This window comes from Anopheles moucheti, chromosome 2 (genome assembly GCF_943734755.1).
Source record: "Anopheles moucheti chromosome 2, idAnoMoucSN_F20_07, whole genome shotgun sequence".
NCBI classification, from domain to species: domain Eukaryota; kingdom Metazoa; phylum Arthropoda; class Insecta; order Diptera; family Culicidae; genus Anopheles; species Anopheles moucheti.
The window spans coordinates 93,874,050-94,145,306 of NC_069140.1; the positions used below are offsets into that span (position 1 = coordinate 93,874,050).

The 271,257-nt window shown below is 45.0% G+C and overlaps 8 protein-coding genes across 17 annotated transcripts; 6 read left to right on the forward strand and 2 right to left on the reverse strand.

Moving 5' to 3' along the window:
* Window positions 1-6,888: 6,888 nt before the first annotated feature.
* LOC128305408 (uncharacterized) lies at window positions 6,889-60,686 on the forward strand. Its single transcript, XM_053042843.1, has 4 exons — window positions 6,889-7,417; window positions 44,269-46,523; window positions 59,512-59,727; window positions 59,798-60,686. Exons 1-4 carry the CDS (start codon window positions 7,390-7,392, stop codon window positions 60,167-60,169), a joined length of 2,871 nt encoding a protein of 956 aa, XP_052898803.1. The 5' UTR covers window positions 6,889-7,389; the 3' UTR covers window positions 60,170-60,686.
* A 116-nt stretch (window positions 60,687-60,802) lies between these two features.
* Window positions 60,803-61,816, reverse strand: LOC128298172 (uncharacterized). Its single transcript, XM_053033914.1, has 2 exons — window positions 61,021-61,816; window positions 60,803-60,950 (listed from the first exon to the last, which is right to left on the reverse strand). Exons 1-2 carry the CDS (start codon window positions 61,741-61,743, stop codon window positions 60,816-60,818), a joined length of 858 nt encoding a protein of 285 aa, XP_052889874.1. The 5' UTR covers window positions 61,744-61,816; the 3' UTR covers window positions 60,803-60,815.
* Window positions 61,817-62,183: 367 nt separating this feature from the next.
* LOC128307509 (neuronal membrane glycoprotein M6-a) lies at window positions 62,184-68,562 on the forward strand. Of its 2 annotated transcripts, none has more exons than XM_053045393.1 (3): window positions 62,184-62,440; window positions 65,254-65,724; window positions 65,796-68,562. In XM_053045393.1, the coding sequence occupies exons 1-3, from the start codon at window positions 62,437-62,439 to the stop codon at window positions 66,071-66,073; spliced, it is 753 nt and encodes a 250-aa protein (XP_052901353.1). In that variant the 5' UTR covers window positions 62,184-62,436; the 3' UTR covers window positions 66,074-68,562. The 2 variants fall into 2 exon arrangements, with proteins under 2 accessions (XP_052901353.1, XP_052901359.1); XM_053045399.1 differs by lacking the exon at window positions 62,184-62,440 and adding an exon at window positions 63,527-63,767.
* Window positions 68,563-70,680: 2,118 nt separating this feature from the next.
* On the forward strand, window positions 70,681-88,825 carry LOC128309861 (transmembrane channel-like protein 7). Its single transcript, XM_053046344.1, has 5 exons — window positions 70,681-70,795; window positions 82,913-83,161; window positions 83,234-83,371; window positions 85,148-85,248; window positions 85,329-88,825. Exons 2-5 carry the CDS (start codon window positions 82,999-83,001, stop codon window positions 88,068-88,070), a joined length of 3,144 nt encoding a protein of 1,047 aa, XP_052902304.1. The 5' UTR covers window positions 70,681-70,795; window positions 82,913-82,998; the 3' UTR covers window positions 88,071-88,825.
* A 1,815-nt stretch (window positions 88,826-90,640) lies between these two features.
* LOC128310138 (1,5-anhydro-D-fructose reductase-like) lies at window positions 90,641-92,037 on the reverse strand. The gene is made up of 3 exons (XM_053046698.1): window positions 91,899-92,037; window positions 91,638-91,805; window positions 90,641-91,575 (listed from the first exon to the last, which is right to left on the reverse strand). Exons 1-3 carry the CDS (start codon window positions 91,971-91,973, stop codon window positions 90,841-90,843), a joined length of 978 nt encoding a protein of 325 aa, XP_052902658.1. The 5' UTR covers window positions 91,974-92,037; the 3' UTR covers window positions 90,641-90,840.
* A 2,067-nt stretch (window positions 92,038-94,104) lies between these two features.
* On the forward strand, window positions 94,105-117,528 carry LOC128299243 (uncharacterized). The gene is made up of 5 exons (XM_053035146.1): window positions 94,105-94,222; window positions 94,946-95,064; window positions 105,103-105,648; window positions 105,710-110,645; window positions 110,721-117,528. Exons 1-5 carry the CDS (start codon window positions 94,105-94,107, stop codon window positions 115,526-115,528), a joined length of 10,527 nt encoding a protein of 3,508 aa, XP_052891106.1. The 3' UTR covers window positions 115,529-117,528.
* A 350-nt stretch (window positions 117,529-117,878) lies between these two features.
* Window positions 117,879-217,391, forward strand: LOC128298808 (G protein-coupled receptor kinase 1). Of its 9 annotated transcripts, XM_053034599.1 has the most exons (15): window positions 117,879-118,146; window positions 118,219-118,248; window positions 122,027-122,640; window positions 173,985-174,061; window positions 174,632-174,705; window positions 200,277-200,378; window positions 200,501-200,689; window positions 210,255-210,446; window positions 211,658-211,813; window positions 213,305-213,631; window positions 214,046-214,146; window positions 214,274-214,492; window positions 214,562-214,768; window positions 214,855-215,017; window positions 215,521-217,391. In XM_053034599.1, the coding sequence occupies exons 3-15, from the start codon at window positions 122,528-122,530 to the stop codon at window positions 215,764-215,766; spliced, it is 2,166 nt and encodes a 721-aa protein (XP_052890559.1). In that variant the 5' UTR covers window positions 117,879-118,146; window positions 118,219-118,248; window positions 122,027-122,527; the 3' UTR covers window positions 215,767-217,391. The 9 variants fall into 9 exon arrangements, with proteins under 9 accessions (XP_052890559.1, XP_052890554.1, XP_052890558.1 ...); XM_053034594.1 differs by lacking the exon at window positions 118,219-118,248 and having other exon boundaries at window positions 117,879-118,196; XM_053034598.1 differs by lacking the exon at window positions 118,219-118,248 and having other exon boundaries at window positions 117,879-118,196; window positions 122,030-122,640.
* Window positions 217,392-222,303: 4,912 nt separating this feature from the next.
* Window positions 222,304-224,475, forward strand: LOC128310645 (NPC intracellular cholesterol transporter 2 homolog a). The gene is made up of 4 exons (XM_053047338.1): window positions 222,304-222,749; window positions 222,834-222,953; window positions 223,400-223,575; window positions 223,959-224,475. The coding sequence occupies exons 1-4, from the start codon at window positions 222,653-222,655 to the stop codon at window positions 224,037-224,039; spliced, it is 474 nt and encodes a 157-aa protein (XP_052903298.1). The 5' UTR covers window positions 222,304-222,652; the 3' UTR covers window positions 224,040-224,475.
* Window positions 224,476-271,257: the final 46,782 nt, after the last annotated feature.

Sequence of the window (271,257 nt, forward strand, 5' to 3'; positions counted from 1 at the left end):
AATATCTCATGACACTTGTGGAAACACCGATGGCAAAGGAGGGCGATACGTGCGACACACGCAAGTTTGCAAGAGAAGGATGAAAATATATATGTATAATTACAGATAATGAAACGATGTTTAGGTAAACAAAAAATCTATAAAGAAGAAAGAGGGTCAACTGCAAAAAAATAATAAGCGGTGTGGAAAATAACACGATTCCCCAAAAAATGCAGCGAAACCACACAAGCCTGGCGTGGGGGCGCAAATCGGTGCAGACTGCACGATTGTTGCCCCCAGTCAGCAAACCAATACACATAGACCTTTAGGATAATATAAACCCATTCCTCCGCTGACGGTGAAGCACACGAAGTCGATCTTTTCGACCCCTCCGTTAACTGTCCATGGGACATATACACACTGGCAAGGAAAATGATCGGAAACATATGCATCAAACCAAACCAGCACACTATTAAGAAGGCGAGTTCAAGCGTTTTGTTTTTGTTTCTGCCTCCGAAAGAGAGCGCGCGTTGCGTTGGGTGTGTCTCCGTTTGTCACGTGTGACCCCCTTTTTCGAAGTACTACTACTATTACTCCAACTACTGTAGCAGTCCAAGCGGTACGAAATATGGTTTCCAACGTTTTAGCTTACATTTGATTTGGTCTGCGTTTTGCTGTGGGGTTCTGTTTTGCGTTCCCGCCAGGGAGAAATGCAAGGACACATAAAATTAGCAAAGTAAAACCGGATGTACCGTGCAACGACCGTGTATGCGGGGCGCGCACCGTACAAGCGACCGATGCAGAATTGATGGAGATGCGATACACAGAACATAGGTTGTTCGCTTCCTCTATTTATTATTACTATTATCATCAGCTCTATATCTATTCACCGACGAGCAAACAGAGTAAAAGGACATGATCAGCAAAGTCACACCTCTTTTTTATTTTTACTCAGTGCAAGAGGACACAGAAGCTAGAGAGAAAACGATACAGTTATTAAGAGAAACATTCGAACATTCACATTCGGGGAAAAGGGAAGATCGAGATATCCACCATAACTGGAGCGGAACAAAAAAAAACATAAGCAAAAAAGGAAATGAAATAAATAAATGAAAAAAAGGAACGGTTCGAGAGCTTATTGATAGTGGCAGAACTCGAGATAACCCTGATGTATGCCGTGGTCAAACGAGGAACAGCTTGGAAGTGCTCTGCGCAAAACAAGCGAGTTGTGACACCAGCATCATATGAAAGAATCATTTAGTACTTATGCGTTTAATCTAGTTCAGAGAAAAAGAGACGAACGTCCGTAACCAACGATACTGATAAAACATTTTCGGAACCAACTTTGGGTTTTAGTCAATGTTTTTCCTTCTCTAGTTAAATCGTACCTTGAGTGTTTGAACTAGTTCAATGCTAGTTCTTTGCAATGGATGAATTCATCTCTTTTATCGACATTGGACTACAATCTAGCTAATGTTTTCTTTAAATAATGTGATAATGGTTTTTACTCAGTTATAACACTAATGTTTTCAGCATAAATGTTCTTCGTAATATTTTTTTTAATATTGCAAGGTGTTGATCAAGACTTAAATGTTTTTAAATCATTATTTTACTTCATGTGCGTAAACTCTGTGCTCCACTGTAAATGACAGCGTACGATTTTGACAGTTCGGCGAACGGGAGCGTATTTCAGTGTGTTGGTGTGCCAGGCTTATTGCAGGGTTCGTAACCGAGCCGTACCCGTACGGGGGCCGGTTGTTTGCTTTGGCCGGTGTTTCATGCCAAACAAAATTTGAACGTTGAACGCGTAGGGTGTGCGTGTCTGTCGTCCATCGTCGCGATCGAGGATTGTATCGAGCGGCGTAAATATTTCCATAGTAGCGTTATCGGTGCGTGAGCGGCGGTATATTGTTCGTTTGTTACCCTAAGCCAAGCAAAACAACGCACTTGTAGCTAAGTTCTTCGAGTTGAACGTTTGTTTATAAAATTGCACAAAACTGTAACAATGTTGCAGACTTTGGTGTTATCAAGCTTATTCTTTCGCTGTGCGTATTGTTTATGCGAAAATGGAACGAATCGGTGCAGCCAACACAAGCAGTGAAGGTAAACAATGTTGTTTGCGCACTGGAACGCACCAACCGTGCCAGGTCGTCGTGTTTGGTGTGGCCTGGGTGGACGTGATCGAACCACCGAACTGTCATTTGAATACAAAAACAGCGTTTCATTCTCAATTTGTTGCCGCGCGTGTAAACTTTGCTGGGTACGGGACGGGGGCGCAAAACGCGCATATTCGATGCCTCCGGACGTAGTACCATCGTGATTTATGGCCATTCCGTACGGGTACGCGCATTCTTTGCCTAGCAGCAACGTGCAGCAGTACACGCCGATCTGTACCGCGTGGGGAAAAAAGCAACATAGTGTTCGGTTAGAATTCAATAAGCTATCCATTCTCGATCACGTCAGTCCGGACAACGTTGGGCGCGAGAAGAAGCAAAGAGTGCGAAGAAATGTTTAAAATGTGAATCTTTATTCCCTAACAGAGCAACCATATGCTACTGCTTTCCTCTGGCTGTATCTTCGGCAGCATTCATCAGGAAGTTTTCCTTATTAACTATTTTCTTAATTTTAATGTCTATTGTGGTATTTCAGCTACGTGAAAAGTAGTGTTTTAGATAGGTAAAGTGAACTAGTGTTAACATTATGTTAAGAAAGTGCATATAATTGTAAACAAAAGTGGCAAAAGTTAATCGCATTGTGTATCCATCGTAAATAATCGAAAGCAATTGTATACAAAAAGTGAAAAACAGTTTCGGTTGGAGCGAAAGTGGAACAAAACCGAAATCAGCTAAACTTGAACCCATTGGCCCTTCCCCACGTCAGGAAGCTAGATAACGAGGCGCACCAACATGAGCATTTCATTTGGAAGCCGCTTGAGATTGGTAGCGTAGTGCTCATTTCTAATCGAAAATTTAACAGATCAGTGGATGTGCATTAAAGACCGGTGGAACAAAGTGGAAAAAACTAGTAACACACACATCTTCCCTTCGTGGGTTCGTGACGACCGACTCCCGCATTTTTCAAGTGTTGAAGTGAATGTTTCTTATCTTTTTGCCTCGAGGTAAAAAAAATAACGAACCATCAGAAGCGGTAAAGAATAGCATCACCCCTGTACCGGGGCATTAATCATCAAAACTTCCGCCAGAAATGAAACATTAACATGATGGAAGAAGGTAAGTGACTTACTATCCCTTACACGAGCCTCCTCGAAGTGTTGAACTTTGAAGAATTTGTGTCTTTGTGCTCCTTGTGTGGTTTTCTTTCCGTTTTCGAATCCTTATCGGGATGTGCCGGATGTACTGCACCGGATGTTAATGGGAGCAAGAATCTTTCACCATTTTTTTTTCTGGCAGAGAATCCTCTTCACAAGCGCCTTGTCTAAAATGAACACGCGCTGCAACACATGTGCGAACGATAGTTGATAGAACGGATCATCTGTTCTTCTTTCTGAGTAAAAGACCTACCAAAGTAGGCCAAAGCAAACGAAGCGAAACAAATGCCCTGGAGCTCTGTGTGCTACGATCCTTTTTCTTGTCGATTTGTCTCACGCATTTGGTCAACTTCAAGCTTCAGATGTATTCAAAAAAAGTCGTTAACTCTTTCAAAAATCATCTCAAGCTGTTAAAAAGTTAATGAAAAATGTAGAAATAATGGGATAAAGGAGGTTTTCTTGTACCTTGGCCTTTTTTTGGGGAGGGGCAGTCACCGATTTGTGATGCTTTTTAAGGGCTTTTTAAGAACTCATAACGGTCGCTTAGGGACTTTTCTGGGTTGCATTCCCTCTTTTTTCGGGATGCTGTTGCAAACGCACAACCAACTCTTACCCTGACGACGGTGTATCGGTCGGTTGACAAATTTTTCTGCAGCCAATAAAGCACTTCAGAAGTTGAAGTTGAAGTTTGGAACCAACACAAGAAAAAGGCCATCTTTTTTTTTAGCAATTCCAGTTGGAAGGTGAGATATGGAGTCGCCTGCGTTGTTTAGTTCCATGTGGTTTACCTTACTTACCTCCGCTTGTTATCCTCTTCCGATCACCCGAACAGCGTATAGGTGAGATAAGAGTCTGCTTCCCTGCATAAGGGTCGTACAACACTACACGCCAGCACACGAACCCCAGATTTCGGGAAGGACGAATAAAACCCATGCCTGTCGAAATTCCCCAGAGAAAGGAGGCAACATCTGTGGTTCATTAATAAAAACAGAGTACACTGCCGCTGCTAGCGCCATCCTTCGTGCTGGTTCCAGGGTACGATAGGTCCTTGTTGCCATACCAGTGCGAGCTGCAATTAGTTTCAACCGCTCAGCAGCGTATCTTCGACTTGGAAGCTGTGTACACTTTCCCTGCGGCCTATAAATCAGGCTCCGCGTGTAAAATGGGGTAGCCGAAACACTCTGCCGGTGTTATTCAATCCTTTAAAGATGTCACCTCCGGTACAGGCCCTTTAAGTTCACCTTTTCGGTACCGAAGGGTACATTGACTTTGTGCAACGTTAATCTGGTCTCGTTTGCTCGTGCATAAGACAAGAGGTTTTGGTAGCTTTTAACGTGTTGAGGTGTTTATTGTTACGGGAGAAGATTACCCTTTTTGGTGACAATGAACGGGTTTATTTATTTATTTTTTTTGCTTAATGGTTAATGAAGAGCGAGAGAGGGAAACCCCTTTTTGGTTTGGAGTTTGTCATCCGAGTTCTTTTCTTATGCAATTGCAGATCACAAACTGAAGATAATAAATGAAAATTGTTGAAAGCACTTTTTGTGTGTGGATTTATAATTTTCTTATTATGCTAATGACGTTTAAGATTTTTTTTTGTTGGAAAACGTTTGCTAATGAATTATTTCATTGTTCGAACAGCAATTCCAATTCCTATTGTAGAAATGGAAATTTATTATTTGAAGAAACAAGAAAAACAAAACCTTTTGTTGAAGGATGTTTTAGGGCACAAAGCGATTCTTTTGCTTTGCAATAGGTGCCAGAAAAGGTCCTTCAAGTATTGATCGCAATAGAGTACAAGAAAATGTAACCCGAACATTATTCTTCCATAAGGGCCAACGTTCATGCTGCTAACGATCGTCCATAAATCGGAACACTTAAAGTTCGATTGAAACTGTTTTTTTTGTATTCCACCCATTACTGCGCCTGCAGTGGTCCCAATCCTGACGCGGTGCGGCACATATGGAATGGATTGGATTACACCACTGTGTACGACCCGTTTGCTCGAGAGCATTTCGTCCGTTTCCGACTGGAATAAATACATTCAGGGCTCTAAATCGTTTTCGTGTTTTTTTTTTTGTGTGAGCGTTGCTTTCACGAGTTCATGTTTCGAGTGGTTTTTTTCTTCTCTCTCTCTCTCTGGGTGTTGTCTGAATGCTGCTGTTATTTTTATTTTCCATCTGTTCAAACGGCCGGCAACCGATCATATTTTCCAAGTGGTCGTCGCGGAACCCGATGGTGCGCATGTTTGTTTGTATGATCACAGTATTCGCCAACGAAACAACTAAAAAAACTCCCTTCTTCTATGAGGTCGTTTCGGTTCACAAATCCGTTGCATGAGCGACCTGCACGTCACTCGATCCCTTTTTGCCCTTTTTGGCAAAGATTGATGGGCGCCACAGTGAGGGCAAGGTTTTTGATTGTTTTGCGCTTTGTAACCATTTTTTTTTGTAAGGCGACACGTCTGAAATTAGGGAGTTTTTTTTTAAACTGTTGAAGAATCATTGACATTGGCAATTGCATTTGATACTCCAGAATAAGTCAAACTGAATGAGCTTATGGAATTGTTTCAATTGGTTGGAGAGTTATAGTTTTTTTTCCAAAATCAAACAAATCACGGATTACTCGCTTACTTAACCGGCGGTACAACCTCTTCGCGGTCTTGACTTGTTGCGAGAGTCCTCTGAACCACTTACCTAACGACCTGAAAGGACTTTACGGGCTGGTTTGTCCAGTGTCATTGAAAGCGCACCGGAGTCTGGCGAGTATAATCCGTTGCGTTCGTTGTACAACTCCTAGAACTAGCCATTGTACCGGATCCTCTACTGCCCTCCCACACATACGGGATTGCAGATCTTTCGGAGCATTTTCCGAACTGAGTTTCGTCAGTTTTGGACAACGTCCATGTCTCAGAGGCGTATGTGAGTACTGGAACTCTGATATTTTCAGTAGCCTGTAGAAAGACCGATTGTCATCCACTACCCTAATGCGTATTTCAACCTCAAAGTTGCTGTCAGTACGGAATAGGTCTGAATAATTTTGGACGACTTCAAAAGCTTCCGCTCACCTATCTGCCAAGTACTGATTATTCTTTCTTCTTCTTCTCTTTTCTTTCCAGAACTCGGTACAACAAGGACTGTTCAAAGAGATCGAGTTCTAGCTCACCGAGCTGAGCAATCTGGTCTGAAAACACAAGGCGCGTCATATCAATTCTAGCAACGTCAACAGTTAATTCTCCAAGACAAGATCCACACCGAGACGATCGCGCCTATAACAACGTAAAGACTAGTGAGCACCCCGCGACGGGCCCAGAATTCCAGCTGATGCTGACGGTTGCTTCATCACCTATATCCAGTGGGTGTCAGATTCATCCAAGATCAGCAAACAACAAACACTCCGCGTTAATCCGCGGCAAGCTTGTGCCCCGCGACATTCTCGCACCGTTTATGGGCTGCAGTACTGCTGACGGTTACGAAACCAAAAAGTGCAGTGCTTGTTGCTCTGATTTCGAGGCAAACCACGGCAAACCTTGGCGGACGGTATCGGGCGAAGCAGCAGGAGCAGCAACCCACAACCACATCGGCTTCTGGGCGTACGGCCTAGTGAATCATCTTCCCCCGCTTTTTGTCTCTGGAGGTAACTGTTGCGCGATTTCCGAGGAGCTTCTGCATCCAGCCCGCTCAGTGTCACAGGGCGGTAAGAAGCTCCACATTGCGAACTGGAGTGTGTTTACGTGCTGTTTTCTTCGGGTTTCGTTTGTTTGTTTGCATTTGCGTTGTTGCTTGTCGGGTTTTCTTACGTTTGTTGCTTAGTGTGTTGTGCATGCAAGCGTAGAGTGTGTTTCCATCATCCCACCATACATAGCCGTGCGGTCGGCAAGGATTGCCAGTCAAGCAGTTTGTTGGAGACATAAGTCGTGCAGAATTCCCAATACCCGCTGAACCGATTAGTCACCAAACAGCTCCACTGACTCTGGTGTTTAACATCGGGTGTGTGACATCAGCGTCTGAAGCGGTGCAAAAGTCGGAAGTTGTCGCCGACATTTGTGGAAGATTGAAAGCCATCACCATTGCGAGGAACTGCGACCGATTTCCCTGGAATACAAGCAGCGGTCCAGAAGGGCTCCAAAAGTAAAACGCCGCATGATGGTACTCTGTGACAGTGATTTAGGTGAGTACAAATATGGAGTCTTTTATTCACTTACGAGGTTTTGTGCCTTTTTGTTTGTTTTTTCATCATTCCAAAGATTGGGGTCTTTACGCCGTCAACTCGCGTCCCGACACGCTGCGTCACGGACCTCGAGATAGAATGGGTTTGATTGTGGTGTGCCGCATCGCTGCGGCACGTACTGCTGCACACTGGTCTACATTCTATTTCAAGCGCTGTAGAGGCCAGAGTTCGGGTGTAAATCTTTGCACACAAACGGTTAGACATCTTGGTGGGACCCTATGCGCTTCCGCCATAAGCAATGGATCAAACAAAACTTGAATGTCATATACGTATACGCGGTAGGATAAAGTGCCGCCCTGGCCATCGCGACAGTGTTTGAGTGATGCGATATGTCTGTCAATTGACTTTTATCCAATGTGTGGTGCACTTTTCCGCCCAGTTTCCCATCGTTGGTTCTAGGGCCAGGCGGCGGACCTCGCACCAAATGCATTAATGGTTCTACGTGATTTTTCCTTTCTCCCTCTACCGAGATTTTATGTGTGCGTCGTAAATCACGCTAATTTCTCACATCGTCTCTCCGATTCATAACCCAACGGATGGATTATTTCTGGTTGGGGATGTTTAAATGTTTAGCGTGACTAGCATCATAGCGTGTTTGGGGTGGTTACATAAATTTGCTCATAAAAGTGACAAAACTGTATCTGTTAAATTTATGATTGACCAGGAAACGAGTCTCTTTGATGGTGGGTGCCTTACGGAACCCCAACCTTATTGAATTGCATAATTTGATTAATACAATTGCACGAACATATTGTCCCGAAGTGCGTTTCTGCTCGAAAGAGTAGAAACGATCGCCCGAACGATGATGGTCACGATTTGTTGCTTTTCACACATTATTAATTTGAGATGGACATTTGGGATGAAGAAAAGAAAGCTTACGACGTTTAAATCAATTTATCATTGCCTCGGAGTGTCAAGTTTTTGGTGAGTTTTTTTTTCAGTCCATCGATGGCACGTTCGATCTCGTGCGGACCTTAGACGGATGGGGTCACACAGCCCATCCATTCATTCGTTCGCTTGGCCCACCAGCTCACCAGTTTGACCGATTGACACATCAAGGGTTCAGAAATGGTTTGCACCATCTCTCGACCGTACGACCATTAAAGATGTGCCCCGACACGCAATGACCTTTTGGCGTTCCATCGACGAAGATTTCCGCCGTCGATTGCCGATCTACGATTTTCAACGCGAGAAAAACCACCCATGATCGACTTCACACTTTGGCACCTAAAGACCAACTCCAACCCAGAGATGCTTCGCTTACGATGCGCTCGAATCGGTTGGTTTCTTCTAGTGACCTCCCGGGGCGGTATGAGGGTGCTAGACATGGTGGGGTGGGTTTTTGTTTCCCACCAAATCGCCGGTGCTATTCGGGTGACCTAGTCATTCACACCTTGTAATGGGGGAGCTCGTTGTTGATGGGCAATTGGGAGTAAAGAGGGTGTCTTTAAGTTTATCCTCTCATTGCTTAACGTTCTTCTGAAGCCCTGCAGCGTGGAGCTGGTTTAATGTTTTGTGGCATTCCCTTAAGATCGTTACATTCCAGAAAGCATTCCTTCACTGGCTCTTCTGAAGGGTTGAGCATTGCAAAAGGTGTTGGCATATTTTATAACATTACCTATTTCTATTCTTGCTCAAGACATTAAAAATGGCTTATGCGGGGTTTTATCCACTATCGAGAACCCTTTGTTTATTTATGGATAACTCTTTAATACAAAACTTTTTAATGCTCTATTATATTTTTAATTTAATCGTTCGATTGGTATTTGTTCACTTACACAATAGAACGACCAACGACACGTTGATTAACTCTTGGCCAATCTAAGTTATTTAGTTCAACCATGTTTGTACGGTCTCTAAATGGAGCTGTGAAGGTGACAGGAGACGAACTGCATTTTTTGGCTGCAAATAAAGTGACGCAAAATCGCAAGACAACTACCACACACACACACACACAGCCACCAGCTGCACCAGTATCAACGCATTCAAATGGTATCTAATTAGTGGGAATGCTGTTTGGAACGAGGTGTCGCCGTCACACCAAGCTTGCAAGTGAGACATAACCATAACGCATGTGACACATTATCAGCCTGTTGATGGTCGTGCAACGCACGGCCGTGTGTGTTCTTCGCTTTTCACCACAGTCACCGAAGACCCCGCAGACATGCTGACGTCGAATGAAGCCTAATTAACGGCACGTTGCATCATTATCGTAATCTCACCGTCACCGCAGCTCCGGGGCCGTCCCCATCCCCGGTGAGCCGTTTTCCATCATTTAAATTGCTGCATAAGACCTGTTCATTACCTGTTCCAAAAAAAAATGTTTCGTTCCTCTCCACGCCGACGACACCAAAATGGTTAACTGGAAACGCACGGTGGCCGGGGTTTTTTTTAGCTGCCAGGGCTGATTAACTGTGATTGTTTAGCCGTTTGTTTGTTTATTTGTTTGAGCGTAGCAATAAAAAGCTCATCTGAAGGGCAGATAAATTATGAAACAATAGACACCTCGTTTGGGGCCGCGTGTGTTTGTACGCCGAAAGAAGCATCAAGCTCAATGTCGAACCCATGATTGATCCACAAAACCCTTCCTGCTGCTGCTAGTTTAAAGAAGGCGTTAAGTCACCTTCAAGAATCTTAAACTTAAGCGTAAAGTGCCAAAATGGAAAGATAGGTCAAGATTTGACGGGCGTCTTGCAGATTGAATCAGACCAAATGGATGGTAGTTCCCTCAAGAAAGCAGCCAGTGCGTGATGCTTGTTCCATCATGGGCAACGCATCTAAAATCGTAACTCATTCCCGAGCTCACCATCGGTAGATCTTTTTATGGTCTGAAAACTCATCAATCCGTGACCGTCGAGCGGAAAATTCTACCCCGCTCGTTCGACTCCCTCCAGCAGCAGCAGCAGTAGTGCGTGAATGCGAGGGCCACATTTCTTCACCCGCGGTTTAGCATTATAATTAGCAAGTATAATTTTTCCCTGGGTCTAGAATTTAGATTTACCACACCATTTTAGGGTGTACGGCTCTGCATCGGCCCGGTCGTGGCCGAGATCGTGCACGATTCCATTCCGCGTAGTTCATGTGCACTTGTAGCAGGTTTCAGCACAGCTCTGTCTCCCGTCGGTTCACGATCGGCTTTTGGGAACAGGTGAATCATGCCTATGATGGTATGATGGTGCACATTCTGCGGGTTTTACTTTCCTTTTCGTCTTCCAACGCTTCCAACGAAGCATCCCAAGTGTTCAGCTATTCTCAATATTTGGGGTGTTTGTGGTGTGTAACCGTTCTTAACTTCCCAGAATGGAATGTTGACGTACGGCCACTTGATTTCGGGCGGTCGTCCAGAATAGGAATGCCCTGCGGAGGTATCACCACCGCACAGCATGACATTTTTGTTTTGCTTCCAACACGACAATTCTCTGCTGCTATGTCACCTGCATCCTTCATTCACGTGCGTGCGGTGGAACTACATTGATGGATATTTACATTGACCAAAAGATGGAAATTCTTCCAACCAACCCTTAACGAGATGCAGCACGGCGCAGAAGGTTCCTGCGGGCGCGCAAACAAAATCCGATGCAACCCGTGGCTGGTGGAATTAAGAAATCGATGGTTCGAAACATGTTTTTAATGAGATGTAGGGTTCGGTGCAACGGACCATAACCCGTACCCATGGGGCATGGATCGTAAAGCATCGAAGGGGTCCGCTCGACCGATCACCGCTCGGCTCCACACACGATTTGCTATCGTGTTACAGCGCTTTATAAATCAAGTGGGTAATGAATTTTAATTCCGGGCCCAACCATGTCAAAGCATGCCAGGTAAGGCACCGAATAATAGCCGTGCACTACCGTTGCTGTTTCGGGATTTTGGGTGAAGATACCACTGACTCTTTGAGTGATCGTATCACTCGTACGTACGCTTAAATTGCGAATAACAACTCTACTATCGATGGCGATTGTTATTCGCAATGATTAAGGCTATTTTATGAGGTTTCTACATCGCTGATCACCCGAAGCTCGAAGCTGATAAACATCTTTACAAATTGTTGGAAAGTTTCACATACGATTCTGAGTGCTAATTCTTGTTCTTGAGTGTGCTATTCTTGTGCTACTAGCTTCCATGCCCAACCGAACAACGATCGTTCAGTTTCAGAGGTTTTTGCTTAACTTCAACAAAATTCCATCACGCGCTTCAAGTCACCGCGCCACGACAGCAGGATCTGTCAAGCGTGAAGGAACCGAAACATCCGTTCTAGAGCCGCGGTCACGTACGAAGCCCGCTGTCATCGTCCGATACAGCGAACCACAGCTTATGGGCTTGTAGGTGAGGCATCTCCACGCTGAAAGGCTTTTGGATGTAGACAACATCCGCCACGAACTAAGCGAATGCCGTAAGGCCGGGGGGGAGGTTTTGGTCAGAACAGTGGAGAATGGGTTTGTAGAATTGCCCATCCACTTCAGGAAAACAGAAATAATGTGAAATTAAACAGGAAAAGGCAAACAGAAAGGGAATGGTTGTGGTGGGCCCATGGGACGAACCGGAAAAGTCATCAAGAATTGATCGATTAGCTTTGGCTTGCCGATTGTCCACTCTCTGCCGGTGGTGCCATTGACAGAAGGTTGGAATGTGCACAGTTGTTCTAGACCAAGTGGAAGTGATAGTTGACGAAACGTTGAGAATGGGCAAGAATTCTATTCTTTTTGTTTGTTTGAGTCTCCTACTCAAGTATGCTGTTGGATTACAGAGATATAGCCAATCGATTTAATTTGTGTAAACAATCATCCTTTTGGACATTGGGGAGAACATTGAAGAATTGTATATCTTCAAACGGAATCGAACAGTATCAACAACTGGAGAAAGAACACCTTTCTCCAGCTTGCTCGTCTGCAACAGCTGGCCTTCTCTCTTTTTGGGGGTGAATGTTGGTAGAAAGTTCTGTCCTATCCTCGAGCGAAATTCCCCCTCGTTGAGCTATCTCAAACGATATTCCTCGATCACGATCTTACGACTATCAGCGCTTATTTTCACGTCATTTCACCGTTGGACGTTATTGTTTTCCGTACGAAGGTGGTGCTGGTAAAACATAACAATAACACAGTTATTACTGTCAATCAATGGGTGACCCGACCGAATCCTTCTGCCAGCTTATGGAGAGTTCCCAACGGAGTTGGTAAAGATATGGAGGAACGCGAAGAACGAGAATTCAACTCCAGCGACTAGGAAGAACCGATGATACCGATAAACCGTTGCTAAATGTGGAACATATAGTCCTCCAGCCTGACAACGTCCAGGCCTTCATTTCTTCGACGTCAAACTGATTACAGGTCGGCACAAAAAAAAAGCTGATGTCGCTTCGTTCACGGCCCGGTACATATGTATGATTGCAACCCGAATGTCCGAATGACGTACAACGACGCGGTGGTGGATAATTTCGTACGTGAAATTGGCCGACCTGCTGGCGCGCTGACGATCTGTTCGGGGCGGTTCATGCCGCTTGGTTTGCATGCGTATGGACGCGTGTTTGCAAATGGGCACAGCGGCGGTTTCCTTCTTGCGCTTCGCATCTTTCGTTCTTCGACGATCGTGATCACGTCCGTCACTCGAGCGCGGAAGAAAATTAAAATGACAGGAAGGCATAATCTACCAATAATGTGCACCGCCTTTCTTTGGCATCTGTCGCGCTGCATGTAGCGCATCTTGAAAGCTAGATGTCGCACGTGGTCATCTCCAAAGCCCCATCCCGCAGACTTACAGGTGTGGAGACGGTCATGGAGACTGCCACACAAACAGCTTCTCTGGTGGCCGCAATTTTTACCGCAAAATGGTTGGACCTAGTTTTTTTTTTGGGGAAGGAGGGATCTTTTTTTGGTGTCAGTAAGTCAGACGCGCGTTTGGAACTAGAAAGGTCTAATAATGAAGGCCCACCAGTACGGGTAGAATCATCTTCAAGATGGCTTTTAGTTAGGGGGAAATCAAATTATTGATCTTATCGCGCGAGGATTGCTGGAAAGATCAGGTTCTGCTTCGTCGATCATTGAAGTTTCTTTCCAAATAGCAAAGGCAGCCCAATCAATATTAAGCTTCACCATCTCGAACAGCTCCAAGAGTGTGCCTTCCCCCCACGGGGGGTGGCATCGCGTGGCATTCCGTTGCGCATGAGGTAGCGTCCAGGCGTTGGATGGATGGATAGCGCTCCAGGGCAGAAGGAACAGGTATAGGACACGCATCAGCAGAAAGGCTTCGGCGATGGTGTGCAACCTTCCCGAACGCACGTGCCCGCGAAAGCCATTGGCGCCCGCGCAAACTCGTTCACTGTGACAGGCCATATTTAGGACCCGTAGCTGCGTCTATGTGTATATCTTGGCAGTCGATTGTTTCACCGTGCTGTGACTCATCCGGGGAGAGCTTCTTTCGGGGTAGGGCTTGCCCAAAACAAAAAAGGGGACCACCGTGCGGTACCGGAATTTTAATGTATATTCCGACCCAATCCGACATTTTATTGCACACCTGATGATGATGTGTGGAACGTTCTGGATGTGCGTAGAATAGTGTTCGTCACGGTTGGGAGACAGTTTCTTTGTGATGGGCGTTTTTAACCATCATTAACATATAGACAACAAAAATGTGTTTTATAGCAACGAATAAGAGGAGTTGGAGCTAGGCGTTTACGCACCTTTATGAAACGCAACGCAAAAAAGGGCGGTGAGCTGTTTGTAGTCAAATATTTTCCGACTGCATCCCGGATGCGCACACGGTGACGTGGCTGCTACACTGCAGTACCGCACAGGAAATCAGCCCTGGAGTCAGCCCTGCGCATGAATGCCTCGTCGTATCTCGCGCGTACCGAACGGGAAAATGCACGTAAAAATCCACTTAAATCGTTACGCTTCTGTGCGCCCACGAATGTTGGGTGCTGTGTTGTGCGTTTTTTTGTTGTTGTTGCCGATTGTTTCGCTTGTTCACGCACGCCATTGCCCGTGTTCCGTGTGTGTGTGTCGGTGTTCCTGATCGTTGGAGAGGATGATTTTTCCTGTATGAAATAACAAAATATTTTGTAGCTTTGTGTGTGCCACCGTGAATGGGAAAACGCTGCCCTAGCCTTTTGTAACTTCGCGTGCCTTTTTTCTTCTAATTCTATTCCCATTATAAATACAACAATCTTTTATAGTAAGAACCCTACTCCGAAAGCCTTCCTCTCGTTAAATCTCTTCTGCAAACAAGCGACTGATCCCCGTGCTTCATTATCCTGCAGTTAAAATAGCGAAAAGGTGATTGGGTTTGTTTGCTTTTGAATCTGTTACAAAAGAATAGCGCACAGCAGTCGCTATTTCGCAGGATCGGTCGGAGAGGATGTGATTAATTGCTATAAATTTTATGCTGCATTTGGTTTCGATACGGCCGCTCGTCCCGGCAGAGGGGGACTTTGTGTTGCGGTAGTATTATTTGGCTTTAATGTTTTTTCCCTCCCCAACTGCTAGCGAGTTTCCGCAAGTTCAGCGCCTGGGGGCGCCTTGTCCCGTCATTGTTTGCATAACAAGAGCACCCGAATCGGGGCCGGGGAAACCAAAGTGGGAAATCATGCTGTAGATGTTGTTCCTTCTGCCGGCGGAGGGTGAAAGTCATGCTTTATGGGAAAGCGACAAATTTTAAATGGTGGCATTTTGTCTGACAAAACCATGGGAGACCATCGCAGTGAGTGGCAAAAGACGCACTAATTAGATGCAGTTTGTATTTTGTTTCATATGGTAGAAAAAAGTTGTTTTGCTATAAAATTATAGCAAAAGTTTTCATTACCGCTGCTGCTATTGAAAATAACGCTAGAGATTGTATTTCTGCATGGAGTGAATTAAATAATGCATGTTTTATTATTCAGTAGAAAAAAAAGGAAGGCTTGCGTGCACGCTCGGTAATGATTCTGTGCGCTGAGCTTGTTCTGGGGTTGCTTTGCGCTTGTTCTGTTTTGATCATTCCAGCTCCAGCTACATCAGATGGTGAAAGAGTGCTCGGGCGAGATAAATATATTTACACCCCCCCATTTCCACCCCCACCATTAGCTCGGCACGTCAATTGAGTGCATTAACCCGGTCGGTCGGTCGGTGCAGGCTTGCAATATATATATGCAAACAATCAACAACAATCGTATGTCTTCATCGTGAAGTGGACAAGCAAGTAAGCGGGCGCATACATTCCTTCGTGTGCTGTTCGGTTGATTAGCCGTGGGAGTCCCAATGGGTTACAAACACAATGCACACGCACTTATTGGTGACTTTTGATTGTAATCATCTTGCGAAGAAGTGCTCTGCGCGCTTTTCAGATGCGTACGATGCGCAGCCAGAACTGTGCAGCAGAATTCTGTTTGAGGCAGCACCCGGCGCCGATAGAATCTTGGGAACAAACTTGCAACTGTAAGTAATTATGCTTTTCCAAGCGCGCCCCAGACCCGGCAGTCGCAGCTGGAAGATGGAAAAGCCGTAGATTAGCGAACTCCGAAACTCGAGCCATTATTAATGCCATCCGTAGAGGGGTTGGAAGACAAACAACACAGTGTGCCGCCCTGCTGTGTTACATTCAAATCGAACTGTTAAACAGCTTGCTGATGAGTTCGGTTAGGGAAGGATAAAAAAATCCACACACACTCAATGACACACACATAGAGGCAATATGTTGCATTCGGCTGGAAGATGGACGTACGCATGCACGCATGCTGCGCCGATGCGAGCATTTCGTCGCGCTGGGTGAAAAACTAAAATGCATCTCCCTCCGCTGCATCTTTTCGCTGATCGCTGCGTAATTGCACGCTCGAGCTAATGTTAGTTTATGCGCTTTGTTTGCTGTTGCGCTGCTCACAGTTTCCCACCGCTTTTGCACATCTTCGCGTGCCTTGCTGCACTCCGTTTGTCCGCAAGCGAATCTGTCTGCGATCTGTTGCTGCACCCGCGGTGCAACACACGGTGCATCGGCAAAGATACAAAAGCCGTATCGGTTTCAGCGCAATTTTTGTTAGTCTCGCGTGCGTACGAACATTTTACGCTGCAAGCCCCATTTGAAGCAATCGCAAATCTTCAACATTAGATGCAGTGTTGTCCATGTTTGGATGCGCTTGGAGTTTGTAAAGGGGTTGTAGGGGGTGCCGTGTGTTTGTGTTCGGAGGGGAGTAGCATAAACGGTCGGAGAGGAAAAGTGTTAATTGCTTAATTAATATTGCTATGTAATTGAATTGGTTTCGTAAAACTGTGCCGCCTAATTAATGTGGTTGGATGCTGCGCCAGTTATGTTACGGCAGAAAAGTGGCAATCAAAAACAAAACACAAAAATCGTTACGGATACCATTTTGGGGTGTTAATCTTTTGCTCAAAAAAAAACCCCCCGATATCAATCGGTGTTTTCCCCTTTCCTTCCGTCACAAAACGTTCCATTATCAGATCCGGAGACGCACCTGATGGCTTTGTGATCTAATGTGCTGCGGTGCTTTGTTGCATAACATTGGGCTGCTGATCGAACCGAGCGAGATCCGCAAATGTCCGTGTGTTCCAAAAAGTGATAGGAAGCTGTCTGAGGAGCTTTTTCGCGGCGTGGAGTCACCCTGGAGTGGGTAATGTTATGCGAACGATACGGTTCAACGCAAGGTGTTCGTGCACGGTGCATTTTTTGGGGCGTTGATGATGATAGCATCTAATTATGGTGGTGAATGCACCCAACTGCATCTACATTTGGAAGCTTGGCGCTGCTTGGCGTACCGTTTACAGCTTACCGGTTGCTTTTTTTATTGCAACGCTTTGGTGGCACCCTTGTACACCCCACACATGGTCGGTCGGGCGATAATTGTGACGGTAATTTAACAGTAAACGGTGATTTATATCTGTATAATTGGATAATTTGTTTACCCGCGGTTAGATCTCAATTCGTGGCGGGGTATTCCTTTTTAGGGGTTTAATTGCTTTTGGTTGGGGTTGGATCGGTGCAAAATTTGTCACAAATTTTTAATTCTATTTAACTCAAGAAGTACGAAGTGTTTTTAAGCGATTTTCATGATTTGTCACTTTACAAACAATTTCGAAGACCTGGATTGTGTTTTAATACATTTTTGAGTTCATGCTATAGAAAAGATATGTAAAAGTCATGCATTAACACTGGTAAAATTGTTTTACCTCAAGAATTAGGATGATGAAAATAAAACGTTACAGTCAAAATGACTGGTTCGGTAGCTCTAGTGTAAAATGTTTATAAAGCCATTTTTTATAGTTGAACTATTTGGGATTTTTTTTATTTAATAATGGAAAATTTGGACTATAGACATAACAATTTGATGTCCTTACGAAAATCCTTGCAAAGATCCAACATCTTAATTCTGCAATTAATGATAGCCATTTTGTTCATTAGGTGGCTTAACCATTCATGTTGTGTAATTCTAATCTTTTTCAAACCACTAAGACAAAAGTAGCTATTCGTTGATGGGCAGATGTTTTTAATTATGGAGTGTTTTAGTAATCTTTGTAATTTTTGTGAATTGTTTCTTTTACTTCATGAGTTGACATTTCTATTCCCAAAATGTCCAAAGATACCTTGAGAAACAACCCCAAGACAACTTAAAATGGCGAAATTTTCAAATGTCATATTATAATGTCCAAACTCTTGTGTTATAGGTTGAAGATATCCGTCTCATAACTGGGACACCGGATACCGAAGTGTTAAAGAAGTACTTACATTCTTCCCGCTTCAACTTCAAGCAACTTGATGGCCGCTATCGATGCGTTTTTGGAACAAAAAGCTACACGAAATCTTAAATTTCTGTAAACAAAAGTGACCTTATTCGAGTTGATCGCCGCAACGCATCGAACGAATCAAAAAAAAGATTAATTCCACGCGGAGCACCACCGATCGTATAGCGTAAACGGCTGGTCGCAACGTGCGGCCGGGTTCTTCACGATCACTTTCCAAATATTTACTTCACGCTTCTCGCGGACAGAATGACCACACTTGGGTGCACTCCGTGTTTTTTTTTTGTGAGTGCGAGATTTTGGGATCAATTTTCCGATGAGAATTCCTCCCCCCCCCCCCCCCAAATGAAAAAGAGTAGACAAAGTGTAATAAAATTGCCGATAACAATGGGTGCAAGATTGGTTTCGAACGGGAAAACTCCATTCTCAGCGTTTGCGTTCTCTGACGTTTCGTTTTTTTTTTATTTCGGCAAAGAATTTTCTTTCTTTAGAATTAATTGATCCAAGCTGTTCTAATGCCCGATCGTCGACGCAACGATGGAACGATGGTGGCTGCGAGATGAGTGGAAGAGTGGATACCAATCAGTGCAGTGAAAATGGGGAACAAAAGTTGTTTTTTTACGATGAAATTTTTAACAATTTTCATTCTTCAATGTTTCGCCGATTCTATTGGAGCACGATATACTGTTGGAGATGGATGCACTCCGAGCAGACGGGTAGAGGTCAATCCCGTGTAAGTACCGTTTCCAGTTGGCCGAACTCAGATCAAATTACGTCGGATCAACCTCAGAGCCAACCATCGGGCCAAGTTATCGGGTTCGTTCGCCCGAAAAAGAGCGGTCTCTGGCTTTGCCGCCTTTTTGGGCCCGAGCACTCGGCCGATGAATATTAATTGAAAAATTATCACGAAACAAACGGAACAGCAGCTTCGCTCGAGGTTCAAAGGAAACGCAACAGTAAGATGAGCTCCTCCGGGGAACAGTTTGGGCGAAAACAAAAAAAAAAAGGAGTGGAAAAGTTCTAACCGAGGCGAAGAAAAACAAACAGCTAATGAGTGAGAAGATACGAACCGACCGTTGGACAGCTTTACGCATCGAAAGGCGCAAGAAATGCGCTGCATGCGCTGAAACCTCGGTGTGTGTGTTGGTTTGTCGGAACATCGGAAGAGTCACGTGGGGAAAACAGTGTTGTTGGCAGTTTTGTTTTTCCTTTATTCCTTAAATTGGCTATTTGCCCTTTACGCAAGTGTGTGCCATCTAATGCGCCAGATTAAGTTGGAGTTGTGCCGATGTTGTACATGGGTTTGGTGGAGAAGAGTACCTGTGCACGGAGAGAATATAATGGGCCGAAGATAGTACAATGTCACGTCCACGCATGTCAGGGACATGATGGCGAAGGTGCAGTTTGACATAAACATACCTTAGCAAGCACACAAACGATGGAATTGAACAATAGACAGTTGCGGAGCGTAAACAGAGAGCCATCATAGTTAGCCGACCTCCTTAGCTAACTAGATGGATCGAGGTGACACATTCGTACATTCTTGGGCCGGGCATGTGTGTGCTGGTTCAGGTTGGCTTGGGATCACATGCATAAGACGATGCCGTCGTGATTTAATCTTGATGCAAAACAACGTTAGACAAGAAGCTGCTCCGACAGTACCATTAGTTATTGTGGGTGTCCCTCGTTGGGTGAACTCTTGGAAGATTTGTTTGAAAAGGTTAGTAATGCTACGCCTGTTTTGGAAACTGTCAGGCCTGCCGGCAACACGCTCACGTGCCTACGGCCGTAGTACACCCAAACCCCTTGGGCGGTCATGTTTTCCGACGTCGTCATCTACCCCGCTGTAGACGTAGGTCTCGAACCACCTCCAGTGTCAGGTGACTCCACTTGACTGGCAAGATCTCCGCCCGGGTTGTCTGAGTTCCGGATCTACGTTCTTCACGCTCCACTCGGTGCGTTCCAGGTGTCCCGTGGATGGTACGGAAATGATTTATTCTCTTCCAGCGCGACACAGCGCGACACAAATGTCGCGCCGAATGATTACCTCAATGCGTTGCGGGCCGTGTGAAGGTGAGCACCGGTTGGGGTTTGGCGTGAGTGACTGAGATTTAATTTCACCGTTTGATTATGTCGTTCGCTGGAGGGTAGATAAGTTTTCCGCGCACCGCATGCCAGGAACTCCCCAAACCTGTCAGCTATTGTCACTTCAGGACGTGCTTGGGTGACTCGCTATTACTCCGACCTCAAGCAGAGCCGAGACTGGGGATGCAATATCGCTAAAACCCAGAGATCCAGAGATGGTTATTTTGATTCGAGCGTAGAGAGAGGACGAAGTTAAATATTGAACAATTGCGATTCCTCTTTTGTAGCTTTTTGGAAGTTTCGTTCCACGACACTCCGAGTGCGTGCCGTGCTGGATATACAAATATGGCACCGAAGTCAATTAAATACGCACGACCCGAACAAATAGCAAAACAAAAAAAAAAAAGTTAATAGAGAGACACCTGGGCATAATAACCTTCAAGCAGAAGGAAACACGGTACATTTCATTGTACGGCGGACGCTTAAATTCGCCATGGCTCATTGGGTTTTGTTTGCACGATCGGAGCCCGGCGGTCATCTGCATACATTTCGCGGTTCGCTGGGCAGCCTGTGGCAGTAGAATCTTTGATGTTTCTTACCGATCGTGGACCGGGGCGTGTGTGGCCTAATGGGGTTTGATTACGCCACCAAACGGAACGATCGTTTGTGGAGATTTTTTGGCCGAACAACGATCGATAGCCACGCGTGGTTTGATAGAATCGACAGACGAATTTATTTATTCGATCTATATTTTAAAGTAAAACAGCTTAAGTGAATATGTTTAATTCATAGCGAAGCATTCACTTTCCATTATAAAAGCTTCTCTCGTTAATGGGTTTAGAATGTTCGGAAGTAGTGAAGAATTAATTGAACGGTTTCTCGAATGCTATAACATTCATCAAACTTAAGCATGAACGTGTGACGTTAAATCATTTAAAACCGTTTTTCTAACTAGAGCTCTTTTTTTGCCATTGAGCGAGATACGTCGTTAGGCATGTTAATTCCATTCTTACGTAGGTAGATGATGATCGTACGATTACTTTTACAGCTTAACAGCTATGGACGTGCGACATGCGGCCCGGTGCCAGGTAACACGAATTGTCAGTTTGATTTGCTACGAACATAAACTAGACAAAACATATATTCCGATCGAAACAAACATTGCCGTGCCGGTCTGTCATTGCCCATTAACATTCCCGTGCCGGTTACTGCTGGAAGTGTTCGGGCTGATCCTGCAGAATTGCTCACTTTAAGTGGTCCTTTGCACACTGGGTCTGCAAATAGCTAAGATCACCGTAGTGCGATAGGTATTTTCACTATTTTGATTAAGCATAGCTCAACTGTCTTTAGTATACGGAGAGATCCGAACCGGTTGCAATGGTAGTGTTCGCCCCTTCCCTTCGACTAAACTTCCTTCAGGGCGTGCGGATCTTGTCGTGAGATTTCGTCGTGGGTGCGCATAACCCAACTGGAGCTGGAGCGTTGCACCAGCGTTGCATAAGACCTTCAGCCTCCCCGGCCTCGGTACGGTTCCCAAAAGGGCCATCGACCACAGGGCACACGATGATTAATCCAGCCCTGCCAATACGCTTCCTTCTGCTGCAGCAAATGTTTGGCGGGCATTTTCCATCGATGCCCTTTTCGGGTGTCTGAAAGCACTGGGTGCCGATAAATACCTTTGCCACAAAACTCACAAACTGGGTGTTGTTCCACCCAGTACTCAGCTATCCCTGCAAGCGCAAGGCCCGCCAGCTGTGGGGCTCGGATCCACTGCTCCGCTTTTGCTCGAATTGCTCTCATCCTGCGCGGTTACGGTTACTTTGTTACACGACCAAATGCTCCCGAAGCGCGTGTTAGACCTTCACCCGTTGGCTAATTTTCTTGGTGGCCACTTTGCGGCGAAATAGGTCCAGCAATTAAAGACACCGTTGCATATGAAAGTGCCCTATGCGTAAATGTTGTTGATTTTTGTTTTTGTTACTACTAGTCCAGCACTCCGAGTGGCGCGAGTGACTCAACCCGTTCCGGAAAAGGCCATTCTTTTTCAGACACACCAAACACGGTGGAAAGAGAGCACCACTTTTACACCCCCTCAGGGGCTGCGTAATGCGGTGGTGCGGCATAGTGCTTAAGAGAGATAAAAAAGGGGTTAGATTGTAGAATTCCGCTCGCCACGAAAAAATGCCTCAGAAAAAGCACTACAGCAGTAGGTGCCTTACAGTAGTGAAAGTTCTTCGAATTTAGGAGTACAAAAAATCCATTAAATACTTCACCTTATCTATCGACTCAATCGGCGGCACGATTTATCTGCTGTGATTTACTCACTTAAGATGCCTGTTCTTGTTAAAGCTTATAACCTCACTTATATGCGCCGCCCGTTCGGCCTGTAGTAAGCGCGGCTACCCGAAAACGGTTAAACCAAGTAGAAATAGAAATGAAAACGTTAAGATTACGTTGGGTGTAGTGTCGCTTGGCTTATCTGGCGTTTCGTTTAATGTTTTTTTTCACTTCGAACAAAATGGGGCGTTGCGACTGTCGAGTCTATCGGACTATTGGAGTTCGAAACCATATTGCTTCCTTTCAACGAGACAAAACCGCAAGCATCTGATCTTCTCGGCACACCAAGCATATGGAACGGTTTCGTGCTTCTAGTCTGGTGTGCTAACCTCCAAGGGAGTCTACGTTGGGGAGCATAGAATGGAACATTCCTGTCTTATGAAACATAGTGCCGGGTGACGGTGGCTATATACATGCCAGACACGCGCCACATATTCTCCATGCGTCGGTGACATGCCGCTCATACCGCCGTCGGTTAGGAAATTGAAAGGAAAGGAGCTTGAAAGGAACTCTAAAATCAGGTCGTCGACCTCTCCGTGAAGTTGTTAGAATTCTTCAGGTTTTGCAAATCTGTACGCTAGACAGGCAAGGGCGTTAGGCTTTGCGAACTGTTTGAGCACACGTCCCGGCCTTCATGGTGGCCCTGTTTGATGTGATATTGCAAGTGTAAATAAACTGCCATTCGTTCACTGACAGTGCGGTATATTCACGGAGTAGCTGACCGGATCTCTGGAATGTTGTGAAATATACTCTCGTGGTAGAGGATTCAATTGATGCAAACAGCTGATCGTTCTTGGGCCTCCAGTCGGGATCACTTATCGAGAAGTTGAAGATTCGTCCACAGAGTTCCACAATAAAGCTCTGCTGCAAATAGTCGCGATCGCATTGAACAGATTCTCGGCTCGATCGAACGATCGACGTTCATTGAGGCGTGAACGAGTAGAATGAACGGTCAGATGAATGGGTGATGTCGTAATGTATCTCACCCGAGCTGGTCTTGCCATACCGGGCAGAACCCCTCCACTAACCGTGACTGGTGTCGCCATCATCATCATCAGAAGAGGAGTTACGGAATTGGAATATGGATTTCCGACCCATCCCATCGGCCAGGTGTCCTCACGCCCAGCGCACACTTTGGTTCGTCACCATTTATTAATATACATCATTTACTCCCGTGCCTACGGTACCGGTTGTGACTTGACATCAGGCGTTGTTTCTTGTCCCGTCGTTTGGTTGCGACGACACGAGCATTGCGGTAATAATTCTTTGCTGCCATTAGGCACTTGAATGGTATCATTGTGAAGGTCCCCCGGAGTACTCTGGATACTTTGCATGATCCGTTTCCAAGAGCGTCACGTCGTTCCCTGGTAGAATTTAATTCTCGCTGAGATCATCACGGGCGTAACGCACATGACCACATGCCGCAGGAAAGTTAAGCCTCAATTAAGTATGATGTATTGCGTGTTGCAGTATTACTAACCACTTTACATTTTTGCTACCAAACAATAAATCTCGAAGCTGGTAGCGGTTTCGCGTTGGAAATTTGTGCAATTTACGATAAATTGTGCAAATATCTCGTCATGTTTTCATCTTCCCGTGTCGGTTGCTTCGTTGGTTGTAAGGGGATGATACAAGATGAATAATTATATTATTGACACCCTACCGAAACGAGTTTGACAGATGTCTTGAAGTGCGTGTTTTAGCGTTCCCTGCTGTCACTTGCGCATGTCATAGCAAAGTAATTTATCATACACCGAAATGGGTTCTTTTTGGCGTTTGCTCTTCCATTGCATGTTTGTTTGCACTGTAAATGGTTCCATGAAATGTTATTAATTTATATATGTTTCTTTTCTTTCTCCACACAGGTATGTACACCCGGACGGTTGATTGACATCATCGCCCTCTCGATTTTACGTTGCGCTTCCATTGACTGGCTGTTTACGCGATCGGTATGGTGTGGATATTTTGATTAATTAAAGTCAAGTCTCGCATTATGACACACCCTGTGATATGGAGTAATAAGGCTCTCGGGTGGAGGTAGAAAGGATGAATATTGTTCGGTGATAATGGTTTATTATTTCACACATTTATGTCTTATCAACGTGAGAGCGAAGTAATGGTGGTCAATTAGTTCGAAGCTTGATTACATTCAAAATAGATCGAATGCGGGAACACCCTGTCATCCCTATTGCTCCGAGTGTTACACATTTGCCAGATCGTCTTCACATTAATTAAATGTTTACAGACAACACCCCATTGCACATGGCCCTGCGATGCTTGGAAGAGATCTCAATTTCAGCTTCGCCGCCCCTTTTATCACAACCATTATTTGCTCCCTTTTTCTAGCAACTTCTAATCAGTTTGCCGGAAGCATAGCAATCGATGGGTTTTTTTTTTGTTTATTTCCTGTCGGTTAATTGGACACACGTTACCGCGTGTCACCATTTACACCACAATCTAGTGGCCACAATCGGCGAGACCTATAAACGGGGGAACCAGAATGAAATGTTGCCAGAAAAACTCCCAGCAAACCGGGGGGGAACGGTTTCGAATTTCATTGTATTGGGATTATTGGGCGGGTTTCGTAACGCGCGCCAAGCAAATGTTGAATGAACATTTTCCTATCGGTGAGCTATTGAACGGTGTTATTGAACCCCCGGTGTGGTTTCTGAAAAGGGGCGCATTTTCCCAAACCAATTCCGAGCCCAACCCGAGCAAGGGGAAGTTAAACTGGGAGTTGGGGAACTGATAAGATATGCTACAACATCCACCAGCATATTACTAGAGCCGGCTGTTGCTTGTTCAATACCTTCCCTTTGTGAGTTGACTTTGCATGAGTAACAAAATATACAAACGTTAACTATCAAACTCTCGGGGTGGTTGGTTACAAACAACAATTCTTCAATTTCAATCCCTCAAATAGTAATATATACGCACGAAACACACTAATGGCGTGGATTATGATGTCGAGAGTCATGTTACGCAGTTTGATTAGAAGATTATTTTTCTTTCCTAGAAGTAGTTGGATTTGTCTGAAAATGGACTCCAAAAGAAATGTGTTATAGGGTAGTGTCCACGAATTCTAATATCAAATGGCCAGACAGTTGTGTGCGCAAGTGTGATAATACGTTGCTTTTCGATCAGTTCGATTTCAACATCAGTAAATTGATATTTATTTAAATCCCAACCCTGCTACAGTAATCATGGGTGTACGACTGTTGTAAGACAGTTTGTTTACAAATATTTAAAAATTCTTATCAGCAATAGGTTGGGTTGTACTGTTGGGGATGAAGTCACAATCAGAAAATATAACTAAAGTGGGCCGCATAAGAAATAAGAAAGGCATGGCAACACAACCGACACCGACTGGAATTTATATTTTTATGATAATAACTGTGTGGCAAATCGGAGGTTTCCGCCTGCAATCTTGATCCCTCGCCCTTGGTGAAGTCAAAATAAAACTCGGATTGTGGTTTTAACTTTTCTTCTTTATTCCACTCAGAGAAGCGCAGGGATAAAATTTATCAGTCCTCTTTACTCCGCTTCTCCTTTGCCACTGATCCTGGTTCGATCTTACTCCCGAAACGTCGTGTCGCGACATTTCGCCCCTCACTGACAGTTCGCCAACTGTCAGTTTTCATCAGCGATGGCCGCGCACATTACACTCCCCCCCGAGTGCGGAGCAGCTGGCCTGCTGCGTACGTTAGCTAACGCGGACATCCAATACTGCCAACTTAACCGCTGGCCTCTCGTATATTCCCATAGCAGTCTGCACAGTTGCTCTGCGGACTTGTCCATCCTTCGATCTGGTGACTGCGATGACTCTTCCTTTTGGCCACGAATTGCGCGCGGCGTTAGGGTCCACGATCACAACGATGTCATCCACGTTGATTGGTTTGACAGGGCTAAACCATTTGGTCCTACGGGTAATCGTGGGAAGGTAAGCTGTCATCCAGTGTCGCCAGAAGATGTTTGCCATAGTTTGTGATAGCTCCCATCCTCTTCTGAGTGCTGCAGCTCCGTCATCAAGGGTAGACAGTGGTTTAAGTCCGTTCGATGATCCAAGCAGGAAATGATTTGGAGTCAGCACTGCTGCAGATTCGTCATCTATGGGTATATGGGTCAATGGTCTAGAGTTAATAGTATTTTCAATCTCAACCAACGCGTTGCGAAGAACTTCTTCCGTAGGAAGCCTTGGCAGACGTTTTCCAGATAGATTCTCCTTCACCGATCTCACCAAACGTTCCCAAGCACCTCCCATATGTGGGGATGCAGGAGGTATGAACTTCCACGCTGTTCTGGGGGATACTATTTCCTCCACCAGTTTACTGTTATCCACGTTTTTTAGGGCCTCTATAAGTTCTCTAGAAGCTCCACGAAAGTTTGTACCGTTGTCGCTATGTATCTCATGCGGAACTCCTCGTCTGGCCATGAAACACCGTAGGGCCATGATACATGAACTCGTCGTTAGCGAATTCACTAGCTCCAGATGTACGGCGCGCGTCGTGAGGCAAGTTAGGATGACACCCCATCTCTTTTCGCTTCGACGACCAACTGACACCGTCATGGGGCCAAAATAGTCTACACCTACGTATGAAAAAGGGCGGTTAAAGGTCGCTAAGCGAGCATCAGGCAAATCGCCCATCATGGGTGGATTCGGCTGACATGCTTCATTTTTGCACCGTTGACAGTTTCCACGCATCTTTCTGTAGAGTTTTCTTATGCCCGGTATGTAGTACTGCAGTCGTATCTGGTTGATTGCTGTTTCGTGGTTTCGATGAAGCAAACTGTGATGAATGTGTTGAACAATTAGCTGAGTTAGGTAATGTTGCGAAGGAAGTATCACTACATGCTCAACATGCAAATCGGTGAACCTTTGGGCGTCAATTCTTCCGCGTGCTTTCATAACTCCATTCTCGTCTAGAAATGGTGCGAGTCGATGAAGGCTGCTGGAGGCTTGGATCGGTTGTTGTTTCTCTAACTTCGCGTATTCGTCCGGAAAATCTTCGGTTTGAGCCATTCTATAGAGCCAGTTCTGTGCTTGTAGCAATTCGTCCTTTTCGAGCGGGGGTATTTTTCCTTTTCCTATATCGTTAACGGAGATATTCTTATCTTTCCGCACACCTCGTTGGAAGCAGCTTATTGCTCTGAAGACAAATGCCATCGATCGGTAGAGTTTCGTCCATCTAGAGAAGTTTTTTATCTCTACAACTGGGGTCAACATTCGGCAATGTACCATAGCGTGTGGACGAAGCTCTTCTGTCGTAGTTTCCTTTCTGAACTGCATTTTAGGCCATTCCGCTTTTGGCTTATAGAGAAATGATGCACCTCGGAACCAACGACTTGTTCTGGATACATCCGGCAATCGTTCCCATTTCGTCCCGTCGTCGGCGACGTTATCTTTCGTCGGAACCCATCTCCATTCTGATACATTAGTGTTCTCCAGGATTTCTCCAATACGACAGGCAACGTACGGCGAGTATCGTCGATGGTCTGATTGAATCCAGCAAAGAAGGTCGCGTGAATCTGTCCAGAAATATCGTTCAGTGACCTTGATCGATAGTGATGCTGTGACATTGTTTGCTAGTCGGACACCTAAAACTCCTGCTTGCAATTCAGCTCTCGGTATTGATAGATATTTCAGCGGTGCAACACGAGTCTTTGCTCCGACCAAAGAACATTCTATTTCTCTCTTTTCGTCGAACCGAAGATACACCGCTGCAGCAAATCCGCTTTCGCTAGCATCTACAAACGTATGCATTTGTACGATATTCTCTGAGCTTATTGAAGTCAGCACCCTGTAGCAACGTGGAATCTGTACTCTCTCAAGCGACGGTAATACTTTGAGCCAGGTCTGCCATTTGTCTAAGAGTGACCCATCGATTGTATCGTCCCAACCAATATTTGTACGCCATATATCCTGAATAAGTACCTTTAGGTACATTAGTACATGCGATATGAGCCCTAACGGATCATACACCATCATAAGCATGCGTAGCACTTCTCTTTTCGTTGGAGCTCGTTCACCGTTCAGCAGATCTTGGTCGTATCTCGGCGACAATTTATAGGTAAAGGTGTCTGATTGGGTACACCAATACATTCCGAGTACCTTTTCTGTTGGAAGCAGTAGGCCAATGGTCATGCTTTTTTCTGTGTTGATTTCTCCGTTCAGCTCATTTAAGACGGTCTTTGAATTGGACAACCAATTTCGGATTTCAAATCCGCCTTCGCTGTGTACGTATTTTACATCTTTAGCCAGTTTTATCGCCTCTTCTTTACTTTCGACGCTGGTTAACATGTCATCAACATAATGTTGTTCTAGTATAACCTTCGTGGCGTCAGGGTATTGATTCTCGAAGCGCCTAGCATTTAAGTTTTTTATGAACTGTGCCGTACTCGGGGAACAGGCTGCTCCGAATGTCATGACGCACATAACGTATTCGGTGGGCGCTTCCGATGATTCATCTGGCCTCCACAGGAATCGCTGACATTGCTGATCCTCCTGGGCGATACGAACCTGGTGAAACATCTCGCGGATATCACCAGTTATGCCGATTCTATACTGCCGAAATTTCATAAGTACCGAAGGAAGGGACGTAAGCTGATCTGGGCCTTTTAATAAGACCGAGTTGAGGGATATTCCCTGAGCCTTAGCGGCTGCATCCCACACAATTCTAAACTTGCCAGGTTTGTTCGGGTTGGTAATTGGGAACATTGGTAAGTACCAAACACGCTTGTGATTTTCGGCCATCTCTGCGGGCGTTAGCTTTCTTATGTACTTTTTATCCAAGTACTCTTGGATTGTAGTGTCCATCGCTGTAGCGAGGTCCTTGTCCTTTGTCATTTTGCGCTCCAAGCACTTCCATCTATTCATAGCCATTAATCTACTATCTGGCAGCCGCACATTATCGTATTTCCATAGAAGACCACATTCGTACCGTTTGTTGATCAATCGGGATTGTTGCGAGAGTATTTGTAGCGAACGTTCGTCTTCTTTGGATAAGAGGGTCTGGGAAGACTTGACTATTCCCATACTGTCTAAGGCAAAATACTCTTTCATAGAATTGTGTAGAGTGTCATCGCAATTGCATGCGCATTTTCTGATTTGAAGCGAGTAGTTATGCGTCGAAGAATCAGCTTCTCGTTCCTTGCCACAGTAACCGTATACAGTCCACCCAAGTCTGGTTTTTCCTGCAACCGGTTGGTTTCTCCCTCCTTCACGACTCTTTTGTACGGTGCTCAATCGTGCGTTATCCAGACCTATTAAGATGCGTGGTACGGCATCACAGTATGATTTGGCCGGTGTATGGGCAAGGTAAGGATACTTCTTGATTAGACTATTCATATCCAACGTCTGCTTCGGAAGATCCAACCCTTTCACTGTTTGAATAGCCTGTAAAGAGTGTATGTCATTTCCAGTTCCAGATAACTTAATGCTTACTGTTTTGGAGGCTTCTTCGTGATGACGCATGTGGTTCGTCCATTTTAGGCATAATGTTTTTCGAGGACCTTCAAGCTGTAGCTCATCCGCTAGTGACTCGTCCATCAGGGTGATTTCGGATCCGTCGTCCATAAAGGCGTAAGTGTCGACAGATACGTTTCGTCCGTACACTCGGACGGGAATCATCCTAAAAAGAATATCGCTTTCATTATTATGATGAATGCTGCATTGACGTTCTTCCGTATTCTGGATCTGCGGTCTCGACCGGTGTAGAAGTGGGTGGTGTTTAAAGATGCATCCATCAACACCGCATGGCGCTAGTTTTTTGCAGAAACCTTTGTGCTGACGCAAGCATTTCCGACAGAGCTGTTTTTCTTTCACCACCGCCCATTTGCCTTCACCACTCAACTCAGCAAAACGCGTGCATCGGTCAACGGACACACAAGACTCTTTGCAAACCACACATGTATTAGTTGCTTTAACTGATGTTGATGCTTGAGGTGGCTGTTCAGCATGGATGTTCACAAATGACCCTTTCAGACCCTTTCGTTCATTGCTAGGACGCGCAGAATTGGTCGATAATGGTGTTATCGTGGAGGCCGCTTTCGCGATTTGTCCTATCCAGCTACTGAATGTTTGCAACGATACCTCTTCTTGATCCAGCGAGAACTCCGCCCATCGTAGTTGTAGCGTAGGAGGGAGTTTATTTGCTATCTTGTGGAGCAACGTTTCGTTATACTGGTAACCTTTAAGATTACATGCTTCCACTGTAGCACAGTAGTTTCTCACCTTTACTGCTAGGTCTACAACTTCTTCGAATTTTCCTTCTGGAATGCATGGAAGAGAGGAAATTTTACGGGTTAGCTCATGAATTATACGTACGGGTTGTCCGAATTTTAGTCGTAACGTGTCGATTATCATGGGGATATTTTCCGGGTGCATAAGAAGACATTCGACTGTTTCTCGAGCTTTTCCTTCCAAGCATTTGTTCAAACGGGTCAAGTTTTCGTCATCATTGTATCCACACATTTCGGTAGTTCGATTGAAATTGGAAATGAACGATGCCCACGCGGTTTGACTTCCATCGAATTTTGGTAAGTCAGAAAGCTTTGACTGTCGTGCTGCCCATTGCGCCTTTGTTGGTTTGCGTGATGGTGGTGGTGCTGTCAGCGGCTCTTTTTTAAGCTGACCTGCAGCCACTGTTTCTTCATTTATAGCTGTTGTTCCGGTGTTGAGAACCCATTCTTGTATCCTGTTCTGCTGGTACATATTGCTGCCACTACTGGATACTGTTTCAGTACCTTCAGCTATGAGCTCGTTCCGCCGTTTAACCAAAGCCAATTTCCTATCGATGAGCTCTTCTTCTTCCTTGATCTGCTGTAGCAGCAATTTCCTATTGCTACTAGCTCGCGTAATTTGCGATCCTTCTTCATGCTTAGAAGCTGACTTAGCTTTGGGCACTTTTGTTTCGGATGTTAGCGCAGAATCCATTGTGGTGTCGAACAACACTGGTGGTACAGACAAAGCTAGTTTTTCGTCTTCTTTTCTTTTGCTCTCACTACGCGTAACGCGCCGTGTTCCGCTCTGAACACTCTTTTCGCTCATTTTACTGGCGATTATTTGCTTGATACGTACTGAGAAATGTACTTCTTTGATTACGCTTTAGTTTTGCCAACGTCGTTTTTTAAGCTTTCGCAGAACTCACAAATGTTGTTTAGCACACGCGATTAAGTTATCGTTCACGAATGTTCTTATCTGTTGCTTCACGCCTTAGAAGACCGTCCGTTGAACTTCACTAAACTTGAGTTCTCACTTTTTCATGATCCAACAAGAAATCCTGTTCCGCAAACTTTGTCCTTCCACGAACGATCACTATTCTCTCGTCTCAAACCTTTGCACAAACGCACGCGGTTTAGCAAGCGCGCGCGTGTGTGTGTGTGTGTACTAAGAATCCTTTCCTTTGCTTCACGCTTGTGGAACGTTCTCAAACGATTTCGTTGTGTGTTTGTGCGTGTTTCATCAGGAATAGTCCTGGCCGTTGCCTCTCGCCTTGGATACAGTTTACTCTCCCCGAATGACTAACACGTGTCTCTCGCCTTTATTCGCGAAGCCCGCACACAAAGTTCACGTTCTCGATCCTCACACACACACCGTTTTACGATTGCACGTAGCTTAACTTTTCGTGGAAATGAGCTCGCACTGAACCATTCTATTGGCTGACGAATTCTATAGTTCGCTTATGATTTTGTGTGACCATGAAGGATTTATGGTTTGGAGTTGATAAATTTTATAATGTGGCAAATCGGAGGTTTCCGCCTGCAATCTTGATCCCTCGCCCTTGGTGAAGTCAAAATAAAACTCGGATTGTGGTTTTAACTTTTCTTCTTTATTCCACTCAGAGAAGCGCAGGGATAAAATTTATCAGTCCTCTTTACTCCGCTTCTCCTTTGCCACTGATCCTGGTTCGATCTTACTCCCGAAACGTCGTGTCGCGACATTTCGCCCCTCACTGACAGTTCGCCAACTGTCAGTTTTCATCAGCGATGGCCGCGCACATTACAAACTGCGAACACTGTTATCAAAAGGTTGATTTTTTTAAATATTTTTTAAATTGTTCCGTTTCACAGACAAAGCATCACTTTCACCACTTCCTCCTGGGACAACGGCGCATTAAATGCATTGTGTTCGTTTTCTGATATATATATATTTTTAGGTGTAAGGGTCGTGGCGCAGGTTAATTTCTGCCATGCCCGTAGTTGTGGTTACCGCTTTTTATGTCACATGCGGGTTCATTCAAAAGCGCACCGTTTTACCAATCGACCGGTGGCATTTATGCTGTTGTTTTATGTGTTTTCTCTCGTTCGATGCCTATGCTAATGTGAGGTAGCACCAAAAACAAAAAAAAGATAATAATTTTCGTCTCCAAACACCCGCCAGAAAGGTTTCCTGCCTATATCGGCGTGAGAAACCTGCATTTGGTCGGTGAGGTCGTAACTTCGAACAGGTAGCTACAGCTCTTCATCCCAAACCGCAAAAAGGGCTTTCTGTGCCTCGTTCCGTACGGTAAAAAGGGGCGAAAAAAAAGGAAAATTCACATTACGATCGTAGAAATAGGGAAAAAGGAGGAGGCACCTGCATTCACGAATGGTAGGTCCCCGTTAGCGTTGGGGGTTCGGATAAATAAAGCGGGAAAAAGAGTCGTGGTTGGTTTTATCGCGTCATATTTTTCCCGACTTATCTTTCGGGTTTGATCCCACTCGGATGAGTGTGTTTTTTTTGGGTAAAAATCAGATAATAATTATGACAGACGCGAGTGTTATAAAATCGACGATCGCTCGATTTGATCGAGCTAATCCGATTCGATGCGGTGCAGCCATTCGGATAATAAACATGTAGTACCTGCTAGAAGGATTATGTAAATTAAAATTAATAAAACTGTAACTGGTAATCCTTACTTTGTGTGGTAATGCCGCACCGACAAGTAGAAATTTCCAACAGCCTTGAAGCTAATGGTCGATTACACTCAAGTTTACAACACCTTTTTTTATTCTTCCGAAGGTTAGAGCATCGTTGCAAGCCATCTTGTCTAATCTTTATTTATGCTCCGTTTTCAATCACGTCCGACCGTATCCTTTTCCCGTGTTTCTCACCCCCAATATGTCGGGGTGTTGTTCGTCCGATACCTCAGAAAAGAAGCAATTAAAATCTCGAACGTATCAAATGCATTTTTGTGATTCTTCAATTTCTCCGCTTCGTCGTAGCCCTCCCGTTGCGAGCAATTAAATCACGTCTTTTCTGGCGACGCTGCCGTGCTGAACACGGAAGCACTCTCCTGTACGGTTACGGCCATCAAGCACTCATCTTCTTCCAGACTGTGGTAGGGATGATCGTGTAGCTACGAGCGTCCCAGCTTCAGGTGTTCCAGAAAAAAAACTATCCCCCTTACCAGCTCGCGGTACGTGCTGAAGGGCATAGAAAAGAACTCTAAACCGACAAGAAGGAAGGAATAACTGTGCCCCTAATGCTCTACAAAGCAAGACCTCATTTCGAATGAGGCTACCGCATTGTCCTGTACCTTTTTTATCCTGCATCCGGGACGTGCGGGAGTCGTTGCGTGCAGTCGAAGCCTCGTCGAAGCTCTCGACTATCCCACGGTGTCTGTGTGTTGGTATCGGGGGCTAATAGAATTAATTACAGTGCCTTGATTGTGTCGCTGCACCATTCGGGTGGATTCGGTTTATGCAGGTCTGAACGAAAAACCATCGAGATTAGATGGGTCGAAGTGGTGGTGATCCTTTTTCTTCCTGAGGGAAAGGTTTTTGTAGGCAGCGGGCGAGATCAAAGAATTTGTTTGATTTAGTTAACATATCCAGAGTTCCTTGATAGATCTACAATTTAGTTCTGTATCCAAACATTGGACACTGAGATCTTGAGCTTAGCGAGATCCCATGTTTGTTGTGTGCAACAAGCGATCAAAGCGTCATGCTCTGTCCAATGGAGATCATCTTTGAAGTGTCTTACACCGTTTGTTAGATATCACTAGATACTTGACCTCCACTACGCCTAGTTAGTTTGTGATCTAACGCTAATTAAACCTCGTTAAGTGCACCTGCAACTGCAAAGGGATAATAGAAAAATTATGCACATTAATAGCAGCAAACCTTTTAGAGCCCATCTCGTTAGGTTCGCTCTCATATCGCTCCGAGACTTGTGCAGGCCCCACATAACCTAACCTTAATTGCCTACCACGATAGCCGCCAAATTGTGGCCTGTATGTCCACATAGCAACTGGTTTTAATTAATCCGCTTTGTGCGATGGTTTGCCTCCAAACTCGTCGGCGGATGTGAAGTTTGGCAAACGACGCAGCAACAATATCAAGTCGCTCACCACGAGGTACCTCACCAGATCATGTAGTGTCCATCTGTGGAGCTTATTGCTGTTAATATTTCGCAAAACATCAGGGCCATTTGGTTATGCTTTGCTTCACAAACTGCCGCCGAAAGATGCATTCAATAAAGCATAAAACCCCAGCCCAGGTGATGGTCGTCGCTTGATGCTCAGCGGATCAGCGGAACCCGCTCATTGCATTGCACCTGCTGAGTATGAAAAGTGGCAATAAAATGCGTTGCTGACGACCTCTCGCTATCTATGAGCGGGTGACTGAGGAGATGTGAAGGGAGACCACAATAATTCGCATCGAACCGGAACACGGCTGCTGCTGCGGCTTTTTTGCAGGCTTGCCGTAGAATTGTTGAGACTTGGTGCTGAGGAAGGTTTGCATCAATCTTTGCACATCAAGAAGCAAGAAGTCACTGATCTGCAAACACTGAGCAGAGTCATCATTTACCTCACTCGTTTAGAGGTGAAATGAGATTTTTGTTTCGGTGTCGGAAATCGTTTTCGGGACCGTTTGCGTAACAGTTGCGCATCGCATCCACGTAAACAGGGGCGATCACCTGCGGTGAAGATGAGCCCCCTGCTGATGGGTTTTGTTGCTCGGTCCGCGCAATGCTTTGGCCGGAAATTGTAGCAGGCTCGCGGCTCGTGCGCACAGACAGCAATTTAAAGGAAGGCCACACGTTGCGGGGGAGTCCGTCCACCGTCCAGTGGATGACCGATAGTGGGCGAAGATTCGGTTTCGCTTCGATGGGACCGAATGGCTCGTGCGGTCAGTGTCGACCGTAATTGGCGTGGAAGGATTGCATTTTCATTTGGGAAGGGTGGGTGCGTGTGTCTAAACACGGCCCGGTCATGTCGGAGATGTCATATTTTGTGTCGGACCGACTAGCCGCAGAGGTCAGTAGGTTAGATGGAACCTTCGCAGTAGTCCAGTAGACAGCCGATCCGCGAACACTGCGCTAACGAGCTAACTGGCGTGGTCTGGTGTCTGATTGGTGTGAAGTCGAAAGTGTGAACCGAACGGGCGCGCGGACTCGTGTGAAGGAAGATTGTGCTATAAATATCCGATCAACAAAACCGCAACCAGGTATCGGTATCATCGGTGACCCTTTTGTGATCGATTGTACGCCCTCCGGAACGGAAGTAGTGATTGTGTTTCCTTTTCGATTCGGTTCGATTGGAAAGCAGTTGTGGAAGGCACCTGTTAACGGCGCAGTGCTGAATGTTTCGAAGGTGCACCGAGGAATGTCTAACGAAAACAAAAAGTTGTAACAACAAAAGCCCAATTGTAAGGTCACTGGTTTCAGTTAGCCCACAAAGTACCGAATTTTTTAAAGAAAATGAATTTATTTAAGGGATTTATTGGAGTGATAAATGTAGTGCGCCTCAAGACACAGATCGTAGAGGTCATGTCTCAAGAGCTACATGAAGTCGTCGAGGTGTTTCTTGTACGCAGGTTGTTAATTGATGTTTATTTTAAATTCAGGGCCGATGGAAAGTGTCAAACCCATTTTGAAAGGCCTCAAACAAGTCGAACATGCAGTGTTGTGGCTGAAGTGAATTAAAATCTGAGTGAAATAAAGTGGAGTGGAAGAATCAACTACCCAAAAATGCTGAAATTCAATTGGAATTCCTATTTGTAAACTAATTTTGTATTCTTATATTGTCCTGGAATGTCGAAAAGTGTATCGCATCGATAAGTAACTCCAGTTGCTTCTTCGTGTTTGACATTTCGCTTGCGCTAACCAAGGGACACATTAAACGCATTGCAGCTGGAAATGGAATGTTGCGGCCTACGGTCATTCCTCATTACGAGCAGTTGGAAAGCAAGGGAGCGATGCGGTCGTTAAAAATTACCATACTGATGGTAAACCGCAATGTCCATTGCCTGTGTCTACCATGCGATCTCGCACGCATTGCGACTGGCGATCACTGCTCGTTACTCCACCGAAACGTCGATCGATTGTTTGTGTTATGCGCAACACAAGCTGATTGTTTCCTTCAGTTCTGCTCGCAACATCTCAACTTTGCGCTATCGTGCGTGTGGTTTTGTTTTCCCAAACGGGTTGGTTTGTGCTGTCCATTAGGCACGCGTTTGTCATCTTCACCTTCAGGGTGGATAGCTACATTCTTGACTGTTTGTTGAAGACAACATTTGCACCATCGGGGCGCTGTGTGCGCCATTCCGTTTGTTTAATGTTTATTTTGGCTACCGACCAAGTACACACCGTGCCGTACTGTCTGGTGCGGCCACATGGCCGAGTCTGAGGTTTACCGTTGACTTGTTTCAGCATTTTTGCCTATCTTTCACATGTGAAGTTCTTGAGATCTTTTGAGGCCTCTTTGGACTCCGTCGGAATAGTGGACAGACAGTTTGATCCACAAAGAAGTATTCTTATAGAAATCTCAATAATATCTCAGAGTTCTCTAGAAATTCTGAGCTCTGATCGAGGATCTTCACGCTACAGGCTACTTTCATCTACTGCTGAGTCTGTTTTTTTTTGGTCATAACTTTTGATACCATATCTCGAGGACAGTGTGATACTTTTACCAACAGAAATCACACACCGCTGCGGGCCTGCTGTCAAGATTCAGGTTCAATAAATTTTGGGTGTTGATATGGTTCGGACATCGACGTGATGTGGTCGCCTGCGGAGCCTTGTATCAGTAAACAGAGCGGCTGTGTCCTATAAGTTGACGGACGTTGGTATACGCAAACCCCATGAGCATACCGAGCCACCCTGGAAACACCTATTCCCCCGAAGGTTCGAGTTCCACTCGTCGGCAATAACATTAATAAGATTGATTGCATCGCAATTAATGGCCGGCAGTGTTTTTGGGAAGGCTGCGCTGTAATCATCATCTGCGTGCCCGGGAGAAACCGGAGGCGAAAGTAAAATACTTGGTAAAGACACAGACGCGTCTTAGCGAGATGGGCAGAAGCGTGCAAGCGTACGAATTGGTGGAAGATTGTGTGCAAAAATTTGCACAAAATTTGTGACCTCCAGTAATAAAAGGAGGTCTGCCGCGTCCAACTGAACAAGTAGGTCAAACGGTGGGTTATTGATCGTTGTCAACCCCTGTGGCTGTTATTACTCGTTTTCCTTCTTCTTTCGTTTGTTATGTCCGACTTTCGACAGCGCGAGTGATCGAATTTCGCAACATCGAACCGCTTCACCATGGCGCTTGTGTGTGGTCGCGTTAGCGAAAATGATAACCAACGAGCATAGGGACCGAGTAAGGAAATTGTGGAATTGGAAGCATTTCCTTTCAGCGATGGTTTCTCGCCCTGGAAGTTTCGGTCAAAAGAAAGAAGATGATGCAAGAAACCGTGCCCAAGTAACGTTTGCCGTGTGTCTCCAACAGTCTCGCAGTTCATTCGAAATTCGATTTGCGTAATTCGGCCCAGGCTAGCGACACCAACGGCAATGTGCACGCACGATGATTAGTGGCGACACCGCGATCAATCAGAAAGATCTTGCTATTGCCCCGGGTGAGCTGCTGAAGTTGGCCACGGGAAAAGTGGTCTATGGCATCACCTATCGTCCGATGCCGCGCTTGTCAGCGAAACCAGTGATTGCTATTTCTGACGCGACCCTCACGGGCGCGCAGGAGTACAATCGAGCGTGTTCCACTCTCCTGATACATATTCATGAGATGATGATGCTCTGCGGTGAGTTACGGCAGTCTTCGATCTTTCGATACCTTCATGGTTCGTGAGGTGTTCGTTGGTGTCTGGAGCAGCACGTGAGTTTGTTGAAGTTTTGCATTTGATTAGCCTCGGGTTTGTCATCCACGCGACTTCTACGCCGCACGGGCTCAGTGTGGGGTACGCCCCTAGGGATGTTAAGCTGTGGAGCGCCACAGTTTGGAATGGCACGATCTTCTTACCGAACGGTGACGGATATGGGTGAATTATTCCAATTTCTCAGCATGATGATAGGACAGCTCGTAGGACCGCCTGTTGAGATTTGTCCGGGCATGTTAACCCTTCGCGAAGACGCATTGTAAAAGGTGTTACGAAAAGCTACAAAAGCTTAGGTTTTCTTTCCTTACTAACAAATTTACGTCCTTTCGGGTGTGATGGTAACGTTTTTCTGACATGATCTGTTGAACTCAGCATTCCTTATTTAAGCCGCTTAAAACCATGTCCTAGAGAGATTACGTTCAGCTTAATCCTGAATTAAAGCCTTTGTCGCTATTTCTAACAAGTTTTCTTGATGCTTTTCGATGCTACAGTGAAGTTCGCTTTAAAAAATCAACGGCGATCCTGCTACACACAGCACAACCCGTTTCGAACGATCGGTGTTGAATAAAAGGTGTTTCTTGATTTGTTGGTTTTGATAAACGATCAAGCCTCCGGCAATCCTTACGATCTCATCACAATCAGGTTTTTATTTTAACGCAGTGCCACCGTAAGTTTGTTGTCGCTGTTTTGCGGTTCTTCTTCGGGCAAGGGATGCGAGAAAGATAGGGTCATTAAATTTTGACAGAAATTTGAGTTCCAACATTTGAAATGCACTCTTTTTTCTTGGGGAGGAAGGAGACAACCGCTTGGTAGCAAAATGTCAAGGCCAGTGTGCCGTGTAAAGCGCTACAATGTTTGCTGCTTTTGCTGCTTTGTTTTGTTTGTGGATGGTTAGAGTTCAACGTTTTGTTGTGGTAAGATTTTGTTTGTCTTTTACAAACATTTTTACGTAAAGCATTAGGTTCACTTGTTTGTACCTGTTTGTTCATGTAACTTTTCAAAATATTTGATTTATAACCTACAGCTCAGACCCAATAGACATTTTAATAACAAGTTGTTTTTGAATAATGTTTGTTTATGTTTGTGTTTTTTGGTTGGCATAATGACATTTAATAGACATAACTTTGCTTGATTTTGACATGTATAAAATAGTTTTTTTTTAATAATAAAAGTAACCGCTGTGACAATTTAATGCAAGTGGACATCAATTTAATCCTACCCTATTGCCATACGTTTTATTACGTTTTGCAAATTCCCACCTCGTTATTGCTGCCCACATAGCAATCGAACTACTAAACCGCAACGATTTCCTTACTCACAATAAAATTTAATCAACCACCCCAGCTTGTGTTTTCCATCTAACGGAGGTTCGTCGCTTAAAACGATTGCTCCAGCCCTATCCCTAAACCCCATATCAATAGAAGGACCCTTCGCAAACGCCCTTTTTATTTTTGCCAATCACCATTTTCCGCACCGACATGCACTTCAAACATTAACGGATCGGAACGATCAACACCGGAATTCGCCCTGCTGCAATCGATACAGCAAACGTTTTGGGAAAATCTCCCGAAAAACATAAAATTAAAGGGGACGGAAAATGGAAAAATGCAACAGTCGAATGCATTCGTGCTGTGATGAAATCAAACTTTAATTGCAAACCATCCATCCCCCTGTAACGCTCACCCAACATGTCCGTTGAGTTGTAATTCCATGTGCATTATGTTTTCGAAAACAACAAGGAAAAAATCATCATTCGCGACTTTATCCCTCGAGCGCGAACATAAACGTTATGTCTGTTTTTTTGTTGGTTGTACTATATCCATCCGGAAGGGAAAATAAAAACGAACGCGTTCCCGGTGTCCGATTCCGGTTTATGAGCAGCTGCAGCCGCACACCGTTAGAGTGGGCCCGGGTATTATCCCGGGAAGATGGTCGCGTTAGGCGTGCTCTCTCTTCTTTCCATTAAGCCAAACGCCACAATTGAAGGTCACGGACAGGGACCACCTAAATACGCAGAGTGTTACACTCACACAGCACCCCATTAGCGGAGCGGTCCTATCGGGAATACCGGGGTTGCTTAGATAGGGGAGGGAGCATTAGGGATGTGACTGCGCGGCACTACGTGTTCGATATGCATCGCACGCTTAATTGCACTTCTCACCCAACAAACGGATGGAACTGATCGACAGTGTGCGCCGCATCCTGTGCGATCCTTGCCAGCTGTTTTGTTTTGTTTCATCAGCAGCGAACTTCTGAAGCGTTACGTCGGTTTTGTTTATTGAAAGCAGGGGAATGGTGTGATTGGTTGGGTGGTTTTGAAAGAACCGATCAAAATAAACCTCATTTTTGACGTCCGTACTTCCGGGACGCTTCCCGGACAGCAGTACAGAGCGGTGACCCCGATTCAGCGACCATCACTTAGACGTGCAAGAACTGTATTCAGGGTAATAAGATGCAACAAGAATTTAGCACCCCTCGGAAGTAATTGCAACTTAACGCTTAATTGCGGCATGCTTAAAAGATCCTCCCGAAAGGGGGTTTGTATCTAACGCTTTTATTTTCCTATTAGCGTGCTTTTTGCAAATTAAATTCAACCCAAGAAGCAAGAAGAGCAGATGGAGAAAGGTTGTGCTACAACCGAATGTGGCCCAAACTGGGTCGTGGGTTCTTGGGAAGCAGATATGAAACGGTTGCATTATTACAGGCTGCGTGTTGCTGCTGTGAAGCTGATACAACATTGCTTCTTGTTGTTGACGCCAGTTAACAACTGTCACGCGGGTTTCGTCGGTCCGGCGTCCGGAGTGTGAGTTGTACGCAAACAGACGCGCATTAGCACTGGTTCCACCATTTCCATTTTTGGCACCGGTCAGATAAGCCGGTAACAGCTGCCGGTACGCATGAGTCAGACCAAAGTTCAACCGAAACAACAACGAAAAATAGCTCACAGAACCGTTGTCCACTTTGGGGTCTCTTCAATAAGCGTTAACTCGGAACAAGATCTAGCCAGTTTCCGGGACACCTCTCTCGATTGCACTTAATTCACCAGCAAACATATTTTTATTTCAGCTTGCTGTAGTTTGGTTTTTGTTAAAACAATAGTAGCAAAAGGTGCCGGAACAGCACTAAGCTCTAGATGCTTATCGCGGCTTGATGGGAAGCAGAGTGCGGTTTGTAGCTGCCCCGGAGGTGGTGTCGAAAAGTTCGCTTTAGGTGACGGGTTTTGTTTTGCATTTTCAAGTTCAATGTGACTTTGTTTCGCAAAACAGTGGAGTCACCCAATGAAGTTTACGAGTTTTGCTGGTGGTGATGTCTAGATTAAGCTATTTTACAGGATGTAGTATGCTGTTGCTTTGGCAGGCGAAGACTTCAGAATTTCTGAAATGACTTCACGGTAACCTTCCACTCCGTTACCAAGTATGTCCACTCAAAATGTCGGTCTGCAGGTTGCGTAAGAAAATCCGCACACCATTATCCACTTAAGTCAATTCCACCGCTGATGATGACGATCATTGGCAGTGCACTCGCAAATTATTGCATTTGTTAAAGGCAACCCAGAAACATAAACACCATCCGTCCTTCGTCCACAAGCACCCACAAGTGTCTGACGGTCGGCGGTTTTATCAGAAAAAAGTAGCTTCGTGTCTCATTCCCACATAGGAACGATCAGTTGGGTATCAGTTGGTGTAAGCATTCAACAGTTGGATCTGCTGTACATCTTCAGAAGAGCCCTCGATCCGGGCCCTATTAACCTCGACGTCCCGAGCGCCAATCGGTGGTAATTTATGCAAATTGCGTGGTCGATTGCGGTTTGCCCAGCGAAGTAACGAAAAATCGCAAAACCCAATCTTCGTCGCCAATGGACACACGCACTCGCTGATTGATTTGTGGATTGGCCGAGAGTGCACATTCGTATCTGAATGTGTATCTGCTTATTTATTTGTCCATTGTTGGCCATCGTCTGTGCATTTGCAATGGTGCATTCTACCGACCGCGATAGTGGCTGCGCAAGTGGATTGGCAACCAAGAAGGTGGTTAAAGTCATGCGATGCTCTCCCAAAGTCATTTTAATACGCGCTGGAACGATTGCAGACAACGCGTCTACGCAGCATGGCGAGGTCATTCAGTTGGAAGCGTTAGAGACGGCAGCGGCTCTCCCGCTCCACAGTCGTGCCGAACTGTTGTACATCATGCTTTGTGATGGTAATTAATGTGACTAATCATACACCGCCACCTTCACGACTGTTCACGTTGGCGTGAAGGTGGCTAGAATCGAACAATGTATGGTTTGTTCTGGTTTCCTGCTCCATGTTGGTGTGTGACAGAATCGGAATTTGAAGTTGACCATACTCCTAAGTGAAATCCCCAGGACTTCTTAGTTCGTAAGATGTCGTAAGCTGGAGATTGTGGTAGAAGATGAGTTGGATTGATAAATTTAAAGTGCCTCAAACCATTTGTTGCTAACAAAAGATGTAGAACATGACCTACAAGCATAGAATTTTCACAAATTACTATAATAAAGTTGCCGCACAGTTGATCCGCTCCAAAAGCCTTGTATCTGTGCACGCTTCTCCACCTGCGCCGCTGTAAGTGCGTAGGATTACCAGTGAGGCACCTGCCTGGAGTTCCAATGTATTTTCCTGTCATTTGACCCTCACAACAACCACCAATTAAAAGCGTCCTACCCTATCTGCAGCCTACGGACGTCTCTGCTCGGTAGCCTGCGTGGATTAGAATTAAATATAATTATGACTACCCCCACAACCCAAGGCTTACATTGGGAGACGAAAAAACAACGCCTAAACTACCAATGCGAACGAACCATTTTTGGATAGGTTGTAATAAGTCCACCGACGCAATGGCTCGCCGTCACCGTTCGACGTACAAAAAAAGCCCAACCCTTCGATCGGTAAAGCCCTTCAGCTTCACCGACACCCAGTAGCATCATCGATCATGCCAATGAACAGTTCATTTATTCATCGTATTTGCTTAATGAAGTGAATCTAATTAAATGCATTGCTCGCTCGCTCGTGGTGTGGTGATCGGAGATGGGTCTAATACATCCACCAGAGTTAGCCCTCTCGCGCAAGTCATCCGCTAATAAAGCAACAAATCATTTATCGTGCCATCGGCCTTTGATACGCCGTCTCAACCTCGGCACGTTACACAACCACCAAAGCACGTCCGGGGTGCGATCGATGCACTTGCACCGAGAAGCATTCTAACAGTGTCGGATGCATATTCCCCGGGAAGCTGGATCGTTGTGTGGGTTCTTTTTTTTTTGGTTTGGTTTCGTCGATGGCAAAGATTCTGTTGGACGGAGACAAATAAAGTCAGTCATATTTACAACTCCAAAGGGCTAGGGTGTGCATGAATCCATATCTTTGTGTGTTTGGAATGGAATGGATCGTCTCGTGAAACAGTGAAGGAAAGCAATCGGCAGTGGAGAAACCATTCGGCGGTGTATGTGTGTGGCGAGGCAGGAGACGAGCGGGCGTCAATTAATTTCAATAATAACTCTCTTGTTTTTTAATCGTCGTCACCGACGTTCATCGTTCACAGATTCCGCGGGCATCTTGCAGAAGTGGAGCAAGCTACGACGCCGCTGTGCATCGTTCAAATCAGTCTCCGGTCCGGCATCGCTCGATTCGGACACCAACTTCATCTTGGCCGAGCATCCAGGTCACTATCAGATCATCAGTACGGCGACTGGTTCGCCGGTTCCGCCCCGTGCCGCACTCGTACCGGGCCATAACCTAGCCAGTCAGTCGAAGCTTCCGCCAGCGGCCCAGTCGCACCATCACCATCATCCGCTGTACCACGGGCACCATCATCACCACGGGCATCATCCGCACCGTCTGCCACACCGGGCCCATCCTCACCAGCAGCAGCAGCAGCAGCATCATCATCACCACCATCATCACCATCACCAGCATCATCAGAACCATCTGCATCAGCAGCAGCACCAGCTCCATCATCATCCGCTCCTAGACTACCCACTGCCCGGCACTCACCTACTGGATGCGCCACCGCTCGCGTCCGGATACGATCCAAAAAACTGGGAGCTGCGTCACTCGAGCTCTTCGTCCGCGTCCGCATCGTCCTCCTCTACCATCGGTGCACCGCCAGCCATACCGGCGACAGCGGCGGCGGGCCTCGGACCCTTTCCCGGTGACGAGTACTGGCAGCACTTTGCACACGAACCGAGCGATGTCAAGCTGTGGCGTCTAGGTGCGCATCAGACGTACGCCCATCGAATACACGTGAATCCGCCCCAGCGGCGCAGCGCTCACAGCATCGACTGGGAGTACAACGTGCAGCGTTACGAGAACATGTGCGACAATATGGCACCACCGCAGCGGATCTTCCGTACCGAGAAGTTGCAGTACTACGACGAGCTGTCGGATGCGAAACGAACCTCCGCGCCAGAGCCCGGACTCGGCGCAGGTGCTGAGGGCAACGGTGGCATCAAGGTGGCCAAGGAGATCAAGCTGCCTAGTCTGAAGACGTTCAAGTCGGCGTCGATGCGTCTGCCTGGTCAGAAATCATCCATACACGAGGTGCAGCAACTGCTGCGCAGTAAGTTTAACCGGATACACGCAGGGCTACGCAAAAGAAGAGCATTATCCGTGCAGGAGGTGTTCCAAGTTCCAGGCTCCGCTCCTGGAGCCGGGGTTCAAGCGACACCAACGAAACCCACATTCTATGTGCCGTCGCCGTTGGTTAGTGAAAGAACTCCACATCGAGGTGTGACTCCGCGCTACAATGAAGAGGAGGAGGGTGATGGTACTAGAACTCCATTCCTAGACGAGGAAGACCGTACTGAGCGTCAAGATGACGAACTCTCTGGACACCAGGATGAAGATGAAGGGCCCGTCAGTTTACCGTACATCAGCGAAACGAGGCTGCAGGCCGATACGGCTGCAGTGAAAAAGGTTACCCTAAGAACGACAGATCACAGCCCCAGCCCGCGCAAGGAACGCACCAAGACCTGGTACCGGAGTATCGACTTCAATGCGGCGCTACAGAAACTCGACGCTCAGCGCCACTCGCTCGACACTTCCACCAAATGTACACCAAAGAAACAATCCGAACCAGAACCGGCAGCTAAAGAGCGAGCGAAACAGGACAGCAATCGGACCACCGGTGAAGAGTCCGCTACCAAACCGAACTTTTCCATCGGCGGGCGTGTTAGTTTGCGGGAACGGGTGGAAAACATGAACCTGAGCCGGTTGAGACCCTCGAAGATGTCCTCTGCCAGCGGCAACGGGAGTCCGGTACCTCCGGTGGCGACCGCCAAGAAGATATCCGACGCGCGCAAGATACGGCCCCGTAGCCACTCGCCGTTGAAAAACATCAAGATTAACCTGTCACCGGTAAAGAAAGCAACCACCGGTACACCAGCGCTGGGCGGCGACAAATCTACCAAGCGGGAATCGATCGGTCTGTTCGGTCGGTTAAACCGGATGATGCATCAGCACGGGCTAGGTGGGCTTGCGTCGGGCGATAAACCGGCGGACGCTGGCGTTCGCAAACAGAACGGTAAAGCGGGATCGCTGGCGGCAACCGGTAGTGCAGCCAAAACTGGACTGGAGGATGGGTCGGTGACTTCCGGTACACCGACCGCGACACGCACCGGAACCGATAAGGCAATCGTTAGCGGGGGCAATCTTGGCGTCAGCTTCGGTGGGAATGTTAGTAAACAGTCGACGATACAGAAGCTGACGCAGCTGAGCAGTTGCAATCGGCGGGAACAGCAGCAAGTGCAACAGCCGAAGACGGAAACGACGCAAGAACGTGACCGGAAATCCAAACAGGTGAGCGAAGGGGCTTTGTACGATCTTTACCCTTGTGTGGTGGGCAAACCGTTTGCGATGGTTCTTTATTTTGTTGAAATGTCAGTGCACCGGGTTTTGGAAGCATTAGCAGTCACCGTAGTGAAGTGTATTTGTTTTCAACGGTGAGTTATGGTTCTTGCTAAATCTTGGACAATGTTATTGGGAAGCTAGAGTTAGAAGTGTCGGGAACTCTGTAATGTAATGTAAGAAGTGTCGGGAACTCGGGAATGTTGGAGGTGAGATTCCAAGGAATAATCTTTATTGTTTTAGATATACAAAGTGAAACAAGTTATAAAGCTAGATTCTAGACATCTGATTCTAGACAAGACTTGAGTAGTCCAAGAGCTTCATAGACGGACATTGCGGAACAGTTGCTAGTCCCGCACATGTGACGCATCTCCACAGCGTACACGGTCAGATCAGCTGATTGTGTTGTAAGTAAGTGTTGAAGTAACACAAACGATGTAGCACTTTTAATTGGGCCCCAGTATCTTCCGGTAACAGCTCCATTCCGTTACGCTGCTGTTCCCACCATTTGTTCAGAAAATCGAAGAACTCTGCCACACGTTCCTCCCTTGCGTAGGGTTCCGACGTTGATTGTATTATATGATTGTAAACATTATTATGCTAATCATGTACGGCTGTGTGTACAGCAGCGGATGAACCTTATCCAGCTAGAACAATAATCACTAAAAAGCCAGTGGGGAAACCCTTCGAGAACTGCACGGAACAATCGCTGCAGTCCACAGGAAAGTGATCAGTTTCACACCCACACCGGCACACCGCGGGAGGGTTAAAATCCCCCTGCGGATGGTTAAGTTTTCTATCGAATCAACGGTCGTTAGTCCGGCATGATGAGACGTGGAACGTGGAGTCTTGTTGTCAGCTTGTTCTTCCTCGTTACATGCCGGCTCGATGTGCTCGACGCCCGGAAAAGTCGGAACTGATCAAAGCCAAGGCGAGTTGGACTGTAGCGAATGACTCCTACACGTGACCCGAGTAATTATTAGAAGGTGAGACCAAAACAACAGCAAAAACACAACATCGTACAGGTCGCGCACGGAGCACTGGGACTGGGAATGGGGCCTTCTCGCTATAGTTTTTGGAAGAAAAATTTAAAATGTTAATACGACTTTCGGTTCTGGAGCTAAGGGGTTTTTTCACTCGAAGCGTCGCTTGTTGGGGGCATCTGCGTGACCCGTCACCGTTTTTTTTGTATCCTCCAAGAAACCCGGACCGTATCATAATTTTAAAGGTAAAGCTTTTTTTTCTCCCGACGACAAGTCCGAGGGCTTAAATTTATAGCTCTGGTATGCTTTAGTGTGGGGCTTTTAACGCCGCGTAAAGAATCGGTAGACACTTCAAAGCTCCGCCTGACATTGTGGATCCGGACGAAAAAGTTCAACACGATGACCAATTTGTAACCATAAGCGGTTACTTGCCCGCAACGCATACGATGCAACCTTCCGTAAGGTGAGGTTCGTTCATATTGGAGCACCTGCAGTTGAACAACGTCTCACAGGGCAGGTTGGTATTGCTCAATAAGTTCCGACCTCGGCATGGCTGCTCCGATTCCTCCGGAAGGTCCAATTAATCATCCTAGGCTCTCGGTAAGTCGTGAATACCGATGTCACATACCGCAAGCTAATAATGCCGGCCAAATGCCGGCCCTTTTTGCGCCTCCACTCCCGGTCGGTTGAGCCTAGGCAATGGTACACAATCAAACATCTGATCGACTGGTCGGCGAGCGGCAGAAACTGGAAGAAACCGACCGCGCTGATTGTCGAAGGCCATAGCCACACGTAGCCTCCCATTCTTTCTCGGGAATGTTTGGTCTGTGTGTTTTTTTCTTTCTCTTACCAACAAACGGAACACGCAATCAGATCAAAACTGGAACGGAGGTCCAGCGCCGGTGAGGTTGAGTGCCGGTGATCACATCTGCAAAAAATGTGACCGTAGACAATGTCCAGATTTTGTGTGAATTAGTGCATCAAAGCTTGATCTTGATTAATAACTCCTTATTCACGGCCGGCTGGTGGTGGTTGATTGTCGGTCGATAAGCGGTGTCGTACGCGTCGGTTTAATTCGCTTTATGCATCACGTTTTATTGGTGAGATGCGAATGGCAGGAGACATCTTGTTAGCCATCATCAGCCAGCCGCCCTAGAATGTTTGTGATGGTCCGCGCTAATTCCAGTAGAAATTGGACACTTCCGCTCTTGCAGAACCATGCGTTTGCCGCTATTCGAAGTGCGCTAAGTCATTCGGAAGTGCAGGAAAGAAAGGAAGTCATCTTAAGCGTTAATCCACTATGTTGGGTCTGTTGGGTCACCGCAAAAAAAATTGTAAACAGTTACGTTCCAATCACATCGAGGCTAATCACAACAACAGGTGTTTCGTCTATGCACCTCGAACAGCTACTGGCACACGAACAGAAGTCGAAACATTGGTCCCTTCTGGTGGGCTACAGCTTTTCATTAATGAGGTTCCGAAGGAAAAACTAACAAGCTATTACCATAACTGGCAGAAGTTGTCGGAACGGGTTGTTTGGGCCGTTTTTTGGGGCTAATTTTCGTTACCGGTTAAACAGATGAACCCATTCCCATGCTCGTTGGTGGTTTGTCATGGCGCCTAGTTTTATGTTTTTGTACTCTTGTTTCCATGCCTTGTGGCCTAATTTTGTTGGTGAGCAATGTCGCTTAAATGCTCCGAATTGAAGTAAGTCATTCATGGCAGAAAAGCAAGGAAATGGTTAAAACTGAAGAGGAACTGACGAATTCAAATGAGAAGCGCACAAATATTTACAATCATACAGTGTGCGGCACATGATTCTTCTTGCGAAACAAAGAACTATTGTGTCATCTGTATTTCTGTTCCTGATGCAGCAGATTGCAACTTCCATGTTGGTGCCATCGCGCGTTTTTTATATCGTTTATAACCGTTTCCGTCAGCCCACGGGAACTCGAACCTTATCTTTACGAGCTTAACAGGCTCTCAGCCATCTCGGGAGTGATCCACTTGTAGCTATCCTACACCGTCCTCATAAAGAAACGACTTCAAAACCACGGCAACAAACGGTATCGTAAAAACCAAATTTGTCAACTGCATCTCTGCCCAGGCCCCGGTCCGAATTCGTCAGGAAGTCGGACGGCTAAAAGCGATCATAAAATTGTTTATTTTATAAGCAGTTTGTGTTCCAGGCCAGAACTCAGGCTGAGAGTTTCGTACGGCCGAGTGAAGTCACCCGGCGCCATTTTATTAAGATCATAAAACCGATGTCTGATTAGATCATCGGTATCGGAAACAAGCAAGAAGCTCTCCCGAAACAAAATGACGATAGGAGATCGTCGGTTGAACAATGCGCATGCACAAAACCACGCGATCTGTGTTCGTTTGGCTTCCCGGAAGCTGACAGTTCACTTGTGATGAAGCGTGCCATGACCAGTTATCAGTCCCAACATGGCAATCCTTCCCCCAGAGTGGCCTTCAAGACTTAAACAAACGTTGCGCTTCGACAAAAGACATATCTTTTAATTGATCTACATTTGGTGAACGATTCTCTTCCCGGTTTCGCATTCAAATATATCCATTTACAAAACCCACCGTGCTCGGGGCCTGGATGGGAAGGAAACCCATCCGAATACCTGCATGCAAAACCTCACAGGACGTGATCGTTTAAAGGTTTTGTTTTCTCGCGCTGGAATGCATAATTTTCCCCCTGTGGTGATTTAATTGGATCCCGACCCTCTTCGACCGGTCGCGAGGTACACGGTTAGGCTTTCAGCACCTTTTCATGGTGGGCTACCCGAAAAAAAAAGAGAAAACAATGACCACAGATGCGTCCGGGCGATAGTGTGAACGATGGACCGGAACAACTCAACCAAACGGAGCGGAATTTCGATTCCGGTTGATTCCGGGTTCGATGCCTGCCCGGCGGGTTGACACACAGCGTGCATGCAGGTGGCTTCGACGAATCTTCGAATCTAAACGCTTTTAATAAACAGGAATGTTCAAGCAATTCATTAACAGTACCGGATGTTGACGCGGCGTATGATCGCAGTAGGAAAGGATCGACAGCTTCGATGAGATCGTTTAGCTCGTCACTTTCTCATGAGACTGCTCTGTTTTGACTGGGAAAAATTCTGAGGGCACCAGTATTTACATGGCCCAATCGTCGCCCGCCCTATACGCTTGGCCGTTACTTTGGTGGAGGTGAAAGAGTGTTGATGTTAATAAAGAGATATCTTTTTCAACGGTCGCTACATCCGCACATCGTGCCGGTATTGCATCTTTGACGCATCCCAGCTCGTTTCAATTCGAGTATCTCAGAATTCAGCTCTGGGATGAAATTGATATTTCATGTTAACTTCCTTATTGTGCTTCCCGCATTCGCCTCTAATGGTGAAAGAATTTGAGGAGACCATGTCTAAACTAATTGCTGACTGTGAAGATCACTGGAGAGGATCATTAAGAGTTCATAATTTTAGGATCTCATGAGTAATTTGGTGATAAATGCTTTAAATTTCAATTTGTGCTTCTCGACAGTCGTCTACGAAAACTGTTGAAATAAACGCAACAGTCAGAATGGCATTCCTCGTCTGCATGATGTTTCAATTAATATCCTCATGGTGCAAACGTTGCTCTGCGTATGTTCCGCTTGTTCAAATGCTGAAATTAGCTTTTGCAAAATCTATATCCGTTCGGATGGAAATGGAATGATTAACGGGTCGAGCGAGAGGGCTCTCATGTTTATTTTGGGACCGTTTGACATGTTTCGATGCTAATTAGGTCGGCTAAAATATATCTTCATTGCTCAAACTGTTCATTTTCGACCAGTTTCTTCAAAAAGAACGAATCAATTCAGCGAGACTTTATTCAAAACGATTTCCTGAAGAATGAAAGACTAATTGATCTTTTGCTCCAGCTAAACTGTCCTAATTAGTAATCCAGAAATCGACTGCCGGTAGAAAATTATGCATGGTTTTTATTCAAACCTGCGCACAATTGATCTATTCTACGTTAAATCTTGATCGGATAAAGTTCAACTGTCCATCATGGTAACTCGCTCCATGTTCGATCTTCCAACATAATGCTCTGGAGTTGAGGCACAGTCCACGAAGAATCATCGCTGGCACAATTAATCTGCCGCACAAATCTCCGGCCGGCTCATGCTTGTATGATCGGTTTCGGTTGATCCAGGAAGTAAACTGATCCTCATGCCAATTATATCGGCTGACTGACTGAGTCTGTCTGCCCAGCGAGAACGCAAAACGTGGAATGGAAGACGTTGCGTACTTCGTGTGTCGTTCGTCGTTCCCGCGCGTTGGGTGGAATTATTCCAGCCTTTTTTTTTACTTTACTTTGCAACCATCAGGACGACCTTGAAAAGACCGTGCGAGTTGGATTTTCCGCCGCCAAACAAGCGCGTACCATGTAATGAGCAAACGAGCCGAAATAGAGCCACGCGGTTGTGAGATGATCACATTCGCATCCTACCGGACGTTACGATTCCCCTGAAGCTGATCTGTTAGATTTCAGCGAACTTTAGGTAGTTGTGTAAACCGGTACGCCGATTGTGATGAAAGGAAATGCGAAGTCTTCAAAAGGCACTCGGAGCATTCGGCTCAAGAATATCGCGCCCATTTACCAGCTCTTGGGAATAAAAAGCGATCAGCTACCGGAATGCTCGAGCCGAATCATTGCTCACTAAATACGGAAGGATTTTCTTAGCTGGGTGCTTCCTTACCAATGGCGTGGGACTTTGGTCCGGAACGCGCATCAAGAAATCCTATCTCACCAACATCAGTTCCTATCTGGCGCGTACAACCCCCGAGGTAGTAGGTAGTGATCCCAATTTATCGTGTCATGGTGACTTGCGTGTGTGCTTAAACGAGATTCAGCAAACGGTAGATGGGTTCTCCAGTTTTTTGCTCCATTTGGGACACACTTAACCTCCCATTTTAAATGTGATCGACATTATACGAGATTATTGCCGCAGCTCGATCAACACGCGGGCACACAGCGTTCGGATGTTGTAGTAGGTGTTGCGGTGCAAAAAAAAAGAGGTGCTGACAGTGCCTCCAACCGGTGTAGGGTTTGAAGTAAGTGCAAAGAAACATAGCTGATCTGATGTACACTGATCACTTCCTCGATGTTCATCTTCTTGCAAACAACATGGCGATTGATCGCATCGATGTCTAGGTTAATCGATTCGCTATGTGTAAAATTGGTGTCGGCGAATTAAGAGCCATGCAATGATGGCCCTATTGTGCCGCTCCGGATTAGTTGGAAGTGTTGCTTTTTTCTTTCGTTCCCTCTGGTGAATCCGGTGGAGAAACCAATTTAGGCTGAGATCTATATCTTCGGTGCATTTTTTTCAGAGTCGCAAATTTTACGCTTAAAAACTGGGTAATAAGCGTCTTATTTCTTGAGTACATTCATGGAATCACTGTCTAATAAATGTTAGCTTTAATAGACTTGGTCTGGTGAGGTCATTTTTTAAGTATCTGTGGAGGATATCCGCTATATATTCAACTATGGCTGCTCCTTCCAACCTTCCAACAAGTGTAAAATAATTGAGCTGTTGTGTTCTTAGAAGTACCACGTGCCAAGTTCGGGTCCTCATTAAAAGTTCCAAAAACAAAACAGAATGATCCATCATTTACAAGCAAGTAGCGAGCACTAATTCCTACTCAATGCTAAATGCTTACCTCTCTCGTCCAACAAGATCTGCCCAAAATGGATTAGACGCGCGTTTAATACCTCATCGTTACCAATTCTTAATTTGAACTAGTTTTTTTTCGTCTATCCTGGGTATTGTAAGCCACCACTCATAACTACAACCGGCTTCGCGGAGACCCGTTGGCATCGGTTTACGACCCAAAACGTTGTTCTCCTCATTGCCACGGTCAGTGGCGCTGCTCAGATGCTAACCACATTGCACAATACCTGACCCCCAGCTCGTGTGCCCAAAATGGCTTCAAAACGCTTCTGATGTATCGCGTTTCTATTAAAAACCCGCCACGGCCCACGGGACATCTAACGGAGACCCGTAGGTGATGAACCTTTTTTGCCTACAAAACAAACATGTAAAATAGACAAGCAGGCGAACAAACAGTTTGGACATACCATTATTCAACCATCTGCCCCTGGTTGCACTGCGATCGACGATAAGCGATCGCGTAGACAACAGACGTCCGTTTGATCGAATGTCACCGTACCGTGTACGGGATACGCGACGAAAGTGTGACGGTTATGGTACAGGCGGCAAAACTATAAAGCTGTCAAACCACTCAAACGCGTCAATCTAGAACCCCTCATCAAGAAATCATCCAATGGCTGTTCCGCCATGGCTTCATTACGGGCACAGAGTGTGGATCGTTTTCCACGCTGACGCGAATATCGCCCGTGGTTTCCCCCCTACGTATTCCAATCCTGCCTGGCGCTGGTCTGCAGAGTGTCAAATAAACAGTAACATTATTGTTACAAACCATGTGGGCACCACGATCGATCGCGATCTTGCGCGCACCCTTCCCCAATGCGGTTCGTACGTTTTGCCCGCGAGGCTCGGACATCTTAAACGCGTGTCACGGAAACACCGACCCGATGTGGGCTGCCTGCGACATAAAAACGCGAGCTTGCTGTTGCTCAAGCGTGAATCATAATTTTGGCGAGAAAAGGGGGACCGATCGATTGATCTGTAATTATGTTCGCCGATCGATTTGCGTAGGTTGACGGGTGTTTAGTAATTAAGAAAAGTTTATCGACCACACACCGATGTCCAGCGGTTGTGTGGGCGTTGAAGGTAGTGTCTTGACTGTCTCTCCGGCTAGATTTACAACATAATTAGCTATTATACAGGCAGAAACCTTTGCCGGTCTATTAGACCAACCGATTAGAGAGCATTGAGGTCTGTTAGAAAGCTAAGATAAAATAAAAAATGCAATTGCGGAGATGGAACCTTAACCGCGCACTGGTAAAAGCTTTATGACATTGTGTTTAACGGCTATCTGACCCATCCGAGATGTGATAATCCCGCCAGAGTACCGTAACCGTCTCCCCCAAATCGCGATGACCTTTTGCCTGGGATTGTATCAGCTAGATACGGAAGCCAAAGCAACGTTAATACACCAAACGAATGGCACACCATTACAGCACAGTGAAGAGGAAGGCAAAGCGACGACCAAGTGCTATTAATCTGGAGGCAGAAAAGAAATTGCACCGGAATTAAGCTTTCCGGACTTCATCAGCTGTCGTCCAGGGAAATAAATTACTATTTTTGCGAGCCGCGCACGAGTTGTATCGCTCACCATTTTATGTGCCATTGTTTTACAGCCGAAGAAAGTTCGGTGGCTCCAATTGCGACGGTGAATGGTCAGCTCGGAACGGTTCAGGCACTCGCCCATCAGCTTCAAGGTTTTGGGGCAGATGAGTATTCTTCAGGAGCGGATTGTTTTATGGCGTCATCGGGTGTAGGGGTTGCTTTTAGTAAGACATCGGCCGGTTTGGTTGGGTGGTTCCAGTTCACAAGTCTATTTGCTAGATTTGATGTTCCACCACATCGGACACAGAGCAAATGGGCTTTAACAGATGTTTGTTGCCCTTGGTGCCTTGATAGTGACACACATCGTAGGTGTGTTTTGTTGTAATATAAATGCGTATACTTTCTCCCGATTCTCTTGATGTTTATCGATGAATTTGTTGCTTCAAACTTTCAAACTCTTCCAAGGTATTCTTGAAGATAGTGAAAGATATTGAAGAAACCCACAAATCATCTTCTTCCAACATTTCAACATCCGAAATGTCTGTCGGTGATCATTGTTACTACCTAACATGCTTTGATCTGACGGATGGCATCAACCACAAATCAATTCCCCTGAAAAAAGCCTTTATTTCTTCGAAGTCACACTATCCCACTAACAAAACAAACGTCAAGATTAATGTCAAATCATCACCACAGCAATGACTGATCGTTTAAATAAACAGTCAACAATCAAATAGTTGAAGCCGCTGGACAAAAAATCCTCGAAATCGATGAGTTTAATGTGCGTTACTATTTACACCATAGCAGCACGCGGTTCCTCACAGACGCCCTTTTCGGGAAGGTCGTTCCAACATCGGTTGCACATGGCGTGATTATCTGCCACCCCCAAACAACCGATCGATGATGATGGCGTTTACTGATGCCCACGCACAATGCGGTTCAGAATCGAACACTCTTATCGCAGGTGATTCAACGGAGAAGCCCGTTGCACCACCACCACGTGCGCTAAGCGATCCCCGAAGGTGCACTCTCGAATGCGACCATCTCCTACACATTTCCTGACCACCGTTGCTGACATATGGCTTTCGATGGTGGTTTGGTTGTTTGTTGACCTAATCACCCGTTTGCCGTCGCTGGGCTAGTTCTTCAAGGCACAGCTATCGTGCTCAGTTGTTGCAGCTGTCAGTCGGTGTGCTCTAAATCCACGTGCTCTGACGAGGCCCACGCGATCATTATGCTCGTTTGCCAACGTCCGTTTACAGTTGATTGAAAGGACTTGGACAAAGATTTTGTTGGTCTAAGAACAACTAACTCTGCGTGATCCGACGTGCCAAGACGCGGTGTTTGTCCTTCACCTAGGGACGGAGATCTCGCGTGGCGGATGCGTTGTTCATGACCTCGGCTCTCTGTAAGCGTGCCGCAATTGTTCAGACAAACGCAGGGAGTGTTTGGGTGTGTGCATTATTTTTATTTTTCAATGGAATGTTCCAATGGGTTGCCTCAGTTAATTCCAATCCGCTTGTGCTGCTGGCCACATGGCCTAGACAACATTACCATAGCGAGATAGTTACGTCCTCCCATTCACGGCTCGGATGCTGTTATGATTGTTTGTTTTTACTGTCCCTTTGCTTCATGGATCATCAGAGACCATATGCGAGTTCTAAAGACAAGCAAGCACAATTTCCCCAACCAGCTCCTCGAACCAGAGATAATGCTTCGCGTGGTACGATGCCAACATTTAAAGACATTCGTTTCCGCGAATTCTAAGTCAAGTGTGTACGCCACACGCGGTCAACGGCCGTTCGCTTGGAATCGTTTTGGCCTTTCCAACCCTGACACAGCATATGAATTGAGGTACGTGCTCGGAAGTCGTAATTAATAGAAATTGGAAAAAGATTTACTGCTGTCCCTGGTTGTGGTTGCGTTCGATGGGGGATATTTTTGTACGCGGGCTTTGTGATGTAGATATTGCAATTGTTATACACGGCACGAAGTTGCGGGAAGTTCTTGAGGGCAGCAGCATTATTTATGCAACTTCCATTTTAGCAAAACGACCACCGTTACTGAGCACTCCAGAGGCAGACAAACACTGGAACAGTATGAATATCAGTACCGCTACGCGAATGTCATTTTTGGCGATGCTCACTTATAGAGCCTGACATGAATTAGAACAGTTAGATATTAGATACGGCAACGGTTTGAAGTTCCGTTACGATGGCATTAGGTTCGAGATCTTCGATAAGGAGTTCTAGTTGGGTCGTGAAATGGTTTTACTCCGTTGACAGTCAGCCAGTTACTTAATGATATCAGTTTCGTAATATTCGGATGAGATGATCCGATGATGAGTAGCTCCGTTTATGATACGATTCTCCGAGCGGAAGTTACATCAGAGCCGCTTAATCCACCGCAATTGGAATTGTTTTCGATTTAGATTTTAACTAATTTTGTTACTACTTTTCCACTTCTGCTTCCACTCTTTTTCTGTGAAAGGAAATTTGCACAAAGTGCTTTGTTTTTCCTTTTTTTTTTGCTTGTTTGACTGCGTTTCGCTGTGCACAAATTAATCTCCTCCACTCCCTTTCGCAAACTCTCGATCGGTTGTATCGGAACCGACCCATCTTACACCATCCGAAGCTTTCTACCGAACAAATCGTTTCTATTCATTTTTGTTTGGAATCTTTCCCCAAAACGCACCTCGTAAATAAAACACTAAAGGAAGGGGAGGGAGGCCGGAAAAAAACTGAAGCTACCCGATCATCCGACTCATCTAAATTAGCCAATTCAATTAAGGCGCACACAGAAAAAAAACGTTAAACCACAAACACTGTTGCTGCAGTGTGAATTTCACGCAGGTCCGCGAAAGTGCTTCTACCGGCATGCAGCGGCCAATAATTAGACCGGCGAAGGCTCGGTCGGACTTTGAGGGCTGCAGCAGCTCGGCAGTTCCGTGCACCAACCAATGCAAACCCCAAGCAGTGTTGATCGATTTTACACAAGACCTCGATTTTTTTTCACTTTATTTGCTTTAGTACTGTTTTTGGCGGGGGAGCGGTGTCTTCTATAGCTCCAAGAAACTCTGATCTCTTCCGCCCTCGTTCGCTGATTTTGACACACTCTTCACACGGCGCGATCATTGTCCGGCGGAACAGTGTTTGCTGACAGTTAATAAGCACAAGAAGCGCACATTGAGATCAACGGGTCATCGTTAGCGTGATGAAGACAGGCTAAAAACAGCTGGCAGCTTGACTTAATACGTTACTTCTTTGCCGTGGGTACGATCCATTACGGACCTGTGCGACTGATCTCCATCCGGGGTTTGAAAGTGATACAACTGATATCTCTCCAGAGCCGCAAGCTATAGGTGACTCAGTAATTGAATCGATAAAACAATAGAATCATGCAATTGCCGTACATCGTCCATTAGTGGCTAATATTATCTCTCGAATGATGTATCTTCAAAAGTATTGGAGATCTTGATGAACGTGACGAAAAGAATATGACGCATCAGTTCATACACTTGAAGTGTCTTCCCATCCTTTGGACTACTTTTGGGGTGATGGTAGCGTCCCGTGAAAGTAAAACGTGTAACGGAACGATAACGTTTTTGATGCCATTAGTCATCAGTGTCTCAAGTTCTTTATATTCCGCAAGACCTTCCAGTATATCGGCACATTGTCACTGTCCACCTAAAGTCCAATAAGGTACATCGAACAGCCTCCAACAAAATAGGAAAGATCGGAAGAAAATTTATGAGCTATCTAATTTTGTGTCATATAACGTTCCCTAACCCGTCTTCCTGCCCCTTGCTCACAAGCGTTTGATCGTGTGGAGTTTTATGTCCTTTCCATTGGCCATTCCCTTGTATTGCGATTGCGGGCACAATAAAAACTTTCCGGCACACCAAAAACAATATTACCCTCCCTAGGGCTGCTTTGTGTGTGTCCGCTAACGAAACAATGCGAAACCGTTCATTCGATCGTCGGTGATCATTGGATACGGTTGCTGCTGCTGCTGTTATGCATTTTATAACCCGCACCGAATAGGGAACTCCGTCCCCTCCTCCCCTAACCCTGTGTGCTTGCGCTTTTTGATGATAAAGCAAATGGAAATATTTATGCTTTATTAACAGCACACAACACAACGGCCGGGAAACGGCAACAACAAAAAGTGCGTTGGTAGAGACCGACCGGTTTCTAATCGAATTAATCGAAACTGCCATTGCGACATTAGCAGAGTGTCTTGGGTTGGTAAGTTTAGGGGGAGTAGACAAAAAAAAGAAGAATGATTAATTATTTCCAACTAATCCAACAGTGCTCCAAATAGGACAGATATGTGGCGAAGTGGGGTTTAAGTTCTGCATTAAAATGATCATACTAGCGATTAATGGATCGATTGTGAAGAGCCATTCTTATGAATCTTCAGCTAGGGAGTGACTCTCAAAAGTTTCATGAATTCTCAGGAGTTAATACATCATTGAGAATAATCAGAAAGTCAAGATCACCCTAAACTTTCCTTCGATTCCTTGGAGGATGTATGAATCTAACAGGAATCATTAATCGATGAGGATCCATTAAAGTTGGAGGAATATTCGTTGATTCAGTTCCAGGATTCATTCTCTAAATTACTCTAAATTAGAATCTAAACCCAATGCCAACACTAATACACATTCTATCCATTCGATGCTTCTAAATCGTTCCTTTAACAGATTTCCGAGTCCACTGTCGGTAACGGCTTGGCCAAACCGAACGCTGGCATTACATTCGCGGACGGCAGCAAGCTTGGATCGGACCATCTGCGCCATCTGAATCGCCGCACTGCCGAAGATGATGAGAACGAGGAGGAGGACGATGAGGATAGCATTGAGGAAAGTAAGTTTTGCACCCTTCCACGCCACGGTCCGAATGCATTTACCATCCGACAGGTAAGAACCCCCATCATCATCAGCCAACGCAATATGCACGTCCTTTAACAAACTGTTACGTCCATTGTAGGCTCGCTTTTCGAAAGGCAACGGAGCAAAAGCGCTCGGATTTTCCATTGTCGGCGGTAAGGATTCGCCCAAGGGCTCGATGGGCATCTACGTGAAGACGATCTATCCGAACGGGCAGGCGGCAGAGAAGGGTACGCTACAGGCCGGTGACGAGATCCTGTCGGTGAACGGGAAAGCATTCCAGGGTCTCTCGCACCAGGAGGCCATCAACGTGTTCAAGGCGATCAAGACGGGCGAGGTGGTGATACTGATCGGTCGGCGCAACAATCGCCGGAAGCTGGAAACACCGTCGCCGACCGATTCCGGTACCGGTACAGCACCACCGTCCACGACCGGTTCGCCCACCAACACCATCACGGGCAGTGACGATTGAGCTGGCGGGAAAGAAACATGAGAATGCACGTAGCATGTACAGAGAGTGGCACTATCTACTAGCTATTACATGTACTAAATGATGACATATAGCGAGCGGTTTCAGGCGGTTGACAAGAAGAAAATTGGCAGCCTGATGGCAACAACTTGAAGCAAAATGCGCGCAATATAATGAAATATTTAATATTTTCTTTTTTACCAAATACCAAAGGCTACAATATCAAAAAAACAGCACACCTGCTTAGAAGAGAATGTAAAGGTGTAAAGATTTAAATGGAGTCGTGGGCACCGCGGAGAACAATCAACGGTCCGAGAGCAGGAACGCCGCGACCACAATACCAGAACATGTATTCATCAACAAAACCAAATCGTTGTAGCAAGGGGAGCAAGCAAACTGACAACAGTCATTCTAAGGATATCGTTTCTAATCATTTATCACGTTGTTTTACGAATGTATTTGAATGGAAAAATATATCTATTTACATGTAAAATTAACGCGCCTGATTTGTGCTTGTTGTGCGTAGAAATCTGACACATTTGATCTTTTCTTTTAAATTATTTTAAAACAATAGAACAAACAAGTTAACAACAAGTTAATAAAATATCCAAAATGTTTAATAAATCGAATGTGGTCGCTTACAGGGATATTACAATTGCTTCTGTCTGATGGTTTCGTCGATCGTATCGAGACACTCGGACAGCGGGAACACTTCCTTGCTGAGCGTTTTTGTCATATCGGGTAGTACCTCAGCTTTTTTAATCGATACCGCGTAATGTAATTTCTGAAAAGAATGGTACAAACAATTACTTTCATCAACATTTTGTAAACCAGGCAAAGGTCATTCCTCTTACCGTTTGTAATTGTTTCATCGATTTTACCAACTCACTGCCAATCAGTGGTTCCTTCTTAATTGCAACCGATCCATTTTTTTCGGTCTGCTGCCTGAAATCATCCAGCAAGGCCTCGACGTTGCGACAAGCCTTCATGATGCTTGCCCACTCTCGACGGAACTGCTGACGGATCTGTGCTAGATCGATGTTCTCAATCGTGCCGTTTTCGATCGAGCCCAGCATGCTGATCGTTTGCCGGAATTTGTCAACCAGCGCTTCTACATCGATCGCTGACTGTTTGGATGGTGGGACGGTCGATTTGATGACCGTTCCAGTTAGATCGGTATAAGAACTTCCCAACGATGTAAGTGAGTTCGTTATCAGGTTGGTTTCGTTTAGCAATCGCGACTGTTGCAGTGGCGCGGCTGTGGCTTTCTTGAACGATCCATGTCGCTGGTTCTTGTTGCTTCCGTTCGCACCGGATGGTCGTGATCGGATTGTTTCAAACAGTGTGTCAATTTCTTCCTCGCTAGGACGCTCCAGAAGATCAAACACTTTAGCTACGCTTGTTGATTCGGGAACGTCTTCCTTCGTGATGGCAAGTAAAGTCTCCGGCAGATCGTCGGCATTGGTTCCGTTCGAGAGAAATTTAGAAGCAATTTTCGCTTTGCCGAGGTAACGATTGATGTGTTCCAGATTGATGTACACATGCTTGGCCACGTAATCAAAATCTGCCGGAGTCATAGTTGGTACTTCCACATTAGCACTTTTACGACAAAAACACTAGTTTCGAGTCCCGAATGAAGCGCGTTTTATAAACAAAACAAACTGCTGTTCGTTGGTATGAATTTCCTTTCGAATTGAAACGCCATCAAACGTCAAAATCGTGTGCGTGAAATGTACCCAGTCCGATGTCGACTTTACAGCCGTTTCGATATGATTGGAAGTTTATTTCAATTGCGTGAATTAGTAGTTATATTGTTATCAACACATCGAACAAAGAGTATTCTTATTCACAAATTATTATCATAATAAATTTAATTAAATTTAAAATAAAAAAGTTTCTAAAATTTCTCTTTGACATCTCGCTCTGCTTCGGCAAAGTCGACATAAAGAGAAAGCGCAGAAACGTCAAACGATCTTGGCGTGAAACAAAATTTGTTTACGTGCATTCATGTGCTCAGTTTTTTGTTGTTTAGAATTATGTTTTGTGCATGAAAACCTAGCAAAACCCACGGTCACAACCTCCCATCGTGTAGTGACAAGGATCTTGTGAAGTGATATACATATTTGTGCAAGAAGCGCTAACGCTTTCGCCTGTTTCTCCATCTTGTGGGAGTGATAGGCAACGCACCTTAAAAAGGGGGTTCCACCCTTTTTCCCCACCAAGCAGCAGCAACACATTCCGAAGGAGTCGAAGTAATATCAACTAATACGATGGGTAGGTATGAGAAAATGGTGTAGCTGTTATTCGGCCCAGTCTGTGCAGCATGCTTATCACGGGCAAACAGAAGGGATTTCGTTTTTATCAGTGAAAGATAAGATACGGAGATAGTAAGGCTTCTACGAATACTGGTACCTGCTGTGGTCAATCGACAAAGAGATGTTCAACTTACCAACACTACTACACACTCCAGACACAGTGTCAGCAGACGATCGGTTAAGGTGGGGTTTCAATCGTATTACACCGACGTGCAAATCGCTTAAAAGAACGTTTTTATTGTAAAATCAACCGTTGAATGGACAATTGAAGTGTTTTTAATTAAGATTGTGTAGCTTCCGATGGGAAAACAATAATCGAATCGTGTTGCAATCCGATTCCCCCACTTGTTGAGAGTGTTTTGAACTTGCGCTGGTATTAGTGTGCTGAACATCACATCCCCCACCCTTTGCGAGCGAATTGCCGTTGCGGGGTTGGAATGTTGTTGATCCAGAGCGTTGTTGGTAGTATTTTATCCCCCATTCAAAACGACGGGCTACGGGATATCGCGTGAGTGGTGTACGCGAGCATTCCCGTATGTGAGCGCAGTAATTAACGCACTCTGACTCAATTAGTGTGACGGCGGTGCGCTTAAGGTCACGGTACACAGCGTGAGGGTGACAACGAATGGTGACAACTTCTTACATTTTTAATTCATCACCCAGTTGCATGAAGATACAACAAGTGACTACGTAACACTTGCGTCCATGGGTCGATAAAGTAGGTCGCAGTAGGCGCACGTTGTTACTGGATCAGGAGAAGCGTGTAAAAGATAGCCCACTACCTCGCATCTAGCGATGAGACGATAGAGTTTGTGCACCGTTTTGATTGCGCTACTACGGTTCTGGTCTAGTTCTATTTCCCAACCTACGGATAGTAATTCAATCCCACCAACGTCTCTGTGAATCATCCACGAAACGTGTACGTGTGTGTGTGTTTGCGTTTGTGTATCGCGCATCTTCGACAGTTCACACGCTGAGTGGGCGACTGTCAGCCAGGTCTGTCCCCGACCCCGACCGGAAGAACCCCGTACCGGAACCTGACCTGCACACGCGATCCATCATGACCAGTAATCGTAACCGAACACCGACCGGGCAGATACGGGACGATTTTCTGCTCGAGACCAACTTCGATGACGATGGTGCCCTTACCCGTGCCTACAACACACTACCTCAGCAACAGGCAGCCCTTAACAGTGGTTTGCAACGGCGTAGCCTTCCTTATCGTTCGAACTTATCGGTGGATCGATATTCGGAGACGACACTGCACGGAAAACCACCGCGGAAAGGTATTTACCGGCGGGCGGAGGGCGCCCGTGCACAAACTACGCTCATCGCAAATGTTTTATGTTTCTGTTTTGTAACGTGTTCCACATCATGCCAACGGGCCAGACGGGGGCAATGATTCATGTGTGCACTTTCATCCGTTACCGTACCGGCAAACCGGCACCACGAGGTTGTGTTAAATGTCTCGCTTAATTCATTTCGCTGGAAACAGTTCCGCCATCGTCACCATCATCATCATTAGCGATCATTTAAGGGGAGCATTTTCATGGGGACGACGTGTCTTTTATCGTGTGCTGTATGTATCATGATCTTCATTCCAGAGGGAAACGTGTAATGTACTAAAATGGTCCTCTATTAAAGCATTCCACAGTTCATTTTCTTGTGTCTTTTTAGCGAAACATTGCAAGAATTGCTTGACTGAAAATTGCCAATTTTTGCTCAATTGGATTTATATCATAGACATCTGCATCATACGAAACCCGGTATCGAATCATTCATCAATCATTTATCTGTAACTAGGGCCATAACTAAGTTCTCGCTGTTTGTCTTCATATGACCCCAGCAATAATTGTTTGTCGGATGTGACGTACTCAAAAACAATAGTGATTTAATTGATTTGTCATAAGAGTTTGGGTTTTTAAAAATGTCTAATTTTGTCCCAAATCATCACCATTTGCTTCTTTAATGCGAAGAAAACGGCATTTAAAGATACAAGCTGAGCTGATAATATTTTCATGGAGCTTAAGTGCTTAGGAATATCTGATAAAAAATCTAATCAATATACCAACAATTACGAATATACACAGCATGAGCCAGGAACTTAACTTATTCACATGCGAAATCGCTAATTAATGTTCAAAAACGTTTTTCTCCATTACTTAAAATTTGTTTTTGAAGAAGTTGTGAACCAATTGATTTTAAATTTACAACAGATACCCCTGTTTATATTCCCTTGAAACTGTTTTAATTTAAACTGCTTTTTCATATATTTAAATTAGTATATTCCTTTAGCGTTCTTCTAAAGAATAATCCAAATTTGGTGATATTCGTTTATCAACTAGAAATACCAAAACCACTTATTTATGTTTACATTATCCATAACATACATAACAAAGAACATAACCAATCCTATGCGAGCTCGCAAACTATTAACGCTACCGTGCTAAGCAGTGCGGACAACATCAATAGTTTATGTATCGAACGGTACTAACCGTTCGTTTAAATATAGAGAAGAGAAAAAGATCGTATTCGATCATCTCGATCGATTTATATGAAAATTATTTCCATAGGCTCGTTACATTGTTCCATTCTGTCGTGCACTATACGATCACTTCACTAACATCCATACTGTGCGTACATTTATCAACATTTTCCTTCGCAGATACTCTTTTTGTTGCCATCGTATGTGTAACATTAGCTTACTCCGCTTTTAACAGTAGCATCTACCTACAAACTATTAATGTCCCTGTTTCATTTGACCGTCTTTAGGTGGATGCTGCAAGTCATGCGTGACGCGGATACCGTACGCGACACTGATCGCGACGGTAATGTGCCTTATCGGAGTCGGCGTGTTCTGCGGTACCATGTTCCGTGGCACCTCGCTGGCCATCATCATGCTCGATCAAGTGTTTCATCTCCGGCTGCCCTGGATCGAGGCGGTACAGATCATCTTCGTCGTGATCGGTGCCACGATGGCAGCGCTCGGGCTAATGATCTTGTTTGTCGGCTTCCTGGCGACTGGTGCTACCCGGCACAAGGTGTACCGTGCGTGGGGCTCTCGCGTCGGTGGTCGCATATCGTGCGCCGTCTTTATGGCCATCTCGTACGTGCTGAACATTGCGTGGATTCTTATACTTTGCTTCCTGTCGATCGTCACGTTTGTGTTTACCGTGTTCTGGAACATGTGCGCCAACACGAACGTACAGACGCATCGCGACTGTATTGATCTGACGCAGTTCTGTAAGTATATAACACTTATCGACCTTAAGCAGTTCATAAATAGTAATATTTTTATATGCTTCTCCTTTTAGACTTTATGTTCCCCGATGGTGTCAAGCAAGAGGATATGAAAATTTGCGAACCGGCCAAGGTGAAAGCGTTCTGTAAAGATGGTGTAGAAAAGTGTGAAATTATGTTCATCTTAGCAACGGTATCGTGCCTGCTGATCATACTCAGCTTCGTGCATTATCTGATGTGCCTCGCGGCCAACTATGCGCACATTCGGGATCACGAAAAATTCCAGGAGCTGCAGGAAATTCAGAACCTCACCGAGATGGAGTACAGTGCGGCGTCGAAGGATCGGTTCTAGGATACGGCCCAGGAGATCTACATTGAGCACAGCACATGAGGGTGGCCCCCCATCAAGCCCACCTGTTATGGCGCTGTACGAGCAGCTTACGTTTAAATTTGCCACCAAACTTACCTAATCCTGGGTGTTGGAGGCCAAAAGCTGTAGCACCGCACAAGCTGTCTTTTAACGAAATTTGATGCTTTATTTTCAACCCTTTCCCGTGTTGGGATCGTTCAGTTAAGTTTAAGTATGGCTCGGTCCTTTGGTCGAGTTAAACCCGGAATTCGGAATTCACCACTGTGTGGATAGATTAGATTACGTTTAAAGCTCTGGCACTGCCACGCAATTATTGTTCTTCGTATTTTTTGTAAAGTGCGAATTGTGCATCCTTAATTTATTTGATACGATCACACACCATTTGCTTGAGTTCGCCGCACACATTTTGTTACTTTTCAAATCCGTCCAAAAATGAAGTAATTGTTCTTCGTGGTACTGTGCTATGCTTTCGTCGTTTTGTTCGGATCAGACTTTCCTTTCCCGTGCTATCATTTCGGTTTATTCTATGCTGCTGCCCCTCTTGGTATCGCTTACGGTTTAAACAATAGGCTCAGCATGTTCGCCCAATATAGATACTCCTGGTTGCAGCGTAGTAGTACAGGTAGCGTTAGAGCGACAACGACTTTACGATAATGACACAGATAAATTGCACACAACTCTTTGCGTAGCCGGAATTCTAGTGTAGTAGTATTGGTCAGCGCATCAGGGATAGCACACATATACACTGTCTGTGGTGTGATGCTTTCCCTGTGCTAGAAAACCCCTCCCAAAATGAAAGTCTGACGAGGTAACAATAAGCAACACAACGGTCTATATTGCACAATACAATGCTGCGTAGCATTGGGAGGAAGTGCTCAAAAGTGTGTTCAATATATACATTACTTTTGCTTTCGTAAAATCACTGCGCTTTGGCCGTGGTTTAAGGATTGTGTTAAAAGCAGACACAAATGCCCGGTTATTGGCAATAGCAATAAGAGACATATCGATTGAAGGAAAGGATGCGAGATATTGACGAAGTAGGAAGGAGGGCACCTGTTCGATGGCACAGTTAACAAAAGAACACCCCCACACTCACACACACGCATAAAACCCAACCCCAGCTAAGTAAAGAAAATGAAACATAATACATTCCAGTGTGATAAACTTAGCGGAAATGCGGAATCCTTCAAACCAGCATACAATCTTGTGTATAGTTGAACAAAACACAACAATGAAGAAAAATCAATGTATTTGAAGAAGGTGGCGTAGCGCTAGGAAGAAATGGAAAAGGATATAGTATTTTTATATCTATTGAACGTAAATGTTAAAGGGAAATGAAATGCTACATACCTACCAGCAGTATGTGACATATTTTTATACAAAACTCTGCTACATTCCAACCCAGGCAGGCGAGAACCGTTTTCGGGACGCTTGCGCGATCTCCTCGAATTATACAGTACAGAGAATTGCACAACCAGTTGCGGTTTCAAAAGTAAGGCCAAGATCACTCAACGAAACGACAAAACAAAATAAGGTATGAGCATATAATATTTAGCGTTTCTTTGCATTTAAAGTGCGTAATGTGTCACAGTTTTAGGGAGAAATTGTAGAAACCCATGTTCATGTGATTGCAGTTTTGTAGCTTTTTACAACGCTTGTCTTTCGTCAGCACCGCGCCGCGCACATTGTTGCGCTGCGGGAAAATCTTTTAATTTTGCTTTTCCGCATACCCATAGCTGTAATATCAACAGCCAGAAAAATGTTTAAAAAAATTGCTTATTTACTCACGTGTGCTTAACATATTTACAAGTTAAAAACAACCCCAATAACTTACTCTCGTGTACATTCCAGTTCACCAAACCCGGCCATTCAAATTCTTTCGGTCGAGTGATCGCGTGATCCACCAAACTATGCTTAAACAATCAATTTTCACTCTAATTCGTAAGTGTTCCCTCAGTATTCATTCAGTATTTAATCGTCGTTCATGTAATTCCACCACAATTTGTAACGTTTAACTCACTCTCTTGCTATCTAAACATTCTTTACCTTATTCCAAATGAATGGCTCGGAAAATCTGACCATTACGTTCGATTAGCGCACTCGTGAATTGGTCTGTTTCGAGATAAAAATGAAAGCCGTATTTTTTATAACAAAAGCGGAAAAAGGAACACAAAAATGTTGAATTTGAAAAATTCACACTTATAAAACGACACATTCTATTGCTAGTGAGTAAGAAACATTCAGCAGTTAAGTTAATGATTTTCTACTGTTGTATTCATGATAAGATAGTGTTTTCTTTTTCTTATTTTTTAACACAAGGAAAACCACATTGTTTACAAACGATCACCAGCACAAGAGAAAATGATGTTATAAGCTTCAAACATTTACTTCAATGTTTTTCGTTAGTTTTTTTTATGAATTAAAGCAAAGTTTTCTGTTTCTCTTTTAGATTTTTGTCCATCCTTTAGAAGCTGTCCAATAAAATTTATATTTAAATTAAATTTCGTTCCAATACCCTTGTTTTAAAAGCATCTACTAAACTTAATGTCATTAATATCGAAAAAGTGAACATTAGTTGTTAAACATTAACTTTTCAGCAAATGCTACAGTTCAACCGATAATTTAAATTTGAATTGTGACATTCAACGCTCGGTTTGACGTTCACTGCCGTCCATTGTAGTTGCATAGACCATGGGCTAAGCAGCAATAACACAACGGACAGAAAGTTTGTTCGTTGTCGCGGCATCTCTTTCGCTGCACTCTCTCTTCTCTTTACTCTTTGAGGATATATTTGTAATTTTTCTTTTCCTACAAAATGCTTATTCTTCACATTAAATAAACAAATCAGCATTTTTCTTATAAAAACGGTCATATTCCGTTAACCAAAACAAAAAATACTCCTTCCGCAACGAACCCGTTGTGTACGCGTGTTGGTGTTGTCTCTCTTCCGACGGTTGTTTGTCGAACATCTTGCTCACGATGCCGACACCAAAATCTCCTGCCACAGAGCTCATTGCTCATTATGTTTCTCGCCTCTGAACCGAGCAGGTCCGCGCCAGCAAGCAGTGTTTTGTGGCTTTGTGCGGTGGTCTGCAGTCTGGCGTATCGGCAAAAACGCACCGTTTTTTTGCCGTTTCCACAGCAGCATTGCAGGCGTCAGTACCAAGCGGGTCGATGATCCACCGGAACACGTTGTGCTGGGCATCTCATTGTTGTCAATCGCCCCGGGGAGGGGGAATAGAAAGGTAAAGAAAACCGCCGACCGCATTGTGTGAGATCGCATCCGGATTGAATTTTCACCTGTGTGTGTTGTTCGGTGTGTGTGTGTGAGTGGGGGGGGGGTGGTTTTTTTCTTCCTTCGCGGGTGTGACAACGATAGAGGGTGGTGAGTGCGCGCATGTGTATACGTGTATGGTGAGAAGAGAAAGGGCTTCAAACCATTCCATTTCTACGGGGCGCCCGCGCGTGTGTGTGTTTTCAGTTGGATGCTGGCGGAAAAGCTCTCTAAATGGTGTGTTGACCGTAGGCTGCAAGCCATCCAAGCAGCCAGGTAAATTAAAAGTTCTCAAGCGGTCATGCAAGCATGCAAAATATTGCCCCAAATAATAGGTGCATGTGGTTCGTGAGGTTCAAAAGGACCTGGGGCAAAAATCAAGCGTCCGGCAGTGTTGCAAATCGTGCGCAAATCACCACTTGTACGGGGGGAGCGTGTATCGTGCGAAGGTGTCCGTGCTCAAGTGTTTGGTGAAAAGTGATAAATGGATGAAGCGTAAATCGGTGTTGAAGTGTGAAGCTGTTACAATGGGACAAAGTGAAGCCAGGAAAGAAGCATAAGAATCCCCAAAAATCACCTCCAAACAGGTGAATACGGCTCCACTAGCAAATCCCTGCATGTGTTTGTGTGTGTGCGTGTGTTGGTGAATACGGCATGGATTTGTTAATCTCCGGAAAAGCAGCCATCCTTCCTTCAGCTTCAGTTTTCCAGTCAGTTCAATAAAAGTGCTGCATTGCAAAGGTGCAGTTCTACCTGCCAGAAGTGGAGTTGCAAGTTGGCAAAAAAGTGGAACAAACAACCGGAAAATAACCGGAGAGTGAGCAAAACATGCTTACCGACGCTGGTGCAATGGTGGAGCACTGTGGAGCAATTCTAATCCACAGTAGGCGGGATGCAGTTACGACTTGTCGCAATAGTGCGAAAAGGAAGTGAAGTCACGCACGCCGAAGTCCGTCGTGAGATGCGGGTGAAAAGTGTAGCAAATTTGTGTGCGACTGTGTTTGTGGCTGACCGGTATGTAGGGAAAAGAAATGCATTATTTAAAATGCAGCTCTAGAATAGCAAGTGGCAAGGCGTGCTGTTGTGTGAAGGAAGTTTGACAGCTGTCTCGTACACGGATTTCCTGCTCTAGTTTCAAAAGAAGTAAAGCGGTCCTTGAGTGTGTCCACACAGAGACGTTGGTTGGACCACATTCCGGAGTTGCTTGTGGTTTTGCATCAAGGTTTTGCAGCCAGTCGCCTTGACGAATGGCACACCGGTCCGGCATAGTCGTGGGCCCTACGAGGTTGGCCCTTGGGCAATAGAAGCAATCTAGCAACAGTAATCGCAGTAGACGTGTGGAGTGAAGAACAAAGAATTGTACAGCCAATACCCAGCGCGGTACGGCACACCCCTGCGGCAGCCCGGTGGAGATACGTGGATGCTGGAAGGTAAGTTGAACATATACTCACTGATGCCGATTGCTTTATAAAAGTCACATTACTTGTTTGGGTAGTTTAATACGCCCGATTCCGGTAAAGGGGGGGTTTGCGAACAAATGCATTCGAGACACTTTAGACTCTGGACGGGGCTCACCAGGCTTACATTGTAGGAAAGAATGTTGGGTTGTTGAAGTCGCTCTGTAAGGGACTTGATTTCACCGTCGACACTTACAACTCATAAAGCATCAAAACTTGTTTTCTGGGCGTTAACACGTATCTATCTTATAACAACAATCTACAATGCTGTTAAAGTGTCCTAATGGTGATCTGTCTGATGTGAGCAAACCTGTTTTAGAGAAGCGTGGCGAAAGATGTTCGAGTTACAGTTACACTCACATATTCCGCTCATTACGGAAGCGATAGATCAGGCTGTAATTAGTACATGATGTGAATCAATCTTACAATCTTACACGATGAAATATGGGTGTGAAATATTAATATTATTCAGTCAGCAGTGGGGTGATTGTTGGCGATGACCTTACAAGAATTGTTGTCTTTATTGGGAGAAGTTGTGATAAAGATGTGATTAAGTTAAAGTCGGACTGGAAAGGGGGGTAAATAAAAGCTTCTTTTCTGAAGATGGTAACTGTTTCCATGTTTTATTTTTAGGAGATAACTTCTAACATGATTTTAGCTGATCTGATTATGGCTATAATCTATCTATCATGGCTTAAATTTAACACAAATGAAGGTTGTGTAAATTCTGGTGTTTGATTCCAAACGGTACGAAGAGACACATTCAAACATCGTACTTAATTTTCACATGCCTTAAATATTTAAATCTGCAGGGTTGAGTTGTATAAGTTATTACAGTAAAACAGTAAAAATGTGCTTCCGCCATGAAATATAGGTAAATTATTATAATAAAAAATAAGAAAATACATCACCTGTGTGTTATTGATGTTTATTGGCTAAAATAATAATAATATGCTTATATTTAACTGCGTGGCCCATAGCAAGTCACAAAGAATCATCGTCAGACATTGATCCTGGTGCATGATTTTATAAGTGTTATTGTGTGTTAAAAAATATGTTTTTCTAGTGCCCGTGCCTTATAGAAAACATCACTTAAAACTCTTTGTTTGCGTTAACACTTCGAAGTGCAACGCGGAAATGTGACCCCATTCACTCTTCAATCAACGTTCATCACACTCTGCAGCACCGGTGTCCGATTGCTTGCTCATCGCACTGCAACGCACCTCCCGATGCACCTTCACCCGTGCTGCAGAAGGCAGCATCGAAACGAGAGCAAACGGCGGAAATGAACAGCATAATGCAAGGCAAAAGTGAGCAACACTTCGAACCGCGTCGATGAAGCATTTGCGTAGCGCTTCTTGCAAACCAACCAAGCTGTATTTATTTACCTTTCAAGCTTCGATAAGCAGCAGCTGTTTTGTGTAAGTTTTGTTTCCCTTCTGTTTCCTTCACTGCCCGTTATCAAATGTTTGTACCATGCGTACACACAGTAGTACGCTGTGTTACAAATGCGATCGAGCATTTAATTCGCATCACCAGCGGCAACACAGGAAACATTTGTTTCCATTCGGGAGCGTGTAATTTGGAATACGCCAAGGCAGCAGCACAACTACGTCTCAGCTACGTCCGGCCGGTCGAGCAAAGTGGTGTGCTTTGTGGTAACGAGATAAAGATACACTTGTCGTCTTTTATCCAACCCAACCCGCTCAATGGGGAGAAATGTAAATCGGACGCTTCGGTGGACCGCGCGGTAGAATGTGCTACATTTTATCATTGCTGCCGCGCCTGTAGAACACAACGACCTTTTCGCACAATCGCACACACGTTCAACCAATACACGTGTCGTCTGATTAGCTATAATAATGGTAATGATATCGTTGGCCCCTTCGGAGGAAAGGGTTGATTGTGGAATGATCTCGGTGCAGTTTAAACTGATCTAAATAAACATCAAAACAATGGTAATGAAGATGATGTGTGCTTACATGATGATCACCTATCAGTGAACGGTTCACGTGGATGATGTTGGAGTTGTTGTCACGAACATTATTCCAAGCTGCGTTACAAAACAGAGCGATATTCCAATAACCTCCTTCATCCTCGTAATACTCCACCTAATATTTCCTCGCAATAAATTGTGTTCAACACGTCGACAAAAAAGGAAAGAATTAATATAAAAAAACCTCACCTCCTGTTTATCTCCTGCATGATAAGAACGCTAAACAGTTGTCATTGCTGCTTACATTCCACCCAATCTCGCCACATTAAGCCAGACGCTCGGCGAGAATAATTTATCGCACCATCCTGTCGTCATTCCGTGCGATCATTTCTGCATACCATCGAAGTGAGCTGGAGTCGCCTCGCACACGATGATCTATTCTGATCGCTGTTGCACCGTGGCGCGCTTGAGATTATGCCCATGTTTAAAGCGATCTTTACAACACCCCTTCCTGGCAACAGTTCCGCTGCATTTTCGGTATAGATCGCACTGTGGAGGAAGTGCAAGGGCATCGCAAATATAAAACGCTCCAACATCTCTCGCATTCGCCATTCGTCTTTCGCCTCTCTAGACGCTATGACCTTCCGGGATGTGAACCGCCTCCTAAAGAGGTTGTGTGGTGGAGGATCCCGTACCGATTGGCAATGAGAAATGGTTCGCTTAAAATAGTACACCATCCTTGGAGCTTCTGGTTGTGAAGATTTAAATGAATGTTTCCGGCTTTTACACCTCGGCGGGATCGGTGACTAGCTGCCAAGGCACATTTTGTTTGGATGTCGCATAAAGCACCCGCGTGACCTTATCAATAAGGTCTCAGTAAAATTATGTTGCTATGCTGTTGGAAAGCAGCAGTAGGTTTAAAGTAGACTGTATAATTAAGCAAATCACTTGTTGTCTTTACTTACAGCTGTCTTACAGCCGTCTTAAAGCAACTGTCAAACCCTGAAGCAATAAACACAATTGCACTTTCTTCCAGGGGGTTCTTCGAAAATGGTAGTGAAACTGCTTACATGTGTACAATTTCTTCAAATTGGTCCAGCTAACGCTCGATCTGCCGTAGCGCAATGAAAAGTAACAGATACAAACCGCTCTCCAGTCATCTTGCCTGAAAAATAGCTCCAATTATGATATTTCACTTTTTTTCGGTCGATTGTTTTGTTATCGTTTTTTTGTGCGTTCGCTTTCTTTCCGAAAACGGGGCTCTACTTTTTTGTTGAGAGATTTTTTTTTGTTATAATTTTGCCATGCTTCAGACATCAACTTCAGACAGTCGTAGCATTTGGATCATCGGTGTTTTGTTGGGATATATTTTTATTTCTTTCGTTTTCAATCTCATTCTTGCAGATTTTAATTCATTTTTAATAAGAAAGATTGAGGAGAGGGTTTAATTTTTAATGTCGAAAATTCATAGACGTCAGAATGACTTAAGACAACCTCAAACACGCTGCAACAGTAGAGCAATTTGTCTGCAACACTCATCAGTAGTAGCACCATTTCCTTGCCAATGCAAATAATCCGAGTCGTAATAAGCAGACATATTTGTTTCGCCACCCTGCGGTTCTTGTCGTTGGGTGCTCCGGTGTGTGTCAATCGATATGCATGTCACGATTTGCACATCCCTATCCAAAACGTATTTTGCTTCTCCACATTCAGCAAACCGACGCGTTAGCAACCTCTGCCCCTCACGACCACGATCACTCGATCGTGCATAGTGAGGAGTGATTTGTCATACCAAATCCGCCCAGACGAAGCATCGCGCTGTGGTGCTTTATTTTCACGGGCAAATTGTTTTTTTTTTGTTCCCTTCCCCATTGCTGTCAACGAGTACGATAAATATATGTATATTTTTTCTTGTTGAAAGTCTATTTGGGGGCAGACGGCAAGTGACAAAATCCAAGTCCCATCGTGAGTCGCTGATTTGATCGTAAATTCTAGGCTGATGTTGCCTTGGGATGACATTTAAAGAGCAGCATCCTGGTCACGGCACCACGCATCAGCTGGTCCGGCCGGTTGTGAAATATGTCTAATTCAATTAGAATGCCGCTAATTGGAACGATCACCGATGAATAATTGTGTGGTGGAGGGTATTTGCAAGAGTTCTCCCCCAAACTCGCTCATCTATTTCGTTCCGCTTTAATCGTGATCATTCTTCGCTCTGTGATGTGTTTTGCACGGGGATTTGTTCCGTGTGATCTCTTACTCGGTAAGGTGATGAGTAAAACAAACATCACGCATATGTATTTTTGTACTGTAACGAATTTTAAAAGAAACAAAGAAGATGAAAAGTTTTCTTTTTCCTGTTGTGTGTCTATATTCTTCCCACAAACATCGCGATCATGGTGCGATCGTGAAAGGGTGGGACAAAAGCAAAACAATGTGTAAAAAGCTGAACGGTACGCACAACAATGTTTCCCAATTTCTCGAGTGAGGAAATTTATGGCACAAGTGAATTTAATTCTCGTATAGCAACAAAAAGCTAAACACACTGCTCTGACGGAGTGTGATGCCTGATGAAAAAACAATTTCAAGAGCAACAGCTGAACCTAGTCTAGTGGGTAATTGTGCGAAAAATAAAACAATACAAAACCGTTCGTCACCCAGCGATGAGGCGCCTCGACAGAGCCAGAGTTAGTCTAGCCGGGTGACAATAGTGCGACACATAGCTGTTTATTTTTGGCTTTTAATTATCCGTTTCAAAATATATATATATATATGCTAATGACGAAATTAAGAACAAGGTTTGTGCACTTTAACGTGTCGAAATCAATGACTGTTTGTTCGGTCGCTTGTGTGTTTGTTGTTTCGCAATATGATTTGCGAAAAAAAGATTTCATTTCCCCTTTCTTATACTGGACGAGTAGTGCGGTAAAGACAAATGATAGATGACCGATTGCAAGTCACCACAAACGATTCGCAATTAGACGTTTGATTGCCAATCATTTGAGTCATGTCGATCGGAGAGCATCCCCGTTCCGGTACGATTGTGCGGAATCAGCTGTGTCGACCAACCGAACCGTGTTCGCCTGCCTTCACTAATCCCCATTCCAGCGCTTCATTTTCCGACCTCGGTGCCCCCGAGTTGTAGTTGGTTACTTTTTCCCAAGTTTCGTCAACCTCGTCGGGAAATTTGTTGGAGGTGAAAGTTTGATGGCATAAAAACCAAAAAAATTCACCAACTTTGGGAGCACCACCCGTGGTCCGTTTATCTGATGACACATGGCTTTTGTCCTACATTATGGCCAACTGTGACTAACGTACCTTTCGAAGCGAGAGAAAAAAACATAAAACCGTTGCAATTGCTGCTTTCGTTGCTATATACGACACCCTGTGATGTGGAAGGGTGTGGTAAAGTTAATATCTCTCTGGGGAACTGCGGAACACACAGTTTTTGGTTGGTGTTAATGTAATGAAAACTGTTGCCAAAAAATAAAAGAAAGCTCACTTGGTGGGTTCCTTTCGCATGGCAGCACAATAATGGTCAGGTCTTTCGAGTTTTGCACATTGGAGTAACCTTCGGGTGATCAAGTTAACGCTACGGAACGCTGGTTTAAGCGGTGGTGAGTGTAACAGAAAGTTTCTTTGCTTTTAATGCTTGTTGCCTGATGTTGTGATATTTGTGGTGCCACAACCGTTTTGTTTTCAGAAGAATACACTACAATACTCCACTATAGTGGGACGCATGAGGCACGTTCTTCTAGTCAACAATAAGAATAAGAACGCTGGACATCATCACATGAATAATCTTGAAGTCCAGAATAGCCTAAAGAGCCTAAAGAGCCTAAAGACCTGGACTATCGGGAAGTCTTTGAAAAGGTGTTGGATCTGATTGGCATTATCATGGAATAATCGTTTCTTTGTGACTTTAGACGAAGAATTTGCAAATTTTATGGCAAATGTTGTGAGATATCAATTCAAGATCGTCAAATTCGGTTTTGAAATTGAAGTTTTGTTGTCTAACGCCCATTTAAGGCTTATTGGTAAATCTCTTACGAAGATCTTCAAGAGCATTTCATAGCTCTCCTCCTCCTATAGATCATCCTCCTATAGATCCATCCTCCTATAGATCTTCTATAACATCCTCCTATAGATCTTCTTATTTGCTCTCCACTAGGTCATATACCTCTGTCATAGGATGGCTCACAAGACTTATTTATATCACGCAACCGAATGTCCGCTCTTCCAGCGGGAAGTCGATTTAGATAAGGTTGACATCGTAGCACCAGACCATGAGATCATTTTTATTCCTATACTTTTACTGGCTTGTTGTCGTTGTAGAAACAGAGCTGTTTCCCTGGTTGCTGTAAGAACCAGTCATTAAGTCGCCCATTCCAGTTCAACATTTGTGTCCGATTGTTGTAAAACTTTCAATCTGTATAGTTTCTATCAGACATCAACTTCGTTTTTTAGCTTTGAAACCAGTCCTCCATTGAGCACCGAAGAATCTCTTGTTGTATATGCGAGAGATAGGCAACAACCATAGCCAAAAAACTTGAATCATTCGAAAAGGCACTAAAAGTTTGTTACTCTCTCTCTCTGTGAAGCATAGCATATCTCCTTCGGAAGCAATTTCAAGTACTTCGGCAAGTCAACGACATGCCACAAACGATTCACTTTCGCTGTACGATGTTGTACCGCTGGGTTCCATCGTCAGCCATTCGCAGCCATTCCTCCAAAACGGTGCAATGATTTGACGCAACATTGGTCAACGAGTGTTGCGGCCAAACGGTGTATTTTTGCTTTTTTGCAAACGGTTTCAACGCCTCACCGGCACATTTATGGCTGGCTTGAGTCATCCGCGACTCACGGCACGAGTGGTAGAAAAAAAAAATTGAAGGCAAAAAAAGCTCTCACACACTGTGTGCCCCATTGCACAATATGCAACCGATTCGGTGGGGAGGGAAGAAAAGAAGAGTGTTTCAACGGGGAGTAGTTTTTTTCTTTCTCCGTCTGGACTTTAAGATGGTCGATGCTTAAGCTCTTTACTTCCCGATGCATACTATCGTTTAGCTCGTTTTGGCAACACGAAAAAACCTAGCGGAATACCTTTTCTTTATATATTACTCACGCAATATATAATTTAGCTGTTCCGGTGGGTGATTGTTTTTTCCTTTTTTTCTGCTTGCTGGTGGTTTAAGTGTTACAGCTACCGTGGGCTTTCCACTTCCGCTAACTAGTACAGTCGGAACGAATCGAGCATAAATGAGGGTATTTTTAATTTTATTTAATTACATCAAATTTAAACCTGTCCAAAGCTAAGTCCTGCATATGACATAAGGTTTAAGTGTTTCGTTTGCAATTATTTATACGTCTTACGCATGAGTAATCCCGCCATAAGATACAGGCAGTCCCCGAGATACGTTATTTTAGCGGACCTTTATAACCCGGGAAAAATCCGCGTAACTCGAATTCGGGACTAAAATCGTTTATACTTCATAGTTAGATACTTGACTTTCTTCTATGCACTTAATTTATTCAACAAATCAGAATGACTTTATAAACTAATGTTTTATATGACAAAAGGAATTTATTTTCGACCTATTTTTCACCTTTTTGCCTAGATTTTGTGCTATAAACTAACTCAGCTTTCAGTTTTTCAAAAACCGCGCAGCTCGGAGACTGCCTGTACTAACTCCGTACCAATGTGTATCAAGCCCACTGTTAGTATTATAAATCCCCTCAGCACCTTCGCTTTCCAAACGCCATTCATTCGCAGTAGGAACAGATTGTTCGCATAAATAGACGCTAGACAAATGTCAAATGCTCGAGTGCCCTCAGCTCAAAAATAGAACTCAAATGACAAATTCGTCCCTGCCCTCTCAGTTATCCCGCCGCGGTGCGTGTATGCAATATTCTGAACTGTTTAGCGTGTGTGCTGTTCAATTGAGGCACACCAGAACAGTGTACCGATTGGTAATAAATAGATTAGAATCAATGTCTTCGATAGGCAGAATGAAAGCAATTTAATTATACGTTTTGTGTACTGTTGCCGATCCGGTGATGATTGATTGGACCTTTCTTCACGAGATGTGTTAAAGTGCAGCGAATAACAACAAATATTTATCACTGTTGAATAACAACCACATATTTATTTATGATTTGCTTGTATGTTTTCTCTTCTAAACGTTTAATATTTTACCCTTTTTTTCGCTTTTAAGTTCTCTCTTATAACTCTCCTAATAGGCAATGTACGTCATAGAATAAATTTCTGTAACAGTTCAATGCATAAAGAAGCAACTTAAGCACGGTAAACAAATAAACGCACCAAATTAGATCGACAATTTCGACGATTTGTTTTAAGTAAACCACTTCCATGCACCACACGTACAGTGGTGGGCAAAATAAAGTACCCACTTCTGATTTTTCCCAGGGAATGATATTGTTTTAGTTTAGTTAAACAATTTTAAACTGTTTATTTGTCACCCTTTGGCCTTTAGGATCTGTTCTAAACACTTAAGAAGGCTCTTCGACAGGTTCTTCATGTACCGTGGACCTAATTCTTCCCAGGTGTTCTTTAGGACTTCAAATAATTATTTATGTTCGTTTCTACCGTAGCATCGAGATTTCTCGCAATTTTTCAATTGAGTGATTGATGTTGTGACCTTTGTGGAAGCCTCCCGGCTGCTAAATCCAACAAGATCGGAAGAAATCTTTAGCATCAGCAGAAATGCTAACGACCGTTGTCTTGTTGAATTAAGAACTTGTCTTCATGGCGGTCTGGATGATTAAATCCTTCTGCTTCTCTTATAGAATGTTGATGTAGGAATCTGTTATTATTATGCCATCGAATTCCATAAGACACACAATTGAGAAAAGTTTGAAATAATATGAGATAGGCACTTTATTTGGTTCACCACTGTATATTTACTATCGCTCTGTCTGACCGGGAAAGAATCAACACTGAAGAGAATCCCCCCCTGCTCGACTGCTAATGGTCTGCACTAAACGTTCAGACTTAATGCTCATTCAGACGCGAAACTATTCACAACAGCAGCGGAGTTGTCTTGCGCGCAAACGATCGCGTTTACCCGACCCAAACAACTACACTGTGGTCGGTCCATGTGGTTTTTTTTTGGTTGTACCAAACGTTTATGTGCACGTGCTTCGGGTTTTTGCTACAAACATAGGAGCTAACGTAAGGCTAACGTGGTTGTGTTTATCGGAGCGGTGTTTCATTCGTCAGTCTGCCGCGGTGCCGCGGTGTGAAAATGGAATTACAAACATGGTCAGTTTGGGTGCAATGCAAGATGTGCGGTTTCGCAAACGCGATGGGCAAACAGAAAAAAAGGTTTTTTGGAAATGAAGAAATTTATGTAAAAGTGAGAAATTACAATCACAACACAACTGCAATCGTTCCACTGGTGAACGAAACAAGCGAATGTGAAAAGGAAACGTGTGTCTATTTATCTACTCATAAAGAACGCGTCTGTATCCGCTGTTTTTGGGGTGAAAAGAAAACATCGTAACACCAGCACAAACATCCTTTGGCTACTTTTTTCCCCCTTGGCGTGAATGCGAATCTTCCCGATCGTGATCGGTTGAAGGTGGTGAAAATGATGAGATAAGAAACAAGATTTTTATTTTACTGTCAGCGGCGTTTCGCAGACACATGTGCCTGAATTTCAATGTTGATGTAATTGTGTGGCACGATTTGTAGCGAAATTCGTGATCTTTCTAAACAGTTTGGATAATTATTGGCGTTTATACAGGTTTGCAGCGTGTACGATAACATCCAGCTCCGTTTGGATGACAGCAGCACCACACAGCTAAATGAGTTTGCAATTTTCCGCTCGCTGTCAAACCTTCGTCATCCCGTCGTCCATACGTCTGCGGTGGGCGGATGTTTATGCAACACAACGTGAACCCCGGAATTTTTAGTGATGAACCGACACAGTTCTGAGGAAATGAAAATGGTTGAAATTTTGGTTTTTTTTCCCTCCCTCGAATGAGATCGTCTCACAGACAGACTCCAGAAATCTTGAATGTATCATCGAGCCAATGGACGGTATCTGTTTTTCGAAACCGCATGATCTTGAAATCTTTTTTGTTTGCTAATGTTTTGAGTGTTTTCTACCCCACGGTATATTCACGGTACACTTGCTGTGCTCGATACACACCGACCGCTGATTGATCGATTCGATTGCAATCGCGTGCTTCGTTTGAACCGAAAGATGTGCCCACGGCGATCGATCGAGTCGTTTGACGAGCGATCGATGAAGGGGTATTTATTTTTACTTTTCACTACTCTACTATACTTCTGCTTGGTGAGAACCGAGTCTGCCAAAGCACAAGGTGACAGTGGAGAGTGACCGGCCGAATGCGCCGAAGGGCGTTGTATGCTGGCATCTTCTCTTTGAGGTCATACGCTCGTCCAAGGTTCGACACCACACTTTGACGTTTGAGCGACGTACCTAGGACAAAGTGCAAAAATTGCCAAACAAAAAACCCCGTCGTCACTACGTTTTTTAGCGTGCACACAAAAAAAACGATCGCGAAATGTTTATTTCTAGATAGGTGGAGGCGCGGTTGCTTCAGAATTCCCACCCGTTCTATCTGGGCTGTGGAGGAAGAAGTCTATTTGAGGTTAAGGATAGCGCGCGTCCCATATGTCACTCGGGTTTAGAGCGCTTTATGACCTACAACTAGGTCATGCCGGCAAATATAGAGAGATATACAAGAGATATTTAAGGTTAAGGCTAGTCTCAAATCTTTTTGTAACAGAAGTTCCAGGTGAGATTCCCTCCGTGTTAGACCGACTGTTGGAGTCTAAGTCTACGAGATCATCCTTATCACTAGGGAGGGACATCACTAGGGTCACGTATCCGTGTATTGCTCTAAATAAACTGTCCACCAAGTATATCAACCGTGGCAGTAATATTCCATTAAGATTTTTCACAACTCATTATTAATGTGTCATCAATATTTGCAAATGACGTGTACTTGAAGCTCGCCTGTTGTTGTCAAGTCTATTACTCTTTGATATGAAAAATATGACACACTCATGAAAATCCCAGTTCAAGACAAATCCTGGGCATTTTCATTTGAGGGTGTACTTCAAAGTTTGTGTTTTCCCCCCAATTCCTTGTGGCCCTTGTTGTCCTATTGACTTAGACGCTCACGTTGAATGGTTAATGAGGTACTGGAGAAGGTCTAATGATCAACTACAAACGAAGAGGGGTTTTAAACAGTGATAATACTCGTGTACTTGAACAGTTTTTGAAGTACATTATAGCTTTGAAACTGTAGTAAAGTTTGTGATCCTTCCGCACGTATCGCTTGTTCTGATAAAGGTTATGACACACAGGCATCTAGCAGCAGGAGAGAGTACTGAAGCAATGGGTCAAACCCACAAGTACCGATCAATGCCAGGCAGATAAGATAACGTGGAATACAACCGTGGAACGGTGAGCGAAAGTTAATTTGGACTGGAACACTTCCAAAGGCGGTACAATACTTATCGACGTTGACTGTCGACTCTTTTACCATCGCGCTTCGCATTGGCAGGGAAATTCCTTCAATCAGCGCATCCGCTTATCTGATCACAATCAGTCACACATGTTGGATCGACTGTCAATTGGTAATTGTGGCTATTAACAGCTCATCAACACGACAGCGCTGGCGGAGTTTCGGTGATTGTGGCAGTTTCTTCCGGCGCTTCCGCCTGCTGTTAGGATGTGCTGTGAATTTTTACGATACGTTTGATGTTGCTTCCAGCAGCAGTAGAGCGGAGTGAGCGAAAGAACGGAAAGCTCTCCTCCAGAGCACTTGAGTGATGTAGTCGTGTTGATGGCAATTAACGCACCACCAGACACGTCGATTGAGTACTACTCATTGCCCGCGTGCAGTCCACGTCGATAGAATCGTGTGTAATTATTTAGAGGAGAATCAAGGGTACCAGGGATGGGACACTTCCGGACATGGACAGGTATCGGGGCGGGTGTGATACGGCACGCTCTGCAAATACTTCATTCGTCAATTATTCACTCGCCTAGAACGACCACGGGATATCACGGGTTTGCGCATGCAGTCATTCGCCAGCGAGTGTTCCCTTAACTAACATGTGCGACCGGGTGTCGCTTATTGTTTTGTTCCGGTAGGAAGTACCGCGCACAGACAAGACTACTACTCGCAGCACATTCCAACTCTTGGAAGGTAAGGCTCTGTAAGGCCGTGGACATCAACTATGTCCGGCGGGAAGGATCGTCGATCCAGGGCGAGCAAAACGCAAGGATGGGAGGAAGCCGGTGGCGAGTTTTACCAGGAAAGCTACCCTGCCGATCTGGAGGGTATGCAGCGGGATCCATCGAAGATCGCGACCCTGTTACCGTCGAAGCAGACGCGCAATGGTAAGCATGTTTTTTTTTTGAGCAATTGGTCGTTGTAGCAACGTTAATATATCTTTTTTCTTTTTATTTTAGCTACTACGAGACGTGCCCGGCCGGCACAAGGCCAGGACACGAAGGGAGGTACCCGGCGGAGGGCCAGCTTCTCTACCGTGGCACGCCGAGGTTCACAGTATCACGAAATGCAGGTGGCCACCCTTCCCGATCTGTCGGGTGAGTTAAGTGACGTTTTGTTAGTGGTTTTACGGTTGCTAAACAGGAACTCTAGACATTCTAGACATGGGAACATTTTGCTATCAACAAAACATTGTGATTTTTCTCTCTTTTTGGCCATATGACTTTGTTTTATGATTCCATACTTGACACAAAATTTATCACCTATGGCCTTACAGTTCCAACTGCGATTTAAGCACTGTAACTTTGTGATTTAAATCAAAAATAGTTACCTTGCCTGTTTTGTTGAAGGTGATTAATGAGTCACACAAATATGGGACCGAATCGTTTTATCACAGCTAGGTTGTTTGTTGATTGCATTCTATTTGTCGTCATAAATTTGTTGCCTTTTTTAGTCATCCAAAGTCCGCCATGCTTTGGGCTAAAAATTAATCCAAATTCATCAAAAAAAAACGGTAAGGTACTAGCCAAAAATTAGCAGAAAGCAAAAAAAAGCCTCTAAACCGTTGAATTCAATGCTAATGAGTAAATTAACGAGCACAAATTTGTCCCACGATAATGCTCAGTATCCGGTCACTTTGGTGCCGTCGGCGTTGTGCTTCTGTGTCTTTTTTTTTTTTAGTTGGTTTTGCTCGCTTTTTCTCGCGCGCACGGCGCGCAGTTCAATGAACGTCCGCCGAACGCTGATGCCGCCGACTGAGCGCGATACTAACGACAAGGGTCGGGGCTCGTAAATTATCTCAAGAGCATCGCGCATCGACGTCGGCATCTCTTCCTGATGACAAGGGGTCGCATACGTGGTCATCCATGCCCTCACTAGATCCCGTTGCGTGTGGGTGGTGCCGGGTTTGATGATATTTTATTGCAACCTTTGGAATCCTCTGCTTTCGGACGGCAGCATAATGCTGTAAATTGTTTATTTGCTTTGCATGATAAAATGTAAAGATGCTTAATGAAAGTTTCCTGCAGTCAATGATCCAAATAACTCGGTCGTCTTCCGAGGTCATTATCATACTTTCAAACTGAAGACTTTGCAAGATACCAATAAAACATTTATGACTCATTGGCGGATGAGTCATAATTGTTTTATTCGTATTCAAAGTTAATTTCACGAAGATTGTATTTAATTAATTTTTTGGTAGAAACCTGTTTGTGTTGCTAGTTTTGTGGCACATTTTAATTAATTGCTCCACGAGAGACTTATTTTTTCGATGAAATAAAAGAAGCACAAATGGTTGATGATGAAATTTATCAATTTTTAGTCTTTAGAAGGAGAGTTGGTGTTTCACTACTTCATTCCGAACACCGCTGTAACGTCTGCCATATGATCAGCATGATATTTATTTAAAAAATTGTTAACTTGAAAGTTAGTTAACTGCTGATATCACTTAGATTTGGTGTCAGCGATATTTCCTCTTGATTAAACCGTCTACGAGAACCGCTTGACCGTTTGACGTTGATTGATCTCCATTAGATCACAAAAGGGCCCATAACAAAACTGCATCGCTTGGTCTGTGATGGAGTCGGTGCTGTAAAATTGCGACACTGACATTAACCTAGCGCATGGAACAAAATCATTGGCGTATTGCGCTGCAATTGTTGCTTTGTCAGTGTGTCTGTGTTACCCGTTAACAGTACAGTACAGCGGCGAATGCACGATGAAACAATGCACAAAGTTGTCACTTGAGCAAACGATCAGAGAGATGACCCGTGATCGCTGGTGTGTGCCGGTGTGATGGCGGCATCTATTCCTTCCCATGGTGTCAAGGGCTTGGCACACTATTGATATTGTTTCCCTGTTTCTATACAATAAAGAGAACCTCATCAACGAGGAACGAACATGGGAGGAGATCCGAGAGATCAAATCGATGCCAGTTCCGATGGCACAGAAGCGAGAAATGAAGGCCCAGCTACAGGTAACTACCCTCCACCGTTTGTTTTGTTTGTATCATGGCACGCCGCAGCTAATTAATCAATGTCTGTATTCGCTTTTCAGAATGCCACTAAGCTCCGGTTGCAGGGATTCGAGCAGATCAAATGGCGCCGGCGGAAAGCGTGGCAGAGCTTTCGTTCGAAATGGGGCGAATATCAAACGAAGCTCGAGCTATGGCGAATGTCGCTGAAAACGATCGAGGGCAACTTTGGCACGGGTGTCGTCGCGTACTTTCTCTTCCTGCGATGGCTTGTCTTTCTCAATCTGTTGCTGTTTCTGCTGATATTCGCTTTCGTAGTGCTGCCGCATCTAGTGTTGCGCGAACCAAGCGATCTACCGTGCGATCTGGTGGCGGAACCAACTTCCGTGCAGTGCTGCTCCGAGAGCTATGAAAACGTGACACGCACCGCACAATTCTCCGTGCTGGATCTCATTCAGGGGACCGGTTTCATGGAAGGTACGCTACTGTTCTACGGCATGTACACAAACCAAATCTACGGTTACAGCCCGATGGAGGATCGAGCGTACCAAAGGGCACGCTATCTGCGCGTATCGTCGGCAGCGGCCAATGCTTCGAGAACCAGCATGGATGCAGGGCTGTTGGAGGAGAACGCAGAAGACTATGATACGGAGAGACAAACCATTTTGTACTATGATTTGCCGCTTGTATACGTCATCATTATAGCCATCTACTACGTGATAACGCTGGTCGCAATCATGCGTGCGGTAGTGCGACAATTTAAGGATCGTATCGCCGAGGGTGAAGGACTGTTCTACCAGTACTGCAATCTCGTATTCGGCGGGTGGGACTTTTGCATCCACAACCAAAAGTCGGCCGACATTAAGCATAGGGCATTGCACAACGAGATAAAGTCACTGCTTTACCAAAAGCGCTTTGAGCACGAGCGTAACAATCGGTCGCGTGAGTTCATGCTCAAACTAATCGCCATCCGTATGCTGATCAATCTGATTGTGTTCATAATTTTGCTGCTCGCTGCAATAACGATTTACGTTCTGTTCAACGTATCGCTGGCCGAGCTGGAGCCTAACTTTACACCCTCACATCCGGTTAGCTTCGGCGAGAGTATCGCTAACCGGACGCTGTACATGAGCTGGCCGTCGTCCTGGTCGGTGTTTTCTTCGGCGTCACAACGCGGTGCCATCACGTTCGCAAGTACCATCACACCCCTGCTGTCGTCGATGAATGATGACGCGGGCATGGGTGGAGCATTCAATTCCACCGATCCAACGATGGATCGGCTGGAGGAAAAGCTGCGCGTATTGTTTTACGAGTTCCTGCCATATCTGGCGATAGTGTGTATGAACCTGGTCGTGCCGCAGCTGTTCAACTATCTGGTGCAGTACGAAAAATATTCACCCCTGTTCGTGATAAAGATCAGCCTCTTCCGGACGGTTTTTCTACGACTATCGTCACTGGCCGTGCTGCTCAGTCGATTCTATTTCCTAATCACGCCGATGAATGTGACGCAAAAGCTGTTGATAAATGCTTCCTCCGAGCAGGGTATGGAGCAGACAACCACCAGTACGATGTCGCCACCGACAACTACTATTCCCATCAGTACCAGTACCGTTACCACCGCTGGCTATCAACTCTCCGAAATGAATACATCTTTCGTAGCTAATTTAACAACGACTACGATTTCAGTACTCAGTACATTGGTGCTGGATCAACAGCCGATAGCGGAGGCTCAAACACAACAGCAACTACCAGTCCAGCAGCAATGCTACGATGAACCGAATGGTGCTCCACAGTGCTGGGAAACGTTCGTCGGTCAGCAATTTTACAAGCTGTTCATCGTCGATTTTGCGACGCATTTTCTCGTGACGTTCTTTGTGAACTTTCCGCGCGCGCTGTTTGCGCGGCATTCCAGCTCACGGCTGGCCAAGTTTATCGGCGAGCAAGAGTTCGAGCTGTCCAAGCACGTACTTGACGTGATCTACTCGCAGACACTTTGCTGGCTCGGTACCTTCTACACACCGTTTCTACCTGCTATCGCCGCGCTGCTAACGTTTCTGATGTTCTACATCAAAAAGTTCGCCTGTTTGGTGAACTCGAACCCCTCGGCAATACTATACCGGGCCTCTCGGTCGAAGTCGCTGTTCATGTCCACACTGCTCATCTCGTTCACACTCGCCCTGGTGCCGGTGGTATATGCACTAGCCGAAATAGTGCCATCGCGCTCGTGTGGTCCTTTCCGGGGGCTACCGTCCGTGTGGGATCGTGCGATAGCAGCGTTCATGAAGATGCCACTGTTCTTCCAGAACGTCATCTTCTTCTTCGGCACGGCCAGCTTTGCCATACCGTGTTTTGTGGTGCTCACCTTCTTCATCTACTACTACTACGCTGTCTCGACGGCCAATCGGCACATGGTGCAGGTGTTGAAGCAGCAGCTCGTGCTCGAGGGCCACGACAAGCAATTCCTTCTCAGTCGGCTCAGCCTATTCATCAAGCAGCAGCAGGAGTATCAAAAACGCATGATGCGTCAAGCCGCCGAACAGCAACACCATATGCAGCAACAACAGTACCAGCAACACTCCATCTCTGGTAACTCTGCGAACAATGTGATACCGCCCCCGCCACCATCGGCATACCAGCAGCCACCGATCGTGCCACCACCACGAACCAACAGTCAATCGCAGGCGTCGGAAGCGACGCCTGCCCTACCGCCACGTGCGGATCGAGACTCGAAGCCAAGCAGTCGGGATCGACCGAAAGATCTTCCACCTCCTCCGATACCGGGCGGTGGTTCCGTGTCTGCCGGGAACAGCACGGGTGCCAACTGAAGCACGGGGCCGGGCAGCGAATACCATGAGATTAATACACATTAAAACGTTTGTTCCTTTTATCTTCACGTCCTGCAATGGACGTGTTTCGCGACACGTGTTTGAGACACGCGACCCTCCCCGATCGTGATATTATATTCCAACTGTTAGGTTTTTCTTATGATTGTACGAAATCAACGAAATTATTATTATTTATTCTTGTAGCTATAAGCGCACACTTTTTGAGATACAATTTTAGTTTAGTCGAGTGAAAAATGCGGAATTGTTTCGCTGCAGTTCAATGCAGCGCTGGACGGAAGAGCAGTTTAGAATAGAAGTCACGAATCATTACTCCATCCTCACGCGATATTAGCAGTCTTCTTTGATGGTTCGTTGTTTATAACTTCTTAGTGAGACACGCGATAGGTGCTCGCAAAGAGAGGACACAAGATGCGTCAGAAACCATCAGGACGATCAGGAGCTACGAGGGATAGCCGTGTAAAATATACATAAAATCGAGTTCATCTCACTTTTAAAGTGTATTGTAAAGCGCAACTCATAAAAGTCATTTATAACTTCATTTATCGTACATTTGTACATACATCTACGTTATCGTAACCATCTATGCGTGTTTGTGAATAATTTTAAGTGCATAAATCGATCCACTGTTTATGCTTGAGTTTCCTTAAAAACAAATTACGCACGGGGGATGATTGTATTTTGTTTTAAGTTTGCATATAATTTACAAAATTAGTATAAATTTTTTAGGTCCATTGTTCGACAAAATGTAGTAACACATAACATTTATCTTTAATACGATATACGATGTGATGTGTGCAACATGTGTTGCATCTAGTAGAAAAATGCGTAACAGATCGATGATCATGAAACATGTATCATGATTGATCGCAGTAGCTATTTATTTACGGTACCTCTATTCGGATAAGCATATAGATTTGGATTTTCTTTCTTCTGTTCCGAGGACCAAACCACAAACGACTGCACTCGCTTCTCTTGTCCCTGTTTGCGTCAAGTGGTAGATCAATCAAATTACAATGAGAGTGAACTCTTTTTTAAAGCGAACAAGTAGCGTGCTACAACACACACTAAAAAAGACTTTCTTTAAAAAATAACCAAAAATCACACATAAAATAGCACATTGTAGGTGATATAACGAGGGGGTGATACTGTACAGAAAGTAGCACCTTTCTCGCGCGGAGGAGAACCTCAACAAAACAGGTCGATAGGAAACGCATCGCCTCATGTGAGTGAACGTAAAAGCCGATAATGAGACTGCCTATTTTTAAACAAACCTTAGTTAGAACAAACGCCGGTGCGCAGAACAAATCAAGGATGCTCAAGCAAATGCGCTGGTGCTTTTTCCACCCTCAATTGTATACCGATGATTACACGGAACCGATTAGACATTACAACGTACTGCAAGGCTCAATGTACAGTGTAGGTCAGTTTTTGGAATGATTTACTACTGCTCGTACACAATATACAGTGCACGGGCAGAGCAGACTCACAATACATCTGTTTCCATACCTCCAGCAGAAAATGCATCGGCAAATGCATGCCACATCCGTATCGAAATAAGAGTTTTCCACCTTTCCATTACACGTCGTTTGCTGTCGTATTTCTTAACAATCAACTAAGCTTTCAGTTGTGTACATTCGCGTCATCATACCCATCCTAGAGAAGGCATCTGATTAAAGACAACCGAGATAATTAATCGTCATGTATAAATTGGCAAATTTTCATAACCATAATTAGTATAATATACGTAACATAAGCTTTTGTCGATGGATTTAACTAAGATCTCATTAAAGGAAGAAACAAAAATAACAGCAATGTGGTCCGTTGAGTCTATAGCCTCGGGTAAATCGTAGACCTGGCAATCAGTTGATTCAGAAGTAAAAATTAAGTCAAGCGCAAATTTGGCTATACCAGATCCGGAGCTCTAGATAAAAGAAATAAAATATTCACGCAAATGAAAGCTAATGAGATTATACAAGGTCTTTTTCTTTGCATGCGCATGTTTGCATCTGTCCTGTTGACACGGCCAGAACTCAAAGCAGCTTCCGCTTTTACAGCAGAATTTCGACGAAATGGAAATACAACCGAATCGTTTGAAGAGCGAGCTATTACTGATTTTATTCAATCTCCTCAGCATCGCAAATGATGTTGCTCCGTGACAACGGCGATGTAATGTCTACTAGATTGATCCGCCACAGGACTAATGAGACCACTGCAAGAAACGGAATAACCAATGATTCAAGTACTTGTCTGGTTAGGACCAACACACAACCAATAACCTTTCTGTTTGCGGAAAATGTTAAGGACTTGAAGGCCATTCCTTCGTGTGACTTGGCCGGAGTATTACCGTCAACAATAGAGAAACAGTCGTCGCGCCATTCAAAAGCAAAACAAATCAAAGGAAACACTGGTGTTGTGTACACTTGAAGCCCTTCTAGCCTCCCTTAACGATAGTCCCCAGCATTTGATTACATCGCTTCGGATGCACTTTTGATGATGATTGCCGGTTTATGACGCCATCATCACAAACAAAACATCACACTATCTTTACGCTTTATCGCATGGCACATACAAACACTCCTACCGGTGCAGTAACATTTATTTGCAAACGATTTGCGGTGACCTCCGGATCCGGTTTGGAGGTTAGAGTATACGATATGAAAGAAATGTGGGTAGGAAAAGTTAGTAAAATGAATTAACAAATACACTACAGAGCACTACGGAGGATACACAATTCAGTTCCGACGTTCGCTCAGTACTCCAGCTTGAACGGGAAGTACTTGTGCTCGCTGCTGAAATTAAACGGTACCGTACGGCCCCCGGTGTTGAACCCATACATCAGCTTTATCTCGTCCGCGGTCAACTTAAAGTCAAAGATGTCGATGTTTTGCCTGATGCGTTCCAGCTTGGACGATTTCGGGATCGGTAGCGTGCCCAGCTCGACCAAATAGCGAAGCACAATCTGGCCGGGGCTTTTGCCATATTTCTTCCCGATCGCCACCACCCGTGGGTCGTCCAGCGCGTGCTTCGGTATGTTTCCCGTGCCCACCACCGGGTCGGTCAAGTTCGGTCTTCCCAGCGGACTGTACGCCGTAATGACGATATCATGCTGGCGACAGAATTCAATCAACTTGCGCTGATTAATGCCAGGATTACATTCCACCTGATTAGTTACCGGTTTGATCGCACAGTTGGCCAGCAGACGCGTCAGCTGTTCGCTGTTGAAATTCGATACACCGATGCTCTTTACCTTGCCCGACCTGGCCAACTTTTCCATCGCTTTCCACGTGTCGAGATAATCCACATCGGAATCGACCGTTTTGCCGTTCGCATTCATCGGCAGCATATCGTCCGCCGTCCAGCCCGAAAATTTCCAACCCGTTGGCCAATGGACAAGGTACAGATCGATGTAATCCAGACCGAGATTTTCAAGCGATTTTTGACACGCCTGTTCCACATGTTCCGGTGCATGGAATGTGTTCCATACCTAGGCGAGCAAAATGGGTTATTTAATTATACTTTCTTCGCAACAAATAATGTCACACAAACCTTCGTTACGATGAACACATCTTCGCGCTTGATAATTCCTTCCGCAATTTTTGCCCGTACCGCTTGGCCGACTTGGTTTTCGTTTTGATAGAAATATGCCGTGTCGATATGGCGATAACCCTCGTCTATTGCCATCTTTACTGCTGCGATTCCCTCCTCTTCCGTCGCCTGGAGGAAGATAAGACATTTTATTACATGATTCGCAATGCAACTCTGCATCGACTATTGATTGCACGCGTTATTTATCTAGATGCCTCTTACCATGTAAGTGCCAAGCCCCAGGACGGGCATCTTAAGACCATTGTTTAGCCGGACAGATGGAACCTTCGGTGCCATTGTAGATTGAATGCGAAATCAGTGGCGATGAGCGAAACTTTGCGTGCGTTGTGATCGGTGAATCGTGTAGAACTGACCATCTTCTAGCGGACGATGGAATAGCAACGTAGTATTTAGATGCCACTATGACATGCGTTGTTTGCTGATCATTTGCGTGGAATTGCACCTGACAACGTGGGTGATAAATGCACAAATTATCCTTCTCAAAGAATTGTTTATCGTAAGTTTTTCTCTATCCAATGTTGGGATGGTCTTTTCATGGTGCAATTCCTACTAGTGAAATGCTGCAGTACATAACACATATTTGTCTAGAATTAGACTCTCCGGCGCAGATTTCAATGAGAAAATTTGTAAGTTCACTTTATTGTTTGCGTTCAAGTATTTTTTAAATAAAAGCAACAACACAAATCATAACGTACAATTTGATGCCTATATTTACCTTGACCAGATTTGACAGCTCATGTACGCAAAATAAATCCGATTAGGCAGTGCTCTGTATTTTGACGACAAACGACAAACGCAATCGACATGTTTCACGGGTGCCCTTGCTTTGTTTGTCTAACGTTGTGAGTTAATTAATTTTCGTTAAAGTTTACTTAAAAACGATGTAAATTAGCGTTCTTTTTCAGCACTTTTTGAAGCAACATGCGCACCCGCCCCTGAAAAAACGCTTGTCTCATGTGTTTGATGGACAAGATGCACTGATGCAAGCTGTGCGACCGACAAGTTTTACGAGGTTTATAGAAAAAACAAATTGACATGTATGACGACAGTATGTTTCATCTAGTTTGACAGGTTTTCACAGAGCACCTTCTTAGTTTACTGGGTAATTTAATGGTAAATAAAGGGAAAAACTGTTCAAATGGGTAAATTCACAGCGCGCAGTCTGGCTGGGCGCTGTCAAGACGAGTGGTCCGGATTTGTAGTACGAAATCGCTCCAGAAATCCATACGCAGTCCTTGCGTGAAGTTCCGTACCTTAATCGTCGTGTACGTAAATCGTAAACCAATATCGTGTTTTGCCCTTTCATTTCCCGCCATTTCTCGATAGCGCTTATCACATTTGGGCAATCTGTGTGAGAGTGTTAAATGTTGCGTTCTTGTGAAGTCCTTGTACAATCGTGATACGTTGATAAAGCGGCTTGCGAGAAGGGATTTGCTATTCGCATTCCGAGATAACAACCGAGATGGACTGTCCATCTTGTTCCTTGTGCACGAAATTTCGCGCTACGCGTCAATCGAAGCATTCTTTTGTTCCCAGAGCAAGGCAAGCCGTGATTGTCAGGCAAATCGAAGGACCTAGCAAATGGCGAATTTAAGGCGGCAGCGGCAAAACATCATTTCACCCGTGGAACCATCTGCCGCTCGGTCTGCCGACCACACTCCGAAGGGTAGTTCAGAGAACACAATAATACGTGTGCCGTAAACACACGGAAGCTATTCCGCGTGGATGGTTGTGTGCGTATATGTGTCGCATCTGAGGTTAGAGTGTGTGTGTGTGTGTGCGTGAGTGAGGTTGATTGTTGGCCGGCTTTCCATCAGTTTGCCGTTGTATTTGGCAACATATTCGCGTGATGAGTAGAACAACACCGACAAGCGAACGTAGCAAGCGGGGTGAAAAGTACGTAAATATAAAATGGCGCGCAATACGGTTTTGTGCGTGTGCTGCTTGCTGTGTGGAAAAGTGTCGAAGAATTTGGGTTTCCTCTGTTGTAAAGAATCTGTCGCTAATATAAAATAGTGATATTTACTCTCGTGCGTGTTTTGGATGAATAACAAACCTCGAAAGTATTCGAATCGACTGTGACGCGTATTATGTGAATGTTGTAATTAAGTGTGTTAAAAATTAGCTCAACCCAAACAATGCGTGTGTATTATTTCCTTTCTAATTTTGTTTTGCAGAATAAAAAGTACGAATGAATGTGTGTTGGTGATTCGTGACGAGCAGCAGAAAAGTGTAGAGTTAATCGCGTAAGGCAAACATTCCCGGCATTCGGTCTTCGTTGTTACGTGTCCACAAGTAGCGAGTCATTGTTGTTAGTGCGAGATGTGAATGTTTCCGGTATATCTGCTGTAAACCGAGGCGGGAACGCCCTGGGTCGCGGAGACATTTCTGCTGCTACGGCAGAGGAATGGTCTCACCCTCGAAGGCCAAACTTTCCAGGATCGCCGGTCAACAGCAGCAGCAGGAAGAGCAGGAAGCGCAGCAGCAACAGCTTCCATCACAACAGGCATCCCAAAGGAAATCGAGTAAGTTCGAACGTTTTTCACTGCGTACTGCTGGATGCGAAGAAATGGCAACAGCGCGAAAAAGAAATGACCAAATGAGAGGCATCACAGTTTGGATTACGTATTCATCTCAGGAACAGGTTTTTCCATCTCGGTAGAAGTTGAAGTAGAGCGTCATAGATAGAGCGTTGTTTACTTTTGACCGCTTCTTCTAATTGGCATTCCTGTCAAATACGGCTTTTGCTAGGTGTCATTGCCCTGGACTCATTGTTGTTTTTTTAGTTAGCAGAAATCGCGTTAAACCGTTTCTCTTGCAAAACAAAAACATTTAAATTTAATATCTCTGTAGTAGAATAAAATATAAAAGCATATGATACAATGAAAGAGCAGAGACAGATGACAAAAGAGCCACGAAATTGTATGTGATGATGATGATGATGATGATGACGACGAGGACGACGTCCACGACTGCTTGCCGTTGATTTGACAGATGCAGCTGTCGCTATGGTAGCTATCGAAGTGTGCGTCTCGTCGCTCACACTTGCAGAGGGTTCGTCAATGGTTTTTTTTGTTTAAATTTTTGAAGAACAAGTTTTATTTTTCCTTACGTCAATATTTTGAAATATTTATTACAATAACAATAATAACACTTACCCTAATATTAAACATAATATTAATTACATAACTTTATGAAAACAGTTTAGAATTGCACTTTACTTTATTTACTTTACTTTCACTCCACAGAAAATAAAGTGCAATTGGTGAAGGGCCCGAAACCGTTAGTGTACCATCGGTTCTATCTAGACATAGAACAGCATCAGGTTGCGACTAAAATCGAAACAACGATCAAACAGCTCGGAGGTGTAAGTATGAAGCTACACATGTTATATTCTGTCGTATTTTATTTTCCCAATTTCTTTTTATTTGCTTTTTTTATTAAATATTTTAAGCGTTTATTTATGGTATATTTTTGTTATAGCATGATTGGCATTTAATTTTATGTTGTTAACTAAGTTTTTTCGATACAGCGGATTTTTCATTAGGACTAAAAGCTACTATTCGTATCCATAATACGGCTTTTGTTTAGATTCCGGCCAGCAGTCAATAACCGTGTTTGAGCGTGTATAACGACCCCTTTTTTAGTGAACAAGGTCGCTAACTTTTCGATTCTGGCACTGGGGATGGTTCAATTTATGACAAGGATGAGGATGACAATATTGACGATCGATAATGTACTTGAAACATCGGTGAAAATAAGAAATGGAACAATTATGTGAATTGTAATGTTAATGAACTGAAATAATGTAATTTTTATCATTCGGTAAAATTAGAAACAATAATCGCTGTTTTCCCAAAAACATTGAATACTGCACCCGGAAGAAGTTCGTTATAAACGTGAAAATACGGTTTATTGTTGTAAACCCTGTATTGTATTCACTTGCACGACAGTCTTGCCCCGCACCAATACTTTCATATAATGAAAATGAAAAACCGGCATAGTGTGAGCTAGAGATTTAGAAAGAAAGAGACAGAGGAGGTGAGACAGTGGTGATAACTTGAAAGAGAGTATAGAAAGGAAAGATGCAAAGAGCTGTTTCTATTTTCATTCTATGAGTAATCTAGTATGAGTGTGTGTTAAATACACTACATTAAAAGAAGGCTTATTTTTGTTTTAAAATTATAACGATAAATGATAAGTATAAAACAAAAGCAAAATCACAGTTGTTCAAAAATTGTTGCTTTGTCGCATCAAAATGTATGTATGTCACTGGAAAAAGAAATAACACATAACACCATACACCGTATCTATCTCGCTCTTTCGTGTATCGCATTAGAACAATATTGTTTTTTATTGTTTCACTAAATTATACGTTGGTGTGCCCAATTTGGTCCTGAAATTCGGACAAAACGCAAACTGTGCGGTGTAAATGGATCACACAAATATGTTCGCCTTAAACGAAAGGCAGCGCGTTTTCACTTCACTTTAATGCGGCCATCTTTGTTCGTTTATTTCACCCCTGTCGTTTTTTGTTGTTGCTGCCGTTGCTCTTTTGCACAAGTGGTGCCTTTCCTTCACTGAAGGTTTCTGAAGGTTTCATTCGCCTTGCTGGTGTGCTAGTCGTAAAATGCCTATTGCGCAAACGTATGAATGAGAGACAGAATGCGAGAGAGAGAGTGCGAGGTTGTGTGCGCGCCCGTGTGTGTGCGTAATAAAATGTTGTTTCTTTCACTCTTCGCTCATGTGAATTTGTTTCGTTGCTTTAGGCGAAAAAGAGATGAAACGAGTGTGTCCGAGGGAGAAAGAGAAAAAAGAGAGAGCGAACAAGCGTGTTGCGTCCGGCAATGGGCCCAACCAATTCAGCTCACCATTTCATTGATATTGTTGCATTTGAGCGGTTCGGTCGCAAAAGAACGTAGCGCTCGGCGAACGCGTCACTGAGCCTATATATGTGTGTGTGTGTGTGCGTGTCGCGGTGGGTCAACGCATCGTATTGCGGTGACGCCTCTGTGTTACAATAAGAAGTGCTAATATAAAAATGGAATAAATGGGAAACAAATAGCAAACTAAAGCAATGCGAAATGTTACTCTCTACACTCACGAGTGGATTTGTGTGTGTGCGTGCCCATTAGTGCAGTGTGAAGAATAGGAAAAGAAAAACCGTGCTAAGTAGAGGTTAGTTTGGGTTTTTTTTTATGCTGTATCAAGTATCTTGTTATTTTTTCTCTCTTTGGGTTTCTATTCCTATGGTTTTTGTTGCTCAAAGTTCACATTCCGTTATGAATCCAGTGTCTTCTCACAAGTGAGATTTTATATACATGTATATATGTGTGTGTGTGAATAAATGCGTGTATTGTTCCTCATTATACACCATTCTCGTCAGCGTTCTGCTGCTACACCGTGTGCGCGATCGATCGTGTTCGTCAGTGTGTGTTGATGCTGGTGCGTCTGACAAATTGTGGTTGTGTGCGAGAGTGTGTGTTGTATGGCGGTATGTTGTTGGCTGGCTGGCTATAGTTGCTGCTGCTGCTGGGGTTTGCCTGTGTTTCCCAGCTCTGCCACTCGATGGTGGTGGATTGTCAAGCAACGTTTTGGGATATGGGATGCGAGTGTGTGTGTGCTTGTGTGCTTGTGTGCGTGTGTATGAGAGGAGTGGGGGGGGGGGGGGGGGGGGGGGTTGATAATTGGAGCTTATTTCTTTCCCGTGTTTGTGGCTGCATATGTCCATCGTTCGTCGGTTGAATTGCTGTGCGAACGTGCATTGCGTGTTGCGCTCCGGCTCCTAATTCTCCCTCCCTCGAATCGGTCGATGGTCGCTCAAGAACCTACGGGACTGAGCTGATATTCGCCATTTTCTCGAACTGACGACGACGACGGGACCCCCAACGTTCCATTTTTCATCCCTGCCATGAATCGCTCCGTTCAGAGTTTGTTGCTTGTGTGTTCGGAATGGAAACCGGGTGGACTCCCGGAATGGAACGATCGGTGTTGCAAGAGAGAGAGAGAGGGCACATCGGACGCATACGTACAAAACGTACTAGTTTGTGCGACAGACCATCGAACAGTCAAACACCGTACTCCAATAATGACCTTTAACAGCAGCAAGCAAGGCCGACTATGGTGAATGCTCGGAGATGAAAAGATCACTACCCCTGCATCTATCAAGTAGCGCATGCTGTAGTTTGCGCAACATGGGAGCGAAAAACAGCTACAGAGAAAGGCAACATCAAGCTGTACTGAAACGGATGCAATTTTCACTTTACCGTAACCTGTCAAACGCTTATTGCAGTTGTGTTTGCAACTAAGGCAGCGCTCTTGGTGCGATCTAACAAGGCACGCGGCAATCACAAACACACACAATCATATGGCAGAGCTTCATCAGATTACATCGAACATGGCAGACAAACGTGCGTCATTGAGCAAGACAAATTTACTGTGTCCGAGATGTCTGACTTCTACTGCTACTGATCGAACCGCTATCTTAGAGAAACATGCAGCTTTGGGAAAGTTATCAACCGTACTGTCGGAACGCAACAAGGACGAGTTGTCTTTACTGTCAAGATAGAAGGATCGAATCTGCATAAGTTCCTCGCTACGAATTGGAACTAACGATATGAAAATTGGGACGATATAACTATATATAACGCGCCATGCAATGATTCATGGTTCTGCTAATTCGATACGATTGTTGGGAGTGTGACATTCCGATTCGACTGTTCCATCGAACAATGTCGTGTTTGTTTGGTTGTCGATATAGTGCTGCCTTGTCTTAGAAGGTCTAAACTTCATGTAAACAATACATTTTTCTTAGCGCAACTGACATTTCACTTAACCGAAAGTAGAGGCAGTCAATTATGGCACAAGTCTACAGCTCTTTTTGCTGTTACTGATTGGAAATTGCTATTATTTAATATAACTGTTAACTGCCAAATGTACCAACTGCCACCAGTAACAGAAAGGCAGAGAATGTACGCTGTTAAGACGAATAATACAAATGAAACTACACGGAAACACTGTTCCACTTCCTCCAGTATCCAAACGTTTTGGGAAAGGGCGTTTTCTTCTGCAAGCGTACAAAAATGGCGCTTTTCACCCACAGTTTTCACCCGTTTGAAGGCAACTCCAAAAAAAAAAAAACACATCCGAGCTCACAGGCATACGTACAGTACAAGCTTCTCTTGCGATTCCGCATATGCCAAATATGCCTCTGCGAGCGAGCGCATGTGGTGTGCGTTGAATCGGCATCAAAACGCGCACACCACAGCCAACGGGGATGAAGCTCCAAAGCCCAGCGCTTCTTTTTGAACCGTTTGGAAGCAAAAACAAAACATACAACGCAAAGCAACCCAACTGCTGTAAGCAATATGCAGGGAAAAATGGAGCGATAGTTTTTTTTTTCCCTTTTACCTACTAAGTGTGCGTGGATGTGTTGCGAATGGAAACAACAATGAAATACGTGAGAGAATCATACGAAACAGTGCGAGAATAGAGCGCGTGAGCGAAAGAGATAGCGTGTAGAAAAAAACCCATCTCCCATGTACGGTGGAACGTAGGCTGATGTGTGCGTGTGTTAGTAAAGTGAAATCATGTTGCTATGTTGTGTTGAGAGGGGGTGGGGTTTTCATCGATGTGTGTTTTTCACCTTCCTTCTCTTTCTTTCGACGTTGGTGGTTTATGTGTATGTTGCGTTTTTTTTTGCTTGCTCCCTGTTGTACACGTACACTCACACATACGCTCAACCGCATAGGATATTTTATGCGATGCGTGGTGGTCAACATAGTTATGCTTTCGATAAGATATGAAATATGTTTCGTTCGATAATGGCGAGATGGTTTCTATTGGATACGTGTATGTGTGTGTGCTTGATGATGCATAAATGTTTTGTCTCGCGCGAAAGCGAAACGGAAGACAATCAATCGATATCGAAATGAGGTCAATTTTGCAATTTCAATTGTATTTCAATGTACGGGTTTTTTGTGTGTTTTATGTACAGGAAACGAAATGATTTCATGGCTACAAACAGTAATTTAGTATTTTTTTTTTCTGGTTGCTTCTCACTCTTGTGAGGCGAAACAAAGAAACTCTACCTACCAATCGTGTAGTGTGTTGTGCTTGCTTATTTCCAAGCTAATCAGTTTCCCTTCAGTTTCTTCACTGCGGCGCTGTGAAATTGTACGATGGCGCACACGTGTGTGTATGTGCCCGTCGCGTACGGCTTTACAGGGTGGTGGTGGGGCACTTCACGGCACGGCACTTACACTAGTGTGAGTGAGTGGTGGCTTTTAAATGTTGCTTTGTACAAAACCCCCCCGTTTATCTTCACGGCGTTTGCCTACGTTGTATAACATTGTGTTTCGATTGTACGACATCACCTTCACTCTGTGTATCGTGTTTTGGGCAAATGGGAAGAAACTTGCCCACTTTTCTTGCCCTTTTTGCCTTTGTACGCAATGTAGGCAAACCGAAACGGGCAACCACCGAGCAAACGAGCCCCGTTCTTTACGCGACAACACCGGGTACCGATTGAAAATAAAGAAAGTGTATGTGTGGACGGTAATTGAAAACAGGAAAAACAAATGTTTGTCCTTTCTCAGTGTTTCGAAATTTTTGTCGTTCGACTGTTGGAAATGGGAAGTAAAATGAAAACGCTTTGTTTAGTTTTTGTGTTAAAAGAACTCATCACACGATAGATTAATGTTTCGACATTTTTCATATTTTTATTCTCGTTTTTTTCTTGTTCTTGTGAAGGTTTTTTTTCGGTCCATCAATTTTAAAAATTCGTTCCTTTGTTTAACAAAAAATAATACGCTTAATATTGAATATTTTAAAAAATCGAATTGTGTTTGCGTACACACGTGTGTGTGTGCGTGAAAGTGTCAAAAGTCTATTTGGCACATGAAGAAATGACAGTTCGTCTCAGGTTTTGTTGATACTAGAGCACAGTTCGTTTGCAAAAGGGTGAGAAGTGAAACATTCCCACCCTCCTCAGCCTTGGTTATTTGTAGTAGTGAGCAGTGCGGTTGTTTACAAAGTTTTGTTGTTATTTTGATTGTGCAATTATGTATGGCTACAGCTTTATACAATTGTAATTGAAATATTTTTCACAATATTATCTACAAACATAAGCGATTTCTATTAACCATTTAGCAGACGGGGAATGAAGAGGATTTGGAGGAAAATTTATGTTGTTCTATATTTTCCCTTTTTTACGGTTTCAACACGTCCCGAACGACATTTTGAACTTTTTTAAATGTTTTCCCCTTTTATTTTTTAATACAACGTTGTCGTTAGCAACCATAGTTATGACAACTGTTGCACGGAAGGAGGCCTCGATTAAATGGAAACCTAACAGCTACGTAAAAGAGCTTTAGACGTATGATACAACACTCTAGAAGGGATTTCAATCTCTTGTAGGTCTGCAACCTTTGAAGAGACATGAAAAATACAACTTCTTCGTTAAAACATGAAATACACAAATGACGCAAAATGTAAGATTGTCTGCATCTTCAAGAGGTTACTGAATATATCATATACAGCGAAGAGACATTTGAATGATAAGTCGACAAAAAGATTCATGGATCTATCAACATTATTTGAAGATGTATATGAGGGTTCATGGATTTTAAAGTTGTATGAATGTCTGAAGGTTCATGCATCTTCAGGGATTTATCATATGTGTTATATTTTTAATATCTTCTCTTCTTCCATAACATATTTTATTTTTCGGAATCTGAATCATTCAGTCTGTGTTAATATTTCTTTCGATTTACGAATTTGAATTATCCAATAAAAATATAGAGGTAACGAACAGATTAACCTTCACACGCACCAGTATTGGAGTGCTCTTGCTTCTGCAGCAAACGCATTTTAATAAAAACTGTCTGTTTCTTCTTTTTAGCCAGAGCAACTAAGAAAGGTCGGAATCTTCCCGGAACAGACGTACGGTGCTTGTATATATCAGTGCAATGCAAATAGAGTACCACACACGGTACGTTTCATGCCGCACCAAAACACCGTACTGATCTCCCCGGAACATATACAGGGCATTGGAATATTGGTAGCCAGATTTCTGAGTTTTCTCACACGCAATAGCCAAGTGCTTCCTACTGCTATATGCATGCCTTGGACGAAGATGCTGCTTCAGGCGTGGTTTATAAACGGGAGAAGACGCTGCGTTGTAGGGTGTCCATTTCTTGAGAATGCCTCCAACCGTCAAACCATGGACCAAGCGCACACTAACATTACACACATACACGAACGCGCGTTGCGATGGAGTTGATGATGTGTGTGCTAGACCCAATAATGTATGAAGTAAGGAGAACCACACACCACCAGCCGTTCGGTTGTACAGACGTTGAAAGCAAATTGCTGCTCCTTACGTTAGCGGCGACCGTTGACGACGACCATGCGCCCTTGTATTCTGTTTTATCTAACGCAAAGCGCGCAGAGCAAAGCGAGGGATCTCATGCTACGGCACGAAAACGCGTCAGTACTCGGTGTATAGCAGGCCCCGAGCGTAACCACCATTTTGTGTCTAAATGCAGCCACCTAAACGACACGCTAGGCTAAAGGTTCTCCTATAGCTTTCTTAGCCCCACTTGGAAATGGGCGCACGCTCGTTCGTTTGCTGACTCAGCACTCACTCACCAGTGCTGCTTTAATATTCTTTCTCACCTCAAATGGTTGACGGCCTTTTTGTGGCCGCCGCTTCGTTCCCTCGCGTTGTGGCTCGAGGTTGTATGAAACCCCTTCTTTCCAGTGTGCGCGGGACCGACTAGGTTGTTAGTGGTTAGACAAACAAAAACGTCAAAGCGTGTTTTACCCACTGCCTGACATAAGAGACCGCGTCTCCCCGGAACCCTTCGTTTCCTCGCCTGCTTGTTGATTATTTTGGTTCGCCTACATGTGCTGCCATCTAGGGGATGTAATAGGAAGCTTTTATTTTCTCTATTTCAACGTGTATCGAAAGAGTTTTATTACCTGTACTACGAAGATAACCAGTTTTGTTGTGTTGCTATAGTTGAACAGAGAAGGTAATGCAAAAAGCGGCATTGATTATTTTTATCGGCATGGCCTCGTTTGATGTGTTTGTTCGTTCGTATGAAGGGTTCGGTATCGGTTGCGAATTGTCAATGTGCTACATGGATCTCTAATCGTCTAGTGCGCCGCGTTGTAGCTGCAATCGTGTAAATGAGACTTATGTGGGGATGATTGTTGTGCAAGGCTAATTACCTTCAATCTTTTTGGGCATCGTGTGCTGTATCTGAGTCTATATAGGAGTAAACTCCGTAGGTACAGCCCCCCCACATAGCCAACTTCTCGTTCTCTAGTATATTTAATGTGCAGCAAACGGTTGCATAGCAGGCAGTGGAAAATGACACACATAAACATACGTCTACCACCACATATTGCTGGGTGGGGGGAACGTTGAAAACCGCGGCACACAGTTCTGTTAAAGCAATATAGTAGGACAACCCCAGCGTGGCAAACGCAGCGCAACTCAGGCAGCAAGTAAAACCGAACAAAATCAAACATGGCTGCGCTTGCTGCTCCACACGCATTGGGTTCGGTTTGCAAAAGAGAGAAAAATAAAAGCGGAACATGATTCAACTCCATTTTGTGTGGTTCTGTGGCCGGTGGCAGCGCGCGGTTCCGCAGCTAAGTGAAGAATGAATGGAGGAGTGCGTTTCTTTAGACCGAATGATTGTTTTTTTGCTATGTATATGTGGTTGGATTTGTGAAATGAGAGCGTATTTTTAATGTTGACTCTCTCTCGTACAATGATTGTTTACGTGGAACAAAAGAGAGGGATAGAGTGAGACAGAGAGGGAGATGGAGTGCGTAAACTTGAGAATGTAGTTGTGTTGTATGCTTTTCTTGGAATCGTTTTCTTCAGTTTGTAGTTTTAAAATGCGTTTTAAAAGTTTCTGTATAAAACAATCATACGAACCCCACCTTATGACAATAACGAATGGAATTAAAAATGAAAACCATCAGTAGAAAAAAAACACACAGCAGCATGAAATCATATTATGCGTACACAAACACACGCACACACCAAAACTCTATACCATCAATGTGTTAGTGGCAGCGTATTGTTTTTTAACACCTCAATAGAAAATGTAACAAACTTTTTTGTTTACATTCTAAGTTGCGGTACCGGTATGTTAGGTGACACATATGAGTTGTTGTAAATTTATTTCAAAACTAAGTGCTACAAATAGGCAAACCAGTGAAAGAAATGAAACGTTCCACCGTTAAAAAATTGGGGGAGTTTCTGCTCTTTACGCAAGTTACGTGATTTAAATTGTTCTCGCCATATGCTCTTTGCGCATTACTGGCCACCGCACGAGGTAGAACCACAATAACATCAGTAAAAGAGCGAACTGGTTAAAACATTTTCCTCTCGTATTTTCTCTGCACGAAAACAGTGCAAAGAGACTAGGGACGGTGTGTTTGTGTAGTTGTGAACGCAAGACCAGTTCAATGGTCTGCACACTATTTAGAATTTCCAATCGAATTCCCAGCATAAACATAACCAAGGAGGTTTGATAAGTGATAGGTGAAATATCTTGCTGCTGCTTCGATACAAAAACTGTTTCAGTAATTAAAAGTCGTTCTTTTCTTCTTTTATCTTTTTCTATCTTTTAATAAGTCTTCCCTCTTTCTAACTTGTGTTCTCGATAGCAGAAGTCCCTGTTTTTTCACCGTTTATTTTTTCTCTGCTTGCAATTCGTGATGGTAGATATTCGATACCCTGGCGCAAATCGATCGATTTCTCTCGCTATCGACTTTTCCCCGTACGGGACAGACGAAATACAGCAAAAAGAGTGTTGTGAGCATCGAAATTGGTCTGCCTAATGCAGTTTGTACTAGTTTTCGTATGGTGAACATTGGTGTAATAGGTTCGGTTGAAAACGTGTCCACACCTACACTATTACGAGATGGAAAAAAATCAACGACCGGAGATGCCGGGGAGCTGGCGAAAAAACACACCAACACGCACGAGAAAACCAACCTTTTTGCTTTGGACAGTGAGATTCACAAAAATGTTTTAAATGCTGTCGGTTGATCACAGCATGCCTAGCGAAAATAGCAAGAGAAATATACCGATAGAGAGAAAATGTTCGAAAAAAAGCAAAGAAGAGAGAAAGTCCTAAATGTCACGAGAATGAAAAAGGTCCTCTGCTCAGTGAACAACTCATATTATCATACTACTTATGTCGTGACACGAAATCTGTTATGTTACTTTTTTATCCTTATGCTAATATTTTGTTCGTTTTGGTGTAATGCGTGGCAATGTAGGGCCACTGTGGTTACTGGGATGGGTTTAGAATTTTTATTGACCTACCTAATTTAAACACTAATTTGAAATTGTCGTTTATTTCCTTCTCTCCCACAGTCGATAGAATTCTTTCTCAACAAAGATATCACACACTTCATAACTGACAAGCTACAACCAGGCGATCAACCTTCGGGTACAGTCGTTGCTGGTGAAACTGGCGAGTGTAAAGAACACATACCATCCGTAGCACCCTTATCCTCTGGCGTTGCTGGTTCCATCGAAAAGCCATCCTCGGCAGGCCGCTTTCCGTCGGTTCCATCACCGGTCACCGGTACACCGCTATTGCAGCAACCGCGCCATCCGCAACAGCAGCAACCGTTGCATCGCAGTTCGCGTCAACTTCTTCATTTGACGCACCAGCAGCAAACCCACGGTCAATATGTAAATGACTACGAATCGGCGACCAGTCGTACATCGTCACCATGTCCACCACCGATAACATCATCAACCACAGCAGCCGTACCTTCCTCTTCAGCAGGAGCATGCATCACTACCAGCAGAGGTGCAGCATCCGGGCAGAAGCAGCAGCAGCAGCAGCAGCAGATAGTGCTGGGGTCAGGGTCTGCCTCCAGCACTGCGACGTCGGTAGGGTTTGATGGGAAGGTATGTGTGAATGTACTACGGCAAGAGAGACATTTTGTAACATTTTCCACCATCTTTGTAGGTTAAACCGATCCACCTATCGTCCAACAGTCTGCCGACAGCAGCAGTACCACGCAGCCGTGCAGATGCTATGCTACAGCGTGTACGTCAACAGCAACAGCAACAAACTACTCAGTATAGTCAACAGCCATCCTACAATTTGCTACACTCGTCGCCACTAAATCCCACCACCTCGGGCCTAACGTATGGTTCCACGCCGACAAAAGTCAGTACGCCGTCACCGTTTCAACCATCTTCACACCATAAGCAAGAGCCAAGTCCAAGCTACAGTCCGGCAGGTGCTGGCGTAGGCAATCTAGGGGTCGTATCACGAACGGGTGCGGCACCACGTCAGAACAGCCCTGTACAGCTGGTCCGATCATGGGGCAGCACCCTTATCTGGAGTGCGGAGTATGCGCTTAAATTTCTCCGCAAAGTGCTCAGTTCGCTGCCGACTGAGAACGGTGCGAAACGTCCCAAAAGCGGTGCGGGAAGTACGGATCTAACGGCGACGACAAGTGGACGACATCGTCACCATCGGCATCATCATGGTTCGTCCGCGACGCGAACACCGCAGCACGTTCATCATCTGCGTGGACCGTTCATAAAGATCGAGAGTCTCACGGCACCGTGCAGCTATCGTCCGGTTTACAAAGAGTTTAAACGGTGGCCTGTGCTGCTGTGGAATGAGCAAGAGCTCGTCGGTAAAAAGAGTCCATTCGCCGACGCTAACGAACCCACGCTGACCGAGCGAAAGCAACTGGATGAGCAAGCTACCGGCAGGAAAGGTGCAGGGCTTGAGGTAGCGACTGTGGAGGGTACGAGTACAACTAGGATGACGAGAAAGCTTTCCAGTACCGTCACCAACAACACCACAGCAGCTGCACGTACCGGTAGTATAACGACGGCGAAAAACGGTGAAACGGTGACGAAAAAGCGACCCTTGGAGAAGCGGCCTGCGGCACCACCGAGAGACTGTGGCTATTGTGAGATTTGTCGCATCGAGTACGATTCACTGGTCGCGCACATACAATCGGAAAGCCATCAGACGTTCGTGCGGAACGACGACAACTTTGCCTCGCTCGATCGGTTGTTGGATTCTTTCGGAGGGGGTGGCGATAGTGGCGACGGTACGGCGCTAAGGCAAGCGGAAGGATATGACACTGAGGATAGTGCTGTTGCTGTTGAAGCTTTTTTCCAACAGCTGCAAAACACAACCCGCATTAAACGGGACGTTCAGGAGGAGCTGTTTGAAAGAAGGCGAGTAAGTTGTAATCAACTGAAAGCAGTAGGCGAAGGCAAGCAGGAAAGGCAGGAGCGGGACGAGAAGGAACAGGAAGGACAGCATAGGAAAACATCATCAACAACGGTAACGGTGGCGGTGACGACGACGACGACGGCCGCCGCTGACGAACTGATCGAAAAACAAAACACACCGATCGGAGATACAATTACAACGGAAGCAGCAGTAGAGGTGCAACAAGAACAGCCGCTAAAGCAATCAACACCACAAAAGGAGCAAGACAACAACGCAGCAAACGAGGAAAACGAACGGTTGCTGCAATGTACGCAGCAGGGTGGTAAACGGGCAAAAGTGAAAAGAAAGTTGGATGCTGATCATAGTGAGCAGCAGCAGCGGTGCGAAAGGCTTGACAGTAATTTGCAGAAACACTCAACTCCACGCGGTTCGGACGGTGACGGTAACGGTAGCAAGAAGGATAGTTCCGATTGTGGTAATAATACGCAAGAGCTTATCAAATTTGCGCTCAAATCGGTGATAGCGACGTTCGAATGCAGTGATAGTGATTTTTTGGAAGACGTAGAACGCACTCTGGGCCATTCGGTCCGGTTCGACGATAGTAGTGTGCAGTGTACAGCCGGTAGTGTGAAGGAACAGCAGCAGGTGGATAATTGTGCACACTCGAGCAAACTTGAAAGTGGAAGTGATAGTAATAAGCGCGCTGCCAATAGTAATAGTAATAATTTAACAACTCGTGATAGTAGTAGCACACAACCACCGGGTCAAAGGACGACCCGAATCAGAGCGTGCAAACGGCAAACGGAGGCCGTAAGTGCGGTAATACCTCGCGGTGAACGCCGGAGTAGTCGCATATCGTCATCGGTCGCAGTGGTTCCAGTACCGTCAGCATTCCGGGAAGTGACAGGGACGTTGGAATATTCCACAGAGGCAAGCAGTGAAGGAATGTTTGGGCGGCGGTCAGCAATTCATCATCATCCGCATAATCAACTGAATCATCATAACCATCAGAAGCACAAATCAACCCTCAGCGCACTATTGCTCAAACAGCAACAGGAACGTGATCAGCAGCAGCATCAGCTAGGGCTGCTGCAGCAAACACAACAGCCGCCGTCTGCCGTAAGCACACACGAGTGGTGCGTAGAACACAACGCGACAACTAGCGGCGGTACCCTCGATCATGCTGCCGGGATGAAAGTACTAACCGATTTTCGAAAGCAGCGAGCAGACGACGAGTTGGTCCCGGATAAATCGGTTTTGCTAGTTGGATCGGCAGCTGAGGCAACGGTAGTACAGCCGGCCTCCGCTACAATCGAGCACGAAAAGCTGGGTATTTTAGATTCGGCAATAGTAAAACCTCCTACCACCGGCGGGGGTAATCGACGGAAGCGCAATCCACGGTCGGAACAGCAAGAGGACGCAATGGGATTAAAAGCATCGACGATTGCGATGAACAAACATCACCATCATCATACGCATGTAGCGCATCTGAACGATGGTGGTGGTGGTGGGGCGACCGGTGCCGGTAGCAAAACGCGCCATGCAACAGAACTGACTGCCACATTGCTCGAGTGTGACGGGTTGGATCCAAAGAACACGAAACGGATCAGCTTGGGGTTGCGACAGAATCCGAAACGGGCAAATCTGAACGAAGACTTTACCAGCCTGCTGGACGAAACGTTAGAGCGATCGAAAACGTCCAACTCGTCGTCGGCACGACGCACGACGGCACAGTCCCGGATACGCGGCCAAACGAAGGGAAAGGAACAGACGGTCTCGAAGCTAGCGACTGCTGCCGGTAAGGGCGACGAAGAAAAACAGAACCGTGGCTGTGAGGATGAAAAGAAAGAACAAAACAATGAAACGCAAGAGAATGAACGGCTTACGTCTGTGGCGGAAGTTGCGACAAGCACGAAGCGTGCGGTCGGTAAGAAGGCGGCTGCTCTCGAGGACATTAAGGTGCGCGGTATACGATGGAGGGCCCCAAGCCCGACAACGCGACCACCTGTGAAATCTCCCCTGCTGTACAAGGTAATCGATCACCAAACCGGAGAAGAGCCAATCTCAACGAGCGACGGAGCAAACGAACGCATAGCGATGTCATCGTCCCGAACAGCAACAGCGACGGGCGTGCATGCATCACGCAAAGAATCGTCGACTGCTAGCTACGGTAGTAGTACCAACACACAGTTGACTAGCAATCAGTTGCGATCGCCCAAATCTTCGACGGCTGGAAAAGCATCTGGCGCCTTGCCCGGTAAAAAGAATGGACTGATCGTGAAGATTCGGCGGGTGCGCCAGTCCGAGCTGAGCTTGTTGAATGATGAGGCGGAAAATTTTATGTTTCCCCGCAAGGATGACAGCAGCTCGGACGAGGACACGGATGATGATCGTCAAACGTCATCGGAAGGATTCCATGCAGCCGGCGTTGGCAACAATAACTACTCCGTGGATTTAGCAAGCAGTAGCGAAGGGGACCGAGGAGCGCCGACGATAAAGTTGGAAGAAGATCGACACTCGGAAGAGGAACAACACGCCTCGCTCAGTGATGAGAAGCAACAGCAAAATACCGGCACCACCGGTGTTGTCGTTGGTAGTAGAAAGCGTAAGAAAGCGACTGCCGCTACTAGCGCCAGAGCCATCTCACTGGAGTGTAGTGATCATCTATCGTCTCCAACGTCTCGGACATCGCCGTTAAAATCCAATGCCTCATCATCGGTTGGGCCAGTTTTAAAGCGTGCCCGGCTCGAACCAAACGCACGCAGGAAAGGACAACAAACAGCCGATTATGACAAGGGTCAAGATCCAGCCGATACAAGGTTGCGATTTCCAGAGGCCCCCATCCAGCCAAGCACCACAGTAGCAGTAACGAAAGGGACTGTATCTTCCACCGATCGGTTACGGCGCCGCCGTAGCCAATCGAGTGTATCGGAAGATAAAGGCCACGAAGAGAAACAGGATGATGGAGATGAAGCCAAAGCTTCTGACGATTATGTTGAAGAAGATGTGGAAGAAGGGGAGAAGAAGGCAGTGCAAGAACGCAGGGGAAAGCGAAGGAAAGGCGGCGTACGCGGACGTCGGATACAGAGACAAGCTGACCGGGAGGAAGATACGGTCCCAAGCAGCAGCACCTCGTTACCATCGCAAACGATTCTTTGTATTAGTTGCGTAGCGCGATCGAACCGTGGACGCGGCCGTGGCGGGGTTGCTGGTCGTCGGGGGCGCCGTGGTGTGCGCGGTGGTGGTGTCGGACGCGGAGGAAGGCGAGCAAATCGCTTGAAACCCGGAGCTTCATGCACGTGCCATTTGTTGGACGCTACGCGAATGCCACCACCCTCCAGCAGGCGGCGCAACCACGAGTCCGTTGAGCGTTCCGGCACACCCGTCTCTCAGCGCAGCACTGGAACGCGTGCGTCAAAGACGAAAACCACTCCACCGAACGCAGCAGGTTCTTCATCGTCACTAGCAGCAGCATCATCATCCATTATGGGCAACAACAGTCTATGTGGAAGCTACATCAAGGGCAAGGAGGATGGGATGGGGGCAGTATTCAAGTGGATAAACTTTCGCAAGCGCTGCGAAGAGATCGAACCGTATCGGTTCGCGTTCGAGCGTGTACCCTCGCTGGAACCGTGGTACGAAACGTTCCAGCGGCAAGACGACGGTACGGAAAAAGTATACGAATATTTTGGCAGCACTGGTAAGTTATCCGGATCGGCATTAAGAAGTTTTTTTTTACAAATGTACTTTATGGCTACGTTCCGTATCATTGCAGGCTATCGGAAACTACCGTACGAGATGGGACCGTTGCCGGCTCTCGGTCAGAATTGTTGTATACTCAATTACAAGGTTGTCGCCAGCCGTAAATCGAATCGAACTGCATCACTGCAATCGTCTTCATCGGCCTCAATGGAGCCTGCGTCTCCGAGCAGCAGTAAGAACAAAGCTGGAACAAGATTAAATTCGTCCGAGGGGCAACACTTTGCTAGCAGTGGGAGTGCTTCCCATTCCGCTAGTGCTGTTAATGAGCCGGACTCGAAAAAATCCTCACCCTCCTCATCACTATCCTCGCTGCCATTGAAAAAACGTAAGCTGCTGCTGCAGGATGGTGCCGGTAGTTCAAGCACGTCGCACAAAACGGATGGCAACACGGGTAGCGTCGAGGGAGGAGGAAGCCACAGTAGCCGAATAGCGCGGCTCATTGCTGGTGGAAATGAACGACCACGAAAATCGCCGCGAGAACACGCCTCAACACTGGCCATACTAAGTCTGCTCCAGCAGCAACAGCACCGCAAGCGGGCAGGCACTATTAAGATACTTACCAGTCCAAAGAAGGCCACCACGGCGACGGCAACACAAACGACCATCCTTCACGACCAGCTCCTGCATCAGGACGCTGACAGTAATGGAGAGGAGTTGAGTCGTTCCTGTTCGCGTGCGAGTGATCGTGGCAGTTCGCGTGCCGGCTCGTCGAATGGTGGCGGTGGCATCAAGTTCGAACGACCTCTCTTTCCGGATAGCACCTATGTCAACAGTCGAACCCTGTGCCAAGAGTTGGATGCATTCCTATCGGACGAACTGAAGCGTGTCGCAGGAGAAGAAACCCGTTCCCCGTTAGATGGTATTGTGAAAAAGGAACTATCGGAATGTCTAGAAGCGGACGATGAGCATGAGCTTCTAGCTGATGGCACATTGGTACAAAACAAAGCGGAAGATCCAGCACTCGAAATGCCAGAGTTGGACCAGGAATGGCTTCCTCCACCGTCGGTCGTGCAAGAAGGTATCGCAATCGAACGCGACGGATTGTCGGTAAGCAAGCGAGATCTGCTCGACGTGTTGCAAACTGTCGGCACGGAACCGCCCCTTAGTTTAAAGCTCGTCCAGCGGTGTGAGTCGGTAGTGAAGAAGATCGTTCAATATGATCGTAAGGAACGATCGATGTTGGCTAGTGGATCGGGTTCGGGTCTTGCCATTTCATCCGCCTCGCCGGTGATTGGTCTGCAGCTGTTTGATAGTGGTTCGAGTTTGGTCGCGTGTGGACCTGGCAGCGGTGCCGGAAATGTCGGAGGATCATTTCTAAAAAAACGAATCAATCGAACCGGTTGGCCAACGAACAAGCGCAAGATTGGTACGCGTACTAGACAGCAATCGAGGTTTATGTTGCCATCGTTATCGACAACGAAGAAGTCTATGTCAAGAGAGTCGGTAAAAAAGGAAGAACCGGAAGAAGGAGAGGAAGAACATTCAAAGGATGGAAATGATGTGTCACAGCAGTGTGTATCGAAAAAGCAGGACGATGATGAAGACACCGACGACGAGGATGATGGGGAAGACGACGAAGAGGATGCTGAGGTCGTTGCTGGCGGAAGGGATGTTGCCGAGGATGACGAAGAGGATGATGATGCTGATACGATAGTGGATGAGCAAGTAGAAGTAAGTCCTGCTAGGTGTACATCCAGAAAGGACGTTGCGCAAGCAACAATCAACGAAAAGACTGACAGTATTCGTCGAAAAGAACAGGAAGTGGAACAAGAAACTGTGACTAAACGCTCGGAACCGAAAACGATAGAACGAAGAAGACGAAAACGTTCGTTTGGGAAGCAACATAACAAATATCACGCCAGCAAAGCATCGTGTATAGAGCAGAGGAGTGATGATGAAAAGAAGAACGAAGAAAATGCAGCAGTCGATGCAACCGAACTAGATTCACTAGAAAGTTTGCGAGCGAAAAGCTGTGAAAAAGAACGAAACACTATTGCTTACGATTCGATGCCCACGCTTCGAGCTGCCCTCATGAGGGACAATAGCCAACTGCAGCGCAATATGGCATCGTCGATGGTGCTTCCATCATCGCCTTCGAAATCTTCGTTAATTCCTCCCTTCAGCGTTGAGATACCGGAACGCGGATCGTTACGAAAATCGTCGATCGGTTTAAGCCCGGGAAGTTCGAATCGTGGCACCGTGCCACATACGGGAAGCCGAGGAACACCGGCTGTGAGTTGTGAAAGCCTGTTGTGCCCTGCGTCTAGCCCCGGTTCGGGTCCAGTGTTGGGTGCCAACTGCTGCAAGTACGTAACGAAGACCACCACCACTATGACGCGAGTTGATTACGATGGTGGTGGGAATGTCACGTCCAGTGGGTTACCCGCGATGAAGCTAAAACATTCCCGTGAAGACGTTTCTACCAACAACGAGGAAGAGGAACAGCAACACGTACACAGGGAAGACAATCGGCAAAAGCAATCCTGCACCGCGAATCGTTATCGTGGCACTACCAGCAGCAGTACGGCGATCGGCTCTGCTGTGCTGTCGACGACGCACGATAGTGACGATAAGGAGTGTGATTCGATCAGCTCTCGAAGCATCTTCGTCAGCGATGACTGTGATACGACTTCGTCCTCGACCGCCATAAACCCGCCAGACGATCGACCGCCTTCAACCGGTGAATTGCCATCCGTTTCCACAGGTCATTCGAACCATCTGCACCACACTGAAACTGGTGCTGTCCCTTCGCATTTGTCTGATGTTACTTCCTCTTCTTCATTGCCGATAAATCAACGGTTGGCGGCGCCACCCACTGCACGAGTGCGACGGAGGGAAAGTTCGGAAAATGAAGAATCACTTCAAAACGAAACAGAGTCAACGCACAATGAACGACCGTCGGAGCAATACCTGCTCGTAGACAAACCTACCAAAACTCCCCGCACACCGAGTGAAAGGATACGCAACAAAATGGTTAGAAATCGGCGTGTTGCTATTCGGTTGGAATTGGCAACTGTTGCTGCTGCTAGTAAGAAGCAGGATGTGACGAAAACCCATGACGTACAAACACGAACCGTACCGTCGTCGAAGCGACGGAAATCTTCCTCCCTAGGGCCGCCACTGCCACCACCCACAGTGATGCCACTTTCTCCCCCGCTAACCACCTCGACGTCCTCTTCATCCTCTTCGTCGTACGGTGCAGACGAAAAGGCGCCCTTATCACCATTGGGCGTAGTAACATCGGTACGGCGAAAAACGCACATCGACGATAGCATCATCGGGGAGGAAGAACTGCTACAGGATGAACAAAGTTTGCAACATTCTTCCAGTGGTAGGGACATGGAGCTCCAAAGCAATGCTGAGATTGCTCTTACGCCATCCAAAATAAAAACTCGCTCATCAACGTTTGGTCCCTCGCCGGCGAAACGTACCTACGGCGGAGCGAAACTATCATCGAAGAAGCTCCCGTTTGTAAGTTTGATTAAAACGACCTATGTACCGGCAGGTGTGATCGAGAAAGTACCCACGTTAGTGAATGGTACGATGGAAGGTCTCAGTAAGAAAGACGGCAACAAACAAAACCGGCGTACGAAGTCGGTGGAGAAGACAACGAGTAATAAATCGTCGCCAACTATGAAAAAGGTGCTTAAGAAGAGACAAGAACCAAAGCAAAACGTTACGATGGCAAAGAAGAAACAAATCAAAGCTAATGTCGGCGGTGTCGTTGGTAAGAAAAACAAAAAGGTGGTATCTGCAAGACCGAAACAGATCGCGGCGCGGAAAAAGCTCAAAAAACCCGTTGAAGATGCTGCAACTAGTGGTCATTTGAACAACAACACTGGTGGTGCCTTCACAAATGACGGTCCTGCAAAAGAGGAAGATGAAGATCCGTTGGGTTCTCCGCTCGAGCGGGAAAACTCTTCCGAACAGCAGGACCATCACCACCATACTGACGAGGAGCGTAATCATCGGCAACATCATCACACAACACCTCGAGTTCCCGATCTAATGGAGGAACATTTGCTGGAGGAGGAAGAGGAGGAGGAGGAAGAGGAACTGTTGGAGAGAAATGCAGGCGGCGAAGATGAGGATTTGCATGGAGTCGATGAGGAAGAGCATTATGAATTGCTCGAACTGATGGAGATCGAGGAGCAAGCAGAAGAAGAAGAGCTGGGTGATGAAGCGGAAGACGAAGAAGAAGAGGAGGAGATACATCAGGTTGGAGTGGAGGAGGAAGAAGAGGAGGAGGAAGAAGACGCTTTTCTGACGGGTGAAGATGATGAAGCAGCGGAGCAGCAGCAAAAGCGGCAGGATGACGAGGAACGGAAGCTCATCATGGCCGATCATGACTATAGCGATCAACACGTTGATCCTTCGTTGGCGGATGCTGAGTTTGTTGAGGTTGAAGAACTGGAAGAGGACGATCTCGAGAGTGATGACGATGAAGACATCGACGACGGAGAACCGGAGGAGGTTGAGGAGGAAGAAATGGAACAAGACGAAGTGGGAGATCACGATGAGGAGGAGGAAGACGATGATGATGATGAGGACGCTAACAACACCTTAACGCAAGATCATCATCCATGTCGAGTAGCACCTTCAGCGCTGAATTTTGGTAAGCAGCAACGTGTAAAAGTCACATTTGCTTCCTCCTCCGGAGCTTCTGCAACGTTGGCGATAGCATCGGCGACGCCGACCACGGTAGCGCCAAGCGGCAGCGCAACGGGGACGAAAAACTTCACCACCCCCACGTCCTCCCCGACCAAGTACAGTCCGCGGAAGTTAAGGAAACCTCGTGGCCGGTGGTATCGCGAACGATGAGTACGAAATGGTAGCAGCATCCCGAACGGCTGGAAGTATCGCCCTGCTTGTGTAAGATATTGACGGCAACCCAGAACCATAGTTGGCCATAGTTTCGATTAGCACTGCAAAGGACACAGGGAAAAGTTCCTAGAGAATGGTGGTCGGTGTTCAGAAGATAGGTGGCTGCTCTCTAGTTCCCGTGGTGGGCACTACTGGATGTTGTTGTGCTATGTGCTACGTTGTTTTTAGTTTGTCATGAAAAAGAAAACAGAGGGACGATTCTCATGTTTTGTTCATCCCATCAAATCAGTAGCCATTTTTGTTCGTTCATCGTAATTCTGTTCAGATTGAAATAGAGATTTACTTTTAATTGAATCACAGCCGAGCTTGTAGTCCTTTTCTCCGTATCTGTTCGTCTTTTTGTTTTATATTATTTTTCTTATCGTCGCATTCGCGGTCGCGGTCGCATTCAATTAGTGTAAATGTATTTTAAGTTCTGTTAGGTATTAGCATGTAATATCGTTTCAATAGATAAGGATCCCTTCTGGCCGGATCTTTGCTTTACGCAGCAACCACAAAAACACGTACGCATTCAGTAGGAACATAAAAACAAAAACAACTGGAGTATTATGAAGGTAATGTCGAGATGTTCGAGGGCTGAAAAGGAGAAACGCGTAGATGCTAATGATAGGAAATGTGTTAAGAGAGGATGACCGAAAAAAACCGAATATGTACAGAGAAAAAAAAACGATTAAAGTTAAGTTACACTACACTGTGCAGCTCTTGTTGCGTGTACGTAGGACACCGTGGAGCGGAAGGTAGGATTCGACTGTCCTTAGTGCCAAGAATTGGTTCGAATCAATGAAAAACTAAACAAAAACACACAATTTTGCCCAACGACATGAGATATGATGAGCAAGAAAATTGTTTTATCCTGCTAAACTGCAACACCTTCCGCATTTCGGAATAGTGAAAGATTCAGAGAAACTTAAAACAGCTAACGTACAGAGTTGTGTAAGTGTTGTTAAGACGTTAAAAAAGGGAACCTATTGCAAACGCAGCAGAACAACAGACGGAACGGGGAAAACGCAACTCGTTGAACAAAGTGTTACAGAAATGAAGAAAGTTACACGAAACGTACGTATCATATGGTTTTTTTTTCTTTGTTTACGTTTTTATTTTCTCTTTTCCTTTTTTTATTGTTGTGATAAAATGTTTTTAAATGGTTCTATGTTTTTTGTATAATGGTTTCTTTTTAATTTGTTTGTTCTTAGTGTTTCCTGTGTAGTTTTTACTTTTCTTCTGTGTTCTGTGTTGTTAATCTATGACACACCAGTCAGTAAATCATTGAATGTTGAAACTTATCTCTCTTCCTATCTCTGTTCACTGTGTTTCTCTATTCTTTCACGACGAAATGCGATGATTTTTGTTTCAACTTTCTAGCACAAATTTTGTTATCGATGAGAAATGCTTAAACGTTCTTGTTTTCCGCTCAATAGAGGATTGGGTATGTTTTGAATCTTAACAATAGGTCAAAGAAACTGCATAATTTTCTGTAATAAACAGACACAGCGTTACGATTGGAATGGAGTAAACTTTCGATAGAGAGAAAGGGTAAACCTAATTAATCCACTACATGATTTGGCGTTGAAGGCTAAAATTCTGGTTGATGTGGGCGGTTGGCCCATACCTTACGCCCTTATCAAACGGGGTTGTCAAAATTACGAACCAAAACTCAATAAAAGCAACATACCATTAATCTAAAAGTAATAAATAACTGTAGCAAAAAACAGAAGTGGAAAGAGCAGGGCAAAATTTAACACGAGAAATGTGACAGTCTGGAAAATAAAAGAAACAAAAGATCCATTGTGGAATAAATATAAAAAAAAAACCGAACCGTCGACGGTACGGTTGATGAATTGAAAACAAGGGTTTACTGTGGTGGCCACGACTTGTTATTCATTGTTGAAAGAAAAGCGAATACATCGCGAATCATTAATCTGATCTGAAACTGATACTACAAAATCGCCTCGTAGAAGGGGGAGTTGGAAATATTCGGTTCATATTAAGTTCGGTTTCATATTTACGCACCTTTCACAATTTCATATTGAAAACAGGTGACAAAGAATTTTAAATGCATGCTGCTGAAATCCACATTAAACAATAATTTTGGTGTAAATTAATAGAAATCAAAGTCCCTATCACTATGCTACTAACATAAATTTAGTAGCTATTATTTAGCTTTAACGAATATTTACCATGGGCATTGAATTCAAAGTTTGACATTTGTGCTCTACACGTGTTGACATTTCGATTGCTCTCATCACATCACCACGGCCTAAGCATCAATTCATCACGGCAAAGTGTGTGGTGCTGACTGCTTTGGTGGTCGCTCCGTTTCAGACAGAGTTTGTTGCCCGTACAACGTGTTTAGCGGACTACGCTCCACAATTCCGGTCAGTACGTGTGAAACAGTACCACAACAGCAAATGCTGTGAGTGAAAACACTTTCGTGCTAGCTGCTGTACCGATATAGAAAACAAGTGAAATACAACAACAACAACAGAATAGCGTCGCGCAAGCGAGCACGCGAAGAATCAGCGGTTCGTGGTTCTGGTTTCACACAGTAGGCACGCGTAGGTACAAGTTCTGTCCACTGCGCTTTGCGCTTCCGGAATCAAATTTGGTAAATGTATTTTTCTTTGTAGTTGCTAAATGAAATATATGTTCCAGTGAGTGTAAGTGCTGAAAGTGAAAAGCATGCCAAAAACAGCGTCAATATGTGCAATAGTTGATCTCCATCAACTGGGATGAATTTCAACTGTCCGCAACATCCGCCTGCTCCAAAAGTGCGTCATACACGAGAAGTGTTGCGACAGCGTTTGAATTTTCTCCGCAGACTTTAGACGGTGCGGAAGAATAGGGACATTCTTAGCCTAGCGGTGGGGATACTATTACTTCCACCTATCCACTGATAACAGGCGACACAGCGTGTGTGCAATCGGACGGTTTATCTAAAGTTAAAAAAATTCCTTTCAATTGAAAGGGCACAAATCGGTGACGGTGAAGAAGGTGACAAAATCCAGGGTTGTAACTCCTACCGCACATCGAATTGTATGGGTGCGGGTTGTGCGTGTATATTTCGCGATAGAAACAACAAAACGCAACAGACACCGTGTTGCGTGTGTGCTAAAAGGCCCTCCACGGGTGGGTATCTATTGCAGTGAAGTTTTCCGCTGTGTTGTCAGGTGTACGTTGGTCCATGTATGTGTGTGTGTGTGTGTTTGTGTGCTGTGACAGGGGAGCATTCTTTTCTTCGGAAATCAAAGCAACATAGCAGAAGGGTTTTTGTTAGAAGTAGGCTGCGAAATGCAAAGTACAAGCTAATGAGTGATTATAGCGGCTTGTGCGCGTACGCAAAATTACGGAATGCTCCAGCCTGTGTGCCTCTGTGTCCGTGTATATCGTAGCAAGTGAAAAAGCATCGCAAAAGTGAGTTTTTTCTTGTTACAAATTTTAAACGCAATGATTAAAACCACCCGTGCCACTCGCTTGTGGTCATCTCCGATAACAGTGTAGTGTGCTCTTTTCTTACTTAATCTGCTTTTAAATGAGTGAGATTTGTGTTTTTTGTTTGGTAAAACATGCTATAGTATCGCTTTAGCGGTTCCATCTAGCAAAATAATAATTTGCGTTTTTTTTCCCCATCCGTGAGTGTGCGTGTGTTTTGGGAAAATTTGCTGGAAAATTTTGTGATTAGTGCAATATACTTTTAGCGAGAACGCAAGTGCGAGATGAGCAATGGAGCCGACACACTAGTGAGAGGGATGAAGAGCGAGACACACACACACACACGCACACTGAAAGAGAGCGAGAGAGCGAGCGTGCGAATTGTGTCAAAGTGTGAGTCAGCAGTTCATTCAGAATTCATGTTTCTACCCCCAATGGAAGACACAACTTTTGATTCAAAAACGGTGTTGCAATGAAGTTTTCTTTATTTTGTCGATTGATCGATCAAAAAGCTTCCCATTAATATTTCTTTCTTTCTCTTTGCTTCATTTCCCTTTCCGAGTGCGCACTGTGTTTATTGTTTTGTAACTCACCGGATGTCATCAAGTCGTTATCAAACACACTGAAAGCGACTGCTACTCAGCATCCAGAAGACATAAAACATTTTTGAAACAGCATTTGATGGAGAGAAACGTCTCACAGAGAGTGAGAGAGAGAGAGAGAGAGAGAGTTTCACGCGAAAGTCTCTTGATCGTTGGGGGATGAATATGTCTTCTTGCATCGTTGCTTTTATATACTTTTATTCGAACTGCTCGTTCTACAAACACACTCTGCGCATACCTCCTATGCTGGGGGTTGCGAATTGTTGCTTTTAGTTTAGTATTTTGCCTGCTGACACGCGCGTCGTACGGTTCCCCGTGAGTGCAGCTTGGACAGATTTTAGTTCCAGGCTAAGAGAAACTCGGCAAAACAAAAGGTGTGAGGAAGGTGGAACAAGAAACGCATGTTTACAATACGCAGTTGGCCCATATTTTTAGCGGTTGCCGTTGCTGCCTTTTTGCACAGTGTTTCGGATCAAGAATTCGACTTTACCCGTAAACCGGAGGATTTCAAGATTGAAGTCGAACGCAGTGCTTACTTTGATCTTATGAAGACAGCAGATAGAAGAAAAAGTGTTGGGAGTGGAGATGCACAACAAAAAAAAAGCTAGTCAAAAACGACAAACGGTGCACGTCCATCATTAGCGTCAAGTGTTCCGTTCGGGCGGCATTCACGGGTTGAAACATTACAGAATTCTACAACACAGAATCCCTCGCCCCCCCTCCCTCAGGCATCCACCGTGTGTGCGTGTTTGTATGTGTGTGTGTGCGTGTGTGTGGATGGATTGCGAAGGACGCAAACGACACAATCGCGGTACCCCGGAGTGTGTGCGTGAGTTGGGTTTTATTGTGTCGCTCGGTTTTTTTTTTTCAATTAAAACTTCGCCAATCAACAGCACACTGACGATACAGAGGCGAATGATGGAACCCGTATGGTGGCGGCGGTAGAGATAGTCAGGCAAAGAGCGTTGTAGGTCATCGTGTTTCTCGCGGTCGTCGGCATTGAAAGGCAAGTTGAAGGTTGGCGGTTGTAGCGAAGGTTCGCCAAGGTTGGTGACTTCATGCATCAGCCCCCCACGAAAAAGGGGAATCGGCAGAAGGATGAACATTGGTTACTTCTCTGCTCTGCTGTGTGGGCCCTGGGGTAGAAGAAACGTGGCACATCGGTGCAATAATGCTGCCTGTAAGGCTCAGTATTTGCATGCAGATCCACTCTTCCAACCAAGTTCCAAGCCGCCTTATACAGATACATTTCTGCCTTCAAATTTTGCCTATGCAGTTTAGAAGGATTAAACTGTCTCTAATTATTTTAAAGATTTCCTTAGTGTGTGAGGTTGCGATCTCTAATTTGACTGTGTGCCATCAAGCGCCCTCGGGAAATTCATGATGAAGTTTGAGACACTCAACCATTTTGACTTCGTACTGATCACTGTAGATTAGTATTTCGGCTCTGGACAATCCAAAGTTCACATTTCTCCTTCTATTTGTCGTATAAATAATATTAGCTTAGGAAGCTAATACTTAATGGGTTTTAAACTGATTATATTTTGTGATGGAGTCAGCTTTGTTCATTTCCGTGGTTTTCCGGTCCGAATGAGATTACATCTGCGGCATCCAGTGTGGAAGACCGAAAGTTAAGAAGATTCTCTCCTCAGACAATCCAAGGAGCCATTTCTTATGGAAGGATACATTCCATAACAACGATCTTCCTTCCCTTCCCACAGATCCCAAGTTGCACAGATTACGGATGTTCTGGAGTATCTCTTGAAGTTGGTTATAACTTCAAGATTGGAACAATCATTGTACTAGTGAAGTTGCTAGTGCCCAAAAAAACCGGAAAAACTGTGGACATTTGTCAAACCTGTTGCGACGACCCTAGTTGTGAATTAACAGAAAAGTGTCTCTCATTCAAGAAATCATCATCATTTTCTATGCAAGCCATGCATACAGAATAAATAGGATATTTGAATATAATCTATGGGAACTTAGTCGTTAACGAAAGAATCATTAATTATAATCACTACGTTTGTAATCTCTTAATCGCAAGCTAATTCAGATTCCGCTATTTCTAGTCTTGCAACTTCCCAGTTCTAGGAAACCTCTTGCTCCTATCTGACTTTAAAATACATCGAATTATTTTTAATTAAGGTCGAAATTGTCGGATTTTGGCGTTTCTATTGATAATTCTCTAAATGGGGGTGAATGTTATCTCTTCATTCTAAAATAAATCGCTGTTAATTAAAGTGTCAGTCATCGAACTTTGGTGTGCTTTTGTAGAGTTTTTAATGATAATTCATGCAATTAAAGCGACCTAAAATCAATTTCTATCCTACCCTATACGCTTGTTGCGTGCAGTGTGTGTAGCGAATGTCCCTAAATAATCTTCTCTTTCATTCTCTTTGCCCAGTAGTTTCAGTGGCCCTTCTGTGGGCGTATTTGTGTGCAAAAGTGTTCGATTCGTGTGTTTATGATTTTAAAATAAAGTAAAAGTGCGTATTTGAATCCACTGTGTTCGGCTGCGTGATCAAATGTGATCAAAGTGCGTGAGTGTGTGTGTATTGATGCAGGTGTGCGTGTGTGTGTGTGATTGAAGAGAAGAAAGTATGTTGGCAAAGTGTAAATCATATGCAAATCTGTCGCGAAAGAAATAGAAGCAACAGAAATTACTAAAGTCTATCTATTACTTACTCGCCATCTTCGAAGTGGAACATACCGGGAAGTTTGAGGGGTGAAAAAGTGAAAAAAGGGGTGAAGACGAAAAGAAATAGCAAAGAAAGAAAAGAAACAAACAGAAAGCGAAAGGGTGATAGAGAACACCACACCGTCGTCTCGAGCGCTTTTTGCTGGCAGTGCAACAGTGTGTAACGGCTGCTGTCAAACGCCAAAAACACACATACACACACCCAAGATGGCGGATCTGGAGGCAGTGCTGGCAGACGTCAGCTATCTGATGGCGATGGAAAAATCCAAGTGTATGCCGGCGGCCCGGGCAAGCAAGAAAATCGTTCTGCCCGATCCAAGGTAAGTGTGGCTGTGTTTATTTCTGCTAAATAGCTGCGCATTCACAAAAAAGAAACGCCATCCCGCGGTGTGTGCCGGGAGCGCCGCTCCTTCCGGTGGCTGTTTGTGGCGTTTTGCGAAGTTTGGTCCTGTGTGTGAGCGCTCGGGGTTTGTTGTCTTGATCATCCTCCTCCATGCTCATTTAGTTTCGAACGTTTAATTTATGCCACGGCTATGGGTAGCAACATCACAATCCCGGGTTCCTCCCGGGCCTATCGCACACTCGTACAGTGTTTGTTTACGTTCCGCTGAACCGGGGGTGGGTGAGGGGTGGTATTTAAGGCCAGCGGGTTTTTCCGACCACCTGCCTGGTGCGCTCCCCTCGGTTTTTCCCACCTGTAAACGAGCGCTTCGAAATGTTTGCGTTTTCATGCCCACTTTAACATTTGGGAGAACTTGCGAGAGCAGAAAGAGAGATAGAGAGAGATAGGAAGAGTGTGAGAGAAAGGGACACGCAAAAAGCCCTCTCCCCCGCCTCACGAATTCTACGTAAGCATTATAAACAACACACCGACACAATACATTCGCCTTTTCCCGGGAATGAAAGCGTAACTTTCCTTAGGGCTGTTTCTCGTCCACGCACGGATTCTGGACGGTGGAGATATATTAGTGGGTTGGGCGAAAAAAAAAGAAAGTTTTGGAAAACGATATAGTGGCGAATTTTGTATTTAGACGCTTTTTTGCCCTGTTTTTTTTCTTCTTCCTGCTACTGCCGCCCCTCACATTAATCCTTTTTTCTTGCGATTTCTTGCCGACCTCGCAGGTGGCCCCAAGTGTGTAAACTGTCCGTAAGGTATTGTGGGAAGGGATTCGAAGAATAGAACAGATTTATGAAACATTTTTGGTTGGATTTAGGATTATGTTTTGCTTTCTTCTTCTTTTTGCGTGAATTTGCGATACATTTTTGTTTTGGCCTTCGAGGAGTTGTTGCGTGTTTGCTTTAAAGTAAAGTTAAAGCTGCTGAATCATTATACAATTGTTATAATTATTAAATAACAAAAAAAAATCGATAGGATCATATATAAAGCAACAAATACAAAACATATTAAGACAATTCGATACAGTTATTAGCATAAATGTAAGTCCATTTGTTGTTTTAGAATTTGAAAAAAGGTTAAAAAGGCTTGCTGTGAAGTCATTTAGAATATTTCTAAGAAGCCTAAGCTAAAACCCCCTTAGAAAATTTCCGACTTTACTTCCAATATCATTCATGATTCTTTAAGAAGGAAAGTCTCCCTAAGATGTCTGGAATGTTGCACCATACATGGTGTTGTGTTTAATGAATCCTGTTAGAAGAATAATTTATATGACTCTTCAGTAAAGAGTCATTCAAATAAAAGATTAGTTTTTTTCAAGATTCAGGAATTGACTCTCAAAAGATCTATGAGTCTCCAGAGCATTGGCGAATCATGGAAGCCCTTAGAAGCCTTCAGTGGAATGATAGTCGTGCCCGTTTTTGGATATTCATGAGCGAAGAAGGGGTGATACATGACAGGCAATCATATCTGAGTTGATTCCTGAATCTTTGCTGATTCATGAATCTTTACAATAGCGATTCAGATGCATTCATTCAGTTCCAAAATTCCTTCAGATTCATCTGAATCTGAATCATCAAATTTGAATCATCTGAGCAAAATCATTCATCTGAATCTGAGAATTCTTTCAGTTCCAAAATTCCTTCAGATTCACCTGAATCTGAATCAGTTAAGCCCAACACTAATTAGTGAGTATGTTTCCCTAAGCAGAAAGTTTCCCTACGATGGCAATCCTTTCACTTTGCAGCTTGAGTGGAGTGAATTTGTCTTCAAAGTTTGTAGATTCCAAGAAGTTTTTTTTATCCCAACTCCATAATGCTTATTGTGACATAATTTCTCCATTTGTGCATTCATTTGGATTGTTTGCGTCCATTGCACAACCCGACAGAATGGCATTCCCGGTGGTAATCCGGTTACGCGTCATAATTGCTACCCTACTTTAAGCCCCCGGTAATGGCATTATTTCTCTCTCGCGATGTTTCAATTTCGCACTCTCGCACACACAAAAATGATGCCAAATATGTCAATTGAATCGGTCCTGATCGGTACCATTATTTAATCAATTAAAATCGATTATCGCACCGAAATGGAACAAATCGATGTTGACCTGCGGCCCCCCCCCCCCCACACAAATGCATTCCCAGCATTGCATGTTGCGTTGGAAAATTGAACACAAACATCGTCCCAGATGCGTGCATGCAATCTGCATCGGTTGGGGGAGGAATTTTTCGGAGAGGCCAAACGGACAAAGGAAGCCGATGGTGGGTGAGCAATTTTTCCTTTTCTCCATTTTTCCATTTACTACAAACAACGTTTAATTAAATCGAACACAAACGACTGATATGTGTACGCGCGTGGGTGTGTGTGTGTCGTGGACTAGTAAATTAAAAATGGCTCTGAACGCCGTTTGGCCGCTCGGTGCGAAAATGTGTGTATCCATTTGTATTATTTTCCTCATCTGTTCATTATTTCCATCACCTTCTGTTGAGAATTTTCCGTTTTGGAAATGTTTGGCATGAACAAAAATATGCCCGAGTGGTGGGAAATTATTGTGTTCAGGCGGCATGATTTAATTGAAAATCACTCAATTGAACGTACGGCGGCGGTTGGTGTGGTTATGCTAAGAGTTAATAATTATTTAATGCAATTTTCAATACTTGATTCTCGTTATTGTATAATAATGGAATGATTCAAGAGATACCAGACTATGAAAGTTAACTCCAATCTGAACTCTAAAGAATAATCTCCCCAGGATTAGCAGGTTGTCTTGGTGCTGCACGTGGAATTACCCAAAGTAGTCCCAAAATTGTATTTTTTAAGGAAAATCCCCATTTTTTCAAGGGTTTCAGCGCGCTTTGGTCCTCTTAATAGAGCTCGTAATGATTGTTTCCTATTTCCATCCACCGGAAGTACGGAACAAAAAGCGATCGATCGATCGCACATGGCTGTGGATGCGTGTGCTACCATTTTCAATTAATTAATTAATTAATTAGCTTTGCCCCGCTACGCCACCGATAGTTTGGTGGGAAAAAATATGTGTCAACCTTTTCCTGGAGGCAATTTTCAGACAGTCGCTTCGAACTTAGAATGGAAACTGCAGCTCTAAACTAGCCTCATTCTGTTGGATGAGGCGGGTGCGTGGCGGCTTTTGGGCTTTGCTACTGATAAAGCTGATGGAGCGTCTAAATGCGCTTGATAATTCATACTTATGCTTCACATCCATGCAATTCGCCCCCTTCCCATCCATTAGCATTAGGTCCGATGGGTCTCTCGATGCGCGTGCGTCATTGAAACGGGCGGAGAATGGAAACACCGACATCAACAGAGAAAAAAACAAACGCACAAATAACATGTGGTAATAATTCCCGCACACGCTGTACGATGATGATGCTGTCGATGATGATAGTGTGCATTTCGCGAGCGCCATACAATGCGTAGGCGTTTCGGGTGCGGTTCCGTTGCAGGTGCAAGGTGCAGGTGCAATTGTGGGCCAGCATTCATTTGCAGGGAATCGTTGTTGACCTCGTTTTGGGGGATAATCTCCGTGAATGGGTCGCTGAATGTTCATGTTGCCGTGCTATTATTGATTCACGAATTATCCATCTCCGGATCGTGCGACCGCCAGTTTGATCGGGTGGAGTACACAGTGTGTGTGAATTTGGATAGCCAATTGATTGACCGGTTGTCTGGATAATTAACACGTAATGGACGTTTGTCGTAACGCTCCGAACTAATGCCGATCGGTTGCGGGTACTGAGAAGCATTAAAGCTAAAAGTCAGACCAAATGAGCTGCCAACTCCCGAATTAAATTAATGGTGGAACATAATGATAGGATTGCTTCCGTTCCGAAAATTGTATCTCCACTAGAACCTCTTTCTGGCTTATCGTTTTGTTAAAAAAACCATTACCAAAGCCTCTATTACGCCCAGCGAAGAAGATTTTCATTTTTAAGTGCATACCGTTGGTCAGCAGCAAACAAAACCTTACCTCGTAATGCCATCCCATTACTTTAGTCATCTCGTAATAGTGCTCGGAGGTAAAATAAATCATACCCACCGCAATCTCGCACTTCTAGCCCCCACCGCTGGAGGCTCTCCAGCAGGGCTGGTCGGATTTACAGTGTCCAGTTACGTTCTGTTGCTTCCGCACTCAACGGAAACGCACGGAGGGTGGCACAAAACGGCACAAACGAGCAACGGGGCGGGCGTGTACGTGCCCATGTGCAAATGTCACCGAAAGGGTACGATAAATCATCCGTACTCGGTGGGTCACGCTCTCACGGCCAGCTAAAATTGGGATGCCGGGTAGATCGTTGCTGCTGCCGGTTGGTTGGGATGATGTTTCAAGATGGTGCTTTGGATGATAAATTTACGTTACGAAGATTTGTCAATTTTGTTGGTCGCTTGGTAGTAACACATTTTTTTGCAATTATCGTAAGTATCAGGTGCGTAAATAGTTGTTTAATTTATTGTTTTTTGTGCCATCCGGTGGGAGAGACATCCAGAGAAATTGACACATAACATTACATTTGCTATATGTCTATTTCTAAATACTTTTTAGTGAGCTCAGCAATGTCAGGTCCTTTGCTTGCATTATAGACGTTTCTGAGCTACTAGTGGCCTCTAACGAATCCTTAATATCAGCTTCAAAAATGATGTAATTGTCACTTTACTGTGACAACTCATCTGCTCACAATACACAACCTGGAGCAGGTCCCACCAAATCGCTCAATCTATAGCAATTGGTGTTTCTGTTGATGTTGAACTTTGGCACCTTTTTTTTTGGTTTGTATTATTAGAAAGGGGTTGAAAATACGGCATTGCCGTCATAATGGAATTTAAATAAAAAAATTAGAAAGGGTCACCCTTTCTTCCCAAGCCCCAATCCTACAGTTCATGTAGGTATTCACATTCAAACTGTATGGAGTTAAACATCTTGCGCCTTCAATGTACGTGGTAATTAAGTTCTTTGCTTTTTAAGCAATTTCCATGATTTATAGACGATCGTGAGCTGGTGTTTCGCATTACTGCTCACTTTAATTGCGAATATCTCTTTTGATACGGGTTATCGAACAATTTGATGTTTTTTTTTGATGAATTGTTTGTCTTCGTAATCATCAAAATCATCACTTTACTAGTAGTTGACTTTCATTTACTAGAGCACTGAATTGCGATACGATTCTAGTAACAGTCTGTCTAGGAAAAATATTTCTATCGATTTTCGCATCTTTTCTAGTAATTTTTGAATCTAATTGAGAATTACCCTTTCTTCTTTATGTAATTTAAACTTTTTTAATAACGGAACAAATTGTACTTGATATTCTTAAAATCAAACAGAACCATACAAGTGATAGTCTGTGCGAAGACGGCAGCATTAATAACCACTGGTACACTACTACCGCCATTACATTAATTGCTCCACCAGCAAAACAACCCAACGTGGGCGGGCGGCGGGAACTAAGTAAGTGGAAGTGGCAAAAACAACAAACAATTTTTCTTTAAACCCGCCTGCTCGAACCACGGCCTCATGCGGGATGTTCCGCCTCGTAGGGCGGAAAATCATTGGCAGAAAGTAGCTTGCAAAAACTAACATATTAAAGGACGCTCTCCCGGTGGTCACCCGCCGCCACAACGTTCGTGGAACGGTGTTGTACACGTTCGAGTCTATCTGTCGGTGTCGTGTCGATGTTGGGTGGCGTCTGGAAGTGAAATCCATGTCACAAACAGCAATATTTTCCTCCTGTGTTGACTTTTACACAGCAGTACAGCAGCGCTATATAGGGAAGCGAGCTTTCCTGCTCGGACGGACACGAGTGGCTACCAGTGGCATTTAGAAATGAAAGTGGGGTGAGTGTGTATTCGATGCCACTCGGTTATGGGCCGCAGGAATCTTCGCTGGTGTCTTAGTTTGGGGACGTATGTTAAGTAAAGCGGTGGTAAAAGAAAATTATGTCCACAGACACTAAGAAACCGAGCACGAACGGTTAGCAGACGGTCGGGATGATATTATTATGGGGTTTGTTTCTCGTGTAAGATGCTCCTAGATCGTCAGCTCCTGGCGGAATCTTCACGTGAGCCTCCTGTGAAGGATCTTCTATGTGAGAAAGTTTTTGTGTGTTGGGCTTTCTAATAGAGCACTTGCACTTGATGTGTCTGTTAAGCTATTTATCATCAGATTTTATCAATACATGCGCCTTAATTAACCTCCTTCCTACACCGAGCAAAATGCACGTGAGTTTTGATGATAACTTTTAGGGTGATTTTTTTTAAAGTTAGCTACAATACACTATAATCACTTCTAGATAACGCTACTGTCGATTTTTCGCATTATTGCAATTGTCTTTTAAGAACTTCGCGTGGTTGAGCGCATAATTTGAGTAACTTCCAGTAAGCCGTAAAAATGGCAGACGAGTCTTAAAGGCAAAACGTGACGTTTTGCTGAAACTATATCATAAAATAAAGATGAGCTAGCACTTTTTCTCGCTCGAGTGGTTCGTTTGACGACCGCTGCGATGCGATGGAAGAATGTTCACGTGGCAGCTATTGACATTCATACCGCAGCATGAAGCGATATGAGACGATGATGGTTGAAATAGATGTTATTTAACGTTTCTTTTGCTTTATGCGCTCAAACGTCCACACCCCCGAAAGTGCTCCTTTGCGAATGTTACCGTCTCGGGATGATACCGTTTTCGCCTATTTGCAAAGGAAGCAACCAAGTCGGTGGAACGGTTTCGATTGTGTTCTGTTCTGTTCGGACCTCCGAGTACCGAGAATCGCAATGAATTAAATATTGAAAAGAAGGACAGGATGAGGGTTTATAGGTATAATTGCTTCATCGTTTAGTGATTCATTAATTGATTCATGTAACATTTGGCGTATTATTTATGTGCGCTTGTGATGAGCATGAGCGGGTACGCATCGCTTCATTAAACGATATGCTTTTATGTTGTGTGTTGTATATTATTGCATAAAGTAACATAGAAATAGCATTATGATGACGATGACTTTAAGAGGTTCGAAAATAGAAACATTAAAAAAATTATGTAAAACAACACAATAAATGAGATATTTGTTAACTCCTCCTGTGGACGGTATTGTGTTAACTCTTTAGACAATATCTTTTTTATCTGACGTTATATTGCCTAGCCTTTGTTACCAGACATCGTTAAGACTTTGGAAAGATTTATAAAAAATTGAAATTTAAACTTTTCAGTATTTTTTACCAAACTGTTCTTCCAAACTTTTCTTGAAAAGTGATGTTTTTGTCAGAATTTCAACCTTTTCTGTGGTTCTTGATAAGATTCATTTTAATTTTATGTAGTTTTTAATCTTGCCCATGCTAAACTTGTTTTACAAGTACAGTGAATACCCAATAGTTAAGCGGGTCTCGACTTACGCGAATTTGGATATACGCGTTTTTTTTTATAAATTTGACATTTTCCGGAGTTTTGTATGCGAAATTCAATTTTCAATATGCAAACTTTTTAAATACGTTACATTTAATTGTAATAAATATTAATTTTCCTAACTTTTTATTGTAATTATTGAAATAAATGTATAATTATCAATTTTGAATTATCGTTTTGTAAAGTGGAAATAAGTATTCGATACCTAAATTATCCGCGTATCTCGGGTATCGACTGTAATCAAATAAATAAACATGTTTATCGTTTAGTATAACGAACTGCTTAGTTTTGAAATACAAAAAATGCCTTTAAAAATGACCTTTAAAGAGCAGCAACCATCTCGTCTGGTTGCAATTAATGCAACTTAATGCTCACCTTGCCGTAGTGTGTTTTTTTTTGTTCTGTACGGAGCCTGCGCTAGTACCTATTTAATAAAACAAACAACCACAAGATAAAACAAGATTTCCAGCTACAATAAAACTCACTGCCGATCGCCTGCAGAAAGATAGCATACACACGCTGATCGGACGCGCTCGGAACACATATGCTTGCGGTCTCGGTTTCTTCAGTCTTTGGCCACAAAGCTGGAGATAAGCGGCTCACACGCGGCCGAGCCGAGCCGGTGATAGTTGTACCGACACGGACCAACCAACCGACCAACCAACCAAAGCGGCACAGTCGCTCTTTGATGTGAGCAAAAATGAACTAAGAATAAACAACAGCACAAAAGTACGCGCGCGTAACACACTGTGCATACGCGGCCCCTCTAGCCGAGAGTGAATGCGCACACGCGCAATTCACACTGCGCGCGGTAGCCGATTAACCTTATCCTCCGTGCGTTACGTTTTGGCCATGGTATGTTTTGCTGCTAAAATTCAATTTTCGACTTTAGGTTTCGCATGTAAACAAGGGAGAGCAAATCACCCAGCCGGCCCCATGCCAGGCCGCCTGGTCCGCTCCAGCCCCAAAGGCAATACAAAAAAAGGTAACGAACCGTCATCGCTTGATCGCCCGGTTGATGTCATTAATGGTTTCCAACGCGCTCGCCCTTCTCTCCCATCCCCCATGGGGCCGTGTCAGTGTTGTCAATGCAAGCGAAGTTCGATGTTTTGCAACCGATGTTTGCAAAATTGAAACTGCCGGCGCTTTTGCGACACATTTGCGAGGCAGGCAAACACGTCCGTTGCTCTGCTCCCTTTAGTACTACACCCTTTTTTGATGCATGGCCCTTTTCGAACACCGGAACGCGTGGGGGGGGGGGGGGGGGGGGAGGGGGAGGGTCAATGAGGGTGTGCACGGAGCACGGTAGTGGAGCCACGTTGCGTCACGTTTGCACCATCCCGGCGCGGTCGAGACTGACCGTCGCCATATTTCGCGACCCGCTGTTGTGATGGTTGTGTGTGCTTCAAGGTGATCGAGCGTTCGGGGCCCCCGATCGTGCCAAACGTCCCCAAGTTGTAGCTTTGGGCGCTAAAATGCTACCGCTGGTTGGCGCTCGTAAGGTGAACCACATTTTGCTCCGTCCTCCGGCTTTGGTGCTGGTGCGTGGCGATCATCCAGTCACCAGTAGCAGTCATCATCATTTTCGCAATGCATATCTTTTTTTCTGCGATTTCTGATTGTGACAAATGGGCGAGAGCGATTGGAAAATGTTGCTAATGTTTCGACATTAAATACATACTTTGTTCAATATTATTATCTGTTCAGCAGTTATATTTTGTAACAAATTGTTTAGTGTTGGGTTTATTTTCCTCTTTTTCTAGTTAATAATAGGCTATTAATTCTAAATTGATCGTTTCTGAAGAATTTAGACAAATGGTCCATGTACCTATTTTAGCAATTTGTTATACGAGCTCTCTGTCATCTAATATTAAATCCACCTATGCATAACCTATAATTGCCACCTTGTTGTGCACAGAGAGAAAAAAAACGATAACGTTATCAGTCGATTGGTAACATCCATTGCAAAAGCCGTGGAGCAGCTGCGTTTTAACATTTGCTCGTATTGCTCACTGCTCCCTTCATTTGGCACCTCATGCTCGTTCCGAATATTACCGTTCTGACATTTAGAATAACCTCCCATTTTCTGGAGAAGAGCCAGAACATGAGAGTAGAATCCTGATTTTTGATGAAAAGTACCTCATCGCTCAGAAAACCCGCGACAGTTTGCCGACTTTATTGAGAAGTCTTGAACTTGCCAAGAATTCACAAGGAGTGAAGGGCGGGTGGGACGGTCTTTGGGGTGTATTGGTAGCGGCGCCGATCTTCACACGACACGACCAGTCCAAAATCACATCCGGACCAATCCCTCGTAATTTGGGTAAATAAAGCCAAAGAAAGCCAGAAATGGCAGGCCCAGACCTCTTGAGGTTGTTGTGCCGATTAAGAAGAAGACGGGCAAATGAAATATAAACGTTCTACCGATAACTTCCAACCCTCTCAATATCACTGTGATGTCACTGATAGAACTTTCTTGAGCAAAAATTCCACTCCAGGATATATTTGTCATGGATTTCGGCTATTATCACTTTTTCGCACGTAAAATAAGTTAATTTTCCAGTAAGTTTCTGGTTCAGTTACAATGACTCATAATACATTACGCGTACCTGGTCCCACCAATTATGGTGTCTGGAATCATCTTTTCTAATTCGTTCCCCTTTTCTTATATAGACTTCTTTACCTAATCAGATGTACACTTTGTTTTAGTACTGTGTTGTTTGACTAAGATAAGTAAATTTTTGACTAGGATAAGTAACATAGATAATGCCAAGCGGCATACATAGTTAAGAGCAATTAATTTAACTTGATCTTATTTGATACTATTGATTTGCAAATTATTTTGTTTGATTTCATTGGCTTTATTCCTTCATAGTGACCCTGCACTCAAACTTGCTGCAGAATTAGTCGTATTAAAATAAATTATTTGTATAAAGAAAAAACGTGCTGGAGAACTCCATTTATTTGAACAATGTTTAAAGTGGCACTAGCGGCACATGCTTACCATTTCGGTGGGCAGATGCAAAGGTCCACAAAAATTGTATACAAACAAAGTAGAAATACATCTTATCGCTAACCAGATTGTTTGCACTGCTGTATTTGCGCAAACAGGCAAAATTGTGAATTTTTCTACAATGAATAATTATTATGTCAATTCGGCCACACCACCACCCCGATGTGGACGATGCTTGGTGACGAAGCTGTTCTGGTCTCGCTGACCAAGTGATCAAATAAAAAGGGAAAGCGGGAGTGCACGGGGTTTAGAACGGTTTAGAAAATATTCGATAAATGCTTTGACGTAAATGATCGTATCAATATTTACGTGATCAGTTGTCGATGATATGTACAGTGCGGGGAGTTCGGACAGCGTCGGTCGTACGCGAAACCGATTTGTTCAAAACCAATAGGCAAACGGGAACGCATTTGTCGTTGGGAAGGAGCTGCTTTGTTTTGTTATTAAGATTGTTTTGTTGCGTCAGTAAGTAGCTACGAACATTAGGGAAAGCATCTGAATAGTAAGTAGAATTGAGGCTCAAAGATAACAAAAGAAAAAAAACATCATTACAGTTTGCTGTAACCAATGATAAGCATTTGACGTTTGGCATCAGTTTGAGGATAATCGATATCTGGCGTGATTTTATGGGTATGATAAGAGAATACTCTTTCCTAGCAGAGCTCTTTAAGTTAAACAAACAGCGCTTTGACGCTTGATTGGGCAATTTTGATCCGCTGCACCACATTATTGGATTAATTCGTTTGTCAAAATATTAAAAAAAATGTAAATATAAATAAAAGAGCAGCAATTAATCCACATGCACGCAATAAAATTAAGTCTCACTCCTTTTTTCTTTGATCACTTTTAACGATCCACCCGAATGGGCTCATCTGGTAAAGCATCCACATTCAGCTGTGTATTGAAGATGCTGATTTTATTTGCTACTCTTTATGTAATAGCCCCCGATAGCAAACGGTGTGTGGGTGTGTGTCCCTCTCAAGCAGGGTATTGTTTTTTTTGTGGCAATATTCCTGCACTGCGCATATAAACATAAAAATGTATTATGCCCATGCATAAATGATTGTAAAACCTGGCGCCACCCACAAGCACTATGGCTTTACAATTTTTATATGCAATACAAACCGTTATGGAGCATAACGGAGGGAAAAGAGGTATACATTCGGGGTGTATCTACCTTAACACTTCTTAAAGTTGAAGAGTTAGAAAAATCTATGGTTAAATGTTGGAAAATGTTTTCTCTCGCACTTACTTCGTTCTTTGACTTGTGGACTGTGGGCAGTTTTAAAGAAATGGTAATATAAAATTATTATGTTTATTATTATTGATAGTTCAATACATTCCATGCTTAGTTTTGAACTATACCACCTGGCGGTGCTAAATAAAATAGTTTTCGAATAATTTCGGTTATTTCAATTAGATGTACTAACTGAATCATCTTACATTGATTGAGTGTTTTTGATATCAATCTGATCTTGGAACCGTTTGGACTAAATTTGGACTAAATTTGGACTAACAAAGGTCTTGGATTTGGAATTTCAGACACCTGGAACCTTTAACTATTTTTGGGTTTACATCGTCTAAGCAACAAAATCAATGTGTTGAATGAGTAGAATGAAGACTGGAACGTTATTGGATTTGTTAGAGTCTGTTCTGTAAAATTTATTAAATTATTAGTTCAGTTTCTGTAGTCAGTTATTAAACTATATTCCTAACCCTTCTTGAAGTTAGAGTGCCACGAAGAATGGACAGTTAAAATTGGGATGGACAAGTATTGGGTCAGTAATACATTTATTTGAAGTTTGTCAAAAAGTCTTCCAGGAACCAGATAAGAAACCAAGAACCAGAAAAGATGCCAACGTTTAGAATGTTTTCAATAGTTCAATGTTACAATTTCAATAGTTATGTTACAGTTTACCATTAAAAAATAGTTGCTTTGTCAAACACCCGACATGATGTAGTACGGTTCGCTCCAATTTCCTATAAGCATCGTAAACGCGTGCGGTATGGCATGAGGTGTACAGTTTGCGCAACGGCAAATAGATAAAAATACTTCCTTTCGAAAAAAAGAAGGATCTTTTATAGCGCCAGCACACACGCCGTTCGTCGGCCGTGTACTTGTTAATGTGTTTTTATGCTGCGTGTCACTGGGTCGATGTTGCGAGCCTGGCGGATGTTGCAATCATCCGTAGCCTTCACGAGAAGGGTCGTGACGCGGGGGAGACTCGCACAGGTCCACACAGAACGTACGTACAAAAACCAAAACAACCGGACGGGGGGTACATTGTCGCGCGAAGATGCTGATAAGACGGTGGATTTTTATTTGCACAATATTCGACGGAAATATTTGGCTTCCACGGCTCGCGGGTGCTTTACCGATATATACCGTACACCGTTCGGTCTCCCTTTTTGCATCGCTCCACGGCTAGCTCGTGGCATACCTGGCAAATAAAAATAGGGGGGCCGGAAGGAAATGTTTTTTCGTTCCTCTCTGTTTTGTTTGTATTGTACGGAATTGATCTTAAACAGTAACCACCCGTACTCGTTGTATCTTTTGGACGGGTTTTGCTTCCCACTTACCGGAATGGGATGGTGGAGCTAGCAGAATGGAAGCGAGCATGAATGGAATTAAATTTAATGTCAACATCGTATGCTGCCGCCCGTGCAATGAATGGGACGCGCATAAAGGTGGCACCAGATGCGGTGACGATCTTTTTTTTTTATTTTTTTCTGCGCTTTTTATTTGATTTTTCTTCGCTGCTTCGTTCATTTGCTGCCCCGTGAGTTTGTGCATGTTTTATTTATCGTTTCCTTCACGGTATGATGTTATATTTCTTCTTTTTTTGTTTGCTATCTAAGTACAAAGCGAGAAAACAATGCGTCTGGGCGTTGGAAAATGGAGGGAGGTATATGATGGAGCAACCGCCACTTGACACTGGAGTATCGTTTTGTGTGGCCTTTTTCCACATCCATATGCTACCCCCTGAACTAGACGTTACATCTGTGTTACATTGTGTGTTTACTACAACGTTAGCTGAAGAAAAGCAAAACGGGAGAAAGAGAGCGAATATAGAGCTAGATAAGCCTTGAAAGGAGTGTGTTGATGCGTCAGGAATAGGAACAGCGGGCAAAAAATACCATTTGGGTTCACAAGAAAGTTACGAGCATTTTTAGTAAAGTTGATGTCACCGGTACCGGCCGGACAGCAAATGAGAAATCTCATTGGTATTTCAACAACTTGACATTCACAATTTGTTTCTTCAACATTGTTCAGTTTTTAGAGCAAAATCATGATAAGTTTTCAGTTTCAGACATGCCATTTAAGGCCAGTGATCATTCACGGTGATCGTGTAAAATTCGTACTAGAATGAAAAATTCACTTCAATATTGAGAAATGTATGCTCAGCTTGTTAGAATTCAGGTTAGAAATATTTAATATATTACGAACTGCTGGCGATTCTTTAAGCCAATCCAGTAGAGAACGACACCGAACCTTACAAACTCGTTCAACGACATACTATCAAACTGAATAATTTTTTTTTATTGAATAGTGGATAGAATATTCGACGCATAGCTCTACCTAGACGACCACTCGTTTTGCTTAATGTATGATACTCTACCGGAATTTCTTTCCTTTTAACCGAGGGAGTAAAGATCTGATTCGATTCGTTCTAGGTCTCAAAAAACATACATTTGTTATGGATCTAGAATTCATATTTTGCCAGAAAGTTTAGCAAAATATGTAGTTTCTCGTGAACAATTCAAGCTGTGGATGTCACAATTTTTACTAAACAAATCTGCAAATTGTGTTGCAAAACAAATAGAAGAAAAATGTTAGCAAACTTTTTTGTGCACCCAATATACTAACATAGAAGAAAAGAAGGCAATTGCTTGTTGTTTTCATTTCATTAGATTGCCTTTCTCGGCTGGTGGAAAAGCAATGGGGGAACGGGAAAATTCCACCGGCTTACTGTCCGAAGGATCATTTTCCATTCGAACGCGAACGAGCGGTGGATTAGAGGTAGAATAAAAGAAAAAAGGCATGCATCCAGTAAAACGGAAACATGAAAATAAAATACGATACCGGGAGGTTGGGAAAACAGCGCGTCAAAGCATTTCTTTGCGTAGAGAGAATTTTCAATAGTAAGATAATTAAGTAATTGTGCGGCTGTTGTACAGTACCGGCTCTCGGTATGCAAACGTTGGAATGTGTATCTTTTGTTCCACATTGCTTACGCATGCGGTGGAATGTTTGTTAATTTATTTGAACCACTGGAGAGTTTTATAAAAAAAAACCATCCTTCATACGCTTCCTAATTCTGTTTCGCTTTTCTTTTACTGTTCGCGGGCAAGTAATTTCATTTGCTTTTGGGAAGTCCAACTGACGTACCCAAAAGAAGCAAAGAAGGATGTCATTTGCCGCGAAACACAACATTTCCATAGCAAAAAAAAAAGAAAATGCGCCCCGGGAATGACAAATGAGAGGTTCGCCCGCGCGTAATAGCCGGGAAACGCAAGAGCAAAACTGTCACGACAATAAAATAAAGCCACTGCCGCCACGAGCTTTTCCGACCGTTTCGCATAGTACGCGCGAAGGGGAAAAGTTAGCACAACACAGGGCAAGGGAGAGAAACGAATTTCCTTTCGCGCCGGTTCAAATAAATAAGGCGCACCGAAACGATGAAGGTCGAAATGGTCAAACATTTCACTAATTAATCACATCCAACAGCAGCAACAACGCCGATAAAATCGAGCCCATCGAGAGAGCTGTTGTGGCGTTAATGATGGATGAATCGAGTTAGGGTGACTTGGAGTTTTTTTTCTCTCTCTTTCTCTCTCGCCCTTTTTTTGGGGGGATTGAGAAAATTCGATATCGGAAAATTGGATGCCTTCAATCACGCGATACGTGTGGGGGAGAGGGTGGTGATAAGAATGTCCCGAATGGGGTTGTTTTTTGGAATGAAATACGACCGAAATCGGGCGTGTGGATATTATTTCCGCTGGTTTTGCTATGGGTAGGTAGATAAGCGAGTGTTGCAATCGGTTGTATAACATAGATTACAGGAAAATCCTTCAATTGCTACCGATTAAAGCGTGTATTAGTTTGGCACTATTAGATCTGTCACTGAATGTTTGTGCCGCAACATTTGTGGCGAGCTTAACGATGGATAGTGTGGGCGAAGTAAACGTTTAATGTTATTTGTTTTGAATTAGTACAGCGATGATGACATATTTCACATCGCCCGAGATGCGTTGGCTTGGATGTAACCTTGGCTCAAATAAAGAAACTATTTAGCAAAGCATATTCCAAGTCACATGGAGCTATTGTTGTTATTTTAGGTTTTTGCCGACATTGCACCCTAGCGGCTTCGTCTCTTAGTCTGAGATAGCCATTTGTCTTATCTGGACATGTAATGTCGTGTTTTAGATATTTTTCATTGTAGTTGATTAGTCCCGAACCTGGGTCAGTAATCACGAATGAAAAGTATCGTAAAAATATACGAAAAATATACGAAAATATACGTCCTGTTTGCGTTCAGCTCCCACCTGGACTGTGGTGCTCATATGAGACATATCATTTTAACATGAGTACTCCAAATTATACTTAAGCAGTTCTTGAGAATCTTGTGTCAGATTATACCCCTATCTCTTATCCTGCTTTTAGTACGCACTGCACATCATTTCGTCAGCATACCGCATACCAAATCAGTATATTCCTAGTACCCGCCTAGTCCCGCCTACTAAAATAGTATAGCGTATACTAAACCAGCATCTTCCGGGTATATTCAAAACAGCATATCGTAAATAGTAAATAAAGCGTATACTTAAAAAGCATATTCCGGGTATACTAAAATAACATACCGTAAATAGTAAATTTTTGGTATACGTCTTACTAAATTAGTATATGCCTAGTACAGCAGATTTATGCTTTGATGCGTTGATGATTCAAGCATTCCTGGAGAACTAATAGTTATTTAAATTAACCCTAGCGTAGTAGTATAGTTTGCGTTAACCTATAGTAGCGTATAGTATACCTATACCAGTATTCCAATACTGTAGTATACAATTTTACCATGTAAAATTAAGTCTGAGAGAGATATACCTGTAAATTAGTATGTGTCTCAGGTACGGAGAATACTAATTGAGTATTCCCATATATATTTAAAAATACTAATTTAGTATTTTTCTGCCACCCGTATACTAAAATAGTATACCAATTACTAAATAAGTATACAACGTGTACTAAATTAGTGTACCGTTATACTAAATTATAGGCATACTAAATGTATACGAAAATAGTATATCGATATACTAGATTAGTATACTTCGTATACTTAAATATGATAAATTAGTATACCCCTTATATTAAAATATACTAAATTAGTATACCCCGTTTACTAAAACAGTGTATCGGTTTACTAAAATAGTATATCTCGTACACTAAAGTAATGTACCCCGTGCACTCTGTTCAGGGAAATCAGATCAAAGGTAAAGGATGGTGGGTGGGAATAGGTGGAGTGTCCCTAGAACAGGACGGAGGGTGGGAATAGGTGGAGTGACCCTAGGACAGGGAGTAGGTGCAGAATCCGTACAGAGCGGAGGTCAAAGGTCAGGGATGGGGGAATAGGTGGTCAAGTGACCCTTGATTACAATGATTAAAATAATGCAAAACACAAACATAGTTACATATTACAGGGTTCTGAAGAACTCATGGTTGGAGAGGCGCGAATGTAGCGAATGTAGCTATGAAGTATTTATAAAAACATTAAACAACAAGAAGAACTCCTGGTTATTCTGGTCACTGCACCATTTCAAGCGTCGCGAGATTTCAAACTCAATTTGGATTTCGAGATGATTTCTTGGGCAAGACTTTCTGTTGAGTTCGTTTGGCTAGTTTGATAGTATTGTATGACTGTATCATGTCCATAGACAATAGAAATACGCAAAAAACTCCGAATGATTATTTGAATATTATTGAGAACGTACAAGGCTTAATGCTGTCGTGTTCAAACATATCGAATCAGGTAACTTTTCCTGACATAAGGGCCTCGATTTTCTATCAAGTTCCTCCGCAAAAGAGAAATTGACATAAGCTTGTCATAACAAAAAAAATCCGTAGGTTACTGGAACAAAGAACCAGAGTGACAGAAATCAACCCGAGTGCAGCATAAACAATATCACTATACATGAGATAAATGTCAGCAGGAATGAGCATCTATTTGCTGGTGTACATACACCGTCAACGGGGCAAAATTCACACCCCGGCTCATGGCGCGCGTACGCGTTCATCCGATCCTTCACTAATGTTGATGAATTGTACAAAAACTGTCAACGCCTACGTCTGTCATCGTGTCCTGACGATGCCATTGTGTGCGGTGCCTTCACTCTTAATATAACATGGCTGCCGGAAGATCGCTGCCGGTAAGCGTGCGAGCGAGTGAGTGATGGGTTAGTGTTCCCTGTCCAACCGTAGAATCGCCCGTACCGGTACCGGGATCTCCGTCAGTTCTTGCCGTTTTTCCGAATATTGTAATAACAGTTGTGAGCAGGCAGTTCGCCTGTCCGGTTCCATGCCGGCACCATGGGACATTCTAAATTAGAAACCCTCGCCTGATGATGCGTCGGACCGAACCGGCACAAACTGGGATCCGGCCTTTCTCTTCCCAACCACACGCTGGCTCTTCATTATTAGACCGAGAGAGGTTATGTTGTGGTCGGTGCGCAGTGCTCCGGACAGATGGAAACTCATGCGTTACACGGTCGCTTGCAAATGACACGGGGCATGATCGATTTTTGGCCGATGAAGTAAATGAATTGCTTGCGAAGTGTTTTCCCGCCGTTGTGCTCACCGTGCCGGTCGTTTTAGGGGTTCGTTCGTTGTTTTTGACCTTATTTTAAGATGTCCCGCTACAAAATTCAATCCGACTACCATCTCGGGGCTGATTGTTCTGTTCTAGCGCAACTGTAGGAAGTACCTTGGAAATGTTAGCCGAGCGTAAATTATTCTCCATTTTGATGAATAGTAACTTAGTTAATTTTTCTCAACTGTTGATTTCATCACAGTCTTAACGAACTTTCCATTGTATCTTTTCTGCTCTTTCATGCATGCGCGCGTAGTTGAACTTATTTCACGAAACTAATTGATACATTATATCCATTTTATCGGTCGGTCATCAGCACCGGGATCGTGTAATTGAATATATCGCTGTTCGCCAACTTTCGGGGCGGTAATTAGATTTTGAATAATTCAATTTTTCAAAAGCTGACCTCACATCCGATGATGACGTTGATAGAATTTCCAGTCTTCCCCCTCGTGTTTTGTGTGTTTTTTGCTCCACGAACGAAGCTGGCAAAAGCTCGCACTTCCGCTATCAATCAAGCTTTCCTTGTGGTGGTTCTTTTGCAACGAATTTGTTTGTTTGTTAATAAAGTAAAATAGCTCTGACGTTGCACATTTGTTGCCGAATATAATCCACCGGTGAAAACATTTATTTGTTTACAAATCAAACACCGAAAAACAAAGCCGCACAAATGTGAAAAATGGTTTTCCAATACTTAATTTCGGCACCGGACTTCGGATTTACCAGACTTCAAGGGAATGTTTTTGTTTTGCTATGAAGTAAAAACTTTTTCTCACAAACAATCTGTGGATTACATAAGGAAAAGTAATAAAAAAAACGCAAACAAATGTCATCGCCTGTCTAAGTTTTTGCAGGGCGAATGTAAAATCGGGGAACAGTCGAGTGGAAAGAGATAATTTCGCAAAAAAAAGTGTAGATAGAAAAACCATAATTATAATCATAACAAACGCTCATTATGGTCATTTCTATCTTGTCAGTTGCCGGTACGTAGTATGCCTTCTTCAGACGATGCGAAACCAAAGTCCAATGAAACACGTTTTAATTAACAAATGAGTTCCCATCCGGTACAGGTGGTATGGCAAATGTTTTCATTTTCCGCCACTGTTTCTGTTTTTCCAGCCAGTAAACCCCCCCCCCCCACACACACACACACAGAGACACAGACACCAGCAACCAGCTTCCCTTTCGAGAAGTTGACCCAGTTCGCTTTGAATGATGGGTAGCTATTTTCACACCGGTGTATCAAATTCATCTTACCGATGCTGCTCATGGATGAATGTTTCCTTTTTGCCACTTTGGGGTTTTGTTTTGTAATGGTAGTTTGCTTCGTATAGCTCGATAAAACGGGAGCTGATTAGTTTGTAATTACGTGAGGCAAAATTAATTCCGTCTGTTTAACGAGTATTTTCAAAGCAGTTTCAAAGCTGGAAACGGTAGCGATACGAAGTGGGCCACATCGCTTTGTGGTGGTCAGGTTTTTTTAGGTTTTCATTGTGATCTTCTTTAAAACAAAACACACACAACACAGTCCTGAGCATGAACATTTCTATCCACATTGAAACACGAGTTCGAGCAGCCCAGAAATGTGATGCTGTAGCGTCCCAACTTTGCGTTTAATCTTCTCCACCGTGGAAAGAAGTAAATCTTTTCGTTAGGACGTAAAAACGAACGACGGTTGCAGGTGGTTAGGTGGGATGAGGATTAATGGATGCTTAAAAGTGGCACATTTGTTCTTATTACACATACGGGCAGAATTTAATGACGTGGAAGCTGACAGACGCGACATATTTGGTAATAGACATAAATTATGATCAATATGCGCTTACGTTGCTTATGCTGTGATGCGTTTTCTGGGGCGCCCCGAGTGTGTTCCGTTCTTAATTTTAAGTATGTGAAGTGATGGAACTTCTGCATAGTAGAGGGGATTTTTATGTAACAAAATAAATACAAATTTATATACTTAAGAATTATTTAGATGGAATGAATCTCTATTTTGAGGATTCACAATTTTTTTTAAGAATCTTCAGTGATTCGTCAAGCTTTCTGAGAGTCGAGTCATGGTTTATGTTGTATCTTAAATCTCTCTATGACTCATCAAAGATTCGTAAAACTGTTCGAGAGTCGACTCATGATTCATCCAGAGCTTGCTGAATCCCTTTGATTGTTCACTCATAATTCGGGTAACTCTTCAGTAAAAAGATTCACATTCAAGGCTCTTCTCAACAGATTCATGTAGCACACAATTTATGCACATAACGCTAAAGTAGCACAAACTTTATCTACGGATGGCCTTCAATCAGCCATTTTTAATGAGATTGTGGTGATGCACAAAAGTGCAGCTAGTTTCAATTAACGCTCGATTAACCTTCCTCTGCGATAGAAAGTCGAGGTTACTGCCGTGTGGTGTGCTGTGTGCGGTGGGTGACTGATAAAATAAAGAGGTCAAGTGAACCCGTTAGGCAATGCTCTGATAGGACGACCGGAGAGTTGCACTGAAGTTCTGTGGCACTGATATGTACCGTGCACCCGGCGTCGTGCAATAATAATAACGGTCTCATTCGTATTTTTTTTTCCTGCATACAATATCCATTATTGTCGTCGATTGTTTATGCAACGTCGAGCTCTTATGCACATGGTGCTGTGTTGGTGCATCCTCGCATTATTTGTTGTCTACCGGGGGTGAAAATGGGATGCAAAGGTGAAATCAAAATAAGGGATTAAAATTAAACCAACGTTCGGCCAACGGCAAAACCGCCGCTATGTTTGTGCATATGATGGGTGCCCGTACGAAAGTAACCCCCGTATGGTAGCATAAATAATTGAACCTTAATGCTCGGTCCATTCACCCACCCGAACGGTTCGTAATGCAATTTTGTGTGTGTGTTTTCTGTTTTTTTTTTTGTTGTTATTACTACCCATCCAGCCACACACCCTATAAAATGTTGATGTTTTACAACGGGTGGTGGGTGATATGATGTATGTTTTTGTTCTGTATTCTTTTTCCACTGGCTCCATCGAATAGGTAAAAAACCTACAACGATACCAATCAGCAAACGCGCCTGAGTGCAAACAGTCATAATTTTAAGCATAAAAACATGACATCAACGCATCCACTGGGGCAACAAACAGCGGGGAGGAGGGTTTGAATAAAGGAGAAATGAAGCGATCACAGCAGCATATCACCCTTTTGCAGAATGGAATACACGCATTAAGGGATGTGGAATGCGGGGGGACAGACACCCACTCGCAGGGATGGATAATAAACGTATTATGCAGTAGGCTAAAAGAGCTGGTCAAAGTAACGCAAAGGATTTAAATTAATTTGCAAATACTTTAGTAATTAAAATTTAAGTATTTGTTGTGCAAAATTTGCTTGACATACCTAATTTGCTTAATTTGCTTAATATAAAAAAATAAACCAAAGAAAGTAGATTTTAAAGGTTAAAAATAAATGTTAATTAACATTGCCACAAAACAAAAACATATCCTAATTTCTATTTTTGTTTTCTCCAATGTTTGAAAACCGAAACCCTCGTGTATTGGTTCTGTATTGGTTGTTAATTTAATATATATTTTATTTAAAGCTACACCGTCCCAAACATCAAAGGGTAATGGAAGGTGAAACATTTTTAACCGTCAGAATTACGACAGCACCTTCTAATTACGTCGAAGAAGAGGGTCGATTTTTGGCGATACTTTGAAACCTTTGAGTCCCCATCTCCAATGCCAATATTACTCACGGCTCGTTAAATACGACCCAACACTTTTTACTTGTAATACTACTACAGTACTACTACTGCTACTTAATACCTAAGAGTTTCAATGGAGTTCGGTGTTAAAATGAATAGTAGAAAATTAATAGAAGGGAACATATATTTATACTTTGCTAAAGGATTTTTGTAATTTTATTTTATTTTTAATTGTAATGAATTGTTATGCTAGACTTTGTATTTATTAAAAATAATTGCTTAATACTGAAAATTGTGAAAACAAATGAGGATGTTACAATCAGAATGTGTTTATCATTTTTTAAAAATTCAAGAAAGGAATTTAACTATTAAATTCAATGTTAGGCATATTTTAAAATTTGCTATGATATATATTTATGACACGCACTGCATCTAATATATTTATGCCTAAAATCACTTCAACGCATCTTTGAAGCTAAGAGTTGTCCTATGTTTTCGTACCGATTTCAATAGGAGCTTATTTAGAAGGAACACTTTTCGCTTTCTAAAAAGGTGACACAGCGAATACGCGTGGGCCACGACCAATTGACTCAAAAGCGGTTCAAAAGAAGTGATGTTTGCGCATTCAACCTTTAAGGAGAAGAGCTAAAGCTCGACTGAGGTGCTTTCTTTACCTTACAATCAAGATCGCTCTCGACCAGGATGACCATATTGTTCGCATACTCGCATACACTCAATACTTTTCAGAAGTAGCGTTCAACACATGAAATCAAATATGCATAAACGGGATGTGAATGTACAAAACAAAAATGGTCCAAAAATAGCGCACAGAATACCCTCCAGCCACAGTGGCTTGCTAATGTCGACGCGGCTAAATGCGGGTCGCAGGATCGAAAAAACTGATTTCCCCATTTTTCCAGGAAAGGTGCTTCGTGGGCAGAAAAATCGTATTCCGTCGTTTTTTGATGTTGTGTGTTTTTACTTAATTTTATTTTATGCTCTATTTTCCCACTGCCAAGCGTTGCACGGTGGGCACCGGAACGGAACACACCTGAGCCTCCAACACTGGAAACGGTGCGGAAAATCGAAAGATGAAACACAAAGGGTCTTTATGGTGCGACGCCACAGAAAATGGAAGGCAATTGTAAAATTATAGATGAATTTTGATTGCTTTGTCTTTGTTTCGGGTGCTGCGCCGAAGGGTTTTTTACTCAAAACTCAACGAACATCGCTGTTCGTGTCTTAAGTGGGGAAATCAAAATATTGAAAATGATTTGGGGGTTTTTTTCGTGTTGTTGTTGTTTAAAAGGTGCTCAACTTGAAGTGAGATGGAAATTGGCATGTTTAAGATGTTGTCCTTCACATTGAAAGCGCAATAAAAGTGAAAACAACTTCGCAGGACAACATCCATTCACTCTTAGACTCGCATTTCATTTATCAATAGTTGTCAATAAAAAGGAACTTACCCTTCCACGGAAACAGAGCTACAGGATGCCCTCTATCATCCATCCCCTGTTTCGATGTGCTCAGCAGCGATGTAACCAGATCAGTTGGAGCCTGTTCAACAAGCGCTAGGTATGATGTATTGATGCGTACCTAAAATAAATGCTCAACGAACCATACGCAAAGGGTTTTGCCTGCAGGTTGCCAGTAAATTTTCGATCAAAGCAAATTGGTGAGTTGGATAGGGGTTTTGAATACCTTTTCTACTGCCGTTGAAGCGATTCCTAAGAAGCGCATGAAGCACACACCTACACAAGCTGGATGAATGCAGGTGGAAGATTATTTTCCCTTTTACACTGATAGGAGTCCCTTTAAAAATGAGGAAAACATGTTGGAAATAGAAATTTAAATGTACAAAAATTTATCGAATATAGCCGTCAAAATTTGTGTATATAAAATAGAGTTGTCAGTTATCTAAGGTAACACACATTAGTACATTGTTATTTTCATATATTTTATTAATTAAATAAGTCTTTTAAATCCTTTCGAAGTTGCTTTTTTTTTAATTTTGTTTTTATTTCTTCACAAACCACACACAACAATTTTACATTACACGCTGTTCGCTTTAAAATGTGTTTACACATTTTCGGGGGTTGTATTAATATACAACAATGTAGCTCATCCCGCCTTGGTCTCGTCTCGGACTAATCTTTCATCTCCGCCCAAGACACTCCATGGTCGCTCGAAAATCGAACCGAAGGATCAAACGATTTAACGATGGGTGAAAATTTATTCGAACCGTTCGAGCGCTCTCGTTTATTGATGATCGTTGGTGGAATTTTATTTATTCGTTCGTTTCCCTGTCCCACATCGTTCATCTTTCTAGCGTGGAAAGATAATCCTTCAAATCTGCTCGATGTGCTCTTTTCCAGCGTTGTTCATTTCTGCCTTTTGATGTTGTCACATTTGCCTGTGTTCGTGTATCTGTCTCATTATTATGGGGTTTCCAAGATGATGATGTATTTTGTTAAAAGCTTTTATTATACTTCAAAGGTTCCTTTTTGTATTTTAAAGTACTTTTTATCCCAAAGATTGTAATAATGGGTGTATAATAAGTTGGAATACACTTTCAAAATGTTATTTAAGCTAAACTAAACAGGTTTTGTTTCATGTGTTATTGCTAGCTGTGCGACCTTCACGAGATTGTCGTACGAGGTGTTGGGAATTATCGCTTTGAAATGATCCGAAGTGATGACAATATTTGTTGAGAATCGACATCATGAAGCAACAAACAAAAAGTCGATAAAATTCAAATCAGTGGAGCTGGGCATCCTCAAAGTATTGTCCAGTATGTCGGTTATATCGTTCCAACATCAGATCAGAGGTCGTTTCATCGGCGTAAAACATCATCGAACATTAATGTTGTAAATTTGGCAACTCAAGTAAAGAAAAGCGAGAAACTATCGTGTCCTAATATCTTCATCCCCCGTTTTACTTACGCACGTGGTCAATGTGTAGATCTTCATAATTTCTTCGAGGAACAAAACCAATACGTCGATGTCATCGCATCAGATATGGCCAAATCCTGTATTAACATTTTCTCCGAAATTGATTCACAATCGAAACCCTCCACGTGTCGTCCCTAGGGAGAAAAGAGGGGGGGGGGGAGGACTCCCAAACAAACGAAGAGAGCCTTTTCCCCCATTGGGCGTGAACGCGGGGGTGATACTGATTAAGGGTGCGCTTTATTATTATGTGACTTTCAACCAGCACGATCACGGTTCCATCCATCGCCATGCTGCTCCACTATCAAATTCCAACACCTACGGCGAGAGGGTGGATGGACGGTGGACCGAGGGGAAGGATGACGGAAATGGACGCGAACGATGACCTGAATAAGACAAACGATTATTATCCTTGTCTGCTGGGCATGGGGACACACCACCACCACCAGTGTCAGTGTCGTGTCCTAGGCTGTACGTGAGCGGTTCGAATCTGGCGCTAGTGTCTTCTTTCGTAAGGCAAAAACTTTACCATGCCCTTTATCCGTGGTGCTTTGTGATAATTTGCACAAGAAGTTACGACGTGGCAAAGGGAAATACGAGTCGACATTTTAACTCCTGCAATGGCGCTGGAGAAGTTTGCGGCGAGTATTGCGTTTCGTCGTATTTTGTGGGTTTTTTTTCTCTTTCGGGTGGCATGAAGAGAATCGAGAGGAACGGGGGGAAATATTACAGTTGCGACGGGAAGAATATGGGATTTATTTATTAACGAGAACGGAATCCATTTATCCTCGGTTTCGGGCGCGCGTGTCACTGTTGGAGGAGTATTTTTTCTCGCTGTTTTCATCATTCCTAGTTCCAAATCGGTCGGCATTACGTTATCGATCTGGGTTTTTGGGTGGTGGTGATGTTAGTCTTCTAACATTTGTCTCCCCTCAGCCGTCTTGGTGGTAGTCGACTCCAAAGTGCCTTGAAAAATACAAGAAGCATCATAATGTAACGGTAGAATAGTAACGCACGTACAAATCTTACCAACGCGTAACGTTTGATAACGGTAGTGACGAATCTTTTAGTATTTTACAACCCACACAGACAAACCCATGAGTTGGAACACACCAACCATCCAATTCCGTGCGGGATTGAAGGTAATAAATGCAACAAGGAACTAATTAGAAATCGAGCAACCGAAAACAGTGACGTTAGGAGGTAGGATAGTGGCCGTAGTGTAAAGTGCGTTGAGGAGACACGGTTGTTGAGGTTAATTTTCCTCTTCAAGTCACTGATTTTCGTCCTGTTTCGACGCTGTGATGTGGAATTCTACGCCCCAAACTGCTTCGTTTTATACGTGGAATTCTTTGTGGAGTGTGGCGAAGAATTGAACGTGACGTTCGAAAATTGTTCACCGAGCGTCTGTGGTGGCGTTCGGCGTTTTATTTGCTCTGATTTAGTTTCCACTTTTATTGTTTGTTTGTTCGAAGTGGTTTGAATTGTGTCGTGTTTGTTGTTGAATTATTTCTCTCTCTTTTCGTCTCTCTCTCTGTCTCTCTGGCACATCAGTTAGCTTTCAAGTGCAGAGTAACTTCGAATCTGATTATGATGAGTGACAGTTCGATTTGGCGTGTTGCGCACTGGTTTTGATTGCAGATTTTCAATGCCCAGCGTAAGATGGCGAAGGTTGGGGAGGAGCTTAAAGCACAATCAAAACAACATTGCTGAGCTTGAATTATTGAGTTTGCATCAAGCGGTAGCAACGCACGGAAATTGAGTTTGATTTATGTTCGCGAAACATTTTTATAAACTTGAAAACATCGAATTTGTTCAACAATTTGAGTAAAATGCACGAGCTGTGCTTAATTCTTTCCGGGGAAATAGTGGTCCGTGGGCATTCTTATGCCTCTCCAAGGCTATCAAATATCAGACATTATATGCAAGGAGCAACGATTGGGCTGCTATTGACGAATGAAAAATATCACCACTGCCATCGTAACGTAATGAGCCATGCTGCGTGTACGTAATGAAGTGTTCGGTGATCGTTACGCACCCGGATGGTTCCAAATGATGTTCACTGAAATCGGAAACTTCATTTATTTACTGCAAATGAGGCACAGGGAGACCGTAGAAATTTCCTCATTTCCTCAAAACACGTGTTCAATGGAGGCGCATGATGTTTCACGCAAAAGGCATATTAAAAAAATGTTTGAGTTGTCTTTTCAGGTTTCAATTTAAAGACTCACCGTTTTAATGATTCTATAAATGTGGACAGCAAACCTTATGTTTGCGAACAAAGAAAACAACATGTAGGTCACGCAAAATGCCGTGATTTGAAAGTGCTTCCAAAACTTTCCTCGTCCCAAATGGCATGCATTCGAACTTGTTTTTGCTACAGTTTGAAGTTCGTTGGTGCTTGCTGTTATGCGAGAGTTTTTACCTCAAAGTTCACTGTTTCACTGCTTTTTTTTTTTTGCTTTGCATCCAGTTTCGATACAATGTACTATTTCACATGTGCACCACAGCTTCGTTGTTATTGCTTCGCCTTCACTGTACGATGTCTGATGTATCCTTTTCCAGCTCACTGAGCGAAGAGGATTTGATTTTGAAACGTTAAAAGAAAACTTCAGCTCAGCACGACCTTTGTACGTCTGACGAGTTTGAGATTATCCCGTCCTTTGCACGGACAAATGTGGAAAACTTTGCCCAGCCAGCATCGATACACAAAACCAAAACCCCAAAAGCCAAACGTCTGGTTTGAGATTTGGTTTTTGAACGTTGCATGTGGGCGGTGGAAGTTTGGTTTTTTTTTGGTAAATGCCCAACGATCCACGTCAGGTTTGGTCAAGTTTGGTAATCAGTTAGTTGAACATTTTAATCTATTTTTTAATTTGTAGCAAGAATTGTATAACAGTTTTTGCGTGATGCTAACTGAACGCACTTGCTAGCAGAAGAGTGTAATATAAATTTCATAACCTCAAACGAACACGATCGTTAAAGATCGTTGATGGGTGGAATGCAAATAAAAGTGAAAAATGCTGACTATTAAAACAGATGCGTTAAATCGTTCCATTCCCTCCCCCCATCGAAGAGTATCGATGTAGGTGAACCAGAAATGGTTGGAAATAAGATCTTCACTGTGATATATCTTTCTCGCCTCTGGGACGTAAACTGCTGAAAGAAGATTGATTGCCATTCGCTTCGCGCTGGAGCTGCTCTTTCGGAAATGTTTTCCAAGTGAAGCTGTGGAAGGCACCAAAAATCGTGATAGTGTGTTAGTGGCAGCAAGTGTTTCCCTCCGAGGTCACTCATATCTTCTGCTATGTTAGTTCGTTGGGGAGTTGTAATTAGAAAGTGAATTATTTTATGGATACACTTCCAAGGATGTTCCAACGTGTTGCAGTTGGATAAATTGCTGCTCCACTGTATCTCCACTGCGATGAGGGAAAAGGAACCTCCCGTAAGGGTTTCGTATGGCCAAAAAGAAATCAAGAAAATTCCTCCATCGGCTATCCGAATGATCGATTGTGGAAATCACCACAGGAGCTAACGGCAGCGCTCGAATTACCGAGCAGCGATCGAAAGAAGATTATTACGCTTTTGGCAGATCAATAAACCAACCAACTCCACACCACCTACTCCTTCTGTCCGGTCACTATCGGAAATCGATTTTACAACTTTGACTTCGAGTTTCTCGCTTGACTTTCCACGCATTGATAAAATCTGGCGAAACTAATACGATTCCGCTAAGCTTTCCGCCCGATAGATGGTGAAGATTGTAGCAAATTGTGTTCGCTCGGGTAGGGTATTTAATTCCCGTTGACCTCGCCTTACTAACGCGTCTAACGTTTTGAGGCGGACGAAATGCAATGAATCATGAAGACGTTCGTTCTAGTAAAGCGGGAGAGCAATGTCATCATCATTTCTCAACCCATGGACAAGGAATCACGGGGAGGAGAAGTTATCTTCCGGGGCCGGAGGAGGATAATGGAAGAGATGGGAGAACGGAACTCCCAAAAGGTGGGGGGTGGAATGAAAGATAATCATCGTAATGCAATATGCAACCGTCCGCGTCCCCGTGGCGATGGAAATCGTTCGCTGCAATGTAATGAAACACCACCATCAACGGTAGTACACGGAGAGAAAGGGCCGAGGCGGAGATCGAGAGGGGAAGTCAGAGAAAGAAGGCAAAACTGTGACCTAATCGCTTCCCCCGGTTTTTGCTCGCTTGTCAAGAAGGGAAAGATCTCCGTTGTTACGAAAGATTAGTTTCGATGATGCAAGGCGAATGCTGTGGAGTATATGAAATACGGACGAAGACATTTCGAATCATTTTAACAAACTGTAAAGAGAGAGAGAGAGAGTTGGCACCAGTTGGGATAAAGGTATTAAAGTTTAATGGATAAAAACGCTTAAGTATTTCCGCTTGCGAGAAAACCACGAACCATCAAATCGTGCTTGGACACGTAACCAAAACCCCCCAGTCTGCCAAATGTTTGTTTGTTGGTAATTAATTTCAGTACAATCAATCAGTTGTATGAATAAATTTAACCTAACCATGCAAATATATTTTGTCAACCTTGTGACAAAATGCAAATATTATGGAAATGTGGAGCCCTGTGGTGTACTTTTCCATATCCTCCGTACTGAACCGTCAGCTCCGTGGGTCATAAGGAGATTGAAGGCTGTCGAACATCATAAACCACATGCTGCTTTGTTGGTTCGTTCATTTGTACTGTGGGAAAGCTGGCCAATTCCGCTACCCGGTACGGTACACCCGAAGTTCATAAAGATCCCCGAGTATCCCCTGTGCTAACCCAGATAGCTAACCACCCGCCCCCTTACGGGATCAGATTCCATTCGCTTCATGCGATCCTAGCGCGACCCGTCATTGGAAAACCGAACCCAGTGTTGTTCCGCTGTGATCTATATTAAGCAATCTGTGTATCACGCGGAGTGGAACGTTTGCATAATCTAGAGGAAACCTTTTCGGGTGAGTGCGAAACGAAACGGAACACGATGGTTCATATTTTCCCGCACAAAACCGTCGTACCGTTGTGCGACGTAACGTTCACCGTCGGGGAAATGTTCGCGCAACATCCGTGCGGTGGTGGAATAAAATTCAATTTTCCAAAACTTCTTCCCTTGCGCGTGTGTAAAAAGCTCACCGTTTGGCACGGGTCGTGGCCCAAAGCTGGGGGGGGATGATTTAACACGCGCCCTGTAGGAAATTTCTTAGGAACCAAAGCAAACCAAGCAATTGTCTTCGGTTACAACAACTGTTGGCCGTGATCGGTTGATTGCGGTCGAAGGGTTTTTGGTGGATCGGGTTTGCGATGCGCGCTGGATGTAAATATTTATAACACACAGCATTAGAACTGGAGCGGGGCCCCAAGTTGTCGGATGTTTCCTTGAGGAAGTGGTTGTGTCAAATTAGTTTTTGCTTTCTTCCGTCGTCGTCTAACAATCGATGAAGCAGTTCAAGCTTGTTATTGAATATTTGTCTAACGAACGGGCCCTGGTGGCAGAGGTTTGAAACCGCAATCATTTAACATGTCGCCTGTTTTTCGTTTTTCCCGTGTGGGTGTGGCGTCCGTTGACAGCGAGTGCTAATGACAGCTATCACTGCGAGTGACACTTTTCAATTTTAACAATTTACCCACACCGCGCTGTTGGGTGTCGTGTGTTACATGCCGCGACACCCCTGAAGGAATGGGACGTACCGGGCCCCAAAAGCAAAATCCTAACGGTTATCAAGCTGGAAATTATTCATCTTGGTGGGCGATTGTTTTGATTTCGTAATGGAATTTGTGGTTTTTCCTACACAAGTTTCCTGTTTTTTTTTTGTAAATATGAGAAAGTATTTAATCAATTTTTAAGTCTCAAGACGAAAAAAACAAAGATTGACGAACGATTGCTAAATTGCAAGAAGTCAGGCATTGCGAATAACAATCGCCTCTCATACTTTTACCATCCCAAAAAACCCCGTGGCTATTGGCCAGCAAAGTGTCGCTAAAATTGTGCCCATTTATTCATTGAACAAATCGAATCGGAAAAGAATTATTCCACTCTACGCTGCTGCAACACGTCTGACCTTCCTTTTCCGACGCCTTAGCTAGTAAAATTGTGCTTTTGATTATCCTTTGCCCCAAGCACGGCAAGAGCTCCTCGTCTCCACGGTTCCAACCGGCTGTAAAATCTTTCCAATCGGAGGAATGAAAGTTAATTCAATTCCTGTGTGCGCGCGCGCTCGTCCTGTCGCCGGCGGTGGCTCCCGGTCTAGATTGAATTTGGATTTTATCCAATAATCCAATTACACAACTGGTACGCGACGACCGACCAGAAATCGTTTCCAGAATTCTAGCCTGGAAACCGGCACAACCACACTACAATGGCCAATACACGAACTGCAGCTGCGATGCACATGATTTGTTATCATTCCCCGGGCCGGTGGAAGAAGAATAGTCGGGGGATAGGGTGGTGATTTGTACAGTCTGTTTACAAATTAAATTAGCCGTTTGTCGCCCGCTGGTTGTCCGTTGTCTTCCGAACAATGAGAGCGGTTTTGTTATTATTTATTTTGTAACAATGTTTTTATTGATTTGGGGTTTTTCCGATCGCTTTTTGAACATCGTGTAATTCAGTTTTACAATCCGCAGTTTCAGGCGACGTGCCGGGGATGGCCCTGTATGTGACACAATTCCGATATTCGGAGATACATCATTTAGGGGCATGATTGGGGGTGAAAAGAAAGATGAAAGCAAATACTTGCTCCCGGCTGCAAACAAATCCATCGCTGATCAAACCGCAATCGATCATAAATTCTTCCCGTCACGTTTCTTGTACGCGCGTCACGTTAAAGCTGATAACATGGTAGTTCTTCCGAAATGGAGCCTAACACGCAACATATCTTGTGGTCCCTTGCGATGTGTCACTCCCCCGTAGTGTAACCGTGCAGGCCATCGTTTTTCCATTTTCTCACCGGAAGATTGATCGGTCGGGAAATGGATAAAATTCGATTCCATGTCCATCGCAACACAAACACAAACTGGTGCACCGGTCGGCACTGGGTCCATTTTTTGAAGCTCTGTTGGAGAGGGTGGAGTTGTTTTGGGGGATATACAGATTTTCGTCTAGCATGAAATGCTGTGTGCACGGTTCGTTTAGTGACAAGATTCTGTATCTTCCGAAGGTAGCTCTCTCTCTCCTTCACTGCCATTGCCAGTTAATATTGTTTCGGTGCTTGATCTAATCCACGCTCGGGTTTTCTCGATTCGCTTTTCCTGTTTTCGGAATTGAATGATTTTGTTTTGCTTTTTTGGCTCCGTTTCTTATGTTTACGCTCACCGATAATGATGAAGTATGCCGCTGACGATAAGCAACGGAAAGAAAAATCGATCAAGGTCAGAGCGCGCGCGGACCATGGGTGGAAGGAAAATTCAGCCTCAATTCACGCCACGCCATTTTTTGTTTTGTTTGGAAGACGCTCACCTAACTTATGTTTGCGAAAGCAAAATCGAAAATCAATTTTCACCATCTTCTGGCGGGTAAATAGTTGCAGAATGTGGGTTACAGACGCGTACGAGGCCAAACAGAAGGAAAAGCTATGCACCGGTAGGAGAGCTCGAAGGAGAAGCTAAACTTGCCCCAAAGAGCAAATAAATTTAAATAAAGGAAAACAGAAAATGGTAGACTAGGCGGGGCTATGAAACAAAAGCAAAAGCGGCACTCGGCTCTGTGCTGATCCTTTGTCATGTTTGCCCCCGGTCCGTAGGATGAATATGGCGCAGAAAGAAGGTTTTTGATAGGATAACGAGCGTGGGCGGTGGTGGCCCTGGGTTGAGTGTGTCCCGGCATCGTCAAGTAGGGTCTTCTGTAGAGGGATTTGCTTGTGTCATGTTGTGTTTATTCGGACTTTTCGGTTTCTGCGTAGCTTCCGTTTTTTTTTGTCCGCTTGGAGGGAATACAAAAAAAAACCGACAGGTATTGTTTTTTTCTAACTGAGAAGGATTTGTTTTCGAGGTTTCGTTGGATATTTTCAATTCTCGTTTCAAATGTGGACATGAAGTTAACTAATTTAGTTACATTTAGCAGTAAAACTTTAAAAAAACTAACTTTCCATCATTGGTGTTCGTTATGCCTTCTTAAAGGGCATAACGAATTTTTTAAAGTATCCAGACGTCACCACCGTCTGACGTTTGGAATGACATCAGTCAGTGAGAAAAGTCAGTAAAGAGAAGCAAGCGTAGGTTTTTCTGGATAACACGTGGACCACAAGACACACAAGTTGTAAATTACTCAAATAAACCTGTACTCGGATTAAAAAACACAAAACTGAGCTAAACAATTGGTTTATCAATGTTTGTTATTAAAGTAATAAAAGACTTCAACATTTCCGGACTTTAATGATTCTTCGGCATATAGAACCAACGGAAAATAGAAACACACACAAACACTGGTATTGGAGTTTTCCCACGGGACCCCACACCAGGACCAGCACATCCCGGACAGGTAAAGATAGCTAAATGCTAATGCCACAAATGGACGAGCTGCTCGGAATTGCCGGAGCTCCATCATTTGTCTTCGTCACAATGCTACTACCCCCATGTGTTTTGGGGTCGTTTCTTGTCGTTCTGTGAAAATCCGTACTAGAAGAAAAAAAAAGAAAAAGCAAACATTGCATGCCTAAAAAGAAGCGAAAAAGCTCCTCATTTTGAGTGGGTAATGGGGCCACCAACCAAATAGTCCAAAAACAAAAGCACACGCAAAAAGGGAAGCAACTGGGCACGGTGTGTTCCTCGTTCCATTCCGACAACCAAATTGACTACAGCAGTACAGGGGGGAGAGAGCATGCAGAAACATGGGTGGATGGGTAAAATTGTGTTGTTCCTTGTTTCGCTTGATGAATTTTAATTTCGTGCCGAACTGATGCAATGTTTCCCAACGAACGGGGAGGAAGCTTGTTTCACCTTATCGCGCTCACCGATTGGGTCCCCAGATGCTCGACCGAGATGCTTTTCTGATGGGGGATTTTGTAGTGCTTCCAAGTGATAGTTACCGTTGTTTCTTGCGGTTAGTTTGTGATAAACTGAAAGGTGTAAGTTTACGTTACCAATAAGGGCAAACACACACACACACACAACACAAAAAACGCCCTTCCATTCCACTCAATATTGGCGGTCAATTGAAACACCAAATCGATAAAACCCTCGAGCAAATGAAAACCAGAAATGGATTAGTCCATCCGCGCCGCCCTGGGATGGGACGATAGCCGGCCGATAGCCCTTTTTTTTGCGGTGCCGAAATGAACCGACACCGGGGCGTTTCTTTCGGGTGATTTTTCGGCACCCATGTTTCTCTCCCATGGTGTGATGGTGGTGGTGGCTATCGATTACGGGGCGCGCTCGACAAAACCTCCAGCAGATAAATAAACATGCCACACCGGAAAGGAGGAGAGCTTTCGATTGGTTGGTAATGTAATTTATGTTCGACCTGAGGGCAGGTTTATGAATTGCTAAAAACAACCACCACCGATCGATCCGCCCGAAACGCGGTCATGGACGGTTTTTGGGCTCGCTTGGTATGTGTTTTTGTTCTGGAGTGTATGTTTCGGTGGTGTGTTTTCTGCTGACCGGCCAAAGGGGTCATTAATCATCGGATTGGAATAGTTGCCGAACGGCTCATTGTTCGCGCCTCCATGAAAGTCAAATAGGTAACGAAAACCCGATATTTGTGTGATACTTTTCCCCCTTTCCATCAATGATTCATAATTGATGAGTAGCAAAACTTTTCTGCGAACTGCGATTCTGTTATGCGAATCAATTTCCAGTGGCTCGTTTTCCGCTTTGCTTTTAATGAGGCGTCACACAAGCATCGATGAGTTGGATTGGATAAATCGATGACAATGTATAAAAATGAACCCTAATTAAATAAAGGATCGATTTGGTTGTTGGAGCGATAATTTTAATTAAATATTTATTAGGTTTTGAGTGCGATGGCTCATTGCTTTTGATCTACAGCAAGAGCCCTCGAAATCTATTCTTATGTTCACATCGTTCACGTCCATGGCATTGCAATTTGGACCTTTTACCTAAAAACCTCGAAGGTTGTTTTATTGAGTGTCATTTTAATGACATGCCTGGGGAGTCTAATACGCTGTACATATCCTTTTCATCCTGAGTATACTATCTGCAATTTATATCTGGCTCCAGTTTTTCACCACTGCTGCTATCTTCGAAGGCTACTGCTGCCTCATCAGTTCGTAAATGACTTTCGGAACTATAGGTCACAGAAAGAAGGATAATTGGGTAACAATCACAGGAGCAAAGTGTAGTCTTTCGCCGAGCGGTTTATAAACCTCATGAACCTTAGATCTCTGCAAGTCAATATGTCGCGTGTTAGAGTGCCCACCAGACTTCCGATTAATTCCACCGCATCCAGTTGAAAGTTCTCAGTACTTTCAAAATCGAAGAATCCTTGTCCTTAGAAGATGAAGAATCCTTGTCCACAGTCACGCACTTTCGACGTTGACAGCTTGACACGCTATGGATATTAGATTTTAGATTCTAGAATCCTTTTTATTGTAAGCGTGACCTGCACAGAGCCCTTAAAGCCCACACCAATACCGCAGAGACACTTGTGGAGATATCGGGCTACTGTACCGTGCCGTTTATCCGCCTCTCACGTGCTATGTTGGAATTCTTGGGTTGACATGGGTCGGTCGGAAAAAGAAGGGATTTGGTCAGTAAGTCTGCCTCTTCTTCGTCGGAATTCCACGATAAGAAAAGGATAGTGGTCTAGGCATTTGTGAGAAGCCTTGTTAAACTTTGCGTATTTTAATATCATCAAGGCTATTCGCTAAATTTCATTTAGCCTACCAGAGGTCCCATATAACAATTAAAATTTAAAAATTCAGCTTCAAGAGTTGAACGCTTTCGTAGAAACACAATGAATCCGCCCAATACTTTGGTATGAATGTTAGGACGACGCAAGATTCGCCACTTTGAAGTCATTTGATACTGTTTAAATCTTCTTTGGGAATGCTCAGTCAGAAGATTGTGGTAAGACGCGAGAGAGCATCTTCTTTAAGCGAGAAACAAAACAACAACTTCAAAGGCGGGGGTTTCCAATGTCAAATGAAATTGTTTTCTGCTTGCTTCAAATTTCACCTTTAGAGTCACCATCCAGAGGGGAGCAATCGAACTCACACAAGCTGCGGTCTTGCTATTCGAGACACCGCTGACTCTTGAACAATTTGAAGCAGCAAACTTAAGTAAATCAGAACTCAAATCCATCTGGCAAATGAAATCGGAACTACAAAAGCCAAACAAATGCCAACGAATCAAACGTGAAGCGAGCGCAAAAAAAAACAACAAAATCGACCCTTCGCACAACAGCATATGCTTACTTTCGTTGCAATCATTACGTGCTCCATTTCAATCATTCTAATCTGTATCGTCTGACAATTTCTTTCCTTTCTGTCTGGTTTCGTTTTAGGTAAGCTCTTGAAAGCGAGATGGGAACGTTTGCCGAAACGAAAGATGCCCCCACTGGTTTGGCGATGGGCGTGTTTGAGCACTGGATGGCACGCAATTTCATCGATTTGCACATTTGTGGTGTGTGAACGAAAAAAAAAAACGTGAAGAGATTCGCTTATCACAAATGACACTAACGTATCGTGAGATTTCCCCACAAGAATTCATCTCATCTTCATCAAAAGCACCACCTAGGCGAAGATGGACCACTTTCCGATGAATAGATTTTACCGCCGCCGCCGCCGCCGCCGCCGATCTGCTGTTCTGTTATTCTATAAAATCAAACACCATCAAATTGATTTGGATGAAATTGAACGACGTCGGATAGACGTCGTGCTAGGTCGCTTTTTTTTTGTTTCGCTAGCACGTAAGACGTGTGTGAATGTGTGCCAGAGCTTTTCCTGCAAAACCCTCTAATCCGATACGACGTCAAAATGATCTGACAGTGATCTGAGCGTTCGTGCCGTTTCGGTCGATGATGATGATGATGATGGTGCGCCTGTTTGGTGGGATACCAACGAACGCATAGGCTTTTTCGCAGGACACGAGGGCGCCGTATAAGGGGTGGGGCCTGATTTTATATCGTCGCTGCTACTCTTCTGTTTGATCAGATCAGTCTTGTTTAAGGCTTTTTTTTTAGGTCCATACACATCCTTCATCCATTGCCTTTTCGACATCCTTTTAAGATTCTTTCCATTTGCCCACTTGCACCACTTGCTCTGCATCTCTTATCGTACGTCAAGATCTTGCTCATATGTTGACAATTTCGTAGCAAATTATCCACCTTAATTTTGACGTGTTTCGATATCGGATTACAAACGGTAACGGTTCGGTGGTGTAAGCAGGTGGTCGATTCGAGGGCGATGGCAGTTCGTATGTGTGTGACCGTGAAACGTGTTTCACGTTCGTACGTCGGAACCGCCGGATCTGTTTCCGGCTAGCTAAGTCTCCTGCCACCAGCGGAAGGAAGCGGATTGTAGCTTTTTCGTATGTTTTTTTTTGTTTTGGGTTCCTTTTTATCAGCACCCATCCATCGGTAAAACGCTCCGGGACGCTTGGTTTCGATACACCTGCCAAACAGTCGGCCCGCACGTGACGATCATATTAAATTCTTGCCGTTCGTGCGTGCAACTAAATTGGCAAGGGTCGCCAAAAAGAAAAAAAGTCTAATCGAACCCGTTGTAAGTTTGTTTCATTTATCTTTTCGTTTGTTTTTTTGTTACCGTTAAGTGGTTGTAACTATTAGTTCAACAAATTGTAAAATCCATGCTATTAAAGAGAGTTTCTTCAATGGTGCGTTATATTGTTTATTTAACACAACAAAACTGTCCACTGAGTTCGGCCTGTGGTCATGTGGATTTAAAATTGGTCTACTACACGGAAGGTTCTCGATTGTCATCTGGACCAAACTAATGTAGTGAATTTGCTCAGATAAGTGGTAAAAATAAGTGCTTGTTATTTGACATTACCTCTAAAAACATTTGAATAGATTTATTTTTTATTTAATTTCTATTATTAATTTGAATAGATTTCTTCAGATAATTTTTTTTGCGATCGAAACTTTCGTGGTTCGGTGCACTAATTAGGTTTCGTCTCGGTGAGATAAAAAGAGAGATTCAACCTGAAAATCTGTCAAACGAATTCTGTGTAAGGAGCCCGATAGTACCCTTCAATTAGTCGTTGTTTTCCTTCCCAGTATTGTCTACATCACGCTTAAATTGAAAAGAATTAAATAAAATAACAAACAAAAAAAAAGGCATCACGACACACAACCGACTAGTGTTACCCAGAGAAACGTGACAAGAATGCGAATTGTCGAGAAATATGAAATATCCGTAAGGTACACAAACTCCACGTAACGGCAGCATACTCGTTTCGCATTCGGGGTATGGTTGAGGGTTGGGAACATAGGAAAAAAAGCGGGGAATGAAATCGACCAAAGACGACCATAAAACATTGAGACACCTAACGTGTGTGTGCAGTCTGCCAAGAATTCGCTAACGTGTCAAAGTTATCGAGGTTGAAAAATTGTCCGTGGTGTATTTGAAAAACATCTCTCGCTCGAGTGGCGTCAAATGACTACAATAAATAAACTTGATGTGGCTCTATTCTCGAGAGCATAAATTTTAAACCGAAAGTGAGTTGTAAGGCATTGAACAGTGTATGATGTTTGTGGGTTAGATGGCAAAGTTAGTTTTAAACACTTTTGGTCCAAACAGGCAGCAACTTAAGAATAGAATAAGGTGCAAAGAGTTGGGTAAATCATGGATATTCGTGGAACTTTATCCAAGTTTTTAATGACAAAAACGATTAATGGTTTGACGAGGGTTGTCTGCGCAGGAGTATAAATTGTGTGCAAACCTTTACTGTTTGATAGAATTCTGATTTTCTCTATAAGTTGAGGTTATCTTACAATTGATATCAGTTAGCATTACTTCTGCTAATTCCATTTTTCTTATGGCTGTCTGAGAGTTAGATATAATTCTTCTATGAATGTTAGCTTTATTTGAAATTTGTTTGCCCACCATCCACATTAAAGTGTCATGCCAGTTTGACAGTTCCAATAGATGACAATTTTCCCTACAAGAAAAAAAAAGTCCATTCGACGTTATCTACCCTGTCAAGAAAATATGCGGCAACACCTTTCCTGCCACAATACATATCACGTTCGGAATAATTTTATCCACGTTTCAACCTGCCACACAGGATTGCAGGAACCATTTCCACTTTGACAGCGCTTGGGCAAGCGGCGAGCGCACTGCTCGTTATCGAAAGCTGTCAAAGCTTGCATAAAGCTAGATTGGCAAAGGAATTGATATGCAAAAAGCATTCCACTGCTACCGGCACACGCTCGGTATCATAGACAGAAGGACTCTTTGCCGGAGCTCATTAGAAGTTTTCGTGACAGGATTCCACAAATGTGCTCCAGCGCCCGGGAAAGCTTCGCTAGATAGAGTGAGGTGGGAAGGACATTCAAGATGGGCTGAGTGTTTTTTTTTGTTTTGCGTTGTAACAATCGACAAGGAGTGGGCTTATTTAGTGTGCGTGCTTTAGGTGTGACAAATTTGCTAATATGCTCTCATTTGCGATGGTACGACGAAGAAGAAACGCCTCTTTAAGGAATTTAAGTCACTGAAGTCACTCTATGCAACATTTTGAAGCCATCATGTGCGGAAATTTGGCATTAAATAGTCATAGAAAATTGAAAATACGGCACTGCCGTCATACTATAAATTAAATAGTCATAGAAAATTAGGGTTTTAAAGCTGTTTAGAAGATTACTTTAAAGATTTTATAAATATAAAAATCAATTAAATACGAGCACACTTTGATTTGACGGTCTTACTCGTTCGCTGTCTTTTTTTATTCTGTTCTTTTTAAATGACAGCTGTCAAAATTGTGGTCGTCGCACAATGCGCGTCTACACGTATATACATCTATTTTATTATTAATTTATTTTTTTAAACTTCTACACAATTAAATCTAATCTCTTCAATTGCATGCTTCCTTCAAGCTTTCGCAAGTACAGGATGATTAATACTCGGCTTACTCGCACCCTCTAACCTTGAACGTGTTTCACCCAACACAGTTCTTCCGTGAAAAAGCTTTCAAATGGATAATGGAATTTTTTTCCCCACTGGGCTGGTTCGATTTTTTATTTATGTCTTTTTTGCCAACCACCATAGCAATGCTGGTCGGAAAATGTTTCCCACGCTTCCGGTTGGGGTCCATTTTCCGGTTTGTTGAAGGCTTTCGTTTCGACGCTGCTCTCCATTTCATTCAATTGTCCCCGCTAACAATCGTGAGAAATTGCCCGGCATGTGGTCAGAGAGAGAGTGTACGGGTGAAAAAGTAAAGACGGATTCGTCGTTAAAATACCGGAAGTACATTTCTATAGTGCTGTCCATTTGCCGTCTCTGGTGGGTTTTGAGGAGGAAGAAAAAAAAAGCAGCGAAACTTCCAAAATGTATTCCTATTCCGGTGCAGTGACGACAGTAAGGGAGCAATAAGAAAGCCCCCCTCCCGGCCGAAGGGTGATCTTCCTCACCAACGTCGAGCCTTCTGCCTTCTGTTCTGTCTCTTTTGAATTATTTTATTCCTTTGCATCCTGGATTCCGCAGCACGCTGCCTTCTTCCTTGCTGTTTCCCCGCGGCCGCCTTTATGGTTGGTTTGGTTCCAAGCGCAAAAAAGATACACTATCGTCAATTTCAAACAAAAGTAAAACGAAAACCTCCATTTACCAGGTGCTTTTACTTCTGCCCACGACCGTTTTCTCATCCTGACCTGCCCGCACGTAACGGCTGGGTGGCTGGCTGGCGCAGTTGAGACCTCCGGAGCCCGTCGGGATTCGTTTCACGGCATGTCACGAAACCTTTTCCTAGCTCTCGGGAGATCCATTCATTTTCTTGCGAAAAAATCGAACAAAAAAGTGGCACCGCTCATGGCCACCGTCACCGCCCCCACCGTTCCCAGTGGGCACTGGCATAATGCACGTCCGAGGTAAAAATCGTCCAAAAAAGCTTTCACGACCCATTTTCCAGGCTGGCAAAGGAAAAGCCGAATCAATAGCGAAAATGGGGAAGGAAAACAGAGGAAAACTCACGAAATCGTTACACCTCGCGCAAGGAAAGGTGCTTCGGCAGTGGAAGTCTGTGGACTCTTCCTGTCTTTTCCCTTACCACACTGTCACCTAACTTACGTCTCGTTAGTTGTCCACAATCCGTTTCGATTCCCCTCGGTAGTAGTTGGTTCGCATTCGTTGTCGGTTCGGTTGGTGCTTTTTGAAATTTAAAAGATTCTTTTTTTGGTTTCCTTCACCCCGACCTCGCTCACGGTTTTTGGTCCACTAAAGTAAGCTTTAGTTTTGGAGGAAGGGTGAGAGGGTTGAATAAAATATGATACCAGCCTAGCCGAGGTATGGACAGTTTTCCGGTGGGTGAGGTGAAGAACGCCAAAATGGATGCAGTATCCGGTTCGGTTCATGGTTTTCCTGGCCCGCGCAAGGGAGACAGATAGTGGCCATTAGTGATGGATGAGTTTGGATGGTGTTCTTTTATTTTTTTTTTTTGTTTGGCTGTCGTTGCACGGACACGGTGAATGATTATCGTAGTTCTGGTTGGGTGCTTAACGTCCTACCGTGTGCCGCTCCATCAGGCCAGGTGCTATCGGGATGCATTTGCCGTAGGGAATGGTCGCTAAAGTGACGCGGTTTGGGCTGAATTTTTGATGATTTTAAGTAGATGAAACTTTTCGGCGGTGCACTGCTAACTGGATTAGGGTTTTAATTAGAGTGCACTTTCACAAAATATGTTCCGTCGACTGGTATTCGTTTATCGCTACTACCACCAGACATGTGAATGTCTGTAATCCATCTCCGGGTTCTACTATGCTGAAGCGTAATGATTCTAGGGCTGTCGTTCTAATAACATGCTCACCCCATATTAACCTAGTTAGATAAATTCTGGTCTAGTGAGACGCATGTAAAAGCTGGAATGATGGCGATGAAGAGCCCATCAGAATGACCGAGATATTGGATTGTTAGACGACGCCACTACGAACGACAATCAGACGAGCATAAAAAATTGTATAACAAGCCCAGATCACTAAACTGATTAGCGACTGCTGGCTAAATAAGTAAGTAGTATACCGACAGTATCGTCTGCCACGACAACTTCGCTCAAAATCTGTTTTCTTCGACTCTAGACTTAGTTTTTGTTGAGTTTCGACCTAGTTTCGAAAAGCGACTTTGCGAAGGACTTCAAAATACTTTCCTAGAGTAAGCGATTATCTACTATATCTCAATAGTGGAAGAATTAATGTATCAACGATGTCTCCATCATCAATGTACGCAATGTCCTTGTAGAAGCTGGCTGCCAACAAAAGAGAGAAACGATCCTATCGCTCTGAAACAGATCCTTGCTGATAGCCATGAGCCTTGAAAGATTTCCATTACGTCTGGCATCGTATAGCGTTTGTACTTGTCATTTAAATAAGTCTGCTAAGCTTGGACGAAATTCCAAAAGCTCCTCGTTAAGTCGATCAGTTTTACCTTGGCAATGTTATCGTATGATTCAGAGCAAGTAGTTTGGTCAGTAATACATGACTCCATCATTCGACATCAGTGTGAGTTTCTGTGGGTATCTACGGCATCTTTGAGGAATGCAGAGTAGAGCTGATCAAAGAACAAAAATCGGATAAGGATAAGATGTTGTCGTATGTTGATGAGAAGTTTACGATGGAATGATAAGAATGCGATTGCTTCTTCGTCATCCTTTTCTGAAGCTTTCCCACGCTGAAGATCTGAACAAAGGATGATTTTTCTTTACGATATTTTCTCTGACAGTTCTCAACTATTTGTTTGATTTCCTGTTTCTATATCACGTTGTTCAATAATGACATCTGATGTGACATCTGATTTATCGATAAAATAGTTTTATACTTTTATACTTTTTTTACACTTTTAGCACAATTTGGAATGCAACACTACACAAGTCAAAATTTCCTTGGGAATTCGAAAAGCTTAATTTGTTTACAAATTATTTTAGGTGTATTTTTATCACATTTTAGAAGGATTGTTCCCTGAAAAGGTCAATTTGATAATTTACCGTATTCAGCAAAACGCTGGACAAAGACCATCTCCGGTCCGGATTAGCAAACCGGCAAGTTGATAGCATTATCTGTGATATTTGATTGCTAGGTGGACAAGTTTATTGCAAAAAACGAGCGGATGCTAAATTGTATCTCAGGTCATCTGTTTTATTCTTTCCAGCAGCAGACTCGTTCGTTGCAAGAGCACACAAATACGAAGCTGATGAAGAACAAATGCATCTACACATACACACAGATGCAAAAGAGATAAAAAGTGAACCCGTCACGGGATGCAGTTACGAAAGTGTAGCTTTTTTACTGCTAACGAACCTCGAAGTAGCAGTCGAAGGAGGAAGGATCTGCCAGTCCGCATTGCACTCCCGATTGGATTGTTGTATTTGTCGGTCGGAAAGCTTTCCCATCGTTACATCCTACCGGTCGCATAAACCCCCAGCAAAGAAATTATGGTCCCAATTCCCCAGCTGAAATGGGGAGATCCAACTGCCACAGCCACCACCAACTCGTCCACCATCTACAGCCGGAAGCCATTTGGCATCGGGATGTAAACATTTCAATTCGTTCGGGCCTGTTGGTGGACGTCCGTTGCGGGGACGCTCGATTCTGGTGGATGGTACCCCGGATCCGCGGTTTATGGTTCAACTTCCGCCCATGCGGAGTCCCCGTTCCCGTCGTCGTTCGGGCTGAATCGGGATTTGCACAACATAAAACATCATGCACACACACCGTCTCGCGCGCCGGTTGGTTGGTGAAGTTGTCTTCGGTCTCCGTCGGTCATACATTTTTATGGCTTTACCTGGTGCCATTTTTCTTCGGCAACTGCGGGACAAAACTAACTTGCATCGGTCTGTGGGTGTGTGTGGGCAGCTCTCTTAAGCTTTCCGTTCGCTGCACATCCATCCTCCTGGGGCACAAGTGTAATCCGGCCAAAACCGGGCGGCACACAATAATGATAATTTGCGACGTTTGTACAACGGATTATCATCGTCGTCGTTACCATGTTTTTTTTTTTCATTCTTCTTCTGCAGGTGGGTCGAAAGGTGGGTTTCCTGTTTTGCTTTGAATGGCGTAAGTGAGAGGTTGGGTTTTTAATGGTGGCGATTGCAGTTCCTTGTTAACGATAGCCACGTTTAGTGTAAGTTTTTGTCCGAAGCATGTTTTCTCGCTGTTCAAAGTTGCACTTCCGTCAAATTCTTCGAAAATTCCCGCACCGAGGAACAGCTGTATAACAACGCTTTTTTTACATCTCACTAACACCTGGGATGAGAAATCACCAACACAGGATGATGTGCTAGGATTTTAAATAAAAAAAAGCCAATTGGTGCAATACGAAGCGTTTTAAAAATTCAATCATTCTCATACATGCGAGTGATGTATAAAATTTGACGCTCATTATTACGACCAAATCCAGGCGGTCTCTCACATCACTGCCCTTTTACTCACCATAACAACTAATTGGACGTTTCGGTTTCGTTCGGGCTCCTAAAAAAAAAAACTCAAACGGCTAGAAACGGCTTTCATTCTTCATCTTTTGGCTGTTGCTTTTTTTGTTATCAGACATTTTTATTTACGGTCGGGTTTTCCCTCTTCTGGATTCTTCGTTCGCGCCTTTGGTAATGAACGAAACGAGTCTCCGGTGGCACATTTCTCTTCGCCAGCCTTTCTACTGCTTCTCGAATGCACGGGGATACAATCTTGCAACAAAACAAAAAACTTTGCCAAGAAGCCAACGGGGCTCACCATTACTCGTAATAACATGTGGGCTTTCCTCACACCGGCGCTCATCCGGCTGGAGAACTCTCCAACGGTGCACTCGAGTGAACCTTCCAGTGCGTTTTTTTTTTTCGTTGTTGCCGGTGACTGTGTTATTTCCTCAATCGTACAGAAAAATGGTAAGGACATCCGTTTCGCGACGCAAGACTGACGAGCATGACAAAGAGGCAGTGTGCTGCCCATTTGGTCCGAAATAACGGGCTTCGACCCCATTAGCTCGGAAGCGTCCGAGATGAGGAAGTCGGAAGATCCGCCGGGAAAGGACAAGAACCATCGGCGAGTGAGGGGGATTTTTTTATTTCTCGTACGTTTGACAAGGTTGTCTCGTGCTATTCGTGTCCGCCCGAGATCACTTCAAACTCGGGTAGGTCATTATGCAGAAAGCTGAACCAACAGCTGAAAATTCTTCATTACAGCAGCAGTGAAACTATTTCTCTAAAAAAATCGCAATTTGCAATTTTTTTGAATTTTCGTTTGAATTTTCCTTAATCCGAAACAGTAAGCATCTGAACAGAAAAAGATCCTTTTATTGTGCCACAAAGCACGAGGTCACACACGGTAGCTCTCTCTCTCTCTCGTCTAATCATATTTTCACGCTAACGTTCACTCAACTTTTCCACCGAATTTCCCTCCCATCCCGTTTGGAGGATCATCTTCCCGAGAAAGAAGGAAGCTGCTGAAAAATGGGATGAGAGATGAGTTAAGTTTGCATTGTTTACGGTTCGTTAGAGTACGGAGACAGACACGCAACCATATTCCAAAACGAGTAAACTCACACAACGAAAAAACTCCTCGGGGAAGAAGCACCGCTTCTTTTTGAAGGACCGCTACGCTACGATCCCTTTGCTGCCGGTGGTGAATTTAAAGAGATTGCGATGCACAGAGCCGAGGACACATGTGAAAGTGAAGCCCTCTGTGTGTCCTCTGGTTTTCAGTTTGTGTGGGTGGGTTCTGCTGTGCCATCCATTGATTCGCTCGTTACACCCTCGACGGATTGTTTGCCCAGCGCGTTCGCCGTTCGAACGAATCGAGTGCTTTGGGTAGCCTTGTCAAGTGGTGAAAATTATATTATCCCATGCGCATCATCGTTAGATGACTGTTATTTTTTTTTGTTTTTGGAGAACCATGAACCACGGTTTATGTACTTTGGCCATCACATGTCGGTGTGAGATAGATTGATTGAAAGGTTCTGAATTTGTGCTTTTAAGTATTTAAGGTTAAGGATTTGAACGTATTCATTAGCGGTGATTCTTGTGCATATAATTTAGATTGCTGAACGCATTGAAAGATTGACGTCAGCGTCAACCACACGTTGAGATTAATTCCATTTTATTGCATGAAGCATATTTTTAAATCCACCCTCCATCAACACGCGCATTGCATATAACACTGAGTGAGTGGAGATTAATTTTGAGAAGCTGCCGGAATTAAGTCGCTGAATAACATGAAGCCATGCGTTGTTTATCAAAAACAGCAATGGCTTATCATTGTTTTGTAATGCGGATTTTCCTTGCGTTGAAGGAGTTCTTTTCACGACCATAAGTACGTGGTTTAATTTTGTTGTTTTTAGTCACTTTTTTCTGGTAAACATCAATGAATGGGATGGAATACCAATTTGGAAGGCTGCTGGGAAAAAATGCTGGGAATAGAGAAGGATGTTAGAAAATTGGGTGTTTAGAAGAGCAAGATTCAATTATTTCATCCCAAAATAATTTATAATTTATGTTATATTTTGCAAGAATGCATGACGTAAAACCGTAGTTTTGCAGTCATATCGGTAAGACATGGTGATTTGGTACGAGCGTACGCTGCAAACATTTTGTAACAGCCCAAATGTAACGAGATAGATAGAGAGAGAACATTATAGAAAAGAATAGCTAATAGATACTAATAAAAGAATAAATGAAAGAACAAATAAAAGAATAAATTGAAGAATAAATAAAAGAATAAATAAAAGAATAAATAAAAGAATATTAAATGAATAAATAAAAGAAAAATTAAAATAATATATAAAATAATAAATAAAAGAATAAATAAAAGAATAAATAAAAGAATAAATAAAAGAATAAATAAAAGAATGAATAAAAGAACGAAAGATGAATAACAGAATAATAGAAATAAATCACAAAGAACGATTAACAACTACAGCAAAGAGAATAGTAGTTTAAAGGCTCAAACTGTCGAATTTCTTATAGAAAATAGTGTCAAAAAATTCAAAAATAAATCTCTTCCCCTTTTGTACTACAGCAGCTACTGGAATGAACATTATACCTGCCTCACTTATCGTACGTGGCCAAAGTGTGCTCTCATCAATCAATTATTATCAGCATGAATTATTTTACCCACCTACACATGTTCCGCTTGCGCCATTTATGTGGCTGAACTAATTCTTTCAACTCCCACAAATTCGTTCCTCCAATTTCGTTCGACCAAACGCCATACCATACACTGATTAGGGGTGTTGTGTATGGGTCGAAAGTTAACAAATTTCGACCACCAACGAAGATTCACTTTCTCGACGATGGTAAAGAGGTGGCAGATTTCATTTACGCCGACGTTTTACCACTTTTCCGCTTTTCGAACAAACTACCCCACGGGGTCCATCATCATTCCAGGGCTCCGGTTTGCGTTGGTGGGTAGTACAAACAACGTCATCAAGTCGTTCGGTTCGGTTCGAGTGAAAGAAGCTGCCAAATGCGTGTTTTCACATTTAATTTGACACCAGTTTTGCATAGCGATCCGATCGATGATTTGGTGTCGATTGGCTATTTCAGGTTGGTAGAATTTTGTCTATTTTGTTGTTCCGTTGGTGGCATTCCGTTGGTTTGGTTTTGCCAAGAAGCTATCATTTTACCATCATATGTTTATGTTCTGTTTTATTGAATGTTTGTGAGTGGTTTTGCAAATATATGGTCATTGTTTTTAAATGTTTTATTAATTTATAACAATTTCAAAATACATGTTTGAAAAGGGACTTTGCAAGAGAAACCCTAGCAATTCTAGCGTATATTAAAAAACAATATAATCATGTTTTATAAATAAACAAAAAAAAGTATTTTGATGACTTACACACTGTTATTCCTAAAAATTCCTCTCAATTTCTACTTCCCTTTTCGAATTTCTTTTAGTTGTGTACATTTCTTATACTAATGTAGGTACATTCTTTACTACAATTCAACCAATTCAACCAACTTACACAAAATTCAAGATTTTATCAGAAATTGTCGAGTCTTCTTTAGCTGCCGTGCCTTCGCATACAAAACCAGCACCCAACGGCAATTAATGAGGTTAACATGGCTTGACCTTAACCCACACAAAAGACAACTGGTGAAAGTTTGCTCGTTGCCGATTTTGCTTATGCTGCCTTTTGACAAAACTTCTTCCTTGCTGGTGGGCGAGTGGTTGTTGTGTTGCGTTGTGGGTTGTCGTTTGCGATGATTCATGATGGGAACGAGCAGAAGAAATACGTACACCAAAATGCGAATCCCATCTGTAACCTGTTTTCGTTTCATTTTTGTTTTGGTTTTGCTCACCCCCCCAGTGGATGGAACGGATCAAGTGTTTGTTTCAGCTTAAGCCGTTTCAGCGCTGTTGGTGAGAGTTTGAGTTTTTTTTGGGGAGATTTTTTTTTTGAATCAAAACTTCCAGATATTTCCAGTCTCCAAAGGTTGACGTGCGTACTTCCCACACGTGCCATTATTTTTATGTATTCTTGTCGTTGTAGTCAAGGTGTGTCTGTCGGTTCGGAATGCTTAACGCAAAAAATAAATAGCACGAAATGCTGAAATTGAATCAACCCTTGTCCAGGTATTGGTGTCTTTAATGTTCCCTTCCAGTTCCCATTAACATTGGTTAACATTTTTTTTTTCAACACGTTCCACACGAACGCAGGCTGTGAACGAAATTAATCATATTCCATCACAATTTGTTTGATCACGAACCTCGGCATTCGCCGTACAAAAATCTTTACCAATCTGCCTTTTTGTCTGCCAAAAGGGCGTATTCTCGGCACAAGTCGGCGTTGCTCTAATCGATGGGGAGGTCTTACTGTTAAACGAGTTTGCTAGGGGGACACGTTTCGAAGGGAAATAATTGTTTTCTTTTTCCGTTGTTGTCGGCCAATGAAATGTAGGTCAGAGTGTTTTGCTTCCGGGCGACATATCTGTCCAGCGTGGTGCTGTAATTTCTTGGTCGGTTGACTTCATTTCCTGGTTATTACACGTCGAGACATCCGACTTTGTCCTACTTATGTTTTTTTTCTTTTAGCGCCACTCTTTTTGCCACGAATGTCATGTGAATTGATAAATGCTTTGCGTTTACGGCGATGAACTGTCGTTGTTGAATCGGTTGTTGGACATGATTCGGCTGCAATTAGATAAATCAAATTGATTAATTTATCTTCTTTTTCGTTTGTATGACAGCGTGCAGCGGGCATGATTTCTTCGGTCGGAGCTTAAAGTTTGTTCTTGTGAAAGGGCACAATAATTTCCGTTGGAAAATTAGACAAAAATTGAAGTACTTCGCTTCGAAGCAGGGATTATTATCGAAGGATTTATCACATGTACAAGATAATTAACTTCTTTAGCAAGTTCGCTTGTTTCAGCCCCACCCGCGCTCTACAAGGATTAAACAGTAATTTATGGCACAATAGACCACGATTAGTATGGCACTGTTAGGACGATTAATCAGGCGGGCGAAACTCAAACCCCAGTCCCAAATGTTTGATCCTATTGTACCACCAATACTCCGGTGTAGTTCGGCTGATAAAACGAGATGCGCCGTGCGCCAATATCTGAGAGCTTCTGCTGAACCCCGTCGGTTCTCAACGCGACGACTCAAACTGTCGAGAAGTTGTGGGTAAAATGATCGGGTTGAAAAATTAATCACCGATTTCTGTGTTTTCGGAAAGTTTCGATGGTGGTTCGCTGGCGCATAGCATCGGCCACGGTTTGAGTTATTAATGGAATTTATAATTAACTAAAAGGCTTTGGCTCTCGTTCACTTGGGATGGGGACAAATTCGATCGGGTGAGGCGGAGTATTTTATCGTTCTCTATTTAATAAACCCATTCTCTGGAAGAAATGTTCAAAAATGTTCAAAACCCCTGGCAGAACCGCGTTGGGATATCGTTGGCTAAAACACTAAAACAAAACGAGAAAAATAAATGCTAAACTTCTCCAACATCCGGAATAACTAATCGGTAGTTTTACGGTATCTCCGACTGTTGGGCACTGTCAAACAGGATAGTGTTTGCTGGCCCCAGCCAACCCGAACGGGATTGAGTAATTAATTACCCCGAGTGCGCATTGCGTACGGAGGGGACGTTCGTCAAATGGAGGATCCTCTCGGCCCCTGGGAACCTTTCGACTTTTTGGACACTTCAGATACAAACCACTACCGGTTTGCTGTCCACGCGTTGGAGGCTACAGAATCGGTTCGGTACTTTAGAGAAAGCAATTAAGAGCAAAGCCAACAGGAGTACAGACGGAGCGACAGCAAACGTGTCCCGGCAAGCGGGAAAATGTTTCACTCGAGTTCTTCAAGCATACTTTGGCTGGGTTGTGACCCAACCAAACGAACTCTCCTTTGGGGGAATCCTTTCAACGTTCAACGGGTCGCTTCTTTCGCTTTCCCATTGCTGCATTGCTTCCTCGGGTCCGTCCATCAGTGCGGCGAGAATCTGAAAAACCATTGCAAACTTTCGGCCGTGATAGTGAGGCAATGGTGTGGTACGTCTGGTTGGACGTTTGAGTTTAATTAATTATGAATGGTCTTCATCGCTGTCGCCATCGTCGTAATGGTCGCAAGTGGCGGAAGGGTTCGGCGTGCATCACGAGCGACGAGCGAAGCGCCATGTTACCGCACTCATCACACCATCACTGCCAACGGGAGTGAATGAAAATTTACAATTCAAAAATCGAGCCCCAAAACCCCCCGCCGGGCACGACTTTGCACTTTGAGTTTGAGCCTGTTACGCGGAGACAAGCAGCACCAAATGGAAAGAACCGTTTCGTAAGATATTCCATAAATATGTAACACCCACTTTGCGGGACAAAGAGAGCACCCTTTCGGGGCTGCCACACAACCACAACCGACCGAGGGTAGGTCGAGATTTTGGGCCAGCTGCTGCATTGACCCCCCAAAAAAAAAAAAAACACGGAGCTATCTTATCACCATTATCGTTCTCATTTGCTCGTGACATCCATCCACGCCATGTTCACGGCACACTCTCTCGGACACCATCTATCGGATCTCAGCTTTTATTATTGCCCAGTGTCGGTGGGAAATTGGAATTTTCGATCCAATAGTTTACCACATGTGTGCGGAAAAAGGGATTGATGGAACCGAGAATTTCCCACCCGGGGAAAACCCAGTGCGGTGGAGTTTTTATTTTTCGATTAGTTTTTGATTACTTTTAACGCAATCTGCTCTTTTGTTTCGATCCCGTTGCAGCGTCCGGAGTGTGATGCATAAATACCTGGAGAAGGAAAATGAGGTCAACTTTGATAAAATTTTCAACCAAGTGTTAGGTGAGTATTTATTAAAACATATTTTTCTAGCGATGAATTTGATAGGAAATTCAAGGATTCACTAAAGTTGGAGCTTTCGTTTTGTGATGGAAAGAAATGGCGCACTGTTTGACCTAATTAAACTCTTCCCAGATGAAATTTCCGGCTAGTATCTGTATTTGCCTTAATCTGCTTCGGGTGCTTGAAGAGCACTCGCTTCATAATCGGATTGAAAATAAAGCACATTTGCGCTGCAAGTGTTTCATGGAGTGATCATTTTGAACCTCTTTCCATTGGTCAACAGGTAGACATTATAGCAAGTGTTTGTAAACCTCAAAGACAGTCAGCTCAGGAAATTAAAAAAAAATCATTGTTTTGCCCTTTCGTCTAGGAAAATGTCAGTTATTTTCGGCTTGTTTTCAAACTTAAGGTTATTTAATGTCACTCAAAAAAAGAAGAGAATAAAATATTATATCGACTTTTTTCCAATAGAATTGTTTAAAATTGTTTCTGAAAGACTAGGACATAAGCGTAAAAATTACCTTATAAATTTTATTAACACGCTCTAACGGATTAAAATTATCATTTTAGGATATTTACTATTCAGAGACTTTTGCGACAATGTCTCAGAGGAACCGGTGCCACATTTGAAGTTCTACGAAGAGGTAAGTACCTTTTTTATGAAAATCGGAGTGCAAATATCGGAACAAAAAGATAAGAAAGGTAACAAGATGCTAGAAGATATTTTAGATAGACAAGAAATCGTAAACCATTGCAATTCAAGACAGCAACAAAGAAATAGACAGACAGACAGATATTTGACCTGGCGATGCTCCTATCGTGTGAAGAAAAAGGACTTCGAAAGCCAAAGCCCTTTGGCTGGTTAAACTGCTCTTTCGAAGTCATTTTCACTAGTGAAAGCTCATTTTCGGATACTCACAAATACATTTTATGGCCGCCGGAATATTTCCGGAACTCGTTTGCGTTCCCCGGAGCAATGAACGATGGAGCGCAAATGAAAAAAAGGGAAACAACAGTATTAACTGATGCTGGTATTTATTGCCCACTATATTACTTCAATTTATTTCAACAGCATGCTAATTACTCGTTTCATTCTGACGAAGCGTTTCGCTCACGCACAAAGCATATGCAAATGATGGCAGAAATGCTGAATGATTACCCAGCAGGCAAGCCTGAAACTCGTATCTTCTGGTTAGCTCGAATAATCGGGTTCTTCTGGTTGGGTTCAAGAAAATACGATCGCACGAGAAAAAAAGCATGAAATTAAATGAATTGTACGGGATTTCGGTTCCGTTTTTGTACATTCCACTGTAGCCTTTCCAGCTGCATATCGGTTGAATCGCGTAAATCTCTCGATGAAAAAGCTGAAAGCCCCCCAAAGGATGTAACCCCCCTGCGCCCCTGGTTGGGCTGCTAATTAAAGGCGGCGATTTAGGCACTGATCCCCCGGAACTTCGCTTCTCCTCCTCTGCCACTCCCTGGCCGGAACCGGAACCGTGGGCGTAACCGAAATGAAGGCACGATCATTAGAACCCTGCACGTCCCATGATGGCCTGGCGTGTGCTTCCGATTATTCACCCATGCAGAACTCATAAATTACGAAAAAGTCGAAAGACGAACGCGCCCTCGGTGCAGGGAAAAGCTCCTGAGAGAAAGATTATCACGAGTCCCGTGATGGAAAGGGTGATTGTTGGTGAGGCAGCGGGCGAGAGTGGACCCGGGCGAGATTTCGGGTACGGTTGGGAGGTTTATTTTTTCCTCCCCAACGATGAGTGTGCGTTTAATCTTTGCCTTTTGGTTGATAACTTCGGCCACACGGGGAAGGAAGGCAAGAGGGCCCCGGAAACGCACAAAGGTGCTCCCGAAGGTTGACTGGATTTCTTGGAAGTTGAGTCTTTTTTTTCCAGCGTCAAGATTGGCCGGTGACTTGCCAATGGGATGTCCAATTTGTTCGTAGTTTTATCGGGTAAAGATAACTCAACTCTCTCTCTCTCTCTCTGGCCATGTTGAGGCCTCTTTCTTTTCTCTATAATTTTGTGTTCGTTGTAGAATTTGTGGAAAGCATTTTCCATTAGCAATCTACTTGACAAAATTAATTCCACGAAAATAGAACAATTTCTTGTTGTTTCATACGTAATTCTGGTGGAATTATGTTCACACAATACAAGGAAATGGAGAAACATTTAAAATGCGTAAAACGATTCTTGTTTTTCTAGAAAAATTCTATGAGTTTTTGGATAAATTTCTTTGAAAAACATGAAAAATTTGAACCGTTTTACATCTTTTTTCTTAGAAGTTCAAGATAAAACATAAAACATATTATACTAACTTGTTATATTATTAACCTTCTTTACATGAGCATATGCTGTATGCGCCACTTAGTAAGATGGCTGAAAAAAATGAAAGCAACAGCTTTAATGGAATGCCAGCATATGGTTAGTGTATCATGACGGTATGTTGACAAATCTTTTCCGGCGCTATTACACAAGGCGGCCGTACTTCGTTCCGATCGTGGTCACAAGTCTTTTCGAAAGCGTCACATTCAACCGAACGGATGCAAGGTACTATGGAAGAGTGAACAGTGAAAAAAGTGAACAAAATCGAGACATGTTTGAAGATGTAAAATTTCTCATTTAAATGCAAATTAGTTGATAGAGCTGGCCGGCACTGGCTTGGGGTTTAGTTGATCTTGACGAGTTTGGCAGCCAGAGGCCGTCTCTGCACTAGCCGAACGTTTTTACCGCATCCGCTCCGCGGTAATGTTGTTGACAAGAAGCGCTCTTTCGAGCCTTTTTTTTGTCCCCCAGTCCGGGCCAATATATTCCACCTTTTTGTTTCCTTCGATTCGTGCTTCCTTTTCCGCGACGCAGCCACTCGCCGACCCGGGCATGACTTTCTTTTAACCTCCCCGGGGCTGTTTGTTTCCGTTCCGTCGGCCGTGGCCGGTTGGATGGGGCCAGCGACGGTGTAACCTTTTTCTTGCATCTCATTTCGAGGTGAATTGTTTTCCGCTTCACCTTCGCGCGCGCTCTCGGTTCAAGTTGCTTCCAGTCGTCGGCGTGGTGGTGGTGGTGGGGTGTAAGTTTTTGATAAATGGCGAATGCCACGGATGAGTTATGGCCATCGGCGACATTGCGGTCCGTTTCGCGGCGGTGGATCGATGCGAAATCAAAGCGCAACTTGCGATTAAGCCGGTGGAACGCGGCACTTTGAAATTGCAAACAGCGGAATGTGGATTGTTTGGAAGCGACAAGTAAGAGTGCGTACATACATCATAATGGTAAAAATTGTAGAACTTCAAGATGTCAGAGAGCCAAGGATTTACCCAATATAAAAGTTGCAAGACATCAATCCTCAGAAAATATTATATATGACCTTTCTTTCCTGAAAGCTCCACACACACACACACAGCATCAATTCTACCAATTTGTTGATTTGGACACACGGGCATGATAAATTAATGCATTTTCTAATCGTTTTTGCGTGCTGTCAGTTACAAAATGACAGCTCCTGAAAAATTGGACTACCAAAACCTCCAAATGATAAATGCATGTGGTTAGCTATCGAGATGCCTAACATGGAGGCGGAACGCTATTTCCAACGGGTCACACAAACAAACGCAGCTGGGACGCACCCGTTACCTCGGCCTTGCCCTTGGCTGATTAACAAGGCGCTAAGAACACTGTGCAGTGCCGTGTATGAACCGCGATCGACGCGAACCACGCGATCTTGTTGGCATGGGCATCAAAACAAACTTCTCCTTGTCACAAACACACCAAGGTTACTAGAAACAGGCCGGCACCGCCCAAGTAGAACCGATCCGCCTGGTGATTATTTTTAGCTTCTCCACATGTGTGACAGCTGCAGTTTATTAGTGTTCAGCACGTGTGTGTGTGTGTGTGCACATGGGACACACTTGTTTCCCGGCGCTTCGATTGGTTTAAATTGTCACGACAGTACGTTGTACGGGACGTGTGTGGTTTTAAGTGGACTCGAAACATGGATGACAAATCGGTCGCGGAACGACCGTCGGGATGATGATGATGGTGATGCGCGCTCCAGTAAGATAGAAACAGCTCCAAGAGGGAGAACTCACCACAGCGAGATGTCAACGACTTTTTTACGGACTTTTATCGAATTAACTACTGTAGTGAGTCGTGACCCACGCGGTTTGGACAAATAGGTTGGCTTCAATTGGATGACTTTTAATATTTCACGAATGGGATTTTAAAATGGTGCGTTCGTTTGGAGCATCAATTGATGCTGTATGATTAGCACGCTTGTTAACTACCGCAGTTGTTCAACATTTGTTTGCGTCTTCTGAGTGATTTAAACTCCACTGCACAATGTTTTTAATAATAAAACGTTTTGCATGTCCTGGGTGTTGACATATAATAAACCGATCTTCGGATGCAGCTAGTAACTTTAATTTTCCATAAGAATCAAATAATATAAGGGTCGTCTTACCCTGGGTATAACAGTTCAATTCTGTGTTAATACATGATCTAACAGATCATCGGGTGATGAGGTTGATCGTCATCATTCTCATGACATTATCTAACTCCTGGTCTTAGTAGATGATCTAACAGATCATCGGGTAGTTAGGTTGATCGTCATCTTTCTCATGACGTTGTCTAACTTCTGAATCCTGGTTAAACAAGTTGACTACATATCAGTGAGATCCATCTACAGTTGATATACCAATTTTCTTCTGTCTTAATAGATGATCTCACTAGGTTGATCGTCATCATTCTCATGACGTCTGGTCCAACTTCTGGAACCTGGTTAGACAGATGGACTACATATCAGTGAGACCCATGTACAGCTGATATAGCAGTTCACTTCTGTCTTACTAGAGGATCTAACAGATCATTGATCGTTGATCGTTGAAGTTGATCGTCATCATTCTCATGACGTTGTCTAACTTCTGGAACCTGGTTAGGCACATGGACCATATATCAGTGAGACCCATGTACAGTTGATATAGCAGTTCACTTCTGTGTTAATAGATGATCTAACAGATCATCGGGTAGTGAAGTTGATCGTCATCGTTCTCATGACGTTATCTAACTTCTGAATCCTGGTTAGATAAGTGGACTACATATCAGTGAGACCCATGTACAGTTGATAGACATCACTGCCGAAGTTTTCTCATCCAATATCTTTAATACTGTGTTTTCATGATTAAAAGTATGTTCTACTTTAACAAACCAATATCCTCCCATAGTGTATTGTGTTTTCTAGTACAGTCAGAGTCTTCCACGATGTAGCTACGTTCAAGCGTACTTCATACTACGCCCGAAAAAAGCTGATTCTACAGTTCTTTAAGCAAGAGAAAAAAAAACAAAGAAAACAAATAAATGTAACCTCGCTACACATATCCAACTCCCTATAAACGTGCACACGCATACTGTTGCTGGCGTTTGGGATGCGGGAAATTCAATCTGCCAAAATTGGAATCCTTTCCTACGCTCAATACGAACCAGCACCGTCGTAATGTTTGCTTCTACCGACGGCTATTGCCAATACCGGATGAAACTCAAAGATAACCCGAAATAAAAAAAAATCCCCGCACCAAATAGAGTTTTTCGTGAACCAGGGTACCACTTCCGGGGACCGGGTGCACCACATCACCTTCCAACACTGTCATAACAGGACGATTCCATCCGATGGAAAGGAATGCAGTCCCAGCACTCAGGTTCAAACGAAACGGATCCTGTTGAGTTGGGAATGGTAGCAGCTTGCAAGGTGGTTTCGCCCGCAACCACAGTGCCCTGTGGGCAAAGCGTTCCACGGGTTGCGGTGTGGAAATCATCGCTTCCATCCGGCACCCGGGATCCTTAGCGCCGTTGTTGTGTCTTGCGCGAGCGGGGTAGTGTTTTGTGCTTGTCGGAAGTGTTCTTTTTTTTTCGCTCTCGATTCTTTCAGCATTCTTTCTGTCGCCGCACCGGTGGGATGATCCAAGGATATCCGCCGGACGGGTTGGGATGAATGTTGTACGCTGTCGACTGGCTCGGATACTTTCTTCCGTTGATTGCAGTAAACTTTGAAGCCCCCAAAGGAAGATGTGTATTGATGGATGCCGGTCGTGATTGTGGCCAACCGTGTTGTGGATACTGATGGTATGAAACTCCTGGAATTGGCACTCGAGCTGTACCATTGATTGTTGTCCATCCGGAGGATTTATGTTGTGTTGTGCTCATCATTGACTCAGAACTCATACAAAGAACCATTCGGAGCGGTTTGAGCAACTCTCCAATGCAACCCTGTCTCGAACATGGCTGAACCGGAAATAAACTCCTGGGCCCTTCGTATCATCTTTGGGCTTACACAACGAGACACATTCTTGAGAAATATCAACCAAAACGAGGAATCGAGAAATTGAAAGTGCAGGTGGGAATTGAGTTGAATTGCGATGGACGAAACATCCAGCGGGTATTAAAAGCCCTCTGTGAACTGACTTTGTCCAGCAAAAAATAATGAACGGTGAATTTTTCATTACGTAGACAGTTTTATAAAAAAGTAAACCAATTTCTATCGAATTTCCGCTATTTCGTCTAAGCGAATAACTTACACAACAGTATCTGTTCACTTTCACATGTAGAGTTTTATTGTAACACTCTCATATAAAGGCATTTTCCCTTATGAGGAAGTAGTAAAACCAACAGGTGTCTCTGGGAGGCTCCTTTCGCACGAGTCCAGCTGCTGTCTGAGTTTAATGTTCGTCGGCCATTTTATTGGCGTAGCACAACCGTAAGTTTACAGCAGGAGGCGAAAAGGGAACAGGTGACCATGTAACAAATTTCACCTCCACCATTCGATTGCATTCCTATCAGGCTATCGCTCGGTTGCTGTAGCCGACACCACCGTGTACTCGTAATCTGCTTTTGTTTCCATGTCAGTGTACACACCGGGTGCAGGTGTATCGGCGCTACAGGAGGTTGGTTTGTGTTACATTATGATGATTACTTTCCCAACCGATAGTGTGCTGTGCTAGTTTAATGGTTGAAACGAAGGAAGCTATGGTTTGTTTTAAAAAGGATGTACGAGAACGTATAGTTCTCGTTATGTTGGTTTTTACTACTACATTGTCTTCTCCTTTTACCCGTTTGTGTGTTATGTATCATGTCAGGTTGTAGATAAAGTGTTCTTAATTGAATTTTCTTCTTTTCCCTTAACTGTGTTGGGTTAGTTTCATAATTAAGATTGGGATAGAAACGATTTTCTTTTTACTTATAACACTTTTTTTGGTCTTCTTCGTTAGCTGCCTCTGTTTGGCACATTTTAATGCATCGTTTGTTTGAATTATCGCTTTGAAGTTGTGTTTTGCTCCGATAAAAGTTTTCTGTCGCCTTGCTGTCCCACTGTTTCACATACTTTTGACCCCCCATTCGTGTTTACTTCTTAGTTTAGAGTCTACCCTGACGCTAAAAATCGTCGAGCGTTTCTTGTTGGTCTTCTCAGTGTGGCTCTCCTATTGTTCATTCCCCTTTCCAACGGGTAAGCAAAACTATTCCAAAGAACTGCATTCTCGTTCTAGCTTACGGGCATCGTTCACCTTCTAACTAACCTAGCAACAGTTCTCGGCCATCCGTTGTTTGTGTGTGTGTGTGCGTTTTATTTTTCTGCGTCGGTTGTTTCTCTGTGCTGTCTAACAATTTATTATCCCCCGCGCTTAACTCGGTTGTTTTTGTGTCGCTTACTGCGCCAAGTTGAAACCATATTTCCTACCCAGTGGGGTGACACCCGGTGGCCCGGAATATATTTTGTAATTTATTACAACTTATCGGTAGTTTTCGTCCTCGTTCGTTTCGTTTTGGAAGCTGGTTTACTACCAGTCGTCAGTTGGGAGGGAAAAAAATACATAAAAGTAGATCAAGATGACGATTTCGTTTTGGTGACCTGGAAAAACAAAAGCACCGAGCGACGGGGAAGCGAGGGCGTGGATTGGTAAGAGCTAAAAAGTCCACTCTAGAGCCATGGTGAAGCACGAAGACGTTCCTCACGTACTGTGGACCACTTTTAATGGATCGGTTCTATCTTCGAATGGGAATGCACATGCACTTCTTTCCACCTTTTTATGATCAATTTATACAACTTCATGTTTTATTGAAAGCTTTCGTTTCTCACGCGTTAGTTTGTAACCAGTTACGAACGGGGCAAAAAAAAGCATAAAAAAAAATATTAAAACTCCCAAGACGCGACTCGAAATACTCGAAAGATAAAACTAACTGTAAGACAGAAACTAACTTTCTTACGAACGAAAAATTAAACTTGCTCAGAAAAATGAGCAAAAAAGCAATCAGTACAGCACAAACTTCCCGGCCAACTTTTTGCCACCTACCTACCTGGCCAGCAGTAACAGCTTCCGGTGGCGCGAGAATGAAATCGAATGAAAGTTTTAATTACAACTCTATTAGTGGTGAAACCGTCGAAAAAAGGTCCAACCTTGCCTGCCAGGTGCGCCCCGGGAAACGGCCCAGGTCGGGCAAAGAACCGGTTTCGGTTTCGGAGAATATTACCAACTAGCCCCAAACGTAACTATCCACCGAGCCGTTTTCTGTTGGGACTTAAAAGTTAATCTAATCGTGCCAAAGCGTCAACTAATCCGAACCGCGTACTTAGAACGGTTCAGGGGGAGCTTTCATAATTTCCCGCCCCGCAATGGCGGCGCTACGACACTTTTTCGTACGAAAGTTTGGCCTCGGAACGGCTCGGTAACGACGGTGGTGGCTGATTAGTTTGAAAGCAGTTAGCGTGAAGGTGGCGCTCCAGTGGGACAATTTGGCGAAGTTGGGTTTTGTTTTTATCTTTATTGCCACTTTTAGCGTGCCACACTTTGGAATGGCACTGTTTAAGTTGATCGTTTCCTGCCACGGTGAACCGTGAAGATAGTTTAGTGCATTTTGAGTAAATTATTCACTCAAATATCTTTACAAATGCGCTGATGCGAAGGAATGGAAGATTTCGCTGTGGGTAGTTCTTTAAAAGCACTTAAAACTCATTAAACAACCATCAATACAGACCTTGGACACTTGTTTGTCGAGCAATAAATAAACGTCGTCAGCTGCAAACATTGGTCGAGAATGGCTGGCAAAGAACTGGTAAGGATACACTCCTGTTGTGCAACTGTGCAGATGCAGCACTGCCATTACACACTTAACAGTACGTGCCTGTGACGATGAGTAGTTGATGATGCTGTATATCGATTTCTTCCTGATTGGTTGAGCTTGTTTTCAAGAAAACAGAGCAACCCCGAAGGAAAACAGCCACGCTGATCGTAGAAAAACAATTAGCACCCTAAGTGCGAAGAAAGCGTAACAATTGACGATGAGACGGGTCCGCGATGGAGTGTTTGCGTTCGATATGTGAACGGTGGAGCAACTGGTGAAGAAAATCACAAAAGTTGCGATGACAGATTAGCTGCTCGTGTGCGAGGACATTATTCTCGCCCTGTCATGGTTCGATTGATGGGGGGAAAATTAATATCTCTTTACGAAAGCGAAGCTGAAGCTGAAACTTGTTGGGAGACGATGTAATCTTGCTCGTACGATTACTTTAAGCAGTCTTTATTACACTTTGATTTTTCGCTCTGATTAACAGAGATGGTACTTCTGATCGTAATGGAATGGATCTTTGATCGGTTGTCCTTTTGGTCCTTCAACCTATTATTCAATAAAGACAAACAGCTTAGGTGTTTTCTTCTCAGAACCAGAGTGCGCCAGTGTGTTAAATTAACGTTCTGCGAAAACCCATGGGACTGAAGGTCTGATTCTTCAATTCTTAATCTGAGTTGTCGATGAATTCATTATCAGAACTAAACTGCTTAACTGCAATTTTTATTCTTAACACGTTGACTTGCAAGCCTTTTTGAGCGAAATTCTTCGTCAGGCCACGGAAATCGCTATAGCGCGAGCGCGAACTTCCGCATATGTCTTTGTGCGAAGCACTTCGCCTGCTCATCACCTGTGATCATTTCTCCCGATATGATACGATAAGAGCTTTATTCTTAAATACAAGCAGTTCAAACATACACAAACAAACATATGTTGTTGTTTATATTTTTAAAGAGATTTTGGGCCGATTGGCCACTTTCATCTCTTAGGATAAAAAAAAAATGAGGTTAGGGATAGTAGGGAGGGGGATATTGAGGATAAGGATAATTTAGGGTATTTGAGTTGTTGAAGGTAACTCAAACCTATATACCTCAGGGTCATCAGACCGAACAGGAGAGGAAAACAAACATATATTCTTATTATTGTATCGGTCTTATTATCCTCAATTATTTTTTTATTTGTCAGGTTTCGTGCTTGTGATCGAAACAACAGTAACAAGATCCGGTCAAATGATCGTAATAACGTAAAAACTCAGCCACAGATGAGTGAAGAATGCATCACCATCTTATAATAAATAAAAGGTCCTAGGTCGACCGAGAACACCCTGGATAAGGTGTACTTTCACTGTTTGGAGAAGGAAATGTCTTCAAAAGAATGTGAATTGTACAATAGATTAATTTACCGTTAGTTGTAAGCAATGTATTCGTACTCTCCGTATACGGCACGTCGAGCCGATTTGTTGTCACCCAAAAAGCGGGTGACGCAGCTTGGTGAGAAGTATCGCCGTCACCCACTTTTTGGGTGACACGGCAGTCAACGTGTTAAAATTAAATTCTTAAATACTTAAATTCGAAGAACAATTCATATAATATAAATTCTTGCACTTATAACAAACTTATAACCCCTTTTTCATATGAGAATACCTAAAAAGGTCCTCAGAAAATGATCCACGTTAAATGGAAGAAAGCAAGGTGAAGTATCCATAAGCCAAAACAGAACAAGGGAAAATATCAACGAAGATAAGTATCATACATAAGGATAAGGATAAAGTCGGATCTCGCGACATGTGAATTCAAGAAAGCGGATTAACACTCGGAGCCGAAGAAAAGGTGCCATTTTCGGTGTTATATTCGAGTTGCAAGGATAAACAGATACGGCTTGTACTATTAGTATAAACGATCTACAAGCTAGTTTTAAAGTTCCAAGAGAAAGATCCCAAGAGTTGTGAGATTTCTCCCAAATCCCAAACCCGTAATTTAGGAGCAGCAACCCAAGGAAATCATAAAATTGTGTCAACCGTAATGAACCTAAGCTACTTCACGTCCTATTAGCCACCAATTCCACACCAAAAAGGGAAACCTTTCCCCCGTAAAACTTGAGTAATGTTTGGAGTTTTACCATCACGCGCCTCAACTCTCGAGCGGACACATTCTAAACGCAGCAGCCACGTAAGCGCCACGGAGCGCAAACATGCGGTGATGGGCGCACAAATGAAAAGTTTCACACACCAGCAATGAGTAGCTGGTTTGCAAAACTTCACAATCCGCCTCCAGCTTTTTACTGCGGTGTGTGTGTGTGTGTGTGTGTGCTTGTGTGCGAGGCAGTGAGACTTCAAAAAATGGCACCGAACTTTTCCACTTCCCGCAGCGAAGTGAACGAGCGGTTCTGGGTCTTGCGGTACCGTGTGCTAATATGCTTCCCTGGGGTGGGTGTGGGTTTTTCCCTGCTGAAATGCCTCCGGGGCACGTAAACCCAGCGTGACACAAGTTTGTCAAACGTCAGTTTGTCTTATTGTGTGTGTGTGTGTGTGTGGGTGTGCTTTTTTTTTCCTTTGCTTTCCTTCCCTCCAGGCGTGCAAATATGTAATTCAACTTAATTATTTGAGCGAGGTGCACAATTGCTGTGCTTGTTAGACGTAATCAAGGGTGTGCCAGGCATTGGCGCGAAAAAGAGCAAAGATTGCTAAAGATATGTATATGAGTAAAATATTTTAGATATTTATTTAAGTATATTTTCATAACAATTATATATTTTCCATGTTTTGAGCTGTCAAGAGGGGTTGCACTTTTTATTTCCTGAAGCTCAAACACGATGTACCGCGGCGCGGCCCACAGTGGCCCCTTAATGTATTTTCAATCTCCCAACGCTGCCCAATGCTCACACAGGCCGTCGTGTCGTAAAAATTAATGGTACCATCTGCATAAAGAAATTGAATATCTACCTCCCATTGGTGATGTACAGCGCATTTCAGCTTGCATGCCGCCAACAACTGGAAACAGCGCCGAAACGGACGCACGCCCACAGGAAAAGACCGTCTCCTGGGCATTCCAAACCGGCCACCGTAGGCATACTACAGATAGCTTGAGCGACGACGAAAAAGCGAGACTCCCACTTTGGGAGTGTCTTTTCAGCCGTGTCCTGTGCAGTCCTTCCCACGCACGGTGGTGTCAGCATTTACGCAGCAAGTAGGGTCCGGGCTGCCGGAGGATGCTTTATGGACTTCGGGATAACCTCGCCAAAACCTCTGTCACACAAACCCATTGCGTTTCCCATTCCGTTTGCTGCTATCGATGGATGTAGATTTCATCTCGGGTAGGGCTTAGAACATCACCAACAAAGGGCCAAAACCCCCTTCACGCAGCAGTGTCCCAGTGTGTGTGTGTTGCCGAGCATTGCGGGATGGTTTTTATTTCCACCTTTCTCTCACCGTCCCACAACTTCACCCCATTGCGGGAAAACAGGGCCGAAGGACAAACAAGATGCTAGATGGTGAAGGTGAATGATAACAACGTTTTGCCATTGTGCCATTCTGTCAGCTTTGCCGTGTCTAAATCATGGTTTGCCTGCATCCGGCACACATCCCGGGCGCGCGGTGCAAGTGTTTTCCGCTTCCGCTGGAGGAACACGCCCGGCATCCGTGCACCGGAGCGTTTTGTCCTTCCGCTGGATATCTTTGCAAAACGGATAAGTCACCTACCAGAAAGTAGCAGCATTGGTGTGATATGCACACCGTTCCTCCTCCCACACACTACGCCGCCGCATTGTGGGCCCTCCTCCTCCTCCTCCTCGAACCTTACAGAACGCGTTTGTCTTTCCGGAAAAAGCTCCAGGGAGCGTACAGCTGGTACGGGCGTTGGTTCTGTGGTTTGCACCAATAGATAAGCGTAATCTTCTCTCTCCTCTCCGCAGCCACACACACACCCACACCCACACACATCCACGTGTGCGGGCACGCGTACTACTAGGACTTCTTGCACGCGGCATGTGTTGGCGTTGTGTAAGTTTGTGACGGTGGGAATGGGGCGGTGCCGCTCGTAACAATCGAGATGTTGCAACATGACAATCTTGTTACATTTTAAGTGCACATCCTTGCAACCCGCAGCGATGCCATTCGGTGGGAGTCAACTGCTGTGCTTTATTGTGACCGCACTGCACAGATCGATGCGCACACAGCGTATCGTTGTGTGTGTGTGGTTGGAGGCAAAGAATCAAAGACGAATGTTCTACAGTCGGTTTTACTTTTGTAACGTTTGGTTTGCAGTTATATAATTTTCTTATTGTGTTTTATTTTACTTTAGACTAGACTATTCTTCTATTCTATGCTCTTTCATTTTTATTAGGTAAAGGTAGTATTAGTATTAGTTCATTCAATAGTTAATATTATTTGATGTTAGCATTTCAATGAATTAATTTTGAATTGTTGGAGAGAAACCTTTTATGGCTTTATTCAGAAAGATATTTTACATCAAGACGGTAATCACACGGTATAAACTGTTCGGTTTATTATAGATTATAGTAAATGAATTCAAAATGAACTAGCTTCGGTTTATTATAGATTATAGTGAATGAACTCAGAATGAACTACAATTACTAATGAATTAATGATGTTTTAGTTTTTACGAGAAGATTAATATTCAATTTCCTAGGAAAAATGAGGAATTTCTTCGATTGATGTTTAATTGAAGAGCCTTTGTTTTTTTTTATAGAGATATTGAAAAATACACTATGGGTTAGTGATAGTAAGAATATTTTAACTTTATTAAGCTTCTTAACAAGTACACGCTTCATTCGTCGCTATTCTGGTACGGATTTTTCTCACCGAGAAAAAAAAACAGGACAAACTATTGCAACTGTGCTCCTGTGAAAGGACAACTTTTTCCTCCACAATGTGGTGCTAGGCTGGTTCAGAAAGGATGATGAAAAGAAGGCAACTTAGCACAACGAAAACCAAACAAACTGTTTGATGAGCTAACGAAGGAAGCGAACGCGAAAGTATGTTTTTGTGTAGGAATGTGATTGCTTTTTTTTTCGGCCGCGAATAGGCAATGATAGCGCTCGGCAATGATGAATGCATGGATGTTTACTGAGCCAGCTGTACGGAAAGCAATATCAACAGCGGCACCCCCCCCCCCCCCCCCCCCCCCACGGTTGGGCTGGATCTCGGTGGGATGTAAAATAGGATCGCCATTCTACCGATGGAATCGTTCTTTCGGATCTGAGCTACACCGGTAAGACAGGATTTTCACTTTCTACCTTGTGGTTGGTACGAATGAGGCAGAACAGTGCTGTTGACTGGCTGTGGTTATGAAGAAACCATGAAAAGCAAGCAGTTTCAAAACAGTAATATGCAACACGTAAAACGTGAAACACAACACAAGCTGTTTGATGCTTCACTTCGCTCTTTAGCCAAAGTTAATGCAGCAATACGAAGTTGAAAAGTTAACTACTGCCGCTGGCGCACGGATCGGATTTAAATTTATTTTCCTTAAACAGCAGCAGCCGTTTTGTTTATTCTATTTGGCAACAATCAACTATCTGGCATAATATTGTGCTATTTTAAAATGTATTTCATTTGGAAAAAAAACATAAGTTTCCTTCAGCATTACTTCGCATTACCATCAACGAGGCGCACGAAGGAAGCATGTTTGGCCTTGTCCCACTTCCTGGTCACCGTTTGGTTCTGAAACCATTTCTTACAAAAAAAAACACGAATAAAACACCCTACATGGTACTCGTCTTATAAATGGTTCATGACGCTCCCGGCTGTCGCCTTTAGAATAGCGAACGAAAGCCCAGAGAACGGTGAGTCGCGCCCGATTCATGACGGAGCACAGTTATGCAGGTTTTAATTTCATCCCCCGTCCCCTCCGCCCCCTCGGTAGACGTATGGATGAATGAAAATTGTTGGTTTAGGCGACCGCTCCCATAAACCTACGCGAGTCGTCTCCGTCAGAGGAAAATCGTTATTTTTGTTTGCTTTTTTTTCTTCTTTTTTTGCATAAAAGCTTTTCTTCCACAGAGGTGACTTTGGTTGATGGAGCACCAGGCGCCTCCATCGTTGGATGGATGGAAATTGAAAAGCTTTCCAAGGGGGTGGATTGTTGGGTGTAGCAGAGTAAAGCAACAATGAAGTGTGGTAGAATGCAAGCGTTTAGCAGCCACTTTTCAAGGATGTGCGTATTAGCTTGGAATTTATAGTATAGGGTTTTTTTTGCGTGAATTTTAATATTAAAATGTAAAGTTTAAATAACTAACGAGTAGTCGTTGAATCATTCTTTGGTACACTGGCAACATTTTTAATTCGAAATTTTTTATATCATACTTTTGACATTCATACGAGCAGATTAAAATGGTATCATTATTAAGCTGTTATATGTATTATATTTTAATCCAAAAGGTGTTAATAGCATCATGATGCACTTTACCGATTGCGACTTGTTATTTATCGCGTTCTGAACATTGCATGCACCTAAACCGGGCGTGTCTCGAGCCATCTTGCAGATAAAGCTGCTTTTGTTGACCCAACAATAGTTACCCGTTCCGTAGCTTATCTTCCCATGCGTACGGAAACTATACGATGCTATTATGCTGTTTCAGCAGCATATTGAGATTCCTGCTGATGCTTCATGCCGATACGTAGAACAATAGTTTAGCGATGTATTGGATCCTGCATGGCAGTTAAGAAGCCAACAGACACCATGAGCTGCATCGACCCATCGATCAACGATAAGCGTTGATGAGGTAATTGAGCTGCTCGTATCCAACAGCACCGGTGCAACTATTAATCTTTTGCGATGCGCACAGCAACGGTACGAACGGTGGAAAAAGGGGTTTCTACCGTAGCGTGAGCATCATCTCGCAGAAGGTTTCCTATCATCAGTCTTCATCATTGCTGTGTGACCCTTTTGCAGGAGCGATTTTATTATTCGCGCCCCCCGGTAAACTTCCAATGGACCGATTCCCGGTGAGAAGGATCGTTTGATCGGAGGATGGTTTTTTTTTCCTTCCTTTGGCCGCAACGACGAAAGATGCCATTCTTTATGGTGAAAAATGGTACGCTGAAGGTGCGCGCGCAATGATTGTAATAATCATGACGATAATGATGATGATAATGCATAAGCATTGTGTTCCACTTCCCAGCTGCATGCGGAAGTGATTTATTTGAGCACATCTATCCTTCACTCGGCATATTTTACTTGTTAAGTGCTTTTTTCACACGATTGAGATGCATGTAGGTTAGTGTTGGGAGTAAAAAATGATGGAATACAATTATGTCATAAGAAATATTAATTCCCTGAGCATGAGTTATGCTAGTAACTATATCATTTGGTTGTGGTCAATAAAATGGAATGTTTAAGCGTATAAAAATTAACATAAAATTTTATTTACATAACTTTAGGAACGGATATTAAAAAATGCATGATCCTTTATTATAATTGCAACCAACATCGCGCAGTTCCCGAAACAGACTGTCCTCAGCTATCCTCGCTAGCTACGTACTGACAACCGTGTTGCCAGCTATCGCCACAACTGTCACCAAGCACAGGGTGATTCATTCCCTACATAACAATTTTCACTTTCAAAAGCTCTAATGAAACGAAGATTGAATCATTTTAAATGCTCTTTATATCTACTCTATCAACAAGATGTTTTTTAATCGTATCTCTTCTATTAAAGCTTTTGACGTTTGGTTTGATAAAGGTCTCACCTTCTCGAAACATATTGATGTGATTGTGAGCAGAGCTCGGAAGAATCTTAGTACGGAAGATCGTCAAATTAGTGGTTTTACTATTGGAAAGTACTTCATAAATTAAATCTTTTCTCCCTTGGTCCGAAATAGTTTTCTTTTCATCGTCCCCGTACAGATTATTTCCCAAACTTTCACCTTCTTGGAAAATCCAAATTCCCACAGTTAACGCGATGGATATACGCCGAACGTTTCTTCGTCAACGCCGACCGAACCGATTAACGCGTTACATGAAGGAAAACTTTACTTTTCATCGTCATTTCCCCTTCCGTTGCCGTTCTCTTGTCCTTTCCCTTGTTGAATCCTCGATCCTCCTCCTGATTCCTGCTAAAGTTGCGCTTCGATTAGTAATATATGTAGGGAGTAACCTCATCATGCGTTATTAATGCGTCACTTCATGGGCCAATGCTGAGAATTCGGTTCGTGCTTAGAAGTTGTTGAATTTCGTGATTGTAAATATTTCAACATCCTTCGATTGGTTCGTTCCCGCCATTTCGTTCGCCACACAGGCAGTTTAATCTGAGAAACAGCACCGCCCCAAGCCTTCGGGTGGTTGACGTGTCTGTGTCGAGACTCCATTAGTGTGGTAGACTCATTTAGTCCTTCACGTCGCCGTGCCACAGTACTCGGATTATCGCATTTCGAGCTCGTGGTGGCACATTTGCTCTTGCTCGTTCAGCGTTCTACATTCATTTTACCTTTTCCTGGTATTAAGATCGAACGGGTATGTACAGTGAGTGATATAAGTATAATGGCAGTTATCGGTGAGCGGCATAAACCTAATCATTCAATCGAATAACTCGAGCCAAGTTGTTTCTGTGTAATCATGTTAAAGTAACAGTTGTAATGATTACAGTTGTTTTTTTTCTAACAGCTATACAATATACAACAGATATACAAAGCAAGTTGGAATAAGTATTGAACAAATGCGGTTTTTATGACGACAACTTAAAGTGTTGATTTCTTCACAAAATTTATATTTTTGATGCGATTTATTAAGAAATCTAAATTGTATTGCAATTTTGGTAATACAATCAGTTAGAAAATGTTATTTACATCATGTCTTTTCAGAGTAAAATAGTTGAAGAAAGGGGTTTGCTAATATGACTTCTAATTCTAAGCTTACAATGAAGGTTTTTTCGGCATGGTGAACATGTGTACAAAATAGAATGACCTTTAAAATAATCATTTGAATGGTCTTGTTTCTAAAAAAACTATAAATGGAAACTTGTCTCTATATTTATTTCCACTAGTGTATATTTCTATCCTATGCCATGTATATCCCTCTGTGTGCACGCACTTTGAAGAAAGCTTTGTCCCTAATTAGTAGCTGCGTGCTAGTTGATGACGTTCTGACAGATTATATCCGTATCCGTGGCATTGATAGTGTGCTTCCTTACCATGGTCAGCCGTGGAATTGAAGCTATTCCACGAAAGGTTACACTTTTAGTGTAATGAAACGTTTTACCGGCAAGGCCAGGCAAGATAAGATATGTTACAATCGTTCAACGGGAGTTCTTTGCAGGAGTTCTTTCACATTTCGGAGCAGCCTTAAAGAGCAGTCTTTAAACAAGGGACAACAATTGTTGATACTTCGCAAACGCATATTTATTTACCAACAGAACACAACAGAATTTTAATTTCATTCGTCCCTCTTCGCACTAGCCGGATTTCGGCGGCATTCGAGTGCACCAGCATAGAAAATCGCTTCATCAGCGACATCGTTCGATGGAGCGCAAAATTAGGCACAATTCATGCGATAAAATGTGCTCTCAATCTATCCCGCGTACGGTTTGTTGTGGCGGGTGACGGTGCAAGGTGACCGGTGTGTGCATATTGGCATGATGAAACAACCCCAGAGGGACCGCGAGGTTCGCGATTCCGCGGAAATAGAATATGAAAATCTACTTCATCATAAAATGACGAACGCACGGACGAAGTTTTTCCCCCCCATGAGGGGGCATGACGCATGGAATGGGGGTTTGTTGGTTCATACATTTTTTTTTCTTTTCTACGTGAAATAGGTTTGCGTGAGTGGGTTTTTTTTATTTGACTTGTTTATTTTATTTACCATTTCGTATCCGAAAGTTGGTTCGGAAAGGTAAGGTGCAAAACTTCTTGGAAAGCACAATATTAAGCTACAAATAATGAACCAATCATGTTCATCTTGCTCTTATTTTGATAAAAAAAAACACATGATAATGAAACATACCGACAGGGGGAAGATAAAAGGGAGTTTGTTATTTTCAAATATTGCTGCAATGCTAGAATTCATTTGCATCAGATTTTCATTCTAACACTCCCGCACAAATACCCGCCCCAAACGACAAACAAACAAACAAACAAACAAACAAATACTACAAACTTTCAACTTTCCCTGCGTGCTGGGGGAAAATTAATTTTCGCTCGGAAACGTTTGCAAAAGAAAACATAAATTCCTCATTCATGTCTCGCGGCACTGGTTCGCATATCGACAAACAAATCCTCACTAACAGACATTACCGCGTACACGTGTGTGTGTGTCTCTGTGTGTGTGCCCCCCGCGGTTTGGCCGCGTTCCCGTCGTCGTCGGGTAGATAAATCGGCGAACCGTTTGTTTGTGGCTGGCTGGATGATAAAACATTGCCAACAGTTGGCGCGTTGAGATGGATTTCAACGACCTGGCCCTGGTGTGTTGGTAGGCGATCCTCCGGCTGGGTGAGATGCTCTGGTGCTGAAAGATTGCAAATTTAGTACCATCGAAGAGTCGCGGGGAGGGAGGTTATGGGTCCGGGCACGGATGGAAGGAACGAGAACGATGTTCTAAAAATAGCACTATAACTCCGGTGAATCCGGTGATAGAAATTCCGTGCAGATGGGGAAATTCATTCGTGCCTTGGTACACCGAAAACAGATCAAGCGGTACAGTACGTTACGAGTTATTGTCGCCACTTACAGGGGTAAAGTTGCTAACAGATAAAGCTTGAATCGGGACATTATCCTTCTTAAAGCATTTAAAGCTAGTAAGGAAGAGGTATGTGAAAAATATGTGTTTTTTAATTAACATTTTGTTTCGTAACATACATACATTCTTCTCATATCAACATCGCACAATTTTTGTCGATTACTGTTGGCTGGAAACGTTTCCACCATTGTGGAGATGTACAAAAACGTTCTCTCCGCTAGATTCAGGTGCTACCATTGCGCGCAAAGATTCCAACGGATGGAGGGAAATGATCGGTCCTTTTGTTCCAAACTGACAAACGGAGTAGCGCAAGCTAAAGTAAGCTTTCAAAAGGGATTAAAGTATGGTGGAAGTTTCCTCCATCGCATGAGCCGGATGTGCAGGAATATAAAGCATACGGAAAGCGGACTATCACTTTCCCCTCATTCATTGCGAAGTTTGCAGAAATAGTTTAAAGGGAAAATAATAATCGATTCTGTTGCAGAATGTTGCAAAAAGATGCAGGTTAGAAAAAGCTTATATGTATGATACTAAAGACTTCATATTTAAATTTTATAAAAGCTTCAATACTAGCTTGTTACTAGATGTTATCAAAGGCTTGATTTTTCATTTTTTTCCCAAAATCAAAAATATCAACAACGTGCATTAAAGCTTCAAAAGTGATTGTTTGCCAACATGATACTGATCCTCACCTACGCTGTTCACATCAAAAGCGTTGGGACAAGAAAAAGTTATCCAAAAATTCGTTCAACCGTTCCGTGGAAAAACTCTGCCCAAGTACGCCGCTTCAAAGTGAATGCTATTGAACAGGTTTTCGCTGCCTCGCTGGTTTTTTTTCCTTTCCTTTCACACACTGATTTTTTCTTTGTACGACCAGCTAAACCTACAAAACTTCACTGGAGCTATCCCATTCATCTGGTGCCCGGTGTTTTTTTTGTTGCTGTTGGCTGCCTTCAACCCAAAATGCGACGGCTCGGTCGTGGGTAGAGTGGCCCGGATAAATCAAACTACGATCAGCAGTGAAATAAAATCTCCATAAACAACGGACAGCTTTCGGACAAGTTTCTCCATTCGATGAAACGCTGAATCGCACGTCAGAAGTGGTGCCTTTTTGGTGAAAAAGAATGGGAACACAAAATGAAGCGAAATGTGAAGCTTCTTTCGCGTGGTCGTATTGATAAGATGTATGGTATTCGCTTGATAGATTGGCGAAAGGATTAACCAAAAAAATCCACACCAAAAAAGGGATAAGCCAACATCGCTCAACAGATTTTCCACCCGGGGAAAAGTTCATCCCACTTGTGCCGGTCTTTGTTGCATGTTTTATTACGCGCAATTTGCAAGTTTGTCTCGAAAATCAAATAAAATCGGGTGCCTAATGCTGCTGTTACACGTGTGCTGTGCCCTACTGCAAGGTACCGCCGAATGCTTCCGTTCCGAACCAAAAAAAAAAGGGTTTCCGATTGAAGAAAGAAAAAAACAACTAAACTAAAACGAATACACATTTCACTGCATTGTATGATCCATTTTTTTTGTTCGTTTTATAATCCCCTTCCATCTCGCATGAAAGGACGAGGAACATATTACGGCAAACCTTCGGAAAACGATGCGAGAGCAGAAATACAAACATTAAGCACACAATGGTTAGCCGGCCACATTTTTATCCCTTAATGTCGAGAGATGGGCTGGCGCTTTCATGTCTTTTGGGGTGGTATGGATTGTGTTCACATTTCGTCGACGTGCTGCTGTGTTCCACCGACTTCCATTCCACCAAAAAGTGCTATTGGATTAGATGTTCTCGATCGAACACACGATGCTGCAATACCCAATACCGGTGGGCAGTTTTCTCTAAAAAGGACATCGCTGCAAAACACATCCTGCCCCTTTGGGATCTAATGCTACAGAAAACGTTTCGCCAGTGTGTGAGATTTTGACCGGTTGTTTATTAAATTTGTCATAAAAAGAATGTGATGCTGTGAAGCTACGGAGAGGATGGAGAGTACGGACTACGACCAACTCGTAGTATCACGATCCAATTCCTATCTACAATGATACGATCAGTATTCGATTGCTATAGTGTACATTAAAAGTTAAAGCATAAGAAATGGTTTTCATTTGCATTCACATTGACTTTTGCTTTATCAGGTTAAACTATTCTCCAAAACTTCCACTGATGGTCGCGACTACTTAAAACAATAACTCAACGATGAAATCATGCGAAACGGAAAATATGGAAGCGGAATTCTAAATTATAAATGCTTACATCTTGTGTTTCATCAATTTTAATCAAAACTAATGACTCTAATGAATTTCTATTAGGTATATTAATGAATATCTGAAGAATTTTAGAAGAATCTTCATGGAATTGTAGCAAAACTATTCAAAATTTTATGTTTTTTTATAAATTGTCTCAATAAACTGCTGCAGACAGTTTAAATAACCGACGCATTGCTACTCTGAAAACTGTATTAGTTACATCCTTGGAATCCTTGAACTATTTTGGGCAAATCCTTGAAAAAGAAAAAATGGTAATTTCTTCTGGAGATTCAATAGTATTTGGATACTACTAGATACTTCTAGATCGAGTTCAAGAATGTTAAGAAATGTATAGATTACAGAGAATTCTGAAGGTTCGTGAATCTTCCGAGAAGATCCTCTAGAGATTCATATGACTAGCTCATTTCGAAAGTGTCATTAAGCACATCGCTAGGCACATTCAATACCAATAGTGATAAGCAAATTCCACATAGGAACTCCACGAACTCCATTAATTCCAGTACGGTCGCAAGAGAATCGAACTCTTTTCTTTCTTTTTGTAACCAACTCGGCTCACTATTTACCCCCAACCCAACCGAACCGATGCCACTCATTCACACCGTTCCTCCTGTTAGAAAGGACAAAGGAAAACTCGTTTTCATTACCCACAGGATTTTAGCACAGGTTAGGCCACCAAGCACGGCAGCAAACAGAAAAAATCCTTCCACTGGAGTAAACGGGAAAAAGGGTCTCCGAATCGAAACGCGAACCGTACTAAAATCGGATAGACGTTGTTAAACCATTTCCTTGCGCTGGCAATGACGATTAGGTCGGAAGGCATTGAAACGGGCAATAATAATGTTGTGTAGCTGGCCGAATGGAAGGTGCTGGCCGTTGAATAGATTTGAATTGAAATGACGTTCGGTAGTACTGTACCGAACGGGAGCTGGCAGTTGCTCGCGCTGTTTCGGGTGGGTTTTTGATTAGTTTTCCGGATGGTTATTTCCGAGATATGGTACCGATGGTTTCATTTGATCATCGTGCACGGGTGCCCACTCCCGGGGGCCATAATTTCGAAACCCCTTTCTGGCTGCCTGAGACCTAGCGCTGGTCGTAATTTCGGTTTGGAAATTGAACCAGGTTTGGAAGGACCTTTGCAATCGGGATTGGTAGTGAAATAATGATTTACAGTCAGGTTTTATTAGCGTTCGACTGATTGCAGGAAGTTGTTGCGAAGATTATACACTGGCCTGGCCTGGTCTGTTCAATCGGAACGTTTAGTAGGCGTAATCTTTACAGCTTGTGGGTTTTCGGATGGGTTAATTTTAATGATTTATTGTAAAACCATGCTACAAAACTGGCAAAGTTTAGATGGTGCGACTCAACAAGGCATCGAGTTTTAATTGTTGCAATTAAATTGTATATTTGAACTGCGTCCAGGCTTAACCGTCCAAGCGCTTGCTCGTACTTATCCACACAAACAAATGCCCTTCACAAGACAAGACAACGCGGAATTGCACCTTTGGCAAACAGTGGCGAACCAATCCGCCAGTCCCGCAGCGCACAAATCGCGCTCGGCATTCCAGTTTCGCAGTGCTAAGCGTGTGCTACGACTGGCTTGATTTCTGACCGTATTTGCCCGGCTCAAGCAAATAAACAAACAAACAAATCTCATTCAAACATCCCGTGGTGGTACAGTTTCAAACCGCCGCCCCCCCACTGCCCCACAGGGTTAATTGAACGTTCGCAGATCGAGACAACAGTGGCAATTGGGGGCATGATTTTTATTCTCACATACACACGCTTTTTCCGGCGCGTAATGAATGAAATTTTACACGCGCAAACGATAAATGTGTGCCAGCTAACGAGCTAGAAAATGGCCACTTTTAGGGTTTTTGTGTGTGCGTGTGGTGTGTACATGCGCACACACAAGGCTGCTGTGGCACAATTGGATTAGGGGAGTGTGCTTGAAAGAATTAACAATCAACGCGTTCATGATGCGCTTCAATGGAAAGCTGTCGCGCGTTTCGTTCTGTACACACGCGTAAAGCAAGAAACTTCAGTGAAAAAATTAGGTATTTTTATTTAGTCCTTTTGTTTTGTCCTTTCGGTGTGATGTTTTTATTCCCACCGTGATGGTTTTCGTCTCTTTCACCTTTCACTGCGCACGGGGGCTAAAGGGAATTGGTAAACACAATTAAAAGAAGTTAAAAACCATTCTTTCTTATCGCACCCTTCGGGGTGGGGCAAATGTGCGCGCGCGTGTGTATGTGCGTTGTATCCAGCGCACAAGATAAAGCAGCAAACCAGCAGCAGCCCCGGGTTGGTTTTGTTGGCCTCTAAAAATGGATGTTGCACCCGGTGAAAGCAGAGCACGCTGTTTGTAGGCAAATTGTTCCACACACACATCCTGTCACGAACACACCATCACGCTGCCCCCCCGGGGGGGGAGTAAAGTAAAGTTGTAAACAGTCAACTCTCGGTAGGTAGTGGAATGAAATTAGATGGCAAGATAGAGTAACGTTGGTTTCTTTCACTTGGGTTAAGTTAAAAAAAATACCACAGCTTCTCTTAAAATGATCATTTATATTATTTACATTTCGGATAACCTTTAACGTAGGCTGTTTAAAGAGAAGAAATTGATTTTGTTTTGTTGTATTTTACTTTTCTTCTTTAAACATTCACAATTGTTACCTCACGTGCAAAATGTTCCTCATGAAATTGGTTATTTGAGTTGATCCTTTGTTCTCCAAGGGTTGCAACCACTCGCCGGTAAATAAAACGTAATGAGCTGGTTTTGCTTTCTCGTGGTAGTTTCACTAATCTCTCCGCTTGCTTGCTGTTGCTGAACCCATTACAGTTTCAATCCAAGCGGTTTTACGGTGTTGATACAAAGTTGTGGTCAGCTTCTGCGGAAAATAAACATAATACGGTGATGTATGCTACAAAAAAATAAAAACATCACTAGAAACAAATTTGGAAAATAAAATTAAAAGTTTCTGCACGACGTACATGAGCTTGCTAAATTGCGATGTATGAGTTTGATTACACATTTAAGGTGAAAATGGTTTGTTTGTTTAACTTAGAAGTCCTACAGTCCTTTCGACAAACATAAAACCTTCTTTGGTTATTTATTTTTTGTCAGATCACTCTAAAATGTGGTCCTAAAAAGGTGGTGATGTAGAAGAGTTCAAGAAACTTGTGGGTCCATATTTCGTTGTGAAATCTAATAAATTAATTAAAAGACAAGAATAGTTATTAGGAACAACCAATACCATTGAAAAAATTAAGTAAATAGTGAGCTAAATTGTTTGTCAAATTTATTGAAACATGATTTGTTTTGAGCACTTTCAGAATAACATAAATAACATACTCAAACTGCAACTAGGGCCGAACTTTTTCGCTCATTTATAATTCTGTTCATATGAACTCATATGTCATTTATAATTCTGTTCATATGTTTATGTTCATATATGTTCGCTTATCGCTATATAAGCGATATATAATTTGATTTATATTTCTCTAAATTATAGTATTTAAATTTGAACAATTGAATATCCATTATTTCATATATTATAAATATTTTACGAATTTATGGTGATTTTTATCATAAACTAAATTTTCTTGCATACATTCACGAACATTTTGGGAAAAAAACGAATAGGGGAAATTACAAGTAGTGTTATATATTTGACAGTCACTGTAGGTTGGTGTTACAGGTAAATCTAGCTTATTTTGAATTTCTCAACAAAGCCCCAAGCTGTTATTGAGAAGGTTGTTCGAGTAAATGAATGGAAATCGCTAAAAAGGCACTCATGTATTTACAAACATGCTAAACTAAACAGTCCGACCGACATGAACTCTTGTTGAGTGTCGATGCCGACAAAAAAAAGGTTGAGCAGTTTGCTGTGAAAGACCGAAAGAAAGTTCCGAAGAGCTGAGATATTTACACTAGCTTCAACCAAAGAAACCGATCACACACTCACTGGCTCTAATGTGGTGATTCGAAGGAATGTTTGAGGATGTAAAATTCCAAGTTGCCCAAAAAGAATGGAGCTTATTCGTGCTGTTTGCTTTCAGTTTATGCATACAATGTTCGCAGTATTTAAATCATTTAATTAAAATCGACCTTCTTTTGATGTTTAATTTCAGATCAAAGCCTACGAAAAGACAGAGTGCCATGACGAGAGGCGGAAACAAGCGCGAGATATCTACGACAATTACATCATGAAGGAAATGCTGTCGCACACACACGTAAGTTGAGAGGATCACAGCAAATCCACCATCAATAGATCCAATTATCTGAACGATAATAGTTATTCCTGTTCGTCCTTTGCCTCACGATGTTAATGGTAATCACGTTCTCCTCTTGCCAGGAATATTCCAAGGAAGCGGTCGCACACGTCCAGAAGTATCTGATGAAAAATGAGGTGCCAGTGAACCTGTTCGAGCCGTACATCGAGGAAATATTTCACCATCTGCGGGGCGAACCGTTTCGAAAGTTCCTCGAAAGCGATAAGTATACCCGCTTCTGTCAGTGGAAAAACCTGGAGCTCAACATACAGGTAGGCAGCTGTTTGAATGTGGCGAGACGATTACGAGCCAAGCCGGTCGCACTGTAACGCGATGTGCACCACGCGGGAAATGGAGTGGAAATTTGATAATTCACCTCGTGATCCATCCATTCCCCGCCTGGTCGCTCAGTCCCTGCCTCGAGTTCTGTTCTCAAAGTCGGAATGCAACGTTAGAATGTTTCGTAGCAGCAGCAGCAGCAGCAGCTGGAAACGGATGGTGGATGAAGCTATTTTTAGACGGTCGCTTTCGTGTCCCACCGGGTGGGTCAGTCGGCAGGGGATGAGATTTATTTGGAAAGGGAGAGAGATGTGGTATTGTGTGCCAAGTAAATGGATCCCTTAACTGGTCAACGTCGGTGATGGGGGTTTGGGTCCAGCTGGTTCTATTTTTAGCACCACGGGCTCTTATGTCGGAGGTCCTTTGGACATATGCTTACCAGGCGAAAGTTATATCGGAACGCTACTGTTCCCCTTTGAGTCTGCCACATCCGTTTCGTCATTTTCGTCTGGTGATGTTGCGTATCCTAGAACAGGACGACACACGGTGCAGGTGCACGCTGTTGAAGTGGTGTTATTCAACCGTTCGACGAAAGAGTCCACTTTGGTCCCGGAAATTCCTGGAATTTTCCTGATCGATTGGATTTATTATTATCCAACACGCTTGCACGCTAATATTAATCGTAAAAAAAGAATTCGAGGTTATCATATTCATTCAAACAGTTCAGTTCAAACATTAAAGTCACGCTCTCGACCGCTCTCTTAAAGTATTCCCAGTTGAAGCGATCACATGTAAAAAGCAAAAAAAAGAGCTTCAATTTTGCGACGAATGTGAGTAGTGCAGAAGGGTGAAAATAAAATATTACCTCCCACAATCCACTTAGCACCGCTCGAAGGTGTTAGCTTCCTCGGCCACAGTTAGACTTCGTGTCCGTGCCAACACCCCTAGCAGCCCTTGGGGCAAGAGTGAAGCCCTTTTATCCGTTTTGCGCGGGATGAAGAAGGAAAAAACAGACGATCGCCGGTTGGTATTTCCCACAAGTCAGCAGAATGTTCGAATCCCCGAGGCTTGTGCTTAGTGTCGCGAAACGAAGGTTTTTTTTTACGAGTGACCGGGCGCCTCCATTGGATAAGATCGATCTTTTGGGTTTATCCTTTTGCCGTGCGTGGCCGTAGCTGCTAGACATTCCTCGGTTGGTGTCTTGTTGGTGAGTGGCTAGGAAGCGTAAGTTCGCCCGCCAGGGCAGACAGATAGTGGAGAAATCTGATTAGAATATTGGTAGCGGGTTTGTGTGCCGGTAGCAGCCGACGCTGACGTGGCGACTGCCGACTGTCCCGAGATAAGCTTTATCACCGGGAGGAATAAAATATTCTTTTTTTTTTGGCGTACTGTACGGCACTCTCACGCTGTACGTGAGAAAGTCGCACACGTTCGCATGAAGAACGGAGATAACGGTACGGATTGGCTTGTTGGTAATTTTTGCATTCAGATCAGCTTTCAACGGGAAATATCACTTTGAACACAAGCCGGGTTTGCATAAATATATATGTGATGCGACTCGTTTGATGGTGATAACCTACGCTCGTTACAAGTTCCATCGCGTGTGGCAGCACGGTTTATCATACATTTTCCCCGTTTTCTAAGCATTGAAACGGAATTCTAAATTCCCCATCGGTGACAGCTTGTTTGAAAGCTTCGTAACAAATCCTCGCCCACTAGCGGAGAAGAGGGTCTGTTTTTTCCCGTTCATGTCACACATTCACACCAAACCAGCGTTATTTTCATGTAGATATGGCCGGCTCGATCTCGATTCGCTCAGGCGACGCCCGGAAAGTAAATGAGCCAGTAAGTAGCACCCTGTTGATGGGTACTTTGTACAGTTCTATGCCTCTGTCGGGCCCGGAGGGTGTTGACAAACTTTTCTCGAACATGAGATTACTCCACGTTGGCCGGAGGTGTAATGTAACAACAAAAAAAACACACAACAAGTCGACAACACGCGCCCGGAAAAGGAAAGCTTTATTCGGCGTGTGGAAAGCAGCAGAATGTCATTAACTTGTCTGGTTTGCTGCTTTACTGCTGTCGGGCAAGTCTTTAGGACACGGTTCTTATCTTCTGCTTTGATCATGTACCAGCGTTCTTTCCATATCCGGGCGGTGCTGTGCGTGCAAGAGAAGCTTAATCGTTCGTGTAACGCCAGCTTCTAGGACTAATGTGCACATACTGGGGCTAGAGATCGCTTCCAGTCGTTTTTGAAATAAGGAAAATGTTTAAATCTACTCTGGATTTCATCTTTTCGGTAGCAAATTTGATGATTTAATTGTGTTTACTGTCCGTTTCTTGTGAGTAAATTTGTGACCTTTGCCAGACCAAAAATGAATACTTGGCTATTAGACAATTTCAATTGAAAATCTTTTAAAATCAATTAAATACGAGGACATTTTGATTTGACGGTCGTACTCGTTCACTGTCTTTTTTTATTCTGTTCTTTTTAAATGACAGCTGTCAAAATTGTGGTCGTCGCTCAATGCGCGTTTACACGTATATACATCTATTTTATTAATATTTTATTTTTTTAAACTTCTACAAACCACATCCAAAATTCTACTCAAATTAGTCATTTAATTTGTTTAGCGTTTGCTTTGTTTCGGTGTGGTGCTGTAAAGTAATTGAATAATATTTTTATACCTTTCCCCTAATGGCCACTAATGCTGTGCCTCATAGTTATGTTATTGTGTTGCATAACAACTTTATCCTGCTTCAATTTAACTAATCACATTTCACTTCACCACATGGGCGATGCTTTCGCCCGTACAGTACTTACTTCCCGCTCGCCCTACTGCTGCAACTCACCTTAAACTCAGCCCAAACTAACCAAACGACCAATCAAACCGCTCATGACCAACCCCCAGAAATGGCACGGCTGAAAACGCTTTGCCTGTAAAAGTTTTTCGGGATGCGGAATAGAGTTTCTGGCTGCCGTAGTTGGTCTTTTTTTTCTGTTGATATGTATTAGTGGACGATACAGAGGAGTGGGCACACTACCGTGTATACCATATGTTAGGCGACCGGGGGGCGATGCTAACCTTATCTGGAAACAACCTACCTTCTATGGGCTCTTCTCCACCTATTAGGGCTCGTATTTTCATTACACGTCTTCTTATACACGCGTGTGTGTTGTTGTGTGGATGTGTGCGATTTGGGTCAATGTTCGGCCATTTGCTGCCTATTTCACTCTATCGCACTATGTTAATGCTCGCAAAGACAGCTAGGTATAGGCAATTCTTCCACCAAGTGTTTGTGTGTGCAAGAGTGTATCGAAGCCGTTTTACAGATCCTTTCCCACTGACGCGCACAGAAACGTAAAGAATCGTTCGTGCTGAACGGTTGAAGTGTGGTAAAATAATAAAAATGTTGCCCAAGTAACAAAACAAAAACAAAAGCTTCCACGTTTTTCGGTAACGTAAAAGCGCCACACTATCCACCGAAAACTCCGTAGGGACCAGTTTCGAGTTGAAACTCGACTGATTAGATTAGTTTTTATGAGGTTTTATGCTTTGATAGGTGAAACTTTTGCCCGCAATATCAATGGTTTTGCACCGGGGCGGAAGGAAAATAATAAAAGAATAAAGATAAACGGTTCTCCCGTCCTTTCCGGGCGGGCGTCGTTTAGTTCTGCTCCCCGGGGTTTGGATGATGTTTCAACTCTGGGTGGGTTGTTTTTCGAGAAGCGAGTAAAGGGATAAAGCATGTGGTATGTGTATTGTTAGTTGAATATTTAACGTGACGGTTATATCGACGCGGTTGTACAGTTGTATCGCCTGTATCGTCCGTAATGTCACGGTCCGTATACGGTATGTACCAGGTGTACATAAATATGTCATAAACAGTATTAAATCTTTCTGACTAATGCTATGTTAGGAGATGATTGAATAGATACAGAAAATATAATACACCATGAGAAATGTCAGCTGGACTGGAAACTGAATGGAAGGATTAATATCACGATCATCCATCGTTCCAAGAATTGCGAGCGACGTTACTAAAAGGGGGCTTTATCACGATGATATGTAGGATTTTCAATATGCGTTTTTTAAATGTATTTGTTAAATGTTTTTCTACTGAAATTTTAGATAATAGAAAAGACTGGAATCACTGGAAATTATTCACTCAAATCTGGACTGTTCATTTTTTAACGATTGGTCTATGATACACTGTACATTTCAATGTTGATCTGTATTTTTCCAATTGGTTTTTAAACCGATATGATAAATGATAACGTATTGAGATGAGTGGAAGAGTCATAATTATTTCCAACTCCTTCAGCATGTATTCGTTTTGTTCAGGATTTATATTACCTTCTGCTGAAGAAACTTTTGCGGCGGCTCGGTAGTGTATTTAATAGTGGCGCCGGTCTTCACACGACAGGACTGGGACAAAACCTTATCCGGACCCCAATCCTCCGTGCCAATAAAGACAGAGAAATCCAGATATGTTGGCCAATACTCCTTCAGATTGTTGTGCCGTTAAAGAAGGAGACGAAGAAGCACTTTACATGAGTAACTCCTTAACTTTTTTGGGGAAACCTCACTTGGGGGTCTTTCATGTGTTCCGCTAAAAGCTATTTCATTGCTATTGTTTTCAATTATCAATTCCAAAGTATCGTTCAATGGCATAACTTGATACCGGGCTTCAATATTTTAATTTCTTCAGATCTTTCAAAATTTTAGAAATTAAGGAAATATTATAAAACATATAGTACAAGCAATTATCATTGTTTCTGTCATTATAAATGCGTAAAATGAATGTGAAAAGGCATCCAGTGGTTAGATATTAATGTATTAGCGCTACAATGTTACTGTTACGTATGCTTTGCACTTAAAACATCATCCAGAAAAATCCTCCCTTTGTTGATGGTTCTTTCCAATGTCATTTAAATTGACAGTTAAATCACTCTACGATCGAACCAATTTTTTCGTTACCCAAACCGAAACGCGCACCGTCACCACATGTGGCCCGCGGCGTGTCGATGTTAAACGGCGAGCTTTCGTTATCTTTCCACCAGAAGGCAGACGCACTTTTAGCCATTTTCACCAGTAATGGAGCAACCGGCAACACAGTGCCACCGCACACAGGACAGACAGACCCTCACTTCAAGGGATCCAGTGAAGCTTTTAGCATGTGTTTCCAGGATGTTTGGGGAGGGGGGGGGGGGGGGGGGTGGCGTTGGGTGGAAGGGTAGAAGAGGAGGGGAGAGGACGAATGGACTGAAAGTGAAGCTTAACCGGATGAGTGATTTCATTTTTTCGCTCCACCGATGAGGAATGAAATGACTTGATTTCATTCCACCATTTCTTTCGACTTTCGCATTCACTTTCGCCAGTTGGTGGGGAGGGAGGGGGGGTTCTCTTTCCTTTCTCTTTTCTCGCCCATGCCCCCGCCACACCATCATAGATAAAATTCTTTGGCACTTTGGTTGGCTTTAGAAATGAGCTGCTGACTCGGTTAGGAAGACGCGGCACCACCACACGACCGGTATAGAGTGGGGAGAATCGCAGCGAAATGTGTTGATCCTTCCAATCCTTCAATACACCAGCACACGTACACATGCGCCCACTATCGGGTACGATCAGGGCAAAAGAAAGACACAACACACAGCAGGACACCAACCAACGAGGGGGGGAACAAATGGAACAGATACGCGTCCACTTATACGCCAAACGACCGGCGTTCGCTAGCGAGCAGGATCCGTTTCATGCGATAACTCATACACGCTTAAAGTCGTAAAAAATAACGATAATGACAGCTACGTGATATTTATTCAGCACCAGCGCGGCGTCGGTTTGCGAAGATTGTCCCACTACCGACGAGTTCCGCAGAAACCGTAGCGTGCGAGCAGTGATCCCCTTTTTTCTCCATCGTTCCAGATGATATAGTAATGTGTGTGTGCGCCTAGTGGGTGGTGGCTGTACGGACACAAACGAACGCGCTGCGAAATGTTCGTTCGAAGGCGTAGTAATAAATGATTGCTTCTGGGGGTAATTAGTGAATCGAGGCGAGTGGATCCTTCATCCCCATATTTACTTGCTCCGTATGGTTATGTGTTTGTGCGACTGAGCCTGAGCCCTTGTGAGCCTGTGTGGGTAGGATCGTTTTGACGCTTTCTGAATAAAAGAAGGACCGTTTGCCGAGCCGGTGGGTGTTTCGGTTACCAAATTGGAATTCTTCCTGAGGGCATTTTCGTTTGAAGTGGCACTCAACACGAGTTCCCATCTATTCTCTGGCGGTTGAGTTCACGAGTGGCAGTGGCTGAAGTGGGAATGAAGCGTGTCGCCAAAATTCAATCATCCAATCGTACAATTTAAATGACGCTAGGCAAAACGATCGCCAAACGTTACCCACTTTGGTGATGGATGGCGAAATAGACGTTTTGTCAAAAGTGCCCAAAATTGAGCCACTGCAAACATAAGAAGCACTCACCAGTGCCGTGGCCAATCGACCATTTTCACGCTGCTGATTTCACATCAACGGTTTTTGAGATAGTTTTCTTTGTCTTGCTAATTTAAATTCACTTCCATTGATTTTGGTTTGCGGACAATTTCCGGACAATTTTTCTTAGAAACACTTTATTTATTTTTCCATCAGTTAAGGTCACATAAGGACGCGTTCCATTCGATCAGACCGGAAGTTTGGCAAGGCTTCCGGTGTTTTTTTTGCTGCCGAAGACTTGCGAAGACTTTTTGCTTTGCGACTTTTCTTCCTTTGCGCTCGGGTTCAGTCCAACAATGGCGCGATCTTTAATTTTTTTTTGTGTCAAACTTTACTTCCTTTTCCTACGTGTGGATGAAATTTTGCAAACCAGCTTCCATCCGGTAAAAGGGAAGCAGCGGCCCACACACATTGGACGACAACGGAACACGCGGTCTGTGCGGCAGGACAAATCTCCGGCAAATTGAAATCGAGGAATTCAATTAGCGGGTGTTCGTGATCTATATTTCCTGTCCCTGCTGCTGTCCCAACCCTGTTCCACGCATTCCGCCGATGGTTTCATCATTTTTGTGCGCACTGCGCTTGACAGTTGGTGGCGTCGGAAATAAAATCCAAACTCCCCCATTCCGTGTGCGGGTGACAGATTCGGTGTTTTTTTTTTATTTCACTTTTCCTTCGTGCTCTAGCCAATTTTGCAGCCCCGGGACTGATGGCCCGGTAGCCAAAAGATTTCGATATCGCTTTAAACCAATTTAATTAAGCCTCTTTCGTCAGTTGATGTGGGAAAAAACGGTCATAAGGCTGTCAAAAGGAAAAGGATCGAGTGTTGCGGCGGAGAAGATTAGTTTTGATACTTAACTTTGTTTATTAAAGATTTAAATTCTCAACTTTAAAATACGTAAAATGCTAGTATTTCGCACAGCTTTTTCTTGACCTTGAAGATAGATTATTCTTTAGTTTTAGTTTTAGTATTTGGTTTTCAAATTATTGGAAAAAAGCTCTGTTGATTGTATCTGACTATTATTCTACTACTAAACGATCTCCATCAGTGATCTTTTAGATGGATCGTGATGAAATATCAGACTGAAAAGCCATCTTCTTTCTTACCATGCTCCTTGAAGTAGACTTGACTCGAGATATCTCGAATCTTCGTAGTCAAGACAAGAATCAATGTGATTTTAACTGATCGGGAAACGTTGAAGGATTTCCTCCGTGAACATGGGAGCCGTTAAGCTTCTTGGCTACTTGGACATAGTGCTTCGATAGAATTCTTTCTAGAATCATCAATAATCAACCTCAATACTTTTATCCAAGTTGTCCAGATAATTCTCACTTTACCCTTAAACTCCATCTTAAGCTTTATTTTAGGATCATATCTGCAGTCAGGAGGATGGAATTAGAGCTCTCTGTTAGATTTTGCCTTTCGGTAGAAGTGAAAGAATATTATTAATACTAGATCTGGTTAATTTGAAGGACACGCAGCAAATTTCAACGCTCTGGAAAAGTGCTCTTCGTAACTTCGAACGCAATACTCGGATCGTTTTCGTTCGGGTTGTAGGAAATTTCACCGATAGCGTTATAAAAATGGGGAACGTTTGTCCTATGCTCAAACTTAGGATATTCTTATAGATAGTTAGGAACTCACGCACGCAATATCACTAACACCAATCTTTTTTGTTTTGTAAAGCATTCGTTGTACGATTCTCAACAGTCCGTTTTGTTGTTTGTTATATAAAATGTAGGCTAAACGCCAACCCAATTCCGGAAGCAACATTCAACGTACACAATTTGTTCGTACGCGAATCGCACGTGTTAGTTAATTAATCGAATTATCTAATCGTAACAAAACCCGCACGGAACGTGGCATGCAAACCGCGACGGGTTTAATGGTGCTGGCACCGCACTGTACGCGCCGCCATTTAAATAGGCTACGAACGATTTTATCTCGCTCCTCCCGACCATCGAAGCACCGTTTGTGTCCCTCACGCCATCCCGCGGTCCTTAACATTAGCAATAAAAAGCGATCCGTTCTCGTTATCTTGCTATTTTATCGACAAAATCATTGCGTCTTTTTGTTAGCGTATTTTTTGTTTTGTTGCTATTGCCATTTGGCTCCTTCCTACCTTGGAGATTGTTTTTTTTTTTTCTTCGTCAGTTTGAAATCGATAGCGAATTAGAAGGCCGTTTTTCCGTGCTGATTGCACACCGGGCACCGGGCAGAGTGTAATGTGCTTCATTAGGAGTGTTTGATTGGCGACCGTTTGCTAATCCCGCGGGTCCCCCCTGGTACGTGATTTGTAAGCGAAAGAAATTGCGCACCAATAATCATTGCGTTTCGCGCAACACACCGAGGACGCTCGTTGATTGGGGGTATTCCGTTTTTTTATCGCTGTTTTTTTGTTGTTGTTCTGGGGATGCTTTAATGCTGTGGCCACCGTTGATGGATTTCGCATTTTCATTGATTAAATGCATTGTACTTTCAGTTCTTGGGAGCTATTGGATTGAAACTTTGCTTTAAAGAAATAATTTTGTATTAAAAATCAACAAACCAAAATAGTAGATGAATAAGATTGATTGACATATTTCTGGATATTTATTTATGTTCTCAAAATACTTGTTACTTTATATTTTAACTAATCAATCTATTACAGACAGTTTAGGACCATAAATTAATTGTGAGTTTTTCCTTGTTACTTTTTAACAATAAAAAAAAAACTTAAAGTTACGTTAAACTTATTGTCACTCAAGCTAATTTTTTGGACAGTTTTCCGATGTGCAAACCCTCCATTTGCAACAGACAGACCATAACCCACTTTTACCGATAGACGGTGTGTCAGCGTGAATGACCGGGCGTCTCCATTGAAGCGCAAAAACAAAAACTTGCTGGGCAAAAGTTAACCCCGGCGCGATCCTTTATCTACCGCGTTCGAAAACATACAAACACACACACATACAAACACACACACATACAAAACAACTCATCTTGTTCCATATTGTTCGCAATTTAATTGTGTCTCGTTTTACCCTTTCCCTCACCTTACTTACCCATCGTTTTCCTCTCTTCCCCAGCTAACGATGAACGATTTCAGCGTCCATCGGATCATCGGACGGGGCGGTTTCGGCGAAGTGTACGGCTGCCGCAAAGCGGACACAGGGAAAATGTACGCGATGAAGTGCTTGGACAAGAAGCGCATCAAAATGAAGCAGGGCGAAACGTTAGCACTGAACGAACGGACAATGCTGTCACTCGTCAGCACGGGGGTAAGTTTTGGGGGGGGGGGGGGGGGAGGGGGGGCGTCGGGGTGTGGTGCAGGTATTGTAAGCAAAGCGAATGAAATTATACTACCGATCGCAACGCAACGGGTGCTGCGAACAATGCAAATTGTACATCTTTGCAATGCACTGTATGAGGTGTGGAAGTTAACATTTTAATAACCGCATTTCATCGCGACATAGCGGCTGCGAACCTTTTATTTGACGGTACCGAAGTACTAAAGCGTACGAGTGGCACACATTACGCTACTGTGCGCGAGGGTGCTTGGGAACAGTTTCTGACGGTGCCATAAATTCGACAAGGTTACTCTTCACGTGTGGATTTGCAAGAAGCAAGAGACATTGTGTCGGTTTTATCTATTTTTTTGTTTAATGTTCGAGCAAAGTTTCGGTCTGAAGATGTAGAAAACACTCCGGACATTCCGAAATCGTCCACCCTGCTTGCTGCCGAAGGACAAGCAATCTTCCGCGCTGGAAGAAAAGTTAACCGAGCTGCTGACGACGAGTGTGCACGTACGCGAGGGCTGGCTGGCGTACGTCCGAACGCTTCATTATGCGGATGGAAGAGTCGTTTATAATGGCCCTGGTAGAAGATTAAGAAGATGACAGTCACACATCGGAAGGAGCGAAAAGCGGAAGCAGGTCAAGTTCCGGGCGGAAATGATCATACGGGCGCACCCGAAGTGACGACGGTCCGGAACGAATTCGAGCTGGCGACTGTTTTGGCCCTAATGTTCTAGCAAATGTCAGCCGGGGCGGACGCTAAAGGAAGCGAAGAAAAACGGGGGGAAACGAAAGTTTTGCTGAGAGTCCTCACTTGCGTCATTTGACGTCCATCAATTACTTTAGCCTCGGCGTAGCAGTTTGCACACTTAATATGAAAAGTTTTGCCCGGGAAACTTTCCCACTAAAACCGTCCTAGACACGGTAGCGAAGTGCTGCATGATCTCTGGCAGTAGCGGAAATTTGAGATACAGTGTGTGAGAGGGCACAAGAAACGGGGGAACGGGGGAGCGAAACGTTGGAAGCCGTTCAACAGCTGTACCAGCTTCCGTCTCGCACGTGTTGGGTGGCGCCCACGTTACTCATGCGTTTGCTCACTTCCGCTTCTTTCTTTTCCGGTGCTCGTGACGTTCCTGTACGTGAATCTCATCATCATCATCATCGTCATCGTCGTCATTGCGCTCCGTCTCTCGCAGGTCGATTGCCCATTCATCGTGTGCATGACGTACGCTTTCCACACACCGGACAAGCTCTGCTTCATCCTGGACCTGATGAACGGCGGTGACCTGCACTACCATCTGTCCCAGCACGGTGTCTTCAACGAATCGGACATGAAGTTCTACGCAGCGGAGGTAAGTGACACATGACCAACCGTGCGTACCAAGTGACGCGGAAACTTGACTTGTCCCTGCTAGAAGAAGCAGCGTAAAGAAAAAGGAAGACAAGCGTTGGGAGAAATTCATGGAACATCATATTTAAGCGAAAAAGAGTAGCATTAATCTCTTCCTTGAGAGGGTTTCGGCCAGGAAAAAAAGGGGAGCAATGGGACGAACTGGGACGAGTTTAATTACGTCGGAGCTGGTTCTCCCGTTCTGGATCGTTTCGGAAAGTTTTCCCGACCACACTATCCACCTGTGCTCCACGCACTGACCATTAATCCAAACTATCCCACCGGTGTGACCGCGTTCGAGCCATTCGCAGTCTGTTAGATGATGATTAACGAGCGTGAGTCGAACGGCCGTCATTTCGCAGTCGTGACACAACGGGTTCCACGATGATGGTGCTTTATGGAAGTTTTAACGATCGATTTATTACACCGAAGTTGTGGTGCAAGCAACGGTAAGAGGTGTGCGCCATAAGTGCACCTCACTATTTTCTCTGTTTTGGCATCATAAAAGGGGATTAGAATCCGGCTATTAGGGGACATTATTTTAAGGATCGATTTGAGCGATGATTAATGGACTCGGCGTTGTACTGAACGGATGAAAGATTTGTTAAATAAATTCAATTCTACCTTAAAGCTTTTGCTATTCTAGTGATAATGTTGACACTAGAACTACTGATATTGCAACGGGTATAATTCTACCAAGATCAATTAAATTAAATCAAGAACCATAAAATGTTAACTTATTGGTTTTGATTGGTGTTATTTACAACAAGGGTCACAATGCATTTACAAAGACCTTAACAATTATTAAACTTTTGTGCAGACACCTTTAAAATCATGTCTATCTTCATATTAAGATATTCATACTGAAACTACATGTATCTGTTTAATTAAGTTTAGAATTCATTTGAAATTATTTTGTGTTTCAATAGAATTTTCCACCCACGGACATGCGAAGGAAATTAATTAAATTACACGAGCGCCATCGTATCATGCTCTACTTCCCAGCAATTTAATTAAAATGTAACATTCACATAATTTCTTATGAACGGTAGGAAATCAGTATACACCTTCCGATTAAACCAATCATTTAGAAATTATGTTTGCAGTTTGGAATAATTGAGTTTCAGTTTAATACAAACGGAACCATTTCATGGAACACGGTGCTCACGCTAAGTAATCAACGGTTAACTCATCCACGATTGATTATATTCTGCTGAAAGGAAATTTGCGAAAATGCCAGCACACTGTAATTATGATGTTATAGTTTCAGTTTTCGAGGAAAGGTCTCAATTTGTCAGTATTTACAAACGATCAGTTTTGGGGCAATTAGAATGCTTTAATTGTGCGATAATGGCCATTAAAGCTTGTTGTGCACAGTTCGATAAATGTGTAGGAAGATAGATAACAGGAAATAGATTTCTAATTACGCTTCTAACTCTTTCCCCAATTTCAGGTAATTCTTGGACTCGAACACATGCACAAACGGTTCATCGTGTACCGGGACCTGAAGCCGGCCAACATCCTGCTGGACGAGAACGGGCACGTGCGCATTTCCGATCTCGGGCTGGCCTGTGATTTTAGCAAAAAGAAACCGCACGCATCGGTCGGCACCCACGGTTACATGGCCCCGGAGGTCCTGTCCAAGGGTACGCCGTACGATTCGAGCGCCGACTGGTTCAGCTTCGGCTGCATGCTATACAAACTGCTCAAGGGCCACTCGCCGTTCCGGCAGCACAAAACCAAGGACAAGCACGAGATCGACCGCATGACACTAACGATGGTAGGTAGATGCATTTACTCTCAATACTGGCCTCATATCCCCGTCCATGTCGGTTTTTCTTGCGACGATAATACGTTCGCCTTTAAGCGTAGCTTATGCGCGAAACAAATTAACAAAATAAACCGAAACGGTAACGAAGAAAGAAAAATGTGACTTAAAAGATGAAACTATTTGGCTTGGATTTGGCGTAATACAAATCGTTTTCAAAATTGAAAACAGTAAGTTTTCTTTCTTACCAATCGAAAAATAAACTTATCCCGCCCAGATTAAGAGCACTTCGTTACGAGGAGCTTTTAAATCAACCCACACAACGTCCCCCCATCCTTCCCTTGCGAGCTAACCCGAACCGAGTGAAAAGAATTTGTGTATGAATATTAAATGGCTGTTTTAAAAAAGCAACCTTCCTCCTTGCAGAACGTGGAGCTGCCGGAATCGTTCAGCAAAGAACTGAGAGACCTGCTGGAGGGCTTGCTGCAGCGTGACATCGACAAGCGGTTAGGCTGTAAGGGTGGCGGGTAAGTTTACTTGGGCGACTATGTTTCCGTATGTGTGTGTGTGGAAAGACACATGTGTTCCAGCGGCACATCATTCCGCATCGATAAATAATTCATACCTAAATCAACATTTTCCACTCACCCACAGTGCCGAAGAGGTCAAGTCACATCCGTTCTTTGCCGGTATCGACTGGAATCAGGTGTACTATCAGAAGTATACGCCACCACTAATACCACCGCGCGGCGAGGTCAATGCCGCGGATGCGTTCGATATTGGTTCGTTCGACGAGGAGGACACCAAGGGCATCAAGCTGACCGAGCAGGATCAGGAGCTGTACCGATACTTCCCACTGACAATCTCCGAACGGTAACGTACCACACACCGACAAACACAGCACCCATAGTCGTATACTAATGCCGGGCATCGCATTTGCAGGTGGCAACAGGAGGTGGCAGAAACGGTGTTCGAAACCGTCAACACGGAGGCGGACAAGGTGGAACAGAAACGGAAAGCCAAACAGAAGCAGCGCTTCGATGCGGACGAGAAGGAATCGGATTGCATACTACACGGGTATATTAAAAAGTATGGCGGTTCGTTCGCGTCCGTCTGGCAGACGCGCTATGCCAAACTCTATCCTAACAGGTACGTCCGTGCCGGGAATGTTCCCCGTTGTTGTACAGCACTTTTCGAACGTTTTTCGTTTACACAAAAATCCCACCTCTTTTCAGACTGGAGCTACACACCGAAAGTGGCAGCACCAAACCGGAGCTGGTATTCATGGATCAGATCGAGGAGGTATCACCGGACTTTGTGCAGTTCAAGAACGAGCAGTGCGTGCAGATTCGGTTTCGCGACGGCATTCGCGATGGCAAGCTGATCCTGACAAATTCGGTAATTGATCGCACCGATCGAGAATGTTACTGCGCGAATATATGTTTTTCTACTGCTGTGTAAATCTGATTCAGATTCATTAACTCAATGAATGAATTAATCTTGGCAGATCTCTGAAGACGAATGTCGGAAGAATTACTAACCTAAAAAAACCTAAACCTCTGTCTGTGACATAGAAACTTCCGAGGTTTGGGATTCTTTAGAGCTGCAAGAATCTTCAAAGATTCAGAGATTTCTGATTGATTTCTGATCTGATTCAGATTCATTAGCTCAATGAATGAACCTGATGATGATTTGCTATTCTTTAAAGCTTGAAATATCCACAAAAATTCAAAAATGTATCCACATGTGAAGATGTGTGAAGTTCAAAAGGTTAAAATATTAATCTTTCAAATATACATAAATCTTGCGAGAGTTAAAACATAATTCGAATAATTCTAGATTCTAGATAGATGCATGATACTATTTTGTTTAATCTCTACTAACGCCGCTTCTCTTTGTAGGATGAAATCGGTTTGAAGGAATGGGCCTTATCACTGCGGGCAGCACACAAAGAGAGCCAGGAGCTGCTTGGTTCGATGGCGAAAAAAGCGGGCAAAATATACGGCACCGAAGGCCAACGGGGTGGCGGCGCGGATGGGAAACAGCTGGGCGGTGGAGGCGCGAGTATGGTGATCGCGAGCGGTGGTGCAACCGGCGGTGTGATCGCTGCCGGTGGCCAGAAGAACGCGAACGGAGGTTCCAACTAGCGGTTACTGTTGCGATCTCGGTCCTGCTTCATAGAACCGAATCGTCTGAAGGAACCGCTGCTGAAGATGAAGTGCAAGGACACCTAAACGCTGTGTGGGTGTGTGTGGGGCACTGTGCACATGGTGTACTCATCATCGTAAGTATTACCACTTCATGACTCCGAGTTGCAAAAAACGGGTTTTTTCTACTAGTGAAAATTAAACTATGTCGCGCACACGCACGCACACACGTGCCAAGAGAGAGGGTAAAGAGTTTAGAGTATTATAAATTCGCTAGCACACGCACCTACGCACCACCTCTTGGTTTACATACACACGGGACAAAAGGAACGTTACGGTTTTTTTTAATTTCGATGATAAACTGAAGCCACACAATACAGTGTGGGCGTGGGCCTGAGTATGCAAATGTGCATCCTGTTTTTAAAAGAGCACGTGTGTGTGTGTGTGTGTGTGTGTGCGCGCGTGCGTATATGCATTATGACTGAGCGTGGGCCGGAACGTTTCGTAAAGCAGTGCAGCAGAGTGATATTTGAACGCTTGGGGTCACATCCAAAGAATGCTATGGTGTTACGAACAATATGTGCGCTCCATGACGGTGGTATATAGATTTGAAACTTAAAGCGAATATACGTCGAAGGGATTCGATCATTTAGGACGCGATGCCACGCGCGTGTGTGTGTGTGTGTGACGTTTTGCGGGGCCGGCATTTATGCACAGCAAATAATCAGTCCTAGGTGATATGCGCACTTATGCGGGGGAAACAAATAACAAACACAAAAGAGCAAAAAAAAAACCCACGGGAACGCAATTCTACATACAACACAAAAAAAAACAAAAACATAACGCTAGAATAATGAATGTGTCAATTTAGTATTGTATTATTACGACGTGATAAATGAGAGTAGCGCGTGGCGGCTCTGACAAGACTAGGATGAAGATGGAACCGGATACCGGCGGGCGATAGGGGGATACTCACAAATACACACCTTCGTACGATTAACCATGCGTGGGGGAGGGATGTAGCATATAGTAGCATTACTACTTAACGCCCTAGTGCAACGTTTATACAGGTTTAGAAGTTGTCTTATTGAGACTTAAATCCATTTGCCATCACCATCGGACCGCCATCACAGAGAGCAATCAATCAGACACTCTTCCATGCAGAACCATAGTTTGGTCTTTAGAAAGCCAGCAGAATATACGCGTATTGGCGCGTAATAACTGCTGCTGAATGCCTATACTGTTCCTTTGCCCTATTTTATGTATCGTAGAAAGCAACAAAATTGGCATAATGCGGTGCAAGGATAGAATTGATTTAGAATTTTGAGTAGAACTCCTCTGTGGGATACACACATTGCTACTGGAATGAGTTGTTGGTATCTTTCGTTACCGTTATCCATTAATCAAAGCACAATCAATGACAATAGAACGCAAGCACTGCGCAAGAAGAAATACACACACACACACACTAAGCACAACAGCACAATACAACATAACCGTTTATAATAAGACAAACTACGTCAACTGGGCTATTGGGCGGTGTAAAGAGAAGTTCATAGATTTCACCACAATTAACCATTACATCACAACGTTCGCTCGTTCTTCCTCTTCCGAGATGCCCACCAGAGACGCATGGTATTATAAAGAGAGAGCGAAGGTATAAATTATTTAGAGAAGTATTATATAGACATTAAAAAGAAAAACAAAGAAACAAACAACTACAAAATGAAATATTGAAAAAACAAAAACGCGCACGAACAATCCTCAACATAGTGAGTAGACGTGAAAGAAGAGCGGGTGCTGGGTGTGATGTGTATGCTGTAGGAGATCCTCCGGATATGGATGAGGATTGCGAAACCTAGATGATACTTTACAATCAATTAGCTAGAAGGGATGGGACCTCGCTCTGTCGTGCAAGGCAGTAATTGTATGTGAAACAACAATTAGCTGTCCGATAACCGTGTTCAGCGGGAAAAGGGACAAACGTATGATGCCCGTTTCAATCCCAGAACGCGACGATCGTACTCATGCATGTGGCAATAGTGTTTAGGGGTATAATTTAGTGTTCTCGTGCAAACCCGGCATGCCGCAATGTGTTGCATGTTTGGGTTTCTGCCCATGAGTCTACCGACCCGTGGCAATGTTAATCAATTACTGAAGCGCAGAATGCATTAGACAATGTCTGTTTTGTGGTAGCGAGAAGTAAACGGAGGAATGACTGGATGAAATGCCAGCGCTACTGCGCTACGTATTCAAAAGGAAACCAAAAAGCTAGGCAAAACAAAATGAATGCAGGAAGAAAAGGAAATAACAAACAAACAAAAAGTATATAAAAATAACGTATAAATTCAGCAGCTCACTGTTATGCAACACCAAGACTTTAGAGTAGATGATTTTGCTTTCGTTCTTTCATCCGTTTAAAAAAAAAAGAACACAAACACACGGTACATTACTTGTTACGGGTGGTCACATTGTGCGACCGGAAACCGAACAAAACAGAACCACACCAACACACACACAGACACCCCGTGATCAGTGCATGTTTAACGTTTATATATCGCCATCCCTTTTAATTGTATCTACTGGCTACCGAGGAAAACAAAGCTCACAGGGCTCTTTGCTATTGCCAATAATTTGGACCTTGGAGATGCGTCCACCGCGCGGTGACTTTTCAATCGTACGCTAGAGAGAGCCATTCGGGGCTGGAAATTTTGGGAGGCATCATTGTTCATAAGTCAATCCAAATCCTGACATACGCTGATGAGGTAGACATAATTGATATACTCCTGAATAGCAGATGTCCGCCGACAGGATCGAGCTGACGATGGGAATTCTAGGATAGGAAATTAAAATGGCAAAGTTCATAAAGATGAAGGCATCATCGGGCTGGTGACTCAGTCAAGCTTTTTCAAAATATCCTATCTTGGGTTAAAAGTAGACACTGGACAATAACATTGATGTCCTAAGATCCTGGTTACCAATCGGCTATTCTCCAGTATGAGAACCTTTCGCCACCCGCATCTGAGAAGTGAATTCTGTCCATAGGTGCTGAAGTCCTTTTAAGCTGAGAATGAGTTGTACGATGAACTCACTATCGTACAACGATTTAGACGAGCTAGGTTTCGTACCCAGTATCATAAGATCCTTTCGGTCGCCCCCAGGAATGGGGGGAGATGTTATAGGTCCAAATTAAGATGGAAAACAGATCAGGATAGCAGAGTGGTTGATGGGATTGGCACTCGATCCTAGGCGGTTTAGAGGACTTCTGCAGCAGGCCAAGATCGCAAAGTGAGTTTAGCACCTGATATGTAACTACGCAGTACGAAAACCGTGCGGACAACCTACAAACCGAAACCAACGTATTATTGAAGCAAAGGAAGGGTATTAAAAGTATTTATCAATACAGTCAGTTAGGTTTTTATTGGTCAGCTTAATTTGGATTGCGCTTTTCTTGTTTATCGATCGAAGCAAATAGATTGAATTATGCACTAATAACTAATACAAAAAAAACAGTAGAAGTACATACCGTTACAAAACACTGTGCACAATTGCAACGGAAACGTAGCCATTCTCAGCCATCGATCCCGTAGTGTGTTAAACGACCTAAAACAAGCAGAAAAGAAAGCAGTAACTAACAGTAGACATTGCCAAGCAATAGTACCGTGGAATTAGGGCAGAATGTAAGCTAGTGCTTAAAACCGGGGCCTCACACCTTAATTAGTAGCGTTCAGTTTACGCTCATCTCCCGTTTAGCCAACACGTGAACAGCGTGAATTTTTCATCAATAATGGCCAAACAAAGAAGGCACGACAAACATTGGGGCCTTTAGCAAAACAAAATGGAGGCAAAGTAATGTAAATGCCAGACGGTGTGGAAGTAATTGTTGTAAATAGCTCTACCATGTTCGGTGTTTTTACTCTGTGTGTGTGTATGCATGTTTGTGTGAGTGAGCGAGTATGTCAGGATCGTCGTGATCTTTACGTGAGGATCGTGACGAACCGATGATATTATAGTTTCCAACACGTGTGCGCAACACCAACAACCCTGTGCCCATTGTGTGCCCCCCCGATTGGGTCGCTTGTAATTGAGTTGCAGCATTTTCTCTCCTGTTCAACATGGTACCGGCAACACACAAAACGGTTGGTTGCATAAAACGGATTCCGATAGCTCTAAATGAACTAAGTGGATATCGCCCGATCGAAGGGTGAAAAACACGAACACACCGGCAACGGATGGTTCCAACAAAAATAAAGCCACAGTTACAGTGGTTGACAGAAAGTGTGCCACTCCCAATGCCCGGTATAAAACATTAGACGTTTTAGGTGTGTGCGTGTGTGTATGGTAATTAGGAATAGTGTGGACGAGAAAGTCAACTGCACCAAATCCCGTTTACGGGACGTGGCGTACAGATGTGTATAGGTAGTAGCAGTAGTTAGTAGACAGTAGTCGTAACAGAGCGCAACCCGCGAAACATTTGCTGTCCCTAATGGAACTCCCTCAGTAGTATTTAAACAAAACATGGAGGTGGCAATCCCGACCCCGCAGTCGGATTAGTCTCGGGATCGCGATGTTCATCGATCATAAACACACACATGCGCGCGTGATCGCTTCGTACAAAACCATCAAGAGCGGGATTCCTCTTGGTCTTTAGCACAAACATTAATAACAAAAGCGGGGAAGGGAAGGAAAAACAAACAAACACGCGAGTCAGATTGTGAAAATAGTGATTGAATGCTAGTGCAAAATTAGAAGCGTAACATTAAACTGCATTAATGTGTCTGTATGTGTCTTTGCGAAGAGCGTTAAGCCGACAATGGAAGGAACCGTTGGATGGGAGGAGTTGAAGGAGGGGGAAATTAGTGTTTTCTATTCGACAGAAAGCTAAAAGTGCTCAGCGTTGCTGTGTGCGTGTGTGTTGGATGATACGAATCCACCATTTTGCTCTGGTGATCACAACGTGATCACATCACAAAGGCATACATTATATACATATGCAAGATCATGTTTGCATGTAAGCAATCGGTTGATATTGATGTTGAAATTTTTAAACTAATTTACCCACACAAAAGAGCAAACTAACCAAACAAAAGGATCTAACGATGCGAAAGTGTTACGAAGCAAACAAAAAGGGCAACATGTCCTGAGCTAAATGTGACAAAATTGCTGCTAATGCACGGTTGAAGAGCGCCCGCCCTCTCTTCCCTCCTCCCAGTGGATTGTATGTGTTAATTTAACTGTGTAGCATTTATCGAAACACACAATTACATGTTTGCATGATTGCAAGAAAAACAAACAAAAGTATCAAAAATATTATTCAACATCTCGCATGCACGTACATACACAAACACACGCATTTTGTCGAAGCGTAGAATAAATTAAAAAAAAAACACACACACACACACTGTTAACATTACGTATTGTGTGTATGGGTGTGTGAAAATAGACTGTGGGTTTGAAGGTAAAAAGATTAGAAAACAACAGTGGCGAAATGATGAGAAAAGTAGTGAGGAAAACGTGCAAAAAAGTAAACAAATTGAACACACAATTCAATATCAAGTTCTACAAGTTTGCCATACACGCCCCGTTGTATGTGTGTATGTATGTGTGTGTGCGTGTGTGCCGGTTAAGTGGTGAAACACTGAAAAATTGTTACAATTGCCTGTTTAGACCAGTGTCATTGTGTCTAAATTGAAAACGAGCCCGAAACAAGATGGCTAATGTGGTATAAAGAAGAAGAAAACAAATAATGAAAAATAATAAACGAAACATGATAAATGAACGTATCCCAGTGGGAAAACAAAACAAACAAAATGGATACACGGTGAACGTAAAGTGATGTATGAAGAAGAACAAAAAAAGCGGGAAACGATTGCTGTATCGTGAAGCATACAAACAAAATAAACAAAAAAAAAACAACAAAACAAAGAGAACATTTGTATATAACACCGGGTGTTACAAACATTGCAACGTGTTACAAAATAATAAAAAATAAGCAAGAAAACATAACACAAACGAGAACGCGACTGTGAATACGGCGAGTTCGGGGAAAGAATGGGTTTCATATGGTGAGTTAATGAAAAATTGGCATTCTTTTCTCACAATTTCCTTCTTAGAATTTCTAGAAGCTTATCACCAATTATTTAACAATTTTACATTTGGTTTTTGAGTACATTGGGATACCGCCCTCCGAGGGCCTTGTTGTGCGACTCTGTTAACAGATATTTGTTGAAGGAAAAAAAGTGACATTCCACGGGTTGTTTAGCATTGTTTAATAACTTTTTCAGCATCAGTTTTCTAAAAAAAATTAAGCATTTTTCCACTTAAAATCTAAAACAACAGTATACAAATTTTCGTCATTTTAGTATTTTATTTTTGTAGGAATATTTAAAAATCCACCGAAAATTTAAACCGTAAATAATCATACATTCTCACATTATACTCATGTCGAAGAAATTTCTAGCCCCACTGTAGCTATTTTGTTTTCTTCTTTCGTTCCACCGTGGAACTATGGGTTGATCAAGCGGACAAAGAGATGAGTGAATCGAATATGAACACCTGATTCATGTGGTTCATGCGTACCGTGGTGTGTGTGCACGTGGAGTGATTGGTGCGTATACAAATCCAACCCAGCTCCGTGTGCGGCCGTTCAGTGACGTGCCAGCGCTCCAAGTGATCGGACGTGTCCGCAAGTGTAATCATTCCCGTTCCGCCTGTCAGCCTGTGTTGCGTCTCCTAGCAGCAGTGTTCGGCCTGCCGTGTTTGAACCGTTGATAACCAAAGAAACAAATCGTGCTCATCCCGGCCTACTGCGTACCTAGTCCGATCACATCAAAAAAGCCATTGTGGTGGAAGGTCAGTGAAGAAAAGAAACATACACACACACATCATGTGCAGCAAATCGGCAGCGATAATTCTTCTAGCGGGAGCAATTTGTTTCACGCTGATGCCAACATTGACACGGGCAGCTGAGTTTGGAAACTGCGGTATGTGATCCCGGATTTTTTGTTGGTTCGAAAACGGTTTCGGTTTGGTAAAGTTTATTTCCTCTGTTTTTCTTTTCATTCCAGCCAACGAAACGGCCATCGGGCGGTACAGTTTGGTAGAGGTGTCGAACTGTGCCGAAAGCGATGCGTCCTGCGTTTTGAAGCGCAACTCGAATGCTACCATTTCCATCACCTTCACTAGCGGTAAGTATCGATCGGATGCATCATGCATCACCGTGTACGTGTGCGGACAGAAACAAAGCGAAATTCTTTCTCAAACAAAGGTGCGCAGTTCCACGTGCGACAACTCCGTAGCGAACTCTGGGCAGGAAGGTGCTGCAACAAATCTACCATAAGCCACAATAATTCTACCTCATCTTCAAGGTCGCTTTATGTAATGGCCTTGCAATGCAATACAATGTCTTCGTAGAGTGAGCGTAAGATAGGGCCAGTTTTGCCACAAACGGGAGTGGACAGTAGAAAATTAATTAACTAATTTATGCCATTGCTCTCATTTAACTCGCTCTAAGGTCATTTCTACTAATTGCTTTGTGCGCAGATGAGTCACACAAGCGGATGCCGGTGCAATACATCTAGCTAATCGTATATCCCATCTCGTTATCTCTCTCTCTCTCTCTTATCGCAACTAGCCGAAGACTTATCGGAGCTGAAGGCGGTCGTGCACGGTATCATTCTCGGCATGGAGGTGCCGTTCAAGCTACCCAATGATGATGGCTGCAAGGATAGTGGACTCGAATGTCCGCTCACGAAGGATACCAGCTATCGGTACAGCACCACACTGCCTGTGTTGAAGCAGTATCCAAAGGTAGGGGAACTGAAACTTGAGCTGGCAAAATGTCCACCTTCAACGAGCGGCACATTCCAGAAGCAATCCACAGTATTTCAAAGTGTGTTTCCCGTTCGAGCGGAATTTAAATCTGTTTGCCCACCGAAAGGTTTCGTCGCTTATCGCTTCAGTTATCATTTTTTGTTGATTTTGCTGAACGAAAAACCACCACTCCAAACCTACGATCATCACGAATTCGTCGAACCGTATCAAAACAAACAATCGCATTTTTTTTTGCCTTCACTTGTTTCTTCCCCAACACGACGGCGCCTTTTCATCAATATTTCATCTGTTGATACAATTGGCTTACATGGTGGCAGCAGTTCAGATTCTAACACTGTTCGTATTTGCGTCTCGTTTAGGTATCGGTTGAGGTGAAGTGGGAGCTTAAGGCAGGTGACAAGGATGTGCTTTGCGTACTGATACCGGCCAAAATACAGTAATCATAGCACGCGGTACAATTTCACAGCCAGAACAACAAAACAATGCTCTCAGTCAGTACTACCCAGCAGCCGTGTCTTCTTTGCGAAGAGAAGGTCAAACACGTGCTTTCCTGCGCTTGTGCGCCATACCTATACCGCGCGATAGAAGTATAACTCCCGGGTCGACCAGATGCAGCGGTGGGCGTCAACAAGATCATCAGACGGTATCCGCAGTAGGAGAAGATACGGGACCAATCAATCCGTAAATGGTTTCATTCTTCCGAAAAAGAAACACCAGCAGCAGCAGCAGACCACCAGCAGAAACCGGATGGTGTGTGTCGGTCGCCCACCATCGTGACATACGAGAGGTGCTAGTGGCATTGCTTAATCCGTTAATTAGATTACAATTGAACGTACAGTCAATCTAATAAAAATCTACCAACTTACCCCCGGTGTTACAACCGTGCACGCGGCACGGTCCTCCCCGTCGGTGTGATATTGCTTTATTCTTCCGCTTCTCTCGGTGTCTGGTGGGTCTGACAAACTCCGTCAGTCGGTTGGTCGGTGCGAGCCACATATCTGCGGAAATGAATTTTTTTCAAATTCAATTCACTATTCTCGTCGCCGGGGAAGGTGCAATGGGTGGTATGGTGGTCACCGTAGATTGTTTGATTGCTTTTAACCAAACAGGCGAAACGTGGATGGAACCATCGCGGGACGGTGTGGCAGATCGCGTGTTAACGCCACGGGATTAGGTAAGCGCATATTTACGACGACAGATGATTCATCGTTGTGTGCAGTAGTCTTTAATTCTAGCAAAAGATCACTACTAGTGCTGGTTCGATTCCTGATTAGGATGACCCCTCACTAAAGATTCATATAGATGACACTTTTGGAAAGATTCATTAAACGCAACACTAACACTGCTCAGACAAATCTTTAATTAATAGTCGTTAATATTCAGCTCAAGCGTGGTTTTCTCTGATTTACTGGTGAGCGGATTGGCCGAGAACTTAGAAGTGATTTACTACTTGTTTACTTATTAGACTCAGCGGATGTGCCACAAGATCCTCAATCAATACCGCTCTCGCCAGAACGCCATCCTCTGACAAGGATGCCAATATCGTCTGATCCTAAGAATAACGAAAATTGAAATTTTAAGCAAAATCGTATTGAAATGAGCCGTGTTCCGATTCCTGATATCAGGAGAGCAAGCTGCCAGCAGGTAACATTCTCTCCCATCTTGCCCTGATCCGCTCTCGCATGTTATCATTGAGCATGAAAGCAGATCTTCTAATACATAGTCTACCACTATCGCATACCAACAAACTCATGAGACCGATCTTGGTAAGGGAGATAGATGAAATAGAGAAGCATTTTTCATCTCTCTCAAACTCCACGCCAGCTTATATAAAATCCCATAAAAACGAGCCGTTTTCCGATTCGTGATACCAGGAGAGCATGTTTTTCAAGAGGTGACATCTGCAGCGTGGAATAAATTTGCCCATCACTATTGCATTGCATACTATCAAACCAGTGAGAGCGTTCACTAGTTTAAGGAAGATGGATGAAACGGAAAGGATCCTTTATTTCCTTAAACTTTCCGTTGGCTGGTACGAAATTCCATACGAATTGGAAGAAAACTGGTACGGTTGGTACGAAAACCAGCTGTTTTCAGATTTCCGATACCAGGAGCGTATGTTTTTTAAGAGGTGACACCTAGTACCAGCCGAGCAAGCACAAATGTTTCATGAACTGTTTCATGAATGTTTCATGGGATGTTTCATGAAATATTTCATTAAATGTACAAGAGTAAAGAACACGCCTGGAGGTAACCAAAAAGCTTGACCAATTGGTCATTTTTGGCGCGTTTTCTGGTTAAATCGACACGGAAAAAGCATCCTCCTGCGTTGGATGCTCTCCTGGTATGAGAAGGTTGAAAAATTGGTCCTTTTATGGCGCGTTTTCTGCCTCGAAAAACACGGAAAAAGCATCCTCCTGCGTTGGATGCTCTCCTGGTATCAGGAGCTTGAAAAACTGGTCATTTTTGACGCGTTTTCTGCCTCGAAAAACACGGAAAAAGCATCCTCCTGTGTTGGATGCTCTCCTGGTATCAGGAGCTTGAAAAACTGGTCATTATTGGCTCGTTTTCTGCCTCGAAAAACACGGAAAAAGCATCCTCCTGCGTTGGATGCTCTCCTGGTATCACGAGCTTAAAAAACTGGTCATGTTTGACGCGTTTTCTGCCTCGATTGACACGGAAAAAGCATCCTCCTGCGTTGGATGCTCTCCTGGTATCAGGAGCTTGAAAAACTGGTCATTTTTGGCGCGTTTTCTGCCTCGAAAAACACGGAAAAAGCATCCTCCTGCGTTGGATGCTCTCCTGGTATCAGGAGCTTGAAAAACTGGTCATTTTTGGCGCGTTTTCTGCTCGAAAACACGGAAAAAGCATCCTCCTGCGTTGGATGCTCTCCTGGTATCAGGAGCTTGAAAAACTGGTCATTTTTGGCGCGTTTTCTGCCTCGAAAAACACGGAAAAAGCATCCTCTTGCGTTGGATTCTCTCTTGGTATCAGGAGCTTGAAAAACTGGTCATTTTTGGCGCGTTTTCTGCCTCGAAAAACACGGAAAAAGCATCCTCCTGTGTTGGATGCTCTCCTGGTATCACGAGCTTGAAAAACTGGTCATTTTTGGCTCGTTTTCTGGCTCGATTGACACGGAAAAAGCATCCTCCTGCGTTGGATGCTCTCCTGGTATCAGGAGCTTGAAAAACTGGTCATTTTTGGCGCGTTTTCTGGCTCGATTGACACGGAAAAAGCATCCTCCTGCGTTATATGCTCTCCTGGTATCAGGAGCTTAAAAACCTGGTCATTTTTGGCGCGTTTGCTGCCTCGAAAAACACGGAAAAAGCATCCTCCTGCGTTGGATGCTCTCCTGGTATCACGAGCTTGAAAAACTGGTCATTTTTGGCTCGTTTTCTGGCTCGATTGACACGGAAAAAGCATCCTCTTGCGTTGGATTCTCTCTTGGTATCAGGAGCTTGAAAAACTGGTCATTTTTGGCGCGTTTTCTGCCTCGAAAAACACGGAAAAAGCATCCTCCTGTGTTGGATGCTCTCCTGGTATCACGAGCTTGAAAAACTGGTCATTTTTGGCTCGTTTTCTGGCTCGATTGACACGGAAAAAGCATCCTCCTGCGTTGGATGCTCTCCTGGTATCAGGAGCTTGAAAAACTGGTCATTTTTGGCGCGTTTTCTGGCTCGATTGACACGGAAAAAGCATCCTCCTGCGTTGGATGCTCTCCTGGTATCAGGAGCTTGAAAAACTGGTCATTTTTGGCGCGTTTTCTGCTCGAAAAACACGGAAAAAGCATCCTCCTGCGTTGGATGCTTTCCTGGTATCAGGAGCTTGATAAACGGGTCATTTTTGGCGCGTTTTCTGCCTCGAAAAACACGGAAAAAGCATCCTCCTGCGTTGGATGCTCTCCTGGTATCAGGAGCTTGAAAAACTGGTCATTTTTGGCGCGTGTTCTGGCTCGATTGACACGGAAAAAGCATCCTCCTGCGTTGGATGCTCTCCTGGTATCAGGAGCTTGAAAAACTGGTCAGTTTTGGCGCGTTTTCTGGCTAGATTGAAACGGAAAAAGCATCCTCCTGCGTTGGATGCTTTCCTGGTATCAGGAGCTTGATAAACGGGTCATTTTTGGCGCGTTTTCTGCCTCGAAAAACACGGAAAAAGCATCCTCCTGCGTTGGATGCTCTCCTGGTATGAGGAGCTTGAAAAACTGGTCATTTTTGGCGCGTTTTGTGCCTCGAAAAACACGGAAAAAGCATCCTCCTGCGTTGGATGCTCTCCTGGTATCAGGAGCTTGATAAACGGGTCATTTTTGGCGCGTTTTCTGCCTCGAAAAACACGAAAAAAGCATCCTCCTGGGTTGGATGCTCTCCTGGTATCAGGAGCTTGAAAAACTGGTCATTTTTGGCTCGTTTTCTGCCTCGAAAAACACGGAAAAAGCATCCTCCTGCGTTGGATGCTCTCCTGGTATCAGGAGCTTGATAAACGGGTCATTTTTGGCGCGTTTTCTGCCTCGAAAAACACGGAAAAAGCATCCTCCTGGGTTGGATGCTCTCCTGGTATCAGGAGCTTGAAAAACTGGTCATTTTTGGCTCGTTTTCTGCCTCGAAAAACACGGAAAAAGCATCCTCCTGGGTTGGATGCTTTCCTGGTATCAGGAGCTTGAAAAACGGGTCATTTTTGGCGCGTTTTCTGCCTCGAAAAACACGGAAAAAGCATCCTCTTGCGTTGGATGCTCTCCTGGTATCAGGAGCTTGAAAAACTGGTCATTTTTGGCGCGTTTTCTGGCTCGATTGACACGGAAAAAGCATCCTCCTGCGTTATATGCTCTCCTGGTATCAGGAGCTTAAAAACCTGGTCATTTTTGGCGCGTTTGCTGCCTCGAAAAACACGGAAAAAGCATCCTCCTGCGTTGGATGCTCTCCTGGTATCAGGAGCTTGAAAAACTTGTCATTTTTGGCGCGTTTTCTGCCTCGAAAAACACAGAAAAAGCATCCTCCTGCGTTGGATGCTCTCCTGGTATCAGGAGCTTGATAAACGGGTCATTTTTGGCGCGTTTTTTGCCTCGAAAAACACGGAAAAAGCATCCTCCTGCGTTGGATGCTCTCCTGGTATCAGGAGCTTGAAAAACTGATCATTTTTGGCGCGTTTTCTGCCTCGAAAAACACGGAAAAAGCATCCTCCTGGGTTGGATGCTCTCCTGGTATCAGGAGCTTGAAAATCTGGTCATTTTTGGCGCGTTTTCTGCCTCGAAAAACACGGAAAAAGCATCCTCCTGGGTTGGATGCTCTCCTGGTATCAGGAGCTTGAAAATCTGGTCATTTTTGGCGCGTGTTCTGGCTCGATTGACACGGAAAAAGCATCCTCCTGCGTTGGATGCTTTCCTGGTATCAGGAGCTTGAAAAACTGGTCATTTTTGGCGCGTGTTCTGGCTCGAAAAACACGGAAAAAGCATCCTCCTGCGTTGGATGCTCTCCTGGTATGAGGAGCTTGAAAAACTGGTCATTTTTGGCGCGTGTTCTGGCTCGATTGACACGGAAAAAGCATCCTCCTGCGTTGGATGCTCTCCTGGTATCAGGAGCTTGAAAAACTGGTCATTTTTGGCGCGTTTTCTGCCTCGAAAAACACGGAAAAAGCATCCTCCTGCGTTGGATGCTCTCCTGGTATCAGGAGCTTGAAAAACGGGTCATTTTTGGCGCGTTTTCTGCCTCGAAAAACACGGAAAAAGCATCCTCCTGCGTTGGATGCTCTCCTGGTATCAGGAGCTTGAAAAACGGGTCATTTTTGGCGCGTTTTCTGCCTCGAAAAACACGGAAAAAGCATCCTCCTGTGTTGGATGCTCTCCTGGTATCAGGAGCTTGAAAAACTGGTCATTTTTGGCGCGTTTTCTGCCTCGAAAAACACGGAAAAAGCATCCTCCTGGGTTGGATGCTCTCCTGGTATCAGGAGCTTGAATATCTGGTCATTTTTGGCGCGTGTTCTGGCTCGATTGACACGGAAAAAGCATCCTCCTGGGTTGGATGCTCTCCTGGTATCAGGAGCTTGAAAAACTGGTCATTTTTGGCTCGTTTTCTGCCTCGAAAAACACGGAAAAAGCATCCTCCTGGGTTGGATGCTCTCCTGGTATCAGGAGCTTGAAAATCTGGTCATTTTTGGCGCGTTTTCTGCCTCGAAAAACACGGAAAAAGCATCCTCCTGGGTTGGATGCTCTCCTGGTATCAGGAGCTTGAAAATCTGGTCATTTTTGGCGCGTGTTCTGGCTCGATTGACACGGAAAAAGCATCCTCCTGCGTTGGATGCTTTCCTGGTATCAGGAGCTTGAAAAACTGGTCATTTTTGGCGCGTGTTCTGGCTCGAAAAACACGGAAAAAGCATCCTCCTGCGTTGGATGCTCTCCTGCTATCACGAGCTTGAAAAACTGGTCATTTTTGGCGCGTTTTCTGCCTCGAAAAACACGGAAAAAGCATCCTCCTGCGTTGGATGCTCTCCTGGTATCAGGAGCTTGAAAAACGGGTCATTTTTGGCGCGTTTTCTGCCTCGAAAAACACGGAAAAAGCATCCTCCTGTGTTGGATGCTCTCCTGGTATCAGGAGCTTGAAAAACTGGTCATTTTTGGCGCGTTTTCTGCCTCGAAAAACACGGAAAAAGCATCCTCCTGGGTTGGATGCTCTCCTGGTATCAGGAGCTTGAATATCTGGTCATTTTTGGCGCGTGTTCTGGCTCGATTGACACGGAAAAAGCATCCTCCTGGGTTGGATGCTCTCCTGGTATCAGGAGCTTGAAAAACTGGTCATTTTTGGCTCGTTTTCTGCCTCGAAAAACACGGAAAAAGCATCCTCCTGGGTTGGATGCTTTCCTGGTATCAGGAGCTTGATAAACGGGTCATTTTTGGCGCGTTTTCTGCCTCGAAAAACACGGAAAAAGCATCCTCCTGGGTTGGATGCTCTCCTGGTATCAGGAGCTTGAAAAACTGGTCATTTTTGGCGCGTGTTCTGGCTCGATTGACACGGAAAAAGCATCCTCCTGCGTTGGATGCTCTCCTGGTATGAGGAGCTTGAAAAACTGGTCAGTTTTGGCGCGTTTTCTGGCTAGATTGAAACGGAAAAAGCATCCTCCTGCGTTGGATGCTTTCCTGGTATCAGGAGCTTGATAAACGGGTCATTTTTGGCGCGTTTTCTGCCTCGAAAAACACGGAAAAAGCATCCTCCTGCGTTGGATGCTCTCCTGGTATCAGGAGCTTGAAAAACTGGTCATTTTTGGCGCGTGTTCTGGCTCGATTGACACGGAAAAAGCATCCTCCTGCGTTGGATGCTCTCCTGGTATGAGGAGCTTGAAAAACTGGTCAGTTTTGGCGCGTTTTCTGGCTAGATTGAAACGGAAAAAGCATCCTCCTGCGTTGGATGCTTTCCTGGTATCAGGAGCTTGATAAACGGGTCATTTTTGGCGCGTTTTCTGCCTCGAAAAACACCGAAAAAGCATCCTCCTGCGTTGGATGCTCTCCTGGTATGAGGAGCTTGAAAAACTGGTCATTTTTGGCGCGTTTTGTGCCTCGAAAAACACGGAAAAAGCATCCTCCTGCGTTGGATGCTCTCCTGGTATCAGGAGCTTGATAAACGGGTCATTTTTGGCGCGTTTTCTGCCTCGAAAAACACGGAAAAAAGCATCCTCCTGGGTTGGATGCTCTCCTGGTATCAGGAGCTTGAAAAACTGGTCATTTTTGGCTCGTTTTCTGCCTCGAAAAACACGGAAAAAGCATCCTCCTGCGTTGGATGCTCTCCTGGTATCAGGAGCTTGATAAACGGGTCATTTTTGGCGCGTGTTCTGGCTCGATTGACACGGAAAAAGCATCCTCCTGCGTTGGATGCTCTCCTGGTATCAGGAGCTTGATAAACGGGTCATTTTTGGCGCGTTTTCTGCCTCGATTGACACGGAAAAAGCATCCTCCTGGGTTGGATGCTCTTCTGGTATCAGGAGCTTGAAAAACGGGTCATTTTTGGCGCGTTTTCTGCCTCGAAAAACACGGAAAAAGCATTCTCCTGCGTTGGATGCTCTCCTGGTATGGGGAGCTTGAAAAACTGGTCATTTTTGGCGCGTTTTCTGCCTCGAAAAACACGGAAAAAGCATCCTCCTGCGTTGGATGCTCTCCTGGTATCAGGAGCTTGAAAAACTGGTCATTTTTGGCTCGTTTTCTGCCTCGAAAAACACGGAAAAAGCATCCTCCTGCGTTGGATGCTCTCCTGGTATCAGGAGCTTGATAAACTGGTCATTTTTGGCGCGTTTTCTGCCTCGAAAAACACCGAAAAAGCATCCTCCTGCGTTGGATGCTCTCCTGGTATCAGGAGCTTGAAAAACTGGTCATTTTTGGCTCGTTTTCTGCCTCGAAAAACACGGAAAAAGCATCCTCCTGGGTTGGATGCTCTTCTGGTATCAGGAGCTTGAAAAACTGGTCATTTTTGGCGCGTTTTCTGCCTCGAAAAACACGGAAAAAGCATCCTCCTGCGTTGGATGCTCTCCTGGTATCACGAGCTTGAAAAACTGGTCATGTTTGGCGCGTTTTCTGCCTCGAAAAACACGGAAAAAGCATCCTCCTGCGTTGGATGCTCTCCTGGTATCAGGAGCTTGATAAACGGGTCATTTTTGGCGCGTTTTCTGCCTCGAAAAACACGGAAAAAGCATCCTCCTGGGTTGGATGCTCTCCTGGTATCAGGAGCTTGAAAAACTGGTCATTTTTGGCGCGTGTTCTGGCTCGATTGACACGGAAAAAGCATCCTGCTGCGTTGGATGCTCTCCTGGTATGAGGAGCTTGAAAAACTGGTCATTTTTGGCGCGTGTTCTGGCTCGATTGACACGGAAAAAGCATCCTCCTGCGTTGGATGCTCTCCTGGTATGAGGAGCTTGAAAAACTGGTCAGTTTTGGCGCGTTTTCTGGCTAGATTGAAACGGAAAAAGCATCCTCCTGCGTTGGATGCTTTCCTGGTATCAGGAGCTTGATAAACGGGTCATTTTTGGCGCGTTTTCTGCCTCGAAAAACACGGAAAAAGCATCCTCCTGCGTTGGATGCTCTCCTGGTATCAGGAGCTTGAAAAACGGGTCATTTTTGGCGCGTTTTCTGCCTCGAAAAACACGGAAAAAGCATCCTCCTGTGTTGGATGCTCTCCTGGTATCAGGAGCTTGAAAAACTGATCATTTTTGGCGCGTTTTCTGCCTCGAAAAACACGGAAAAAGCATCCTCCTGGGTTGGATGCTCTCCTGGTATCAGGAGCTTGAAAAACTGGTCATTTTTGGCTCGTTTTCTGCCTCGAAAAACACGGAAAAAGCATCCTCCTGGGTTGGATGCTTTCCTGGTATCAGGAGCTTGATAAACGGGTCATTTTTGGCGCGTTTTCTGCCTCGAAAAACACGGAAAAAGCATCCTCCTGGGTTGGATGCTCTCCTGGTATCAGGAGCTTGAAAAACTGGTCATTTTTGGCGCGTGTTCTGGCTCGATTGACACGAAAAAAGCATCCTCCTGCGTTGGATGCTCTCCTGGTATCAGGAACTTGAAAAACTGATCAATTTTGGCGCGTTTTCTGCCTCGAAAAACAAGGAAAAAGCATCCTCCTGCGTTGGATGTTCTTCTGGTATCATGAGCTTGAAAAACTGGTCATTTTTGGCGCGTTTTCTGCCTCGATTGACACGGAAAAAGCATCCTCCTGCGTTGGATGCTCTCCTGCTATCACGAGCTTGAAAAACTGGTCATATTTGACGCGTTTTCTGCCTCGATTGACACGGAAAAAGCATCCTCCTGCGTTGGATGCTCTCCTGGTATCAGGAGCTTGAAAAACTGGTCATTTTTGGCGCGTTTTCTGCCTCGAAAAACACGGAAAAAGCATCCTCCTGCGTTGGATGCTCTCCTGGTATCAAGAGCTTGAAAAACTGGTCATTTTTGGCGCGTTTTCTGCCTCGAAAAACACGGAAAAAGCATCCTCCTGCGTTGGATGTTCTTCTGGTATCATGAGCTTGAAAAACTGGTCATTTTTGGCGCGTTTTCTGCCTCGAAAAACACGGAAAAAGCATCCTCCTGCGTTGGATACTCTCCTGCTATTACGAGCTTGAAAAACTGGTCATTTTTGGCGCGTTTTCTGCCTCGAAAAACACGGAAAAAGCATCCTCCTGCGTTGGATGCTCTCCTGGTATCAGGAGCTTGAAAAACTGGTCATTTTTGGCGCGTTTTCTGCCTCGAAAAACACGGAAAAAGCATCCTCCTGCGTTGGATGCTCTCCTGGTATCAGGAGCTTGAAAAACTGGTCATTTTTGGCGCGTTTTCTGCCTCGAAAAACACGGAAAAAGCATCCTCCTGCGTTGGATGCTCTCCTGGTATCAGGAGCTTGAAAAACTGGTCATTTTTGGCGCGTTTTCTGCCTCGAAAAACACGGAAAAAGCATCCTCCTGCGTTGGATGCTCTCCTGGTATCAGGAGCTTGAAAAACTGGTCATTTTTGGCGCGTTTTCTGCCTCGAAAAACACGGAAGAAGCATCCTCCTGCGTTGGATACTCTCCTGCTATTACGAGCTTGAAAAACTGGTCATTTTTGGCGCGTTTTCTGCCTCGAAAAACACGGAAAAAGCATCCTCCTGCGTTGGATGCTCTCCTGGTATCAGGAGCTTGAAAAACTGGTCATTTTTGGCGCGTTTTCTGCCTCGAAAAACACGGAAAAAGCATCCTTCTGCGTTGGATGCTCTCCTGGTATCAGGAGCTTGAAAAACTGGTCATTTTTGGCGCGTTTTCTGCCTCGAAAAACACGGAAAAAGCATCCTCCTGCGTTGGATGCTCTCCTGGTATCAGGAGCTTGAAAAACTGGTCATTTTTGGCGCGTTTTCTGCCTCGAAAAACACGGAAAAAGCATCCTCCTGCGTTGGATGCTCTCCTGGTATCAGGAGCTTGAAAAACTGGTCATTTTTGGCGCGTTTTCTGCCTCGAAAAACAAGGAAAAAGCATCCTGCTGCGTTGGATGCTCTCCTGGTATCAGGAGCTTGAAAAACTGGTCATTTTTGGCGCGTTTTCTGCCTCGAAAAACACGGAAAAAGCATCCTCCTGCGTTGGATGCTCTCCTAGTATCAGGAGCTTGAAAAACTGGTCATTTTTGGCGCGTTTTCTGCCTCGAAAAACACGGAAAAAGCATCCTCCTGCGTTGGATGCTCTCCTGGTATCAGGAGCTTGAAAAACTGGTCATTTTTGGCGCGTTTTCTGCCTCGAAAAACACGGAAAAAGCATCCTCCTGCGTTGGATGCGTTCCTGGTATCAGGAGCTTGAAAAACTGGTCATTTTTGGCGCGTTTTCTGCCTCGAAAAACACGGAAAAAGCATCCTCCTGCGTTGGATGCTCTCCTGGTATCAGGAGCTTGAAAAACTGGTCATTTTTGGCGCGTTTTCTGCCTCGAAAAACACGGAAAAAGCATCCTCCTGCGTTGGATGCTCTCCTGGTATCAGGAGCTTCAAAAACTGGTCATTTTTGGCGCGTTTTCTGCCTCGAAAAACACGGAAAAAGCATCCTCCTGCGTTGGATGCTCTCCTGGTATCAGGAGCTTGAAAAACTGGTCATTTTTGGCGCGTTTTCTGGCTCGAAAAACACGGAAAAAGCATCCTCCTGCGTTGGATGCTCTCCTGGTATCAGGAGCTTGAAAAACTGGTCATTTTTGGCGCGTTTTCTGCCTCGAAAAACACGGAAAAAGCATCCTCCTGCTTTGGATGTTCTCCTGGTATCAGGAGCTTGAAAAACTGGTCATTTTTGGCGCGTGTTCTGGCTCGATTGACACGGATAAAGCATCCTCCTGCGTTGGATGCTCTCCTGGTATGAGGAGCTTGAAAAACTGGTCATTTTTGGCTCGTTTTCTGGCTCGAAAAACACGGAAAAAGCATCCTCCTGCGTTGGATGTTCTTCTGGTATCATGAGCTTGAAAAACTGGTCATTTTTGGCGCGTTTTCTGGCTCGATTGACACGGAAAAAGCATCCTCCTGCGTTGGATGCTCTCCTGGTATCATGACAGCGGCGGATCAAACGGTAGGCGGAGTAGGTGGTCGCCTAGGGCCTCGCCGTGTTGGGGGCCCGAAACAACTTGTGCCGATTGTGCGATTTTTGGAAATTTAGCAGCAGAGTTAATTTATAGCATGAAATCTAATTAAAAAGGTAGAAAATTGGTTATCCTTAATTAGATAATTTTTTTTTATTTTATTAGCTATATCGGCCCGGTTACACGGCTACGCAAGAGAAGTATGCAGTGTATTCAAACTCCTTCTTCTTTATCGGCACGACATCTTTAGGATGTTTAAGCCTACCATTTCTATTTTTATTTTTACTTTATTTACCCGTAGGATAGTCAGTGCTGGGTACGGAGGTTTGGTGGTCCAAATGAAATTTTTCCGTGGTCCTATCTTGTACAGACCGACTGCGCTACCAATACACCATCTGGCCGCCCCGTGAACCCCTATATGCCCTTTTACTTCAACCTATTCATGTATTCTATTTCTTGAACGGGATTTTTTCATCTTTTCGTAAATGATCCTACCGTTAGATGCTAGAATAGAAACCATGCTTATTTTCACTTCCGCAATATTCGCAAGCTATTGCCATTGCGATACTCGTGGTGTGGTATTGTTTTCTCTCCCCGATTGAACGGTGAAAATGTCCAGCCTACGTGTTTCGAAACAGTATTGTGGTGAAGTATTGTGTTTAGTATTTCGATTGTCACAACCGACACAATCTGTCAGTGCACTTCGAAATAGCTAGCATTGATAGCATGAAACGGAAAGCATCCTTCATCTCGCTCAAACTTTCCGTCGGCTGGTACGAAATTCCATACAAAACCAGCTGTTTTTCCGATTTCCGATACCAGGAAAGCATCCACGGAACAGGTAGCACCTTGTACAGCAATTTTGGTCGAAAACCGCCGAAAAGTATGCAATATTTAACCACTAACTTTCCCGTGGGTAGAGTAAAATTTTGCAGCAATTTTGCTTAAAAACCGCCGAAAGTTATGCAATGTTTACACACTAACTTTCCCGTTGGTCGTGAAAAATTTCTTCGAAAACTACCAGTTTTTGAACGTATAATACCAGGAGAGCATCCACGGAAGAGGTAGCTCCTGGTACTGCGCCGTAAGGTATGCAATGTTTATACACTAACTTTGCAACCAACTTTCCGCCGTAAGGTATGCAATGTTTATACACAAATTTTCATACAAACCAGCTGTTTTCAGATTTCCGATACCAGGAGAGCATGTTGTTCAAGAGGTAACATCTTCCATCCCCCTCCCCCCCTTCACCCAACAAGATGGTGATCAAAATGGCGGACAAGATGGCGGACAAGATGGCGGCCAAGATGGCGGCCAAGATGGCGGCCAAGATGGCGGACAATATGGCGGACAAGATGGCGGCCAAGATGGCGGCCAAGATGGCGGACAAGATGGCGGACACAAGATGGCGGCCAAGATGGCGGACAAGATGGCGGCCAAGATGGCGGACAGAAGATGGCGGCCAAGATGGCGGACACAAGATGGTGGCCAAAATGGCGGACAATATGGCGGTCAAGATGGCGGACAAGATGGCGGCCAAGATGGCGGACAAGATGGCGGACACAAGATGGCGGCCAAGATGGCGGACAAGATGGCGGACACAAGATGGCGGACAAGACGGTGGACAAGATGGCGGACAAGATGGCGGACACAAGATGGCGGACAAGATGGCGGACACAAGATGGCGGACAATATGGCGGCCAAGATGGCGGACAATATGGCGGCCAAGATGGCGGCCAAGATGGCGGACAATATGGCGGACAAGATGGCGGACAAGATGGCGGCCAAAATGGGGGCCAAGATGGCGGACACAAGATGGCGGCCAAGATGGCGGACAAGATGGCGGACACAAGATTGTGGCCAAGATGGCGGACAATATGGCGGTCAAGATGGCGGACAAGATGGCGGCCAAGATGGCGGACAAGATGGCGGACACAAGATGGCGGCCAAGATGGCGGACAATATGGCGGCCAAGATGGCGGACAAGATGGCGGACAAGATGGCGGACAAGATGGCGGACAAGATGGCGGCCAAGATGGCGGACAAGATGGCGGACAAGATGGCGGACAAGATGGCGGCCAAGATGGCGGCCAAGATGGCGGCCAAGATGGCGGACAATATGGCGGACACAAGATGGCGGCCAAGATGGCGGACAATATGGCGGACAAGATGGAGGAAGAGATGGCGGACAAGATGGCGGACAAGATGGCGGACATAAGATGGCGGACAAGATGGCGGACAAGATGGCGGCCAAGATAGCGGACAATATGGCGGCCAAGATGGCGGACAAGATGGCGGCCAAGATGGTGGACAAGATGGCGGCAAAGATGGCGGACAATATGGCGGACACAAGATGGCGGACAAGATGGCGGACAAGATGGCGGCCAAGATGGCGGACACAAAATGGTGGACAAGATGGCGGACACAAGATGGCGGCTAAGATGGCGGACACAAAATGGTGGACAAGATGGCAGCCAAGATGGCGGACAAGATGGCGGCCAAGATGGCGGACAAGATGGAGAACAAGATGGCGGCCAAGATGGCGGTCAATATGGCGGACACAAGATGGCGGACACAAGATGGCGGACAAGATGGCGGACACAAGATGGCGGACAAGATGGCGGCCAAGATGGCGGCCAAGATGGCGGACACAAAATGGTGGACAAGATGGCGGCCAAGATGGCGGACAAGATGGCGGACAAGATGGCGGACAAGATGGCGGACAAGATGGCGGACACAAGATGGCGGACAAGATGGCGGACACAAGATGGCGGACAAGATGGCGGACAAGATGGCGGACAAGATGGCGGACACAAGATGGCGGACAAGATGGCGGACAATATGGCGGCCAAGATGGCGGCCAAGATGGCGGACAAGATGGCGGGCAAGATGGCGGACACAAGATGGCGGCCAAGATGGCGGCCAAGATGGCGGACACAAGATGGCGGCCAAGATGGCGGACAAGATGGCGGACAAGATGGCGGTCAAGATGGCGGACACAAGATGGCGGACAAGATGGCGGACAAGATGGCGGACAAGATGGCGGACAAGATAGCGGACAAGATGGCGAACAAGATGGCGGACAAGATGGCGGACAAGATGGCGGACAAGATGGCGGACAAGATGGCAGACAAGATGGCGGACAAGATGGCGGCCAAGATGGCGGACAAGATGGCGGACACAAGATGGCGGACAAGATGGCGGACACAAGATGGCGGACAAGATGGTGGACAAGATGGCGGACAAGATGGCGGACAAGATGGCGGACAATATGGCGGACACAAGATGGCGGCCAAGATGGCGGACAAGATGGCAGCCAAGATGGCGGACAAGATGGCGGACAAGATGGCGGCCAAAATGGCGGACACAATATGGTGGACAAGATGGCGGCCAAGATGGCGGACAAGATGGCGGACAAGATGGCGGACAAGATGGCGGCCAAGATGGCGGACACAAAATGATGGACAAGATGGCGGCCAAGATGGCGGACACAAGATGGCGGACAAGATGGCGGCCAAGATGGCAGACACAAGATGGCGGCCAAGATGGCGGCCAAGATGGCGGACAATATGGCGGCCAAGATGGCGGCCAAGATGGCGGCCAAGATGGCGGACAAGATGGCGGACACAAGATGGCGGCCAAGATGGCGGACAAGATGGCGGACACAAGATGGCGGCCAAGATGGCGGACAAGATGGCGGACACAAGATGGCGGACAAGATGGTGGCCAAGATGGCGGACAAGATGGCGGACAAGATGGCGGGCAAGATGGCGGACAAGATGGCGGACAAGATGGCGGACAAGATGGCGGACAATATGGCGGACACAAGATGGCGGCCAAGATGGCGGACAAGATGGCGGACACAAGATGGCGGACAAGATGGTGGCCAAGATGGCGGACAAGATGGCGGACAAGATGGCGGGCAAGATGGCGGCCAAGATGGCGGACAAGATGGCGGCCTAGATTGCGGACACAAAATGGTGGACAAGATGGCGGCCAAAATGGCGGACACAAGATGGCGGAAAAGATGGCGGCCAAGATGGCGGACACAAGATGGCGGCCAAGATGGCGGCCAAGATGGCGGACAAGATGGCGGCCAAGATGGCGGACACAAGATGGCGGACAAGATGGTGGCCAAGATGGCGGACAAGATGGCGGACAAGATGGCGGACAAGATGGCGGACAAGATGGCGGACAAGATGGCGGACAAGATGGCGGACAAGATGGCGGACAAGATGGCGGACAATATGGCGGACACAAGATGGCGGCCAAGATGGCGGACAAGATGGCGGACACAAGATGGCGGACAAGATGGTGGCCAAGATGGCGGACAAGATGGCGGACAAGATGGCGGGCAAGATGGCGGACACAAGATGGCGGCCAAGATGGCGGACAAGATGGCGGACAAGATGGCGGACACAAGATGGCGGCCAAGATGGCGGACAAGATGGCGGACACAAGATGGCGGACAAGATGGTGGCCAAGATGGCGGACAAGATGGCGGACAAGATGGCGGGCAAGATGGCGGCCAAGATGGCGGACAAGATGGCGGCCTAGATTGCGGACACAAAATGGTGGACAAGATGGCGGCCAAAATGGCGGACACAAGATGGCGGAAAAGATGGCGGCCAAGATGGCGGACACAAGATGGCGGCCAAGATGGCGGCCAAGATGGCGGACAAGATGGCGGCCAAGATGGCGGACACAAGATGGCGGCCAAGATGGCGGCCGAGATAGCGGACAAGATGGCGGCCAAGATGGCGGCCAAGATGGCGGACAAGATGGCGGCCAAGATGGCGGACAAGATGGCGGCCAAGATGGCGGACAAGATGGCGGACACAAGATGGCGGACAAGATGGCGGACACAAGATGGCGGACAAGATGGTGGACAAGATGGCGGACAAGATGGCGGACAATATGGCGGACACAAGATGGCGGACAAGATGGCGGCCAAGATGGCGGACAAGATGGCGGACACAAGATGGCGGCCAAGATGGCGGACAAGATGGCGGACAAGATGGCGGACACAAGATGGCGGCCAAGATGGCGGACAAGATGGCGGACACAAGATGGCGGACAAGATGGTGGCCAAGATGGCGGACAAGATGGCGGACAAGATGGCGGGCAAGATGGCGGACAAGATGGCGGACAAGATGGCGGCCAAGATGGCGGACAAGATGGCGGACACAAGATGGCGGACAAGATGGTGGCCAAGATGGCGGCCAAGATGGCGGCCAAGATGGCGGACACAAAATGGTGGACAAGATGGCAGCCAAGATGGCGGACAAGATGGCGGACAAGATGGCGGCCAAAATGGCGGACAAGATGGCGGACAAGATGGCGGCCAAGATGGCGGACAAGATGGCGGACAAGATGGCGGACAAGATGGCGGCCAAGATGGCGGACACAAAATGGTGGACAAGATGGCGGCCAAGATGGCGGACACAAGATGGTGGACAAGATGGCGGCCAAGATGGCAGACACAAGATGGCGGCCAAGATGGCGGCCAAGATGGCGGCCAAGATGGCGGCCAAGATGGCGGACAATATGGCGGCCAAGATGGCGGCCAAGATGGCGGCCAAGATGGCGGACAAGATGGCGGACACAAGATGGCGGCCAAGATGGCGGACAAGATGGCGGACAAGATGGCGGACACAAGATGGCGGCCAAGATGGCGGCCAAGATGGCGGACAAGATGGTGGACACAGGATGGCGGACAAGATGGTGGCCAAGATGGCGGACAAGATGGCGGCCAAGATGGCGGACAAGATGGCGGACACAAGATGGCGGCCAAGATGGCGGACAAGATGGCGGACACAAGATGGCGGCCAAGATGGCGGACAAGATGGCGGACACAAGATGGCGGACAAGATGGTGGCCAAGATGGCGGACAAGATGGCGGACAAGATGGCGGGCAAGATGGCGGACAAGATGGCGGACAAGATGGCGGACAAGATGGCGGACAATATGGCGGACACACGATGGCGGCCAAGATGGCGGACAAGATGGCGGACACAAGATGGCGGACAAGATGGTGGCCAAGATGGCGGACAAGATGGCGGACAAGATGGCGGGCAAGATGGCGGCCAAGATGGCGGACAAGATGGCGGCCTAGATTGCGGACACAAAATGGTGGACAAGATGGCGGCCAAAATGGCGGACACAAGATGGCGGAAAAGATGGCGGCCAAGATGGCGGACACAAGATGGCGGCCAAGATGGCGGCCAAGATTGCGGACACAAAATGGTGGACAAGATGGCGGCCAAGATGGCGGACACAAGATGGCGGACACAAGATGGCGGCCAAGATGGCGGCCAAGAAGGCGGAAAAGATGGCGGCCAAGATGGCGGACACAAGATGGCGGCCAAGATGGCGGCCGAGATGGCGGCCAAGATGACGGCCAAGATGGCGGACAAGATGGCGGACACAAGATGGCGGCCAAGATGGCGGACAAGATGGCGGCCAAGATGGCGGACAAGATGGCGGACAAGATGGCGGACAAGATGGCGGACAAGATGGCGGGCAAGATGGCGGCCAAGATGGCGGACAAGATGGCGGCCTAGATTGCGGACACAAAATGGTGGACAAGATGGCGGCCAAAATGGCGGACACAAGATGGCGGAAAAGATGGCGGCCAAGATGGCGGACACAAGATGGCGGCCAAGATGGCGGCCAAGATTGCGGACACAAAATGGTGGACAAGATGGCGGCCAAGATGGCGGACACAAGATGGCGGACACAAGATGGCGGCCAAGATGGCGGCCAAGAAGGCGGAAAAGATGGCGGACAAGATGGCGGACAAGATGGCGGGCAAGATGGCGGACAAGATGGCGGACAAGATGGCGGACAAGATGGCGGACAATATGGCGGACACAAGATGGCGGCCAAGATGGCGGACAAGATGGCGGACACAAGATGGCGGACAAGATGGTGGCCAAGATGGCGGACAAGATGGCGGACAAGATGGCGGGCAAGATGGCGGCCAAGATGGCGGACAAGATGGCGGCCTAGATTGCGGACACAAAATGGTGGACAAGATGGCGGCCAAAATGGCGGACACAAGATGGCGGAAAAGATGGCGGCCAAGATGGCGGACACAAGATGGCGGCCAAGATGGCGGCCAAGATGGCGGACAAGATGGCGGCCAAGATGGCGGACACAAGATGGCGGACAAGATGGTGGCCAAGATGGCGGACAAGATGGCGGACAAGATGGCGGACAAGATGGCGGACAAGATGGCGGACAAGATGGCGGACAAGATGGCGGACAAGATGGCGGACAAGATGGCGGACAATATGGCGGACACAAGATGGCGGCCAAGATGGCGGACAAGATGGCGGACACAAGATGGCGGACAAGATGGCGGACAAGATGGCGGACAAGATGGCGGACAAGATGGCGGGCAAGATGGCGGACACAAGATGGCGGCCAAGATGGCGGACAAGATGGCGGACAAGATGGCGGACACAAGATGGCGGCCAAGATGGCGGACAAGATGGCGGACACAAGATGGCGGACAAGATGGTGGCCAAGATGGCGGACAAGATGGCGGACAAGATGGCGGGCAAGATGGCGGCCAAGATGGCGGACAAGATGGCGGCCTAGATTGCGGACACAAAATGGTGGACAAGATGGCGGCCAAAATGGCGGACACAAGATGGCGGAAAAGATGGCGGCCAAGATGGCGGACACAAGATGGCGGCCAAGATGGCGGCCAAGATGGCGGACAAGATGGCGGCCAAGATGGCGGACACAAGATGGCGGCCAAGATGGCGGCCGAGATAGCGGACAAGATGGCGGCCAAGATGGCGGCCAAGATGGCGGACACAAGATGGCGGCCAAGATGGCGGACAAGATGGCGGCCAAGATGGCGGACAAGATGGCGGACACAAGATGGCGGACAAGATGGCGGACACAAGATGGCGGACAAGATGGTGGACAAGATGGCGGACAAGATGGCGGACAAGATGGCGGACAATATGGCGGACACAAGATGGCGGACAAGATGGCGGCCAAGATGGCGGACAAGATGGCGGACACAAGATGGCGGCCAAGATGGCGGACAAGATGGCGGACAAGATGGCGGACACAAGATGGCGGCCAAGATGGCGGACAAGATGGCGGACACAAGATGGCGGACAAGATGGTGGCCAAGATGGCGGACAAGATGGCGGACAAGATGGCGGGCAAGATGGCGGACAAGATGGCGGACAAGATGGCGGCCAAGATGGCGGACAAGATGGCGGACACAAGATGGCGGACAAGATGGTGGCCAAGATGGCGGCCAAGATGGCGGCCAAGATGGCGGACACAAAATGGTGGACAAGATGGCAGCCAAGATGGCGGACAAGATGGCGGACAAGATGGCGGCCAAAATGGCGGACAAGATGGCGGACAAGATGGCGGCCAAGATGGCGGACAAGATGGCGGACAAGATGGCGGACAAGATGGCGGCCAAGATGGCGGACACAAAATGGTGGACAAGATGGCGGCCAAGATGGCGGACACAAGATGGTGGACAAGATGGCGGCCAAGATGGCAGACACAAGATGGCGGCCAAGATGGCGGCCAAGATGGCGGCCAAGATGGCGGCCAAGATGGCGGACAATATGGCGGCCAAGATGGCGGCCAAGATGGCGGCCAAGATGGCGGACAAGATGGCGGACACAAGATGGCGGCCAAGATGGCGGACAAGATGGCGGACAAGATGGCGGACACAAGATGGCGGCCAAGATGGCGGCCAAGATGGCGGACAAGATGGTGGACACAGGATGGCGGACAAGATGGTGGCCAAGATGGCGGACAAGATGGCGGCCAAGATGGCGGACAAGATGGCGGACACAAGATGGCGGCCAAGATGGCGGACAAGATGGCGGACACAAGATGGCGGCCAAGATGGCGGACAAGATGGCGGACACAAGATGGCGGACAAGATGGTGGCCAAGATGGCGGACAAGATGGCGGACAAGATGGCGGGCAAGATGGCGGACAAGATGGCGGACAAGATGGCGGACAAGATGGCGGACAATATGGCGGACACACGATGGCGGCCAAGATGGCGGACAAGATGGCGGACACAAGATGGCGGACAAGATGGTGGCCAAGATGGCGGACAAGATGGCGGACAAGATGGCGGGCAAGATGGCGGCCAAGATGGCGGACAAGATGGCGGCCTAGATTGCGGACACAAAATGGTGGACAAGATGGCGGCCAAAATGGCGGACACAAGATGGCGGAAAAGATGGCGGCCAAGATGGCGGACACAAGATGGCGGCCAAGATGGCGGCCAAGATTGCGGACACAAAATGGTGGACAAGATGGCGGCCAAGATGGCGGACACAAGATGGCGGACACAAGATGGCGGCCAAGATGGCGGCCAAGAAGGCGGAAAAGATGGCGGCCAAGATGGCGGACACAAGATGGCGGCCAAGATGGCGGCCGAGATGGCGGCCAAGATGACGGCCAAGATGGCGGACAAGATGGCGGACACAAGATGGCGGCCAAGATGGCGGACAAGATGGCGGCCAAGATGGCGGACAAGATGGCGGACAAGATGGCGGACACAAGATGGCGAACAAGATGGCGGACACAAGATGGCGGACAAGATGGCGGACACAAGATGGCGGACAAGATGGCGGACAAGATGGCGGACAAGATGGCGGACAAGATGGCGGACAATATGGCGGACACAAGATGGCGGCCAAGATGGCGGACAAGATGGCGGACACAAGATGGCGGACAAGATGGTGGCCAAGATGGCGGACAAGATGGCGGACAAGATGGCGGGCAAGATGGCGGACACAAGATGGCGGCCAAGATGGCGGACAAGATGGCGGACAAGATGGCGGACACAAGATGGCGGCCAAGATGGCGGACAAGATGGCGGACACAAGATGGCGGACAAGATGGTGGCCAAGATGGCGGACAAGATGGCGGACAAGATGGCGGGCAAGATGGCGGCCAAGATGGCGGACAAGATGGCGGCCTAGATTGCGGACACAAAATGGTGGACAAGATGGCGGCCAAAATGGCGGACACAAGATGGCGGAAAAGATGGCGGCCAAGATGGCGGACACAAGATGGCGGCCAAGATGGCGGACAAGATGGCTGACAAGATGGCGGACAAGATGGCGGACAAGATGGCGGCCAAGATGGCGGACACAAGATGGCGGCCAAGATGGCGGCCGAGATGGCGGACAAGATGGCGGCCAAGATGGCGGCCAAGATGGCGGACACAAGATGGCGGCCAAGATGGCGGACAAGATGGCGGCCAAGATGGCGGACAAGATGGCGGACACAAGATGGCGGACAAGATGGCGGACACAAGATGGCGGACAAGATGGTGGACAAGATGGCGGACAAGATGGCGGACAATATGGCGGACACAAGATGGCGGACAAGATGGCGGCCAAGATGGCGGACAAGATGGCGGACACAAGATGGCGGCCAAGATGGCGGACAAGATGGCGGACAAGATGGCGGACACAAGATGGCGGCCAAGATGGCGCACAAGATGGCGGACACAAGATGGCGGACAAGATGGTGGCCAAGATGGCGGACAAGATGGCGGACAAGATGGCGGGCAAGATGGCGGACAAGATGGCGGACAAGATGGCGGCCAAGATGGCGGACAAGATGGCGGACACAAGATGGCGGACAAGATGGCGGCCAAGATGGCGGCCAAGATGGCGGCCAAGATTGCGGACACAAAATGGTGGACAAGATGGCAGCCAAGATGGCGGACAAGATGGCGGACAAGATGGCGGCCAAAATGGCGGACAAGATGGCGGACAAGATGGCGGCCAAGATGGCGGACAAGATGGCGGACAAGATGGCGGCCAAGATGGCGGACACAAAATTGTGGACAAGATGGCGGCCAAGATGGCGGACACAAGATGGCGGACAAGATGGCGGCCAAGATGGCAGACACAAGATGGCGGCCAAGATGGCGGCCAAGATGGCGGACAATATGGCGGCCAAGATGGCGGACAATATGGCGGACACAAGATGGCGGACAAGATGGCGGCCAAGATGGCGGCCAAGATGGCGGACAAGATGGCGGCCAAGATGACGGACAAGATGGCGGACAAGATGGCGGCCAAGATGGCGGACAAGATGGCGGACAAGATGGCGGACAAGATGGCGGACAATATGGCGGACACAAGATGGCGGCCAAGATGGCGGACAAAATGGCGGCCAAGATGGCGGACACAGAATGGCGGAAAAGATGGCGGACAAGATGGCGGACAAGATGGCGGACAAGATGGCGGCCAAAATGGCGGACACAAAATGGTGGACAAGATGGCGGCCAAGATGGCGGACAAGATGGCGGCAAAAATGGCGGACACAAAATGGTGGACAAGATGGCGGCCAAGATGGCGGACAAGATGGCGGCCAAGATGGCGGACAAGATGGCGGACAAGATGGCGGCCAAGATGGCGGACAAGATGGCGGACAAGATGGCGGACACAAGATGGCGGCCAAGATGGCGGACACAAAATGGCGGACAAGATGGCGGACAAGATGGCGGCCAAGATGGCGGCCAAGATGGCGGTCAAGATGGCGGCCAAGATGGCGGCCAAAATGGCGAACACAAGATGGCGGCCAAGATGGCGGCCAAGATGGCGGACACAAGATGGCGGACACAAGATGGCGGACAAGATGGCGGACAAGATGGCGGACACAAGATGGCGGACAAGATGGCGGCCAAGATGGCGGACAAGATGGCGGACAAGATGGTGGACAAGATGGCGGCCAAGATGGCGGCCAAAATGGCGAACACAAGACACGTGGGAGGTGGATGGTGACCAGTGGGAGGTGGGTGATGACCCGTGGGAGGTGGGTGGTGACCCGTGTGAGGTTGGTGGTAACAAGTGGGTGGTGGGTGGTGACCCGTGGGAGGTGGATGTTGACCCGTGGGAGATGGGTGGTCACCTGTGGGAGGTGGGCGGTGACCCCGTCCGCCATCTTGGCCGCCATCTTGTCAGCCATCTTGTCCGCCATCTTGGCCGCCATCTTGGCCGCCATCTTGGCCGCCATCTTGGCCGCCATCTTGTGTCCGCCATCTTGTCCGCCATCTTGTCCGCCATCTTGTCCGCCATCTTGGCCACCATCTTGTCCGCCATCTTGGCCGCCATCTTGGCCGTCATCTTGTGTCCGCCATCTTGGCCGCCATCTTTTCCGCCATCTTGTCCGCCATATTGTCCGCCATCTTGGCCGCCATCTTGGCCGCCATATTGTCCGCCATCTCGGCCGCCATATTGTCCGCCATCTTGTGTCCGCCATCTTGTCCGCCATCTTGTCCGCCATCTTGTGTCCGCCATCCTGTCCGCCATCTTGTCCACCATCTTGTGTCCGCCATCTTGTCCGCCATCTTGTGTCCGCCATCTTGTGTCCGCCATCTTGTGTCCGCCATCTTGTGTCCGCCATCTTGTCCGCCATCTTGACCGCCATATTGTCCGCCATCTTGGCCGCCATCTTGTGTCCGCCATATTGTCCGCCATCTTGGCCGCCATCTTGTCCGCCATCTTGACCGCCATATTGTCCGCCATCTTGGCCACCATCTTGTGTCCGCCATCTTGTCCGCCATCTTGTGTCCGCCATCTTGGCCGCCATCTTGTCCGCCATCTTGTCCGCCATCTTGGCCGCCATCTTGGCCGCCATCTTGTGTCCGCCATCTTGGCCGCCATCTTGTCCGCCATCTTGTGTCCGCCATATTGTCCGCCATCTTGGCCGCCATCTTGTCTGCCATATTGTCCGACATCTTGGCCGCCATCTGGTCCGCCATCTTGTCCGCCATATTGTCCGCCATCTTGGCCGCCATCTTGGCCGCCATATTGTCCGCCATCTCGGCCGCCATATTGTCCACCATCTTGTGTCCGCCATCTTGTCCGCCATCTTGTCCGCCATCTTGTGTCCGCCATCCTGTCCGCCATCTTGTCCGCCATCTTGTGTCCGCCATCTTGTCCGCCATCTTGTGTCCGCCATCTTGTGTCCGCCATCTTGTGTCCGCCATCTTGTGTCCGCCATCTTGTCCGCCATCTTGACCGCCATATTGTCCGCCATCTTGGCCGCCATCTTGTGTCCGCCATCTTGGCCGCCATCTTGGCCGCCATCTTGTGTCCGCCATCTTGGCCGCCATCTTGGCCGCCATCTTGTCCGCCATCTTGTATCCGCCATATTGTCCGCCATATTGTCCGCCATCTTGGCCGCCATATTGTCCGCCATCTTGTCCGCCATCTTGTCCGCCATCTTGTCCGCCAGCTTGTGTCCGCTATCTTGTCCGCTATCTTGTCCGCCATCTTGTCCGCCATCTTGTGTCCGCCATATTGTCCGCCATATTGTCCGCCATCTTGTCCGCCATATTGTCCGCCATCTTGGCCGCCATCTTGTCCGCCATATTGTCCGCCATCTTGGCCGCCATATTGTCCGCCATCTTGTGTCCGCCATATTGTCCGCCATCTTGGCCGCCATCTTGTCCGCCATCTTGTCCGCCATCTTGTCCACCATTTTGTGTCCGCCATCTTGTGTCCGCCATCTTGTGTCCGCCATCTTGTCCGCCATCTTGGCCGCCATCTTGTCCGCCATCTTGTGTCCGCCATCTTGTCCGCCATCTTGTCCGCCATATTGTGTCCGCCATCTTGTCTGCCATCTTGGCCGCCATCTTGGCCGCCATCTTGTGTCCGCCATCTTGGCCGCCATCTTGTCCGCCATCTTGTGTCCGCCATATTGTCCGCCATCTTGTCCGCCATCTTGTCCGCCATCTTGGTCGCCATCTTGTCCGCCATCTTGTCCGCCATCTTGTCCGCCATCTTGTGTCCGCCATCTTGTCCGCCATCTTGTCCGCCATCTTGGCCGCCATATTGTCCACCATTTTGGCCGCCATCTTGTGTCCGCCATATTGTCCGCCATCTTGGCCGCCATCTTGTCCGCCATCTTCGCCACCATCTTGTGTCCGCCATCTTGTCCGCCATCTTGGCCGCCATCTTAGCCGCCATCTTGTGTCCGCCATCTTGGCCGCCATCTTGGCCGCCATCTTGTCCGCCATCTTGTGTCCGCCATCTTGTCCGCCATCTTGTCCGCCATCTTGTCCGCCATCTTGGCCGCCATATTGTCCGCCATCTTGGCCGCCATCTTGTGTCCGCCATATTGTCCGCCATCTTGGCCGCCATATTGTCCGCCATCTTGGCCGCCATCTTGTCCGCCATCTTGACCGCCATATTGTCCGCCATCTTGGCCACCATCTTGTGTCCGCCATCTTGTCCGCCATCTTGGCCGCCATCTTGTGTCCGCCATCTTGGCCGCCATCTTGGCCGCCATCTTGTGTCCGCCATCTTGGCCGCCATCTTGGCCGCCATCTTGGCCGCCATCTTGTCCATCATTTTGTGTCCGCCATCTTGGCCGCCATCTTGTCCGCCATCTTGTCCGCCATCTTGTCCGCCATCTTGGCCGCCATCTTGTCCACCATATTGTGTCCGCCATTTTGGCCGCCATCTTGTCCGCCATCTTGTCCGCCATCTTGGCTGCCATCTTGTCCGCCATCTTGGCCGCCATCTTGTGTCCGCCATATTGTCCGCCATCTTGTCCGCCATCTTGTCCGCCATCTTGGCCGCCATCTTGTCCGCCATCTTGACCGCCATATTTTCCGCCATCTTGTCCGCCATCTTGGCCGCCATCTTGTGTCCACCATCTTGTCCGCCATCTTGTCCGCCATCTTGGCCGCCATCTTGTCCGCCATCTTGTCCGCCATCTTGGTCCGCCATCTCTTCCGCCATCTTGTCCACCATGTTGTCCGCCATCTTGTCCGCCATCTTGTGTCCGCAATCTTGGCCGCCATCTTGTCCGCCATATTGTGTCCGCCATCTTGTCTGCCATCTTGGCCGCCATCTTGTGTCCGCCATCTTGGCCGCCATCTTGTCCGCCATCTTGTGTCCGCCATATTGTCCGCCATTTTTGCCGCCATCTTGGCCGCCATATTGTCCGCCATCTTGTGTCCGCCATCTTGTCCGCCATCTTGTCCGCCATCTTGTGTCCGCCATATTGTCCGCCATCTTGGCCGCCATCTTGTGTCCGCCATATTGTCCGCCATATTGTCCGCCATCTTGACCGCCATCTTGTCCGCCATCTTGGCCACCATCTTGTGTCCGCCATCTTGTCCGCCATCTTGGCCGCCATCTTGGCCGCCATCTTGTGTCCGCCATCTTGGCCGCCATCTTGGCCGCCATCTTGTGTCCGCCATCTCGGCCGCCATCTTGGCCGCCATCTTGGCCGCCATATTGTCCGCCATCTTGTCCGCCATATTGTCCGCCATCTTGGCCGCCATCTTGTCCGCCATATTGTCCGCCATCTTGGCCGCCATATAGTGGCCATCTTGTGTCCGCCATCTTGTCCGCCATCTTGTCCGCCATCTTGTCCGCCATCTTGTCCGCCATCTTGTCCGCCATCTTGTCCGCCATCTTGTCCACCATCTTGTGTCCGCCATCGTGGCCGCCATCTTGGCCGCCATCTTGTCCGCCATCTTGTCCGCCATCTTGTCCGCCATCTTGTCCGCCATCTTGTGTCCGCCATATTGTCCGCCATCTTGTCCGCCATCTTGTCCGCCATCTTGTCCGCCATCTTGGCCGCCATATTGTCCGCCATCTTGGCCGCCATATTGTCCGCCATCTTGGCCGCCATCTTGTGTCCGCCATATTGTCCGCCATCTAGACCGCCATATTGTCCGCCATCTTGGCCACCATCTTGTGTCCGCCATCTTGTCCGCCATCTTGGCCGCCATATTGTCCGCCATTTTGGCCGCCATCTTGTCCGCCATCTTGGCCGCCATATTGTCCGCCATCTTGGCCGCCATATTGTCCGCCATCTTGGCCGCCATCTTGTGTCCGCCATATTGTCCGCCATCTTGGCCGCCATCTTGTCCGCCATCTTGTCCGCCATCTTGTCCGCCATCTTGTCCGCCATCTTGTCCGCCATCTTGGCCGCCATATTGTCCGCCATCTTGGCCGCCATATTGTCCGCCATCTTGGCCGCCATCTTGTGTCCGCCATATTGTCCGCCATCTTGGCCGCCATCTTGTCCGCCATCTTGACCGCCATATGGTCCGCCATCTTGTCCGCCATATTGTCCGCCATCTTGGCCGCCATCTTGTGCCCGCCATCTTGTCCGCCATCTTATCCGCCATCTTGTGTCCGCCATCTTGTCCGCCATCTTGTCCGCCATCTTGTGCCCGCCATCTTGTCCGCCATCTTGTCCGCCATCTTGGCCGCCATATTGTCCGCCATCTTGGCCGCCATATTGTCCGCCATCTTGGCCGCCATCTTGTGTCCGCCATATTGTCCGCCATCTTGGCCGCCATCTTGTCCGCCATCTTGACCGCCATATTGTCCGCCATCTTGGCCACCATCTTGTGTCCGCCATCTTGGCCGCCATATTGTCCGCCATCTTGTGTCCGCCATCTTGTCCGCCATCTTGTGTCCGCCATCTTGTCCGCCATCTTGTCCGCCATCTTGTGTCCGCCATCTTGGCCGCCATCTTGTCCGCCATCTTGGCCGCCATATTGTCCGCCATCTTGGCCGCCATCTTGTGTCCGCCATATTGTCCGCCATCTTGGCCGCCATCTTGACCGCCATCTTGTCCGCCATCTTGTCCACCATCTTGTCCGCCATTTTGGCCGCCATCTTGGCCGCCATCTTGTGTCCGCCATCTTGGCTGCCATCTTGTCCGCCATCTTGGCCGCCATATTGTCCGTCATCTTGTCCGCCATCTTGTGTCCGTCATCTTGGCCGCCATCTTGGCCGCCATCTTGGCCGCCATCTTGTCCGCCATCTTGGCCGCCATTTTGATCACCATCTTGATGGGGGAAGGGGGGAGGGGGATGGAAGATGTTACCTCTTGAACAACATGCTCTCCTGGTATCGGAAATCTGAAAACAGCTGGTTTGTATGAAAATTTGTGTATAAACATTGCATACCTTACGGCGGAAAGTTGGTTGCAAAGTTAGTGTATAAAAATTGCATACCTTACGGCGCAGTACCAGGAGCTACCTCTTCCGTGGATGCTCTCCTGGTATTATACATTCAAAAACTGGTAGTTTTCGAAGAAATTTTTCACGACCAACGGGAAAGTTAGTGTGTAAACATTGCATAACTTTCGGCGGTTTTTAAGCAAAATTGCTGCAAAATTTTACTCTACCCACGGGAAAGTTAGTGGTTAAATATTGCATACTTTTCGGCGGTTTTCGACCAAAATTGCTGTACAAGGTGCTACCTGTTCCGTGGATGCTTTCCTGGTATCGGAAATCGGAAAAACAGGAACATACAAACATACAATCGGAAAAATACAAACATCGGTTTTGTATGGAATTTCGTACCAGCCGACGGAAAGTTTGAGCGAGATGTAGGATGCTTTCCGTTTCATGCTATCAATGCTAGCTATTTCGAAGTACACTGACAGATTGTGTCGGTTGTGACAATCGAAATACTAAACACAATACTCCACCACAATACTGTTTCGAAACACGTAGGCTGGACATTTTCACCGTTCAATCGGGGAGAGAAAACAATACCACACCACGAGTATCGCAATGGCAATAGCTTGCGAATATTGCGGAAGTGAAAATAAGCATGGTTTCTATTCTAGCATCTAACGGTAGGATCATTTACGAACAGATGTAAAAATCCCGTTCATGAAATAGAATACATGAATAGGTTGAAGTAAAAGGGCATATAGGGGTTCACGGGGCGGCCAGATGGTGTATTGGTAGCGCAGTCGGTCTGTACAAGATAGGACCACGGAAAAATTTCATTTGGACCACCAAACCTCCGTACCCAGCACTGACTATCCTACGGGTAAATAAAGTAAAAATAAAAATAGAAATGGTAGGCTTAAACATCCTAAAGATGTCGTGCCGATAAAGAAGAAGGAGTTTGAATACACTGCATACTTCTCTTGCGTAGCCGTGTAACCGGGCCGATATAGCTAATAAAATAAAAAAAAATTATCTAATTAAGGATAACCAATTTTCTACCTGTTTAATTAGATTTTATGCTATAAATTAACTCTGCTGCTAAATTTCCAAAAATCGCACAATCGGCACAAGTTGTTTGGGGCCCCCAACACGGCGAGGCCCTAGGCGACCGCCTACTCCGCCTACCGTTTGATCGGCCGCTGCAAGACTCGGATTACAAGTCACGGTGATGAACAGATCTGGTGTGCCCAAAATCACAAACAATGATCATTGAATTTTGATACTGTGCCCTCATGTATCCGCTGCAACTGAGTGTTGCATGGCGAATATCACGGAAGCACTGCGAGCGAACCAATTCGATGGCAAAGTGCTCCTTGGATGCTGTAGTTGTAAATTCCACCACGTGCTGCTTCTCGAAATTGGCGCATGTATGATTATAGCTCCATTTAGAAGAGTACAGATACAGTGGTAACTGGTGTTGGTGGTGATATAGCCGGTTCCGTTATTGTATTCGAAGATGGTGATGGCCCTGGCGGACCATTTGAAGAAGATGATTAGAGGTGGCCCAGGGGTGGATCAAACGGTAGGCGGAGTAGGCCCTTTCTTACTGCGCTTTTCGTCTTGTCTCATTCCAAGTCCCCTCAATGTTCCCCTTCCCTCCTGCATCGTTTTTAAAATTAGAGGCCCCAACTATAATTCCGCCCTGGGCCTCCAAGGGGATTGATCCTCCACTGTATCAGGAGCTTGAAAAACTGGTCATTTTTGACGCGTTTTCTGCTTCGAAAAACACGGAAAAAGCATCCTTCTGCTTTGGATGCTCTCCTGGTATCAAGAGCTTGAAAAACTGGTCATTTTTGGCGCGTTTTCTGCCTCGAAAAACACGGAAAAGCATCCTCCTGCGTTAGATGCTCTCCTGGTATCAGGAGCTTGAAAAACTGGTCATGTTTGGCGCGTTTTCTGCCTCGAAAAACACGGAAAAAGCATCCTTCTGCGTTGGATGCTCTCCTGGTATCAGGAGCTTGAAAAACTGGTCATGTTTGGCGAGTTTTCTGCCTCGAAAAACACGGAAAAGCATCCTCCTGCGTTGGATGCTCTGCTGGTATCAGGAGCTTGAAAATCTGGTCATGTTTGGCGAGTTTTCTGCCTCGAAAAACACGGCAAAGCATCCTCCTGCGTTGAATGCTCTCCTGGTATCAGGAGCTTGAAAAACTGGTCATGTTTGGCGCGTTTTCTGCCTCGAAAAACACGGAAAAAGCATCCTCCTGCGTTGGATGCCCTCCTGGTATGAGGAGCTTGAAAAACTGGTCATTTTTGGCGCGTTTTCTGGCTCGATTGACACGGAAAAAGCATCCTCCTGCGTTGGATGCTCTCCTGCTATCACGAGCTTGAAAACCTGGTCATTTTTGACGCGTTTTCTGGCTCTATTGACACGGAAAAAGCATCCTCCTGCGCAGTGGAGGATCAATCCCCTTGGAGGCCCAGGGCGGAATTTTTCAAGGGGGGCCCATAATTTTGCTACGGCATTATCGGTGTTAGGGAGATGTACTTCAAACATGATGTAACAACACCAGCAAAGTCTCGGAAAGAAAGCTCCCTTGCGTACATCTCAGAGTTCTGTTGCGTAGCCCTGTAAACGGGCCTAGTAAGCTAGTCTCTATATATCAACGTTTGTATGCGCTAAGGAGAACGATAACGCCACTACTTGGATCGCCATTAGCTGGTACGAAATTCCATACAAAACCAGCTGTTTTCAGATTGCCGATGCCAGGAGAGCATCCACGGAAGAGGTAGCACCTAGTACAGCAATTTTGCTCGAAAGCCGCCGAAAGTTATGCAATGTTTAAACATCAACTTTCCCGTTGGTCGTGAAAAATTTCTTCGAAAACTACCAGTTTCCGAATTTAAAGTACCAGGAGAGCATGCACGGAAGAGGTAGCTCCTGGTACTGCGCCGTAAGGTATGCAATGTTTATACACTAACTTTGCAACCAACTTGCAACGCAATGCGCCGTAAGGTATGCAATGTTTATACACTAACCTTGCAACCAACTTGCAATGCAAGTTTGGTGCAAGCAAGAAACTTGCAGCAAGATGGCGCGCAAGATGGCGCCCAACTTCGTACTTGCATGCAAGTTCTTGCAAGCAAATTCTTGGATGCAAACTTGCATGCAAGCTTGCATGCAAGTACGAAGTTGGACGCCATCTTGCTGCAAGTTTCTTGCATGCACCAAACTTGCATTGCAAGTTGGTTGCAAGGTTAGTGTATAAACATTGCATACCTTACGGCGCATTGCATTGCAAGTTGGTTGCAAAGTTAGTGTATAAACATTGCATACCTTACGGCGCAGTACCAGGAGCTACCTCTTCCGTGCATGCTCTCCTGGTACTTTAAATTCGGAAACTGGTAGTTTTAGAAGAAATTTTTCACGACCAACGGGAAAGTTGATGTTTAAACATTGCATACCTTTCGGCGGTTTTCGACCAAAATTGCTGTACTAGGTGCTACCTCTTCCGTGGATGCTCTCCTGGTATTATACATTCGGAAACAGGTAGTTTTAGAAGAAATTTTTCTCGACCAACGGGAAAATTAGTGTCCTGGTCCTGGTGCAATTTCGTTTATACTTTAAAGTCACAAAGTCGATATTCTTCTCTGCATTTAATTTATCAAATAGAAAAAAATGTTTTATATAACCAAGGAAGATATTTTTGATCAATTTTCTACCTTGTAAATAATTTTTTTTTTGCTATAATTTAACTTTGTTTTAAAATTTTCAAAAATCGCACAATCGGCACAAATTTATTGGGGCCCCCAACACGGCGAGGCCCTAGGCGACCGCCTACTCCGCCTACCGTTTGATCCGCCGCTGCTCCTGCGTTGGATGCTCTCCTGGTATCAGGAACTTGAAAAACTGGTCATTTTTGGCGCGTTTTCTGCCTCGAAAAACACGGAAAAAGCATCCTCCTGCGTTGGATGCTCTCCTGGTATCATGAGCTTGAAAAATTGGTCAGTTTTGACGCGTTTTCTGCCTCGATTGAAACGGATTCCTCCTGCGTTGGATGCTCTCCTGGTATCAGGAGCTTGAAAAACTGGTCATTTTTGGCGCGTTATCTGGCTCGATTGACACGGAAAAAGCATCCTCCTGCGTTGGATGCTCTCCTGCTATCACGAGCTTGAAAAACTGGTCAGTTTTGGCGCGTTTTCTGCCTCGATTGACACGGAAAAAGTATCCTCCTGCGTTGGATGCTCTCCTGGTATCAGGAGCTTGAAAGACTGGTCATTTTTGGCGCGTTTTCTGCCCTGAAAAACACGGAAAAAGCATCCTCCTGCGTTGGATGCTCTCCTGGTATCAGGAGCTTGAAGAACTGGTCATTTTTGGCGCGTTTTCTGCCTCGAAAAGCACGGAAAAAGCATCCTCCTGCGTTGGATGCTCTCCTGGTATCAGGAGCTTGAAAAACTGGTCATTTTTGGTGCGTTTTCTACCTCGAAAAACACGGAAAAAGCATCCTCCTGCGTTGGATGCTCTCCTGGTATCAGGAGCTTGAAAAACTGGTCATTTTTGGCGCGTGTTCTGCCTCAAAAAACACGGAAAAAGCATCCTCCTGCGTTGGATGCTCTGATGGTATCAGGAGCTTGACAAACTGGTCATTTTTGGTGCGTTTTCTGCTTCGAAAAACACGGAAAAAGCATCCTCCTGCGTTGGATGCTCTCCTGGTATCAGGAGCTTGAAAAACTGGTCATTTTTGGCGCGTTTTCTGCCTCGAAAAACACGGAAAAAGCATCCTCCTGCGTTGGATGCTCTCCTGGTATCAGGAGCTTGAAAAACTGGTCATTTTTGGCGCGTTTTCTGCCTCGAAAAACACGGAAAAAGCATCCTCCTGCGTTGGATGCTCTCCTGGTATCAGGAGCTTGAAAAACTGGTCATTTTTGGCGCGTTTTCTGGCTCGAAAAACACGGAAAAAGCATCCTCCTGCGTTGGATGCTCTCCTGGTATCAGGAGCTTGAAAAACTGGTCATTTTTGGCGCGTTTTCTGCCTCGAAAAACACGGAAAAAGCATCCTTCTGCGTTGGATGCTCTCCTGGTATCAGGAGCTTGAAAAACTGGCCATTTTTGGCGCGTTTTCTGGCTCGATTGACACGGAAAAAGCATCCTCCTGCGTTGGATGCTCTCCTGGTATCAGGAGCTTGAAAAACTGGTCATTTTTGGCGCGTTTTCTGCCTCGAAAAACACGGAAGAAGCATCCTTCTGCGTTGGATGCTCTCCTGGTATCATGAGCTTGAAAAACTGGTCATTTTTGACGCGTTTTCTGCCTCGAAAAACACGGAAGAAGCATCCTCCTGCGTTGAATGCTCTCCTGGTATCAGGAGCTTGAAAAACTGGTCATTTTTGGCGCGTTTTCTGCCTCGAAAAACACGGAAAAAGCATCCTCCTGCGTTGGATGCTCTCCTGGTATCAGGAGCTTGAAAAACTGGTCATTTTTGGCGCGTTTTCTGGCTCGATTGACACGGAAAAAGCATCCTCCTGCGTTGGATGCTCTCCTGCTATCACGAGCTTGAAAACCTGGTCATTTTTGACGCGTTTTCTGGCTCTATTGACACGGAAAAAGCATCCTTCTGCGCAGTGGAGGATCAATCCCCTTGGAGGCCCAGGGCGGAATTTTTCAAGGGGGGCCCATAATTTTGCTACGGCATTATCGGTGTTAGGGTGGTGTACTTCAAACATGATGTAACAACACCAGCAAAGTCTCGGAAAGAAAGCTCCCTTGCGTACATCTCAGAGTTCTGTTGCGTAGCCCTGTAAACGGGCCTAGTAAGCTAGTCTCTATATATCAACGTTTGTATGCGCTAAGGAGAACGATAACGCCACTACTTGGATCGCCATTAGCTGGTACGAAATTCCATACAAAACCAGCTGTTTTCAGATTGCCGATACCAGGAGAGCATCCACGGAAGAGGTAGCACCTAGTGCAGCAATTTTGCTCGAAAACCGCCGAAAGTTATGCAATGTTTAAACATCAACTTTCCCGTTGGTCGTGAAAAATTTCTTCGAAAACTACCAGTTTCCGAATTTAAAGTACCAGGAGAGCATGCACGGAAGAGGTAGCTCCTGGTACTGCGCCGTAAGGTATGCAATGTTTATACACTAACTTTGCAACCAACTTGCAACGCAATGCGCCGTAAGGTATGCAATGTTTATACACTAACCTTGCAACCAACTTGCAATGCAAGTTTGGTGCAAGCAAGAAACTTGCAGCAAGATGGCGCGCAAGATGGCGCCCAACTTCGTACTTGCATGCAAGTTCTTGCAAGCAAATTCTTGGATGCAAACTTGCATGCAAGCTTGCATGCAAGTACGAAGTTGGACGCCATCTTGCTGCAAGTTTCTTGCATGCACCAAACTTGCATTGCAAGTTGGTTGCAAGGTTAGTGTATAAACATTGCATACCTTACGGCGCATTGCATTGCAAGTTGGTTGCAAAGTTAGTGTATAAACATTGCATACCTTACGGCGCAGTACCAAGAGCTACCTCTTCCGTGCATGCTCTCCTGGTACTTTAAATTCGGAAACTGGTAGTTTTCGAAGAAATTTTTCACGACCAACGGGAAAGTTGATGTTTAAACATTGCATACCTTTCGGCGGTTTTCGACCAAAATTGCTGTACTAGGTGCTACCTCTTCCGTGGATGCTCTCCTGGTATTATACATTCGGAAACAGGTAGTTTTAGAAGAAATTTTTCTCGACCAACGGGAAAATTAGTGTCCTGGTCCTGGTGCAATTTCGTTTATACTTTAAAGTCACAAAGTCGATATTCTTCTCTGCATTTAATTTATCAAATAGAAAAAAATGTTTTATATAACCAAGGAAGATATTTTTGATCAATTTTCTACCTTGTAAATAATTTTTTTTTTGCTATAATTTAACTTTGTTTTAAAATTTTCAAAAATCGCACAATCGGCACAAATTTATTGGGGCCCCCAACACGGCGAGGCCCTAGGCGACCGCCTACTCCGCCTACCGTTTGATCCGCCGCTGCTCCTGCGTTGGATGCTCTCCTGGTATCAGGAACTTGAAAAACTGGTCATTTTTGGCGCGTTTTCTGCCTCGAAAAACACGGAAAAAGCATCCTCCTGCGTTGGATGCTCTCCTGGTATCATGAGCTTGAAAAATTGGTCAGTTTTGACGCGTTTTCTGCCTCGATTGAAACGGATTCCTCCTGCGTTGGATGCTCTCCTGGTATCAGGAGCTTGAAAAACTGGTCATTTTTGGCGCGTTATCTGGCTCGATTGACACGGAAAAAGCATCCTCCTGCGTTGGATGCTCTCCTGCTATCACGAGCTTGAAAAACTGGTCATTTTTGGCGCGTTTTCTGCCTCGATTGACACGGAAAAAGTATCCTCCTGCGTTGGATGCTCTCCTGGTATCAGGAGCTTGAAAGACTGGTCATTTTTGGCGCGTTTTCTGCCCTGAAAAACACGGAAAAAGCATCCTCCTGCGTTGGATGCTCTCCTGGTATCAGGAGCTTGAAGAACTGGTCATTTTTGGCGTGTTTTCTGCCTCGAAAAGCACGGAAAAAGCATCCTCCTGCGTTGGATGCTCTTCTGGTATCAGGAGCTTGAAAAACTGGTCATTTTTGGTGCGTTTTCTGCTTCGAAAAACACGGAAAAAGCATCCTCCTGCGTTGGATGCTCTCCTGGTATCAGGAGCTTGAAAAACTGGTCATTTTTGGCGCGTGTTCTGCCTCAAAAAACACGGAAAAAGCATCCTCCTGCGTTGGATGCTCTGATGGTATCAGGAGCTTGAAAAACTGGTCATTTTTGGTGCGTTTTCTGCTTCGAAAAACACGGAAAAAGCATCCTCCTGCGTTGGATGCTCTCCTGGTATCAGGAGCTTGAAAAACTGGTCATTTTTGGCGCGTTTTCTGCCTCGAAAAACACGGAAAAAGCATCCTCCTGCGTTGGATGCTCTCCTGGTATCAGGAGCTTGAAAAACTGGTCATTTTTGGCGCGTTTTCTGCCTCGAAAAACACGGAAAAAGCATCCTCCTGCGTTGGATGCTCTCCTGGTATCAGGAGCTTGAAAAACTGGTCATTTTTGGCGCGTTTTCTGGCTCGAAAAACACAGAAAAAGCATCCTCCTGCGTTGGATGCTCTCCTGGTATCAGGAGCTTGAAAAACTGGTCATTTTTGGCGCGTTTTCTGCCTCGAAAAACACGGAAAAAGCATCCTTCTGCGTTGGATGCTCTCCTGGTATCAGGAGCTTGAAAAACTGGCCATTTTTGGCGCGTTTTCTGGCTCGATTGACACGGAAAAAGCATCCTCCTGCGTTGGATGCTCTCCTGGTATCAGGAGCTTGAAAAACTGGTCATTTTTGGCGCGTTTTCTGCCTCGAAAAACACGGAAGAAGCATCCTTCTGCGTTGGATGCTCTCCTGGTATCATGAGCTTGAAAAACTGGTCATTTTTGACGCGTTTTCTGCCTCGAAAAACACGGAAGAAGCATCCTCCTGCGTTGGATGCTCTCCTGGTATCAGGAGCTTGAAAAACTGGTCATTTTTGGCGCGTTTTCTGCCTCGAAAAACACGGAAAAAGCATCCTCCTGCGTTGGATGCTCTCCTGGTATCAGGAGCTTGAAAAACTGGTCATTTTTGACGCGTTTTCTGCCTCGATTGACACGGAAAAAGCATCCTCCTGCGTTGGATGCTCTGCTGGTATCAGGAGCTTGAAAAACAGGTCATTTTTGGCTCGTTTTCTGCCTCGAAAAACACGGAAAAAGCATCCTCCTGCGTTGGATGCTCTCCTGGTATCAGGAGCTTGAAAAACTGGTCATTTTTGGCTCGTTTTCTGGCTCCCATGACACGGAAAAAGCATCCTCCTGCGTTGGATGCTCTCCTGGTATCAGGAGCTTGAAAACCTGGTCATTTTTGGCGCGTTTTCTGCCTCGATTGATACGGAAAAAGCATCCTCCTGCGTTGGATGCTCTCCTGGTATCAGGAGCTTGAAAAATTGGTCATTTCTGGCGCGTTTACTGCCTCGAAAAACACGGAAGAAGCATCCTCCTGCGTTGGATGCTCTCCTGGTATCATAAGCTTGACAAACAGGTCATTTTTGGCTCGTTTTCTGCCTCGAAAAACACGGAAAAAGCATCCTCCTGCGTTGGATGCTCTCCTGGTATCAGGAGCTTCAAAAACTGGTCATTTTTGACGCGTTTTCGGCCTCGATTGACACGGAAAAAGCATCCTCCTGCGTTGGATGCTCTCCTGGTATCAGGAGCTTGAAAAACAGGTCATTTTTGGCTCGTTTTCTGCCTCGAAAAACACGGAAAAAGCATCCTCCTGCGTTGGATGCTCTCCTGGTATCAGGAGCTTGAAAAACTGGTCATTTTTGGCGCGTTTTCTGGCTCCCATGACACGGAAAAAGCATCCTCCTCCGTTGGATGCTCTCCTGGTATCAGGAGCTTGATAAACTGGTCATTTTTGGCTCGTTTTCTGCCTCGATTGATACGGAAAAAGCATCCTCCTGCGTTGGATGCTCTCCTGGTATCAGGAGCTTGAAAAACTGGTCATTTTTGGCACGTTTACTGCCTCGAAAAACACGGAAGAAGCATCCTCCTGCGTTGGATGCTCTCCTGGTATCATAAGCTTGACAAACAGGTCATTTTTGGTGCGTTTTCTGCCTCGAAAAACACGGAAAAAGCATCCTCCTGCGTTGGATTCTCTGCTGGTATCAGGAGCTTAAAAACTGGCCATTTTTGGCGCGTTTTCTGGCTCGATTGACACGGAAAAAGCGTCCTCCTGCGTTGGATGCATTCCTGGTATCAGGAGCTTGAAAAACTGGTCAGTTTTGACGCGTTTTCTGCCTCGATTGACACGGAAAAATCATCCTCCTGCGTTGGATGCTCTCCTGGTGTCAGGAGCTTGAAAAACTGGTCATTTTTGACGCGTTTTCTGCCTCGATTGACACGGAAAAAGCATCCTCCTGCGTTGGATGCTCTCCTGGTATCAGGAGCTTGAAGAACTGGTCATTTTTGGCTCGTTTTCTGCCTCGAAAAACACGGAAAAAGCATCCTCCTGCGTTGGATGCTCTCCTGGTATCAGGAGCTTGAAAAACTGGTCATTTTTGGCGCGTTTTCTGCCTCGAAAAACACGGAAAAAGCATCCTCCTGCGTTGGATGCTCTCCTGGTATCAGGAGCTTGAAAAACTGGTCATTTTTGGCGCGTTTTCTGCCTCGAAAAACACGGAAAAAGCATCCTCCTGCGTTGGATGCTCTTCTGGTATCAGGAGCTTAAAAAACTGGTCATTTTTGGCGCGTTTTCTGTCTCGAAAAACACGGAAAAAGCATCCTCCTGCGTTGGATGCTCTTCTGGTATCAGGAGCTTGAAAAACTGGTCATTTTTGGCTCGTTTTCTGCCTCGAAAAACACGGAAAAAGCATCCTCCTGCGTTGGATGCTCTCCTGGTATCAGGAGCTTGAAAAACTGGTCATTTTTGGCGCGTTTTCTGCCTCGAAAAACACGGAAGAAGCATCCTCCTGCGTTGGATGCTCTCCTGGTATCACGAGCTTGAAAAACTGGTCATTTTTGACGCGTTTTCTGCCTCGATTGACACGGAAAAAGCATCCTCCTGCGTTGGATGCTCTCCTGGTATCAGGAGCTTGAAAAACTGGTCATTTTTGGCGCGTTTTCTGCCTCGAAAAACACGGAAAAAGCATCCTCCTGCGTTGGATGCTCTGCTGGTATCAGGAGCTTAAAAAACTGGTCATTTTTGACGCATTTTCTGCCTCGAAAAACACGGAAGAAGCATCCTCCTGCGTTGGATGCTCTCCTGGTATCATGAGCTTGAAAAACTGGTCATTTTTGGCGCGTTTTCTGCCTCGATTGACACGGAAAAAGCATCCTCCTGCGTTGGATGCTCTCCTGGTATCAGGAGCTCGAAAAACTGGTCATTTTTGGCGCGTTTTCTGCCTCGAAAAACACGGAAAAAGCATCCTCCTGCGTTGAATGCTCTCCTGGTATCAGGAGCTTGAAAAACTGGTCATTTTTGGCGCGTTTTCTGGCTCGAAAAACACGGAAAAAGCATCCTCCTGCGTTGGATGCTCTCCTGGTATCAGGAGCTTGAAAAACTGATCAATTTTGGCGCGTTTTCTGCCTCGAAAAACAAGGAAAAAGCATCCTCCTGCGTTGGATGTTCTTCTGGTATCATGAGCTTGAAAAACTGGCCATGTTTGGCGCATGTTCTGGCTCGAAAAACACGGAAAAAGCATCCTCCTGCGTTGGATGCTCTTCTGGTATCAGGAACTTGAAAAACTGGCCATGTTTGGCGCGTTTTCTGGCTCGAAAAACACGGAAAAAGCATCCTCCTGCGTTGAATGCTCTCCTGGTATCAGAAGCTTGAAAAACTGGTCATTTTTGGCGCGTTTTCTGCCTCGAAAAACACGGAAAAAGCATCCTCCTGCGTTGGATGCTCTCCTGGTATCAGGAGCTTGAAAAACTGGTCATTTTTGGCGCGTTTTCTGCCTCGAAAAACACGGAAAAAGCATCCTCCTGCGTTGGATGCTCTCCTGGTATCAGGAGCTTGAAAAACTGGTCATTTTTGGCGCGTTTACTGCCTCGAAAAACACGGAAAAAGCATCCTCCTGCGTTGGATGCTCTCCTGGTATCAGGAGCTTGAAAAACTGGTCATTTTTGGCGCGTTTTCTGTCTCGAAAAACACGGAAAAAGCATCCTCCTGCGTTGGATGCTCTCCTGGTATCATAAGCTTGACAAACAGGTCATTTCTGGCGCGTTTTCTGCCTCGAAAAACACGGAAAAAGCATCCTCCTGCGTTGAATGCTCTCCTGGTATCAGGAGCTTGAAAAACTGGTCATTTTTGGCTCGTTTTCTGCCTCGAAAAACACGGAAGAAGCATCCTCCTGCGTTGGATGCTCTCCTGGTATCAGGAGCTTGAAAAACTGGTCATTTTTGGCTCGTTTTCTGCCTCGAAAAACACGGAAAAAGCATCCTCCTGCGTTGGATGCTCTTCTGGTATCATGAGCTTCAAAAACTGGTCATTTTTGGCGCGTTTTCTGCCTCGAAAAACACGGAAGAAGCATCCTCCTGCGTTGGATGCTCTCCTGGTATCAGGAGCTTGAAAAACTGGTCATATTTATCGCGTTTTCTGGCTCGATTGACACGGAAAAAGCATCCTCCTGCGTTGGATGCTCTCCTGGTATCAGGAGCTTGACAAACTGGTCATTTTTGGCGCGTTTTCTGCCTCGAAAAACACGGAAAAAGCATCCTCCTGCGTTGGATGCTCTCCTGGTATCAGGAGCTTGAAAAACTGGTCATTTTTGGCGCGTTTTCTGCCTCGAAAAACACGGAAAAAGCATCCTCCTGCGTTGGATGCTCTCCTGCTATCACGAGCTTGAAAAACTGGTCATTTTTGGCGCGTTTTCTGCCTCGAAAAACACGGAAGAAGCATCCTCCTGCGTTGAATGCTCTCCTTGTATCAGGAGCTTGAAAAACTGGTCATATTTATCGCGTTTTCTGGCTCTATTGACACGGAAAAAGCATCCTCCTGCGTTGGATGCTCTCCTGGTATCATAAGCTTGACAAACAGGTCATTTTTGGCGCGTTTTCTGCCTCGAAAAACACGGAAAAAGCATCCTCCTGCGTTGAATGCTCTCCTGGTATCAGGAGCTTGAAAAACTGGTCATTTTTGGCGCGTTTTCTGTCTCGAAAAACACGGAAAAAGCATCCTCCTGCGTTGGATGCTCTCCTGGTATCAGGAGCTCGAAAAACTGGTCATTTTTGGCGCGTTTTCTGCCTCGAAAAACACGGAAAAAGCATCCTCCTGCGTTGAATGCTCTCCTGGTATCAGGAGCTTGAAAACCTGGTCATTTTTGGCGCGTTTTCTGCCTCGAAAAACACGGAAAAAGCATCCTCCTGCGTTGGATGCTCTCCTGGTATCAGGAGCTTGAAAACCTGGTCATTTTTGACGCGTTTTCTGCCTCGATTGACACGGAAAATGCATCCTCCTGCGCAGTGGAGGTTAAATCCCCTTGGAGGCCCAGGGTGGAATTTTTCAAGGGGGGCCCATTATTTTGCTACGGCATTATCGGTGTTAGGGAGATGTACTTCAAACATGATGTAACAACACCAGCAAAGTCTCGGAAAGAAAGCTCCCTTGCGTACATCTCAGAGTTCTGTTGCGTAGCCCTGTAAACGGGCCTAGTAAGCTAGTCTCTATATATAAACGTTTGTATGCGCTAAGGAGAACGATAACGCCACTACTTGGATCGCCATTAGCTGGTACGAAATTCCATACAAAACCAGCTGTTTTTCCGATTTCCGATACCAGGAAAGCATCCACGGAACAGGTAGCACCTTGTACAGCAATTTTGGTCGAAAACCGCCGAAAGGTATGCAATATTTAACCACTAACTTTCCCGTGGGTAGAGTAAAATTTTGCAGCAATTTTGCTTAAAAACCGCCGAAAGTTATGCAATGTTTACACACTAACCTTCCCGTTGGTCGTGAAAAATTTCTTCGAAAACTACCAGTTTTTGAATGTATAATACCAGGAGAGCATCCACGGAAGAGGTAGCTCCTGGTACTGCGCCGTAAGGTATGCAATGTTTATACACTAACTTTGCAACCAACTTTCCGCCGTAAGGTATGCAATGTTTATACACAAATTTTCATACAAACCAGCTGTTTTCAGATTTCCGATACCAGGAGAGCATGTTGTTCAAGAGGTAACATCTTCCATCCCCCTACCCCCCTTACCCCAACAAAATGGTGATCAAAATGGCGGCCAAGATGGCGGACAAGATGGCGGCCAAGATGGCGGCCAAGATGGCGGACACAAGATGGCGGACAAGATGGCGGCCAAGATGGCAGACACAAGATGGCGGACAAGATGGCGGCCAAGATGGCGGACAATATGGCGGACGCAAGATGGCGGCCAAGATGGCGGACACGATGGCAGCCAAGATGGCGGACAAGATGGCGGACAAGATGGCGGACACAAGATGGCGGACAAGATGGCGGACAAGATGGCGGACAAGATGGCGGACAAGATGGCGGACACAAGATGGCGGACAATATGGCGGCCAAGATGGCGGACAATATGGCGGACAATATGGTGGCCAAGATGGCGGACAAGATGGCGGCCAAGATGGCGGCCAAGATGGTGGCCAAGATGGCGGACAATATGGCGGACAAGATGGCGGACAATATGGCGGCCAAGATGGCGGACACAAGATGGCGGCCAAGATGGCGGGCACAAGATGGCAGCCAAGATGGCGGACAAGATGGCGGACACAAGATGGTGGCCAAGATGGCGGACAATATGGCGGCCAAGATGGCGGACAAGATGGCGGCCAAGATGGCGGACACAAGATGGTGGCCAAGATGGCGGACAAGATGGCGGACACAAGATGGCGGCCAAGATGGCGGCCAAGATGGCGGCCAAGATGAAGGACACGATGGCAGCCAAGATGGCGGACAAGATGGCGGACAAGTAGCGGACACAAGATGGCGGACAAGATGGCGGACAAGATGGCGGACAAGATGGCGGACACAAGATGGCGGACAATATGGCGGCCAAGATGGCGGACACAAAATGGTGGACAAGATGGCAGCCAAGATGGCGGCCAAGATGGCCGCCAAGATGGCGGCCAAGATGGCGGACAAGATGGCGGACACAAGATGGCGGACAAGATGGCGGACAAGATGGCGGACACAAGATGGCGGACAAGATGGCGGACAAGATGGCGGCCAAGATGGCGGACACAAAATGGTGGACAAGATGGCGGACACAAGATGGCGGCCAAGATGGCGGCCAAGATGGTGGACACAAAATGGTGGACAAGATGGCGGCCAAGATGGCGGACACAAGATGGCGGACAAGATGGCGGCCAAGATGGCAGACACAAGATGGCGGCCAAGATGGCGGCCAAGATGGCGGCCAAGATGGCGGACAAGATGGCGGCCAAGATGGCGGCCAAGATGGCGGCCAAGATGGCGGACAAGATGGCGGACACAAGATGGTGGCCAAGATGGCGGAAAAGATGGCGGACAAGATGGCGGACAAGATGGCGGACAAGATGGCGGACACAAGATGGCGGACAAGATGGCGGCCAAGATGGCGGCCAAGATGGCGGCCAAGATGGCGGACAAGATGGCGGCCAAGATGGCGGCCAAGATGGCGGCCAAGATGGCGGACAAGATGGCGGCCAAGATGGCGGACAAGATGGCGGACACAAGATGGTGGCCAAGATGGCGGAAAAGATGGCGGACAAGATGGCGGACAAGATGGTGGCCAAGATGGCGGACAAGATGGCGGACAAGATGGCGGGCAAGATGGCGGACAAGATGGCGGACAAGATGGTGGACAAGATGGCGGACAAGATGGCGGACACAAGATGGCGGAAAAGATGGCGGACAAGATGGCGGACAAAAGTGGCGGACAAGATGGCGGACAAGATGGCGGACACAAGATGGCGGCCAAGATGGCGGACAAGATGGCGGACACAAGATGGCGGACAAGATGGCGGACAATATGGCGGCCAAGATGGCGGACAAGATGGCGGCCAAGATGGCGGACACAAGATTGCGGCCAAGATGGCGGCCAAGATGGCGGCCAAGATGGCGGACAATATGGCGGACAAGATGGCGGACAAGATGGCGGACAAGATGGCGGACACAAGATGGCGGCCAAGATGGCGGACAAGATGGCGGCCAAGATGGCGGACAACATGGCGGACAAGATGGCGGACAACATGGCGAACAAGATGGCGGACACAAGATGGCGGACACAAGATGGCGGACAAGATGGCGGCCAAGATGGCGGACAAGATGGCGGCCAAGATGGCGGCCAAGATGGCGGACAAGATGGCGGGCAATATGGCGGCCAAGATGGCGGCCAAGATGGCGGACAAGATGGCGGACAAGATAACGGACACAAGATGGCGGACACAAGATGGCGGACAAGATGGCGGACAAGATGGCGGCCAAGATGGCGGACAAGATGGCGGACAATATGGCGGCCAAGATGGCGGACACAAGATGGCGGCCAAGATGGCGGATACAAGATGGCGGACAAGATGGCGGACAAGATGGCGGACACAAGATGGCGGACAAGATGGCGGACAAGATGGCGGACAAGATGGCGGACAAGATGGCGGGCAAGATGGCGGACAAGATGGCGGACAAGATGGCGGACACAAGATGGCGGCCAAGATCTAAGACACAAGATGGCGGACAAGATGGCGGACAAGATGGAGGAAGAGATGGAAGACAAGATGGCGGGCAAGATGGCGGCCAAAATGGCGGACAAGATGGCGGACAAGATGGCGGACACAAGATGGCGGACAAGATGGCGGCCAAGATGGCGGCCAAGATGGCGGACAAGATGGCGGCCAAGATGGCGGACAAGATGGCGGCCAAGATGGCGGCCAAGATGGCGGCCAAGATGGCGGCCAAGATGGCGGACAATATGGCGGACACAAGATGGCGGCCAAAATGGCGGACAAGATGGCGGACAAGATGGCGGACACAAGATGGCGGACAAGATGGCGGCCAAGATGGCGGCCAAGATGGCGGACAAGATGGCGGCCAAGATGGCGGACAAGATGGCGGCCAAGATGGCGGCCAAGATGGCGGCCAAGATGGCGGACAAGATGGCGGACAAGATGGCGGACAAGATGGCGGACCAAGATGGCGGACAAGATGGCGGACAAGATGGCGGACAATATGGCGGCCAAGATGGCGGACACAAGATGGCGGCCAAGATGGCGGATACAAGATGGCGGACAAGATGGCGGACAAGATGGCGGACACAAGATGGCGGACAAGATGGCGGACAAGATGGCGGACAAGATGGCGGGCAAGATGGCGGACAAGATGGCGGACAAGATGGCGGACACAAGATGGCGGCCAAGATCTAGGACACAAGATGGCGGACAAGATGGCGGACAAGATGGAGGAAGAGATGGCGGACAAGATGGCGGGCAAGATGGCGGACACAAGATGGTGGACAAGATGGCGGACAATATGGCGGACAAGATGGCGGCCAAGATGGCGGACAAGATGGCGGCCAAGATGACGGACAAGATGGCGGACAAGATGGCGGCCAAGATGGCGGACAAGATGGCGGACACAAGATGGCGGACACAAGATGGCGGACAAGATGGCGGACAAGATGGCGGACAAGATGGTGGACAATATGGCGGACACAAGATGGCGGCAAAGATGGCGGACAAGATGGCGGCCAAGATTGCGGACAAGATGGCGGACAAGATGGCGGCCAAGATGGCAGACAAGATGGCGGCCATGATGGCGGACAATATGGCGGACAAGATGGTGGACAAGATGGCAGCCAAAATGGCGGAAACAAAATGCTGGACAAGATGGCGGCCAAGATGGCGGACAAGATGGCGGACAAGATGGCGGCCAAGATGGCGGACAAGATGGCGGCCAAGATGAAGGACACGATGGCAGCCAAGATGGCGGACAAGATGGCGGACAAGATGGCGGACACAAGATGGCGGACAAGATGGCGGTCAAGATGGCGGACAAGATGGCGGACAAGATGGTGAACAAGATTGCGGACAAGATGGCGGCCAAGATGGCGGACAAGATGGCGGATACAAGATGGCGGACAAGATGGCGGACAAGATGGCGGACACAAGATGTTGGACAAGATGGCGGCCAAGATGGCGGACAAGATGGCGGCCAAGATGACGGACAAGATGGCGGACAAGATGGCGGCCAAGATGGCGGACAAGATGGCGGACAAGATGGTGGACAAGATTGCGGACAAGATGGCGGACAAGATGGCGGAAAAGATGGCGGACACAAGATGACGGCCAAGATGGCGGCCAAGATGGCGGACAAGATGGTGGCCAAGATGGCGGACAAGATGGCGGACACAAGATGGCGGCCAAGATGGCGGCCAAGATGGCGGCCAAGATGGCGGACAAGATAGCTGACAAGATGGCGGCCAAGATGGCGGACGGGGTCACCGCCCACCTCCCACGGGTCACCACCCATCTCCCACGGGTCAACATCCACCTCCCACGGGTCACCACCCACCACCCACTTGTTACCACCAACCTCACACGTGTCACCACCCACCTCCCACGGGTCATCACCCACCTCCCACTGGTCACCATCCACCTCCCACGTGTCACCACTCACCTCCCACGGGTCACCACCCACCTCCCACGGGTCACCACCCACCTCCCACGGGTCACCACCTACCTCACACGTGTCACCACCCACCTCCCACGTGTCACCACTCACCTCCCACGGGTCACCACTCACCTCCCATGGGTCACCACCCACCTCCCACGTGTCACCACCCACATCCCACGGGTCACCACTCACCTCCTACGAGTCACGACCCAAAACCTGCCATCTTGGCCGCCATCTTGTCCGCCATCTTGGCCGCCATCTTGTGTCCGCCATCTTGTCCGCCATCTTGTCCGCCATCTTGGCTGCCATCGTGTCCGCCATCTTGGCCGCCATCTTGTCTGCCATCTTGGCCGCCATCTTGTCCGCCATCTTGTGTCCGCCATCTTGTTCGCCATCTTGTGTCCGCCATCTTGTCCGCCATCTTGTGTCCGCCATCTTGTGTCCGCCATCTTGTGTCCGCCATCTTGTGTCCGCCATCTTGTCCGC

Bases quoted from the DNA above. Each gene is read 5' to 3' on its own strand.
- LOC128305408 (XM_053042843.1), top strand. From the start codon at position 7,390: ATGATGGTACTCTGTGACAGTGATTTAG. The intron at 7,418-44,268 runs GTGAGTACAAAT...CATCGTTCACAG, and splicing joins ACTCTGTGACAGTGATTTAG to ATTCCGCGGGCATCTTGCAG. The intron at 46,524-59,511 runs GTGAGCGAAGGG...TTCCTTTAACAG, and splicing joins GTGACCGGAAATCCAAACAG to ATTTCCGAGTCCACTGTCGG.
- LOC128298172 (XM_053033914.1), bottom strand. From the start codon at position 61,743: ATGACTCCGGCAGATTTTGATTACGTGGCCAAGCATGTGTACATCAAT. The intron at 60,951-61,020 runs GTAAGAGGAATG...CATTCTTTTCAG, and splicing joins CGATGAAACAATTACAAACG to AAATTACATTACGCGGTATC.
- LOC128307509 (XM_053045399.1), top strand. From the start codon at position 63,542: ATGACCAGTAATCGTAACCGAACACCGACCGGGCAGATACGGGACGAT. The intron at 63,768-65,253 runs GTATTTACCGGC...GACCGTCTTTAG, and splicing joins CGGAAAACCACCGCGGAAAG to GTGGATGCTGCAAGTCATGC. The intron at 65,725-65,795 runs GTAAGTATATAA...TTCTCCTTTTAG, and splicing joins TATTGATCTGACGCAGTTCT to ACTTTATGTTCCCCGATGGT.
- LOC128309861 (XM_053046344.1), top strand. From the start codon at position 82,999: ATGTCCGGCGGGAAGGATCGTCGATCCAGGGCGAGCAAAACGCAAGGA. The intron at 83,162-83,233 runs GTAAGCATGTTT...TTTTTATTTTAG, and splicing joins GTCGAAGCAGACGCGCAATG to CTACTACGAGACGTGCCCGG. The intron at 85,249-85,328 runs GTAACTACCCTC...TTCGCTTTTCAG, and splicing joins AAATGAAGGCCCAGCTACAG to AATGCCACTAAGCTCCGGTT.
- LOC128310138 (XM_053046698.1), bottom strand. From the start codon at position 91,973: ATGGCACCGAAGGTTCCATCTGTCCGGCTAAACAATGGTCTTAAGATG. The intron at 91,806-91,898 runs GTAAGAGGCATC...ATCTTCCTCCAG, and splicing joins TGGGGCTTGGCACTTACATG to GCGACGGAAGAGGAGGGAAT. The intron at 91,576-91,637 runs GTTTGTGTGACA...TTGCTCGCCTAG, and splicing joins ATGTGTTCATCGTAACGAAG to GTATGGAACACATTCCATGC.
- LOC128299243 (XM_053035146.1), top strand. From the start codon at position 94,105: ATGGTCTCACCCTCGAAGGCCAAACTTTCCAGGATCGCCGGTCAACAG. The intron at 94,223-94,945 runs GTAAGTTCGAAC...TTCACTCCACAG, and splicing joins GGCATCCCAAAGGAAATCGA to AAAATAAAGTGCAATTGGTG. The intron at 110,646-110,720 runs GTAAGTTATCCG...GTATCATTGCAG, and splicing joins CGAATATTTTGGCAGCACTG to GCTATCGGAAACTACCGTAC.
- LOC128298808 (XM_053034594.1), top strand. From the start codon at position 122,528: ATGGCGGATCTGGAGGCAGTGCTGGCAGACGTCAGCTATCTGATGGCG. The intron at 122,641-173,984 runs GTAAGTGTGGCT...ATCCCGTTGCAG, and splicing joins ATCGTTCTGCCCGATCCAAG to CGTCCGGAGTGTGATGCATA. The intron at 200,379-200,500 runs GTAAGTTGAGAG...TCCTCTTGCCAG, and splicing joins AAATGCTGTCGCACACACAC to GAATATTCCAAGGAAGCGGT.
- LOC128310645 (XM_053047338.1), top strand. From the start codon at position 222,653: ATGTGCAGCAAATCGGCAGCGATAATTCTTCTAGCGGGAGCAATTTGT. The intron at 222,750-222,833 runs GTATGTGATCCC...TTTTCATTCCAG, and splicing joins AGCTGAGTTTGGAAACTGCG to CCAACGAAACGGCCATCGGG. The intron at 223,576-223,958 runs GTAGGGGAACTG...CGTCTCGTTTAG, and splicing joins TGTTGAAGCAGTATCCAAAG to GTATCGGTTGAGGTGAAGTG.